General features: G+C 40.6%; 1 protein-coding gene across 7 annotated transcripts; it reads right to left on the reverse strand.

Annotated features, from left to right (window-relative positions):
* Positions 1-11,203: 11,203 nt before the first annotated feature.
* Positions 11,204-166,344, reverse strand: LOC126271985 (peroxisomal multifunctional enzyme type 2-like). 7 transcript variants are annotated; one of them, XM_049974451.1, is made up of 19 exons: positions 166,265-166,318; positions 146,227-146,344; positions 130,193-130,259; positions 120,736-120,873; positions 120,472-120,624; positions 98,834-98,978; positions 98,537-98,664; positions 98,190-98,306; positions 77,855-77,985; positions 72,668-72,736; positions 72,321-72,381; positions 72,021-72,184; positions 63,799-63,922; positions 55,901-56,073; positions 44,931-45,107; positions 27,448-27,565; positions 26,009-26,197; positions 14,968-15,065; positions 11,204-11,524 (listed from the first exon to the last, which is right to left on the reverse strand). In XM_049974451.1, the coding sequence occupies exons 2-19, from the start codon at positions 146,257-146,259 to the stop codon at positions 11,408-11,410; spliced, it is 2,202 nt and encodes a 733-aa protein (XP_049830408.1). In that variant the 5' UTR covers positions 146,260-146,344; positions 166,265-166,318; the 3' UTR covers positions 11,204-11,407. The 7 variants fall into 7 exon arrangements, with proteins under 7 accessions (XP_049830408.1, XP_049830409.1, XP_049830410.1 ...); XM_049974452.1 differs by lacking the exon at positions 166,265-166,318 and adding an exon at positions 166,020-166,101; XM_049974453.1 differs by lacking the exon at positions 166,265-166,318 and adding an exon at positions 146,706-146,779.
* Positions 166,345-275,247: the final 108,903 nt, after the last annotated feature.

Raw genomic sequence — 275,247 nt, forward strand, 5'->3', positions numbered from 1 at the left:
TGCAAAGCTTTCTGGGACTCAGCAATTATTATAGGCATTTTGTAAAGGACTATGCCACAGTAGACAAACCACTTACCCATCTGTTGAAAAAATCAATGGACTCCTCAAGTGTGAAGCTGCTGTGCAGCATATCAGAGATGTTCTGATTAGTTCCCCCTTATTGATCTACCCCAATTTCAAAAAATCATTCATTCTCTCCTGTGACGCATCCGATTTTGCAGTGGGTGATGGTGAGGAAAGACCAATTGGTTATGCATCCCATCAGCTGAACCAGGCAGGAATTAATTACAGTACTACAGAGAAAGAACTTCCGGCATTAATGTTTGGATTCAACTATTTTAGATGCTTTCTTTTTGCGAGAAAGTTTACGGTAGTAATAGATCATGCAGTACTTCAGTGGCTATTAACTTTAAAAGACCCTAGCAGCCATCTAACCTGAAGCTGAGTGAGTATGATTATCAAGTGCAACACAAAGGTGGAAAATTGCACCAGAATGCTGATACACTTAGTAGATAATTGAGAGTAGATCAAACAAACAATGTGTCAATTGACAAATTAAAAGGCTCACAGGAGAATGACACAAAATATTGCCAGTATCACTTCCATCTGGATTTTGTTACAGGTGATGGAATCTATACTGCAAGACCCTCCAGGGCAAATGTACAGTAATTCCTAAAAACCTACAATCCAGAATTATTGCCTGGTGACATGACAGCATTCAAGCTTGCCATAGTGGACAAAGAGTGACAAATGCCTGCCTTTCCATGAAGTAGTGGTGGGACAAAAGACGGTGGGATGTTGCTAAGTATATAAAAAAAACTGCCTCCCATGTGCCGAACAGCACCACCCAAGCGAATCAAAATTCCGTTACAATTCTTTCTGAGGCATCAAAACCCTTTCAGTTTGTGGCTTTGGATGTAGTCTGGCCACTTCCTGTAAGTACACAAAGAAGTAAATACATCCCATCCATTATCGATCACTTTTCCTGATACCATATTTTGGTACCATCACTGACATGTCAGCTGAAACAGTACCACAAGCTTTTGTGGATCATCTTGTCCTTCCTTTCGGAAGCGCTGAGGCCATTATAACAGATCTAGGAACCAATTTTATGTCCACCTTATTTGTCCAAGTTTGCAAATTGCTGAGAATTAGAAAATGGAGAACCATCCCTTTTCACCCCCAGGTAAATGGCCGAATTGAGCGTGTCCACCGCACTGTGAAACAAATGCTTTCCTATTACATCAACTCAACCCACAGTGACTGGCAAAGATACGTTCCGTATTTGGCAAGTGTGTACAGTAGCAGTTTCCACGAAGCCACTGGACAAATCCCTTATGAGATAGTGTTTGGTCACCCTATGGAATCTCCCTTTGAGATCGATAAATTACCTCTGGGAATCAATCACACAGCCGTTAAGGGGCTACCCCACCACCTTAAGGCTGTTTATAAGAAGGTGCAAGGGAACAACTGCAAAGCAACCAGGAAACAGATGGAAAGAAGTAATAAAAATGCCATCCTCCCCCCCCCCCCCCTACAAACCTGGTGATTTGGTTTTGCTAAAACAACCTAGTATAAAGAAAGGAAGAGTAAAGAAACTTACCCGTCTGTATGACAGACCATATTCAATCATTTGGCTCACTTCCTCTGTCAATGCAGAATTACAACTGCCTGACCACAAGGTGGTCGTCCATTTTGATAGACTAAAACCCTATTCAGAAACTATGCCTCCCCCACTGCCTTCTGAGACAAGCGCCGGACCTTCAGCGCTGCGATGATTTCTTCCATCCTTCCGTCTCATACCCAGGTAACTTCTACAACTTGAAAACCCACCCATAAATGTGCTTGCACACCTAAATCCTTAACATGCCCACTGACCAGACTATAATTCCGAGGGGAGTTTGGAAGCAAGCGACCTCCACCTAATCGTATGCAAAGCAGAAAAGAATCGCAATAACAAAGTGCACCATTATTGGGTGTCTTTCAGTGCACTGCCATTTAGTTTGGTGGCGCTCTGCATTTCTAGGCCTGCTCCGAGGTATAGTACCACCGTCTCTCTATTCTGATGCATCTTGAGTACTGACTACCTGCTCCCTTTCCAAATTCTTAAATGGCTCCACCATTATGTGCCCATCACAGCCTATTCACTTTTTCCACCATGAAAGTAAAAAATTTCTTTGTAAATGAGCAACAGTAATTGTACCCAATAAACCGGTATAAATCAATTCGTTCGAGAAAATAGAGTCCTATTCGCAACAGTCACTAATCCCACTCTAATATTATTAATTTATGTGAACTACATTTTATAAACGGTTAATTCAAACGTCCCAAGGAGTCTCCGCTACACATGCTGCACAACCGCTCCACTATCTCAGCATTAATCTGAAACCTGCCTCTGTTGCAGCACATCTGCTTGTGTGTCTCGCCAGTTTGGTAATGCTACCTGCTACACCATGTACCGAGTTTGATAAATTGTTTTACCACCCAGTTTTGATGATACCCTAAAAACTCTTACCATATGTGCATCTCCAGCAATAAGAGAAGCCCCAAAGAGACAAATTTAAGTATTAATACCATAAATTAAATATTACGTACCTATTCACTATACCCCGTACCTCAAACATAAGATTTATGAAAATCAACTATTGAATTGTCCCCTTTATACTCTCGATAGATTTACAGATATTAAGAGAGAGCACACTACCCAAGAGAGCCAGGCTTTGAGCCTCACACACAGCCGACAGGAAAAAATAATTACAGGTAAGTCTGTCCTGTCACTACAACATGATACACAACCAGAACACTAAAACAGGTACACCCTGCCAGTAAACGGTGCCTAACCTCTTCTTACCCACCCAGAGATATACCAGAAGGCTCAGTATCATGCGCATTTTGTATGATTAGAGGTGTTGAGTGATGTCTGACCCACTTTGCGTTGCCAGTTGCTAGTTGTTTAATAATTGTTACCCAATAACTTGTATTTTTCTCCCCTTATGATGTTGTGTTACGTTTAAGCATTTCACAATCATTTTGCTGTGCAGCAAAGACCATGTTATACCCTATGTTATATCCATGCATTTGTACAATATGCACTTGTATTTTATATTTATGACCCCAGTACGTAAAGGCCCACCACAGCCCTGGACTCTAGATATGATGCACTATAGCAACACTCCCATTACATAAGATCCCCTTCAGTCGTGATACACAATTTTGTGAGTTAACAATTCCGGAATCCTATTGTGCACCATGTTCGTTCCCAGAGCTGGACTGGTATGTTTAGAAAAGTGAAGCACCCGAGTTATATAAGTTACTCAATAGAAAATAGTCGAAAGCGCTCCTGGAGTTGAGAATAAGTGTGCTACCCTTTTGCTGCAGAGCAGTAAGTGAAATAGATTTTGTGGTAGGATAAAACAAAAGAAGTTTCACTCAAGTAAGTAAAGAATTGTAGTTCACACCCCATGTGAGTTTTGCACATTTAAGAGTTCACCCAGATGACCACAAGTTTCGTTATTGTTCACCCTGCTTCTTATGAAGTAATGTAATGATGAAGTGAAGATGTTACGACCGAGCACGGAAATCGGCACTGCTACCATTTGCATACAGTGCTCTGCTGTGTGTTTAGAAAGTGAGACACACCCATTTGTTTATTCATACAATCACACCCATGACATAATAAGATTGAGTCACCTGCTGAAATAAGCACTAGATTGTTGATGATTAGCACCCATGACATGACCCCATCACCCAAGTGTAGTAATGCATTATCTTGTTGGAAATATAGTTAGCAAAAGACTTCCACCCTAATGAATAAAAGTTTTTATTGTACAATGTCGCAGTACTTCGCACTCCCCTTTTTTTGTAGCTCACGCTGTTACTTCATGTATTTTGGGAATTTTGTAGCAGTTAATCCCCACGAGATGTAATCGCCCCTACGGAAACAGAGCACAGTTCCTCCCTCGCCCAAGCATTGCACTGGGTTGCTACCCTTGCTCTGAGTCGCTCATCTGTTCTTTCCAACCTCAACCATTACTTTGTACCTCCTTCCTCCAGGGCCATGTGCCTTACACGGTGCAGTTAGTGCCCGCAGAGTGCCCAGCTGATCGGGTTATTCTTTCAGTTTTCGTTTCATAAATTGATCAACTACCTATCTCTTTCATCTATGCATCATTGGCACGTCACGACAAGGCTCGCCTTCATCTGCACCCTGGTCAGTAGCCAATGCTACTCAGACATATTGCCTCCCCCCAGAGGAAGGGGGTAGAAAATACCCTGTGACTAGTGGATATATCACTGCTGAATGAATTTTATTCTGAAACCTGTCACCTGAACTTGTTCCCAATCATACCCAATTACTTATTCTTTAATGTGAGCACCCTTCCGGTTCACTGCGAGTGGGCCGTTCAGCATAGATGGCCAATATGTCAAGCTACCCTGGTGTTGTGATCACGGACGGCTGTCCACAAATATATCCAGAAAAAAACACTGCGTTAATTGCAACATAATTTTCTCATTGGTCAAATCCCTTTTCCTCCTAAGCCACAACATCCATTACTAAAGCTTCCAATTCAGCAACCACTTATGAAACCACTAAATACGGTGAATTCCGCCTATGCATCGATTGCAGGCATGGATTAATGCTACCCCCACATTTTTGAACTCATGCTGATCAGGGTGACAAGTAAGTCCTTTTTCAGCATGACCTTATCCCCCTTCTTCCCCCACTAGCCTGTTGCTATTAACGTATACCCCTGCAGTTCTTTGCAATCGCCAGTTTAGATTGCCCAGTGACATAGTGCACAAAAGTCTGTTAGCCATCGACTTTTCACCTGTCACTACAACCTCAGGTAGTTATTTACTACTTTTTCATCCACTGTAATACTTCCCTTTCATAACATAACTACCAGCTGGAGCTAACAAGATTAATTCGTGCTTATAGGTACTCAAGCCTGACCATCTGCAGTCTGTACTACCACCTGTCGCCACGACACCCACTATTAGTATTTTATACACCGTACCCCACCCAGTAACAGCCACTATCGTGTGTTATGAGTACCTTCGAGCAACCCAGCCCTACTGTGTGCTGCAATATCACATACCCCCACTGAGGAAGTGTTTGCACACTTGTCTTACACCCATAATGTGTGACTCTCCCCTCACATGTGGTACTTACCAGAGCAACCAATGATACTACCGTCACCTGAAAATGTGCCATCTCTCCCCAATCACTCACATTCCCAGCTGATCCAATCTTTAACGCTAGACTGTGCCACCGCGCGTATTACGGATTGGCACAACCACCAGTATCTCAGTCGTATAGTTATTCCCAGTTCTGTATGTACACCTCTAATAATTATCCTTATTGGTTTATCGCTATGGGTAGCTTTTAGAAAAGGACTTTCTGCATGACTTTGGTCGTCCCTTTCTGCTGTCCCTGGGGAATATCACGCTTAAGTTTTGTAATGGGAGCAGGAATGTTTCTTGTTGCCCCATACTGTAGTAGCCCGATAGAAACTAGCCATGATCTGAGTACCACTTGGTTAGAAAAGGAATATGTAATCAATAAAACACCTCCAAAAGAAAAGGCATGGCCCTCTTTTAGATGCAAGACCTTGTGATCCCCCACTTATATGCTCCGGCGCAACTTGTAGTGCAGTACAGTGCACCACTGCCCACTGCGGCCAACAGTCTTCGCTGCTGCCAGCACCAACAGCTGATCACCGTACCTTGTGCTGCCACTCACAGCGCCTCACACCACTGCTGCACCGTCCGCCATCGTCCAAATTTTGTCAAGCAAGATTTTATTACAAAAAAAAAATGTTGTCACTCTTTCAATGCAAAAATGCGAATTAAAAAAAAATCAAAAATCTATTCTCAAAATTATGTAAGGCCATCCTTTGCAGGAGCCCCATAGTAACTGTCAATTTGCCTCCCTATGCTTCATTCCTGCGGAGGGGAGAAGGGTGTACAGAGGGGGCAGTTACTTAATGGATTTAATATTATAAAAATTTGATTTTTTATTTTTCAAATGATGTTCACCAGTGTCTTCTGCCTGGCGGCTAGTTTCAGCGTGTAAGTCACATTGCATGAAACTGGACAGAACCACTTTGAAACTCGCGTGTTGAACCATCAGCAGCTAAACTCACTTGTTGCTGACAAGGTAACACTACCGAACTGCACATCTACAATTTGGTTGCTCAATAGGGAGGATTGGAGGTGGTCACGTGGGGGTGGAGCCACGGCCAGCCGCTGGGAGTGGACACACCGTCCGTTCTCTTCTTATGGCAGCTTACGACCCGACTAGATGCTCTCCTCTCCGGCTCTCTTGGGCAGCAGCCCATTTAGTTTTGGCGGCTTCTATAGGCCTGCCTTTTTTACTGCATCAAATCACCATGCCCTTATAAAATGTTTAACTTCTTCACTGCAACGAGTGCCCACTGCTTACCCTTCCTCACCAATCCTGACACTTTAATAGTAGAGTTCATGCCACATAACTTTGTGAGTGGCCAGAGACTTTGTGCAGCCAGCATTTGGCAGTGGTGGAGGAGCCATCTGTTGCAGTGTAGTCAGACTGTGTGAAATTCCATTCAGCAGTTGGCTACTGACTGTCAACCATTAATGTTACATATGCAAACAAGAAAGGTGAAAAGTGCAAGCATTTACACCTTTGTGAGGAAGGGCACATTTTCAAAATGTGTGCCTTTATAATTCAAGCCTGTATAAAATGCGTAACATAGAAAAATAGCAGTGTACGGTAATAGGATGAACAGTGACATCAGTATTAGATGGACTTGCATTGTTTGTCATTTCAGTCGATCAGTGCAAGAAATAGTGTGATCAGTAATTGGGAAAAATTGCAGTGCATTTATCGGTCTTTCCCATTCAGACTTGGAAGATACACCTATCTTGTGATGTCTTGCAAAATAAAATTTACAAAGAAAAGAAATGTAGTGAAAAACATACATTTACTGACAAATCTTGGACCAGTAATGGCTTTTGACCATTCTCAAACAATTTTTATAAAACTCATAAAATTTTTTTGCAATACATGTGATTAATGGGAAAAACTGCAGTGAATGTGTGAGTACTTATCTCTCCTTTTTCATCCTGAAAATTAGGTTCACCTACTGACAGCTTGAAAACTGTAGTCACAATTATCTATTTGGAGCTGCAGAGTAAATATTTGCACATATGAAATTTGTATCTACAATTTTTTTGAAGTGTCTTAAGCAAACAGCTGAGCAATCTACGTGTACTCTCTACGGCACACAGCTAGAGAATCTTATATCAGAAAAAATAAAAAAGATATGTCATACATTAAAAATTATTATTTTAAAAAATGGAGTTTTCTGTTTTTTAGACAACTCACTTATATCAAATAATTTAAATTGTCACTGAAGTTTTTCCTGTTGTACATAATTACTACCGTACATAATACAAAACAAGTTTCCACTCACTATTTGTTGGCGCTAATCTTGGGGAAAGCAAGAACAGATTTTGATAATCTTTCCAACACAAATTTTTGAAATGATGTTACAATATTTAATCACTAACATAACTGATATATCATGTAGAATGAACGACTAATTACTGTTTCAAAAGTGAAGACAGCAGTCTGACTAGCACAAATAAAAAATAAATTATACCTATTTTTATGGCTAGGAGTCCAACTTTAATCACAGTTCACAACAAAATCAGCAAGTTGTTGAAGACTGTAGACAAGCTTTAAAAGTCCACAACTAGTCTTCATAAGGAATAAAAAACTTTTTATCAGTCCCATTCCACCCAAGCAAACCTAGTCTCCAGTTATATAATTTTGGCTTCAGCTTTGTGATATGTTTTTAAATGCAGTAATAAGCAGTACCAACGAAGTTAGCCCAAAATATTGACTTCAGCCTCGCTATCTGATTCAAATGAATCAGAGTCTCTGTCAATTTTCTTTTTAAATTATTCTTCCTGTACTGTTTCTGAATGTCGGACACAGTTTGCCAATGCAGAGGTAGTTACGTTCTTCACTGCTTCATGTATGAATCTTTCGATGTCGGTATTCCAAAATGTGCTACTTCTTTCTGTAATATGGACTTTAACTGGCACCCATAGCAGCTCAATAGGATTGTAGTGGCAGTGATAGAGTGGTAACCTAATTTCTAAGTGACCATCCTGTCTTGCAAATTCATCTGTCTCGTGGGTACGGTATTTAAGCTTATAAGCATTTATGAGCACGAGTAACTCTGCCCTGGTCTATGACATAGAGTGAGGAATTCCATTAGATGGCAATGAAATAATTTCATTCTTTCTGGCATTTGTAGGAGACTTATTCACTTGTACTGAGTGTACACTTACATTGTACATGACAATAACACAATTCTCTGCCAGGTATGGAAGTAGCTGTTGTACAAACTACTGCTCGAAGACAGCATAAATTATTTTAGAGAGGTAGTCATCTGAATGCTTTGACTTTGATGCTTTAAATATTAATTTACTTTCTGGTTTGAAGCCTGTGCCTGTAGAACAACTGTGAAGCACAGTAAGGCCTCTCTCTTTGCCCACAGGGGCTTTCAGGCTTCCAAAATCATTCATTTGTCATCCACCATTTTGGTCTTGAACAGTATTGATTCACATATATTTTACCAAGGTAACAAATACATGATTTTCTGGCTTGCTTTATCTTGTGCATTGATCTCAAGATCACAGTTCTTGCTGCTACAGTATAATTTCTCTAGAAGAGCAGTTTTCTTCCATCATTGGTTTATTTATTTTGTATTTACATTTCTAGTTCCATAGGACCAAATTGAGGAGCAAATCTCCAAGGTCATGAAATGTGTCAGTACATGAAATTACAACATAAAAGTAATAACAGACAAAATAAAATGTTTATGAATCCAAAAAAAGTCCAGCCACAGGTTTAAGTAAACAAAATCAACAATATAACATAAGAGTCAGCTTAATTTTTCAAGGAACTTCTCGACGGAATCTCGTTTGCCTTAATATGAGCAAGGTAGATCTGCTGCCATTGAAACTGTCGGCTTCTTCTTTGTATGAACATAGTTTATCTGCCATAGGATATTCATCTTAACTATCCATGTCAAATATTTTGTGCTGAAATCATTGAGCTCACTTACAGATTCCTTTCAATTTCGGCACTTACCAGGTGACTTAAAACCGGGTGATCTGTTCTCTTCAGCAGAAGCATTGGCTTCACTCACAATCCCTTGAACAGCTCTCAACCTGGTACTGCATGCTTCAGCTGTTCATTCTTGGCACTTAGCAACACCAGGAGACACTTTGTGATCAGATGTGGAGGCCACTTCTGACTCTGATACACGTAAAAAAACTATTTATGTTGTCTGCTTGTGTAATAGTAGGTGAGATTTGTTTTTGTCACTTAAATTGATCAAGTTGCCTCAAAATAACTTTCAAAAGAACACAATACAAAATGCTTAACCCAGTTGTAAACTCGCTTCACTTGGCACGTTATGTAATGTATCCGTGCTTCTGCACATCCAGACTTCACCTGCCAAGTTACATGGCATGCACTCTAGTACTAAACATTTTGCCTTCTGGAGATAAGCACTGATCAGAAATTCTGTCTCATTTATTAAGTTTTTGACTGAATTTTTCTTTACACAATTCACTAAGTTTCTTATACAGAGACTTAACTTCAAGCATATTCCAGCCAATAGGGCAATATTACAGTGATAAATGAGCAATTACAATAACACAATAATGAAAATAATCCTTTTTTAAATATAACATAACTAACAGGAAAATAAGAAACCAAAAAAATCTACTCGAAAAGAAGAGGCAGGAGAAAACACATAAAAGTGTGCAAGCTTTTAGAGTCAGTGGCCCCTTATGACAGAAGGGTTCTTTTCCTTCACCTCTCTTCCTTCCCCTGCAACACTTCTGCCAGGAGGAGGAGCCACTGGTTCCGGAAGCTTTTATACTTTGTAAACTTTTGTGTGTTTTCTCCTGCTGCTGCTGCTTGGTGAGTAGATTGTTTTCTTTCTTTCTTTCTTTTTTTTTTTTTTTTTTTTTTTTTTGGGTTTATCCAAAAGTAATTACTAAAATGATTTAAAATTTTATGAAACTAGAAATGCCTTTTAATTAATTTCTTTGATATTTATTACACCTACTAGAATTTTTTTCATTTTAAACATTTTATAGTGGGCATTGGTACTACTGGGGCAGTGACAGTCATATTCATGTTACTGGTTATCTATAATGGCTGGTCTGAGACATTCAGTGGCAGCAACTGTTGAGCCTGACAACACCATCTTTTCAATAAGAGTCATGAAATGCTTGTTAAAATGTTTTGTAACACTAGACACATCTCAATATATCACAAATAACACTAGCTCATACTCATTTCTGGTTCACTACGTTGCACATTTGCTCTGTTTTGTTGCTTGATGTGAGTATCGTTTCCTTCTACTACACTTGCTTCAGTGTCATTACTTCTTTAGTAATCTATGGCTTTTTGTAGCCTTTGAGCCATTCTGTATTATTTTGGGACAAAACAGTTTACCAGTAAGGTAATGATCTTATTAATAAATGTGTTTTATTTCATTCATGTCATGAACACTGTATCACTAGTTTATTTCTTTGAGGACTTTCCTCAAACTTATCCTGCCAAATCCAGATTTATTAACGTTTAACAAAAGGAACTGCATAGTGTGGTCTGAGAGGTCACTGACTGTTAGTTTAGTAATATAATTTTGTTCAGTAGATATTTTTGTAAACATATTATAAAATTCTGTCTGAGCAATTATCTACACCAGTTGCAAAAGTTTACAAAAGGAATTAGATTGAATGGTAATGTTAATATCTGCAATAAATTCGTGGTGAAAGGGTTTAAGAAAATCTGTATTACTTCTTTGCTGTTTATAGCATACATTCACCCATCTTCCCATATGAGTCACAGATATAATGTTGTTGGGTTGCCTTCTCTTTAATGACTTCATTCTAACTTTTTACTCCTTGTCCCCTTTTCCGCTACTATTCTGACCATATAACATTTTCTCTTGTTATACATTGCACTTCCATATATTTTGTTATTAATAATTAAATAATTGATTAATTATTGGAACCCTCCACCTGTCCAAGTTTATCTGTGTATATCTTTGATTTTGAAACTTGTTTGTAATTTTTCTCTCCTTACTCAGAATATCTCCAGTAAGGTGAACAAGGAATAACAAAAAGCTATGGTTGTAAAACAATTATAAAAATATTTATATTTGTAAAATACACATACATCAACACATTATTTTGGATCAGTCATATAATGATGAATATTGTCTTTTATATTTGATTCAAACTGCCCATTCCATATTGGTTCCCCCCTGACATTAACAAAAAATGCAATAAAAGTTTGTACTTCTTAACAAATATAACATATTAAAAAAATTTACAATTTTGATTCTTCTGTTGTCAGGCTACGCAACTTCTGCATCAACATTATATTGCCTTTTACTTTCAATTTTCCCTTCATGAAGGCAACCTGTGGGTTGAGTGTTCCTTTTGCCTGGAAATAGAAAAAATCTTATTATATTCACATAGTTTGGAGAAATGTAAATTTTGCATACTTGCATAATTAAAGCTATAATTTTTTGTGTAGTGTCAAGATTTTTGTAAAATGTATTTATATATAAATGTGTCTTTCACAATACATTGCCTGAAATGGCATGTCTTGTATGAAAGTTTACAATAGTGAACAAGTAATAGTACGTGAAAATGCTACAGTAAAGTAAGGATATCAGCTTTATTAAATACACAATAACACAGCTTTTCCTTCTTTAAACATAGTGTCCTATGTTTAACTGATAAGTGTGAGAGAAGATATCAAAACAAGAAGCTAGACAAATGTTTAATATGGTGCTCATATGATCAAAGATTATTCTAGTTCTCTACAGGAAATAAACAGAGCAATTAAAAACACACACACACACACACACAGAGAGAGAGAGAGAGAGAGGTAGGTTGGTAGATTTTTTTCCTTAATCATTTCTAACAATTTGAAATGGAAAATTGTCTTTTTGTTGCCTATCTGCGACTCAGCATCTTCGCTATATGGTGAGTTGTAACTATCTCTTTCATAACATTGTTAAATTTCTAATATCTTGCGAGATGAACACATACTGTCTAGTATTTATCAGCTTTTTTTCTGTATATATATTAGTCTACTACTCCTTTGGGGATTTGTCAAACATAATTTCTTCTATTTTTATTAGAATAAATTGTACAGTATTTTTTTGCTGCAAATTTCAAACCAAATAAGTCAGTCCCTAATTGGACTGGACTTACCTGTAGCATTCACTTTAGCCATGCTCACTCCAACTGGACAGATACAACACACTATAATTTCTTAACACCTTTGCCAATGAAACGATGCCTGTCATTTCCCCAAACAATATCTGAATTTAAGTGATTATTCTCCTTCACTCATCATAGTTTATAAAAGTTCAATATGTTAACGGTATATGTTAGGTTGTTTACGAGTTAGGGTAACTAACAGCTATGTTGAATTACAATACCTGCCAGTTCTTGAACAGTAATACTAGCTGTTGATTATTACTAAACATTTGAAGCATATTGATCATGCCTGTGTTATCGCTATGTCAGCAAGACGATGATAGGATTCTGGCAACGTTGGGAAGTAGGACAGAGGTACTGAGAGACTGTGAGGTTTATCTGGGTAGCTCAGCTGGTAAGAGCAATACTTTAAAAAAAATTTAAGGGTCTGGCAAACAGCTCTAATCTGTCAGAAAGTTTAAATTTGATATAATATTTGTACTGGATTCATATATCATTACACTATTTTCCCCAGAAGAGCTGATAGTTTATGTTCTTGTAACTACTGAGTATTTCACATGTGATGATACAATGTGATTTAGCACAAAAAACACATTTTGCTTACTTATATAGGGTGTACATAAAGTCCGGGAACACTTTCAATTATTTATTGCACAAGAACTAAACATTGTATAGGTGTCATAGATATTGAATTTAGAAGAGAAACTCTGAAAGTTTTTTTTTACAACCATTCAATATGTGAACTATGAGTGACCCGGCAAATGTCAATACGGTAATCGAATTCTTGCCATATCCGTCCCCATGGCATTGTCGACTGCGGCCGTCACTTCCTGTATTCTCTCCCGGAGCTCTGCTACATCACTTGGTAGAGACAGTACATATACCAGATCTTTAATGTGTCCCCACAGAAAAAGTCACATGGAGTGAGATCTGGTGATCGGAGAGGCCAATTCATGAAACAGCTGTCCCGTTCTGTAGCATGGCCAATCCATTGATGTGGCAGCTCTGTGTTCAGGTACTCATGAACTTCACAATGAAGATGGGGTGGTTTCATAGACAGCTTCTGTCACAGGACTTTCCACACTGGCACTGGAGCCATTTCGAGTTCGTGGAATGCATGATGCACTGATTTCTTTGGACTCCTTATAAATGTCTCTCGTACATGCTCCACATCCCCTTCACTCACACTGGAACATCTGCTTCTCTTTGCCGGGCACAAGCAACCTGTCGTAACGAATTTGTTGTGCCAGTGGCAAATGGCCTTCCTTGTTGGTGGCTTCTTACCGTACTTGGTTCTAAGCATCCGTTGAACAGCTGTAGCACACTTATTTTTGTCAAACCCCAACACAGAAAGTTTGTTCTGCACCTGAACTCACCATGTTTGCGACTAGTACTGACAATCGGTAAATTATCAAACTATGCTGCGGCAGTATACATGAAAAAAACTTTCAGGGCTTCTCTTCGAAATGACATATGTATGACATCTGCACAATGTTTGGTTCTTGTGCAATAAATAATTGAAAGTGTTCCCGGACTTTATGTACATACTGTATACACATTGTCTTTGTACTGTAAGAAATTATGTAGTATTTTTACGACGACAGATACAGGTATGTGAAAACACTGTAGCAACTTTGTCATATTATGTGAGAGCTCTGCAAATTAAAATGCAGAAATTAGTATCAAAACTTTCTTGGTGAACAGTAAACAGGTGAGGGGTGTACAATGGAATCAAGACAGAGCCACCAATGGGTTTCTAAAGGGTATGCTTAAATTGAGTTGCGAACCAAGTAATGCAGCCCTGCTGCAGAATTTGTGCAGTGGGTGAGGGAGAAGCCACGTTTTATGCCACACTGTGGAATACAATTGGCAATGTAATTTGTAGTTGTATGGCAGATGTAATTACAGTTGAAATGTTTGTATTGACATGTGGTTTGTGAACAACTTTGTTGTGGACAACTACACTCTCAATGACACAAATAAGTAGTGCTGAGTTTCTGCATATCGTGGCACAACATATCTCTTCAGTGTCCAAATGTATGCAATAAACTGTGTTGGCCATCTAAAATACTCATTTTACTATGCTATCTTTTCAAAACTACCAAACTGTTTGATCCCCACATTGTCAAATTGTATTCAGTGCCCTATCTGAGTCAATATTAAACTGATAATGATGCGAATAATAATTATGTCTTTGCCATTCACCTACTGATGATGATCACATATTGAGTCTTATGTAAGAAATAAATATGGGTGCAATTCATGCCTGATATTAAAATATGCAGAAGACCAATTTAAGTGAATACCTGTCATCCAGCATTCAGATGTGATAACATAAAACATTTGTTCAGAAATAGCCATTGCTTTTCAAATCAAATACAGTGTTAAAAATATAAATAAACATGGTGCTCTTTGCTTAAATAACTTCAATATCAATTGCATACTTGACTTAATAAATAAAACTGCATGTAAAAGTTCCTAGTATTTTGGATTATAATTTAATGGAGGGACAATCGTACTGCATTAACTTTCTTACTTTGAACAAGAGTCAGTCACGGTGAATGATAACATCACTAATTCCTTGGACAGATATACTGATGACATCACCCTTTTGATAACCATTTCTGAAGGTTCTGAAGAATTTGTGTTACTTACCATATCGACCAAATCTTGATCTTCAATGGTTATTGTACAATCAGCTTTTGTTCCTTGTGGATCCCCTTTATAGAGTTTACCCTTTTTCAGATCAATAGCTGAAAACAGAAATTAAATTTTGGAGACTGTGCAATTATGTGTGTGAGAAAAAAACAACGGCAATGAATAAAAGAGTGTAGAGGTATTTACAAAAGCCAACCAATTTAACTATTCAATCAATCATTAATCAACATGATTTTACAATAATCAGTGAATAATAACTTATTAATAATTAAAAATATGCACATTTGTATGTATGTAAGAGAATTGTGATGTATCTTGAAACACCAACCTGAAAAAATGACAGTGATTTTGCCTCACCTACAATTTATGCTAACACAAACACACAAAACTCTTATACTGTTTCTGTGATGTGTATTTAATGTGAATTAAAAGTAAAGGAAGTGAAATGTGATATCATGCGAAGTGTTTTGTAGATACAACAAACTAAAATCCTGCTAAATCACAGATATATTCATCTATTTGTGATGATAATGTGTGCAAGCCACAGTACAATAAGTGATGGAGGGTAATTCACATTCATACCAATATCAGAGAATTTATATAAATTTAATACTGAGTGTGGGAAAAAGGACCAACTATATGCCACTGTACATGTAAAAATCTCTCTTACCTCATTCTTGTGATCTCCACAAGAGTTATACAATGGTGCCGAAAGAATTATTGCATAGCCTTCCTCTAATACCAGTTCTAAAAATTTATACAGCACGGTTCCATAAGACGAACGTAATTTTTTTTTTGAAAGCTTCCTATTTAAGTTATTCAAGCATCTCTGTTAGTTTCATATGAGCTGAACCAATCAGTTACAACCCTATCAACATATATTTGTTTGATATTTCTCTGGATCATGTGGACAGTTCACAGAGAAATGTCCCACATGGATGAGCACTGTCCTGTTGAAAAATGACGCCACAAGACTGTTGCATGAGAGGTAATTCGTAAGGATGCAGGATGTCTGTAGTGTAACACTGTGCTGTCAAAATTCCCTCAGTCACTACCAGCTTCAATTTAAAGACATACTTGATGATTCACCACACCATGACACAAGGAGTAATACTACTGTGATTCTCCAAAACATCAGAAGAATGGTACCTCTCCCCATGGTACCGCCATACTTCCCGACAGTCACCAGGGTAGTACTGTAGTAGTCAGATGTGTTTGATTGGAACCCTGACAACAAATATGTCTGACATCACACACCCATACACTCTAAAATCAGGCCACTGTCACATCTGCATGCCCCACAAATCTGGATATTACACAAGTTGACCAGCCAGCCGCCAGATGACCCGCAATGAAGCTTTTTTCAGTTTCTGTCAGGTGCTGATAACACTGTGCCACCTGAATATGCAGCAACTTCATGTTCTTCACAGTGATCATTCAACATCTAACACTGTTCACATCCCTTATATACCCAACCAGGCATGGATACTACACTAAAAAAAAAAAAAAAAAAAAAAAACATTAATGCACTCTGGTGGCTGTTCTACCGGCCACAAAGAATTACAAGTTTTATCATTGAATATCTGCCAATGGTTGTGTACGTGTACAAAGTTACTTTGACATCTGACCATATCTTTACAATGCTTCACCTTTTTTTTTTTATTTATTTTTTTGCCAGGCAGTGTAAAAACAGCTAATTCACACGCACACACACACACACACACAATGTCCATGTGTAGAAACAATGAAATGATGTTTACTCTGTAGTCAAACTTTTGATAAAACAAAGAAATTTGATCGATACATCTAAAATAAAACTGCAGGTAAATGTGGCTGGCTTATCAGTGGATTAAAGGAGGATGATCCAATCTCTCTCAAACACATTAAGACCTCCAGCTCAAAACCTTTTCAGTAATATGAGGGTTGGAACTTTAATAGTGGCAACTATTTATTTACAGCTTGTACAAAATAGATATGTGTTTCAAAGTTTTACTGATCTTCAAAGTAGTCACCAGCATTGTGTATAACCTGTCACCAGTGATGTGGAAGTCATAGGATACTCTTAGCAGTGCCAGTCATGTTGCAGGTCCTGCAGAAAGTGTCACCAATTCCGTCTCTAAGCTGGTCATAGGTTGTGTTCCAAAAATGAACAGCACAGAGACAGAAGTGTTGACACTTTCTGCAGGACCTGACCATCATTTTGCTGGACAATGCACAAGCATGTACAGTGCAAGCTGTTAATGATTTGTTTGACTGATGGGTCTGCTAAGTGCTATACCACCTACTGCACTCCCCTGACTTAAGCCCTCATGAGTTCAACTCGATTTCTAAATTGAAAGAAAACACTTCACGGCATTTGCTTCAGAACTGCTACAAATTCGTCGGGCAATAGACAGCACCATTCAAACAGTCAACACAACTGGCACTGCCAAGAGTATCCTACGACTTCCACATCGCTGGCAACAGGTTATAAACAATGCTGGTGACTACTTTGAAGGTCAATAAAACTTTGAAACAGGTATCTATTTTATTCGAGCTGTAAATAAATAGTTGCCACTATTAAAGTTCCAAACCTCATATATGAAATGCACTAAGATAAAATGTGGCTTACAACAATTTGTCTGCCACAGGCACCACACATGTGGGGGAGGTGTGGGAAGAGTGGGGTCATCCTCCTGCCAGAGTATAAAGCTACATGTTACAGGACAGTGTCTCATTCAGAGGTAGGTTAACAGTTATTTCACCTTGTCTGGGTAATCAGTATGGCACATTCCACAGTCAATTAGGCAGTTTCACCGACTACGATATACTGTCCATCACTACCAACCAAACCTCCTCTCATCATTGCATGGCTCTCTGACACAGAAAGGAGATGACAGCTCACAGGGGAATGGCGTCTCAGTCTGTTAAACTCATTTCCACAGACACTCACATGTTGTGATGCCATGGTACCCATTAGAATGATACACATTTACCCTGCTCTTGAAGAAGGAACAGTTTTTTAGTACTGTTTGTATCTTATTCTCACCTGCTTACATTTGATGGAGTATTTGTAAGGCACTAAGGGAATCAGAGCAGACAAGAAACATTTTTACTTTGAATATGCCTTATTTGCTCCAGTATAATCAGTTCTGAACTAAATGCCTTCCTGTGAAGGCAAATCCTGAAAATGTGGTCAGAGAAAACAACTTAACATCAAGGAAGTGACTTGAAATCTCAGTGTATCCTGTGTTAAAATCATGGTGCTTATCTAAAAGATTATCAAATACAGATTTAAAAGTTTTCCAAATATAAAACCTTGGAGTAAAACTTTGAAATGATCCCTATCAATCTCTATATTCTAATCCCAAAAGGCCTCATAACTATCAGTATATTACCAAAAAGTTCTTGTATCAGTGAGTAAGAAATGGCACGATGTTTAGTGGTCTGTGACATAGAAACTGTTTCGTAGGTCTGTTGCACCATAAGGAAACACTGCCTAATGTGAAGTTAGGGTCACTGGTCCCAGCTCTGAACAGAGCTGGTCCTAAAGGCCTCTGAGCACATTACATCCAGCACTTATATGCAAGAGAGTTTTACAGGTACATACAGAGTTGTGACAGACAAAGTTGAGTGGTTGATGTTAAGGGAATGGTTGCACAGCCACAGTGAAAAATCAGCAGAAAGTAGCTAATGATATATTAATATAATCATTTGTTTAAATATCTTGGTTTTAAATGTAAATCTTTTGTGCAAATGGTGTTGTAGCTGTAGAAAAAGGGGGTAGAAACTGTGAAAATGACAATGCTGACGTGAGCCAACAGTGAGGAAGCTGCAAATGACCAATGGCAGCACCAAAACTGTCCTCTGTACGATTCTCTGAGAGCCATCGGCTAAAATTTTACTATTGTTAAAAGTTACTAACAGCACTGTTTGTTTCTTGATATTTAATAGTTTCAAAGGTTTTGTATGGATTTAATGGTAGTGGTATTTATACATTGGTCCTGAGATGATTGGCTGTTTGAGTGAGCCAATTTTACAGTGTTGGTTTAAGTCACAACGAAGAATATTGACCAAGTGCAAGTAGGACTTGCTCACAGAGTTCCATCATGCAAACTTGTGTGTGTGTGTGTGTGTGTGTGTGTGCGCGCGCGCGCGCGCGCACAATATAGATGCTGGCGGGAAGGATTTTGATAAATTGGCTTAGGTGCTGCTGATAGACTCAGGTGCATATCTTATATTGTAGTAGGGACTACTTCTGCATCACTGGAGAATTTGAGTTGCTGAGCGCAACTTCATCCCTTGATCTTAATTATTATTGAGTGAAATTCTCCACCTTTATATGTGGTCTTAAAGAACCATTAAAACAGAAAATGCAATGCCATTAGTCACTTGCTTCTTGAGCTAGACTGAGTTTCCATCTATTTTAGCAACCTGTAATTGGAAGACCTGAAGAGGTTAAGAATTATTTCATTTTTGCTGACTGGCAGGGATGAAGTGCTGGTAACATTAATCATTTCTTTATCAACAAAGTCAAGTTAGAACTGCGAATACATTGGACTCAACTGCACTGACTGTTCTGAATTAAAAAGGAAACAAAATTACAACCTGTCTCATGGCATAAAAATATAAAATTCTGATCTTTTTACTTTGTAGTTTGACCGAATCATACGATAATAAGATTATCATAATGTGTAGTGCTTGCACCAGCTTTTCATTGCAAGGGAAATGGCAGAACGACTGGAATAATGCTACTGCATCAAATTGTGATAGAAACTGGGCAAAAGCCAGGTGGAAGCAATTCGGAAGATACGGTCAGTTTTCAATGGCAATGCTATGGGCATCACACAGATTAAAGAGTGGTACAACCAGTTTAAAGATGGCTGCCAAAGTGAATGCTGTGGTGATGCACTACTGTTGTATGACTGTCAGAGACACTTCAGAAAAGGTGGACATCACACATTCTATTGTGACCAAAGATTTGACCCTGAAGAGATTGTCGGCAGAATTCATGCTGAAGCTGCTGACAGCAAAAGCAACTTTCTGTTGAAATGTCACAGGACATGCTGGACTCCACAAACAGTGACATTGACTAGGTGAGCACCGTAATCACTGATTATGAGGCCTAGCTGTACGGGTATGACCCAGAAACCAAATCCCAGTCATCACAGTGGAAGCATTCCTTGTCACCAAGACCAAAGAAGGCCTGCTAAGTGCACAGCAATATCAAAGTGATGCTGACTGCTTTCTTTCACTCCTATGGTGTGGTACACCCTGAGTATGCACCACAGAGTCAAACACGCACCAAAGACTACTACAGAGATGTCCTCTGTCACCTACATGATGCTGTGTGGTGCAAGCAACGGGACGTGAAGTCAACAAGAAATTCGTGCCTCCATCACGACAATGCTCCAGCACATTAGTCATTCTTGATTCAGACTTCTTTGGTGAAAAACCAGATTCCTGTGCTTCAACAGGCTCCTGACTCTCCCAATATGGCCCCCTGTGACTTCTGTCTGTTACCCAAACTCATGAGGCCATTGAAAGAAACATAATTTTGGACAAGAGAGGACATTATGACAGCAAAAACAGCCGAGCTAAACTCCATTCTGAAAAAAGCTTTTTCAGCATGCTTCCAACAATTGTGGCACCACTGAGAGAAGGGTGTGGAGTCCCAAGGGCACTACTTTGATGGCAATTGTGTGTTGAAAGCTCCAGGTAAGCCAGTTTTCCTTCTCCCATGGCCACAGCTCGTTTAGACCTGGTATATATAGTAACCTCCCCCCATGAACCATGGACCTTGCCATTGGTGGGGAGGCTTGCTTGCCTCAGCGATACAGATAGCTGTACCGTAGGTGCAATCACAACGGAGGGGTATCTGTTGAGAGGCCAGACACGCGTGTGGTTCCTGAAGAGGAGCAGCAGCCTTTTCAGTAGTTGCAGGGGCAACAGTCTGGATGATTGCCTGATCTGGCCTTGTAACATTAACCAAAACGGCCTTGCTGTGCTGGTACTGCGAACGGCTGAAAGCAAGGGGAAACTACAGCTGTAATTTTTCCCGACGGCATGCAGCTTTACTGTATGATTAAATGATGATGTCGTCCTCTTGGGTAAAATATTCCGGAGGTAAAATAGCCCCCACTACTCACGAGGATGTCGTTATCAGGAGAAAGAACACTGGCGTTCTATGGATCGGAGCGTGGAATGTCAGATCCCTTAATCGGGCAGGTAGGTTAAAAAATTTAAAAAGGGAAATGGATAGGTTAAAGTTGGATATAGTAGGAATTATTGAAGTTCGGTGGCAGGAGGAACAAGACTTTTGGTCAGGCGAATACAGGGTTATAAATACAAAGTCAAATAGGGGCAATGCAGGAGTAGGTTTAATAATGAATTTAAAAAAAATAGGAATGCAGGTAAGCTACTATAAACAGCATAGTGAACGCATTATTGTGGCCAAGATAGACATGAAGCCTATGCCTACTGCAGTAGTACAAGTTTATATGCCAACTAGCTCTGCAGATGATGAAGAAATTGATGAAATGTATGATGAGATAAAAGAAATTATTCAGGTAGTGAAGGGAGACGAAAATTTAATAGTCATGGGTGACTGGAATTCGAGAGTAGGAAAAGGGAGAGAAGGAAACATAGTGGGTGAATATGGATTGGGGGAGAGAAATGAAAGAGGAAGCCGCCTGGTAGAATTTTGCGCAGAGCATAACTTAATCATAGCTAACACTTGGTTCAAGAATCGTAAAGAGGTTGTATACATGAAAGAATCCTCGAGATACTTGAAGGTATCAGATAGATTACATAATGGTAAGACAGAGATTTAGGAACCAGGTTCTAAATTGTAGGACATTTCCAGGGGCAGATGTGGATTCTGAGCACAATCTATTGGTTATGAACTGTAGATTAAAACTGAAGAAATTGCAAAAAGGTGGGAATTTAAGGAGATGGAACCTGGATAAACTGAAAGAACCAGAGGTTGTACAGAGTTTCAGGGAGAGCATAAGGGAACAATTGACAAGAATGGGGGAAAGAAATACAGTAGAAGACGGATGGGTAGCTCTGAGGGATGAAGTAGTGAAGTTAGCAGAGGATCAAGTAGGTAAAAAGATGAGGGCCAGTAGAAATCCTTGGGTAACAGAAGAAATATTGAATTTAATTGATGAAAGGAGAAAATATATAAATGCAGTAAATGAAGCAGGCAAAAAGGAATACAAACGTCTATAAAATGAGATTGACAGGAAGTGCAAAATGGCCAAGCAAGGATGGCTAGAGGACAAATGTCAGGATGTAGAGGCTTATCTCACTAGGGGTAAGATAGATACAGCCTACAGGAAAATTAAAGAGACCTTTGGCAAAAAGAGAGCCACTTGTATGAAGATCAAGAGCTCAGATGGGAATCTGGTTCTAAGCAAAGAGGGAAAAGCAGAAAGTTGGAAGGAGTATATAGAGGCTCAATACAATGGCGATGAAATTGAGGACAATATTATGGAAATGGAAGAGGATGAAGATGAAATCGGAGATATGATACTGCGTGAAGAGTTTGACAGAACACTGAAAGGCCCTGAGTCGAAACAAGGCCCTGGGAGTAGACAACATTCCATTAGAACTACTGACAGCCTTGGGAGAGCCAGTCCTGACAAAACTCTTCCATCTGGTGAGCAAGATGTACGAGACAGGCGAAATACCCTCAGACTTCAAGAAGAATATAATAATTACAATCCCAAAGAAAGCAGGTGTTGACAGATATGAAAATTACCGAACTATCAGTTTAATAAGTCACAGCTGCAAAATACTAACACGAATTATTTACAGACGAATGGAAAAACTGATAGAAGCCGACCTCAGGGAAGATCAGTTTGGATTCCGTAGAAATGTTGGAACATGTGAGGCAATACTGACCTTACGACTTATCTTAGAAGAAAGATTAAGGAAAGGCAAACCTAAGTTTCTAGCATTTGTAGACTTAGAGAAAGCTTTTGACAATGTTGTTGTTGTTGTTGTTGTTGTCTTCAGTCCTGAGACTGGTTTGATGCAGCTCTCCATGCTACTCTATCCTGTGCAAGCTGCTTCATCTCCCAGTACCTACTGCAACCTACATCCTTCTGAATCTGCTTAGTGTACTCATCTCTCGGTTTCCCTCTACGATTTTTACCCTCCACGCTGCCCTCCAATGCTAAATTTGTGATCCCTTGATGCCTCAAAACATGTCCTACCAACCGATCCCTTCTTCTAGTCAAGTTGTGCCACAAACGTCTCTTCTCCCCAATCCTATTCAATACCTCCTCATTAGTTACGTGATCTATCTACCTTATCTTCAGTATTCTTCTGTAGCACCACATTTCGAAAGCTTCTATTCTCTTCTTGTCCAAACTAGTTATCGTCCATGTTTCACTTCCATACATGGCTACACTCCAAACAAATACTTTCAGAAACGACTTCCTGATACATAAATCTATATTCGATGTTAACAAATTTCTCTTCTTCAGAAACGCTTTCCTTGCCATTGCCAGTCTACATTTTATATCCTCTCTACTTCCACCATCATCAGTTATTTTACTTCCTAAATAGCAAAACTCCTTTACTACTTTAAGTGTCTCATTTCCTAATGTAATTCCCTCAGCATCACCCGATTTAATTTGACTACATTTCATTATCCTCGTTTTGCTTTTGTTAATGTTCATCTTATATCCTCCTTTCAAGACACTGTCCATTCCGTTCAACTGCTCTTCCAAGTCCTTTGCCGTCTCTGACAGAATTACAATGTCATCGGCGAACCTCAAAGTTTTTACTTCGTCTCCATGAATTTTAATACCTACTCCAAATTTTTCTTTTGTTTCCTTTACTGCTTGCTCAATATACAGAATGAATAACATCGGGGAGAGGCTACAACCCTGTCTCACTCCTTTCCCAACCACTGCTTCCCTTTCATGCCCCTCGACTCTTATGACTGCCATCTGGTTTCTGTACAAATTATAAATAGCCTTTCGCTCCCTGTATTTTACCCCTGCCACCTTTAGAATTTGAAAAAGAGTATTCCAGTCAACATTGTCAAAAGCTTTCTCTAAGTCTACAAATGCTAGGAACGTAGGTTTGCCTTTTCTTAATCTTTCTTCTAAGATAAGTCGTAAGGTCAGTATTGCCTCACGTGTTCCAACATTTCGACGGAATCCAAACTGATCCTCCCCGAGGTCTGCATCTACCAGTTTTTCCATTCGTCTGTAAAGAATTCGCGTTAGTATTTTAGGAGTTTTGACAATGTTGACTGGAATACTCTCTTTCAAATTCTGAAGGTGGCAGGGGTAAAATACAGGGAGCGAAAGACTATTTACAATTTGTACAGAAACCAGATGGCAGTCATGAAAGTCGAGGGGCATGAAAGGGAAGCAGTGGTTGGGAAAGGAGTGAGACAGGGTTGTAGCCTCTCCCCGATGTTATTCAATCTGTATATTGAGCAAGCAGTAAAGGAAACAAAACAAAAATTCGAAGTAGGTATTAAAATTCATGGAGAAGAAGTAAAAACTTTGAGGTTTGCTGATGACATTGTAATTCAGTCGGAGACAGCAAAGGACTTGGAAGAGCAGTTGAATGGAATGGACAGGGTCTTGAAAGGAGGATATAAGATGAACATCAACAAAAGCAAAACAAGGATAATGGAATGTAGTCGAATTAAGTCGGGTAATGGTGAGGGAATTAGATTAGGAAATGAGACACTTAAAGTAGTAAAGGAGTTTTGCTATTTGGGGAGCAAAATAACTGATGATGGTCGAAGTAGAGAGGATATCAAATGTAGACTGGCAATGGCAAGGAAAGCGTTTCTGAAGAAGAGAAATTTGTTAACATCGAGTATAGATTTAAGTGTCAGGAAGTCATATCTGAAATTATTTGTATGGAGTGTGGCCATGTATGGAAGTGAAACGTGGACGATAAATAGTTTGGACGAGAAGAGAATAGAAGCTTTCAAAATGTGGTGCTACAGAAGAATGATGAAGATTAGCTGGGTAGATCACGTAACTAATGAGGAGGTATTGAATAGGATTGGGGAGAAAAGAAGTTTGTGGCGCAACTTGACTAGAAGAAGGGATCGGCTGGTAGGACATGTCCTGAGTCATCAAGGGATCACAAATTTAGCATTGGAGGGCAGTGTGAAGGGTAAAAATCGTAGAGGGAGACCAAGAGATGAATACACTAAGCAGATTCAGAAGGATGTAGCTTGCAGTAGGTACTGGGAGATGAAGGAGCTTGCACAGGATAGATTAGCATGGAGAGCTGCATCAAACCAGTCTCAGGACTGAAGACCACAACAACAACAATATATAGTAACTAACTACAACAAGTCATAGATTACTAGTTGCTTGCCATAATTATGAGCAATGCGATTTCCTTTTTATGTGCAACAAATTGAAATTTTATGCATGTAAGATACTTTTTTTAATATTTGAATGTAAGTGATGTGAATAATTAGGCAAGCTTAAGCATTCTTACATAAAAGATAACTGAATGGTCACATGTTATGACCAACTGACTAATACATATGACAGCTTATAGTTACATACTAATTATATACTGTCACAAGGGAACACCTAAAAAAAGAAGTGACAAGGCATATTTAGAGGCAGTACATACTACGCCTTAAAACACACATCCAAGAAAAGGCACACTGTTGTAAATTAAAGCTTTTTTAAATACATTTGTGTAATACGTTCATTCTGAAATGAAATTTGTTAGCAAATGTCTTGGCCTCCTTTCCCATCTCACTGTTACAGCAAAACCTTCCAAATTATTGACAGTGGACAAGTGGACCAACAATTAATGCTCTTTCATATCGTTACACTTTTGTCATTTTCAAGTGATCAATTTTTAATTGTTAAAAACTATTGGCACAACATTTGCAAGAAAGTAAGTCACTCATTTTATGTCACACATTGGAGTCTAAATGTACTTGTATAGGCAAATGGGGTAACTGACATCATTCTGTGTGTTTTTACTGTAACGTAATGCTTTACTGTGGCATGTTTAAGTAAAGTACAAAAAAAGTAAGAATCCGACTTACTCCATGATGCAGCTTCTTGGCCATTTTGTGTTATTTTGTACAAAAACACACCGTTGATTTTCTTTGCTTTATCCAAATTTGCCATCATTCTTTTTTCAATTTCATCAAATACCTCTTCAGATTTCAGGGCTTTAGCTGAGACACGATTCGGGTAAACATTTTGGGTCTCCACAAGGTCGATATAGGCGCCTAGAATAGAAGAATTTAATCAGAAATTGTGACATACCTTTCATACATCAGACAAATTGTATGTTTTTGGTATTCTAACAAAATACTTCTAGAGGCTCCAGCTAAATTACTGTTTACTTATAAATGATGATAAGTTTACAAACTTAGAATTACGCTAAGATCTTTGCAGTGTTTACTTCAATCAATCATAAAATAATACTTAGAACAACTCATTCATTCATTCATTCATCATGTTCCATAAATCCATCATGAAGGAGAGCATTCACTGATGGGGAACTGATCAAAATGTACGGTAATTTGCAGAACCAGACACTGCTTTGTAAGGAGTATTAACAACAAATTGCGACTACTGCTAATCTATTACTAAAGCCTCCATAATGTGAACATTTGTGTTTACTGAAATTTACATCGCCGATTTCAAATATTTTAATAAATTATGGAGAATGTGGCTGATCATCTACCCTTATCCTTGAGTTTAGGGTATTTGGGATTTTTCAATTTTCTGCTTTATGTCTACAGGTAATCTACTAAAAACCTTTAGACTAGAGTACAAAACTTCTCTCTGAACCCTATATGGTCTATATAGAAATTATTTTTACTTGTAGTGTTGTGGTTGTGAATTGCAGTGTTCATCACAAACACCCTCTTATTATTAAATTATAATGTAACATAATTTATTAAATTATACAAATTACATAAAATTCTTCCAGTTGTTTGACTGCACCAGGTACCTAATTACTCTTGTGTTGGGAACCTTCTGAAAATCACATGGTCTCACATTCAGCACAATTTTATTGGAACTGACCCTCCATGTACACAATTCTATTGTTCATAAATTAGCTTTTGAAGTCAGAGGAAGTACAAATAAAAGGGACTGGAGGGAGCTGCTAGTTTTAAGGTTTAGCTTATAATAGATTGCATGTTATGTTGCATAGCACCTAGTCAAGAAATTTGTCATCAAACCTTCCAAACAATACAAGAATTTGTGAGAAACATTCTAAAAAAAATGGTACTAAATATAAATGCATTGATCGAAACTGTGACTGAGAAGCACATATTAAACCTAATTTGAGTTATGCTGTTATGTCAAAATTCTTAAGTTTACCTTTCTTTATACTGTCTTCTGATGCCAACAGGATCTGTGACTTGACCATTTCTTATGCTACTTGGCATTAAAAAAATGAATGAATAATTGTGTTTGTCATCAAGTAATGAAAGGCTTTAGCTTGAATGTTATAATGCAGTCTTACCTGAAATTACTGGACTTCCTGTTTCAACAACAGAAGTTTCAAAGAAAATACGATTTCCTTGTTGCCACATATCTGTTCGCAGTGTCTGACCAGGAATAACAGGCTTTGAAAAACGAGCCTGCAAGAAAGAAAATCAATTGTACACCCCTAAGATATTTTAAAATCAAACAATGAAAAATTCAGGAGGGAATAATGACAATATCATGAAAAAGATACATTGCTACTCACTATATAGCAGAGATGTTAGGTCGCAGATAGGCACATCAAAAAGTGTGTTCACAAGTAAGCTGTCAGCTTCCCTACCCCCTGGCTCCTACCCTTGTAACTGACCCCGGTGTAAAACCTGTTCCATGCACCCTCCCAACACCACCTACTCCAGTCCTGTAACCAGGAAGGTGTACACGATCAAAGGCAGAGCCACGTGTGAAAGCACCCACATGATTTACCAACTGACCTGCCTACACTGTGACGCTTTTTATGTGGGAATAAACAGCAGCAAACTGCCCATTCGCATGAATGGACACAGGCAGACAGTGTTTGTTGGTAATGAGGATCACCCTGTGGGTAAACATGCCTTGGTGCACGGCCAGCACATCTTGGCACAGTGTTACACTGTCTGGGTTATCTGGATACTTCCCACCAACACCAACCTATCCGAACTCCAGAGACGGGAACTTGCCCTTCAATATATCCTCTCTTCCCGTTACCCACCAGGTCTCAATCTCCGCTAATTTCAAGTTGCCGCCCCTCTTACCTCACCTGTCATTCAACATCATCTTTGCCTCTGCACTTCCGCCTTGACCGACATCTCTGCCCAAACTCTTTGCCTTTAAATATGTCTGCTTGTGTGTGTATATGTGTGGATGGATATGTGTGTGTGTGCGAGTGTATACCTGTCCTTTTTCCCCCCTAAGGTAAGTCTTTCCGCTCCTGGGATTGGAATGACTCCTTACCTTCTCCCTTAAAACCCACATCCTTTCATCTTTCCCTCTCCTTCCCTCTTTCCTGACGAAGCAACCGTGGGTTGCGAAAGCTCGAAATTTTGTGTGTGTGTTTGTGTGTTTTTTTATTGTGCCTATCTACCAGCGCTTTCTCGCTTGGTAAGTCATTGTGTCTGAACAGTTTTACATAACAAAATATTCACTTGTTGATGGAAATTGAGTTGTAATTGCAATAAGAAGACAATACTGTCATTCCATAAACAAATGATTAGAAGATAAACACTATTTTCAATCTGATAAAATGACCAAATTAAACAACATATACGTACACATTCATGCAAATGCAACTCACAGACATGACCACTGTCTCTGGCTGCTGAGGTACCAATTATAGTAGAATAAAGTAAAGTTGTAGTTTCTGTATATTCTAAAATTCTTTAGCAAACAATCATGAAATAAATGAAAATAAGCTGAAAAAACATGAACTCTTCAAAGAAAGTGTGCTTGTTCTTTTCCTCAGATGGAGTTGCAGTGCCAGGACAGTACAGCCATGCATGTTGTTGCTGTTGTTCTGAATGGGCACACAATACAAAAACTCAGTGATGTTTATGTGTCTGCTGACAACTCAATGGCACAACTATATGGCAAGTACTTACTTCTTCCTTTAAACAATAAGAAAAGATGCAAATAGTGATTAGAGTAGGTCTCCTATTATTTATTTTCAAAATGTATGATGAGAAGAAACAACATTATGAATCTGTGACTCCCAATTTTATTTGAGCCTCAGATAAGGTTATCTGGTTGCAATTCCATATGTGATTAAATATTTCTTACCACCAACAAAGGGATTGTTGTAGGCAATAGCGCCTGGAGATGAAGATAAAAAGGAATTTTTGTTAGCTTTGTTCATGCTAACTGATTCTGTTACAATTACTGCATGATGTGCCAGGTTATGTTGTTTCTTTGTTTGTTGTTGTTGTTGTTGTTGCTGCTGCTGCTGCTGCTTCCGCCACTGCTGCAGGCATGAGGTCTAGGATTCATATGAAGTAGTTCCCAAGTTTTTCCAATTGCCAGCTATCCTTTTCGTTTCACCATAACTTCTGCACCTGCCTTAGATACTCATATCTAGGTGCACACCTGTAATTCTTTTCTTCTACCATCCATTCACTTACAGCTTTCAGCAGCGACTCATTTCGTAATATGTTCTCAACCAGTCTCTCTCTTCTTCTTCTTCTTCTTCTTTCGTTTCATCCTCTTTGGGGTACGCTGGATCAATCATTTCTTTGTGCGTTGTTCTTTTCTTAGGGCCCAGTATTTCTTCATTCTTTCTGATCTTCTTCCCCTCTCTTCTTCCGAGATGAAGGGTTTGGACTTTTGTGTGGATTTGTTTTGGAACCTTATTTTTTTGTCTTTAGTAATTAATTTAGCAGTTTCTTTAAACCAGTTGGGCTTCGTTTTTCGGTTACGGAAAACGTCTAAGATTTGTTTAGTTAATCTGCTGGAATTCATTATGAGAAGATGACCATTAAAATTTATTCTCCTTTTTCACATAGAATCTGAAAGTTTTTCAATTTTCTTGTAGAGAGTTTCATTTTTGATGTATATAATCTTATTGTCTTGAAATTTTGGCCCAATGATATTTCTTAAAATTTTTCTTTCCTTTACCTCAAGTTTCTCCATTTGGCCTTTAAAATTCATGTTAAGTGTTTCTGCTGCCTACAGTGCTTCTGGCTTAATAACTATCTTGTAATGTGTAATTTTGGAGGGTGGGTGCTTTGTATCTTGATAATCTTTGTTTGAAAGTTCTGTAAAACCTTCTTGTGTTGTTTATAGCAAATTCTTCATCAATTTGGAGGAGTGTTTTGTTTTCATGTGTCTTCTTAATCCTTTTTATATTTTTATCTACCAGTTTTCTAACTGTAATGAAATGCAGTCTACTTTCTTCTGTTTTCTGTGATTGCCAATTTTGCCAGTCTCTCTCATTCATTATGGTCTCAAAGAAAATATTTGCAGGATATCTTCATTCCTTACATGACAAATCCAACTGGTTATCAAGAGTATTTATTAACACAATACACCACAGGTTCAATATCCCTGTCAACAGGTGACATCAGTCTCAGCTCAGAGGCACTACAGCTCACAAATGATGATCACCACCAGTGGTGTGTGTGGCATGTCACACGGTCTGAGCCGCTCGCAGCAGTGGGGCCAGGCAGGCAACTTTGATTTAGTCTAGTACAATCCACTGCATGAGCTACTATCAATCATGCTGTTCTGCTTGTTGGCTTTTGACTGTGTTGTACTTGGAGTTTCTTGTTCCCATTGTTTCCTTCCAACCAGCGTTCTTCTCTCGACAATTTTGGCTTTGCTTACAAACTATGCATTCTTATTGTAGGCAGGCAGAAAAACAGGCCTCCAACTTTTTTCATTTGTGTCTTCTCTACTGTCCACATTTCACGCTCATACAGAGTCATGCTACAAAAATAACTTTCATGAATCTTTTCCTGGTCGCAAGGGTTATATTTTTTTGTTAGCAGCAGTTTATTTTAAGGACAGTTTTTTGCCTTGTGCAATACTTGTTACCATGACTTTCTTGTATCTTCTTTATTTCCAACACAGCACAATTCATCTATTCCTCCAATTCTCACTTGTCCATTTAGCTATCCAGCGTGTCCACCGGCTGTGCCCAGCATTACCTAAATTTCCTTTCTGTTTATGTGCATATTATAGTGATCAGTTAGAGCACACTTAACTCCATTAAGCACCAAATCTATTTCTGATCACTTTCGATCAACATGATGTTGTGATTATTTCTGCCCTTGACAAAACAAACCTTACATCAAGATACTCCTTTACCCCTCTCTCTCTCTCTCTCTCTCTCTCTCTCTCTCTCTCTTTCCACGCATCAAGCCCGATGTTGCGGGGTCCACTGTTATGGTTAAACAGAAGTGGCACGTTAATTTTAAGGGGTGGCCGGATGCCCTTCCTGTCACCACCCCGTAGCCCCCAGGATGGAATAAGTGTACCCCAGTAGTCGGCGTCTAGTGTAAGCCATGCAATAGTGTGAATGTTTTCTAATGACTGCAAGTTGTGTAACTGAGGCAGAATGTGGGGACAAGCCTGGTATTCATATCGAGCGGGATGTGGAAAACCGCCAAATAATCGCCTCCAGGCTGGCTGGCACGCCGGCCTTCGTCAGTCCGCTGGGCAGATTTGATCCAGGGCCGGTGCGCGAACCCGAGTCCAGGAAGCAGCGCGTTAGCTCTCTCGGCTACCCTGGCGGGTACTTCTTTACCTCCCTCACTATCTCGTCAATATATAAAATAAGCATCAGTGCTGACAGACAGTGAGCAGCCCAACAGTACATATGCCTTTCCTAAATTTGCCATCTTGTTTCATTCTACCAGAACTGACTACTCCAGCCTGCTCCCTCCTTTACAACAGGTATGTGTCTCTCTCAGCCTGCGTCCGAGTGATCTGCCCCTCCTTTCTAATTTTTCGCAACCTACCCTCTTTTCTCCCTAATTAAGGAATTGGCTTTTCTGAAGTTGTTTCCCCTGTTATATGTCTACTGGCAACACTTACAAATTCACCTCCTGAAGGTAAGATCAGCCATGCTGTCTCCTCGTAATTTTAGTTTTCTCGTGCTTATTTTCCTTTTGATACAATTATTTCTGCAATTCATACCACACTGCCCAAAAACAGAAAAAGAACATTATTCAGTTCCAAATCATGAAAAGTCTTCTCCAAACTGCAATGTACATTTTCTTCAGTCACCCACATCAATTATTATTAACTCCAGTGTTAAAACTGTTCTTGAGTGCCCTACTCCTCCTAAACCAAAGAAGCTGATTCTCAGTTTTCAGTTTTACCTTCTGTTCTTCAATAAAGCACTCTCATGAGTATTGTAGATGCATGCGATATCAGTGTTGAGACAACTGTCCCAATGCAACACAAGGCATAAAATTTCTGAGGCTGCATTGTGAATGAGCTCTGAACATATGGCGTGATATCCTTGTCTGCAATGAATTGTTTGTCTCTTACAGTCTTCTTTAAATCACCAAAAATAGCACAACTGCAGGGAGAGAGGTCCAGACTACATGCAGGATAAAAGATGACCTTCCATTTTAATTTTGCAAGAGCTCCTTGACTATATTTGCTGTATGGAACCTTGCATTGCCATGGAGCTGGACAACTCCATAGGTGAGCTGCCCTTATCACTTTGATTTGATTGACATGAGAAGGATGGCCACGGTTTGAGAGTGTTGATGCACATTCATTGTTCTCTCTTGCTAAAGGAAGTTTTAAGAAGTGCGCCGTTTTGGTAAAGAAGTTGGTGAGAATAATCTTTACCCCACTTGTGCACACGGCCTTGGACTTTTTGGGTGGCAGTGGCCCTGAAGGCTTCCGCTGGAGACTGTCGTTGTGACTGTGGTTCATGAAACATGACAAGAATTTGTTGCCCCCTTGTAAAAGTGCTGCAGGTGTTAAAGAGAGAGTCACATTCAAGATGCTTCCTGTACGGATTTTTCAATTTGTCCTTAATGACTGTGTGAAAACTTCAAACACTCAATCCAATCTCTGTGGAAGTGGCTGCTACTGTACTCATCAGTCTTGAATAATGAAGATGTTCACCTGCTCGACAATAACCATAATGTGGTATAGTGTTCCAGACAATGCATCATTGGCCATCAACACCCTACCTTCCCTGAAACGCTTGTGCTACAGGACACGGGAACGAGCAATTTCAAAATGTCAAAACTGATCAGCTGTATGCTTGCTACAGTCATGAGCCTCTAAGAAGAGTGGTTGAAGGATGGTGAAACGATGGGTAGGTGACAACTACACCTCATCACAGCATCACTCACTTTATACAGCAGGACAGGCAGATCTGATGACGGAGTACGATGCTGGCGCATGCACAAGTGTTTTGTAATGACCATTCAGCAAACATTGTTGGAGCACAGGGCTCTGGAGTAGCTAACACCTACCCTTCTTATAGTGATCCAGCAACATCATCAATTATGATTCCAGTGGGCTTAATCTCATTGAGATTGCATCATGAATCAATGGAAAAGTGTCATGTAGTCAGGTTAATCACATTTCTTGTCACACTTGGTTGATGGTTGTGCCCGGATATGATGTCATCCAAGTGAATGGCTCTCGAAACATACATCACGCCATGGATGCTGGTTGGTGTGGTCAATATTACGCCATGGGGACATTCATTTGATTTTCAATGAGACCTTTAGTAATAATCAAAGCGCCAAGAACATTACTGAGGACCATTTACACCACTTCATGCTTGATGTCTTTCCCTGATGGAGATGGCCAACTGTCTCAATCACAAGACCAGACTCATGCGTCATTAGTTTGAGGAGCACAAAGGTGAACTCATGTTGATGTATTGCCCACCAAATTTGCCTGATCTGAACCTAATGTAACACATTTGGGATGCTAACACATGCCAGCTCCGTGCCCACTAACCACTGGTCCATAATTTATGGGAACTGTGTGACGTGTACAAAGACACCTGGTATATCATACCTACAGAAACCTACCAAGGACTTGTAAAATTCATGCTACACAAAACTGCGGTTGTATTACACTCCAAAGGTGACTGGCATGCTATTATGAAGATGGCCGTAATGTTTTGGCTTGTTAATGTATATCCCAGTATGAAATTAAGTGCTATGGCCTGTGAGAGCAGAAGAGGAAAGGGGTGTTTTCAATTTGGGAACTGCTGGTGTAAGTTGTTCATGCTGGATGTTTCTTATTTGTGTGCTGCTCTGGGCGGAACACAAGAGTATAGCATCATTTCATGCCAAGTGGTCTATAGGTTCCCACATGACCCCAATAAACACTGGTCCAGTTTCAGATCACCAACTCCATACTTGCGGAGATATGGTCATTTACAGAATGAGATTTTCACTCTGCAGCTGAGTGTGCACTGATATGAAACTTCCTGGCACACTAAAACTGTGTGCCGGACTGAGACTCAAACTCGGGACCTTTGCCTTTTACGGGCAAGTGCTCTACCAACTGAGGTACCCAAGCATGACTCATGCCCCGTTCTCACAGCTTTTTCTTCTGCCAGTACTTCGTCTCCTACCATCCAAACTTCACAGAAGTTCAACTGGGAACCTTGCAGAACTAGAAGGATATTGAGGAGACATGACTTAGCCACAGCCTGGGAGATGTTTCCAGAATGAGATTTTCACTCTGCAGCAGTGTGTGTGGTGATATGAAACTTCCTGGCAGATTAAAAGTGTGTGCCGGACCAAGATACGAACTCGGGACCTTTGCAAAGGTCTCAAGTTCGTGTCTCAGTCTGGTACACAGTTTTAATCTGCCAGGAAGTTTCATATGGTTATTTGTTTGACCACACGGCACAGCTATCAATAACGGAACCTTGAGTTTTCAGCAACTTTGAGACATAATATCTCCAGCAATATTTTCTTGGAAGAAACAAAACTTTCTTCAGCAATTTTAATATGGATAATTTGAAGCAAAGTTGTCTGAAAAAATAGATTCTTGAACAAATGCGAAGTTTAGCTTTTTATGTCTGCAGGAAACTGAAATTTTGTGCATAATAACTTACCAATACAAGATCTTAGAATACAAAATTTCATTCTCATACTGCTTCCCAATAATTTACAAATTCAGAGCAAAATTGATGATTTTCTTACAAACAAGAAAAATGGGTATTTTTAGCCCACTTTTACAAGAACGTCTTCTGCAAACTCTTTTCACTAGAAAGATCATGTTCAAAACCACTTAACAGACTCAATTTTGCAACATGAGCATATAAGACCCTAAAAAGCAACAAGGTGGAGGTGCACTAAGAAAGCACCCATATCCTACTGGGACTCAAATTAAATCTGACATTTTTTATTATGTTCTACAACTGTTTGTGACTACGGGGAAGGCAATAGCGAACTTCCTGATGACTAGGAAGTGAGATCAAATCACAAGAACTCAGGGGACAGAGGGGGAGGGGAGGGGGGGGGGGAGGGTTAGGGCGAGTCTAATTTCTTATATGGTAAATAAAATGGTCTTTCTACTTAAAACAATTGAAGACAAAGTCTGAAAATGAGTTCATGATCATAGTGTGGCACTTTATTTTACAGCTTCGTCTTGATCACACAAACTTTTACACTCCACTATTAATGGTTTTGTCTACTGCCGTCTTCAGATATGCGGTGTTGGACGTACACATGTGATAATAGCTGACGTACTTGGCACTCTCTTGCAGTGCCTTCTGAGTGTGATTTATTGAAAGATGGAGAAAATGGCGTAATACCATGTACCATTAGGCACAACATTACATGGAAGTCATTGCGAGAGAGTGCCAATATGCCACTAAAAATATGTCAGCTACTACCACATGCATACTTCCAACAACACAGCTCTGAAGATGGCAGTAGTCACAACTGGTAACAGTGAAGTGTCAAAGTTTTGTGATCAAGACAGGTCTGTAAAATAAAGATAAACTAATTAAAACAGTTTAAAAGAGTTTTCAGAAGACAATTTTTTGTATAACTGGGCTAAAAATACCAATTTTTATTGAAAATAATCCATTTTGCCATAAATTTGTAAATTGTTGGAAAGCAGTACGAGAATGAAATTTTATATTCTAAGACTTGTATGGATAAGTTATTACATACAAAGTTTCAGGTTTATCCCACAATTACTTCCAGAGATATAAAAAGCTAAACTTCACATATTTTCAAGCATCTATTTTTTTGGCTGATTTTGCTTCAAATTATCCATATGAAACTGCTCAAGAAGTCTTTATTATTATTTGCTTATGGGAGTCAGAAAGTTGTACAAGATGGCCAAGATTTTTTCTTTCAAGAAAATACTACTGAATATATAAGTCTCAAAGTTGGCAAAAACTGTTGAAAGCTTTGCTGTAGGCTCAAACAAATGACTATATCTCTGCTTGTATTGAATAGGTGATCGTGAATGTTTATTGGAAAGATGTGTGAATGTCCACACAAAAATTCATCAAAATCTTTTCCCTAAATTAGACCATTTGGCATGGAATGCCCTACAGGTAGTGATTTGAGTCTAGTAATGTCACACACTAAAAACAGTAGGGTAATGCATGTGTTGCTCTGAAGTAGCAGAAAACATTATTGTCAATTTGTAATTTCTATGAGCTACTGGTAATAAAAAAGTATGTTATTGCAGTTGTTATAAAAGGTCTTCTACTTACAGGTGTGGAGAACTGCCTTGGACTGTTGTAGCAAACAAATTAACTGAAGAATTTGATAATGTGAGGAGATATACTCCCCAATGTGAGGCCAAACACATCATCTGATAAATGTGATAAGATGAGATTAATTTTGAACTTTGGAATTGTGATCTCTGACCTCTCGTTAACAAGTTAACAAGGACAGAGAATGCTGATAATAAATGGTGCTGTTTACTTCACTGATGATGCAAAGCCAGGAAAGAGTTGTGACTTTTGTTTACCTTTCATATTGAAACTTATTATTAATACATTTATGCAAACCATTTGTAAATGTGTAAGAAGGTTAAAATAAATAAATTTGCAATGTTTTGGCCATAATGCAGGATAAATATATGTTCCCCACATGATATATGGGATGACAAAAGTTATGGGATACCAATATGCACGTATACAGGTGGCAAAAGTACTGCACACAAAGTAAAAAGGGCAATGCACTGGTGGAGCTGTAATTTGAACTCAGGTGATTCATTTGAAATGGTGTCCAATACAATTGAATGTGGAATGGTAATTGGAGCTAGACGATGGGATATTCCGTTTTGGTAACTGTTAGGAAATTTAATATTCTGAGGTCCACAGTGTCAAAAGTGTGCCAAGAATACCAAGTTTCAGGCATCATCTCTAACCACAGACAAGACAATGGCCGATGGCCTACATTTAACAACCGAGACCAGGGGCATTTGCGTAGAGTTGTCAGTGCTAACAGACAAGCAACACTGTGTGAAATAACCACAGATATCAATGCGAGACATACAATGAACATATCCATTAGGACAGTGCAGAGAAATTTGGCACTAATGGTCCATGGCAGCTAACAACTGATGCGAGTGCCTTTGCTAATAGCATGACATTGCCTGTAGTGCCTCTTTTGAGCTCCTGATGATATCGATTCAACTCTAGATGGCTGGAAAACCGTGGCCTTGTCAGATGAGTCCTGGTTTCAAATTGTAAAAGCTGATGGTAGGGTCTGAGTGTGGTGTAGACCCCACAAAGCCATGGACCCAAGTTGTCAACAAGACACTGTGGAAGCTCGTGGTGGCTCCATAATGGTGTGAGCTGTGTTTGTATGGAATAGACTCTGTCCTCTGCTCCAACTGAATTGATGATTGACTGAAAATGGTTATGTTCAGCTACTTGGAGACCATTTGCAGCCATTCATGGATTTCTTGTTCCCAAAAAATGAAGTAATTTTTAAGGATGACAATGCACCATGCCACAACTGTTCGGGACTGTTGGACAATTCAAGTGAATGATTTGGCCACTCAAACCAACTGACATGAATCCCATCAAATATTCATGGGATATAATCAAGAGGTCAGTTCATACACAAAGTACTGCAATGTCAACACTTGTGCAATCACGGATAGCTATAGAGGCAGCATGGCTAAGTATTTCTGTAGAGGGCTTCCAACGACTTGTTGAGCCATGCCACATTGAGCGGCCACACTATGTCAACACTGAGCGGCCACACTATGTCAAGCAAAAGGAAATCTGGCATGATATTAGGAGGTATCCCATGACTTTTGTCACATCAGTGTAGTGTTAGACCTGCAAGTCACATGTCACAATCTTGATTGTATGAAGCATGTTACATAATAATATAGATTTGATTTGATTCACTCTTTTTACATTTTAAAGAAACTCTCTGGTGACAGGATACTGTGAGTTACTGGCTAAGAGGTAGATGGTATTCATTCATTTGTTTATAATAATAAGCAGTGCACAAAAATCTGAATGAAAACATTTGCAATGTACAATAACTAGGTTGGAATACATATGGGCATACATTAAAATTTGCCACATAGCCCATTTGGATCCTCGAACCCAACACAAGTTTCTCTGAACTCTGAAGGTGGAATGTTTCTCTGAACTCTTGAGCCAGAATCAGCTCCCCAACATACATCTCATCTCACATCCTTTCAGATAATTCACACTAGCATTAAATCCCCATTGCATCTGATGATGGAACTTGCTACAATGATCTTTTTTTCTCTTTAATTTACTCTATTTCTCTTCCCACTTTCAATTTTTATTTCTTCTTATATAATCATATTTATTTATAAGTCTCTTTAATTAATCGCATTTTGTGGAGAACGGTTATTTAAAATAAATTATTCATCACATAGTTTCTCAGTCATTAACAATAATATAATAATTAGTTTACCTGGAAATCATTTTTAAAGAGAAACAGATATTCACAAATTAAGATTCGTCAAGAACATGAGGAGTTGAAATTTGCTGTGAGCTAATACACTGCTTTGTAAGCTGGTGCAAGCAGAAGACGTGCTTTGTTGGTGTTCCACAATTTTTGAAGCTTTGATTATGATAATCAATTGTATGCTTAAACTAAATTGTGGTCTTTTAAAACTTTTAAGGACAGTAGGCCTACTCTCGTTCAAAACAATATTTCCCTAATTTCATTGTTCAATTTTGTGAGAAATAGGTTAGTTTCAGAATTTTCAGACACTTCCAAAACTATATTTTTGTAAATTAGTGGTACGAGTGTTTTGGATATGTTAAATTCATAACAAATCAGCATCTGTGCTTCACAGTTCAGCCAAAGTATACATAGCCCCTAAATTTCATTGTATATCAAGGCAAATAAATGTGGGCTTTTGAGAGTTTTCAGAAGCTACCATTGTCCTTTGCATAATCTATGAGCAATTGGGATTTGTGATTTAGTTACTTTTGCAGATTTTCTAACTAACATTTTGTGTTACATTTAGTTCTTCCTTAAAAAGGAGTAGCCCCACATATTATCTGGATTATCGTAAATTAACTTGGTTTTTGGGTTTGCTAACAACTATCATCAACATCAAAACATTTTAGAAAACTAGTAATTTATACTGCGGGTTTTTGTGTTGGCTTAATAGGAATCTCATTTTATGTATCTGCGTCAATTCTTATAGGGAATTAGCAACATCTTAGCTCAACAGATTAAAAGATAATCAGCAGGTTTAATTTAAAGTCCTTTGTTCACTGCCCTGTAACACACTGCACCAGCAAAAATGCAGCCCCGCTGTGAATGCTGTTCTCAAACACGGAATGAGTTGATTGACATTCATAAACTGCTGGAAATCGCATTGACTACTGTCAAACAATTGATGGCTCTTGTGAATCAGTGTGTTCGAAGAGCTTCCAAGAGTTGGATACCTGCAATACCTGTAACAGAGGTACCTCAAGCACTATCCTCTCCTGTGGATCCAGTCTTCTCTGCAAAAAGTACAGAATCTGTCATTACCTGTCCACTTGACTGAGTTGCGTGTCAATGGTAGATGTAGGCATCCTGTTCAGGGTGGACGAGGACCAGGGAGAACTCAGGGTGTTATACCAATCCCCCTACCCAACAAGTTTGAGGTGCTGTCTTTCACTGAAACTGAAACTCAGCCAGTGGGACTCACTTGACCTGTTTTGAGGAAATCCATTTTGACAGGCGTCAGGAGGAGTCAAATGCGAAAGGGTAAGGGTCTATTAATCATCGGCAGTTCAAACGAATGACAAGACCCATTAGGGAAATGGCATCATGGGACAGGAAAGGACACCAGGTGCACTCAGTGAATACACCTAGGGGCCTCATTCAACACGTTGAAGAGGCTATTCCAGCAGCCAGTATAGGAACAGGGTGCAATCAAATGCAGATTGTGGCACAAGTTGCCTGGGCTCTGAAGTCATTCTTCGGTCATTCCAGTGATTGGCAGAGAAGGTTGAGAAGACCAGACTTGCGCATGGAGTTTCAATGACACTCACAATTTGCAGCATTGTCCCCAGAACTGATCATGACCCTTTGGTTGTGAGTCGAGTGGAAAGACTGAACCAGAGACTTCCAAAGATCTGTGACAAGCTAGGCTGTGACTTCCTGGACTTGCCCCATAGGGTTGAGAACTGTAGGGTCCCACTACACACCAGTGTCTGCTACCCAGGTGCTGTGTGGGGGGTGCACACAAGGGTTTTTTAGATTAGGTGACTCTCCATCCGTTCCAGGTAACAATGTCTGCAGGAACGCCAGAAGTATCAGTGTGAGATCAAAAGAAATGCCTTCAACAGATAAGAGCAAAATCCCAATTGTAAACTACTGAAGCATTCACAACAAAGTGCCAGAGTTTGAAACCTTCATGAAAGGCTGTGAAGCTCACATAATACTACGTACAGAAAGCTTGTTGAAACCTGAAATTGAGTAGTGAGATTTTTGCAGAACATTAATTTTTATATCGAAAGGATAGGCAAATGGGAAATGGAGGTGGTGTATCTGTCAGAGTAGACAAATAACTTAAATCCACTCAGATTGAAACTGAAGCTGCACGTGAAATTGTTTGGGTAAGACTCAGGAGTGGGCTTAAAATGATAATTGGACCCTTCTATCATCCACCAGACTCATCCCCTGATGCAATCGGAACATCAGAGAAAACCTCAGTTCACATGAACATAAATTCCCTTATCATTCTGTAATCATCGATTGAGTCTTTAATTATCCAACAATTAACTGGGAAAATTACAGTTCTGTTAGTGGTGGGCATGATAAGACATTCTGTGAAACATTACTACATGCATTCTCTGAAAACTACCTAGAACATATAATAAGGAACCCCACCCATGATGAAAATATAGTGGATCTAATGGCAGCAAATAGGATCAACCTCTATGAGGATATCCACAACAAAACTGGTATCAGTGACCATGGTATGGTTGTGGCAACAACGGTTACCGAAGTACAAAGAACAACTAAAACTACCAGAAAGATATATATGTTGAGTAAACTACATAAAAAATCAGTTGTGTCATATCTCAACAACGAGCTTGAAACTTTCAGCAAATTAGGAGCATGCAGAGGAACTCGGGCTCAAGTTTAAAACAATAGCTGACTGCAGCGTGGACACGTAAGTACCTAGTAGACCAGTTTACAATGGGAGGGAACCTCCATGGTATACAGTCGCCATAAAGAAACAGAGATTACTGGGTAATAGGTGTAAAATAAAGCGAAGGGTTATAGGTAGAGTGATGCTGAATGAAACGTGTTTGGCTGTCAAGAGCGCAATGTGTGATGCTTTTAATGAAAACTGTAGCAGAATATTGTCAAATGACATTTCACAAGATACAAAGAAATTCTGGTCGCATGTAAAGGCTGTTAGTGGCACCAAAGTTAATTTCCAGTCCTTAGCCGAATAAGAGAGGAACTGAAATTGAGGGTCGCAATACACAAGATGAAATGCTGAACTCGTGTTTTCAAATGTTCCTTTACAAATGAAAATAGGACAATTGCCCCAATTTAATCCTCATACCACTGAAAAGATGAATGAAATAAGTATTAGTGTCAGATGTGTCGAGGAAGAGCTGAAATTATTAAAATTGAACTACTCTCCAGGTCCCAATGGAATCCCTGTCAGATCCTATACTGAATTTGTGGCTGAGTTAGCCCCTCATCTCACTATAATCTATTGTAGATCACTTGAACAACAAATCATGCCCAGTTCTTGGAAAAAGGCACAGGTCACATGCACCTGCAACAAGGGTAGTATAAGTGATCCACAAAACTACTGTGCAATATCCATGATATCGATTTGTTGTAGAATACTAGAACATATTTTGTGCTCAAACATAATGAGGTATATTGAACAGAATGACCCCCTCAATGCCAACCAGCACAGTTTTCAAAAACACTGGTCATATGAAACCCAACTCGCACTTTTCTCACATGATATACTGAAAGTTTTGGATCAAGGCACCCAAAGTAGATGCAGTGTTTCTTGATTTCTGAAAAGCATTTGACTCATTACTGCAACTATGCTTATTGTCAAAAGTATGATCATATGTGGTATCAAGTGAAATTTGTGACTGGGTTGAGAACTAAGCGCCTCAGGGAAGTGTGTTGGGACTCTTGCAGTTCATGTTGTACACTAATAAGCTCCCAGACAATTTTAATAGTCAAATCAGGCTTTTTGCAGAAGATGCAGTTATCTACGAAGAAGCACTATCTGAAAGAAACTGCACAAATATTTAGTCTGACTTTGATACGATTTTAACACAGTGCCATGATTGGCAGCTTGCTCTATATGTTCAGAATGTAAAGTGAGCACTTCACAAAATGTGAAAATGTAATATGGTATGACTATAATAGCAATCAGTCACTGTTGGAATCGGCCAACTCATACAAATACCTTGGTGTAACACTTTGTAGAGATATGAAATGGAATGATCACGTAGGTTCTGTCGGGGGTAAAGCATGTGGCAGACTTTGGTTTATTGGTAGAATACTGGGGAAGTGCAGCCAGTATGCTAAAGAGATTGCTCACAAATCACTAGTGCAATCCATCCTAGAAAATAGTTCGAATGGCTCTGGGCACTATGGGACTTAACATTTGAGGTCATCAGTACCATAGAACTTAGAACTACTTAAACCTACCTAACCTAAGGACATCACACACATCCATGCCCAAGGCAGGATTCAAACCTGTGGCTGCAGCATTAGCGTGGTTCCGGACTGAAGCACCTAGAACCGCTTGGCCAGCCAACCCATCCTAGAATATTGCTCAAATGTGTGGGACCTGCGCCAGATAGGACTAACAGGGGATATTGAATCTATACAGAAAATGACAGCATGAATGGTCAGAAACTTGTTTAATCCATGGGAGAGTGTCACAGAGATACTGAAGGAACTGAAATGGCAGACACTCTCGAAGACAGATGTAAACTATCTCGAGAAAGTCTATTAACAAAGTTTCAAGAACCATCTTTAAAAGATTACTCTGGGGATACACTACAGTCCCCTACATGACTCATACAAGGATCGAGAAGATAAAATTAGAATCATTACTGCATACACAGAGGCATTCAAACAATCATTCTTCCCATGATCCATATGTGAAGGGAACAGGAAGAAACCCAAATAATGGGACGTACACTCTGTCATGCACCTCGTGGTGGTGTGCAGATTAGAGATGTAGATGCAGAGTGCACATCATAATATTATACAAAATTGTGTTTGGATCTGTGTAATTTCACACTATTGTACATTGACAAAAGAGAAAAACTTCTAAAGATAAAGCTACTGATATTTACTACAAACTGGAGGGACGAAGACTCAGCTTTTCAGACATCCAATTGGAACAAATAAAGAATGTAACGGAAGAGATAGGGTTATCATCATGGTCTCAAAGTCAGCCAAAAGTGTGTGTGTGTGTGTGTGTGTGTGTGTGTGTGTGCGCGCGCGCGCAGTGAGCACAATTAGTGCACCGACTTGTGGTGAGGTGTGAATAAGTAGAACAGTAGTTGTACAATTAACTAGATATGTAAGTAATTATACAACTGCATGATTGTTAACTTTTAATTATATTTATTGTTTTATCAAGCTTATATGTCTCATATAAATGTAAAGTGATCTGTTGATGAATAAACAACTAACTAACAAAACAATGTAAGTGCACAACCATGTATGAATCTCTCCTTACAAAAATTCTAGCTTTCAAAATAGCAACTTCCTCACTTCACTAAGACAGGAGTAGAAATATTTCTATTCAAGGCTTAGAGTAGAAACAGACATGGGATGATAAGCTAATAGGGAAATCAGTAGTAACACATCTATATGAGACAAACCGTAACAGAACTTGCAAAGACAGCAAAACACACAGATAAGAGATGTATTGACATTGACACAAAAAATCAGCATTCTCCTAATGGAAAATAAAGCAAACAGACACTAGAAAATATAAGAAATGAAAATGGAAATTAAAGTGGAGAGAGGGGGGAGGGGGAGGGGCAAGGAGATGGATGAGATGGCAGCAGAAATGAGGGAAAGGGAGGGGATGGCACGGAATACGACTTGAACCAACCCTGAGGACAGGTGGGTAGCAGGGACTAAGCACATGAGGTCAAAGACATGGCATTGTGTTGTAGCATATATGCTCTGTGAGTGTTATAAGTATTAACATTCTCATTCTTCTTGAAAAGCCACTGTTAGTTATTCACAATTTCAACCACACAATGGATATCTCTCTAGCTCATCTATAATGCCCTTTTTCTCCCAACTTTTCTCACATTGTTTGACACTCTTCGCAATCCAAGGAGTGTGGTATACATAAGCGACATATTAAAAAGATATAAGTCATGAATAGAATACAAACAACTTAATGAGTAAAGTTAATTGCCCCTCAAGTAGTGGATATAATGAGAGTCCAACATAATGGTAACTGGAACACAGCATTTTACCCGAGAGCTCTTGTTCAGCATAAAAATGTAGCAAAAACTAGCTCCTTTTTCACCTCTTTTTCCATTACCATCATTCATACACTTACCTTAACAGATTTGAATTTACTGGCATCATTGTTGGCAAATCTCTTTAAAACATGCCTCACGGAAAATCCCAGTGAACAGAGGCCATGAAGAATTGGACGGTCAAAACCTCCAAGTGCGGCCATATTGGGGTCGATATGAAGTGGATTGTAGTCACCAGATAACCTGTAAAGTGCAGCCTGAAAAACAATGATTGCATGATCAGACATGAGTACCATAAAGTGGCAGACCAGAAAACACTATGGTGAGGAGATCAAAGCTGGAACTGATGTACAGGAAGATTATAATTAAACTTTCACTATTTGAGATGGGGCCCACGAACAACAAGTGATTGTAGGACAATGAAACTTTGTGGATGATTTTTTAAGGACACATGGAAGACACATAATGAATAAACCACTGAACAAACACATTTTAATTTTCACATGGGAGGGTAACATTTGTTAATTGGATACCATGTTTACATTTCACTCTGCAAACATTGCTCAATGTGATGACTATCTACCTCCAAAGCAGCCTGCAACCGCAGCAAATATAGCTCTACAACTGCGCGAAACAATGGTGGACCATAGAAAGTTCAGCTGTTGTGATACAACTCATGCACTGCCTGAATTGCACATTGTGTCCAGCATTCTCAGCTGTGGCAATGGCAACTTTTTCAACAATTTGTGGCACAACTGCATTACAACTACCTACAATTACCTAATTTTCCTGTCAATATTTGAGTATCCCTAGTTTCAATCAGAGGCTGTCTGCATAAGTTGTGTACATTAAAATTTGCTTGCTAGATGCCAAGTTTATCAATGTGAATGTTATATTCAGCCTGTCTCTGAACATCTTTTGTTTCTGCCCTCCCTACACTAATGAGATGCTGCAACTGTCTCCCTTCATTGTTCAAGCATTTCTGACACCTGTTTAGGATTGCTCATTATACTCTGGTGTTCTGCTTCATAAATGACAACAATTTCTTGACGAATATTATTTTTAACTTCATCTAAAGTGTGTGGGTTTGTCTTGTACACTTTCTCTTTTAATGCTAACTTTGGATAAAAATTGCAGGAGGTTAAATCAGGGAACAAGGAGGCCATATGTTGTTAATGATATCTCTATCTTGAAGTAACTCAAGAGTTTCCTGTAATGAGAAGTTGGCTGCATGTGCTGTTCCAGAGTCCCACTGAAAGGTTGCGAAAGCATGTTCTCAAACTGATTTTCTATATCTTTCAAGAACACGCCCAACATTATCCAGTTTCTTCTGTGAATATAACACGAGGCTGTCGATGTTTCTTCTCAAGAACACTTCCCATTTCATGAATTTTTTTTCACGAGGCTGTCGATGTTTCTTCTCAAGAACACTTCCCATTTCATGAATTTTTTTTATCAGTCAATGAATAGTACTCTGATTAGGAACATGAGCATCACGAAATTTCTCTTGAAATAATCTACTTATTGCATGCACTTATTCTGTACACATGTATGAATCATACATGAATCCTTTTTGGAGAGTAGAATAATTGTATTTCGCCATTTCACTTTAAAACACTTTCACTCAATACTCTGCATTGTGTTACTAGCAAACACATGCTACATGTGCAAGATTTCTACACAAACAGAAGCCTCGCAGTAGAGGGAAAGTATACTCCCCACCACTATCACCGCTGGCTGGCTGCCGCCAGGGGAAAAAATCTGCTCCAAGCAGTTGCATTAAAGACTGAGCACCCTCTATACATATAAAAAGTTTATACATCTCTGTTGAAAAATTTATCTAATGAATAAAAAGTTTTATCAAGTAAGTATATCTTTATTTTTAAATAATGTACTATTGCCATGTAGACTTTTTATGCTATTTGGCAATGACTTACATGTTTTAATACTGACTACTGTACATCTTACTGCACTTCAGTTAGATTTTTGAAATCACAATGAAGGTCAGCCTTCCTTCTTGTACCGTAATAATGGGACATTTCATAGGTTTCATACTGCACAACAGTGTTTCCCCTGACACTCATAATTAAATTAATATATTAGGAAGTTGAAAGTATTTCAAATTTCTTAAAAAGATTATGAAAGAAGGTTCTCAGGAGATCTCTGCACATAATTTGGGCAACCCTTTTCTGCAGAAAGAAAATTTTCTTTCATGTGTGAATTGTCCCGAGAAGATAATTCTACCACACATAATAAAGGGGAGGTACTTACAAACTATGTAGTACTCATGTCTCCAATATGTGAGATTTTATTAATGATAGAAGTAGCCCAGGGTGATCTTTCTGTGGTCTGGAGGCCATGATGCTCCCAGATAACTATGCTATCTATGAGGTGGTCTTGATTTTGGTGCAGTATACCATTTGTATTTGCTGACTGTCATGTACCATAGGTGTCTAATGTGAGATTTTGTCATCAGAGCCAAACTGGATACAATGCTCAGGTTTACTGGCAGTATGTTGCTTGACTGGTGGAGTGTTTGTTGTTTATTACAATACTAGAATCAATAGCAAACATAATGAACTTACATTTTTTTTACAAGAGTAAGTCATTTATATAAATGAGAAGCAGCAGAAGACCATGGACTGATCCCTGGAGAATTCCAGAACTGATCCACCCTGTCTCTACCCCCCTCGCCTGACTTGCTGATCTCATTCAAAACCACACTCTGCTTGCTGTCTTGGAGGTAGAACTTTAGCCTGTTTTCCACCACCCCTCTAATGCCATAGTGGCACATTTTGTTGGGAAGTATTTTGTGATCCTCACAGTCAAAAGCCTTAGGAATAGCAAAAAATATACATATCAACTTAATTTTTTTGCCTGCAGATTCCAGTACATCATTCGTGAAAGAAAACAGAGTTTGAGTTACAGACATAGCTTTTCAGGAACCCATAAGTGTTTCACTGATGATGTCAAAGTTTTCAAGGTGTCTCACAATTCTTGAATACAGTACTTTCTTGAAAGCTTTCACTAATACAGTCACGAGAGATATGGGAATACAGTTTGTGATCTGCGTTGTAATTCCCTCTTTACGGGAAAGTTTCACTATAACAAGCTTCAGTCTTTCTAGGAAGACACACTGATTCACAGAATAATTAAATATATGGGCCAAAACCGTATTACTGATCTGAGCGGACTTTTACGAGTTTACTGGAAACAATATCCACACATGATGATCCTTTTATTTTTTAAGAAGCTATCATTTTCTCTACTTTATTGCCAGTCACGGAGATACACCTATCTGACTTGCAGGATTAAAAAACTAGTGCTTCAGTATTTCCAGGGCACTTTTCAAGGACCGTTGCAGTCTAATTGCTCAGCAGCACTTTTAAAAATGGTCACTGAAGACTTTTGCAGTTATCTCTCGTTTGCTTATATGTTTATTATCAAGATTTAAGACAATGACATAGATTTTACTGGCACTGTTCGCACCTTATCACTCCTTATTACACTCCAAACAGTTTTGATTTTGTTAAATGATTGGTTGAATTTTGTTCTAATATATGAAGTTTTTGATTGTTTGATTACTTTGTATAACATTTTGCAATACTTATCGGTAATAATTTATTTGTGTAAGGTTGGCTCAATTTTTTGATGTAATGTACAATTCTCAGTTTTGTTTGGAAGACGGCCTTATGCCCTTTGTGATCCACAGCCTTTTTTTGTGATTTCTTTAGGTTGATTCGTGTAAAATCTTTTTTTGGGCAGGAACTGTCAAATACTGTAGCAATTTCATTGCAAAACATACTGTATTTGGAACTAACATCTCTTTCACAATAAATGTCTCCAGTTTACATACTGGAGATATGATTTCTTAGTTTATTGATCTGACAGCTTTCCAGTTTGAAATGGTGTTGCCTAGGGTATTTGAATTTGGAGTTACTCTGGTGTGAATATGTACTACTAGGTCAAGGGTATAGGTGTACATCAAATTTTCCTGGAGTATCTTCCCATTACTGTTCGTTAGGAAATTTACTTTAAAATCTCCAAGCACTATGACATCTCCAACACGTTTAACAAATGGTTCAAATGGCTCTGAGCACTATGGGACTTAACATCTATGGTCATCAGTCCCCTAGAACTTAGAACTACTTAAACCTAACTAACCTAAGGACATCACACAACACCCTGTCATCACAAGGCAGAGAAAATCCTGACCCCGCTGGGAATCGAACCCGGGAACCCAGGCGTGGGAAGCGAGAACGCTACCGCACGACTAAGAGCTGCAGACAACACGTTTAACAAGGTGCTGAAAAAACTGAGTCTATTGCCTTCACATAATGGTTGAAGATTCCCTCAATGTGCCCAATATATTGCTATAATAAATAGCTATATTACAAAGAGGGTAGACTGCTACTCACCATATACTAGAGATGATGTGTCACACACAGGCACAACAAAAAGACTGCTAAACAAGTAATCTTTCAGCCAAAAGGCCTTCTTCTGAAGTAGATAACACACACACACATATATATACATGCATGCCCACTGTCTCTGGCTGCTGTGGATAGAATGTGAGCAACTGAACAGGATTGAAGAAGCGATATGGGTGGTGGGTGTACAGAGGAGGCTGGGATGGGGAGGGGGAGGGATAGCAAGGTAAGTGTGGATGATAACTGAAGTGCTGCAATTGGGAGCACACAGGGATGTGGAGGAGACAGAGTAGTGCAGCTAGGTGCTGTTGGGGAGTTAGACGGAGGATGGAAAAGGGAGGGGGGCGGGGGGAAGGAGTGGAAAAAGAGAGAAATAAAAGGATCGTGGATGATGCACTGATGGGGGAGAAGGCTGTGCAATGCTGGAATGGGTACAGGGTACGGAATAGGTGGGTGAAGTACAGTGACTAATGAAAGTTGAGATCAGGGAGGTTATGGGAATGTAGGATATATTGCAGGGACAGTTACAATCTGCACAGTTCAGGAAAGATGGTGTTGGTAGGAAGATCAAGATGGCAAAGGCTGTGAAGCAGTTGTGAAGAATGTTGTGTTGGGCAACTTTCTAAGAAATTGGGTGGCCCAGCTGTTTCTTGAGTACAGTTTGTTGCTGGCCATTCATGCAGACAGATAGCTTTTTGACTGTCATGCCCATGTACAATGCAGCACATTGGTTGCAGCTTATCTTGTAGATAACGCAACTGCTTTCACAGGTAGCCCTGCCTTTGATGGGAAAGGTGATGCTTGTGACTGGATTGGAGTAGGTGGTGGTGGTGGTGGTGGTGGTGGGAGGAGGATGTATGGTACAGGTCTTGCATCTATGTCTATTACAGAGAAACTTACAGAATGTGAGAAACTGCACAAGACAGGAGACGCAATCTGAGTCGTGGGTGTACACAGGGGGCTGGGGTGAAGATGAGGAGAGATAGCAGGGTAAGAGTGGGTGCCTTGAGGCAAGGGAAAGGGAGCAGGAGTGGAGTAGGGATGGACGAGGATATTGTGTTGGTTTGGTGAGCAGCGGAATACCACTGTGGGAAGGGTAGGAAGAACAGTGGGTAGGACGTTACTCATTTTAGGGCTGATGAGAGGTAGTCAAAACCCTGACGGAGAATGTCATTCAGTTGCACCAGTCCTGGGTGGTACTGAGTACCAAGGGGCTTGCTCCTTTGTGGCTGGATAGTGGCATTTTGGGAGGTGGTAGGTGACTGCAGAGATAAGGCATGGGAGTTCTGTTTCTGTACAAGGTTGGGAGAGTAATTTTGGTCTCTGCAGGTCGAAGCGAGACCCGTGGTATATTTCAAGAAGGACTGCTTGTCACTATTAATGTGACAGACATGGGTGGATATGTTGTATGGAAGGGGCTTCTTGGTACAGAATGAATGGCAGATGTTGAAGTGGAGGTGTTGCTGGTGGTTGGTAGTTTCAACATGGACAGAGTTAATGATGAAGACATCTTGGAGGTGGAGGTCAATATTCAAGAAGGTGGTTTGCTGGTTCGAGAAATACCAGGTGAAGTGAATGTGGGAGAAGGTGTTGAAGTTCTGGAGGAATGTGGACAGATTATCCAGAGCACGAAGATGTCATCAATGAATCTGAACCAGGTGAGGGGTTCAGGATTCTGGCTGGTTAGGAAGGATTCTTCTAGATGACCCATGAAAACTTGACACAAGATGGTGTCATGCATGTCCCATTACCACACCATGGATTTTTTTGAAGGTGATGTTTACAAAGGTGAAGTAATAGTGAGGAGGATATAGTTGGTCATGGTGGCCAGGAAGGAGGCTGTAGATTTGGAATCGTTAGGGCTTTGGAAAAGGCGGTGTTCAGTAGAGGCAAGGCTGTGAGACTTAAGAATGTTAGTGTAAAGCGAGGTAGTGATGAGCAAGGCACTATATGGTAACGGCACAGGAAATGCGTAGAGTCAGTGGAGGAAATGGTTCATGTCTTTTATATAGAAGGGTAGACTGCAGGTAACAGGCTGATGGTTTTGGTCTATGAGCACAGAGATTCTCTCAGGGGAGGTACAGTAACAACCTAGAATGGGTTATCCTGGGCGGTTAGGTTATGTGGACTTTGGGAAGCATGCAGAAGGTAGTGGGGAGTGGTAGGGGTACGGATAGAGATAGACTCCAGAGAGACATTCTGGGATGGGCCTAATGATTTGAGGAGAGACTGGAGATTCTGCTGGATTTCTGGAATGGGGTCACTGTGGCAGGGTTTGTAGGTGGACTACAGTTTGCAGAGTCCATTTGTCAGGTAATCCTTGCAGTTCAAAACCACAGTGGTGGAGCCTTTGTCAGCTGGTAGAATTATAAGGTCGGGATCAGTTTTTAGGTGGTGGACTGTTGTTTTTTGTGCAGATGTAAGGTTATCTTACATGTTGAAGGATTTGCAGAATGATGGTGATGTAAGGTTCGAGGCTAAGCAATTATGGAAAGTTAACAGGAGGTGATTTGGGTGCAGTGGGGGTGGATCATGGTTTGACAGAAGACTGGGTGATATGAGGACAGCAAGGGTGGATCATAGTTGGATGGAGGAGTGAAGTGAGTCAAGCAGGGTTCAACACTGGTTTTGGGTTGATGGTAGGGTTGGTGGCAAAAAAGTGTTTCCACTGTAGGGGCTGGGAGGAAAGAAAGTCTCAATGAGTCTAGCAAGATTGAATTTTGGAGTGGGGCAAAATGGGATGCCTTCAGTAAAGACTGATACTTCCATGGTACTAAAGCTTTTGGGGGAAAGATCCATGATTGTGTTTTGGATCTATTTGTGTTCTGGATACTGTATGTTGTTGGGAGGGAGTTTTTGAGTATGTGGTAAATGTAATAGGTCTGTAAGGCAGGATTTATCAGCTACAAGGGGACATGGAGAAGGTTTGGAGGCAATTGGAAAGGTGGTGGATAGTGGTAGAAAAAGGTGGGAGTAGTAGGTGAACAGGTTGGAGAGTCTTTTGAGGTGGCATTGTGCATGTTGCTCTACTTCTTAGAGAGCAAGAGTTTCAATGTGAGAGATGGGATACAAGAATTTGGGACTGCGCAGCAGGGGAATTTTACAGGTGGAGAGGAGGTATTTCAAGGAGGTTTGTGCCTGGTTTAGATGGTTTTGCAGGCCTAGATTGGTGAGGGGTAAGGACTGGCAGAATGTAAACAGATGTAAATTATTGTAGAAGGATGAGTTGCAGCCAGATATGGCAATTTTATGGTAAAGCCATTTGTGGAGATTCCACGAGCTAAGCACAATGCAGAAACAGATGTCGTAATAGGTTCTGGCTATGGATAAGGACACTTGTCTCTACTGGAACAGACGGAAGGAGCAAGGATCCATGGTGAAGGTTGAAAACACATAAAAATACATAAATAACATAGAAATACATGAAAACTTTGCAAAATATGCCAAAATACATGGAAAAAGTAATAAAAAGGGTGGAATGGATTAAGTATGGGGAGCAAGATGAAACATGAGAGATTGGGGCTTATAGTAAAAGACAAAAATGAACTGAAATTCAAGGGAAAACACGAGATCAAAGTTAAAAATAAATAAAAAGATTATAATGTAGATTGCAGGTCACTGGGTGGATATGTATGAAGAAGGAGAACAACGGATGTGACTAGATTAGGTGCGGTTAGTATGTGCAAATTGGAATTAGAGAGGAGAAAGAGTGGGGAATGGGGTGGGGTTGATAGAATGAGGTAGAAGTTCATGTGGTGCGCGAAGGTATAGAAAATAACATGAGAAAGTATGTGAGAATGATGCAGGAAGAGTGATCAATTTGAAGGTCTAGGATTAATGACATTGGCAGGGGTGATGTGAGACATGAGATGCTGCACCAACTATCAGCGCAGTCGCGTAGCCATATATTGTTAGCAGATGAGATGGTTGATACAGTGTGGCTCATAAGTCAGAGAATGTTGTTTGGTTTGGAAGGCAACATGCAAAACACAGGAAGAAGAAACAGACACTGAGAAAGTAATACATCAGAAAGTAGTAGCAAAGGAAAACACCACTGGGTTATGGGATGAAAGAAAAGCCATTAGGCAAAATCAAACAATGGAAAATCCGGGACAGAATAATGTTAATATCATGAAAATGATAGATCACTACTCACCATATAGCGGAGCTGTTGAGTCACACATAGGTACAACAAAAAGACTGCTAAACAAACAAACAAACAAACAAACAAACACACACACACACACACACACACACACACACACATACACACACACACACACATTCATATAAACTCAGCTCACACAAATGTGACCACGTCTCTAGCTGCCAAGGCCAGACTGCAAGCAGCTGTACATGATGGGAGAAGCAATGTGGTTGATGGGGTAAGGAGGAGGGTGGGGAGGGGAGGGGAGGGAGAGGGATAGCAGGGTAACGTTGGGGAACTGTGAAATGCTTGAGGGAGCATACAAGAACATGGTGGAGAGAGGGTAGGGCAACTAGGTGCAATTGGGACATTAGATAGGAGAGGGGAGGGCGGGGGAAACAAATGGAGCGAAAAAGAGAGAAGTAAAAAGACTATGGGTGAGATGGTGGAATAGGTGGCTGTGTAGTGCTGGAGTGGGAACAGGGAAATAGATAGGTGCATGAAGGACAGTGACTAATGAAGGGTGGGGCTAGGGAGGTTATAGGAATGTAGGATATAATGCAGACAGATTTCTCACCTGCGCAATTCGGAAAAGCTGGTGTCTATAAAAGGATCAAGATGGCACCGGCTGTGAAGCAGTCACTGAAGCAGTCACTGAAGCTATTTCTTGGCCTCAGTTTGTTGGTGGCCATTCATGCGGACAGACAGCTTTTTGTCATGCCCATGTACAAAGCAGCTCGTAAATAACATAACTGCTTTCATAGGTAGCCCTCCTTTGATGGGATAGGTGATGCTTGTGAACAGATTTGAGTAGGTGGTGGTGATGGTGGGAGGATGTATGAAACAGGTCGTGTTGTTGTTGTTGTTGTTGTTGTTGTTGTGGTCTTCAGTCCTGAGACTGGTTTGATGCAGCTCTCCACACTACTCTTTCCTGCGCAAGCTTCTTCATCTCCCAGTACCTACTGCAACCTACATCCTTCTGAATCTGCTTAGTGTATTCATCTCTTGGTCTCCCTCTACAATATTTACCCTCCACACTGCCCTCCAATACTAAATTGGTGATCCCTTGATGCCTTACAACATGTCCTACCAACTAATCCCTTCTTCTAGTCAAGTTGTGCCACAAACTTCACTTCTCCCCAATTCTATTCAATACCTCCTCATTAGTTATGTGATCTACCCATTGAATCTTCAGCATTGTTCTGTAGCATCACATTTCAAAAGCTTCTATTCCCTTCTTGTCCAAACTATTTATCGTCCGTGTTTCACTTCCATACATGGCTACACTCCATGCAAATACTTTCATAAATGACTTCCTGACACTTAAATCTATACTCAATGTTAACAAATTTCTCTTCTTCAGGAACATTTTCCTTGCCACTGCCAGTCTACATTTTATATCCTGTCTACTTTGACCATCATCAGTTATTTTGCTCCCCAAATAGCAAAACTCCTTTACTACTTTAAGTGTCTCATTTCCTGATCTAATACCCTCAGCATCACCCAACTTAATTTGACTACATTCCATTATACTCGTTTTGCCTTTGTTAATGTTCACCTTATATCCTCCTTTCAAGACACTGTCCATTCCGTTCAACTGCTCTTCCAAGTCCTTTGCTGTCTCTGACAGAATTACAATGTCATCGGCGAACCTCAAAGTTTTTATTTCTTCTCCATGGATTTTAATACATACTTCGAATTTTTCTTTTGTTTCCTTTACTACTTGCTCAGTGTACAGATTGAATAACATCGGGGAGGCTACAACCCTGTCTCACTCCCTTCCCAACCACTGCTTCCCTTTCATGTCCCTTTCAGGTCCTGTACCTATGTCTATTACAGTGATATGAACCTTGAAGCAAGGGGTAGGAAGCAGGAGCGGAGTAGGGATGTGTAAGGATACTGTGTAGGTTCAGTGAGCAGCAGAATACCTCTGTGGGAGGGGTGGAAGGGTAGTGGGTAGGACAGTCTTCATTTCAGGGCATGATGAGAGGTAATCGAAACTCTGGTGGAGAATTTGATTTGGTTGCTGCAGTCTTAGAATGATCCTTTGTGGCCAGATGGTAGGGCTTTGGTAGGTGGTGGAAGACTGGAGAGAGAAGGTATGGGGGAGCTGTTTTTCTACAAGTTTAGTATGGTAATTTCATTCTGTAAAGGTCTCAGTGAGACTTATGGTATATTTTGAGATGGACTGCGTATCTTTACAGGGCAACATCCACAGGTGGTTAGCTGTATAGAAAAGACTTCTTGGTATGGAATGGGTTGAATTATTTACAAGCAGTTCATTGGCATGCAATTCAAAATGCCGCTATACACCAAAATCATGTACCTCAATTGCATTACATTAACCAGGGTTCAGTTACCATAAACAAGTGTCCAAATCTTATGATATCATTCCTTGTAGAAAAAGATACCCAATGATAAAGAAAAGGTGCACTGACACAAAAAAATTACATTAAAAACAAACAGTTCTTACTTGATCTTCAATAGTTTTCTGGCTCAATGATGCATCTGGTGACCGATTAGGGTGTGACAGTGCTGGTATCTGCTTATCTGATGATCTCTTGCCTCCAAAACCACCACATCCAACAGCAAAGACAACCATCTGCCCTTGTGCCACCTTCTCACCACTTTCATCAAAACTCTCAACTGGAATTATAAAACAGAGCAAAATTAATTTAATCGTTCTATGAGGGTTGGGAATTAAATAGTGGCAACTATTTATTCACAACTGATACCAAAGAGTTACATGTTTGCACACGTTACTGTCCTACAAAGTAGTCACCAGCGTTGAGTAGAACTATTTGCCAGTGATGTGTAAGGCATAGTATACCGTTATTAGAGCCTGTTCTGTTGATGGTGCGAATGTAGCTGTCTTAAGTTATGTTGATTCTTGTGTACGACTGTGATGGTGTTTCATAACGCATTACATTCCTCCACGGCAGACCATCAATGCACAGTATTACTGTTCATTCTTGGAGCATCACCTGTGACCAGCTTTGCAAAAAAAGTGGCAACACTTTCTGTGCAACCCAGCCATCATTTTGCACGACAATGAGCAAGCACATACAGTGCAAGCTGTGGCTGCTCTGTTTGGTCGATGGGACTCTGAAGTACTGTACCATCCACCATATTCCCCAGACTTAAGTCCTTGTGACTTTGATTTGATTCCAAAGACGAAGGAACCACTTCGTGGCATTCACTTCAGAACTGTTCCAGAGATTCGACAGGTAGTAGACCACTCCATTCGCACCATCAACAGAACAGGCTCTGCTAACGATATACTACGCCTTCCACATCACTGGCCATGGGTTCTACACAATGCTGGTGACTACTCTGAAGGACAGTAACAGGTGCAAACATGTAACTCTTTTGTATCAGTGGTGAATAAATAGTTGCCACTATCGAAGTTCCAACCCTCATAATTAAGACCAATAAAGAGAAAAATATAAAAAAAAAACTTTTGTAAAAGAAGAAGCTACAGATCAAAGACTGAACAGCAAATATTACAGTTTGCATTAAATCAACTAACAAACTGCCATTATGATAATGGAAACTGCTAGATGGGAACAATAAACAGAAAGTGAGGCCACACAACCCATTCAGCTGCCACTGAATCATAGGTAGTGAGTACACACCACATACAAGGAGTGTGTGCATGTACAACCTTTAACAAGTGCAGCTTCGGTCAATTAAGCAACTTCAGCATTTAAATTTTGATGGTTCTTTCGGTTTGTAACAAATCTCAGTGCTCCTGTGGCATAATAATACTGTACTGACTTATTAATTCTTCTTGAGTTGGATTCTACTGGGAACCATGTACTGACACCATGTTGAAGTTCAAGGGGTTGTGTTGGGAGGAACGAGTGACTACTTTCAAGACTACAACACAATTTCTACCTGCATTTTCATTTCCCAAACCCACACCTTGCTACCCACTGGTCCATTTACAATCATCTATTGCTTTCATCTGGCCGTTTCCCACATCTATTTTAGTTTGCACTTTTATTTTTTGTTTTGCCTCCACCCTCCCACCCAACAACATCTTATCCCCAGTGAATTCCTGCATATCTATCTGCACCAATGAAGAAACATATGTCTAGCTAAAACCCAGTCCCGCAACCTGTTCTTTAAATGCTGCCTAAGCCGTCAAATCCTACAACGAAAACAAATCGCCACAGTGCAAGCATACCTGGAACCACCTCTGTTACCACTGGAACATACTGTTACTGTGCAATATCAACTACTTACACCACATCTTCCAAAATGAAACCCTTGTCCTCCAACACCTGCGAGAGCACTCCAGACACCCACTTCAAAAAATGTCAAATTTACCGACATCTTATTCCTGCACAGAACACCACTACCCATCAACACCCATACTGTACTGTCAACCACTTGTAACACCTTGATCTTGCCTTGTTAACCTTTTCTACTAGCCACATTCTCAAAAACTCCCTCCTAACATTCCACAAAACCAACAATCAAAAATGGCTCGGAGCACTATGGGACTTAACATCTGGGGTCATCAGTTCCTTAGAACTACTTAAACCTAACTAACCTAAGGACATCACACACATCCATGCCCGAGATAGGATTCGAACCTGCGACCATAGCGGTCGCGCGGTTCCAGACTGAAGAGCCTAGAACCACTCAGCCACACCGGCCGGCAAACCCAGAATCCAAACAAACACAAAACACATTCATAAAAAATGTCAGTACTACAGAAGTTTGAATCCTACACCAAGGTCTCACCTTCAGTCCCATAACCAAGTTAAACCATGCTGGACCCATCAAAAATACTCTATCCCTCTCCTGAGCCCTACAGTGAAAACGCTTCTCTCCTACAAACTGTGCTATATCATGGGCATGGTGAAAGTTTGTCTTTAATCTTGTTAGACATCCGAGTGCATATGGGTCAGGAAACATGGTTTTTGTATGTAAAAATATGTGTATTATATATTGTGTATGTTTGTTGTAATAACATTCTAGATACACATTTCACTTGAGGCCAAAAGGAGACTAATGCACGAAGCAGCAATGAGGCAGCCACTGGCCATTGCAAAAACCAGAGATGTAATGACACTGCAGAGTAGCTGGCAGCCACGTTAGCTTGCCGAAGCCTAATAATAATAATAATAATAATAATAATAATAATAATGAAATCATTGTCAAAAGTCAAGGTGGCATAACGTGTTTGTTAACAGTGATGGTTACAAATTACTTTTACTTGAGAAGAATAGGCAGTCCATGTATGAGCTTTGTAGGAATCAGTTCATCAAAAGATGACAGGTCATAGTCCATCTTGGTTGAAGTCTGATTTCTGATATGGTGAGGCCAGACATTCTGATAAGCAGACTTATGGGTTTAGTAAGTCTGAAATTGTGAAGAAACTACTGTTAAGTGATGTGGCTGTAAGATTTTTTCTCCCAAGACTGATTTATGACTGACTTTGTTCAAGTAGCATTCACTCATATGAATTGTTTAGTACTGGCAAGGGAGATCTTTATTGGATAGTAATATTTTGTGGGAGGAAGTAATGATTAATCACTCATGTGTCAAGTGGAAGGGTAATAGTTTATGTAAAACATAAAAGGAACTGTAGAGGCACGTCTTTGTTTTGGTGGTAATCATTGGTGTAATTGATTATATTGAAAATTATCTGAATTTCGTCCATGCCGTCCTGCTAGTTGTTGGAAAGCACTCCCAGAGGTAATTGGGTTGTTGCTCTTATTTTGTGGAGAATTGGATGGTTCTCCGAGGTATTGACTTGTGTGCATATTGTTAGATATATAGGCACCAGCAGATTACAACCGGATTTGCTTGGCTTGTCAATACTCACTTTGTCCACAAGCATTTGAGTTGATTGAGGCTTTGACTGGTGTTTAAAGCAAAACCCAGTAAAGAGGAACCATCAAACAAATAGCACATAGCAAATGTGAGACTAGACTGACTAGAATCTAATGTGAAAAGTGAGACTAAAAATTTGCAAAATCTTCTATTATATTAACTGTAAACATTTCTGATGTGCTGGACAGTAGCAGTGGCTCACTCTGTTGTAACATCTTAAATGTAAATAGGACTCTCGTTTACGCACTGACACAGTACACAATCCCTCCAACCAAGCCAACCTAATCCCAATATTTAACCTCGCCTTTCTCAGTTTGTATTGCCATCCAACCATGGCCTCCTACCTAATCACCACTAGGCACCAACTCCTTATCTCCAACTAGACCTCGCCATCCTTCCCCAGATTCCTTCCCAAGAATATAAAACCTCTGAACTGAAGAAAGAACAGCAATCGTTAATCTCAAGATACATCCTGATTTAATCATCCTAACTGAAGACGAAAGCTCCATCACAGTCGCCACAAATTGCAGTGACTACCTGACAGAAGTTATCTGACAACTGTCTGACTACTCCACCTACAACCTCTGTCACAGTGATCCCATCCCAGAAGTTCAGTATAATATTCAATCCATATTCAAATTATTAGAATCATCTACCCTCGCAATCCCCCCCCCCCCCCCCCCCTGCCCACCCCCCTTACCCCAAACACACGCACATACATACACACACACACACACACACACAACACAACACAACACAACAATCCTGTACCCCACACTGTACGTGGTTACTGTATTCCAACTGAAAGAACTTCAGCTCTTGTTGACTAATACCACTAACCAACTGCTTACAGCCTAGCACATCATATTAAAAATAAGAACTTCCTTCACCAACTCTTTACCATTCCCACCCCATAACCCTCTAGAGCCATACTCATCTCAGTTGATGCCACTTCCCCATACACTAACATCCCCCACATCCATTGCCTTACTGCTATTAAACACTACTTCTCCCAACATTATTCTCATTCCGAACCCAGTAGCTCATTTCCTATGCCCTATCCTCAAATACCACTAATTCCCCTACTACTCGCAAGATTGGTTTCATTTGTTTGGGGGAGGAGACCAGACAGCAAGGTCATCGGTCTCATCAGATTAGCGAAGGACAAGGAAGGAAGTCGGCTGTGCCCTTTCAAAGGAACCATCCTGGCATTTGCCTGGAGCGATTTAGGGAAATCACAGAAAACCTGAATCAGGATGGCCATACTACTCCTAAGAACCAGCTTCAAAAGAGCACCACCTGCTATCACTATGGACTAGAGCAACTGAACCATGTCCTTAGAAAGGGCTGTGACTATCTCTCATCCTGCTCAGAAATGAGGGACTCCTACACATTATCCTCACTACTTCTCCTAAATTGTTATTCTACTGCCCTCCCAACCGACACAATATCTTGGTTTATCCCAATGCCACCTGAATTCACAACCCCTCGTCACATGGATCATATCTCTGTGGAAGGCCTAGGTGCAAGACTTGCCCCACTCACTCACCCAGGAAATCCTATTCCAGGCTATGGCCACTGCCAAACTGTGGCCATGGGCTGCCTCAAAACCTGTGTCATCTGGATCCTTCCCCCAGCCCCTGTTTATCTAAACTACACAGATGGGAGTCCTCCTTGCAGCACATCCTTTATTCCCATAATACTACTGGCTTCAATCTTTGCTAACACCTTGCCCCCACAACTTCTTCCCAACAGTCTCCTCTTCCTCTGTTCTGTCACCTACTCCCAACCATTCCCTCACATCACCACCACAGTGCACTGCATAACCCAAAGACTCCAGTGCAAGTGTGCTGCATTCTTGACCTGGGCAACTGCTGCCTCTCCCTTCCACATTCGTATCTTGTGCACCTGGTGACTGCCTCTGAACTGCCAGCTACTCTTTCCCATCCTTCCTTCATGCTCCCTGACCCCTAAGCCACTTGACCCAACACCAACCCTCAAAACCTTTACTTCTAAATTATTGTAGGATGCCAGAAATTTCTGTACCACATATTTATATATATCTCCAGGGTTTCAGAAGATGACTGTCCAAAAACCACAAGGGATACAGAAAAGAGACACACATCAATCGATACAGCAGCTCTCCAAGTTTGTAGCTCAAATTACAGATACTCAACATGGGCTTCTTTGTGACACAGAAAATGTTAATAGATGTACGCAATTCACTGAAATCACCTCTCCAAAGCTTGGAAAGGTGCAACAGCAGCAGCCCATTTGCAGGTCTGCTCACTGGCTGGCCTGTCAACATGTATGAACAAATTCATCGTCACTATACAAGTGGATGATTTTCTACATGTTCTTACATGCCTGCCCCCTTGTAGTGCATTCTGGAATTACACCAGAGTGTGTATTACTAACTGAATCTTGGAGAGGTGCTCTATCCACCAATACACATCATTTTTCTGCATGTCTTGTAGTTTTCATTCATCCATCCTCTTATACCTCAGATGTACTTATGGACAACCATTAGTTATAAACAAACTAGAATATTCCATCATCACCAGGTGGTGCCCTGATCAATAACCCAATGACACATTTCCCCATTAAGCCACAATAGTCAAATAGGAATTACATGTAGCAGCAATGTCTCCACATAGTGTTCCGTTTGTTCTCTTTTCCTTCTTTTCACATGGTATGATTATTACTCTTACTGTCACTCATGTGACACAATTTGCCTCACGAATGGGCTACTGTCGCAGGACCTGTGACTTGCAAGACTTGTTTCATCCAATTCAAAGCTGCCTCTGATGACACACAGTTCAAATGTCAAATTATATGCAAACACACTATTTTTATAAACTGGCAACTACTCTCACATTTATATTATGGGTTAATTAATGTGTAAAGGTGTCAGGGTCTATCCTGCAGCACAACAGTATGCACCACTTCAATTATTTGGATATTTTCTCTACCATGTACATACCACTCTGTCCAAGGCTTAATTTGGATTAATCTATTTTGTTTCTGCCCATATTTGATATTTGAATAGGGATGCTTTGAAAAATTAACTTACCATCTCTGATTAGTATTACCACATTCTATTTGAAAATTTAGAAGGTCATTGATGCATAATTTTGTTTCATAAATAACTCAGAATTGTCATTTATAGTTTCAATGAATTTCTGCTTCCTTTGAACAATTTTCTAACTGGAGATGATTGCAAAATCTAAAGGTACCATTGTTTGTATGTTTGTATTCCTTCTTTTATATAAGTATAAAGTCCTACTTCCTCCTGCAGTAGCTGGATGCTAACTTATATCCACCCATATTCAGCACTCCTATTTCAATGGTCAAATGTTGTTCAGGAATACATATTATATCCACAAGCCATTTAGGCTGCAGCTCATCTGAACAACCAGAACTTTACTGACTATATTTTTAGTCACATAATTCTTTGATGCAATAATCTTACTTCAGTCTTTCTTTTTTTATTTTCACCCGTTTCAGCCTCAAAATTTTCAATTATCATAATTCCTTTAACACTGATAACCTGAAATCTGAGTTTATCCTAAACAGGCACTGCCCTAATACCAGTGATCACGGAGATATTCCCATGATGGGCAGTGCTCCCTGGTAAAGACTCAGCTGTAAATCCAGCCAGTTTCTCCTTCCCTTTCCTAATGAGATGTAAGCCATGTTTCGTAACCCTCCCACCAATAGTATCAACGGAAACTAAACTGATGCTCAGCCCTGTATCTGACATAGGCAATTGATCTAACATGCTAACCCAACTTACAGAGTTGTTCAACTGGGACCTATCACAATGCCTCAAATCAGGAATGGAATCAACATTTGTTAAGTTCTTTGCAGAAGTTATCTTTACCAGCCCACTCTAAACATTGTAACTCTGTTCCCTGTCAGTACACTGTTTGACAGTCCATACACCTTTACAATTTGATCCTCTTTTTGCAAAGTTCTTCTATCACTCAGCTAAGACATATACTTCACTTTAAGAAATTTATGACCTGGTACTTGTTTCCTAATTCTTCCTGCAACAGCCTGTATTAGGTAGTTTTAAGTCGAACAGGAATGTTTGTGCACCATTTCCCTTTTTTCTGGAGGTCTAGGAATTTACTCATTGATTATAGTCTCAGTGCCACTCTTGTTGTCCATTAACAAGCAGCAGTGGCTCACCAGTGAATCACTTAGACAACATAATGTTATTGATGCAGGGCAAAGGATATCTTACTATGAAAAAGTGACTACAGCACATTGTACTCGTGCTAGTACATTCAGCTTCAGGTATGGTATAGATATAGTGCTTTAATCACCGAGGAAATATAAGATGCACTTCATTTAGAGGCATTATCTGTGAACATGGTAAATATGAGTGCAAAAATTTAGGTATTACAAAAATACAGAAGTTTACTTTCACACTGGAATCAGTTCGGCTTGTTGCATTTTGTTCAGCCTCTTGCAGTTACATCAATTCAGTTCAGTTTCAAGTACTTTTTTTGTACTTACTGTTTACAAGAATAACTGCTCCTGATCCTTTATCCAGGACATCTGCAACATATGCCACTGATTTAAGATTTCCAGAAGTAGAAATAGGTTTTAGGACCTCCAGATATTGCTCTCCATGTAGGACCTGTAAAGTATACAAACTTACAGTGACATCATGCACAGTTATCAGGACAGCATAATTTTTGATAGAAGTATTTAAACATAAAATATTCAAATACAAGCAATACAAAAATCAACATTTACAAAAAAAGCAAGACACTGTCATGAAAGTAAACAAATATGTTCAAAAGTGAATATTTAGTTGTTAAAAACAAAAAGAAAACAGGAAAAATGGAAAGGCACTGAAGGAAACTAAAAAATCATGTCAAGATACAGAGAAATTATTTAAATATTTTTCACTCTCCATTCCCCTGCATGAGGACTATGTTGCTAGCCACTACTACTTCTTCACACATATTACCAAAGTGATTCTGTGATACTGTCTCCACACTATTACTCCTCCACTGGTAATTTTCTCCATTTTGTTTATAACATATGTTTCACTTTTCATGAGAAAAAAAACTTTACAGTACTAACAATACGAGGATCACTCAGAGCTTCTTGAGAAAGTAATAGAAGTACCTGCTTTTTGTTAAAACCTACTTAATAATTTTTCCATTCTATCCGCACCCTCTAGTAAATGCTCCTCAAGAACCTTGTTCATCGAGAACATTTCAGCAACTGATGACTGCTAAGCAAACAAAATTTTGAGATGAGAAATCATGTTTGGACCAAATCACAGATGCAAGAGAGATGCAGAAATCTCTGCATTTAAGACATTTTAAAGACATATTTTTTTGTACACTTAGTGGGCAGGTACAATGGTACAAAATCCTGCACAGAGGTGAGTGATGAGCTTTTTTTTTTTAATATTCTTTTGAAAAGCTTACAGAGACTTGCTCTACCATGTCAATCTGTGGTTATGCTCACAGCTTTTGCAAGTGTAACTGTGGTGTGTGCCCTTATCAACCATTCCAGGAAATGAAACGTCTTTCCTTTGGTAGCAATAATTGGTGGCTACAAAGATCAGCTTTTGTCTCAGACAGATTTTCTTTTATCTGCGCAAAACTGCAAAAGCTCAGCCCTAAAAAGAGAATTTCAAAACACAGCTACTCAAGAGAACAAATCCTGTGAACACACTGTCAAATAAAAAAAAAGCTTAAATTTATTCACACACAAGCTCTTGTTTCTGCTCCATTGTAGTAGTCAATGTAAAAAAATGGAATTTGTGCCCCAGTTTCTAATTGCTGCGTATTACTGAAATTTGCACGTAAACATCATATTTTATAACTGTTACCATGTCATTCTTTTGAAAGAACAAAGTAATTTCAGAATTTCACAGGAACCCTCTTATCAGCTCTTCGTTCTCTCACACATATATTGTCATCTCACAGAGGGATAAATGTATTAACAGTTATGGCAAACAATTTTGAAATAATAAACAGTTCACTTACTTTTTTTTCCATCTCTCTCTTTTTCATTTAACTATCCCTTGTACATTTCAGACACTCAAATTACAAACACTAACTTTTTCAGCAAGCTACGTGAATTAATTCTAACTTGACTTGCAAGATTATTGTTCATCTGTCTCTCCTGAAACCATACAGATCGCTCCTTCTATTGACTTATCCCGTTAAGATTTGTATATTGTTTACTATAACCACACTGATCACAGATAAAGATCCTCTTATTTTTGTCAACAAATTGTTTATGTTATTCATGTTAAGAAGAAGAGAAACTATAATAAACCTTCTAAAGGAAATACAATGTATGGTCTTACTACAATGAACATATTGTTTTTTCTTTTCTTGACAGATGAATTTTTGGATGATGTACAAAGAAATTAATTTGAAGGAACTTTGATCAAAAATGCAATAGACTGCAAACAATGCAAAGTGTTTCCAGGTTTCCAATCAGCCAGATTTTATTCAAACCAGGAAGGAAGATGTCTTTCACTCTCTTTTTAACATTCTATTTTAAACTGCGGTGGATCTGATTACGCAGTTCTGGGAAAAAAAAAAAAAAAAAAAAAAAAATTGGAAGTTGTTTGAAATTTGATAACTAAATTTAATGTGCTTTTCAGCGCTGATTTCAAATATGCAATACATTTTTTTCTATCATGTCGGGTTTCATCACAAAGAAGGGAGTATTTTTGGGTTGTTATTGTTGTGGTCTTTAGTCCTGAGACTGGTTTGATGCAGCTCTCCATGCTACTCTATCCTGTGCAAGCTTCTTCATCTCCCAGTACTTACTGCAACCTACATCCTTCTGAATCTGCTTAGTGTATTCATCTCTTTGTCTCCCACTACAATTTTTATCCTCCACACTGCCCTCCAATGCTAAATTTGTGATCCCTTGATGCCTCAAAACATGTCCTACCAACCAGTCCCTTCTTTTTGTCAAGTTGTGCCACAAACTTCTCTTCTCCCCAATTCTATTCAATATCGCCTCATTAGTTATGTGATCAACCCATCTAATCTTCAGCATTCTTCTTTAGCACCACATTTCGAAAGCTTCTATTCTCTTGTCTAAACTACTTATTGTCCACATTTCACTTCCATACATGGCTACACTCCATACAAATACTTTCATAAATGACTTCCTGACACTTAAATCTATACTCGATGTTAACAAATTTCTCTTCTTCAGAAACGCATTCCTTGCCATTGCCAGTCTACATTTTATATCCTCTCTACTTCGACCATCATCAGTTATTTTACTCCCTAAATAGCAAAACTCTTTTACTACTTTAAGTGTCTCATTTCCTAATCTAATTCCCTCAGCATCACCCAATTTAATCTGACTACATTCCATTATCCTCATTTTGCTTTTGTTGATGTTCATCTTATATCCTCCTTTCAAGATACTGTCCATTCCGTTCAACTGCTCTTCCAAGTCCTTTGCTGTCTCTGACAGAATTACAATGTCATGGGCGAACCTCAAAGTTTTTATTTCTTCTCCATGAATTTTAATACCTACTCCGAATTTTTCTTTTGTTTCCTTTACTGCTTGCTCAATATACAGATTGAATAACATCGGGAAGAGGCTACAACCCTGTCTCACTCCCTTCCCAACCACTGCTTCCCTTTCATGCCCCTCGACTCTTATAACTGCCAACTGGTTTCTGTACAAATTGTAAATAGCCTTACGCTCCCTGTATTTTACCCCTGCCACCTTCACAATTTGAAAGAGAGCATTCCAGTTAACATTGTCAAAAGCTTTCTCTAAGTCTACAAAAGCTAGAAACGTAGGTTTGCCTTTTCTTAATCTTTCTTCTAAGATAAGTCGTAAGGTCAGTACTGCCTCATGTGTTCCAACATTTCTGCGGAATCCAAACTGATCTTCCCCAAGGTCCGCTTCTACCAGTTTTTCCATTCGTCTGTAAAGAATTTGGGTTAGTATTTTGCAGCTGTGACTTATTAAACTGATAGTTCGGTAATTTTCACATCTGTCAACACCTGCTTTCTTTGGGATTGGAATTATTACATTCTTCTTGAAGTCTGAGGGTATTTCGCCTGTCTCATACATCTTGCTTACCAGATGGTATTGTTTTGTCATAACGGCTCTCCCAAGGCTGCCAGTATTTCTAATGGAATGTTGTCTACTCCGGGGGCCTTGTTTCGACTCAGGTCTTTCAGTGCTCTGTCAAACTCTTCATGCAGTATCTTATCTCCCATTTCATCTTCATCTACATCCTCTTCCATTTCCATAATATTGTACTAAGTACATCGCCCTTGTATAAACCCTCTATATATAGTCCTTCCACCTTTCCGCCTTCCCTTCTTTGCTTAGAACCGGGTTTCCATCTGAGCTCTTGATGTTCATACAAGTGGCTCTCTTTTCTCCAAAGGTCTCTTTAATTTTCCTGTAGGCAGTATCTATCTTACCCCTAGTGAGATAAGTCTCTACATCCTTACATTTGTCCTCTAGCCATCCCTGCTTAGCCATTTTGCACTTCCTGTCGATATCATTTTTTAGACATTTCTATTCCTTTTTGCCTGCTTCATTCACTGCTTTTTTATATTTTCTCCTTTCATCAATTAAATTCAATATTTCTTCTGATACCCAAGGATTTCTATTAGCCCTCGTCATTTTACCTACTTAATCTTCTGCTGCCTTCACTACTTCATCCCTCAGAGCTACCCATTCTTCTTCTACTGTATTTCTTTCCCCCATTCCTGTCAATTGTTCCCTTATGTTCTCCCTGAAACTCTGTACAACCTCTGGTTCTTTCAGTTTATCCAGGTCCCATCTCCTTAAATTAGCACCTTTTTGTAGTTTCTTCAGTTTTAATCTACAGTTTATAACCAACAGATTGTGGTCAGAGTCCACATCTGCCCCTGCAAATGTCTTACAATTTAAAACCTGATTCCTAAATCTCTGTCTTACCATTATGTAATCTATCTGATACCTTTTAGTATCTCCAGGATTCTTCCATGTATACAACCTTCTTTTATGATTCTTGAACCAAGTGTTAGCTATGATTAAGTTAAGCTCTGTGCAAAATTCTACCAGACGGCTTCCTTTTTCATTTCTTCCCCCCAATCCGTATTCACCTACTATGTTTCCTTCTCTCCCTTTTCCTACTCTCGAATTCCAGTCACCAATGACTATTAAATTTTCGTCTCCCTTCACTACCTAAATAATTTATTTTATCTCATCATACATTTCATCCATTTCCTCATCATCTGCAGAGCTAGTTGGCATATAAACTTGTACTACTGCAGTAGGCATAGGCTTCATGTCTATCTTGGCCACAATAATGCGTTCACTATGCTGTTTGTAGTAGCTTACCTGCATTCCTATTTTTTTATTCATTGTTAAACCCACTCCTGCATTACCCCTATTTGATTTTGTATTTATAACCCTGTATTCACCTGACCAAAAGTCTTGTTCCTCCTGCCAACGAACTTCACTAATTCCCACTATATCTAACTTTAACCTATCCATTTCCCTTTTTAAATTTTCTAACTTACCTGCCCGATTAAGGGATCTGACATTCCACGCTCCGATCTGTAGAACGCCAGTTTTCTTTCTCCTGATAATGACGTCCTCTTGAGTAGTCCCCGCCCGGAGATCCGAATGGGGGACTATTTTACCTCCGGAATATTTTACCCAAGAGGACGCCATCATCATTTAATCATACAGTAAAGCTGCATGCCCTCGGGAAAAATTACAGCTGTAGTTTCCCCTTGCTTTCAGCCGTTCGCAGTACCAGCACAGCAATGCCGTTTTGGTTAATGTTACAAGGCCAGATCAGTCAATCATCCAGACTGTTTTCCCTGCAACTACTGAAAAGGCTGCTGCCCCTCTTCAGGAACCACATGTTTGTCTGGTCTCTCAATAGATACCCCTCCATTGAGGTTGCACCTATGGTACAGTCATCTGTAACGCTGAGGCACGCAAGCCTCCCCACCAACGGCAAGGTCCATAGTTCATGGGGTGGGTAGGGGGGGGGGGGGGGTTGGGTATAATATGAACATTTAAGCAATTTATCACATTTTTTCCAACGTTATAAAAATGTTTTATTTGATTTATAAATCACGTTCTAAACTACATTTCCAGTACACTTCCATTTCTCTTTAAGCTCACAAGTCCTTATAATAACACTTTCGCTTTTTGTCGAAGCTTCTTTTATTTCTTTTCTGCCTGTGGACTTGTTGAGGATCATCTCTTTTATCATCCAGGAGTAGTCGGCTATCATGTTGATGTTCCATCTTCCTTGATATGTTCTTTTCATTTCTTTGATGCCTTAGTGGAATCGTTTGCCCAGCTCTTCACTTACATCACCAAGGTTTGCAGGGAAGCAGTCAAGATGTGAGTGGAGAAAATGAACTTTAATGCTCTTTTTGTTTCCTAGGAAACTGGTAACAACTAATTTAAAAGATGTCCATGCTGCCTTTTCTTTTGTTTCCATTTGTCCACAAAGATGGGATCTGTCATTAGTTTCCTAATGTCTGGTCCAACAAAGATTCCTTATTTCAGCTTTGCCTCGGATAAACCAGGAAACTACCCACAAAGATATTTGAAACACTCCCCTTCTTTTGACAGTGTCTTAACAAATTGTTTCATCAGCTCCAACTTAATGTGAAGTGGTGGAAGTAAAAACTTTTTAGGATCCACAAGGCTTTTCTTCCTCTCAACATTTTTAGCTCCTACCTGTAAGGTTTTTCTCAAGGGCCAAGCTTTTTTCATGTCGTGTTGCTTTCTGTCTCTACTGTCCCATTCACAGAGAAAGCAAGGGAACTTTGTATTAGCCACTTTGTTGGCCAAGCAGCATTGAAAGTACTTTTAAATCACCACATAGTGTCTATTTGTGATCTGAATAGCAGAGTTTGCTTAAAACCAATATAATGCTTCCTCTTACGTACATCTTGCGAAAAGGCAATGGAGATAAAATTAGACAGACTCGAGTCCACAAGGAAGCTTACCAGCAATTGTTCTTCCTGTGAACCATTCACAGATGGGAAAAAAAGGGGAAGTGAGACTGGTACACCAAATACCTTTTACCACATACCATAAGATGATTTGTGGAGTATAGATGTACATGTAGATGACACAAATTTGAGTTATAAGTTATTTACTGGATAAAAATATTTTCAAATTTGGAATGTGTAATAATATGAGAGCTTGTACACAGAACAGTCTGGAATCTCAAAATGAATCTTCAGCACTGTCAGTCAATTCACAAAGTGATCATCCTTCACTTGTTTTCTATGTCCATAAAATTTGTTATCTTCATTTTGTAAAGTACGTCTGATTCAAATTTGATTTGCAAGCTTTTACAGGATGAACATAATTTCACTATTTGGAATATATAATGGAATGAGAGCTCATATGCACAACAGTCTGGGACCTCAAGATGATTCTGCAGCACTGTTAATCAGTTTGTAAAGTGGTTATATTTGTGGATTTTAAAATAATCTATGACTCAACTGGTCACACCACCTTGTTTAATGTGCTGTATGAATATAGCGTCAATTGAAAAACAACCAAATTAACCCAATAGACTTTAATAAATACAACCTCTATGGCAAAACACATAGGAAAAAATCTCTGAATCTTTTGAAATAAAAATAGCAGTGTAGTAAAGTGATGGGTTACATGCACTTCTTTTCAGCACATGTTTGATAAGATTTAAAAAAAAAAAAAGATAAAAAGAAATACCTGGAATGCACGTAGGAACATGAGGTAAAATAAGAAGTATCACGTGCCTCACCTCATCTGATGACCTTGCAATGATCACTAGGACTATCACAGAAACCAGTCATGCCCTGTAAACATTTTGTGTTGCTCTTGTCGAAACTGAGCTTCAAATCAAAATACACAGAACTGGGGGTGCCTTGTAATGAGATATGACTTTATTACTCATATTAAACACTTCAAGTATTTATCGGGACAGTCTCAGTGACAGAGAGACCAATAAAAACTGTGCAGAAAAACTATGTAGTACCTCCACAAATAACTGGAACTTCTACAGTAAGAAACTTCTTCCCACTGAAGCTAACCTTTACTACTGCTTAACAGGAACCCATTCTCCCAGAATTGCTCTACACTGTTAGAAAAATCATCTTCAGTCATCAATGTCAGTAACATTGAGAAACTGAAACAACAAATACTGAGGAAACAATAATTCTCACTTCCAAACTGACAGAAAGGAAGGTGAAATTCAGATAGCAAGGGGCATGCCTTTTTGGTCTCTTTTACTCCTAAAGTATTTACATTCTACATGAAATTTCATTATAGCTAATGGTCCTACGTGTTCTTTAAGGGGCCAAACAAAATAATAACAACAAATTAAAATAAGAGCACTCTCAAGAAGTGTTAACTATGAGAATATAACTGTCAGTGAATTTTGTTTCCATTCCTTTGTGTAATACTTTTTGCAGAAGAGAAAGCAAATCAAAATACATCACAGGGAATGCTATGGTCCTATATTGAGAACATCTATACAAATAAGAATGAGAAATAATCAAGATCTCATCATTAACAGTTCCAAGCCACAACACAATTATTTTCCTTTGTGACACCTTTGTCGCCATTTGTATCTTTCCTCGAATCATTTTCTGTGCTTCACATGGCTCCAAATTCATAGCAACATTTTTTATGATTCTAATGTTAAGAGAAAACTACTCTTTACAGAAAACACTGAAAGGAAAAACAAACTTCAAAATAGCACACACCTTAGAAAAATCGACCTCTTTACCAGGAACGACATCACCAATTAAACCAGATCCCATCATAGCAACTTGGCCAGGGAGAATCCAAAACGAGGGGATGGCTGCGAAATCTTCATGTAGTTCATACAGGTATTTGAGATCACTCGGGTCAGTAACTGTCGCACCAACTGTAAACAGATGTCACTGTTGTAGCAACACTAATAAGCCGGATTATAAATTGTCACTACCAAATCTTAGATGCATTAAATTGCAACAGCAATGACAGTCTCCCTGCAAAAATACTGTAATATTGAAAAAACTTACTTCCAAGGGCATAAAGGATGAGGTCCCTGTTTGTGTATGAGTACTGACCAGACACCGATTTCTGTAAAATTGTAAAAAATAGGACTTTATTAACAGCAAAGTGACAGCCACCAAATACTTTGAATAAGTATAACATTTGAAAAAATATTTCAAGCTATGAACATTTAGGCACTCAAAATGAAACACAATAAGTTCATAAAGACACAAAAATAAAGGAAAGTACAGGATGTAATAACAATAGTATGATGAAAAAGATAGATTGCTCCATCTTCTCTATATGATGGGTAGCAATCTATTGTTTTCACAATACTGTCGTAAAAGGACAAAAACATTTTGATCATTCTTACCTGTCCAGTGGGCACTGCTCCACCTGCTTTCATTTCCTCCAAGGCTGTCATTAATGAGCCTGATGCTTCCTGCAACATTACCAATTGCTGGTATGACTTATTCTACCACACAACGATCAATCAAAACATAATGAATTTTTCACCGTGCAGGCAGGTGTATGCTCTTGTTTAACTTCCTGACAGTTTAAGTCTGAATGCCAAACTGGGACTCTAAATTCTGTGATGAATGTTCTCCCCAAATGATCTAATCAGGAACAATTCCAGACCTGCCTTCACAGATTCAATTCTGTCAAAATCTGTTTTCTACTTTCCAACCTTCACAGAATCTCAGCTGTACATCTTGCTCAAATAGCACTCTTGGAGGAAAGGAGGGTTGCAGATTGCATATTGACAACTCAGTCAGTAAGAACACTGTCCTCATAAGGGAATGGTCTGGGTTGGAGTCCCAGCCTGGCATAAAATTTTTTAATTTATTGAAGACATTCCAAATAAAAAATACTTATTATTAAACTGTTTTCTTACTCAAATCTTGTGAATCAAATTTGGACTAGTCTACCAATTATCACGGTAAATATAATAACCCTCTTTCAGCAAATCATGAGCCAGCTCTAAAGCAATTTGAGAAGTTAAGTTTCTCATCAGGATAATGACTGCCATAAGATGTATTCTTATCAATGCAAACAAGAAGTCCCACATATACCCAGAACAAATTTCACACAATTCATAAAATACAACAGCTGACAAGAGGTATCAATTAGTGAAGGAAACATTAACTAATAGCATTATAACACCTGTCACTCTGAAACTTGTCATTCCCATTAACTATGAGCCACAGAATGCTGTGGATGGATGAATCTGTAGATCACTGAGAACGAGCTTGCCATGGACTGATACACCCATCATGCCAACTGAAAGGGTTTGTGTGTGCAGATGCTAAACTTCTTGCATGAGAAAATCAAACTTCAGTATCAAATTAGGACAAATTTAAATATATCAGATTATAGTTGCCCATGTTTACAGTCACCTAGAATAATTGTTAACTGCTGCCTACAAATATCAAAGATAAATAACTAAAAACGATACTGGCCAATAAATGTTGAAGGAAAGTTATTGTAACATGTAAATATGTTCGAATTAAAAGAGAGCGCTCAACTTGATATATTTCAGAGTTATCCTTTGACAAGCAAAAGTAACATACATACAGAATATCCCCTGCCCTCCACACACGCCCAGCATCATGTAGGGGCAAAGGTAGGTGTGTGTGTGTGTGTGTGTGTGTGTGTGTGTGTGTGTGTGTGTGTGTTTTTATTCTAGCTCGTCAAAGGATAACTCTGGAACCTAGTAAGTTTTCTCTATTGTGTGTGTGCCTATCAACAACTCAATGATTCTGATTTTCGGTGAGTGGTCTCCTTTAATCCAAATATATTTACACTGGACAATAAACTTGATTCTCACTTGTAAAGAACAAACATCTAGTGAAAACTGTCTACATTAATTAAGAAAATTGCTCCTGTAATAAACATGAAAAATATAATTTTTCCAAGTTTCTTTCATATTATCTTACTCCATCTGTAACCATAATTAAATATCATAATGTCCTGACACCTACACTATATTAATATAAAAAAACAGCCTTATAGATATCATCTGATATTACTTGCAGAATGCCGTTTTCATTATCACTACTGGCAATTCTAACCCATCATTTGAACTACACTTGTTCAGATAATTCTCTTTCGGATAACTGGTCATTTGCAAAAACATACCGGTACTGTATCAGGTACCACGAAACATAAAAAACTGTGAATTAAACACATAACTGTACATACATATTTTGTGACACACATCTTACAAGTAACACAGAGAAATGACTACGTAGCCTAGTTTTCTAGCCAGCATAATTACTACTTTTTAGAGACATGATGAATTTTGTAAGTCTCTTAAGGTGTGTATTTTTTTAAACAAATGTTAAATGTTCTATTCTCCTTGAACTTTCGTTCCTTTTCCACAATTCTCCTTGGTTTTGTTTACTTATTGGTCTTTGTACAGATTGAGTAATATGAGTGACAATCTACAACACTGTCTCACTCCATTCTCAGCGACTGCCTCCTTTTCATGTTCTTTACCTCACAGAACTGCAGAATGGTTTCTGTATTAGTAGCTTTTGCACCTTATATTTCACCCCCGAGAACGTCAGAATTTCAAAGAGTGTATTCCAGTCAGCATTTTTTAAAAGCTTTCTTTTCTTCTTCTTCCTTTTTTTGCATTCAAGGTTAGGCACCTCATTCTAGTTTTACCTATGTCCCTTGACTGCTACAGCAAGGACAGATGCAGATTTCTCTCTGCATTCATTTATTTTTGTGGTTGATGTTCCCATAGTGTTTTACTATGTTCAATCTTTTCTTTAATTTTACAAATATCTAGTTCATTCCTAATATTTTCATTTCTTATATAATCTTCCCTGGTAACACCTCTTACTTTTCTAAGAAATCTCATTTCTGCTGCTTTTAGTTCACATTTATCACATTTTTTTGGGGATCCATAACTCACTTCTACATAGCAATACAGGTCTAGCTATAGTATTATAAAATTTTAATTTTGGTTTCTTCCGTATTTTGTTCTGGAATGTTTTGTTTATTATTCCACATATTTAAAAACAAAGAAGATGTAACTTACCAAACTTGTTTTTAGATATATTTTTCCCTTGTGGAATGTTACCCTCTATTATATTCATATTATTCCACATATTGATTGATATTTGTTAATCTTATTTTCTACATCATTGTCCATGTTACAGCTGATGTCACATCCTAAAAAATTAAAGTTGAACACGTGCTCAAGTGCTGTATTTGCAATTATTATTTTTGAGCCATGATTTTGGTTTTCTCTGTTGATATTTGAAGGTTACATTCTCTTCCCGCTAACTGATGTAATTTACAGACTGCTTTCTCTAGCTCATCATCACTTTCTTCCAAAATGGTAACATCATCTGCACACACAAGAATATGAATGTACTCATTTCTATTAATCAGTAACCTGGATTAATTTCATGGCTCCAGTTTTTTGTCAAATCATTTTTATATACATTAAATACGATTGGTGACGGGCTATACTCTTGTTTAAGCTCTTTATTGGTAGTGATTTCTTCAGTTTTTGTTTTTACCAACTTTTATTATTATTTGTGTCCATGTATAAGCTTGTTATAGCTTTAATAAGATGTCTAGTGTGATGTCCGGAATTAAAAAAAAAAAAAAAAAAAGGAGGGTGGTAATTTTTTGTTTTTGTTGTGTTGAAAGGAAAGAAAGAAAAAAGGGTGAATAAAGGTGAAGGGAAGTGGTTCTATTTTTACTGGAATGAACTTATTGATGGACATCACAAAAATTTATTTTACCTATATTTTTTTTTTTACTCATCGAAGAAGACAACACAACACATATAAAAGAAATCATCACACTAATATTATCCACAGAATGATCGTTTCACAAGACACTTTCTAGCTCGACTGACTCTTAAGACTGAACAAGACTCGACTGACTCTACTCTCTCTCTGGACCACAGCCTCTTCACGTCCCTCTGGACCAGAGATTTTAACTGTGATTAGCACGCCGATTATTTAATTAATCGTACAGCCGCTGGGCGCGCGCTTGGCGCGTCATTTAAATGGGGTTAAACGCACACCGCGAGAGGCGTGGGCTAGCGGTGTCTTACAGGTATCGCCACACTAGGACATCCAGCTTTAATCACTATATCCCACAGATTCTTTCTGTTCACAGTGTCAAAAGCTTGTTTGAAGTCAATAAAAGTGACATGTGTCTCTACACTGAATTCTCATAATTTCTCTCAAATTCTTTTTATGGTAAATATATTATCACTGTGTGAACAGCCTTTACTTTCTCTAAATCTACAAATGTTATCAATGTAGATTATTCTTTCTCCAACCTATCTTCTAACTCACAGCATCAACATTAACATACATCGCTACATCCTTCCAAGAAACCAAACTGATCTTCCCCCCAGCTTGACGTTACAACTGTTCATCTTTCCCTAGATATCTAATGTTAGTTTTTTACAACAGTGATTTATTAAATTAATGGTTCAGTAATACCTGTCAGTACCTAACTTCTTTAATACTGTACTTCTTCAAGTCTTGAGATTATTTCATCTGTCACATATATTGTACATACCAGGTGGAACAGTCCTGTCATGCTATGTTTTCCCAAACTTCACAGCAATTATGCGGAAACGTCATCTATCCTGTGTGCCATATTATCTTGCGTTATTGGAAGATATCGAATAGAGCATTTTTTTGCCAAGTTCTTCCCCTGCTGCCTTCACTATTTCATATGTCAAAGCTGACTATCCTCCTTCTCTTCAATTCCTTTCTCTTTTTTCAGATATCATACCCTAATATACTCTTTGAAACTATCAACAGTCTCTGGTTGCTTCAGGTATCAAGGCCCCACCTCCTTAATTTCTTATGTTGTTGGGCTTTATTGGTCAACGTTACTTTTTAATCAGTCAAAGTAAAGTGCATGAATGGAGGATAGAGTTTGCTCTGTCTGACCATCCTCATTTAGATTGTCTGTGGTTTTCCTAAATAATATCAGGCAAATGCCAAGAACGGTTCCTTCATCGAGATCATTATTGCCAACCACCTGAACTATCCTCATAAAGGCACACTTACATATTTTGTGCATATATATATATATATATATATATATATATATATATATATATATATATATATATATATATATATATATATTCAGTAATTTATTTTCATTTTATTATTATGAGAAATCCTTTATCATTGTGATATGGCCCCTGAGTGAATAAATAAATGTGCTCCTTGGTCTAAAGCCACTGCATGAGTTACTTCAGACCACTACTATCAACATTTTTTCAGCCAGGAACACTTATGCGGGAGTGACCTACCATGGTGAACTATCAAGGTCCTACTATAATATGCTTGAAACGCTCAGCTTTTATTTAATGCAAAAAAATATTAAATATCACATCTTAAAAGTGTAAATGCAAAAGACTCATAAGTTAAATAATGGATGAATTAATGGTAACTAACAGTTTCAACAGCCATGCCAATAAATATATCTAGTACATAAAATCACCTATGAAATACATATCAAAATACTCTTAAAGTTTTGTCACAAAATTAAGTTTTAAGCTGACCTGGATAGATTCAAGGCGCTCAGCTCCGGACATGTCTATAACTTCAGGCCACTTGTCACGCACCGTTTCCAAAATCACATCATCGGTGAGTTTTTGTCGAAGGATGACTCCCTTGCCTCTTACTAAGTGACCTATGAATGAAAATAATTTCAAAAAGCTTCTCTCAAAGAATCCTAAAAAAAGAATTTTTAGAATGATGATAATTGTTTTGGACTTCTTGGTTGATTAAAGCTGTGTGCCAGACTGGGACTCAAAGTACAAAACCTCAGCTTTCACAGGCAACACTATAATTCACTGAGCCATCCAGGAATGAATTGTGGCCCACCCTCACAGTTCCAAATCTGCCAGTACTATTCTCCTACATTTCAATATTCATTCTGAAAGATAACTGTTACTGGCAAGTCTTTGACAAGTTAAACATGCAACAAATTTAAACAAACACAATATCCCCTGGACATCTACAACTGTTTAAATACAAATACAAATTATCCACAGTAAGCAACTTCCTACGATGATTCACAATATAATATGGTAAAATACTTGGGAGTGCCAGCTTTGATACCAACCCTTGCTATCATTTTAAGCAGAAATTAAATGCGTGGCTGACAACAGACTTCTGGTAAAAAGTTATCCTCATTCCACTGGCAGCTTTTGATGAACAGGCAAAGGGGAATATATAGAGGATTGAGAGTTTCTCTTGCTGTTAACGGTTGGAAACTGTCACAAAGATGGACAAATCAGAAAGAACTGACAGCATGCAGATGCTTTGGGCACACTTTCTCTCATGGCAAATGGCTTTTTTGAAAGTTATTGAGATAATATTATCCCCTGATCTCCAGACACTACTCATAAGATTGAGGGAAAAGATAATTAACATGTTACAAACTGATGAGGAGGGTGTTAGAATTTAATGTTATGGGATAGCTGGAAAATCTAAAGAGAAAGATGGACACTTCAAATGAGACTTAGTAGGAACTACGGAATTAGAATGGAAAAAGGAATGAAATATATGGTCACGCAACTTTGTAGTAATTAATACTGTTAAATAATGGTGTAACATGTGTTTTTGTAAACAGAATGTGTTAATATGGGCAATATAATCAACAAACTATTCTTACTAGTTTTTATATTAAACCACTACTAGCCACCACAGGTGCTGACTCCATGGGGCCTGAGAGGGCCTGAGCCCCCTCAAAAATTCTTTGGGAAGTGTGGACCCCCCTCCCCCCTCCACCCAATATGTTTAGAAAAGTATTAGTTATTTATGCTTTGTAAAATCACAAAATTATGTTGGAATTTTTTATTTTCCTTGTTTTATGATAGTTACCTTTTAAAATACATTCACTAATGAGTTAAAACAAATAATTATTATGGTAGTAAGCAGGTTAACTGAAAATGAGTGGTGTGAATCATAATAGTGTTATGGTGCTGAGAGCACACTTAGAATTTGTCCTGGTGTGTGAACTTTTGGGTAAAGCCTGGCACTGGCTGGCCAGTGCTGCAGCCGTGGCAATATCAAAAGGACTGGAGCAGAAGCACCTGGAATCCTCTACCTCATGTCACCTTGACGCTTCAAAACATTATGATGCCTTGGGTATATAAAGTCCACCCTGCTGTCGCTGTTATTCAGTGTGGATAGTTTCATTCAGTGCATGCTGCATGTGTGTTCAGTGTTCTGACTTTAGCACCGAGTGGACTATTTTATAAGACTATATTTTATTTGTTTACTTTAGTCTCTTAGTGTACTGTGAATTAAGTTTGCAATGAATGAATTTGTTACCAAAAAGTCGCACTTGGAAGTTGATGATACTGGAAGTCAACCTCCAACAATTATTGTGTCATCAATTGCTTCATCGTCTTCAGACAAGAACTGTTCACAGCCGAAACCTGGACAATCCGGTAAGGGGAGATCATTTCAGAAGTCTTGGTTGATCAAATATACATGGCTAGAATATGAAGCATCTATTGAAAAAGATTTCTGCAAAACCTGCAAAGAGGCAGATGCTAAAAATCGATTACAATTTTCTTCAAAAAGAAGGCTTTTTAAACTGGAAAAACACTTTGGAAAAATTCCGTCTTCATGAAAATATGTTTATGCACAAAGAAGGTGTACTGAAGCTAAATTCTATCACTAACCGAAGTGTGGCCTCACAATTGAATAAACAGTTAGATAGTGATATAAAGAAAGGCTGCTTACTAATGTGCAATTTCTATGCCGACAAGGACTAGCAATTAAAGGGCCAAAAGACATAAACTCAATTTTTTTTCAATTGCTGGAACTCCGAAAGAGTGACATACCTGAGTTTAAGAATTGGTTAGGGTGTCCGGTGTATAAGTGGATGTCCCACGATATTCAAAACGAGATCATTGATCTACTGGGAAAGTCTGTGTTGAGAAAGGTATTGGCTTCAATCAAGAAGACTTAAAATTTTTCTATTATGGTTGACGAAACAAGTGATTCTTTGATTCACGAACAAGAGTCATTTTGTATTTGTACTGTCGATAATTTCTTAGTCGTCAACGAAGACTTTATTGGCTTATACGAGATCCCCAACACTGAATCACAAATTCTGTTTAGTATTTTAAAAGGCATTTTTGCATGTCTTGATTTGTCAATGGATAACTTAAGAGGACAGTGCTATGATGGTGCCTCGAATGTGAGAGGTAAGTTCAAAGGACTAAAAAAAGTTAGTTTTGGATATACAACCAAAAACACATTATGTGCACTGCACTGCTCACAGTTTAGACTTGGCAGTTGTAGACAGTCTCAGCCATCTTACGTCTATGAGAGATATTATGGCTTTAGCCAAGGACTTAATAAACACAGTAAGGGAATCCAACAAAAGGATGGGACTTTTCAGAAGCATATGCTGTGAGAGCGCCAACAACCAAACTGGTCTACAACCCCTTTGCCTGACTCGATGGACTATGTGAGCTTCTAGTATCTTGAGAATATTGAAGAACTTTGAAGAACTTCTAGAGTTTTTTGAAACATTTTCTGCAAAGGACAAAACAGAGTCACATTACAAATGTGCAGGCTACCTTGAGTCACTGTTACAATTCAAGTCTTATTTATTTTTACGTCTTTATTGTCATGCAATGAACCTAATAGAGTATGACAATGAAAATATCAATGCCCTCATCTAAGTGTTGCTGATCTGGAAAAAATATATGAGGGCTTGAGTTGTATACTGAATGGAAGGCGTGATAGTTTTGAACACTTATGGGAATTGTGTTTAAAAGAAAAACCTTCACAAGTTGATGATCCTTTGCTTCCTCGGAATTGAAGTATACCAAAGAAGTATGAAAATAACGAAGCCAGCTCACCGCACACTTTCAAAACCCCAAAGGGATACTACAAAGCTATTTACATTCAAGTTTGTGAAATGGTCCAATTTTCAAAGCCAAAAATATGTGTCAGGCTTGTTGAGTTTCCCAGGGTATCGAGTTATCGACTCTAAAATGTTTAAAAAACTTTACAACTCACTATTTTTCATCCAAAATTTAGAAAATTTCCTGGGGCAACACCCCCAATATGGGCCCCGCCAATCTTTTTTATAAGTTGGCACCCCTGCTACCAACCTATGTCAGCTACACATGCTCACACAGTAAGCTAATGAAGATGATTAAGAAACCAAGTAACTAATAAAACAGGAATGGTGGTGGTGGTAGTGAAAATCTAACAGTTTGGGAAAGTAGAACATTATAGCAGCACTGCCACCAGCTTGGCAGTGAAAACACTGCAGCCCTCGGGCAAGGAATGCTGTTCAATATGGTGGAGTGGATATGGTGTTATGGGCGCTCAACAGTGTAGTCTTTAGCGCTCAAACGGAAACAACAAAAGACAAGTGTCACTAAAATGCAGCAAGTGCAAAAATGGGACTAAAATTAAAGGTGAAAGGCTACATAAGCAGTTTGCACGTCAACAGTTGCAAAGTGGAAAGCAGCACGTAAAGAGGATAACTGCAAGAGAACGTAGGGGAAAAGGTTAAAATGAAACACATAGCACATGTTTGGAACTGGCCTATTACAAGAATAAAAATGAGTGGTAAGCCACTTGGCAACACACTAAAAATTCCAACCTAAAATTTTAGGCTGAAGCCCAGAAACATCACAGTACCTTAAAACTTTCCTGACACTCGCTTCGTCATCGGCTAAAATCGAGGGCAGATCCCCACTAATATTAACTTCCACCCAGACAGAACGATATAAATCACACTCAACTAAAATGTGGCGTACAGTGATTCGTACACCACAGGCATCACACAGCGGGGTTTCCTCTCGCCGTAGTAAGAAGGCATGCGCAAAAAGACAGTGCCCTATGCGAAGACGTGTAAGGGTCACTTCGTCACGCCTAGGTGACCGGCAGCAGGAAACCACGGCCAACCACAGCTTATTTTCCCTCACCGCCAGCCATTCCTCCTCCCACAATTGCATACACTTCCGCCGCAGCACAGAAACAACACCTTGCAAAGGAATAGAACATTGTGTCACCTCCGGTAATCTGCAGGCAGCCTTAGCAGCTCCATCAGCTTGTTCATTTCCCCATATGCCCACATGCCCTGGCACCCAGCAAAAGGACACTTGCTTGCCCTGTCGTTGGTGGATGTACTGTTGGTCGTAAATCAGCTGTTCCAACTTCTCCGCTCGGTACATGTTCTGCAATGACTGTACTGTGCTCAGTGAATCAGAGCAAATTAGGAAGTTTTTGCCCTGAGTACACCATATCTGCTCCAATGCCTTCAGGATCGCATGAAGTTCTGCGGAAAAAACAGTGTATTCCTGGGGAAGGCGAATCCTGATGACACGTTCGGGGAACACTACTGAGCAGCCAAGAAAATCCCCCTGTTGGGATCCATCCGTGTATACTACTGTAAAATCATGATGCCTATCTAAAATGTTAAAAAATAAAGATTTGAAAGTAAAATCTGATGTACTGTCTTTCTTAAAATTTGACAAATCTAAAATCAGTCTGGGCCTATGGAGGAGCCAAGGTGGATATCTGCTCCAACCTCGACGTGAAACATTAAAACCGGCCACACCCATCTCTAAAATGCAATCCTTTGCACGAATCCCATAGAGCCTTGTTGCTCATTGCTGGTTGCGAAAAAGCCTTTCCAGTGGAGGCCGAGCAACAGTGTGGTATGCAGGTGTGTATGGTGTGGATAATGTTCGATAGGCCTGGCGCACCATTAGTAGATGCCGCCGGAGGTGAAGTGGCGGTTCACCTGCCTCTGCACACAGGCTCGGTACGGGGCTCGTTCTGAACGCCCCAGTGGCCAATCGAATCCCCTCATAGTGCACCACATCCAACAGCTTCAAATAAGTGGGTCTTGCAGACCCATACACCGTGCATCCATAATCAAGCCAGGACCGCAAGAAAACTCTGTAAAACCAGAGCAGACAAGTCCTGTCTGCTCCCCATGTGAGGTGACTAAGACAATTTAAAATAGACAGCGCCTTAAGAGACCGTTTTTTCAGTTCCTTAATGTGTGGCAGCCACGTAAGCTTAGAATCAAAAGTGAGGCCCAGAAACCTCACCGTGTCTTTAAAATTCAGAACAGTGCCCCTCATCCTCAACTCAGGCAAGTCAAAAATGGAACGAGAACGGTTAAAAAGAACACACACCGACTTATCAATCGAAAACTTAAAACCACTCTTCTGTGCCCATTCATCCAAACGTCAGAGAGTGATTTGCAACTGACGAGTCATCGTTGCAAGGCATGAAGAAGAGCAAAATACAGAGAAATCGTCCACAAACAAGGAACACTGCACAGGACTTTTCACAACAGACGTAATACTATTAATAGCAATAGCAAAGACCGTCACTCTTAAAACGCTACCTTGAGGGACACCGTTCTCTTGTTCAAAATGACTAGACAGTATGTCTCTGACTCGGTACCAAAAATAACGTGGCAACAGGAAGGACCGAATAAAATTCGGAAGACATCCCCGAAAACCCCATTCATGGAGCTGCCTGATGATAAGATGCCTCCAAGTAGTGTCGTATGCCTTTTCAATGTCAAAAAATATTCCCAGCAGGTGATGATGGCGCAGGAAAGCCTGTTGTATGGCCGCCTCCAGGAGGGCCAGGTTATCAAAGGTGGAGCGATACCTCCTGAACCCACACTGAAAGCAACTAAGGAGTTGTCTGGATTCTAACATCCAGACAAGGCGGTGGTTGACCATCCGCTCCAAGGTCAATCCCACGCAGCTAGTGAGGGCAACACTATGGTAACTACCCGGGCAGGTGCTGTCTTTCCCAGGTTTTAAAAGAGGAATTAAAATTGCTTCACGCCACGAGTCAGGGAAGTGACTGGACATCCAAACTAGATTAAAATGTCGGAGGAGGGTTTCTTTATTTCCCCCTGTGAGGTACCACAGCATGCTATAGTGGATTCTATCCTGACCAGGGGATGTATCACGAGCCCCACACAATGCAGAATCCAGTTCCCACATGGAAAACGGGCAGTTGTACTCTTCTGTATCGGGTGACCGGAAGTCTAAACTGCTCCTCTCAGCAGCCACTCTGTGGAGCTTGAAACCTGGATTCTGACTGGCAGGTTGCAGTAATAGCTGCAAAATGAGCTGCCATAGACTGGGCAATATCTTTTTGGGTCGTTTGGAGAGTGCCATTCCACATTATAGCAGCCATAGGGCACCTCCCACCTCTCCCACAAATCATCCTGATGGTCTCCCATACAGTGGAACTTCGTGTAGAACGATTAATGGTGTTAAGGAACTGCTGCCATGACCTCTTCTTGCTCTCTCGTATAATCCGATGACACTTTGCCCTCGCCACCCAAAAAGCTGCTAGGTTCTCTACAGTTGGCCGGCATTTGAACCTACGCAGAGCTGCCCACCTAGCCCTGAATGCACAGCGGCATTCGTCGCTCCACAAAGGGACAGGCTGCCGCTTCGGTTGTCCCGTGGACTGTGGGATGGACACTTCACTGGCGTGGTGAATCACTTCAGTAATATGATCCACCCATTCCTGGACACTGACCCGATGTTCAAACTGGGCGAGTTGACTATACAGTGCCCAGTTGGCTCTACTGAGGACCCATTGAGGCGGTTTCCTTTCCAGTTCCACTGCATGTGGCAGGTGAATCCGGATGGGGAAGTGATCGCTGCCGTGTAAGTCATCAACCACTTCCCATGCAGCAGCATGGGCGATGGCTGGAGAGTAAAGCGATAGATCAATGGCAGAGAACGACCCAGTTGCAATGCAAAAATGCGTGCTTTGACCTGTATTTAGCAAATAGGCACTGGTAGACAGAAGAAGCCTCTCAATTGCTCTACCCCTGGGGCAAGTACTCACAGCCCCAAAGCATATTGTGTGCATTAAAATCACCACAGAGGATGAAGGGGTGGGGAAGCTGTGTAAGAAGATCACTGAGAGCCTCTTCGTCAAGCACATCATGTGGGGGCAGGTAAAGCGAACATACTGTTAGCATATGGTGCACATGTACTAATATTGCAACTGCCTGTAAATCCGTCGTGAGGGAGAGAGGCGAGGAGTGGTAGTCGGTGTTGACGAAGACACCTACTCCTCCTCGAGCTCTCTGTCCACTCAGGTTGTCCTTTTTGTGGAGGACATAACCACGTAGCTCAGGGGTGTATGTTTCACTGAAATTTGTCTCTTGCAGACATACACACATAGGTCAATCCTGAATCAATAGACGTAGTTCCTCCACATGTGTCCTGAACCCTTGCAGGTTCCATTGTAGTATGGGAGCCATCATGGTGGTTGTATTTTCTGCTTCTCTTTCCGCCGAGGTGGGGAGACTGCAGCGGGTGGAGGCTTAGTCTTGGGGCGAGATGATTGCCCCATATTCTCGGACTCCATCAGCTCTGGGGAAGAGTCTGATGAAGCGTCTAGGGGACCACATTAACATGAACGAGGGTTTACCAGCCGATTTAATCTGTTGGTGCTGCTTCACATGTGCTTTCCTTTGTTTAGACGGCTTTGCTGGAACCGGAGCTGGGGTGTTTATGACCATTCTGGGCTTTGGAACAGCCTCAGCAATCGGAGATGCCTGGGGCTCTTCAATGTTAGCTACTGTACCTTTCTCTGCTGTTCTAGGAGGGGCTACAGGCTCTGATACACTTGCTGCCTTGCAAGTGCACTGACATGTGCAGGTGTTCATGCCAACAGTAACAACCTCCGTCTGTGTAGATGCATCGACCTTTGGAGGCGACTTCTGAACAATGGAAGCAAAAGACGTAACGAATGTGGGGGGCTGCATGGCCTTAAAGATCTTTTTGGCTTCACTGTAGGGGATACGCTTAGTTGTTTTTATTTCTTGTATTTTACGTTCCTCTAGGAAGATTCCACAGTCCCTACTCCAAACAGGGTGGCTTTCAGAACAGTTTATACATCTGACAGGCGACGAACAGTCAATTCTGTCATGAGCAGCCTTACTACAGTTGCCACACATCGCTTCTCCTTTACACCCTAGAGTTGTATGCCCAAAATGCTGGCACTTAAAACAGCGCATTGGGTTTGGGACATACGACCGGATGTTTAGTCGAAGAAATCCTGCCTTGACGTGTTCTGGGAGTTTGAGGGTATTGAACGTAAGAATGAAGGAGTCAGATTTCACCAGGTTCCCATCCACCCTTTTCATGATGTTCTGAACGTCAACAATTCCCTCCTGAGCCCACTCACTCTTTAATTCTTCTGCAGGAATGTCAACGAGATCCCTACAGGTAACAACACCCTCACTGGAGTTCAGGGTGCTGTGAAGCTCTGTATCGATAGTGTATTCCCCCAAGCTTTTAGCTGTTTGTAGGTTAACTGTTTGCTGAGCAGTTGATGTTTCAACAAGCAGTGTCCCATTCCGTAAACGCTTCACTGATTTTAAAGTTCCAGCTATTCCTTCTAGACCCTTTTGGATATAGAATGGCGAAACCTTTTCAAAGGAACCCTCTTTCCTTTTTATTATTAAAAACACATTCTGGTTTTCAGTATGTGCTCTGTTACTCAGAACTGCTGTACGTTTGCTGACGCTGGAGTCAGGAGGACTGGCTAACCTAGCCCTCTTGTTGCATTGGGCGGTAGTGCCTGCCAGCAGTCCACCCATCCCACTGGCCAGCGAAAAATTAGAATGAGGAAAAGACAAAGAATTTGTGGTATTCATGGTTGTCCCACGAGCAACTAGGGAAACTTATGTCCATCCAGACAGAGCCCCGCATGCCTGGATAAGCCTTGTACAACTGAGGTGTGGCAGGTTCCCCAGAGGTTGCTCACTAGCGACTGTTCCACCTCAACAGCCATGCATCTTATCGGCGCGCAGCACACCTTAAGATTGAAGGTTTTTTTATCCAGGCAATCAAGCCAAGATCCCCAGTCCCTAAGACACACAACGTACCACCGTTGTGTCACACAGTGGTCGCTGAAGCATGCCCAGAGCTTACGGTATCAGTAGACTGGCGGCACACACCAGTCCACAGCTCGAGGACTCCGGATTCGCCAAACCCGTACCCAGTAAACGAATGCTGAGCCCCCTGAGCGAGCTGTTCAATATGTCCTCCATGGACATATGCGAAACTGATGTGATCATCAGCCACTGTGCCGTCGGTGTAAACCACTTCATGGCCTCGGTACATGTCAAGAATCGAGAGGAAGTGCCAGCAGAGAGCCGCGGGGTTAACTGGGTTCTTAGGGCCACGTGAAAGATCCGGGCGAAGCCGCAGCCTAGGTGTACACCATGAAGGTGTACATGAATGATCCTCAAGTATAGGTGGTAAAGGCAAGGACTCCAGTTCAGTAAGAAGGGATCAGACATGAACTGCAATTGGAAGCCCTCTCCTGGGCCGCCGATGCGGGAGATGAACCGCTATGGGTAGGAAAAGGAGACAGTAATTCGGATGTGCAGGAGAACTACAAATGTGTGCAACGTAACTGGCCAGCAGTTGTGCACACCTAACCTGCAATGGAGGGACTCCGCCCTCCACCAGGACGCTCGTCACCAGACTCGTTCTAAAAGCTCCTGTCGCTAGGCGAACACCACAGTGGTGCATTGGGTCGAGTAAACACAACGTTGAAGGCGCCACCAAAACGTAAACCAGACTGTCATAGTCAAGGTGGGATTGAACAAGGGCTCTGTAGAGCTGCAGCAGTGTATAGCGATCTGCACCCCAGTTAGTGTTGCTCAGGCAGCGGAGGACACTGAGGTGCTGCCAGCACTTCCACTTAAGCTGACAAAGATGAATAAGCCAAGTCAGTTGGGTGTCAAAAACCAGTCCTAAGTATTGATATGCCTCCACTACAGTGAGTGGATCTTCATTAACGTAAAGTTCTGGTTCCAGATGAACGGTATGACACCAACAGAAGGGCATAACACTCAACTTTGTGGCCAAAAACTGGAAACTGTGGGCTAGAGCCCATGACTGCACCTTGTGGATGGCACCTCTGAGCAACACCAGTACTGGTGGATCAGTACGAAATGCAGAAATTGTCTGCATACAGAGAAGGTGAAACGGACGGCCCTACAGCTGCTGCACTAAAAATAAAGGTACACTCAATACAGAGCTCTGTGGGACCCCATTCTCCTGGATATGGGGAGAACTATGGGAGGCACCAACTTGGACATAGAAAGTATAATGCGACAGGAAATTTTGGATAAAAATCAGGAGCAGGCCTCAGAGACCCCACTTGTATAATGTGGCAAGGATATGATGTCGTCAGGTAATGTGACACGCTTTTCGGAAAAAAATAAGGCGGCAAAGAGGTGTTGGCGTCTGGAAATGACAATCAGATGGCAGACTCAAGAGAGATAAGATTATCAGTGGTAGAGCAACCCTGGCAGTAGCCACCCTGACATGGAGCCAGTACGCCACGTAACTCCTGGACCCACCCCAAATGCCGACACACCATATGTTCCAGCAGCTTACAGAGAACATTGCTGAGGCTGATGGGCTGATAGCTATCCACATCAAGCAGGTTTTTACTTGGTTTGAGCACTGGACTGATGATGCTCTCCTGCCATTGGGATGGAAAGATGCCATTCCACCAGATCCAGTTGAAGATGACGAGGAGATGTAGCTTTTAGTCAGATGACAGATGTTTAATCATCTGACTATGGTTCTGATCTGGCCCAGGAGTAGTATCGGGGGCAATGTGCAAGGGCACTGAGGAGTCTCACTCTGTAAATGGGGCATTATAGGATTCACTGTGGCATGTAGTGAACGAGAGGACTTTCCCTTCCACCCGCCACTTGAGCGTGCGAAAGCCTGGGGGGTAATTCTCCGACACAGATGCTCAAGCATAGTGCTCAGCAATAGCGATTGCATCGGTAGATAACACGCCATATATTTTAACACTGGGAACGCCTGTTGGGGTCTGGTACCCGAAAACACGTCTGATTTTTGCCCAGACTTGGGAAGATGACGTATGGCACCCAATGGTTGACACGTATATCTCCCAACACTCCTGCTTCCGTCGTTTGATAAGTTGGCGAAGGTGAGCATTGAGCCGTTTAAAGGCCATGAAGTGCTCCAGGGAAGGGTGCTGCTTATGCCGCTGTAGAGCTTGCCAATGCTCCTTAATTGCTTCAATGACTTCTGTCGACCACCAAGGCACCTTTTGCCAGGGAGGGATCGCATTTTCTGCCACAGAAAGACAGAAAGGATTGTTGTAGTCACATGCTCAACCATCACATCGATGTTCCCGTGTGGGGGAGATTCAACGGTGACAGCAGAGGTGAAAGTTTCCCAGTCCAACTTGTTTACATCCCAACTGGGCAGGCGTCTGTGTGACTGACGCAGGGGCGTGACAGGAAGATGGGGAAGTGGTCACTACCACACAGGTCGTCATGTGCTCTCCAGTGGATAGATGGGAGAAGTCCTTGGCTGCAAATTGATAATGGCCGAGTAACTACCTCAAGCCACACTGAAATGTGTGGCGGCCCCAGTATTCAAGAGGCAAAGGTTGCGTTGTGACAGTAAATTTTTGACATCTCTGCCTCGGCCAGTAAGCACGCTGCCACCCCACAAGGAGTTAGGGGCATTAAAATCTTCCAAAAGCAGGAAAGGTTTAGGGTGTTGATCAATCAGTGTAGCTAATACATTCAGGGGTACTGCATCATCTGGAGGAAGATATACATTGCAGACAGTTATTTCCTGCATCATCGCTATTCTGACAGCCACAGCTTCAAGAGGGGTTTGAATGGGCACAGTTTCACTACAGACTGAGTTTAGGACATAAATGCAAATCCCACCTGACACTCGATTATAGTCACTACAGTTCCTGTAATATCCCTTATAGCCCTGGAGGGCAGGGGTCTGTATTGCTGGGAACCAGGTTTCCTGGAGGGCAATGCAGAAAGCAGGTGCAAGGCTTAACAGATGTCGTAGCTCAGTCTGGAGGTGGATAAAACCGCCGCACTTCCACTGGAGGATGACATCATCGTGAGACTGGGAAGGCATGGAACATTCAATGACACAGTTTATGCCTCAGGGTCACCTGCTGCCACCAACTTATAGCCTTAGCAGTCTATATCTATTGTGTCTAAGGGTCCGGAGAGATCGAAGTCTTCAGTGGATGCCAGAATCCCCACCTCATCTGCAGAGCTTGTAGGTAATGGTGGAGGGGGCGCCACCGCAATTCCCTCGGTCCTTGGGATCTTCTTTTTGGATTTCTTTCGCTGATCCTTGTGTTTTCCTGGCTGGGAGGACTTCATTGATTCAGTCTCTGGGACTCAGGATGAGTGTGAAGCCCTATGACCAGCTGCTTTTGGGCTCTTCAGCCACTGGCTGGTGTCATCGTTCCCACTAGCAGAGACCTGGGAAAGGAGTGACCCAAGGAACCCCTTCCTGGCGAGAGGAGCCAAAGAAGACCTATGCTTTTCTGGTGCAGAAGTGGGGACTGATATCCCCAATGGTTGGGGGGGAGAGGCAGGGGAGCGGGTTGCTCCCAAAGTAGGTGGTGCAGATGCAACAGGGAGGGAAGTGGCCACGACTGGCTCTGAGAGGTGACTGGGGTTGGTAAACTGACAGGGCAAGAACTGTTGTAGCGGTGGTGTAAGACGATGCCATACATACAGGGTATAGGTGTTCAAATTTCCTCTTAGCCTCAGTGTAGGTCAGTCGGTCCAGGGTCTAGCACTCCATGCTTTTCCTCTCTTTCTGGAGAATCCTGCAGTCAGGTGAGCAAGGCGAATGGTGCTCTCTGCAGTTGACACAGATGGAAGGAGAGGCACGTGGAGTATTGGGATATGATGGGCGTCTGCAATCTCGACATGTAACACTGGAAGTACAGCAGGAAGACATATGGCCAAACTTCCAGCATTTAAAGCACCACATTGTGGGAGGGATATAGGGCTTTACATTACAGCAGTAGACCATCACCTCGACCTTTTCAGGTAATGTATGACTCTCAAAGACCAAGATGAAGGCACTGGTGGCAACCTGATTATCCCTTGAACCCTGGTGGACACGCGGAACGAAATGTACACCTCACTGCTCTAAATTGGAGTGCAGCTCATTGTCAGACTGCAAAAGAAGGTCCCTGTGAAATATGATACCCTGGACCATATTTAAGCTCTGATGGGGCATGATGGTTACAGGAACATCCCCCAGCTAGTCACAGACGAGTAACGCCCGTGACTGGGCAGAGGATGCTGTTTTGATCAGGATCGACCCAGATTTCATTTTGGACAAGCCCTCCACCTCCTCAAACTTGTCCTCTAAATGCTCAACAAAAAACTGAGGCTTCACCGTCATGAAAGATCCCCTATCAGCTCTCGAACATACAAGGTACCGGGCTGAATAAGAGCTGCTGCCATCCTTAGCCTGACGTTCCTCCCCTGCGTGGCCACTGCTGGGAGTCCTGATGCCCTAGGGTGATGGGCATCTACTCCTCAGCATATGTGGGAGTTAATGACGCAGGCATCACCAGAGCAATCCCTGTGTGGTCAGGGGGTTACAACCAACAGGGTACATGGTGGCCCCTCCACTACGGACTGGCTACAGTGCTGGATATCAGGCGCAAACAAGTCCATTATCATCGTCAGCGTAGAAAACAATACTGCACAGTTGATGGGAAAATACACACCCAGGAGGGTGACCTCGCCCAACAACTGGAGAAAGAGCAGAAAGGCAGATTCATGTCGACAATGGATGTGATAAGTCTCAGTACATGATAGAGAAGTAGTATGAAAATGGTTCGATGAACCAGCATAGTCTTGTAAGGATCACAGACCCAGATACTGACAAAGGCCAAAAAGAAAGTACTACAGGCTCTTGAGATTTGGGGCTACAGGAGGACACTGTGGACAGACTGACTTACAAATGCAGGGTAAGAGAGACTTATGGGGTTAGCAGCCTACTCAGAGCAGTCACCAAAATGAGAAATAATGTTGTCTTTTTTCTTCTTTATTTTAAAGGCTCTTTCTTTCGCAGTTGCAGTTATATTAGTTATATAGATAATATGCTGTCTTTTGCATCTGTAATAAAAGTCTCATTAAGACCAAATACATTTTGCTTTATTCTAAAGCATCTTCAGTGCTCAGGTTTTTTGTTTCTGATATCATTCTTCTACACATTTGTCACAGATTTTAGCACACAGTACTTTCACTAGCACCAAATATATTAACATTTTTGTGTTGTGAAGAACCACCTAGAGTCAGTGACCTACCACATATATGTAGAAGAATGGGAAGAAAGACATAAGAAATTAAAAGAACGTGGCCACGGAAGACGCTTTAAAATGAAGTGAAATACATTTGTCTTAATAAGACTTTTATTTCAGTCACCAAAGATGGTATTTAAGCTATACAACTTGTACATACTATGTGGTTAGCCACCTACTCTGCTTTTCACATTAGGGTACTATTAGGATCAAGGGAATGGTAGAGACACAAAGACAGAGCATGGTCACACCAGAAATTCATGTACAATATTATAATTGGTAGAAAATATGAGAACATGAAGTAACAAGCTGTAAGGAGAGAAAAAGTTAATGAATCCAGTAATCTCCTCATGATGGTAGTCCAGGAGGAGGAGGAGGAGGAGGAAAGGAAGCACATATGTCTGTGAGATACAGCTGAATTAAGACAGAGTCACATGAAGTGTGGATTTTCTGACTCAGCGACCACTGGTCTTAGTAAAGAAGAAGAATAAAAAAGAGGCCCATGACCACAGGTACATCACTGGCGAAGTCAAAGAAATCATGGATAATTGAAGAAACACTAACTTATCAACTAAAGAAGAAAATACAAGAATACAAGGACGTGATGGAAAGCAGAGGATGACATGGTTAGAGTCAAATACGAGGAATATCAACAAGAAGAGCAATGAAATAAAATAAAAGGAAAGACAAAGAATGTCAAAGAAATTTGAAAATATTGTGGCAGATACGGATACAATCAGACTGTTTGTATGTTGTTTCTGTTCGGAATTTCCATTACTGCAACGAAAACATATAGCAATAGACAACAAAAACTGCTAAAGGGAAACAAATTGTAATTTCTAGACTGTAAAAAGTAAGATTTTCACCTATGTCTTCATGGGGCAAGACCTGACTGCATAAAAAGGGCAGATAAAAGTCCGGAGTACTTCTCTAAAGTTGGAAAAAGATGACCTACAACTAAATAGAAGAAGACAAAATCTGTTTGATTTTTCAGCTCTTGAATTGGCCATGATTGAAGATAAAAATTATTGGACATAAGATCTGGCTGTTATGCAAAGCACTGTTTTCTCTTATAAACCCAAACACATTTCAAAATCTTTGTGCCATCTTGAGTAAATGCCACACTGGGACTGGGCACACAACACAAAAGTTACATTGTGGTTTGAAAAAGTTTGATTGGTGTTATTTACAAACAAGGTTCTGCAAAATATGTGTAGTGTTTGTGTGTGCTTTACAACTGATGAGAATGCAGATAAAGAAAGACTGGTGAGAGCTAAACTTGCAAATGACAAGCTACAAGTACACTATAATGTACAGCGAGTCCTGCATAACCCTATAACGTAAAATAATAATAATAATAATAAATTAAATAAATAAAACCCCACCACTTAACCCTTCAAAAAAAGATCAGGATTTAAATAAATACAATCCACTGAAGAGGGTAAAAACCTGTTGAAATATATTTCTATCTATATGAAAAAAAATATTTATCATAACAGGAGGTGGACCTTATATCCAATAAGAGGAAATTTATATGAAAGGCAAATGCATTATGATTATATGATTAAGAATGACTGCACGCTGAAAGGTTTGACAGTTGGGCATTTGGATTATGGCAGAAGACAAAGGAATTAGAAGATTACCTGATCTAGTTCCACACACTATTAAGCAGCAGAAATTCTATTACATATTTAGAAAAGCTTCATCACTGGAATTGAAGATTGCACAAATGAATAACTGAGAACTAAAAAACCATCACTCGGACAACAAAAAAGTAAAATAAAAAGGAAAAAGGAAGGAAATCAAACAATCGAAAATCCAGGATCGAATGTAACAATATTAGAGAAGGAAAGTTGCTACTCACCATATAGCAGAGATGCTGAGTCACGATAGGCACAACAAAAAGATTCACACAATTATAGTTTTCGGCCATTAAGGTCTTTGTCAACAATAGACACACATACACAAACACACACTCACGCAAATGCAACTCCACTCATGTCTGCAGTGTGGTTTCAGTTGTCTGAGACTGCAGACCTGTGTGCAAGTTGTGTGTGTGTGTGTGTGTGTGTGTGTGTGTGTGTGTGTGTGTGTGTGTGTGTGTATTGTTGACAAAGGCCTTAATGACCGAAAGCTATAATTTAGTGCCTATCGCAACTCAGCCTCTCCACTATATGGTGAGTAGCAACTTTCCTTCTCTAATATTGTTACATTCCAAAAAGAAAGGAAAAATTCACAATATGTTTGTCTTTAGAAATTTTAGAATTTACCAGTGAAACAGTTCCTCCTTTATTCTTAAAAATGGAGGGACGAAAAAAGAAAATCCAAGCTAGCATCACAGTATTTGTGGCAATACATACAGCCTTTAACAATCTAACAAGGGGAGGCCACAACATTTGGAACACAGATTTACTGCAAACTTCGTACACTCGTAGTAGTCCATGAGGACAACAAAATGTGTAAGCAGTAGCGCGAGCTTCTCAAGCGTTATTGAGAAAATCACAAGATAATTTCGGTCGTCCAATATATACCTGTGAGTGGGCATTTTTCTCATGAACCAGTGCAGCCAATTGGTTAGCGTTGAAGACTCATAACCAATGGGTTGCTGGATCCAGTCCCGTTCATCACTTTTTTTTATTTTCAATACAGTCATTGTCTTTACTATGTATATTACAATTGTATAATGGGAAAAATACATGTAATAGGATGGACTTTTATTAAATTTACAATTTTTATCATCACAAATAATATAATTTACTATCGACTAGTAAACGACCGAACGCATAAAGTGATACAGAAAATGTATGCTCGTCTGTGTCTTCAAAATTATTCGTATATAATTGAAAGAGAACGAGAAATTGCTTATCTTGAAGATGCTATTAAAATACAGTCGATACTGCATGACCAAACGGCAGTGCCAATATTTAAGGAAATGTGGTGTTATGCATGGTTGCTTCCAAATTATCGTCTGAAAGACAGGCTTTTGAAAATGTTAATGAGGTTTGTTTTGCCATGAAAAACCTCGAAAGACCTAGTGTATGCAAAAACATAGCATTTATTCAATGCAGCTGGTGCCGTTTAACTTTATGCTTTCCATGTTTTTACGAAAAATACCATCCTGCAACTTGTAGTCATAATGTCGAAAGCGATAATTAATTGTACATCTTTCGAAAGCCATCTGTGCTGCTCATAAACTTGGAGGTAACAAGTCGCTGTGGCTCCTTCCAGGTATGAGGGATTTCTCAAATCACAGACAAGCATGCATTTTCAGTATCACTTTATGCGTTTGGTCGCTTACTAGTTGATAGTTATGAATATTATATTATTTGTGATGATACAATTTTTTAGACTGCAAATAACATTGTAAATTTAATAAAAGTTCATCCGATTACACGTATTGTTTCCCCATTATATCAATTGTATATAAATAGTAAAGAAAATGAATGTGTTGAGAAAAGAAAAGTGACGAACGGGACTCGAACCAGTGACCCATCGATTACGGGGCTTGAACGCTAACCAATCGGCTGACGCTGCTTCGTGGTAAAAATGGCCACGCACAGGTACATATTTGACGATCGAAATTATCTTGCTGTTTTCTCAATAACGCTTGAGAAGTACGCGCTACTGCTCCCACATTTTGTTGTCCTAATGGAGTACTACGAGTGTACAAAGTTTGCAGAAAATCCGCGTTCCAAACACCATGGCCTCCCCTTGTAAGATGAGGTGAGATATTTAAAACTGAGAAGTGCGCAGGGACAGAATACAGCTATGGGTAAATAACTTATAACATATATAAACCCCAAGTTCAAGTAATAAAAGTTAAAAAGCAATAATGAATAACAAGAAATTTTATAGTTTGGGGATGACAACACCATTCTATATGAGAATTAAGAAAATGTGACATAAAGTCTGACTGGAATAGGTTGGCTTCTGTGCACAGGATAAGAATTAAGCATAAATCAAACAAAGTACGTCACAGAAGAGGAGAACAATGAGTTGCTTATCATTCTCAGTCCTTATGTCACATATATGCTACATCCAATCTTTATTTTTTTCTAGTTCAGGAAATAAACTAAACTGGCTGTGCCTGAGTGTAGCATATACTTTACACCATGTGCTTTCTGTGTATCATTTATTTTCATTCCTGGATGATCCTTGTAAGTGGCAGCATCTGCTTAAAGAAATCTGTTTATCACAGTGTCATTTTGTCTTCAAGTAATAAAGGTAATTTATGTTTGCTTTTAGTAATTTTGAGCTACAATGTGTAATATGCTAATATACCCTATACTTGCTTCACTACCAACAGTTACCACGGATATCTGAGACAGCTAAAGAATGGATGGAGATTATATTTATTTACTTTATCTTCAAGCATTGTGCATAATGTTAATAATTGGTACAAATTGGATAATACATATAAAATAATAATAATAATAATAATAATAATAACACAGAAAACAACTAAATCACCCAGATTTGCATAAAAACCTATGGAGTATGAGTTTAAATTTTAGATCATCTTTTGCACAATCAAAAAATTCATCTATGGCATAGAAAGCCTCTTTTTCAAGCCTGTTTTGTAGAACACATCTGAAGGACTTTAATGAGGTAGGCGGCAGTGCACAGAACAGTGTTACTCCAAGTACATAGAGGTATTGTGAGTCTTGATTAGTCTTGTAAAGAATAGGCCAATCTTCTTTGTGATGTATGTTGTTATAATGAAATGATGTCGTTAATTTGTCTCTAGGTTTTGTTTTGTATATAATAGGAGACTAAATATAAATAATGATGGACCTGTCATTACAACCAATTTCTTGAGAAGCAGTCTGCAAGATACATAGTTTTTTAAAACACCTGCTACACATCCTGTAAAAACTCTTTTGCCGCAAGGAAGCTGTCCAAAAGCAGTATGTTATGTGGCTATGAAAAAATGCCTAACAGGAGCTGAGGATCATGTTCTCATTCACATTTGCTGTAAGTTTATGTAAAAGGTGTATAATTTAGTACACGCAGAATCTGTGTGGAGATTCCAAGTTAATCTGGAATACAAACATACTACCAAAAGTTGAACAGACATAAATACTGCTAACAGTAACCATTACTTGACCAAATGTGTGGTTAACTTGCTCATATTTTCAGTTCTGCAGAAATAAATGAACAAGTAAAAAAGGAGGAGCGAAGAGTATGGGAACGAGGTACAGGATACTGGAACGTATTTAAATGCATGTGGCTGGTTATAGTTATCTTGCTGCTGAAAGGAGCAACATGAGTGAAACTCTTAGAAGCAGATAAAATTAGAATACACAAAGCACATTACCAAGTGAGTGTAATAGCTGTGTGAGAACAGAAAGAGGGGCACAAGGTAAGAGTTGGGGTTGGGGTTGTTTGGGGGAAGAGATCAAACAGCGAAGTCATCGGTCTCATCAGATTAGGGAAGGACGGGGAAGTAAGTCAGCCGCTCCCTTTCAACGGAGACATCCCGGCATTTGCCTGGAGCGATTTAGGGAAATAATGGAAAACCTAAATCAGGATGGCCGGACGAGGCATTGAACCGTCGTCCTCCCGAATGGGAGTCCAGTAAGCTAACCACTGCGCCACCTCACTCGGTCACAAGGTAAGATAAGATGGAATGGCTTCAAATTGGCAGAGGAGCAATGATTAAACAGCAGAATAAATCATGTGTGTACAAATGTTACTTGCATTTTCCGGCCCAACCAGCTGCTGATTCAATAATTGAACCAGTTTCTTCACACTCTTCATGGCACAGCCACGCGACAACAGGTGCAATCAATTCAGGGCGAAGTTCTGCAAAAAAGTCTGCAACAAAATAATAGCATAAAATCTATTACTATACCATCCTGCATTCACCCTTTCAATAATTGAAAAACTGAACAGGTCTAAAGATGGTGTAAGATCTGTCTCATTAGTAGCAACTAACACAAATTATATTATGTTGTGAGGTGCCAAATATAAACACAAGTTACTATGATACGTACAAAACAATTTTAGGGTTAAAAAATGTACATGTCTGCTTTTGCAGGACTAACCTGGAGGAAGAATATCTTCTGTAAGTCGGGATGCTGCTGTGGGAGCAATGACATTACAGTGGATGTTGTATTTTCTTCCCTCAATGGCAAGTGTGTTACTGAGTCCAACAACACCCATTTTTGCTGCACTGTAAGATAGATATTAATTACTATTCTTTTTGTACATACAAAAGTAAAAATGAAAAAGTCACTTTATTCTGTACATGAAATATTTCTGCACCTATATTCTTTTCAAAGTTTCCCTGTATTTTTCATGACAATGCTTTGGGTTCAGAAACCCATCAGTAAAGAACCAACCTGTAATTGGCTTGGCCGAAGTTTCCATAAAGACCAGAATTTGATGCTGTTACTATGATTCGACCATAATTCTGTTTCCTAAAATGTGGCCAAGCTGCTTGAGTTGTTTTAAAAGTCCCTTTCAGATGAACCCTTTGGATCAAGTCTGAAAAAGGAAGTTATATCACTGGTCTGGCAGCCAAGTACTTTTCTAATGAAAGCAAACACAACACAAATCAAACTAAATAAATAAGGATGTAAATAAAATAGAAAGAAACTTCCACATGGGAAAAATATATTAAAAACAAAGATTCCAAGACTTACCAAGCGGGAAAGCGCCGGTAGATAGGCGCAATAAATAAAACACACAAACACACACACAGAATTTCTAGCTTTCGTAATAGATGGTTGCTTCTTCAGGAAAGAGGGAAGGAGAGGGAAAGACGAAAGAATGTGGGTTTTAAGGGAGAGGGTAAGGAGTCATTCCATTCCCGGGAGCAGAAAGACTTACCTTAGGGGGAAAAAAGGACAGGTATACACTCGCACACACACCCATATCCATATGCACATACACAGGTCTGTCCTTTTTTCCCCTTAAGGTAAGTCTTTCCGCTCCCCCGATTGAAATGACTCCTTACCCTCTCCCCTAAAACCCACATCCTTTCATGTTTCCCTCTCCTTCTCTCTTTCCTGATGAAGCAATGGTTGGTTGCGAAAGCTTGAATTTTGTGTGTATGTTTGTGTTCGTTTGTGTGCCTATCGACCTGCCAGCGCTTTTGTTTGGTAAATCACATCATCTTTGTTTTTAGATAAATAAATAAGGATTTTCATAGCTGTCATTAAGATTGCACAATTAGAAATGTTGATTTTTAAGCACTTTGCATTGTAAGACATTTTAAATAAAATTTCCAGTTTTACATGTCAGACAGCTGACAAGAGTAGAGAATATATATTTAGTTTTTATAGGTGAGTGGATATTGGATATGGTGCATCATGGATTAGTCTGCATTTACTTGTGCGTGATCAGAGATGGAATTCAGGATGACAATGTAATCATTCAGACAATTTTGCCACTCAGCTATCTTAGTTTCAAAGTTTGTAGTTTGCTTCTGGCACTTTCCTTTGGTAAGCTAGTATAAAAGTGGATACAAAATCAGCAAAGCGACAACATCTGTGCAATTCACATGTTTACTTACTTACACTTACATATTTCATCTGACTCCCGTCATTTCCTTTGTCTTAAGAGTAAAATTCATTTCAAAAAGTTAGGTACAAAAATTTGACATAAAATTTAAATGTGTTTTTCATGCCAATTTTATCAAAATTAGCACAAATGTCAAGATACATTGTGTAGTATTACATCTTCAATTTTATACATAACCTATGCTTTCTAGGAATGCGTCATGTTCTGTAATATTATTTTACCAGCTATAAGGTTAACTCTGCTTTTCAGAAATCTTGGCCACAGTATCTTGTTCACAAACTAACATTTTCCAAATTTTGTTATATATTTACATGAGAAAGGTATATTTTGAGAAGTTTTGGAACTCGCAAAGATTTTTGCAATTTGAGTGTCTTGTGTAACCTATTCGTAATAAATTATAGTTTACAGTTATTGTGAATAAGTAACATAAAACATTATATTAGCTCTCTCTTTTAGTAGGGGTGTATATTGTCCACATTTATCATAAAATGATGGTACAGTAGAACTTCCTTTAAAAACGTTTCAAAGAAATAGTAAAACTTGTACCAAGTTTTCTGTTGTCGCAATAGATACCTCTTTTTTGGCTATAAATTACTTAAAGACTACTGATAATATTTGGAGTACAACAAACACATAAATTAAAAGAGAATAGCAAGCTCAGTATAAAGTTATTCATTTACTATTCTGTAAAATACAGCACCAAGCATAAACTGTTTACTGTTTCGTAAAATATTGCATCAGGCATAATGCAGCCCCTTTGTGTTTTCTGATCTCAGGCAGAGGATAAGTTGGTTGCTACTCATGAGCAGCTGGATATCGTCCTGACTACTGTCAAGTGTTTGGAAGCTGCTGCAAATGGGTGTGTTGGCAAAGCTACCGAGAGTTGTGTATCAGAGCCACTGAAGATTCCTCAAGTACTATCCTCTCCTGTGTATACTGTCTCTCCTACAGGAAATACAAGCCCCATCATTACATGTGTGCCTTAGTGTGAGTAGTGTGTCAATGTTAGGTGTAGGCATCCTGCACAGGATAGATAGGGACCTAGGAACTAGGGACAATTAAGAGCATTATACCGCTCCTTCTAACTAACAAGTTGTAAATGTCTTCTTTCACTGAATCTGAATCTCAGTCAGTGGGACCCCACTTCACCTGTTTTGGAGAGGCTCATTTTGTGGCAGAGAGAAAAGAGTAGGGTCTATTAATCATCAGCAGTTCAAACATAAGGTGAATAATGGTACCCCTTAAGGAAATGGCAGGAAGGGGTGGGAAGGAACACTAGATACACTCAGTGTGTATGTCTAGAGGCCTCATTCAGCATCTTGAAGAGGTTATTTTGGCAGCCATTGAGGAAACAGGGTGTAAACAAATACAATTTGTTGTTCCTGTTGGAACAAATGATACCTGTTGTCTGGGCTCTGAGGTCATGCTAGCAGCATTCGAGTGATTAAGAGAGAGGGTTGAGAATACCAGCCTTGTTCATAGAGTTTCTGTGGTGTCACCGCCAGACACCACACTTGCTAGGTGGTAGCCTTTAAATCGGCCTCAGTCCGTTAGTATACGTCAGACCCGCGTGTCGCCACTATCAGTGATTGCAGACCGACCGCCCCTACACGGCAGGTCTAGTCTAGAGAGGCTCCCTAACACCCAGCCCAGTTGCACAGCCGACTTTGCTAGTGATGGTTCACTGTCTACATATGCTCTCATTTGCCGAGACGACATTTTAGCATAGCCTTCAGCTACATCATTTGCTACGACCTAACAAGGCGCCATATTCAGATACTATTCTGAACAGATAATATTGTGAATCATTTACCGTCAAGAGCAACGTTCATCATTAATGGATTAAAGTTAAGTATCAAACTAATTCCGTCTGCTTTCTAAATTCTAATTCCTTGTCATGTTCCAGACCTCACGTCAGTATAATCCTTCCCTCCTCACGGTAGCCAGCATGAGCTAAAATGTGTGCATTTTGGCCTCCTCTAGTAACACGGTGTTGGCTCTTCTGCCAACACAACATTGGTGACGAGTAAAAACAGTGTTCTTATACTGCCCTGATTTAATTGTGTCATGGCTTCGCCACAATCTCCAGATGTACTGTCTGAATTTTATCGCCTACAGAATCAGCAGATGCAGGCATCACTGGATGCCCTTGGACAGCTCGTCCAGGGTCAACGTGCAATGCAAAATGATGCGGCAGCCGCCGCTCCACCGCTAACGCAGTCACAAAATGCACTTGCACCACCCTTCCGACCTTTTGATGCTGCACTGGGAAGCTGAACGGAGTGGTCACGCCAATTTGGATTCCATCTCGCCGCCTAGAGAATTCAAGGTAACAAGCGGCAGCCTTTTCTTTTGTCGTCCGTCGGTATGCAAACCTACCATGTGATAGTAAAATTATTTTCCCGACGTGCCATAGCAACTCTGTCTTATGAAGAAATTTTGTCTGCATTAGATGCATATTTCAAACAATCAGTCAATGTAGTTGCCAAACGGTATATCTTCTTTCGCACAAAATATACAGCAGGTCAGTCTAATCGGGAGTGGGTTGCAACCTTGCAAAGCCTTACTAGGGACTGTGCTTTTGAGTGTCAATGTGGACTCCCATATTCAGATACTACGGTACGTGGTGCAACTGCACAGAACATTTCTGATGTTCGTATAAGGGAACAGTTTTTGAAACTAATCAATCCCTCCCTTCAACAAGTGATGGACATATTGGATTGGCAGGATACACTTGACTTTGCTCAGGAATCATTTGAAACTTCACTAGCCATGTGTCAGGTTAACCGGCCCGCCGGGCAAGCTGCACAGAGAAGCAAACAGCCCTCGCGCCTGGCCTCACCGCTGCCGCCAGGCTCTCAGCCATGTGTGCTGCGTTGGCAGGCAAATGCAGCGCTCAAATCATGCCCGCGGTGTGCTACTAAACATTCACGTGAGAATTGCCCATCACACCAGGCTATTTGCTTTTACTGTAATAAAAAAGGGCATGTTCAGAGTGTTTGCCAGAAAAAGCTCATATCAGAAACTCAAAACCATTCCAGGCCCTTTGCTTCGCGCCAGAATCGGAATCGAACCAAGGATACTCAGGCTCGCAAAACTTCTCCCATGGAAATTCATGTCGTTCATTCCAATCCGCCCAGTGCTACTCTCTCTAACAGTGACTGTGTTCATCCCACAAATATTGTGCGTCGACATCACCGGAAATCCCGTCAAGTCACAAGTGATTTTGTACCAGTGTCAGTTCACATTGCACGCGACAGTCGCTCTTGTCGTCAGCAGGACAATAAACGTTTTGTAGACTTGGCCATTAATGGCAAAGTGATATCATTCCAGCTCGATACCGGAGCTGCAGTTTCACTGAATAATCGAAACACTTAAAAACTAATGGGCACACCTCCATTGTGTGCCGCAAATGTTAAGTTAACTAGCTATTCAGGTTAAGAGATCCATGTGTTAGGACAGTGGAGCCTTCTTGCAACATACAAAGGACAAACAAAACTTGTGTCATTTTACGTCCTTTGTTCTTATTCTGCAGTGAACTTGTTTGGTTTCGATTCATTTCAGTAGTTTAACTTGTCTATAGTGAATCAGATCCTATCAGTGAACCAGACTGTGCCTTCAGACAGTGTTTCTCGTCTATGTGAAGAATTTGCAGACATTTTTGCACTGGGCCTCGGTTGCGCTAAGAACTATAAAGCACATTTGGAACTGAAAGTAAACACGCAACTGAAATTTTTCAGGGTGCGCAATGTTACCCACGCATTGCGTGATGAGGTCACAAAAACATTACATGTACTCAATGCCCAAGGCATACATCCCAGTCCCACACACCTCCGTGCCACACAAGACTTGCCTTCACCGCAGAATTTGAAGCAGCTACAGAGTGTGCTGGAAAAAATCAACTATTATCACAGATATGTGCCGCATGCCTCTTCCATTTGAGCGCCGCTTCATTGCTTATGCCGTAAAGGTGTTCCGTTCATCTTACTGACGGAATGCGAATGCGCCTTTCACCAGTTGAAATCGGCGCTGCTTTCCAATACTTGCCTTATGCCATTCGACCTCCGGAAGCCCCTCTTGTTGACGGTGGATGCATCGGATTTTGGGGTCGGTGCTGTGCTTGCGCACAAAGATGGCTCGCACGATCGCCCTATTGCCTTTGCGTCCAAATTGCTCTCCTCTGTGCAAAGAAATTATTCACAGATCGAGAAAGAAGCATTGGCTCTCGTATTTGGTGCTACAAAGTTTCATGACTTCTTGTATGGTCGTCACTTTACCATAATCACAGACCACAACCTTTGACATTCCCTTTTCATCCGAACAAGCTTGTACCTCCACGTACAGCACAGAAATTCATTCGCTGGTCTATTTTCCTCTCGTAGTACCGCTACGATATCTTGTATCGGTCCACTGCTAAGCATGGAAACACTGATGCATTGTCCCGTTTGCCTGTTGCTGAGAATAGGGCATTCGATTCCTCCGAACTTGCTTGCATGTTCATTGATTCGGAAACTGATGACATGGTCGAATTGTTTCCGATTGATTTTCGTCATGTAGCTACAGCCACAACTTGCTAACATTCTGCGTTTTGTTGCTATGCAATGGCCCTTGTCAAAGTCACGGATCGGGGACCCGTTGGCTCGCCGATTTTTTGCCCACAAGGAGAGACTTTTTGTTCGATGTAGTGTTTTGCTGTTGCGTTCTGATAATGATCAGTCCAGGGTCGTGGTACCACGTTCGTTACAGTCCTCTGTCTTAAAGCTTCTCCACCAAGGACATTGGGGTATAGTGAGAACAGAACAACTTGCTCATCAGCCCTGTACTTGGTTTGGAATCGATGCCGTGATTACGACTATGTGCTCTTCTGGCATGGTGTGTGCCGAACAACAATCAGCACCACCGCGGAAATTCTTTGCATGGCCAAAATCCACTTTCCCTTGGCAACGCTTTCACATTGATTTTGCTGGTCCATCCTGGAATGCTCGATGGTTGGTTGTGATAGATTCATTCAGTAATTTTCCTTTTGTTGTCCGGATGTCTTCCACGAAATCATCTGCCACCATCCAAGCATTATCTGCTATCTTTTGCATTGAAGATCTTCCATAGACAATTGTTTCCGACAATGGCCCACAGTTCATGTCTGCAGAATTTCAATCATTCTGCAAGGCCAATGGTATTCAACATCTGACGTCTGCACCATTTTCGCCACAGTCAATTGGTGCCGCTGAATGATTGGTCAGGACTTTCAAGTCACAGATGTTGAAGTTGAAAGAGTCGCATTCTTGGGAGGACGCGTTATTGCTCTTTTTGTCCTCGTATCACTCTCAGCCTCGAGATGGTCGCTTGCCGGCTGAGTTGCTCCACGGTCGCCATCATCAAACCTTGATTTTTTTTGCTACATCCGCCGCATCAGGTTCCTGTGCAGCGGCAGACACCTGCTTTTGCCCCAGGCGACGTTGTCTACTACTGCCACTATCAAGGTTCACGGCATTGGCTTGAAGGGCGCATTCTTCGTTGCCTCAGACGCACTATGTATCTGGTTTTGGGGGCCTCTGGTGAGGTGCGCCAGCATCTCAATCAGCTGCGCCTCTGTCGTCGCACGGGATCTGCTGCTAGCTGTCTGCTTTCAGTGATGATGCCGTCCAGTCAACGCCCTGGGGACCCATCTACTGGCTCGGCTCAGCCCCAGGTGTTACCGATGCTGCCTTCCATTTTGCCCCATGGCGACACGCCGCCGCCACTGCCTGTTCTCCCGCCAGCGACGCCCGCAGTGGACGCATCACTGCAGCCGCCAGGCACTCCCCTGGGTCACGCGCTGCTGATAGCTCCTCAGGACCCGTTGTTCTCCGACATGGAACTCTCACTCGCTCCGGACCATATGTCGTATTCACCCGTCGGGTGCCCCGGCCCAATGGAGATCGCCTCTTCGGCCCCTCCTGTCTCTCTACGAGCGCAAACACCGCATGTCGGCGTGCACCGTCGAACAGGTTTTCAGGCGTTTCATATCTCCCCATGATCCGAATGGCAGGGTGCGGGTCGCACAGCCTCGCCTGTTGTTAGGCTCCCCACCTCGTTGCATACGCCAACATGGTGTCCTCCTCACGGTGGGCGGAGGCCTTATGCCACAACCGTACGCCGATTTGTGGGGGAGGAATGTGGTGTCACTGAGAGACACTACACTTGCTAGGTGGCAGCCTTTAAATCGCTGTGGTCCATTAGCATATGTCGGACCCACGTGTCGCCACTATCAGTGATTGCAGATCGAGTGCTGCCACATGGCAGGTCTAGTCTAGAGAGACTCCCTAGCGCTCGCCCCAGTTGTACAGCAGACTTTGCTAGTGATGGTTCATTGTCTACATACGGTCTCATTTGCCGAGACGACACTTTAGCATAGCCTTCAGCTACGTCATTTGCTACGACCTAACAAGGCGCCATATTCAGATACTATTCTGAACAGATAATATTGTGAATCATGTACGGTCAAGAGTGACGTTGATCATTAATGGATTAAAGTTAAGTATCAAACTAATTCCATCCAGTTTCTGAATTCTAATTCCTTGCCATGTTCCAGACCTCACGTCAGTATAGTCCTTCCCTCCTCACACCAGCCTGCGTGAGCTAAAACGCGTGCAGTTCGGCCTCCTCTAGTAACACGGTGTTGGCTCTTCTGCCAACACAACAATTTCAATGGAAGCTCTCAATCTGGAGCAATGCCCCAGAACAGAAGACACCCTCCTTGTTCTTAGTCAGTGAAAGGTCCAAACCAGACACTCAGAGGGTTTCGTGAGAATTGTAGGGTCCCCCTAAAAAGGTCAAGTGTGCAATACACTTTTTAATTTTTTTAAAATATATATATTAGGCTTTGTAGACTTAGAGAAAGCTTTCGACAATGTTGACTGGAATAATCTCTTTCAAATTCTGAAGGTGGCAGGGGTAAAATATAGGGAGCGGAAGGCTATTTACAATTTGTATAGAAACAAAATGGCAGTTATAAGGGTTGATGGGCATGAAAGGGAAGCAGTGGTTGGGAAGGGAAGAGACAGGGTTGTAGCCTCTCCCCACTGTTATTCAATCTGTATATTGAGCAAGCAGTGAAGGAAACAAAAGAAAAATTCGGAGTAGGTATTAAAATACATGGAGAAGAAATAAAAACTTTGAGGTTTTCCGATGACATTGTAATTCTGTCAGAGACAGCAAAGGACTTGGAAGAGCAGTTGAACAGAATGGATAGTGTCTTGAAAGGAGGATATAAGATGAACCTCAACAAAAGTAAACCGAGGATAATGGAATGTAGTTGAATAAAGTCGGGTGATGCTGAGAGAATTAGATTGGGAAATGAGACACTTAAAGTAGTAAAAAGGTTTTGCTATTTGGGGAGCAAAATAACTGATGGTGGTCGAACTAGAGAGGATATAAAATGTAGACTGGCAATGGCAAGGAAAGCGTTTCTGAAGAAGAGAAATTTGTTAACATCAAGTATTGATTTAAGTGTCAGGAAGTCGTTTCTGAAAGTATTTGTATGGAGTGTAGCCATGTATGGAAGTGAAACGTGGACGATAAATAGTTTAGACGATAAAGAATAGAAGCTTTCAAAATGTGGTGCTACAGAAGAATGCTGAAGATTAGATGGGTAGATCACATAACTAATGAGGAGGTATTGAATAGAATTGGAGAGAAGAGAAGTTTGTGGCACAACTTGACTAGAAGAAGGGATCAGTTGGTAGGACATGTTCTGAGGCATCAAGGGATCACCAATTTAGTATTGGAGGGCAGTGTGGACAGTAAAAATTGTAGAGGGAGACCAAGAGATGAATACACCAAGCAGATTCAGAAGGATGTAGGTTGCAGTAGGTACTGGGAGATGAAGAAGCTTGCACAGGATAGAGTAGCATGGAGAGCTGCATCAAACCAGTCTCAGGACTGAAGACCACAACAAGAACAACAACATATATTAGGCGAATCTCCCTCCAATCCCGATAATGATATTTGTGGAAAATTCAGAAGTAACAGAGTAAGATCCAAAGAAACATGTCACGAAGCAAGCTGGGATCTTTTTAGTTCCTCTCTTGTTTTACCAACTGCCTCCTTAAATTCAGAACCTCACTTATGATGGAAATATATTATATTAATGGCAACAAACAGACCTGACCCCTTTGTGGAAGTCCACATAGAAACTAGGATCAGTAACAACGAGGCAGTTATAGCAACAGTGAATATCAAAACACGTAGGGAATCCAAACAAGAAGAAAGATTTGTGTGTTCAGCTAACTAGATAGAGAAACAATAGCGTCATACCTTAATAAGGAATTTATTTAATTGGGTAGATAAAAAAATCACCTCACCAAGCAGTGGCAGAACACACACATAAAAAACTGTTTTGATTGGCAAGCTTTCAGAGCAGAGATGAAGGAACAGGGGTGAAGGAAAAGGACTGGAGGGGTCTAGGAAAAGGGGTAGATTTTGGGAAAGCCACCCAGAACTGCGGGTCAAGGAAGACTTACTGTACGGGATGAGAAGGAAAGACTGATCACTGGGGACTGCACCGGAGAAGATGTGAAAACCTGAGAGCTTAAAAATGGAAGACATTATAATATGTAAGATAAAGATTACTACTAAAACATTGTGCACAAGTTAATAAGAGTGAGAAGCTAAGTGCATTGTACGTAACAGAGGTGGGAAGGGGCAGTGAAAAATAGATAGGAAAGAAAATAAAGATGTAGAAAACTAAAACAGATTGAAGCAAAGAGTAATTACAATGAAGAAAAGCTGAGATGGAAGAAATTAACATAAATTAAGGCCAGGTGGGTGGTGAGAACCAAGGACATGTTGTAGTGCTAGTTACCACCTGCGGATTCTGAGAAACTGATGTCTGGGGGTGAATACAGATGGTGCATGTGGTGAAACAAGCACTGAGGTCATGAATGTCATGTTGTAGAGCATGCTCTGCAACAGGATATTGCGAGTTGCCAGTACATACCCACTGCCTATGCCCATTCATCCTAATTGATAATTTGGTGGTAGTCATGCCAATGTAGAATGCTGAGCAGTGTATACATAATAGCTGGTATATGACATGTGTTATTTTGCAAGTGGTTCTCCCTATGATAGTATACGTTATGCCTGTCACAGGACTATTATAGATGGTGGTAGGAGGGTGCATAGGGCAAGTCTTGCAGCAGGGGTAGTCACAGTGATAGGAGCCATAGAGCAGAGAGATGGGTGCAGAAGGAGCATATGGTCTGACAAAAATATTGCAGAGATTGGGAGGGTGACAGAAAGCTATTCTAGGTGTGGTGGGCAAAATTTCAGACAAAATTGATCTCATTTCAGGGCATGATTTTAGGACGTCATGGCACTGTCAAAGTAGCTGATTAACATATTCCAGACCAGGATAATACTGAGTCATCAGTAGTGTGCTCAGAAGCTGTTTTGTGGAGGAATCAACAGTACCAGGATTTGATGTGATGACCCGGGGAATCTGTTTTTTAACTAGGCTGGTGGGGTAATTACGTGCAGTGTAGGCTGAGGTGAGAATGGTGATGTGTTGCTGTAAAGAGTCTGCATATGAACAAATACGATTGCCTCAGATGCCAAGGCTGTATGGGAGGGAATGTTTGACATGGAAAGGATGGCAACGGTCAAAACGTAAGTACTGTTGTTTGTTGGTAGTTTTAAAGTGGACAGAAGTGTGTGGCTGGCCTTCGGTTAGGACGAGATCAACATCAAGGAAAGTGGCATGGTATTCACAATAAGGCCATGTGAAACTTAACTGGGACAAGATATTCAGGGGTTCCAGGAACTTTAGTAGGTCAGCCTCACCATGAGTCCACATGGTAAAGATGCCATCAATGTAGCTAAACCAAAGCAGGGGCTGAAGGTTTATGGATCCTAGGAAAGCCCCTTCCAAGCGACCAATGAAAAGATTGGCATAGGAAGGAGCCATCCTGGTTTCCATGGCCATACCCCTAATCTGTTTGTATGTCTGACCCTCAAAGGTGACGTAGTTGTTGGTAAGTATAAAGTTGATTAAGGTGAGAAGGAAGGATGTCATAGGTTGGAATCAGGTGGGCACTGACTGAGGAAATGTTCAGCAGCAGACATAGCATGTACATGGGGGATGTTGGTATAGAGGGAGGTGACATCAATGGTGACAAGCAAGGTGTGTAGTGGGAGTGGGATGGCACAGATTTCAGACGATCTAGGAAATTGTTGGTATCTTTGATGTAGGAGGGGAGTTTTTGTACTATGGGTTGCATGTATTGATCACCTAAGGCAGATATACATTCGGTGGGTGCTTTGAAGTCAGAAACTATAGGATGGCCAGGATAATTGGGTTTTCAGATCTTAGGAGGAAGGTAAAAGATGGGGGTGCATGGTTTGGGTGGGTTGGAAAAGTTCTATGGATTGAGGTGTTACTCCTTGTGAGGGGCCAGAGATTTTAAGGACGGACTGCAGGTCAGTTTGAATCACAGGGGTGGGATCTTGATGGCAGATGCTGTATGTGGAAGTGTCAGACAGCTGGCGTAGACCTTCACTAACATACTCCTTTCAATCATGTACTACAGTGGTAGATCCTTTGTCTCCTGGAAGAATAATGATGGAGTCATCAGCTTCTAGGGAACATAGAGCCTGGAGTTCTGCAGAGTCATGTTGTAGTGTTCAATGTCAGGTTTGCTGTTGGAAAGGTTTTGGAGTTGGGTTGCAAAGTGATATTTCCAGTGGATATTACCAAACCAGCATGATCAAATGCAAGTTTAGAGCTGGAAGTGAGGCCCTTAGAGATAATACAGATAATTCAGGAGGGGTGAGTGCTTTGGATGAGAGGTTAAGGACACTGTACTGTTGTAACTGGTTCTTTGGATTATGGGTTAGTCTTGATCTGGGAGCACTGGTGAATGCTGTGGGATGTTAAGGAGGCTGGGCAAGCTCGGTTTGTATAGGAGAGAAGTGGCAGTTACTGGTGTGGCTGTTTAGGGAGCTGCAGAGGGACAGGAAGGGAAAGACCACTCTTCAAGTAGTTTAGGAGAAGGTGGGATAGCTTTTTGAGGTAAGGTCTGGCATTTTGTTGCAGTTTGAAGTGGGCTTAGTGGATGATACCATTCAAGGAAACATGAGGGACATGTAACTGCAGGATTTTGTGGGAGAGAAGTCTGGTAGAGTGGAAATTTGCTGATGAGGTATTTAAGGTCACCCTGCATTCCACCTTTAAGCTCTCAGGTTTTCAAATCTCGTCCGATGCAGTCCCCAACAATCAGTCTTTCCTTCTCATCCCGTACGGTAAGTCTCCCCTGACCCACAGTTCTGGGCGACTTTGTCAAAATCTACCCCTTTTAATAGGCCTCTCCAGTCCTTTTCCTTCACCCTTCTTCCTTCACCTTCAATCCTTCTGCCTGAAGGAGCCACTGGCTCCAAAAGCTTGCCAATCACAACAGTCTTTTATGTGTGTGTTCTGCCGCTGCTTGGTGAGTAGATTTTTTATCTATCCAATTAATAATTTTATCAATAATTGATTGTTTTCAATAATGAATTATGGTTCAAGTTTAAAAGAACAGTTGACCATGGACAGGACAGATTTGTACCCAGTAGGCGAGTTCATAATAGGAGAGACCCTTAAGGACAGGGACATGTAGAGGAATTATGGTTCAAGTTTAAAAGAACAGTCGGCCATGGATTGGAAAGAAATGTACCCAGTAGGTAAGTTCATAATAGGGGAGACCCTTCATGATATACAATCACTGTACAGAAACTTCTAACGAAACAGAGACTACTGCATAACAGATATAAAAGCAAAGGACTACAATTGAGAGATGCTGAATTAAATGCTTTTGGCAGTCAAGAGAGGAATGTGTGAAGCCATCAGTGACTACTAAAGCAGAATAATGTCAAACGATCTTTCACAAAACCCAAGGAAATTCTGGTCATATGTAAAGCCCATCAGTGACACCAAAGTTAGTGCCCATTCACTCATGGGCAAGACTTGAACTGAAACGGAGCATAGCAAAGCAAAAGCAGAACTCTGTTTTCACATTTTCCTAGAAGTATTGCCTAACTTAATTCTTTTACCAGTGGAAAGAAGAACAAAATACATATCAGTGTCAATGGCATTGAGAAACAGCTGAAATGGTTAAAACTGAACAAAGCTGCAAGGCTCGATGGAGTCCCTATCAGGTCCTACACCCAATTTGCAACAGAGTAAGCGCCTCTGTTAGATATAATCTATTGTAGATCCGTCAAACAAAAAACCATGCCAAATAGCTAAAAGAAATCACAGGTCACACCCATCTACAAGGACAATGGCAGAAGTGATCCACAACACTATCGTCCAATATTCTCAACATAAATTGGTTGTAGAATCTTGTAATATATGCCAAACTCAATCATAAAGAGGTCTTTTGGACAGAATGATATCAGCCATCCCAAGCAGTGTGGATTCCTAAAACATCGACCATGTGAAACCCAGGTCAAACTTTTCTCATATACTACAATGAAAACTGTGGACCTGTAATACACTGAAAGCCGTGGACCAAGGCATTCAGGTAGATGCAATATTCCACGAATTCTAAAAAGCATTTGACTCAGCACCATATGTATGTTTGTTATCAAGAGTATGACTATATGGGGATATCGAGCACAATTTGTGACTGGATTGAGGAAATTTTGATATGGAGGACATAGTAAATTACCTTGGATGGAGTCATCAGCAGATGTAAAAGAAACTTCAGGTGTTGCGCCGGGAAGTGTGTTGGGACACTTGCTGTTGGCATTTTATATCAGTAATCTTGAAAATAATATAAAAGTAACCTCAGACTTTTCGCAGACAATGCATTTATCAGTAATGAGGTTAATGTCAGAAATAAGTTGTGCAAATATCCAGTCAATCTTGATAAGTGGTGCAAAAATTGGCAAATAGATTTATATTTCAGAAATGCAAGACTGAGCTTTTCACAAAATGGAAAAACACGTATGAATATAACATTAATGAGTCACAGCTGGAATCTGTAAACTCATATACATACTTGATATAACACTCAGAAGAGGCTCTTGAAGACAGATGGAAACTATCCCCAGAAAGTTGACTAACAAAGCTTTAAACGATGACTCCAGGAATATGCTATAGACACCACATTGCTCCCATAGGAATTGTGAGGATAAGTTTGATTAATTTCAGCATTCACAAAGGCATTTATACAATCATTTTCCCACACCCCATACATGAATGGAGCAAGTACAAAGCCCTAATAACAGGTAAAGTGTGACATAGCTTCTGCCATGCACTTCACATTGGTTCGCAGAATATAAATGTAGATGAAATAGAGGTTTTTGCAGAAAGAAAAACCCTGTGCCATTCAGAAGCTATTTTCTGAACTTTGAAATGTTTAACACAGTTTTGTTCATTATTTCCAAATAAGGAACTCTGGGTGATGCTGTCACAGAATCTATACATAGAAGGAGATCATGAAAAGCATTATATCTAGGAATAAGAGAAACCAATATTTTCACATTTTAACAACATTTTTGTAGTCCTTGTAAGAGCAAAATTCCTATAATAATAAATTCTTTAAATACAGATTTTGCAGCAGTAAAAATCTAATTTTTCCCATGACCTTTATGAAAATGAAATTAAACAGAGTTTGGAGCAATTAATTAATAGACCTGGTGTGTACAACTGCACTATCCATTAAAACACACATGTGAAAATCCTAAAGACAAACCAATTGCACACTGGGAAAGGCGTCCTTGCCTGTAACTGAAAACCTGCAATAATCAACACTCCCAAAGTACAATCTTCTCTATTCAAACATGCTGCAGTATGTCTCACATTTCGAATAAAACAGTGTGTTAACTGTGCACTGCTGACAGAGCACATACTCTGACTATCCACTATTTGACCACAAAATAAATCTCTCTAAAATATTACCAAAAGAAAAGGAAGAAAGTGAACTCACTTTTATGAGAAAGATCTACAAGGACACCATCTCCAGATATAAATTCTCTGATAAAAGGCACTTGCAATAATCGCCAAAAAGTGGGTTCCTGATTTTGCAATATAAAATGGCCTACAGTCCATAAGAATTTTATGGAAACTGCTACCAGCCATTGATGTATACAATTCTACGAGAACAGTTTCTGCCCACTCTCTTGCACTGTCTCCATAGTTCCTTGCAACCTCTCAGAATGGAAGGCAGTCAAAGGGGCACAAAATATATTTGAATGGACAGCTGGAAGAATGTGGTATGTCGCATTTCACAATTTTACAGAAAGCATATTTGTTTCCTGTTTACTTGGCTCGAGCTGAGGAGCACTGCAGTGGTGAAATACCACGTTATTCCTCTGCATTTTAGTGGATGTTGCCATTTGTAGGAAGGGTAAAGAATCATATCATAACACAAAACCACTTCAGAATCACACATCTATTACTACAAATGTACTGTACAGTATTAAACAATACACACTAATCAACAAATGTGATACAGCACACTTTAAAATGAAACACACAACAGGTACAAAATTCTTGTGAATGTGATGGTGTTCTGATTTGTCCATCAACTGAGTAATGTTCAACATAACTAATTACATCAAACTTGCTGTTGTCCATTAACAAAATAGGCCATTCATCTAATTTCCACACACTGAAACAGGACACACAGCAGATTCATCTGAAGGGCAGGTTTTGGTAGGAGTCATGATGTTCTTGTTTATCCTACAACTGAATCATTATCTACCAGATCCACTTTTTTCTCTTTGTTAATTGGAAGCAACATCCAGTACAAGACCAGTAGCTGATTGGAGTCAAGTAACTCATAAGGAGGCAGAAACACTGGGTGACAATTCCATGGTCACAGAATGTTGTGTGACAACCTCACATAGCATGAACCAGGGTTATCTTAGGACATTTTGAGCCACATAAGCTGTTATTGTCACGTTGCATTTTTTTAGTCCAGCTATCATACACTGACAGTCTTTGCAGTCGTTTTGGCTTGTTTCAGTCACAGAGAACAGTTTATTCATCCAAAATTTGGCAATGACATGTTTCCGGTCTTCAGGAACCGTAAGTTTAAATAACTTTTTGTGAGGGCAAAGTCCCAGTCATGGGGTAAGAAGCTATTGGCCAGAGACCATAAATTTCTGGAGTATTTCTGTAAGAGACTCACTACAAATCAAAGATGTATATAAAGGACACAATGCACCAATTGTTCATACCAACACAAGCCTGACCAAATTATCAACTTTCTTTCTTCACTATGGATCAGTTTCTGAAAATTTGCTGTTATATGTTTCAATACATATAACACAACTTCTTTAGAGCTAATTTTGGCAATTGATTCATGCCACTAATACACAGAAGCATGCTGTGTACTCATGTGTTTACAACAAAATTGTAAATAAAATAGAAAGAAACTTCCACATGGGAAAAATATATTAAAAACAAAGATTCCAAGACTTACCAAGCAGGAAAACGCCAGCAGACAGGCACAATGAACAAAACACACAAACACACACACAGAATTACTAGCTTTCGCAACTGATGGTTGCTTCTTCAGGAAAGAGGGAAGGAGAGGGAAAGACGAAAGGATGTGGGTTTTAAGGGAGAGGGTAAGGAGTCATTCCAATCCCGGGAGCGGAAAGACTTCCCTTAAGGGGAAAAACGACAGGTGTACACTCGTGTCTGTGTATGTGCGGATGGATATGTGTGTGTGTGTATATAGCATCCATTTCCAGTTGTTTATATGTTTGTTCAGCTGTAATAGTGATCCAGTTTACTTTCCTGCTCTATCAGTAACCACTCTCCTTCATTTTCAGCTGTTTTTTAAGTATAATATAGTACAAGTCACACTGTCAGCATATATCTGACCTTGGTGCATCAAACCTTAAGCTGCAAACTGACTGTGATCTGAAGATTTTGATTAATGAATAGTCTGTACATTTCTGTAAAGGTAAATCAGAGCTTAAATGGTCCTTTACTGATGCCTTCTGACTGTAATGTCTTGGAATTGTCAGGAAGCTCTTTATATGGGATCTAATTAAATCGTGAACACCATTATCAACTGCTTGAGGCCTATTTATGTGTAACCCACTTCTGTCTTTATCAGCCATGCCTCCATTCTTAATTTTTGGTTGGAGTGATTCTACTCACCATTGGCTTATAACAAAAATATTACAAAAAGTCTTTAAACAAATGTGTTTGTTGTCCACTTTGTAATGAACTGTAGCCTGTCTTCTAGATGTTTCTTCTGTTTTCCACAATCCTCTTCCTACAGACTCACCTATATCAATATATTTCAGAAGAGCTAATGACTCTAATGAATATTCATCACATAATAGTTGATCAAATTTGTGACACAAATCAGTAACAAAATTCATATTCCAGTTCCTGTAGTCTTTGCTACACAATGCATTACAGGCTGTCACCTTGGACAAAGGAAGAATGACAGCTGCTCACATTATGAAGCTCTGTTGAGATATCTACAATTCAGAACTATTAAGATTTAAATCTGTGGCAGTTTTGAAAAACTTTAACACTCCTTTAAATAAATATTTTAGTATTGAAATACAATAATAGCGTCATGCAGGAGTACTTTGATTAACCAGTGCAGACTTCACAGGAATTTCCTTTTCTTGTCTGTTCACATAGGACTTCTCACTGTCTCTTAGCTTTTTACCCTTCTTATCTTTCCACTCCAGCACATTTACAGTCCTTTTCTGCTTATTTACGCTCACCTGATCATTGGCAGCAATATTCAAGCACTTAATGCTGCACACCATAACACAGAAGACCTGAGCACTGACTCTGAATCAAATCTGTCTTAGCTACATAACACATTCTTCCAGTGGACACTCACCACTTCTGCATGCTTCAGCCATCTGATGATTTCTTCTAAAACTACCACAAACTGACACAATGCAGAGGCAACTCATACTTTGCTGTTCACAAGAAATCTTGATGTTGTGAAAATGTAACATACCACATTCTTCCAGCCATCCATTCATTTGTAGACGTAATCGGTGAAACTATCTGAACAAGCTGCTGCGTGCATCCAAATAAAAACATGTGAGAGGAAAGAGTTCACCAGCCAATGTGAGAAAGCAAAATATTGTTACAGCTTATGTTTCTGCCTAACTGGATAACAGAATCTTGCTGCACTCAATGCAGGTTACATATCCTGCTATTTGATGTTGTCTCACTGGTATACCTCTGTTTTATTTCTTCATTTTATACTTTTATTTAGAGATGTCTTTCTAAATTTCAGATTCTCATTCAGTGTCTCAAATTTGTAAGCTCACATCCGTAAGTTATTTCTGTGATCACTTTGTGTAAATTTAAAGAACCCATTGAAAAGCAGAGCTGTCACCAGTTTGCAGACAGGCAATTAGCATAATACAAAGATAGTATAAAACTAGATATCACTGAAACTTAGACTGTGCACCTTATTAACGACAAATAATCACTATATGGTGAAATGCCATACACACTTACAGGGGTTGGACAAAAATATAGAAACACTGTGGGAAATGCATCATCAAACATACATGCAGATGCTAGCCCAGCTGGCACACTGTTGTATTTGACCAGCAACGAAACCTGCGGAATATCCTAAACATGTTGCAAGGGTCAGTCAAGCCCAGGACAGTGTTCTGTGTAACTGTGAGTGCATTACATTTACATACATACCATAGAGTGCATGGCAAAGGGTACCCTGTACCACTACTTTCCTCTTCCGCTTGCAAATACAGTGAGGGAAAAATGACTGTCTATATTCCCACATACGAGCCCTAATTTCATGTTTCTTATCTTTGTGGTCCTTACATGAAATGTATGTTGGCAGCACTATAATCATTCTGCAGGCAGCTTCAAATGCCAATTCTCTAAATTTTCTCAATAGTGTTCCTTGGAAAGAACCTTACCTTCCTTCCAGGAATTCTCATTTGAGTTCACAGTGCATCTCTGTAATACTTATGTTCTTCTCAAACATACGAGTAACAAATCTAGCAGCATGCTTCTAAATTCCTTCGAAGACTTCCTTTAATCCAACCTGGTGAAGATCACAAACACTGTACTCAAGAGTAGATCACACTAATGTCCTATAAGCAGTCTCATTTACAAATGAACCACACTTTCCTCAAATTCTCCTAATAATCGAAGTCGACCATTTGCCTTCCTTACCACAATCCCCATATGCTTATTCCATTTCGTATCACTTTGCAGTTTTACGCTCAGATATTTAAACAATGTGACTGTGTTAAGCAGGACACTACTAAAGTTGTATTCGAATATTATGGGTTTGTTTTTCCAACTGATCTGCATTAACTTACTTTTTTTTAACATTTAGAGCTAGCTGCCATTCATCCCAAGTCTAAGTCAGCTTGTATCCTCCTACAGTCACTCAACGATGACGCCTTCCCACACACCACTGGCACTTTTTTCCAACAACTTGGCACTTCGCACTGGGCGAAAGAGTCACAATAAATGCATGCTAAGTAAGGGGCTAACGCCCTACAGCATTCTTTGTTAAACTGAATTGGGATTCCATCTGGACCAGGATTTTGTTCGAACTCTTTCAGGTTTCTCTCCACTAGGAATTCCTGTTGCTATTTTGGCCATACAGGAGTCTGTGTGACAGACAAATGACAGTATGTTTGTACAATTCTCCTGTGTGAACAATTACCTAAATGTGAAATTTAAAACTTCAGCTTCCCCTTTTGCTGTCTTCTGCTGCTACATCAGACTGTTCAATGAGTGAATGGATGGAAGCATAAGAGCTGCTTAGCGATTTTACACAAGACCAGGATTTTCTCGGGTTCTTGGCCACATCTTTTGCTAAGAAACGATAGTGAAAGTTGCACATTTTGTGCATAGATCTTTTTACAGATTCACAAAGCTCTACTTACTTTGCCTGTCACCATTTCTGCATTCTCTTTTGAACTGAGAGTGCAAGAGCCTTTGGTTCCACAGCATTTTCCAAATTTTGAAACTCAGCCACAGTGGGTCTCTCCCATTCTTAATTTGCTAGCTAGGCACATATTTATTCACAGTATGATCTACAATCTGTTGGAACCTTGCCTATAATGCCTCTATGTCCATCATACTGGAACTAAATTACTATATTGGAGCTAAGTGGATTTGACCATGGGCAATTTGTTGGAGCTTGTATGGCGGGTGCTTCCCTAACCAAGGCAGCAGAAGTGTTTGGTTTTTCAAGGTAGCATTGTATCGAAGATTTATAACGTGTACAAGGAAAGCAGAAAAACATCATCCACTAAGTCACAAGGTGGACAAAAGGTTGCATTGAGTTATCATGATGAATAATCACTGGCAACAACTGCGAAGAAAAATAAGAGGATAGTGGCACCAAAAGTCACAGCAGAATTGAATGTTGTACTTGTGTACCCTGTCAGCACCAAAATAATATGAAGGGAGCTCCAGTAAAAGGAAATTGCAGGGTGAGATGGAATACCAAAACCACTCATCAGTGGTGCAAAGGCCCCTAGCAAGAAAACATGGTGCCAACACCATAAAACCTGGAATACGGAGCAATGTTTGCAACCTCTGGCTGAGTTTACATCCCAAGAGTGAAACATGATGGGGGTTTCTGTGGCCATATTGTAGTATTCCATGGGCCCCTTGGTTACTCTACAAGATCACATTACTGCCTAGGATTATGTGCACATTTTGAGTGATGAGGCCCACCCCTTGGTGAAATGTCTATTTCCCAATGGTGATGCTGCGTTCCAAGATGACAGGACACCTGTTCATACAGCTGATATCATCCAGGATTGGTTTTGTGAGCACAAGGAGAACTGGCACATCTCCACTGCTCACCAGATTTCAATATTACTGAGCCTTTATGGTCTACCTTGGAGAGAAGGGTGCCCCATTGCTATCGACCTCCACCATTGCTACCTCTACTGGCCATTATTTTGCAGGAAAATGGTATAACATTCCCCTGAAAACCATACAGGACCTTTATTCATTCATTACAAGATAACAGAAGCTGTTTTGAATGCCAACAGTTTTCCTACACTGTATTAGGTACGGTAGTGTGATGGGTTTGTGGTGTTTCCATATATTTGTCCACCTTCTGTATGCCATCTTAATTTTGATTGAGTAAATTAGTAATAAAGCTGCAGCACTGAACAAAGCTGCTACCTCCTCAGATTTATTACATAGCTGCTGTTTTTCTGGTATTAGTAGTTTAATATTTACTTGATTACGATGGAATTTTCTAAAGGAAATCTTTTTACAAGTGATTGGTTCCTTTCGCTGTACAACAGGTCAACAATCAATGGATATTTATTTGTGATTATTGACTGGAAATAAATGAGGGATCCAAGCCAAAGCTATCCATGAGATTTCACATAGACAATGATCCCCCTGAGACCTAACAGTAATTTTAAATAACCCAACAAAGCTATCTTCATTATTCAGTCACTTTTTGTAAAAAGTAATCATACTTACCCCAGTCTGTATCACTTATTCGTGCAAATGATTTGTCTCTAAGAATTCCAGCATTATTGACAACAATGTCCACACGGCCAAAATTATTGAGAGCTGTATCAATGATCTTGTGTCCATCTTCAACTGAATTGTAATCTGCTACAGCAACACCACCTTTAACAATAAGACTTTGAAAAATGACAGTTCCTTCAACAAAACTCAAATCATTCTACGAGTGTTACAAAGAGATGCAACTTAACCAAGTTATAAAAATATATTTGTTACCTTTTCTTTTAATCTCCTGCACAACACTATCAGCTGCATTTGTACTCTGACCTTCACCATGTCGACCACCACCAAGGTCGTTTACGACAACAGATGCACCTCTTTCCGCAAAAAGAAGAGCGTAAGCACGACCAAGACCTACAGAAATTATATGAAATGAGAAATTACCATGTCATAGCTTCACAAACGAAAGACAGAATCATATCACACAACAGTAGTTAGCTTTCACATTATATGTGCTGGCAAACAGCTGATAATGATGCTTATCGTAACAATTCATTACACTGTCAATAAACACATTTTCAAATTACACTTGCATACAGTTATTGAACTTGCCAATACAGCAAGGAAGTCACACTATATCACAGAAATAACAAAACTCTATGTCTGCTTTTGGTAATACACACATCAAAAAACGTTTTGCATCAGATGGGTTTGAGATTTCCAGAACCTGTACAGAAAATTGAAATAGAGATCAACATAAACATCATTTCTTCCCTTTTTATTGCTCGTGAAAACCACACATTGCATGTTGTACCACCATACAGCGACACCTTCAGAGGTGGTGGTCCAGATTGCTGTATGCACCGGTACCTCTAATGCCCAGTAGCACGTTCTCTTGCATTGATGCACTCGCCGTGGCATACTATTCACAAGTTCATCAAGGCACTGTTGATCCAGATTGTCCCACTCCCCAATGGCGATTCAGTGTAGATCCCTCAGAGTGGTTGGTGGCTTACTTCGCCCATAAACAGCCCTTTTCAATCTATCCCAGGCATGTTCAATACGGTTCATGTCTGGAGAACATGGTGGCCACTCTAGTTGAGCGATGTCATTATCCTGAAGGAAGTCATTCACAAGATGTGCATGATGGGGGAGCAAATTGTCATCCATGAAGATGAATGCCTCGCCAATATGCTGCTGATATGGTTGCACTATTGGTCGGAGGATGGCATTCGCATATCATACAGCCATTACGGCGCCTTCCATGACCACCAGCGTCATACGTTGACCCCACATAATGCCACCCCAAAACAGCAGGGAGCCTCCACCTTGCTGCACTTGCTGGACAGTGTGTTTAAGGCATTCAGCCTAACTGGGTTGCTTCCAAACACGTCTCAGATGATTGTCTGGTTGAAGGCTTATGTGAAACTCATTGGTGAAGAGAATGTGATGCCAATCCTGAGCAGTCCATTTGGCATGTTGTTGGGCTCACGTGTACCGCACTACAAGGCGACGTGGTTGTAAAGATGGACCTTGCCATGGACGTTGGGACCGAAGTTGCGCACCATACAGCCTATTGCGCGCAGTTTGAGTCATAACATGATGTCCTGTGGCTGCACAAAAAGCATTATTCAATATGGTGGCATTGCTGTCAGGGTTCTTCTGAGCCATAATCTGTAGGTAGTGGTCATCCGCTGTAGTAGTAGCCCTTGGGCAGCCTGAGCGAGGCATGTCATCGACAGTTCCTATCTCTCTGTATCTACTCCATGTCTGAACAGCATCATTATGGTTCACTCCAAGACACCTGGAAACTTCCCTTGTTGAGAGCCCTTCCTGGCACAAAGTAACAATGCAGACACAATCAAACCATGTTATTGACCGTCTAGGCATGGTTGAACTATAGACAACACGAGCCGTGTACCTCCTTCCTGGTGGAATGACTGGAACAGATTGGCTGTCGCACCCCCTCCGTCTAATAGCCGCAGCACATGCATGGTGGTTTATATCTTTGAGGGGGGGGGGGGGGGTTTAGTGACACCTCTGAACAGTCAAAGGGACAGTGTCTGTGATACACTATCCACAGTTAACATCTATTTTCAGGAGTTCTGGGAACCAGGGTGATGCTAAACTTTTTTTATGTGTGTATATCCTGGGTAGCAACTATAAGCCCAAATGTTCGAAAAAATTTGTGACCGGGAAGAGCAGAGATTTAAAAACATGAAAACATATATAAAACAGTACCTAAAGCACAAAGGAAATGAACTGCAGATCACTCATCATGTGTATGGGATGGTGAACAAAAGAGGAGATCCTTCATGAAATGGTACAGCACACATGCAAATAATAGATTTATTATTACAACAGATTTATTATTATTCATTCACCATGTTCAGATAACACTTTCACAATGGGAATACAGAATAATTCAATATGTAAATTAGCTGAGGGAAGTAACTTGCAGAAATTACTATCATTTCTTCACTGCAGTCTATTTTTATACCATCCTGGTACTGAGACCCCTTCGATACTGATGGATGTCAAAGACTTCATTTATAAAAATAATAACTTTGTGTATATCGATTTCTACGTAAGCAATATACTTTCTGCACCACTGATTTCATATGATATTATTTGTCATTGCTATAATCCTCTGGTAACCCCGTACTTACTTTCATGTTTCACATATCACTGGTAAATTTTTATTGCAACAATGCGTGAAGAGCCAGTTTACACTCTACACATTATTGATCTGTATGTATTGCTATTGCTATTACCCAGTTATTAAATACAACAACAGTTTCAAATTAATAAAAGTAAAATGGACTTGTTCATCTTGAGGTACACGTTGTGGTATTATCAAAAGACATTTAAATATAGTTTTAAATTTTCTCAGATACCTGTCAGACATTCCCATGCCATAGTCATGAGCTTCACCTTTTTTTTTTTTCCCCTCCAAATAGTCACAGCTTACTATAACATATTCTGTTCGTGTAAGTTTTGCCAACAGATACAATGACATGTAGAAAGAATCCTACACCTAGTGTTTAAAACTGTTGGTTCCTTACTCGGGGAGAAAAGAGGGATAGGTTGCTTAAGTTTGCAAAATAGCGTCAGGTCACTCAGATTTGGTTCCCACTTCAAAAAGCTCAGAAGCATCTCTTTGTCACCCAGTCCCATCCAGATCTTGAATGATTCAACAAATTACTCGGTCAAGACTGAAAAACTTTCTCAAGTTAAATCTTGGAATGAGATAAACTCTACTCAATATCCTCTCCAAATCATCCATTGCTGCCTCCTGCCACACTCACAGCCTCTGTAAGGTCCTTATCATACTTTACAACATACCTAGCCCCTTATCTTTGACCTAAAATTTGTGCCCCTGCAACTGTTCCCATATGGAATGGAATAGGTTCTGCAATATTTAAGTTCCTGATTCACTTCTAAAATATATTTTTCTGCTTAGTGAGATTAACTCTTCAGGTTTGCGTGTTCAAAATCACTCTATCGATTCCTGGGGTAGGTAGTGTGCCACACACCTGGTTAGCTGATCCTACTAATTTGGTAAAATCTCATAACAGGCTGGGGAATTTCATACCAGAGATGGTGAATACTAAATGGTGTCTAGAGTTGCTAGGAAGCATCAGTGGGCATTTTCTCTCTAACGAAAGTTGTACCCCATGATGTGATCTACCACCCCCTAGATGTTTGAATTGGTTACTTTCATGTTCCATGGATCATTTTGCACAAAAAATTGTCATGATGCAAATATTATGAAATATAAAGTGGGACACTGGGTTTCTTGAATATAAATGAGTAGTTAATTGCAAAGCTGCATCTAGCTATTAAATGTGTATAATGGCTTGTTGCAGATTTGTGACTTTTGTTTCCATGAACATTGTAAGGGTTTTATAGCTGCATATTTCTCTTCTTTCTGTGCTGTAATGTCACAATTTAACATGACAATATTATGAGAAGGAAAGATGCCACTCACCATATATCAGAGATGCTATCCCTCAACATGCAAACTAACCTTACATCCGGAGAAACAACTGCAGTCCACCATCTAAAAACTGATCCTCATCTTATAATTCTACCAGACAAAAGCTCCACCACTGTTGTTTTGAACCGCAAGGATTACCTGGCAGAAGGACTCCGCTAGCCATCAGATACTTCCACCTAAAAACCTTGCCAGAGTGACCCCATTCCAGTAACCCAGGAGGGTCTCCCGTCACTACTTAAATCCTTAGGCCCATCCCAGAACCTCTCCCCTACCACTCCACGCACTCCTGTCTTCTACATGCTTCCTGAAGTCCATAAGCCTAACCACCCAGGACGCCACATTGTGGCCAGTTACCGTGCCCCACTGAGAGAATCTCTGCTCTCATAGACCAACACCTTCAACCTATTACCCAGAACCAACCCTCCTACATAAAAGATACCAACCATTGCCTCCAATGATTCTCCACAGCTTCTGTCCCTTTACCACATGGTGCCCTGCCCTGCTCATCACTATTGATGCCACCTCCCTGTACACTAACATTCACAATGCCTACGGCCTTACCACTACTGAACACTGTCTTTCCCAACGCCCGACAGATTCCAAACCAACAACCTCCTAGCTAGTCACCATGATCAACTATATCCTCACCCACATTTACTTCTCCTTTGAAGGCATTACCTACAAATCCGGACTACGGCTATGGGCACCTGCATGGCACCATCCTACGCCAACCTATTCATGGGTCTTTTAGAGGAATTCTTTCTAAAAACCCAGAATCCTAAACCTCTCACCTGGTTCAGATTCTTTGATGACATCCTTGCTATCTGGATTGAAGGTGAGGACACCCTATCCACATTCCTCCAGAACCTTAACAACTTCTCCCCCATTTGCTTCACCTGGTTCTACTCAGCCCAACCAGCCACCATCCTAGATGTTGAGCTCCACCACAAAGATGGCTACATCAGTAGAACTGTCCATATGAAACCTGCTAACCATCAGCAATACCTCCACTTCAACAGCTGCCACCTGTTCCGTACCAAGTAGACTCTTCCATACAGTCTAGCCACTCATGTTCGTCGCATCTGCAATGACGAGAAGTTCCTCTTGAAATATACCAAGGGTCTCATTGAAGCCTTCACTGATCGTAATTATCCTCCCAACCTTGTACAAAAGCAAATCCCCCATGCCTTATCTTTCCAGTCTCCCACCACCTCCCAAAGTCCCACAGTCGAGCCACAGAGGAGCATTCCCTTCATAACTTTGTACCACACAGGACTGGAGCAACTGACTTACATTCTCTGCCAGGGTTTTGATTACCTCTTGTTGTGCCCTGAAATGAGAAATGCCCTGCCCACTATCCTTCCCACACCTCCCACAGTGGTATTCCGCCAACCACCAAACCTACACAATATACTTGTCCATCCTTACACAACCCCTGCTCCAAATCCCTTTGCCTCATTGGTCACACCCCAGTAATAGACCTAGATGCAAGACCTGTCCCATACATCCTCCCACCTCCACCTACTCCAATCCAGTCACCAATATCACCTATCCCATCAAAGACATGTGGTCTACAAGTTAAGCTGTAACCACTGTACTGCATTCTATATAGGCATGACAACCAACAACCTGTCTGTTCACATGAAGGGCCAACAACAAACTGTGGCCAGGAAACAAGTGGACCACCCTGTTTCTAAACACACTGCCTAACATGATATCCTGCATTTCAATGACTGCTTCACAACTCTTGCCATATGGATCCTTCCCACCAACACCAGCTTTTCTGAATTGCATAGGTGGTAACTTTCCCTGCAATACATCTTACGTTCCCGTAACCCTACTAGCTTCAACCTTCATTAGTCACTGTCCTCACCCATCCAGCCCCTTTCCTGTTGCCATTCCAGCATACACAGTCATCATCCCACCACCACACCCAGTCTTTTTATTTCTCTCCTTTTCCACTATCTTCTCCTCCCCTTCCCACATCTCCTCTGACCTCCGTCTAACCTGCAGCATTTCACAGACTGCCACCCCCGCCATACTATCCCTCCCCCCCCCCCCCCCAGCCCCAACCTCCTCCTTACCCCCACAGCGTCGTCACTCCCATCATGCACTGGTGCTCCTGCTCGCAGTGTGACTTCAGTTGCCTGACTGCAGTCATGTGTGTGAGTTGCATTTGTGTGAGTGTGTGTGTGTGTGTGTGTGTGTGTGTGTGTGTGTGTGTGTGTGCGTACGCATGTCTATTGTTGACGAAGGTCTTAATGACTGAAAGCTTTAATTGTGAGAGTCTTTTTGTCATGCCTGTCTGAAACTCTGCATCTGCACTATATGGTGAGTGGCAACTTTCCTTCTCATAATATTGTTACATTCCATCCAGGACTTTCCATTGTTTGACAATTTAACATAAACAATTTTATTAGTGAAATGACTGTTTGACGCTGTGTGATGTATGTAGAACTCAAAGATAGATGTGAACAGTACTATCATCTCTGAATTATATATATTTTTTGTTGTTATCCAGAATGTAAATTATTCTGACTACTGTTCTTCTAATTATTGTTCTCGTTAAGATCATCTCAAAACTACTACAGCTCTATAGATATATTGTATTGTATCAGAACAAATAAAGAGCTCATCTCAAATGATTAATAGGCAAGACTCGAAATTAATTATTCTTCTACAATTACATTCTCATAAATATCTAGAGAGTTCCAGATATCTACTTTGATGTTTGGAGAGAGACTGGAAACATGGCATTTGAACCTGCAATCACATGGTGATTCTTTGCAAACTCAAGAACAGACAATTACATGGCATTAGCAGTGCTTCACCAAGATTTCGTCACTGGACATATTACACAAACGATGAGTTTAGTTATCAGTATGTCACTTGGAAGCCGACAGTACAAACCAAAATCTTATCCAAATAATACCCCCCAAACAACAGAAAACACCACAACAAATAAAATAGTATAATAATGCCAACATTAGATTCACAGCAGGGAAGTGCAGATGATTTTTCCTTCTAGAATTGTATTGGTGAATGTATCTATTGTTCCCAAACTACAAAGAACTGACAATAAATTTCATCAGTTTTTTTTCTCCCAGCTCGTGAGAGTAGGGTGGGCCACTGTAGGACTTCATTACTTTCAACCAGGTTCGAATCCTGCCTAGGGCATGGATGTGTGTGTGATGTCCTTAGGTTAGTTAGGTTTAATTAGTTCTATGTTCTAGGTGACTGATGACCTCAGAAGTTAAGTCGCGTAGTGCTCAGAGCCATTTGAACCACTTTCAACCAAATACCCTAACAGACTGGGAGTGGGCAGAGTGAATTCCAACTGGGAATCTTTAGAATGAAATTTCCAATTCTGGCAATCATCTGATGACGAAGGAAAATGTTTCATACATGGCTCCAAAATTATTGCCACAGAAAACAGCACACATTGTCCTTCTCAGGAATTTAAACTACTTTGTGAAACTATTGGCACTTCATGCTTCACAACTGCACTGTTTCATCTCAACTCACTAAAGGATTCCTAAGAACTTTCAAGTTACATACAACAAAGCATCTTCACAGTACAATAAAGACAATGCTTTGTTGCTCTTCCTCTCTCAGTACAGAATTGGCAATTATTCTTAAGGCAAAAGTAGCTGAATTTAAATGTTTCAGTAGCTCTGTTATATAGATTTTTCAAGTTATGTTTTTATCAACACATTCACACTCTGTTAACAGGTGCGGTATTTTTGACAGTATGAAATTGGATGAGCCGTGAGTTTCAAAGGTACGAGCTACAGCCTGCAAGTGGAAGACAATGATCCAGTACAAATTTACAGTTTTTCTATCATCACACTGCAGCACAGTCAACAGCCTTATGTGACAAAACAATGCTGCTCACATCAAAATTAGGTGCTATAGCCAGTCACTATAATATTCCTTAAGTTCAAAGGAAACAGATTTCACCTTGTCTTGAAACAAAGTATTAGGCATTCTCCAGAATCTCTTGCATTAATACTGGATTCTCTATGTATGCATTTCTAATAACCGGTGAAATGTCTTCAATAGTAAGATGTAAATTTGTGTGCCATTGTCATTTGGGAAACCTTATAGGTTAAGTTTTGCTGTCTAGCTGAAAAAGCCTTCTTTCTTTGTTTACAATGGTACCTTTCCTTCATCGCATGTGTGCACTGTGCGTTGCACATGTCTGTGAAGTGAATGTGACCGTGATGAGTGTGAGTGGAATTGTAGTGTAGCATTGGTGATTATGTGAGAACTGAGGGAGTGAAACCTGGTGCCATCACATACTGTGCTTCTCTCAGATAGTAACAAACATTGTCATAATGCTTAACATGCATACACCAAGTGGCCATAATTACAGTGCAACTATTCGCAGAGGTCCAGTGTAGGCTATAATTATTGTACGCCAGTGAAACATTGCAGACTTACTAATGCATTAATGTGGAACTGATTTATGCTGGAAAAAGAATAGTTACAATTTTGGGCACCAGGAGCAAAGTTGGTGCTTTACAACAGCTCATCTATGTCCCCAATACTCATATTGAATAAACTGTGTAAACAGCTGTTAATAATAAAACCAATGCTGTGACTTCCTCAATTATGTGACCTTTTTTTCCCATGTCCCATTACTAATCTATTACATATGCAAACATTTCTATACGTCTGTCTGTCTTGCATTCACGGTGCCAGGTCTGATCCTGGTGGCCAAAACTGGAACTTTTTTTCCAACATAAATGTGTTTCGCATTAGAACACTGATGAAGTTTCGCTCCCATATGATAATTATAGTTCGCACTGGACCTCTATGAGTAGCTGCACTTTTATTATACTGACATAGTACTTTGGACAGATATTATCCAAGTCATTGATGATTACAATGCCTGTGTTTATATAGTATCTGTGTCTACACAATACAACATTCTGCAGACATGCACGCACGTCTGAAGGAATAGACCCATACTGTGATCTATTTCATAATGTTTACCACAACTGTAATTGTCAGTGACAAAGTCTGCTCCTTCTGCATGTCTGAAGGACATTGTGCTGTGAAGATGCAGCAGACACTGTATAAACACAGACACTGGAAACATCAGTGATGTATCCATGCCTCGACAGGCTGCAATGATGTTGTATCTCCCTGTGTGGGAATCACAAATTATGAAGACATAAGGGCTGTGACTATGTGAGATATGGTAGTTTGGATCGGTACTGTAGGTGTGCTCAGCCATGATCAACAGGAAATCCAGGTACGAGACCCTGTCTGGCACAAATTTTCGTGTGTCACGAACAGTTGATGTCAACCCAGAGCTGCAGTAGGCCTATGTGAATCTATTTCATAACTGTCAATTGCCATAAGTGCTCTTTCTATGAAATATGCAGAGAGATTTGGAATTTAAGCTAGAAGTTTGGCACAAAGTCTGATGATCAGGATTTATTTCTTCCAACATCAGAATTCAATTTGGCTACTTCCAAGTTGAGCACCACCACAGATACATGGATTAGAGCCTTGGTTATGGAATGGGCTCTGTTCAATAGTTGTTTCAGAACACTGAGTCAGAATTTCCTCCTTCTGACTAAACCCAAGGGACAATAAACTCTTTTCTCAGGGATTTCAAGAGGACATACTTATTTATGTTCTCCGCTTTGTGACTCTATATAATACGAAGTAACAATAGCAAAAGCTTGAAAGATAAAGAGTGCTCTTTTTGTGGTTTCCTACCTGCTCCTGCACCTGTCACCACAGCGACTCGTCCATCAAACCTCAGTTTGTCAGCCATGACTGGAAACTGAAATAAACCTTTACATATTACATGATTCAACGGGAAATAAAGGATTATCTAAACAGCATCAGATGACAATTCAGTAATACACAATAATTATAAATGAGAAAAATCAAGTATTTCCAAATAAGTCCATCCAAGAAATGAAAATGCACTGCCTCATCACGCAGAAAATATAAACACAAGCACAATCCTTACAGTGCAGGCCAAATGAATAGCTATACAATGACATGAGGCACAAAGTAGTTCTACTTTACAACTGTAGGAAACAATGCAGCTGACACATTATAAATACAAAAGCTGTTAGTGGCAGAAGCACAGTGTGCAAGATTTCTGTTCAAATGTTTTTAAACAACAATATAGATGTCAAAATGTAAAATGATAAGTGTTATAACCAAAACTTTGATTTTGTTAGCAGCTTCAGACAAACAAAATACAAGAAATGACCCTTCTGCCCATGCTTAATAACTTTTATTTTGTACATTCTAGATTTGGGGTTACACTAGAAAATTGGCACCCATCACAAAGACAAGGTTGTGAGAAATAAGACACAGCAAGGCATTGGCAAGAAACTTGTGTTTTATTGTGTGTCACAGCATTCTTCTTGGATGATTTACAGAAACTATTAAAAAAAAAACTAAATCTGGACAGCAGGACAGACCAAGTAAAAGTCAACTGCCTCGACCTCACTTAGTCCATCCAAAATAAAAGCACATTGCTAAATTCAAATCATGAAATTATAGCATTGCAGTGCTCAGCCTGGTGGCAAGACACTTACACAAACATTCGTTTAGTGTCTGGAGTTTCAATGTACCAATAATTGTTTGAACAGCCCCACAATAAATAAAATAGCAGCAAAAACTGGGTACTAGATTTTGACACACAAGTTTTTTTTAAAAAAAGTAGAGAGGTTCAGAGAATCCTTAAGAGGTTAAACAAGACATTATGCTGTCACTCAAAAATAAAAAGAGAAAAAATACACATGAAAGACTACTTAATAAAGATTTTAAGCAGGCTACAATTTGCTTTGATGAACAAGACAGCTTTTTCCAGTATTTTCCTAATTTCCCCTTCAGCCACAAGGAAGAGAAGAGAACTTTGTTTTGAAGAACACATTTTTGGTTTCTATATTTTTGCACAATAACATTTACAAGTCTTGACCACTTGTTTGCCACTGACTAAGCTAGTTCTTAATTTTCTTTCTTAGTACCGTGTTTCATTTCCAGCACTACATTTTTAACTAAAAATACATTCCGTGAAGATTTCCTGCTTAAAAAGAAATTTAGAATAGGCCTATGTTTTACAACAACGTGCAATAACCACTCGCAGGGGGCAGGCGGCAGCAATGGCAGTGGAGGGTAAACAAATCATGTCAGGGGATGTGGAAAACAGTGCAGTTGTTGTCATAATGCAGACATGGAGCAATTTATCTGACATCCAAAGGGGTACGATCATTGGCTTTCAGGTCAATGATGGAAACTTTCCTGAAGCCAATAAGTTTGTACACTGCTCACTGGCTTCCATAGTTAATATACTGTGCAAGGCAAAATGGCGCTATCCAAAACCAGTGCTGAGACAACTGAGGTGCACCACAGGTCATAGATGACAGTGGTGAATGTGGCTGCGGATATGTGTGTGAGCAAATATATGTACAACTGTTGAGCAATGAATCACCTAGATGAACCAAGGAGCTACGAACAACGTCTCCTCAGTGACCATTCAGTGAATTACAGCGTATGGGCCTCGGCAGCATGTACCTGATTCATTCACACATGATGACTACTGTTAATTGCCTTGGTGATCTCATCATTCTGGAAGGCACAACAGATCAAACAAATATGCATCCATCCTTAAGGATCACATCCACTCCACACGCAGTCTGTTTTTCCTTGGCATGATGGCATCTACCAGCAGGACAATGCAATGTGCCATACAGCTCACAGTGTGTGGTTCAAAGAGCGTCAGGATGAGTTTACCATAATCCCCTGGCCACCAAACTCCCATTAACACCCAATTGAGAATCTGTTCACGCCATGGATCCTCGGCAGAGAAACTTTGCGCTGTTGACCACAGCACTGGAGTCGGTATGGCTCTAGAGCCCTGTTAGTGCTTTCCAGAAACTCAGTGATTTTCTTCCTGCACTTCTCGCAGGAGTCTGCACCCCAAAAGGTAGTTATTCAAGCTTTTGACAAGCGGTAACATTAATGTTACTGGACAGTGTATAAACAGAAAACATTATCACAATTACCAAAAAGTAGTTTATATCAGCCCTTCATAAACTGTACAAAACAGCACACATAAAAAGGTGTTAACAACGTGAAACAGAAGAGGAGTATTTATAAGGGAAGAAAGACACTGTTTTTATCATTCTCATCAAATGCAGTTGTTGGGCATTTTCAATTTTCATTCACAATTCAACGAATGTTACTAACATATTTTAAATCCTGTACAAAGCCTGTCAAAAAATTGACAGTTTACATTACATTTGACAAAGATGGACCCACTACTTTCTACTGGAACACTGAGAACATTTTCTGGAACATTGAGAACATATTGGCACACAAATTAGAAGCTTACAAAGTTAAGCTGCTGAAAGTGTTCGGTTGCTACTGGCATGAATAATTCCTTAACCACAAAGCTGACTTTTTTAGAAGATTGAAAAAGTATTTGCCCTTATTTTACCAAACACCAAATTCACTAAAAATAGAATTTCATACTTAAATACTGCAAATTAAATGTGAAAGAGGTAATAAAAACATTTGTCTTAGTCCCTCTTCATAAATGGGGAAGTGGGGTTATGAAAGCCATTCAATCTCAGCAATAATCAAAAGGAGCAGACATGTGGCAGAAATATGAAGCAGGACATTTGCACTCAGACATAATATACTCTTAGATGGGAACAGGTAATGTTACATATGTGATCGTTTATTCTCACACAGTGTTTTGCAAATCTGATCATGAAGGAGAGCCTTCAGGTATATGCAATGAGTGAAATTATAGATTAGGCAGAAACAAATACTGCCAGCTACTTTTGTACAGTATACTAACAATATATTATGGCTAGTGCTAGAACCTTCCCCATGAACCATGGACCTTGCCGTTGGTGGGGAGGCTTGCGTGCCTCAGCGATACAGATGGCCGTACCATAGGTGCAACCACAATGGAGGGGTATCTGTTGAGAGGCCAGACAAACGCGTGGTTCCTGAAGAGGGGCAACAGCCTTTTCAGTAGTTTCAGGGGCACCAGTCTGGATGATTGACTGATCTGGCCTTGTAACATTAACCAAAACGGCCTTGCTGTGCTGGTACTGCGAACGGCTGAAAGCAAGGGGAAACTACAGCCGTAATTTTTCCCGAGGACATGCAGCTTTACTGTATGATTAAATGATGATGGCGTCCTCTTGGGTAAAATATTCTGGAGGTAAAATAGTCCCCCATTCCGATCTCCGGGAGGGGACTACTCACGAGGATGTTGTTATCAGGAGAAAGAAAACTGACGTTCTATGGATCGGAGCGTGGAATGTCAGATCCCTTAATCAGGCAGGTAGGCTAGAAAATTTAAAAAGGGAAATGGATAGGTTAAAGTTAGATATAGTGGGAATTAGTGAAGTTCGGTGGCAGGAGGAACAAGACTTCTGGTCAGATGACTACAGGGTTATAAACACAAAATCAAATAGGGGCAATGCAGGAGTAGGTTTAATAATGAATAGGAAAATAGGAATGCGGGTAAGCTACTACAAACAGCATAGTGAACGCATTATTGTGGCCAAGATAGATACGAAGCCCACACCTACAACAATAGTACAAATTTATATGCCAACTAGCTCTGCAGATGATGAAGAAATTGATGAAATGTATGATGAGATAAAAGAAATTATTCAGGTAGTGAAGGGAGACGAAAATTTAATAGCCATGGGTGACTGGAATTTGAGAGTAGGAAAAGGGAGAGAAGGAAACATAGTAGGTAAATATGGATTGGGGAGAAGAAATGAAAGAGGAAGCCGTCTGGTAGAATTTTGCACAGAGCATAACTTAATCATAGCTAATACTTGGTACAAGAATCATAAAAGAAGGTTGTATATATGGAAGAATCCTGGAGATACTAAAAGGTATCAGATAGATTACATAATGGTAAGACAGAGACTTAGGAATCAAGTTTCCAGGGGCAGATGTGGACTCTAACCACAATCTATTGGTTATGAACTGTAGATTAAAACTGAAGAAACTACAAAAAGGTGCTAAATTAAGGAGATGGGACCTGGATAGACTGAAAGAACCAGAGGTTGTACAGAGTTTCAGGGACAGCATAAGGGAACAATTGACAGGAATAGGGGAAAGAAATACAGTAGAAGAAGAATGGGTAGCTTTGAGGGATCAAGTAGTGAAGGCAGCAGACGATCAAGTAGGTAAAAAGACGAGGGCTAATAGAAATCCTTGGGCAACAGAAGAAATATTGAATTTAATTGATGAAAGAAGAAAGTATAAAAATGCAGTAAATGAAGCAGGCAAAATAGAATACAAACGTCTCAAAAATGAGATCGACAGGAAGTACAAAATGGCTAAGCAGGCATGGCTAGAGGACAAATGTAAGGATGTAGAGGCTTATCTCACTAGGGGTAAGATAGATACTACCTACAGGAAAATTAAAGAGACCTTTGGAGATAAGAGAACCACTTCTATGAATATCGAGAGCTCAGATGGAAACCCAGTTCTAAGCAAAGAAGGGAATATTATGGAAATGGAAAAGGATGTAGATGAAGATGAAATAGGAGATAAGATACTGCGTGAAGAGTTTGACCGGGCACTGAAAGACCTGAGTTGAAACAAGGCCCCCGGAGTAGACATTCCATTAGAACTACTAACGGCCTTGGGAGAGCCAGTCATGACAAAACTCTACCATCTGGTGAGTAAGATGTATGAGACAGGCGAAATACCCTCAGACTTCAGGAAGAATATAATAATTCCAATCCCAAAGCGAGCAGGTGTTGACAGATGTGAAAATTACCGAACTATCAGTTTAATAAGTCACAGCTGCAAAATACTAACGCAAATTCTTTACAGACGAATGGAAAAACTAGTAGAAGCGGACCTCGGGGAAGATCAGTTTGGATTCCGTAGAAATGTTGGAACACGTGAGGCAATACTAACCGTACGACTTATCTTAGAAAAAAGATTAAGGACAGGCAAACTTACGTTTCTAGCATTTGTAGACTTAGAGAAAGCTTTTGACAATGTTAACTGGAATATTCTCTTTCAAATTCTAAAGGTGGCAGGGGTAAAATACAGGGAGCGTAAGGCTATTTACAATTTGTACAGAAACCAGATGGCAGTTATAAGAGTCGAGGGGTATGAAAGGGAAGCAGTGGTTGGGAAGGGAGTGAGACAGGGTTGTAGCCTCTCCCCGATGTTATTCAATCTGTATATTGAACAAGCAGTAAAGGAAACAAAAGAAAAATTCGGAGTAGGTATTAAAATTCATGGAGAAGAAATAAAAACTTTGAGGTTCGCCAATGACATTGTAATTCTGTCAGAGACAGCAAAGGACTTGGAAGAGCAGTTGAACGGAATGGACAGTGTCTTGAAAGGAGGATATAAGATGAACATCAACAAAAGCAAAACGAGGATAATGGAATGCAGTCAAGTTAAATCGGGTGATGCTGAGAGAATTAGATTAGGAATTGAGTTTTGCTATTTAGGGAGTAAAATAGCTGATGATGGTCGAAGTAGAGAGGATATAAAATGTAGACTGGCAATGGCAAGGAAATCGTTTCTGAAGAAGAGAAATTTGTTAACATCGAGTATAGATTTAAGTGTCAGGAAGTCGTTTCTGAAAGTATTTGTATGGAGTGTAGCCATGTATGGAAGTGAAACGTGGACGATAAATAGTTTGGACAAGAGGAGAATAGAAGCTTTTGAAATGTAGTGCTACAGAAGAATGCTGAAGATTAGATGGGTAGATCACATAACTAATGAGGAGGTATTGAATAGAATTGGGGAGAAGAGAAGTTTGTGGCACAACTTGACAAAAAGAAGGGACTGGTTGGTAGGACATGTTTTGAGGCATCAAGCGATCACAAATTTAGCATTGGAGGGCAGCGTGGAGGGTAAAAATCGTAGAGGGAGACCAAGAGATGAATACACTAAGCAGATTCAGAAGGATGTAGGTTGCAGTAAGTACTGGGAGATGGAGAAGCTTGCACAGGATAGAGTAGCATGGAGAGCTGCATCAAACCAGTCTCAGGACTGAAGACCACAACAACAAGTGCTAGAACAGAAGTGAGCCAAGCACTAAGCCTTGTGGGACAACATATTTCCCACTCCAATTTTAATCTTATTCCTACTGGGTCATTTGTTAAATGGTCCTGAGTGTTCACACTATTTTAGTTTCCCTTGCAGAATTTTATGATTTTTAAATGTTCATACAAAATGCCAAATGGTAATTTTGTTGTTTGGTTCTACCAGCATTGAGTTTGAGAAATCATATTATATTGCTTTCTACTTTAGAGAGGCCAAACTGAGCTCCTGTTAAAAAATTATCATCAAAAAGGTTGCTTGATTTTATACTTTTCCAAAATTTTTCATTAAATTTAACAAATTATTTGAATTTAACATTATTTTTCTCACTACTACTGTCTTCTGGGAACTGAATATTGATTGTCAGTTTATTTGTTTCACTTTTAGTAATGCTGCAAACAACCTTTGCTTTGTTCCTCTCTCTCTCTCTCTGTGTGTGTGTGTGTGTGTGTGTGTGTGTGTGCATGGTTACTCCCTTTTTTATGACATGATCAAGAATGTTGCTATACTGCTTGTAGTCCCCCTTAATTCTCGACTGCAACTTGTACTCTGCAGTAAAGAATGGTCCCTTTTTGTGGTACACGATATTTTGATCCCAAATGTTTGCCACCCTTTCTCTTAGTTTTCACAGACCCATTCTAAAAAGAAGGTGGGTTCACAGTTTTGTAGGAATATTCATCTACATCTACATCTACATCCATACTCCGCAAGCCACCTGACGGTGTGTGGCGGAGGGTACCCTGAGTACCTCTATCGGTTCTCCCTTCTATTCCAGTCTCGTATTGTACGTGGAAAGAAGGATTGTCTGTATGCTTCTGTGTGGGCTCTAATCTCTCTGATTTTATCCTCATGGTCTCTTCGCGAGATATACGTAGGAGGGAGCAATATACTGCTTGACTCTTCGGTGAAGGTATGTTCTCGGAACTTTAACAAAAGCCCGTACCGATCTACTGAGCGTCTCTCCTGCAGAGTCTTCCACTGGAGTTTACCTATCATCTCCGTAACGCTTTCGTGATTACTAAATGATCCTGTAACGAAGCGCGCTGCTCTCCGTTGGATCTTCTCTATCTCTTCTATCAACCCTACCTGGTGCGGATCCCACACTGCTGAGCAGTATTCAAGCATTGGGCGAACAAGCGTACTGTAACCTACTTCCTTTGTTGTCGGATTGCATTTCCTTAGGATTCTTCCAATGAATCTCAGTTTGGCATCTGCTTTACCGACGATCAACTTTATATGATCATTCCATTTTAAATCACTCCTAATGCGTACTCCCAGATAATTTATGGAATTAACTGCTTCCAGTTGCTGACCTGCTATTTTGTAGCTAAATGATAAGGGACCTATCTTTCTATGTATTCGCATCACATTACACTTGTCTACATTGAGATTCAATTGCCATTCCGTGCACCATGCGTCAATTCGCTCCACATCCTCCTGCATTTCAGTACAATTTTCCATTGTTGCAACCTCTCGATACACCACAGCATCATCTGCAAAAAGCCTCAGTGAACTTCCGATGTCATCGACCAGGTCATTTATGTATATTGTGAATAGCAACGGTCCTATGACACTCCCCTGCGGCACACCTGAAATCACTCTTACTTCGGAAGACTTCTTTCCATTGAGAATGACATGCTGCGTTCTCTTATCTAGGAACTCCTCAGTCCAATCACACAATTGATCTGATAGTCCGTATGCTCTTACTTTGTTCATTAAACAACTGTGGGGAACTGTGTCAAATGCCTTGCGGAGGTCAAGAAACACGGCATCTACCTGTGAACCCGTGTCTAAGGCCCTCTGAGTCTCGTGGACGAATAGCGCGAGCTGGGTTTAACACGACCATCTTTTTCTAAACCCATGCTGATTCCTACAGAGTAGATTTCTAATCTCCAGAAAAGACATTATACTCGAACATAATACGTGTTCCAAAAATCTACAACTGATCGACGTTAGAGATATAGGTCTATAGTTCTGCACATCTGTTTGACGTCCCTTCTTGAAAACGGGGATGACCTGTGCCCTTTTCCAATCCTTTGGAACGCTTCCCTCTTCTAGAGACCTATGGTACACCGCTGCAAGAAGGGGGGCAAGTTCCATCACGTACTCTGTGTAAAATCGAACTGGTATCCCATCAGGACCAGCGGTCTTTCCTCTTTTGAGAGATTTTAATTGTTTCTCTATCCCTCTGTCGTCTATTTCAATATCTACCATTTTGTCAACTGTACGACAATCTAGAGAAGGAAGCACAGTGCAGTCTTCCTCTGTGAAACAGCTTTGGAAGAAGACATTTAGTATTTTGGCCTTTAGTCTGTCATCCTCTGTTTCAGTACCATTTTGGTCACAGAGTGTCTGGACATTTTGTTTTGATCCACCTACCACTTTGACATAGGACCAAAATTTCTTAGGATTTTCTGCCAAGTCAGTACATAGAACTTCACTTTCGAATTCATTGAAAGCCTCTCGCGTAGCCCTCCTCACATTACATTTTGCTTCGCGTAATTTTTGTTTGTCTGCAAGGCTTTGGCTATATTTATTTTTGTTGTGAAGTTCCCTTTGCTTCCGCAGCAGTTTTCTAACTCGGTTGTTGTACCATGGTGGCTCTTTTCCATCTCTTACGATCTTGCTTGGCACATACTCATCTAACGCATATTGTACAATGGTTTTGAACTTTGTCCACTGATCCTCAACACTATCTGTACTTGAGACAAAACTTTTGTGTTGAGCCGTCAGATACTCTGTAATCTGCTTTTTGTCACTTTTGCTACACAGAAAAATCTTCCTACCTCTTTTAATATTTCTATTTACGGCTGAAATCATCGATGCAGTAACTGCTTTATGATCGCTGATTCCCTGTTCTGCATTAACTGATTCAAATAGTTCGGGTCTGTTTGTCACCAGAAGGTCTAATATGTTATCGCCACGAGTCGGTTCTCTGTTTAACTGCTCAAGGTAGTTTTGAGATAAAGCACTTTAAAATATTTCACTGGATCCTTTGTCCCTGCCACCCATTATGAACGTTTGAGTCTCCCAGTCTATATCCGGCAAATTAAAATCTCCACCCAGAACTATAACATGGTGGGGAAATCTACTCGAAATATTTTCCAAATTATTCTTCAGGTGCTCAGCCACAACAGCTGCTGAGCCCGGCGGCCTATAGACACATCCAATTACCATGTCTGAGCCTGCTTTAACCATGACCTTCACCCAAATCATTTCACAATTCGAATCTCCGTCAATTTCCTTCGATACTATTGCACTTCTTACCACTATAAACATGCCTCCCCCTTCACTGTCCAACCTGTCTCTGCGGTATACATTCCAATCTGAGTTTAGGATTTCATTACTGTTTACATGTGGTTTCAGCCAACTTTCTGTCCCTAGTACTATATGGGCGTTGTGACCGTTTATTAATGAGAGCAGTTCTGGGACCTTTCTCCAGACGCTCCTGCAGTTTACTATTAGCACATTAATATTGTTATTCTCTGTTGCATTTTGCCTACTCCTGCCTTACCGCGTCTCAGGAGGCGTCTTGTCGGGCGTAGGGAGGGAATTCTCTAATCTAAAAAAATTATTGGGAAATTATTAAACTTTTCACTACAGTGTGCCCTTATTAAACTTCTTCCCATTGTTCATCAAGTAAATTATCTCTGAATAATATAACTGGATTGGCATTTATGACTCTGTTACACTGTAAGTTTCCCTTCTTAGTTTAACCTAATTCACAGGGATGTTTTATAGCTGCCATTTGACCATTACAGTCAGATATATAATTTACTAAGGGGCTAATTTACTTCATGAAAAGTATTTGGAATTAGAAATAAATTATCAACTGTTGCTGCACTATGTCCTCGTGTTTTTGTTGGGAATGTTCTTTCTGGGAATAAAACTAAAGCTGTACATCACTTTTTTTAATTTTATTTATTTATCTCGTTCCAGTGATCCATGTTGTGACACTATCACAGGATATCGAACATGTCAATTTTACAAGCTTTTGGCCAGAATTTATGGTAATACATAAAACAAAACAAAAACAGAAAACAGTAACTTAGGTCCCACTACAGAAAATACCTTTTTGGATAGATAAAGATTACAAAATAATAAGTATTACAGAGAAATAAATATTGCAAAATATATGTTAACAATAAAAATATTCGGTATTACAAATACAAATTTGGGCATACATTTGCAATTTACAATACAAGAAATTTTAAAACAGTGTAGTTCAGGAATTCTTCTATTGTATAAAATGATCCTTGCAAAAAGAAATGCCTTAAGGTTTTTTTAAACAAGAGATATCATCTACCAAACACTTAATTCTTGAAGGGAGGACATTAAAAATCTTACAGCCACTGAAATGGGCTCCTTTCTGCACAATACTCAGATTTGGCTGTTCATTGTGGATATCGTGTTTCCTTCTAGTATTGTGACTGCGAAATGCACTATTCAGCTTAAAGATGGATTTTTCTTTCCTTATGAATGCCGTCGATCAGAACTATCCAAATTCAGTATTAAAATCTTCAAATACCACTGCTTCTCAGTTATCTGTAGTAATTCATGGTTCACGCAATATCCAGCTTGTTTAAAAGTACTGAAAACTTTCCTCCGTCTGCTGTTATATCCCCACACTCAACCACAGCAAATACTGCTAACTACTGAAGATCATAATATGATCTTCATTATTGATAGGCCTCACAGATACCTAAATGATGACCTAACAGAGAGTCTATGTATTATCTGTGAAGGCAGTCCTCTGCATCAGGATTCTTGCATTAGTTTTATCTGCTGGGAACAGAACTGTTTCGGGATGAATTCTCAAATTATAAAGTGCTGCTCTTTCAGACAATATACTGTACTTTGGTGGATGGGAGTTTCATCTTATTTCTTCAATAGACAGCTTCTTCAACAGTTCTGGTTAAAGATATTAAAAACGTGATTTTGGTGTAGCAGAAAAATTGAAACCCTTACTTAAAGTCATGGTTATCCTAATCTTTATTCGCAAATCAGGTGTATTGCTTGCTATCTGTTACTTCTTTGTTTAATCATGTTGGTAGTGAAGGAAGATACAGGTGCAGAACAGCCCTTAGAGCTCTTAGAAGTGAGTCAACACACTCCTTGACAACAGTGATGCAGTTCAGTCAATACTAGTCCTCAATAGCTTTCTTGTGTACTGTTGCAGTCCTGAGTGAAAACAGCTGTAGTTCTAATAACCACCAAGGAGATCCTAAACTAACAAATAACTCATTCTCATCAACACCTTGGTATGTGGCAGTTGCAGTTACAGCAATTAGTATCCTCTTTTCCTCACCAACCATATTCCGATATTGAAAATGTTTTCACAATACACAGAACTCAATTACAGATAAAGAAGACTGTCAGCCCTTTGAGGCTACGTGAAGTGACAGAAAAAGTTTGAGACTATTTTTTACATGACATTCGCTAATGAAGTGCTGACTATGCAAAGAACTGGCCAAATCCCTGCAAAATACAAATTTGAATACAACCAGAATGAAACATTTTGTTGACGTTCTAAAACCAGCTCTGAATCTTACGACTGCAGAAGCATTTGATATCCTGTTAGAGGAAGATAACTAAGAACCTAAATCTGAAATACCCAAATATATCATGGCTAAGGCAAATATCAGCAAGACTGAATCATATCAAAATACTATCTGTCTCATGAATGAATATTTAAGAAAGATGTGTTTGAAATTCTTGTTCTCTTTTTGAATGAAACTGAACAAACCTTCAACCAGGGGAATCCAAAGCAGCTATCCCATTTTGAAGAGATACTTGTTTCATCTTCCAATACATATCCTTCATCTACACAACATTTGGAAGAGTTGCTTGGGGTACACACAGCCAACTTTAACCTGGACAGGCTTCACACACAGCTCGAAATGCTGTGAACTGCTACGATGAGGATACAAGCATGTAACATATCCTCTACAAGAATACAACTTATTGCTGAATAGGGTAGGGTTAAAGAACTGTTTCAGGAAGTTATTCACTCGATCATTCTGCTTAAAACAGTTTCAGTACTATCAGCATACTATGAAAAGACATTCTGCTGTGAGTTAAAATTTGTCTCAGATGAATACCAACACAGTCAAGAGTCAATCATCTACTTGTCCTCCATGTCCATGAAGACAGGGCTGAGATAATTAATCTTATGGATGACAGGAAGAACTTGTTTCCCAAAGTGTGAAAACAAAAACACTGTTTGGAAATTGTATATAAAATTTTTGCAGACTAAAAAGAAACAAAATACTGTATATGCTTTTTTTTCAAAGAAATTATAATTTTATTTTCTTCATTAGGATGCAATGAACAGTATTTCTGAAATATTAATATTACTAATAACAGTACTAGTAACAATAATAATAATATGTTTATCAATGATTGACTGTTATTGTGGTCTATAAAAAATCTAAACTACTGTTGATAAGTGTTGTCTGAGAAAAATAGAACTAATGTGTTCCCAGCTATGTGACGTATTTTTCAAAATTAATGGAATGAAATTGTTTCCAAGGAGGAGGACCTATGAAAGTTGGCTTATAATTATGACTTCATTGTTTCTCTTTGTAGAACACCATAGCACTAAATACCTAACACATTCCCACACTTTAGATATATATATTTGCTGCTTTGCATCTAATTCACATCAGATAAAATCAATGAATAGGATTCCTTGCCCTCCCCATCCACCCCCCCCCCACCCCCCTCCCCCCCCCCCACTAAAAAAATAGTTGGTGCTCTGCTGTTTAGAGGAAATTATTGCTTAAAGATGCCATGTAATGTCATTTTACTATGTCATACTGCTGTAATTCAGACTTTCATATTTGTGCTTTACAAAATGTTTTTTACTGGGTGAAACAATGAAGAAATGTATTTTACAACACCTCAGAAACCATAGGTTGGTTGACTTTGGGGATGGGACCAGAAAGCAAGGTCATTGGTCCCACTGGAGTAGGGAAGGATGGGCAAGAAAATAAGCCATACCCTTTCAAAGGAACCATCCTTGCATTTGGCTGATGCAATTTAGGGAAATGACGTAAAACCTAAATCAGGATGGCCGGATGTGAGTTTGAACCATCATCCTCCCGGATGCAAGTCTAGTGTGCTAACCACTGCACCACCTCACTCTGTCCACATACCATACACATACATAAATGTCTTTATTAAAAACATGGGCCACTGATTTCAAAATGCCTACTTGTATTTTTGTCAAATACTGATTACTACCTTTTCCATGGTAGAATGGTTATTTTCTTCAACTATTTCCATTTCTGACATGATTGCCATATTCATTAGTGTGTAGCTGCTGCGTACAAATATGTACAGACTCAATTTGTAATGGTAGATACGTACAGAAGTGACTACTGATTCATCCAGACACGAACAACAGCATCTCACTTTTTTCCTTGTCCGTATACATGGTATTTTCAAATGTATGAGGGCCATTTGGAAAGTAAGGTCTGATACTCTGCGAAATGGAAATGACAATCTGATGAAACTTTGCACAGATGTGTTGTGCAGTGACAAGTATGCCCGTCGATCACATCACGTTGCTCTTTTCAGTTTTGAGAGCACAGTGAGCACATAAAGATGCCTAGAAAAAAGTGTCTTCCATCAAGTGTGAGGGTCTGGTGAGAGATTACGTCTGAAGCTATTCAGCTCACATAATGTGACTATCATGCATTTCCTTCTTCATGGTAATTCCCACCTGCACTCTGCAGGGACAATGAAGATGCTCCTGCAATGTTTTCAATGGGAAGTGTTTGATTACCAACAATACAGCCCATAATTGGCTCCCACTGAGTTTCATTTCTGCTTACATGAAATGCTGGCTATGAAGACAGCATTTTGCCACAGATGTGTGTGTAGACCAGCGCAGAGATTTTGCGAAAAGGACAGGTGACTGCCTTCGATGATGAGGGCATTGGAATTGGTACAATGCTATGACAAATGTCCAAGCCTGAGAGGTGACTATGTAGGGAAGTAGACGGAAGGTCTAGCTAACATTTTTGAACTCCACAGTGATTTCCATTTCGCGACCAATCAGACCGTACTTTCCGAAGAGCCCTAATGTATCACGCTGCCTACAAAGCAACAGTTCAAGAGTGTACCTATTGAATATTTCATGGTGTCTGCTTTACTTCTGACACCAGTTCAAAATTATGCAGGACAGTAGTCTGCCCAACCTGCTTTATCATACAGTCCTCTGATCTAGGCAGGCAATTGCCGCACTAAGTCCTAAAAACTGAGTGAACTGTAACAGTGGTTACAACACTGTCCTCTAACTTGAATGGTAGGTAAGGTAAAGTTCTGCTTTCCGTCCCTAAATGGGCCAATCAGGCCTGACGGACTGCTGTGTCATCCTGTGCCAGTGTCATCACTGGATGCAGTACATAGCGGCATGTGGTCAGCACACCACTCTCCCAGTCACTGTTAGATTTATTGACCTCGGCACCACTACTAATCGATCGATTATCTCCTTTCTGGGCCTCACAGGGCTGAGTACACCCCATACCAGTCCTCCCACCGAGGAAAAATTCCTGGAATGAAACCCGTCTCCTCTGCATACCAGTCAGCCGCACTGACCACGCAGGTACGAAGGTAGACTCTTAAAGAACTGGGAGTTGGTATTGGTTTTTGTTTTGCTTTAGGGTGCAAAAAACAACTGGGATCATTCGCACCCAAGTCAAAACTATAGAACACGAAGACAGAGAGGAGGTAAAAAATGACTATTCATCAGTCCCAAATGATATGCTAGGAGACAGCTAGAAATAGGCATGGGGAGAAAGGGCTAAAAAAGACACCATACATAAACAGAGGTGCAAACATGGGTCCAAAATTAAAAATTAAATGGCTTTCGCCACATTGCTTTGACAGATAAAAAGTAAAATGAGGTCGACAGCCTGCACATCATTTGGTAAAGAGAACTGGGAGTAAATTCTTGGTACTCCAATCCATTCTAGACACTTATAGGTAACCCTAAACTACTTCAGGCATCATCACAAATGATTCATTCAGTGAGGCCCAAATTTGTTTCCTCCTTCAGCCCTGCAAACAGACTTAGTGTTTCATCCAGGAAGACCTCAAGTTTGGCAAGACATTGAAATCTGATTTAGCTCTCTTTTAAGTCATTACTATAATTCATTTTGAAACAAACCGCAACATAGTAAATCACTATATAAAAATTACAGAACTATTAAGCAGACAGCTAGCTATATCATGTCATTCATATGCCTAGGGCAACTTGCTATACGAGGTTAGCACACACCTGTGTGTGAATCCCATTAGCACCAGCACAGTGTCATGGCTTAATTGTAGGACGATCTTACGTGAGTACTAATTGTTTTCATGGTATAAATGATACACAGGTAAAAACAGCATTGCTGGAGTTTTTAATACATAAAAATCGTCCACAGTATAAAGAACCACACAGTTAGCAATTAAGTCCCATGAAAATTTATATCAATACAAAACAATGAAATTCAATGACATTCACGAACACAGATTTGCAGGAAGAGAAATTTGCTTCGTAAAAATTAATGCAATTACAGATAAGGGTGATATCAGAGAGAGAGAGAAGAAAAATGAAATGCCATAAACCCAAAAAGCCTTGACAGCACAATTCCAAACATATAACCCCTGGGAATAAACACTGAACTTACAGTGTGAAGCTGTCTTCTCAATACTTTCAGCATTCTGATTCACTACTGATGAGCCGGTAACAGTAAAAGTCAAAGAGGGTCCAGGGAACTATTATCTCAGGTGAATGGAGCACTCTGACTAAAAACAATTAATACTGATGTCACAATACACGAATTACAGTGACTTCATGTACACAAACATTTCAATTCAAATACTGTTAGTCTGCAGCAAAGTAAAATATAAAAGGCATATGATAAATCTCTCTGTAGATTACTACTGCTGCTGTTGAAACTTGGACTACTTATGTTCTCCATTTTCTGCTTCATTCACCTTTTTTTACTCTTACACAATTAGAGTACTTTATTACTAATCTTAAACTGTTGATAATAGTTTGGAATAGACAGAGAACAGTGGTTTAAATGTCAGCAGACTGGCTCCGGACTGACAGAACTATACTGAATTACAATAAAACTTAAATAATTTGCTTCTGTTCCCATACACTGGTCAAAAAATGATTCTGTACAGCTGCAGGGAATTCACTCAGACATAAAATTAGTGTAATGAACACACATGTCAACTGCGTATCAAACTACGCAGAGTGATAGTTCTGCTGCATAAATTCAAACTCATATCTAGCAAACAATAGCTATTGTCCTCCACTATCTGTTCTTCCAGTTATGATTGGTATGCACAATTATTCCATAGAGCAACTTGTGTGGTGCACACACAATCTGTATACAGTAAAGGAAAGTGCTCAGGACAACCATAGGTTTTGTAAACAGGGAATCATGTCAGCTAATTTTATAAATAGGGAATCATGTCAGCTACTTATGAAAGAAATGAGTATATCAACTGTGCCCTCGCTCTTTAATAACATTATTTTCTTTCAGTAGAAAAGCATGCACAGAGCTTGCCATACAGAAGCACTGTTCATGAATAGAACATCAGAAATAGATATAACCAAGGTACAGAATACACCAAGTTGACCTAACAACAAATCATCTTCAACATAAATTCCACCCACCAATATCTATGCTCATCAAGACAGTGAATATATTAAATTATGTTAGTGAACTTTACACATTCAATTTTGATGGAATTTCAGGCTTTCAACAATATCCTCCAATGTCCTTATGGAGAAAACTGTCACAGAGAAAAGGAAACCACAAACTTGACAACTGCAGACATGCACCTAGCAAGTGTGGATAACACTTGCAGTTATGACAGTGCTTTGCTCCTAACATCAGAGCCTTCACCACAATGTAAGCAGGGAAGCACTTTCCTGTAGCTCATTGCATCAAGTGCACACTACTCTACAGTGTTCAACATAAAGCTCATATCTTTACTTCAAGTGTGTTATCCTTGTTGTTGCTGTTCAAGTTAGAGGCAACCTACAGCACTGCCATTAGTATCCTGCCCAACTATGACAATAAAAGAAACTCATTTTTTTGTTGTCTTCAGTCCAAAAAATTGGTTTGTGCAGCTCTCCATGCTAATCTATCCCATGAAAATCTATTCCTTTCTGCATATATACTATAACCTAAACCCACTTAAACCTGTGCCTGTAATCGAGTCTTGATTTCATTCAACAATTTTTATCCCCTAGACTTTCCTCCATAAACAAATTAACTATTCCTTGATACCCCAGGATCAAGCTATCCCTTGTTTTAGTTGTGACTTACAAAGGTTTTTTTTCAATTCAATTCAATTTATTCTGTACACCTTCATTAGTCACTTGATCTACCCACCTCATCACAAACATTCTTCTGTAATGCTGGATTTCAAAACTTCTATTCTCCTCTTACCTGTAACGCTTCTTGTTTACATTACACTGCCATGTCAGATCACACTCAAGCTTTCAGAAAAGACTTCTCAGCACATAGATTTGTGTTTTATGTTAACAAATTTGTACTCCTGCTTCACAAAATGAAAAAAAGGAGAATAAAAACTTTTCCCTTGATACATGTGGATGGTTAACCACTAATGAAAAATATAGGAAGGAGTCAACCTCTTAATCTTTAAAATCCACTCCTTAACATTTTTGGAAGGACTCCCCTTTCCTCATAAAAATTTAAAACTTGCACTATGCTCATCCAACTGTTGCTTACAACAGAGGGCACATCTCTGGCCAAAGCATTTAATGCCTTCTTATCAACATACGGGGTCTATTCAAATAATTCCAGAACTTTGTCCACAAAATTTTTCTATGCTTACCTTTTACTCATTGTGCATAATCTCCTTTGAAATACTCTCCTCCACATCTGATAAACAGCTCCCAAGGCCGTTTCCACTTCTGGAAGCAGTCTTGGTACGCCTCTTGCTGGATCGTGTGAAGCGCCATCTGCGAATTTTCTTTGATATTGTCTATTGTTGCAAATCTTTGTCCTTACAATGGGATTTTGAACCTTGCAAATAAAAAAAAATGTCCGCGAGGGCAAGGTCTGGAGAGTATAGAGGATGCGGTAGCACAGTTATTTCATTTTTTGTGTAATAGTCATGCACCAACAGGGATGAATATGTAGGTGCATTAACACGGTGCAGAGCCATTAATTGTCTTGCCACATTTCAGGCTGTTTCCTTCTCACATTTTCTTGCAGGCATCACAAAACACCTTAATAGTACCATCGATTAACAGTCTATACCTGTGACATGAATTCACAATGCACTTATGCTTCAAAGTCAAAGAAAACTATCAACATGGCTTTGACATTTGACCTGACCTGACAAGCTTTCTTTGGTCTTAGAGAACCTTTCACGACCCAATGCGAAGATTGAATCTTAGTCTCAACATCATAACTGTAGACCCAAGTCTCATCACCAGTTATGATTCTCTTAAGGAACAACTCCTTTCATTTGCTCTTCACAGACTGTGAGGTGAAGGTGTTTCTGGTGTTGACTTATGAGCAGTGGGAAGAACTTGGTGACAACATGGTGCATTCCTAGGCTTTCATGACATGATCCAACTGAAACGTTTCATTCTTCTGCAATCTCTTGGACAGTCAGGCATCGATTACTGAGTACAGTTTTGTGATTTTCCTGACATGAGCATCATTGGCAGATGTAAGACGTCCTGAACTAGGGTCATCTTTAACTTCTAGCCAACCATTTGTAAATTATGTGAACCATTTGTAACACTGAGCATGGCCTAAGCACTCATCACTATAGGCCTCATCCACAATTTGGTGTGTCTTTGTAAAGTTTTTCTTGAGTTTCACGCAAAATTTAATGCTGACGTGTTGTCCCTCTAACTCTGCCGTCTGGAAATTTTCAAACTGTGCAACATAACATTCTAATCAATACAGCACTGAACAATAACTGACAAACATACAACAATGAAACTTCCGACAGTTATACATTAAACACAGACATGTGCAGGGACGCCAACCACATTTCACTCCAGCACACTGCTGGTATGAGATTATGAATGTTCCAGAATTCTTTGAACAGGCCTCATACAAACAACATTCAGTTAAAGTATATGACATTATTACAAGGGTACCACACACAGCACTCACAGATGACTCAACAAAAGCAGCTCAGCTGGGAAGGTAGGTGACTGTACAGAAGACTTATGATGGGAACACAATAGGAGGGTCACACTGTAATGAGAGACCATATGGTGACCAGTGGCAGTTCTGTACAGAGGCTAGAGACAGAGCTGGACCCAGAACTCCTGTTGATAGCCCACTGGTAATTCTGAGATATAACAGCTCACCTGGCATGTACATTGTTTATATGAAATCCAGCCAGTGTTTCAGAGAACCTTGTGGAATTGTAATAACTGCCCTAATAACTTGTGATGAAGGCACATTAGTATTTTGAGGGCTTTGTGATAGTTTGCTTTAAAATCACTCTGGTGTAGTAACCTAACACTATCCACAAAACACTGAACAAGGCTTTCTACTGCACACAATATCTATTACAATTGTGGTGCCACTTTGGGGAGGCCATTCACTCACTCAATACAGTAAGACGAAACATGGTCAACACAATATCCAAAGAAGAGCATGTATGGGAAGGAGCACAATAAAATAGTGAGTCAGGCTAGGAAGTTCTGTTCGTGAACCTGCCCAAGACTGTGGTGTCCCTGAGTAAAATCTTAAACTTTCTCTTTCTCTATGACCTCCCATTAAGTTTTATGCACATAATCATTCCTTGGGGCAGTGTTCAAGACTTCTGACAGTAGGTACTCTGAATCCTGCAGTTATATTCACCACATAGCTGTAAACAAATCCCACTTGCCTCTTTCTGCCATGCCTTTGTGGGTCCCAGCTAGCTGCAGCAGTAAGAGTAGTGTAGTGATCTACAACTGGCCTCACTATTCCCAACAGAGCATTGCCTGGACTACCAAACAGCAGACACTGGAGACCTCCCACGTAGGATAGTAGCTCTGAGTAAATGCTATCAAAATTGGGTGCTTTTTCAACTTTCATACTTTAAAGACACCTCTTCACTACTAAATTATCTGGAATAATCCGTTTCGGATCTACATGCTGCAGACCTTCCCCTATAGGAAGCTAGTCAATTTTTTTCCACATCTTTCCACATGTAACAGCAGTGCTGAGTGAATTCTCTCAAAACTGGGTGTTTCTCAGCTTTCATTATTTTAAAGCCTGCACCTCTTCACTACTGAATTTTCTAGAATAATCCACTTTGGATCTACATGCTGGTTCGAGGACTGTCAGTTCCTTCCCAGCTTTAGTTGTGCACGCTCTGATTTGAGATGCTCAAGAGACTGAGACAACATAAACTGCAACTTAGTTGTGTTTACACTTCAAATAAAATAATTCTTTGAATGATGCACTTCAGTTGCATGAAACGGAAGGATTTGTCAGCTAACGTGAAGTATGCAGCTCACTTTTGCCATCGATATGAATCACCAACTGTAGCCTGCCTCACCTGCTAATGTTCGGCACAGGCTAACTAATAAACAGGTGACACAGCAAGCAAAAATACCTGAGGAAGAGCTAAGGTTGGCTAATAGTGGGTCTCTACCATCTGATTCACTTAAATGTCACTCGCAAAGTTATTTTACCCCATGTATGTTGTTACATCAAGGAAGTGTGGAAGTCTGGAAATTTGATACATTGACATCTCTGCCATACCAAAAGCTGTGTATATCGCCTAGGTGGTGCTAAACAAGTAACAATACTACCACAATTCTAAAAACAAACACACACACACACACACACACACACACACACAGAGAGAGAGAGAGAGAGAGAGAGAGAGAGAGAGAGAGAGAGAGAGAGAGAGAGAGAGAGTTTTTTTTAAATATAAACTTACTATGAACCAAATTCTCTCCAATGTGATACTGTTTGCTCAGTAGTTCAAATCTGTAGCCAGTGTAATGTTGTTAGAGATGCACCACACAATTTGACTAACCTTAGATTGGACAACCAGCCTGACTGACAAATAAGTGAATACTGTATCAGTCTACTGACTGGGGTTTTAACATCAAAATTAAAACTGCTAGTCAGCACTGCTAATGACTCTTATCTGGTGATAAGGTAAACACAGGTAAACACTCCAGTCAGCCAAGGTAACAAAGTTCACTAGTCTTTACCACAAGTAACATTCCATGAATGACTGATAGACTTGAGCAGTACAGGATGAGAACTGAGAGTATGATAAACAAAATGTATCAGTTTTCTTTTTGCATTGAAGACATGTACACATAAACAACAAAATGTGGATTAGAAATTACAAATAATACACTTCCAATAGATGGATCATTGTTTTCTTGAAAGATGTAATATGAAATGATAAAACCTGTAGCATTAAAAGTGTTTTATTTGCTGAAATTTTAAATACTTCAGTCTACTTCAAAAGCTCATACACACTTTTATGGCTGCAAAGATGAATTCAAGTAGAAAAGAAAATCCAAGAAGGTAAAATACACCTACACTATGCACTTTCATGTAGTTTGTCACTACATCCCAAATAAATCCAGATCATCAGTCATGTCACAGAAGTTTTATTATGTGTTCAGCACCTGCTGTGTCCTCAATATCATAAATGTTTTGAACTCATCAGTGTCAAGTGAAAAATGATTAATTTGTTGTCAAACAACTTCAGATTATACATGAGCATCTGTAATTTTTTGGGTAAAAGATTAAACATTTTATAGCTGTATAATTTACTCCTTCATGTAATTGAGTTTGGTTAGTTATGCAGATTGAAGGTTACTGCTAGACCATTTTATGTTTCCTCAGATTCTTGATAGCGGGAAACATAATATGACTAAAAATTACCTCCCACAATTCACAAAAAATTTTACAAAGATAAAGAAAAGCAACTGGAACCAAATAAAAATAAGTGTAAAATACCTGTACAGATACGGTACATGTAAAAGTGAACAAATTACTATTGCTGAGCAACTACTTAGACATAATGAGAGACCAAGCCCTCTGTGATACAGCAAAATCATAAATCCAATGTTTCGGGAAAGAGATCTGACCCCATCATTAAACACATTTTCCTCATTATCAGTTCACATAGAGGGCTCGTTGTGAAAACTTACTGTGTAAAAATATAGCATACTGATACGTTTCCCATCTTTAACACCCCAGTGGCTTCTTGAGATTGTGTGAATTGCATAGAGCACAGGGAATGTCATATTCTGAGCTTTGTTAAAAGTACTTCCTCAGCTCAGTGTGATCAGAAGGAGGTAAACCAGATGCTTGCACTGAAGAGTTCACTGACCTCATTTTACTGCCCTGTAATTCTCACCACTAAGCCTTCTACCACCACATGGCCTTCTGCTCACATATGTGGTGACTGACTGCCGACACAAGGACAAAACAGCCCACATCAGGCTGAAGGGAGCAGGCTTCCTTGGGAGCCACAACACTAAGTTCATTTCCATGGATCCCTATGGGTCCTGGGTCCCAGCAGATAAATATTTCCTTCTCCTGACTCTATAAGAGAAGCAGAGCATCCTGGACATCTTGCACTATCTTACCTGCTGAGTAAATCTGAGCAATAGCAAGAAGGGCACTTGGGGAATCTCAGCATGTGATGAATTTCTTGGCACAATATTGTCTTATCTGTTCCAGTGCCCTCAGGGTAGCAAACATTTCTGCAAGTAAACTGGGAACTGCTCTGGGAGCCCTACCCAAAGGACAAGTTTGGGCAAAACAACAGTGGAGTCGATAAAGTGTCCCTGCTTGGACTCATCATTGTAAACAAAAATTAAATTCAGGCAATGATTTAAAATCTCATAAAATTTTGTTTTTAAAATTTAGTCTGGGAAAAAAATTAGTCTGGGAAACATTCTTCCTGCACTCTTTCTATTCAAAAATTAACCTGTGCTTTCCCTGGCTGCCAACCTTAATTCCATCCATGTGTTATAATTCAAGGCTCTTCCTTGCATTAATCTCAAATGACCTTGTTGTCAACAAACGATTACAGAACATGTTCCAACAGCAGCCAGGCAATGTAGTTGGATGCTGGCATATTTGGAACAGAGAGAGCCCTGTATGCCTGGCTTACTATGAGAGGATGTTGAGTAGACAGTGGAGCCTTACCAGCTTATGCACATAAGCTAGAAACTGTATTTGTCCAATAAGCACCAGTTGACAGCCTAAGACCCTCATGGTGAACCCCATATAACATTCTGAGATAAGAAGACATTTCTGATACATAAATTTGGCATCTGTATTCCAGCTGGCACTGCACAAAGGCTTTATGAAACTGGAGAAGGTGCATCTTGTCTTCCCCAACCCCCCTGTCCCCAAGACCTATGACTGATGCATAAGAGAATGTTTAAAGCCTTGGAGCAGCTTAATTTCCGGTCTTTGAGATGTGGCAACCATGTTAGTTGTTCATCAAAAGTAATGCCCTGATATTTCACCATTCTTGAAAAGTGAAAATGGTATCACAAAGTTTAAACAAGTTAAAGTAAAAAGACAACAGAAGTGATTAAAATGAACACAAACGGTTTTCTCCCAAGAGAACTGGAAACCTGTGGTGTTTGCCCATTCATCAAACTGCCTGATCGTTAAATGCAATTGTGTACAGTTGCTAGGGTGTAAGATGCACAGAAAATGAAGAAATTTTCCATGAATAAGAAACATGGTAAGGGACTCATTACCCTGGACATGATACCATTTATCGTAATTGTGAGTACTGTTACACTTAAAATACTCCCTTGAGGGAAGCCATTCTCCTGTTTAAAATGTTTAGACAGAACATCCCCGACACTGTATCTACAATACCTTTCCGTTACGAAGGACTGCATGAAAGTGGGTAGGTGCCCATGGAAATCACAGTTAACAGTTGCAACAGAATATTCCTCCACGTAGTATCAAAGGTCTTTTCCGAATCGAAGAATACATGGTCAAGGTTTTGCTTATGTAGGAAAGAAAGCTTGTCCAATTGCTGCTTCTAGCAAGGTTAGGTTATCAAGTGTGGAGTGATACCTCCTTAACCCACACTGGGAGCAACTTCACAATGACCTGATTCAAAGACCCACACTATGCATTAGATGACCATACACTCCAGTATATTTCCTATGTAGCAAGTGAGACTGACATACAATAGCTACTGGGGCTGATATGATCCTGCCACGGTTTTAAAATTGTCATTAAAACAGATTCTTTTCTCGAATCAGGATAAACTTCTGTTATCCAAATTTCATCAAAAATCTGAAAGGGAGCCTGCTTTGACTGATGGTGCAACTGCTTCAACATGCTACACATTATCCGTGATGACCAGGCACAGTATCATGGACAACTGACAATACAGAATCCAGCTTCCAAAGAGAGAGAGAGAGAGAGGCTTGTTGTATACCTCCATGTTGGCAGAACAGAAATCTTAACCAACCTCCTCATGTGTCACCTGACAGCAACGGAGAACTGGATCCTGGCTATAATTAGCCATAATCGTCATACATATTTCAGCCATTGTTAGGAGGCATTCCTGCTCTCATACAGCTGCTATTGGTGGTAGTGAGTGTCACCTGGAAATCCTCCTAATGGCTTACCATACTTTACTTGGGGCACATATCATCTTCTTGCACCTTTGCCCCACATTGGCACAGGGTTGGCTTGGTTATGAATGGATTTGGCATGGTTCATTTAAGGGGTGACTGGATCCCCTTTCTGTCACCAGCATCATTACCCATGGTACAGAATATGTACCTCAACTGCCCATGTGCAGCATTATTCATGTGAATGTGAGTGAAAGTTTCCTAGCTGTCTGCATGTCTCACAACTGAGTCAGGATGTGGGTACCAGTCCATATTCACCTAGTGGGATACATAGAACTGCTTGAAAACCACATCCAAGCTGGGCAGCACACCGGCCTTCATGATTAATACAGTAGCCTGATTCAATTCAGGGCCAACGCCCCTCCTCATCCCAGAAGCAGCACTTTAACACTTACTGCTATCCGGGCAGGTGCTTGTGGGTGTGAATCTATCAATGGGATTCAGGAAGTCTTGTCAGGAGCTCTACTTATTCTGTGTTCCTGAGGACTTGGTGATGGAAGCATCAGCAATACAACTGTAACATGATCTGACTGTAAAGTACCCAGTTAGCCTTTCTGAACAGCCATTTTGGTTGCCTCCTTCCTGGATCTGCTCTGTTTGGCAGATGGAGAACTGGTTGCTCACATGAAGGTAGTCATTCATCTCCCAAAGAATAATGTCTTCAAAAGTAGGTGAGATCAATGGCTATGGACAAACCTGCAGCAAATCTGGAATGAGTAGACAGACTCATTTTAACCAGTATGATATTTTCAGTTTTTGTGAGGTACTCAATTACTAATCCCCTGGGGCAGGTGGGGTTGGACAGCTTTTGACCTGAATGTTGCACTCCTTTCCCCACCCCTTTACCCTTTGAGGTTGGTGGAAAAAGAGGAAGTTGTGAGACACTCTTTATGGGATGCCTTTTCAATACCTGGTGTACAATTTTGCTTTTCTTGTGTGCTGTGCTGCCTTGGTTGTTGTACTTTTACTCTGTTTACCTTTGCAGGTGCAAGTGCCAGTACAGGTATTGTTGTTGTTGTTGTTGTTGTTGTTAGCAATGGCAGTGGTGTATTCCGTTTCTCTGTACATGTTTGCATCAAAATCTCTGCCTTAGTGACAGGTGTCTTCACTACAGAAGCACAGGAAGTGGCAAAGACAAGATATTTAGTCATCTTTTATTCTTTCCTGGCTTTTGTATAAAGGATACTTTGTCACCTTTACTTCTCCAAGTTTTTGTTCTTCAATGAACACTGGGGAGTCTTGACCCAAGTGTAGTTGATGTATACAGCTGGATCCGGGCAGTCAGTGCTAGATTCATGGGTTGACTTTCTGTACTTCCTACAAGTTGCTTCACTTCTGCAACCGAATGTTTTGGTCAAATTGCTGGCATTTGTAACACCTCTTGAGGTCATGTATGTAAGGTATAACCTTATGTAAGTGGAACCTTGCTTGATGTACTCAAATAGCAATGGTGGTCTGAAGGTCACGATGAACGTGGCTGTCTCCTCTAACTCTCCATTATTTTGCCACATCCCTGTGATGCTCATTCTTGTTTAAGTTCTGAGATATCCTTGCCCATAACATGACACACCCTTGCTTGAGTTGTGTGTCTCAACAACTAGATCAAACTCCTCTAATTTTTTTTATATTTTATTAGAATGTCCACCTGCTTTGACCTATTAGTTTCAACTAGCAGGGAACTATAAAACAAGATTTTAATAGTTGTTAAGGTACCAGGAAGCCCTTCTAAGCTATTCTTAATTCAGAAAGGGACACTTTTTCAAGTGTCTCCTCCTTTTTCTTGATCACTAGAAACACATCACAGTTCATGACTCATTGAGCCCCTCAAATGTTTGGATGAGTGTATGTGATTACTCCCATACAGTACACCTATTGTGTTGGGAGTGTTGGTGAGTAGCTGATTCGTCATGTTCCCACAAGCATCGAGGGATAAAAAGGTCTACCAAGACAGGGCCTCACTTGGCTGGGTAAGCATTGTACAAATTAGGTGCCACACGTTCCCAATAGATATCTGTTAACGAGTATTCTGCATTAAGCACATCTCTCATCAGTATACAGCACAACTTGGATCGAGGGTTTTTTTTTTCCCCCATCATTGTGATCCAGTTGATAAAGCCAAGATCACTGTTTCCTATGACACACAACTTTAGACAGCTGCACTGTACTGTGGTTGTTGAAGCATGCCCAGAGCTGAAAGTTAACAGTTGACTGCTAGCACACACCAGCCCCAGCTCAGGCAACCCAGGCTCACTAAACCTTTACCCAGTCAATAAAGACCGAACATCTTAAGGTGCAAGCCATAAGGCATGACCTGGGAGGCATGGTTGTGGTTAGTATTAGCCCCCCCCCCCCCCCCCCCCCACAGACAAGAATACCTTGGATTAATCCTAAGGATAGACTCTGTGGAAGATCGTACAGTTGATAGCATGGAGAAATCTAAAAAATACTGAAAGTTACTTCAGAAGAATGATGTTTTGGTACATTCTTGGTCATTTGCAGCAAAAAAACTACTTCTGCAAGATGGGATACATCCATGTGCCACATCTGGACAATTTAGAGTGATACAATGTCTTGAATATTTCCTGTTCATATCTTCAGTCAACCCTTCTATTTATTCACTTGTAGCAGTCCTGTCTCTAGTGTGTGCTGTATGTTAACCTATTCCTGTTTAGGTATGAATTTGTTCAGTTAGTGCACTCTCAGAAATAAACTCCTATTCTTTATAATGATGCTATGTTTGGTTTCTTAGTAATCATAATTACTTATTCACTGTTAAAAATTTGAAAATAGTAACAATTCCTTTCTAGCACATATATGGTATCTTAATTTTCTCATACAAAACCCAGAATAAATTTAAAACATCCTTTTCCAAGACAATGGTACTGCTCATCACAGAAATAGTTTTTTTTATTTTTTTTTCATTACTCAATGTTTAAATCTCATACACCAGACTAGTCCTATATGGGATTACAAACATATAATAAACTAAAATGCAAAAACATATTCAAGATGGTGCCCTGTTCACTAAAAATATTACTCTTTACCCTTCCAGTGCTAAAAAGCTAGTATTCTATTGAAGAATTCATGGGAGACAATTTAACAGTTTGAACATGGAAACTTAACTTTTTTGTAGACTGTGAAAACTTAAGTATTTTGTGGCAGTACCACAGTGATACACATAAAATAATGTAAAACTTCAGTATCACTGTTATTAAAAAACATTTCGTTGAATATCTTGACTTGTTTCCACTACAACAAATCAACTTTAAAGTGTAACAGGAAATTAAACAGAAGATTAGGATTAAACAACTCATCATAGGAGATATCATTAAAGTTGGAGCACAGGGCTTCGACTGGATAAAAATGGTATAGGAAATCAGCCATGTGCTGTTCGAAGGACCTATCCTGACTCGTCAACCTAGGTGTGAATTAAGTGCTCCAATCACTATACCACATCAATATTAACACAGCGTTTAAATCTGGTACACAGTTTTATGGCAGGAAGATATGGTTTAATATCCCATCAACAATTAGATCATTAGAGGCAGAGTACAAGCTCATACTGGGAAAGGAAATCAATCATGCATTTTCAATTCAAAGCAACCACCAAAGCACTTGTTTGTTTAGGAAAACCACAGAATACCTAAAACTGGATTGCCAGATTGGAATTTGAACTACCGTCCTCTATTTAATTTGACTGATTTGATTTTTTATTTGGTCCTGTTGATTACATATTGTTCAAAGGGTGTATTGGTAATATAGGACAAGTCAAGTGAAGTAATAAAAAATTATACGAGCATTTTATATATCATACAAATACTTAATTTTCTATGAACGACTGATTGATGACAATATTACAACCAGCAATTTACTGGTATAAGTTCAAGCGAATGCTTAAAATAGCAGAATGAATGAAAGTACACATTTTTATCCCAGTGCCACAATTAAATAATGAAATTTACATTTTGTCATTATGATTTAAATTAAAATATTTTTTTTTTATCTTCATTGCATAAGTAAGTTCAACAGAATACCTAATAGTGTCCAATAAATAGTAATACATATTGTAACGTATGATATAAATAAATTTACATTTTATCACTATAATTTACATTAAAAGCACCCAATTTTGTCTTCATGATTTAAGGAAAGATTTTCTTTCCTCTTTTTTTACTCAAAAAGATGCCTTATCACTCTAGGAATTAATTCATTTTATAATAAGTTTGTTCTCTGAGGAATGTCAATGACATCATTTTGAATATTCGCATGTTATCAGTTTCCTTTCTTGTACTGACAGGAAGCTTGTCATATACTTTTATTCCTGACTCAGTTACTCCCCTATGGACTTTTGTCAGTGTTGCACAGCCTTGGTGGAAATTTTTCCCGTCTTGTGTTATACTTGTGAATGTCACAGTTTTTCTGGAATAATTCCTTGTTGCTGGCTACAAACATCATCAGTGAGTATGTACATTGATTTGTAACAGTAAATATCCTGATAGTCTTACAGATACCTCTAAACATCAACCTCACTGCTCATTTTAGTAGTTTGAAGACTATTTTAACCCCTGTAGCATTTCCCCATAAGATAATACCATAGGGCAGTACAGAATGGAAATATGCAAAATGTGACAATAGCAATGTTCCTCTGTTAACAAAAGTGAGAAATAGCTCTCAGGGCAAAACATGTTGTACTAAGTTTTTTACTACCTCATCAAGTGGCTTTGTCCATCTTAGCTGGCTGTGTATCTGGATGCCTAGGAATTTTGTATCTGTGGTCCCATAAATTTTTTGGTTGTTAATCTCCATTTCAGGAACTTGGGAGTTTTTTATGTAATGTCTGAAACTGTATAATGTTCGTTTTTGTAAAGCTTAGGGTTAGGCTATTTGTTCTGAACCATTTGTGTACTTGGTTAGTGACTGTCAGGGCTATGCCTTGCATTGTGGAGTTGGGACCCTTGATCAGAATACTCGTATCATCCACAAACAAGACTACTTTTGCTCTGTCATTAATTGTAACTGGCAAATCATTAACGTAGATAAAAAAAATCAGTGGCCCATGGATAGCACCCGAGGACTCTGTATTTTACATTTCCCCAGTCTGAGCTTAATGTTAAACCTGCCTCCATTAAGATAACTCTTTGTTTCATATTGTGTAGATAAGACTGCAGCTACATCAAAGGTTTGCCCATAATGCCATACTGTGGAAGCTTTGTAGCAGTGTGTTATGATCTATGCAGTTGAAAGCTTTAGCAAGGTCATACAAGATCCCCGTTCAATACCTTCTTAGATTTAATTTACCTCGAGTTTCATCTGTTGGGCTAAATATACCCACCTCTGTGGAGAATCCCTTAAAAAAGCGAAACTGTATAGACGTCAGTAAGCCATTTGTGTCATACAACCATAAATACTATCATAAACTACTCTCTCAAACACATGTGAGAAAACTGGTAGCAAAGAAATGGGCGAATAACTGGATGGTACATTTCTTGCCCCACTTTTGTGGATGGGCGTCACTATTGCCTGTTTCAGTCTGTCAGGAAATGTCCCAGTTTTCACTGAGTGATTATATAAATACCATAATATGGACTAATTAAGTCTGCACATGACCTTAGAATCCTATTTGATATTCCATCATATCCACATGATCCAGAGCTTTTAAGTAATTTAATTTTTTTTTTTTTCGGTTTCTTTACAATTGTGTTTCTGAAATGTAGTGGTGTATTTGGTGTGATTTAGTAGCTCTATGGCTTCTGTGGGAGACTCTTTACTATGGTTCCCTGTTCTTTCAGTTACAGTGAGAAAAGGTTATTAAAATCAGAGGTTGCAACTTTTTGATTATTCTTGTTTGAACCACTACCATAGGATTGTGGAATCCGTGCTTGTTCAGATTTATGTTCCTATTTATCTCACTTTTTATGATGTTCCGTATGGTTTTTGCTTTATTGTTTGACTTGCTGATTTTTTTCTGCATAATACACGTTAGAATTGTATAGTATTGTTTGTAATGTAGTTTCATTGCAGGTTTGTACTCGCCCTTTATTCAATATACACGTCTCTCTTTTTAGCACGAAATATTGATGCCAGCTGTTATCCACTCTTTCCTTCCACAACAGATTGATTTCATTTTAATCTGTCGCTGGGGAAAGTAGGTTTCAAAATGTTTGAGAAATAAGTCCAGGAATGAATTGAATTTCTCATTGTAACTGTCTGGTACGCTTCCTCCCATTGTTCAAGGTGTAAACTGTTTCTAAACAAGCTAGTAGATTCTGTATTTATTATGTTAGTATGTCCCCCATGAATCATGGACCTTGCCGTTGGTGGGGAGGATTGTGTGCCTCAGCGATACAGATGGCCGTACCATAGGTGCAACCACAATGGAGGGGTATCTGTTGAGAGGCCAGACAAATGTGTGGTTCCTGAATAGGGGCAGCAGCCTTTTCAATAGTTGCAGGGGCAACAGTCTGGATGATTGACTGATCTGGCCTCGTAACACAAACCAAAATGGCCTTGCTGTTCTGGTACTGCGAATGGCTGAAAGCAAGGGGAAACTACAGCCGTAATTTTTCCCAAGGGCATGCAGCTTTACTGTATGGTTAAATGATGATGGCGTCCTCTTGGGTAAAATATTCCGGAGGTAAAATAGTCCCCCATTTGGATCTCCGGTTGGGGACTACTCAAGAGAATGTCGTTATCAGGAGAAAGAAAACTGGCGTTCTATGGATCAGAGTGTGGAATGTCAGATCCCTTAATCGGGCAGGTAGGTTAGAAATTTTATAAAGGGAAATGGATAGGTTAAAGGTAGATATAGTGGGAATTAGTAACGTTCGGTGGAAGGAGGAACAAGGCTTTTGGTCAGGTGAATACAGGGTTATAAATACAAAATCAAATAGGGGTAATGCAGGAGTAGGTTTAATAATGAATAAAAAAATAGGAGTACAGGTAAGCTACTACAAACAGCATAGTGAACGCATTATTGTGGCCAAGATAGACACGAAGCCGACGCCTACTACAGTAGTACAAGTTTATATGCCAACTAACTCTGCAGATGATGAGGAAATTAACGAAATGAATGATGAGATAAAAGAAATTATTCAGGTAGTGAAGGGAGACAAAAATTTAATAGTCATGGGTGACTGGAATTCGAGAGTAGGAAAAGGGAGAGAAGGAAACATAGTAGGTGAATATGGATTGGGGGTAAGAAATGGAAAGAGGAAGCCGCCTGGTAGAATTTTGCAGAGAGCACAACTTAATCATAGCTAACACTTGGTTTCAGAATCATTTAAGGAGGTTGTATACATGGAAGAACCCTGGAGATACTAAAAGGTATCAGATAGATTATATAATGGTAAAACAGAGATTTAGGAACCATGTTTTAAATTGTAGGACATTTCCAGGGGCAGATGTGGACTCTGACCACAATTTATAGGTAATGAACTGTAGATTAAAACTGACGAAACTGCAAAACGCTGGGAATTTAAGGAGATGGGACCTGGATAAACTTAAAGAACCAGAGGTTGTACAGAGTTTCAGGGACAGCATAAGGGAACAATTCACTGGAATGGGGGAAAGAAATACAGTAGAAGAATAATGGGTAGCTTTGAGTGATGAAATAGTGAAGGCAGCAGAGGATCAAATAGGTAAAAAGACAAGGGCTAGTAGAAAACCTTGGGTAACAGAAGAAATATTGAATTTAATTGGTGAAAGGAGAAAATATAAAAATGCAGTAAATGAAGCAGGCAAAAAGGAATACAAACGTCTCAAAAATGAGCTCAGATGGAAACCCAGTTCTAAGCAAAGAAGGGAAATCAGAGAGGTGGAAGGAGTATATATGGATGGTCTATACAAAGGTGATGTACTTGAGGACAATATTATGGAAATGGAAGAGGATGTAGATGAAGATGAAATGGGAGATATGAGACTGCATGAAGAGTTTGACAGAGCACTGAAAGACCTGAATCGAAACTAGGCCCCCGGAGTAGACAACATTCCATTACAAATACTGACAGCCTTGGGAGAGCCAGTCCTCACAAAACTCTACCATCTGCTGAGCAAAATGTATGAGACAGGCGAAATACCCTCAGACTTCAAGAAGAATATAATAATTCCAATCCCAAATAAACCAGGTGTTGACAGACATGAAAAGTACCGAATTATCAGTTTAATTAGTCACAGCTGCAAAATACTAATGCCAATTCTTTACAGACGAATGGAAAAACTGGTAGAAGCTGACCTCGGCGAAGATCAATTTGGATTCTGCAGAAATGTTCGAACACATGAGGAAATACTGACCCTACGACTTGTCTTAGAATAAAGATTAAGGAAAGGCAAACCTACGTTTCCAGCATTTGTAGACTTAGAGAAAGTTTTTAACAGTATTGATAGGAATATTCTCTTTCAAATTCTGAAGGTGGCAGAGGTAAAATACAGGGAGCGAAAGGCTATTTACAATTTGTACAGAAACCAGATGGCAGTTATAAGACTCGAGGGGTATGAAAGGGAAGCAGTGGTTGGGAAGGGAGTGAGACAGGGTTGTAGCCTATCCCCGATGTTATTCGATCTGTATATTGAGCAAACAATAAAGGAAACAAAAGAAAAGTTTGGAGTAGGTATTAAAATCCATGGAGAAGAAATAAAAACTTTGAGGTTCACTGGTGACATTGTAATTCTCTCAGAGACAGCAAGCGACTTGGAAGAGCAGTTGAACAGAATAGAAAGTGTCTTGAAAGAAGAGTATAAGATGATCATCAAGAAAAGCAAAACGAGGATAATTGAATGTAGTCAAATTACGTCAGGTGATGCTCAGGGACTTAGATCAGGAAATGAGACACTTTCAGTAGTAAAGGAGTTTTGCTATTTGGGGAGCAAAATAACTGATGGTGGTCGAAGTAGAGAGGATATAAAATGTGGACTGGCAATGGCGAGGAAAGCGTTTCTGAAGAAGAAAAATTTGTTAACATCAAGTATAGATTAAGTGTCAGGAAGTCATTTCTTAAAGTATTTGTATGGAGTGTAGCCATGTATGGAAGTAAAACATGGACAGTAAATAGTTTGGACAAGAAGAGAATAGAAGCTTTCGAAATGTGGTGTTACAGAAAAATGCTGACGATTAGAGGGGTAGATCACATAACTAATGAGGAGGTATTGAATAGAATTGTGGAGAAGAGGAGCTTATGGCACAACTTGACTAGAAGAAGGGATCGGTTGGTAGGACATGTTCTGAGACATCGAGGGATCACCAATTTAGTATTGGAGGGCAGTGTGGAGGGTAAAAATCATAGAGGGAGACCAGGAGATGAATACACTAAACAGATTCAGAAGGATGTACGCTGCAGTAGGTACTGGGAGATGAAGAAGCTTGCACAGGATAGAGTAGCAAGGAGAGCTGCATCAAACCAGTCTCAGGACTGAGGACAACAACAACAACAACATGCCTGAATGCAACTCCGGTGTGCATGCCAGTGCTCCCCCGCACTCAGTCTCACAGTTTTAATCTGTCAGAGCCATAAAATTTCTGCTGTGTGTCAGCTATGTATAAATCAGGGAATTAACATCATATTCATACAACTAATGTTCTGCAGTGCACTAGTTTAAAGTAACTTTTCACTTGCCCAGGGATAAATGTAAACATTCCATGATACAAAATGGCATCTCTGTGTATTTCAAGTATAAAAATTTTGCAACGTAAGTTTAAAATACTAATAACAGCCTCATATACATTTATTCTGATGTAATTTTTTGTCAACATCTTGGTTTACGTAAATTTAAAAATAATATTAAAATAAGAAATTATGCACACTACTCTCAAATAGGCTAAATATGTCTCAAAAAGGAATAAATTACGCAGCTGCTAAATTTTTTAACCTATCCACAGAAATAAAATGTATGACAGACAACATAAATCTATTTATGGAGAGAGTGCAGCCGATTCCTATAACATAAAGGTCATCCAACAGAAGTAGGCCGTCAATTTCACTTCTCTAAATGGCTAGCATATTGGTGCACACAAGTTCCATATGTTTGCTGTGCTTGTACATACATTACTCATTCTACATCATAATATTTATGGTGAATATCTTAAATCACATAAGTAATTGACATCACTGTTTCCAGAAGCTATTGCTTATATACGTTAATTTCTTACAGACCGAGGTTTATACATGTATTTTGATTATAAACAGTATATGCAGCAAGTCTAATAGCTCTGTTTATATTTCCAAAATAATAAATCTTTGGTTAACAAATCGAGAAGGTAAGAGTTGCAATTGTTCTTTCTTAATATGGATCACAGTATTATAGTGTCAGACACCACAACATTTGTTGTGAGTTGTAACCTAGTGATAGTAAACAAGAATGAAGCAAACTTTATTAACGCGATGTAATCACTCGGAGAACTTGATTTGCTGCGTAGATGCTTTAATAAGGACGTGCTTTAAGGATGGGTTGGTCTCTTAATACACTGCAGGCACCTCAGCTTTAGGCTTTCGGTACACTGATATGTTCACAAGTAATGTATTAAAGATTTCGATTTTTCGGGAAAGCGTTCAGGACCAGTGAAAGGAGTAATAAATGAAGCTTTAACGTACTGTGTACTGCATTTCTTCCATTGCACTGTATCCGACAATGGAAAGATTGAAAAACTGATGAATAATAGTAATTTTAAAATTTGCCGAATCATTCTCATGTCAAATTTCCATCGAATCGGTACTAAGTTTAACGGACTGTTTCTCTGCGACTTTTAGGTAACCTAATTAATAACAAATAAGTTATATTCTCATGTATCTTTAACATTTGCGCAAGTTGTGAACAATTGTCGAAACTTACTTCTACCCCTATCTCCCTGCGGCAATACGCACGACCTTGTTCTTCCGCGCACTTTGCTTTTTACTGGTTATCAGAGTTATCTCTGAGGCTGATAACTAGTCGCTATCAACATCGACTTCCAAAATAAACAGTTTTATGGTAGGGATATTTCAAGCAGTATACACTGAATTTAATTACTATACGACACTGTTGTTTCTTTTATTAAGCATGTTTCAAAAGAATCACGAAAACTTATATTTTGTTACCTGCTACATTCTTTATTCGTCGTGTGGGTCAGTTCACAACGTGACTGCTCAGCTGATATGAAACAGGTCAATCCTATTAAACCAAAGATTTACTTTTTTGAATGACGTCATGTCACTTCCCAATGTTTTTTCAAAAGTCATAAAAACGTATTTCATAGTAACTAACCGTGGATCTAGTATGGGGGGGGGGGGGGGGGGGGGCTGGATCTTGGCCTCTACAGACGCCAGGATAGTAGAATGCGGTAGCGCGGATCTTTCGAACGCCAGAAAGCGCTAAGGAAATGTTACCGCCAGTATTTGCATTTATCAACAACAGGTACAGCATCGTCTTCCGGGGATCGACAGAAGCCAGGTGAGCCAGCAAAAATTTGCAGACAGGGGACGCATCTTTCTGTTAGCGCAGTAGTGGAGCAGCTCATACAGCACCTGCCACGTCAGGGGCGATCGCTGACCCTGTAGCAACGCAAACACAGCCAAAGCTGGTCGGTTGACTGCAGCTGTTCTCCCCAGTTTCCCGAGGATCTCGTGTTTAGTTATTCAGTCATTTAACAGTAGACAAATTTCTTTGTAGGGATGTCGCATTGTAGACATATACGAGGGTTGTTGAATAAGGAATAATCTCTCTTTTTTTTTTAAACATACCTTTACTCAACCTCATAATTTTGATGGTCCTTCTCAAAGTAATCTCCCATGAATGCGATGCACTAGTCCCAGCGTTTCTGCCAGTCTTCAGATACATGCTGGTAACCATTTTTTGAGAGGTCCTTCAAAATCACCTCCGCAGCCTTCATCACTGCTTCTGATGATTGACAATGTCTACCATTAAGTCGTTTCTTCAGGTTAGGGAATAGGAAAAATTCACATGAGGCTGAATCCCGACTATAGGGAAAGTGAGGGATGCACATCACGTTGACTTTTACAAGATATACAGCAACAAAATTGGCAATATCCTGCCGCGCATTATCGTGGTGCAGCATCCAGCCTGCTTCACGGAAATGTAGTCTTTTGCGCCTGATATGGACTTGCAAACGTTTTCAGGACATCCCTGTAGTATTGTCCAGTTATTTATTTATTTTATTTATCTAGGCGTTTATTTTACCTGGCAAGATTAGAGCCTGCAGGTCCTCTCTTACACCTAACCAGGCATACTCAGATTGAACGAATTTCAGTTTGTGCAGAACGTTATGGACATACCACGTGTTATACAGTATTAATGTTAAAGAAAAAAATAGAGGTTATAACAGTAGTACAAAGATAATTATAACAATAAAACAAATAATTATAACAATCAATAATAATAACAATCATACTGGTAATGACTATGTATATGAAAGTAAACATATTTTTCTTTTATGAATGTCAGTCCTATTGCTAGTTGGGAATTTTCTCGTTATGTTCTTGCAGCTTGTGAGTTATCCACATCGAGCAAAGACATAAGACGATAAAATGGGGTGAAAGAGATATAAAAGAAGTAGCTAGGTTAGAGGAAGAGAAATAGAATGGTAAAATTCGAAGCTACGATGGAGAGGAGAAAGAAAGCGATGGGAGGGAACACAATAATGGTGGCTATACCGTCTCTAATATGTAAGTTTTGAGTTCCCTCTTGAATGGTGAGTGGTTCTGGATAAGACGCAGATCACAGGGGAGCGGGTTCCACAGTCGTATTTCTGAGATGGAGAATGACACGGAGAAAGATTTTGTGTTATGTAAAGGTACAGCCAAGATGCTAGACGAATCCGATCTGGTATTGTGGTTGTGGAACGATGATAGGTGTTTAGTGTGAGAAGATAAGTATGCACATCGTGTGGAGATCACGTACCTTATGTGGGCGTATCCAACCTAGCTGGGAGTATGAAGGACAGATATGGTCATACAACCGTATATTGCACACGTATGTAACGCAAGCATTCATCACTAGCTCAAGGCATCTCGAATTTTCACTATTGGTGCCATGTAGAACGACATCACAGTAGTAAAGATTAGGCAAGACTAGTGTTTGGACTAATTTTTGTTTAACATGTGTTGGAAATATTTTTCTAAATTTTTGGATTGCATTTAGGGAGGAGAGCAATTTCCGGCAATGTGTTCTTCCCAGTTTAGGTGTTCATCCAAGATTAATCCAAGGTCTTTTACTGTTTTTGGCATGGTAGTTGGGTACCATTGAGGAGTATTTGAGGGACTGTTTCGCAAAAGTACCGACTGATTAACTTTGGATGAGATATAAGAATGACCTGAGATTTCTTGGGGTTCAGTTTCAGACCTAGGTTCTGTGCCTATCGAGAAACAGAGCAACGATCTGCGAGATCTGCGTTCATACTCGCTACTGCGTCAGCAATGTTCTTGGGGCTTGCGCTTATGTACAGTTGGATGTCGTCGGCATATAGATGGTAGTTGCATGAGTGAATCACTGAAGAAATATCATTAATGTACAGTGAGAAGAGTAATGGAGCAAGGATGGAGCCTTGGGGAACTCCAGAGCGCACGTTTTTCCGTGATGACTTCTCCGACCCACAAATGACTTGTTGACTTCTGTTTTTGACGTATCTGTCGAACCAGTGTATTGTGCTGTTTGAGAAATTCAGCTGTTTCATTTTAATTAGTAATATATCAAAGTCAACTGTATCAAAGGCCTTGCTAAAGTCAAGCAGTGTTAGGATGGTAGCTTCACGTCTGTCCATAGTAGTTTAATGTCACCAGTTACTTTGATTAATGCAGTTGCTGTACTATGAGTCTTTCAGAAGCCTGACTGATATTTATCATGGGTGTTGTGAGTTTTGAGGTAGTCCGTCAGCTGTTCATAGATGATTTATTCTAGGGCTTTAGATATTGCATGTAGTATGCTGATCAGCCTGTAGTCACCTGGCGACTTTGGGTTGTCAGTCTTGGGTATAGGTTGAATTAAACTTTGCTTCCACTCAGTAGGATATATACTACTGACAAGAGGCAGGTTGAAGATGTCTGTGATAACTGGAATAATAGTGTCTACAATGTTCTTAATCATCCCAATGCTCACTCTAGCATTTCCTACTGCCTCAGAAGAGATTCTCATATTGCCTTGTGTACTGTGCCTGTAGTGACATGTTTTAGGAAAAGCTTGTCTCTCGAGAGACTGATATCTTGGGGCTGGTAATTTGTCGCTGTGTGACAGTTTACAACTGTTGAGAAGAAATCGTTTAATTCTTCTGCAGACGCTTGATAAACAGAGTCAGATCTTCGCTCCCTATACCGAAACTGCACAGCTTTTTCCACAGTGCAGCAGGTTGCGATATGCTGCATACGACAGAGCGGGCACGTCTGATTTTGGCATTCCTCACACTTTGCTTGGTTCTGTTTCAGAGTTTCCTGTGAGCTCCATACGTCTCGGGAGTTGGGTTACTCTTGAAGGCCCTATGTGCAGCATCACGTTTATTCGTTAACTGGCGTAATTCAATGGTGAGCCAAGGAGTGGGAGCTATCATTACCTCGACAGTGCATTGAGGAGCATGTTTGTCATACAGTGCAATAATTTTGCGACATAATTCCCGATTTTTTCCGTCTAAAGTCGGTTCATTGCTTATATCATGCCAAAGGATGTCTGAGCTATCCTTTTGAAGAGCGTCATGGTTAACATTTTTTAAGTTTCTGTAGGTTACGAGGTAAGATTTTTCTTTGGTAGTATGCATTGAGTAATTTAAGAATATCACATCATGAGCAGAGAGTCACGGAGCGGATGTCTGATTGGCCCGAATTATTTTATCTGGTTGCTATTATATCTATGAATGTATGGCTGTGTGGCGTGTGATGGGTTGGATCCAGCGGTGTTATATCAGTGGACTGGAACAGTCTCCTTAGTTTTTCTGCAGAGGGAGATTTTAACTGTAAGTCGATGATTGTGTCACCCATAAGGATTATGTGTTCATACTGTGGCATGAGCGAGGACAGGGCAGACTGAAAGGAGGACATACCACCGACGTTTGAAGGTTTATAGATTACTCCAATTAGCAGTTTCTGATTTGATGTATTTATTTCGAAAAACAAGAACTCTGCTTCTCCTTCACCCTTTGCATCTGAAGTGCATAATCTAACAGGTTTCAGATGAGAGTAAAGATAGGCACCCACACCATCCCTGTCCTTAGGAGAGAGTAACCAGTGATTCGGAAAGCGTCGGAAGAAATGTTTGGTTTCAACCAAGTTTCAGAGACCAGGATAACGTGAAACAGCGACCGGCAGAACAGGTCACAGAACTCGTCGAAGTGAGCCGTTAGCGACTGCGCGTTCGCGTGGGCCACAAAGAGCCCGCCACCAGAACCGGCCCGTCCCATTGTGGCCGCCTGTAGGACCGAGCGCGCTCCGTTTCCCTGCTGGCTGGAAGAGTAACAAAAGCTGGAATTCGCGGGGGAAGACATATTTGCAGGTGTGCCTAAGGTCGTGGCTGACTCAAGCTTCTATGGCCTAAAGGTGAAAAACAGGTTGGAAGTATTGGAGAAGGGAGCGAAAAGAAAGATGGAAAGTGGCAGTAGTGGTTACGAAAAAGTTAATAATAGTAGTAGCTAGTAGGATGAAAATAATACATATAGAAAGGTGGATTTAAGGAGAGTCCTGTTAATGGAGAATGTTAATACCCGTTTGACTGACAATATGAATGGACATCAGCACTTATGATAGAGAAATAAAGAAGCAATATTTATGTGAAACAATTGGCTTATTTTAAACAGAGTACTTATGGTACTCAGAGAAATAACGAAGCAATATTTACGTTAAAAAACGAAAAAAATAAAAAAATTAACTTATATTAGACAGAATACAATATGAGACTTTGTGTCTCACGAGATTTCGCTCCGTCTTTCAGTTGGACCATGTTCGTCACCGTTTTCCTCCCTACTCCCATCTTGCCATCCTGCGTCCATACATTTTGAAGGCCGAACTGTGTGATCGCAGCGTTCAAAACTTTTAGTCTTTCGCATGTCAGATCTTCCCTCAGGGTAACCCCACTCTTGGCGAGTTTTCTTTTCTGAGCAAACACTTCAGCTCTTTTCCGGTAAGACACAAATTTAATTATTATGGGCCTGGGTTTCATGGCACCTGGTATCCTGCGCCCAACACGGTGGCTTCCGTCAATGTCGGCCACGTCGACCATCACGCCAAGTTTCTCATGCACGGGGCTAATGACCAGGTAGTCGGTGGTTTCGCGATCGTTTTCAGCTACCCCGAACAAGCGCAAGCTGTTCCTTCGCTGATACTGCACAATTTCATCGGTGGCCGCAGACAGTTTAGCTTCTATGTTGGCGGCTTTTGTCTCTTGTGCGGCCAGGGACTTTCTAAGAGACTGGATTTCGGCGCTGTTGCGCCCGACATACTCTTGCAGTTTCTCCATGACCGCGGCCGTCACAGAGTCCGTGATAGATTCCACCATTACGCCTAGAATGTCTTTACTGTGCAGCGTCGCGCTCACCTGGGACCGGACGAGCTCCCCGATGTCGGGAAGCGAGGGCTAACCTGCCGCCAAGGACCGGGCGTCCGCGCTGCCTGCGCCCCTGTAGCCTCGCCTGCTGCCGCTTACTCGTGCTCTTCCAATTTTTCACTCACTTATCACTTATCACTTGTGGTAATCAACGGAGAACAATACACCACGCCAAGTAACACTTGTTTAGTCGGATGCACACGTTGTGGACTGCCACACTGCTCTGTAACACCTTCAATGAGTGGAAAAACTCGCGAGCTGAAGAAACGCACGTCACTCAGTGGCCACCATCTTTACTTATGTGTGCGCAGGTACAACATGCTAATAAACCATTCCATGAATATCAAAGATTGAGATGACCATATTTTTCCCAGCAGAAGCAACCATTTTTGCTTTTTTGGGGGTTGGTGATGAAGGAGATTTTCTCACTGAGCTTTGCTGTTTGCTCTCAGGATCAAAATGATGTAGCCGAGTTTCATCAGTAGTGATTACATTTGAAACAAACTCTGGATCTTCCTCCAACATCAACTTTAACTTCATGCAGACCTGCACGCGAATGTCCTTTCATTCACGAATCAACAGTCATGGAACCCACTGCACACAAATACGTGTCATGTGTAGTTTTTCTGTCACCAATGGGTAGGTGGAACCCAATGAAACGTTCAGTATTGCAGAAAGTGATCTTAAGGTAATTCGTCGATCCTCTCTCTCAATGACAGCAGTTTTTCCATAAGAACAGTACTGGAGCACTGGGTCCACCTTCCTTTGAAATTGATTGTCCCTCCTATTTAAACATTTTACAGCACCTTTGAGCTGTGCTGTGTGGAAGAACAGTCTCTCCGTAGGCCTCCTGTAATATTGTATAGGCCTCAGCTGAATATTTATTGAGACAAAAGCAGAATTTCAAAGTCGCATGTTTCTCCTCGTGTGTTACCTCCTTTGCAGTGACAGGCAATACTGAACATATCTGACTTTGCCTGCCCTTCACAGGCAGGAACGAGGAGATCCAACAATGACAGTACTATGGCATGTTTGTTGCACAATAAGATAACAGAATATTATAAGATTAAATTTTAGCGGGAGAAATTATGACCATAAAAAGATTATGATCATTGTTTATTGAACATCGCTCATATGTGTGTCATTTAAAATAGGGGTACATAAGATAATGGAAAAACAGGGTATACATAAGAAAATTCATAATACAAACGTATGACTGCATTTCATAAGGTAGAAAAGCCTGCTTCATACAAAAGAAATGGATCATAAGGCTTCTCTGACAATACACCTTGGTTTCGTATTGCATGGAATAAGTTACAAACTATGATATATTGTTTTGCTTACAAGCATCTGCCATCCTCTTTGTCTACTTTGTAATTGATCAACTTGCTTATTTATTTCTAACAATTTTATGTCACATGAACTCTTTAATGGAGCAAAAACTATTCTTTCATAAATGTTATTTAAGATACATTTTTGATTTATAGATTTCCTTTATGTTTTTGATCTCTTTTGTCAGTTTGTGATATACCTTGACTCCTTGGTCTTTGCCCTATTCACTCTAACCAGGTAAAAGTTATCACTATATCTTGTTTGATGATAATGTATGGAACTGTTTGCAGTGTATTGCTTATTTTTTAGTATGAAAACTGCAATTTGGAATGTTTATTCACTTGGAACTTCAGATACCCCATTTTTGAATAGGTCAATGCAGTGGGCCCTTTTGTGACTCTTGGTCATTATTCAAATGGCTCGTTTTGCAATCTGAACAAATTTTCCACACTCTGAACTTTGCACCCCTGAATATTATGCCATAACTGATGTTAGAATGATGTGTGCATATATGTTGCTTTTAGTCATTAGCTATTACATACTGTGTTTGATACTGATGTCGTAGACTGCGACCAAAAACGGCAACCAGCAGCTTTGCACAAGGCAGCTATAGCTGTGGAAAATTATACTGGGGCCCCTAAGTGAAATACCAGCCCACAGTGGTGGAATCTGCCCACAGCTGAGAGCACAGCTGCAACAATTGCTGCACTCTTTCAGAACAATAGTGACAGATCAGTTCATCAAGGCCCATGAATGAAGCCTTGAGGGGCTTGGTGATGTAAGGCACCAAAGTCTTCTCATCAACGATGGTGAGGATGAGACAGCAGCAACTCTTGGTAGCAGAGTTCGTTACATTTACCTGTATATATGCAACCATTGACCTTGGTTTTCAACCCTCTAATGTTCTGATGAAACAAAGTTATTTTACATTTCTCGAAACTTGTACATTATGGTTATATTGTAATTTCTTCTGAAACTGCCTCTCTATAACCTAACTCTAACCTAAAAAAATGCACCCCTCTGACTCCAGTAATAACAGGGATTTTGCCATGTGTACTTTTGGGCCCTATTACACTTTCTGCAAAAAGCTGAGCTAACCTGTCCTTCTCCCTCCTATTTACACTCAGTCCATGATTTGGGTATCCCCATCTACCAATTCCTTCAACAGGTACAACATGATACAAGACTTTGTTTCAGTAAAAATCATTTCACTCAGCTCTCTGTTTACATTGCTAACAACTGTATTAACCCAGGGATATGCAAGGCGCTGCAAAACCTCCCAGACCTCACACAAGTGTGAACTGTTGTTGCTTCTATTTCCTTCAGGTCACCTTTAGTATTGTCCTCTAAGTTATTATCCCGGCTGTTTCCTGCTCCTCTTATTACACATATTTGATTTTATTTGTGAAAATCTCTGCACAAAGCCTCCAAACTCTGTCACCTGGCTAAGCTTGGCACTAGATTTTATCACATTTGTGATCTGTTATTAAAACCTAGCTTTTCTTCTAGAATTTGCACTACACCCCTCCAGAAGCTGCCACTTAGCAGCATACATTCTTTTCCTTGTTCTTGACTTTTTACCGATCTAATGTTAAAGTTTTTGCCACAAGTCAACTGAACTCAATTTTGCTCAAAAATTAGTTGAGGTTCCACCATTGTTTCAGCTAACAAGCCAAACTGATTGCAAGTCGGAATTTGAAATGTGATTTCTAGGGTTTTCTCCCTATGGTTACTCCAGATTACATTTTCCCTGTTTCCCATGTCTCTTTCTCCCTTCAACATATCTCACTCAAAATACGCCATTTCTATTTCTACCTGCAGGTCACAAACCTTTCTTCCTCATTTCACGAATCACTTGTCTCCATTACAAAAAGTACAACTCCTTGGGAGCGCCTCATCTGACACTTCACTCGCCTGCTTGCTACAGTCTCCCCAATGATGCCTCAACCCATGGTCCTGACATATTTCTCTGATACTAACTAAATTAAAGCAACATCCTCATTTATCAAACATGGTGATACTTTAACAGTAAACTAAAAATATCATTAGCACACATTTAAACTGTTATGAAGTAATAACTACTAAAAACGTATCTTCTGATGAGTTGTGCAGCTAACCTCCGGCCATCAGGTGGGCATCAACATGAGAATGTAAACACCATACAGATATTCACTGAAAGTAAGTTTTAGATTGCAGAAGATGCCAAATGAATGAAAGCTTAAATAACTTGTATATATTTTTAACAAAAATATTAAACATAAATTATTGGGAAATAATGAGAAAGCACTGTAATGTATGCAAAACCACATGCAGCATTACATGTAGCCGCTGCTGATGTTAGGGTGCTTAGAGCATGCAACCAGCCGTCACAAGTGCCAACTGCGAACTGCCGTCTGTGGTATGAGATAGAATCATCATATAGATTCAGTCATAGGCAAAGCAGATGACAGACTACAGTTCTCTGATAGAGCGATAGGAAAATTCTATTGGTCTACACAGTGGGTTGCTTACAAAACACACATTTGAGCCATCATAGAATATTGCATATGTGTGTGGGACCTATACCAAATAGGACTAACAGGAAATATTGAACGTATGCAAATCAGGGAAGCATGAATGCCTACACATTTGTTTCACCCATGGGTGAGAGTCACGGAACTGCTGAAAGAACTGAACTGCCAAACACTATTTCGAGAAAGCCTGCTTAGTTTCAAAAATCGCTTTCAAGCGATGAATCTAGGAGTACTCTATAACCAGGTACGTATTTCACCCATAGTGATCGTGAAGACACAGTGGTTTGCAGAGTATGGACATAGACATAGAATAGCAACAAAATGTAAGATCACGACATAAACAGATTTCGAGCTGAATGTCGTGGGGTGGTAAGAAATTGGAGAGACTCAGGAGTTATGAGTTGCTTGGTTGCCATGGCTGTTCCTGACGAAACATGCTGAACAAAAGTGTGTGTCTGTGAACTGGAACATCGTGGTGTGGAATCCTGGTCGAACCACGGATGCTTAAGTGATATGGAGATTCAAAGGGTATGACATGTGATTTGGACTCCGTGTTAAACTGTAAGTCTCCTTTCCCCAGTTTGATAATTGGGATAGCTTAGTGAGACGCATGATGTCCAATTGAAACACTTGCACAAAGTCATTGAGCCACACAAAATTATTATTAGTATAGCAGACAAAGAACCAACATAGGTAGGAGACTCTGCCATGCTGGAGTAACGAAGCCAACAGCTTGAGAGAACGTGTGTCCATTATGGGGTCACAAAGTGAAACTGGGAGAATGTAAAATAGGTGTAGTGTTATAATAGATCAGTGAAAAATATTAACGAAGTATTCAGCTCTTAAATCCATCCAACGAAAATCGCTCAATTTTCTACTTTGCCAAATCCATACATATTATTCAAAGGAATGTGTGTATGTACATATATTCCACATCTCCTAAACCACTGGACCGATTCCAATCAAACATGGTACACATATCAATTACCGCCTGAAAATAATAGCTATGTGGAAGGAACGCCTGTCTATCAAAGCGATAGAGGTGGGGGTGAAAAAGTAGCGTAGCTCACGACCCTCAAATAGCCGGACTATATTCATCCAGTATTCCAAAATGGGAGCACTTAGTAACTGATAACGAACTTTACATATAATTTCAGTCCTTAAGAAAACCTTTTCTCGCTGGTAACCATCACAAACGAGGATGAAAGAAAAAATGTTGTATCGCTTACTACATTTTTATCCGTAAAGAAAGCCTGTGGGGGTATGAACCAGAAACTTTTTATTGGGATGGGGATGATAAGGTGAAGAGAGAAGGGGGAGCAGGAGAGAGGCAGACAGAGAGGAAGAATGAGACATACACAGACAGGAGGAGGGGGAGGAGATGGATAGAGAGAAGGGAGAAAGGAGGAGTTGGGCTAAAAGAAGATTTGAATAATATATGCTGGGACAACACCAGCTACTAAGTTAGTGGGTTCTAAGAACAGTCCACTTATGATATTTAACCACTTTAAACAGATAAACAAGGCTTCATTCGTTTCTCATTGTTTATTACACGAAACTAGTTTTCTGTTGTTTAAAAAGAAATGAAATTCGGAGACCAATAATAATAATTTTGTTATTAACACATGAGCTCTTATTCCTTAGGATGTAAGCTGCAGTTGAAACTGAAGAAAAGGCCGAGACTTTAGTTAGCAACCACTTGCTTTAATAAGTAGGTAATTTTTGTTAGTAGTTAGGCAGTTAGCTGAAAAATAAAGACTTGTGCAACATAGTTGTTGTTACAACAGCATTTTAAATGTTATTTTAAAAATTTATTCTGATTTCATTTCATGGTGTACATAGAAAATGAGTAAAATGAGAAGAAATGAAATTGCAGTGCATAACACTTGCCAAGCACACAGTACAGATCTTTTTTCTCATTTTCCTTCTTAACTTATATCCACCATGAGTTTATTATAGAAGAAGAAAAATTGAGAATTGAAACAAATTTGGATTGGGGATACTATTAGTGTTAATACTTGCACGGTAGGACCTGTTCAGTCGAAAGTGTGGAAGACGAAAAAGAATTTTTGAATACAGTTCTCACATTAGTTGCCACACAATTTGGGGTGAGGGTGAACAGAACAAAGATGAAAACTATGAAGAGCTGATATAACGATTATAAGGAAATAATAGTACTAAAAAAGAAGGTCCTATATATCACACTAAAAAAGATAACTCTGCTATTCTGAAAGTAAAATTACCCCAGATGTAGGATGAAGGAACATATCAGGAGTTAATGAATACAGCCAAAGCAAGCTTACTTTAACAGAATATAACGAGGAATACGATTTATTTATACAAAATTAAGGAAGAAATTTGTGTATCTGTATGCATGAAGAACAGTATTACATGGAGGTTAAGTGTGGGCAGCAAGGCCTTTCCAGTTGCTTATGAATGTCAACCAACTCATCCTGTGTTCGAGAACAGCATTCACAGTGGCACTGCATTTTGGATGGCATAACGTATTACATGGCAGTGAACAAATAACTTAAACTAGCTGATTACCTTTTAATCTGTTGAGCTAAAACGTTGCCACTTCCCTATAAGAATTGAAGAAAATACACTAAACGAGATTTTTATCAGGGCAACATAAATACCTGTGGTAAAAATTACTAGTTTCCTAAAATGTGTTGACACTAGTCATTGTTGTTAGTAAACTGGAAAACAGAGTTAATTTACGATAAATGTAGATAATATATAGCACTTTTCTTTTTTAAGGAGAAACTAGATGTCAATTAGAATATCGAATGCAAACACTAAATCAGAAACGCCAGTTTTACTACACTTTTCTCATAGATTATGCAAACGACAATGTTATGGTACCTTTCGAAAATTCTAAAAAAAAACACGTTTATTTGCGTTGATATACAATGAAGTTTAGGGGTTGGCCCCAATTAAGCTGACTCTGATAAAATAATCCTTTATCAGAATAGCCATGTTAGTCATCCTTTAGTACACACAGAGGATACTTTCATTGAAATTCTCCTGAACTACGAAACTGTGATGAATTTATATAGCACTTTTCTTTTTTAAGGAGAAACTAGATGTCAATTAGAATATCGAATGCAAACACTAAATCGGAAACGCCGTTTTACTACACTTTTCTCATAGATTATGCAAAAAACTACTTGGTGCATGCTACATTTGATATGTAATAGCAAATTACTGTTCGATTAATTGGGATGGAAAACTTCGTTCTTTTTAACTTTTGCTGTAAGTACATAATCTTCGGTATTTTACAGCTGTACAATATTTTGTTCTCAAGCAAAATATTTGTTTTCTGTTAATTCTCGACTCTGAGCTATTTTATTAGAGTCGACACAGTTGAATAAGTAACAGTGTGGGAAAGACTTTTAGTGTCAGTAACTATATTTACACTTCCAGGTAAACTACACGGAACACAACAACCAAGGAACATCATAATACACACATAAAACTCAGAGCATACAGTAGGACCAGAGATGTCTATTACATATCACATGATACACTTTGCCTCCATCTCACGCAAAATATGTTTTTCACACAATTCCTCCACTTTGAACAAATATTTTGTGGTTTGGCTTCACAAGATAAACCGAATAGCCCCACATTCTTTTCAAACTTCTCTTGGTTCGAGGGTTTTGTCACAAGGTCAGCCAACATGTCTTCTATGAGGAGGTAGCCCACAGCAATGTTCTGTCGCTCTATGCGGTCCTGAAAAAATTGGTGCCTTATATCAAGATGTTTTGCCCTAGCACTAGTGCCATAATTTTAGATAGGTTAATGGCTCCTTTATTGTCACAGAAGATCGTTATAGGTTCCACGATTAAGTTGGGTTCTTTTTCACATATTAATGTTCTTAGCCACAATGCTTCATGTGTTGTGTAAGATAGCGCCATATACTTGGCCTCTACGGTACTCAATGCAACAGATTTTTGCTTTTGACAGGACCATGAAATGAGGCTCCCCATTAATGTAAAGCAGCAGCCAGTACTGGAGGGCCTATCTCCCAATTCACTCCCCCAGTCTGCATCGCTGTAGCCTTCTAGTTTTGCATTACCTTTCTATGGTATCTTAATTTATGGTTTGAAGTTCCTCTTAGATATCGGACTATCCTTTTAACAGCTTTCCAGTGCTTTTCCTTTGAGTTTGTGCAATATCTGCTCACTGCATTGGTATCAAAAGCAATGTAGGGTTGAGATGTTTGAGACTCTCTACTTGCACGACCATCAGCACTCTAAGATTGTTCGATGATGAATCTGTTGTGTGGAGGAAAGTATCAAGATTCGACAATCGCAATGAATTACATAAAGCAGAGGGAAAAATTTATGACAACGGCTGCAACGTAGAAAAAGAAAATGAGTCGTGAGCAGAAGAGTTGTGCCTGCCTGTAGTCCCACTGCTACTAACTGGTTCCCAACAGTTCGGGTTGATATGTTTGGGCTCACACGCCCTCTTATCTATACTGTGGTAGCATTATGATCTGTCACTGCTGCACTTACAGTATGTTGATCCTGTTGGACACAGTACTGTGTGGACATCCAGAACCGTATCTACAGGTGTGAGAATGTTCACTTGACTATAGATACCATCGTCACTGCACCACTGACGCAGCACATCCAACCTGTGTGGCAGTTATCTAAAAGGACCATTCTGCCACTCGGAAGGCTACAATTTGACCTATTTCAAACTCACTCAGTTGGCTGTAGGAAGCACGAGTGCTTTTGCACTGCGTGGCTGCCTGTTTGCTTCACATATTCGAATGACACTGAGCCATCTGGATGTGAGCATTCTCTATTAAAGGGTAGACACAAGTGATGCCCTGGCAGCTGTGCCATTACGCTATCTGTTGATAGACGACGTTTAAACCATTATCAGCACATCCATTATCCCCCAGATGGCATGCCATCATCGGACAAAATCGTGGTCGTCTTTCTAGGTGTTCTAATTTTTTTTCAGTGGAGTATGACCAGACATTGACTGAGTGAGAACAGACAGCATACAAGTAAAATGCTTACATTGTGAGTCCAGATGTGAAACACATGCAGAATCCGCAACTGAAAGAAAATTCTCCTCGTAGGAATGTTCAATTCATATACATTAATTAAATAAACGATATTATGAGAAGGATAGATTGCTACTCACCGTAAAGATGAATAGTTGCTCTGTACACAAGGACAACAGAAAGACAGTTACACATTTGACGTTTGTCCAAAGGCTTGTTCAGAAAAGAAAACACACACACATTCACACAAGCAAGTACACCTCATGCACACGACTGGCACCTCTGGCAGTTCGGACCAGAATGCAACTGTCACATTGAGTGGCAATCTAGAGTGGGGCAGGAAGGGAGGAGAGAGAAGAGGATGTGGGTAGGGAAGAGAAGAGTGCTGTCTGGCAGAGTATACAGGGATTAGATGGAGACATGATAAGATTGCCAGGTGCAGCATCTGGAAGTTGTGGGGCTAGGAAGTGGGGGGAGGTGACAGAAAAGGACTAGGGAAGAAGAGAGATGGACTGGTGCATTGGCAGGGGGTAACAGACGATTAGGATTAGGGGAGATGAATGGCAAGGAACTGATAGGACAGAGGTATGGAAATTGTTGGGTGTGAGGCAGTAGGTACATTGAGTCTGGGATAATTGTGGGACTAACAATGTATTGTAAGGATAGCCCCCAGTTACTTTTCTTAAGTAAAGCTGGTGATGGAAGTGAGGATGCTCATGGGTCAGGTTGAGAAGCAGCTATTGCAGTCAGGCAAGTTACATTCAGGTGCATGTTGTGCCACGCAGTATTTACCATGCTACTGGCCACAGTACACCAGTGGCCATTCATTCTGGTGGACAGCTGGCTGGTAGTCATACGTATATAAAAATCTGTGCAATGATTGCTGCAGTGCTGGAATATGACATACCTGCTTTCACAGATGACCTGGCCTCTGATGGATAGGGTAGGTCTGTGATAGGACTGGAACAGGAAGTGCTCGACAGATGGAGGGGGCAAGTCTTGGACTTAGGTCTTTTACATGGATATAGCCCCTGTGGCAATGGGTTAGGCTTGAGAGTGGCATAGGGATGGACTAGAATGTTGTGGAGATAGGATGATCGATGAAACATCACTTTAGGAGGATCTTGGGTAGGGTGTCTCTCATTTCAGGGCATGATGATAGGTAATCAAAGCTTTGATGAAGGATGTGGTTCAGTTTTTCCAGTCCAGGGTGCTATTGGGTATCAATACTGGCATTCCTTTGTAAATGGTTCTTGGAGGGGTGATCTGGAGAAGGAGCAGCCCAAGAGATCTGTTCGTTGACTAGGTTGGGGGGGGGGGGAGTAGTTCCTGTCAGTGTCTTGGTGAGACCTGTGCAAGGCAGTTCTTGTCATTGCAGAAATGCTGTCCGCAGGTGGCCAGGTTATATAGGAGAGATATTTTGGTGTGGAAGCTATGGCAGCCGTCATAATCCATGTGCTGTTGGTGATTGGTGGGTTTAATATTCACAGAGATGTGGATGTAGCTATCATAGAGGAGGAGATCAAAGTCCAAGAAGATGACATGCCGAGTTGAAGTGAAGTGGATGGGAGAGAAGGTGTTGAGGTTCTGAAGGAATGAGGATAGAGTATCCTCAGTACTTCATGAACGAACTACTTTATTTGAACACTTCACAGTTAAAAGGGAGAATGAATGAAGTAGTGCATCGCAATTAAGTGCCTGGGCCGATCACTTTACACATGACACCAATCCATAAATCGACATGTTAGAGAAAAACTGTAACACACTGCCTATATTACAGCGAAATTGTAGCAAAATACCCCAATCTAAAGCAAAATTATAACGAACTGGTAGCTGTTACACTGAAATTGTAACAAATTACCTAATGTTACAGTGATATAGTAACAAAACATCTCATTTTACAGCAAAATCGTAACAAAATGCTCCATCTTATTGCAAAATTGTAACATATTGTCTCTATGTACATAAATGATGTATAGCTTTACCTAACGAACTCTCAGAACTGTATCATATTACTATGTACCTGCATTGACATAAAGGCCTAAGAGACATAGTTTCATCCAACAGATGGCTATTGTAGAGCATATTCTTTCCCCAGCCCAATCTGTTGTCAGATTTCCTGCATCCTAAGGGTTTTTCCATGATGTCACAGTGGAAGTAATTCACTTGTACTAAGTATAGAATCCAAAGACACTTGTAAAAATCCAGGCTAGACAATAGAGTTGACATCCAAAATTGCAATCCAAGATGGACAACCTTATCACAGTCCTATGATATCACAATCCAAGATTTTGGACCTTAACACAGTCCTTTGACGTCATTGTCACTTGTGCTAAGTTTAGAATCCTAGATGACCACTTGTCAAATCCAAGATACCAGCCTGAATATACTGGCAAAGATTTCCAAATATGTCACTAATCAGAATCCAAGGTATCGATCCAAGATGGCTGAATTGGAGATAGAGGCACTGCCTGAAACATTGCCAGTCCAAAGTAGTTGTTCCAGTTTCAGAGATATGACACCTCTAGACAGAAAAAAACTGATTCCACAGTTTTTTGGAAGTATTAACTCATTCGTCTCCCTCAATGCTCTCCACAGAAATGGAAATCGAGTCAGCACACTGAACTGTTTCCAGACTTTTAGTTGCCACTATATCCAACATCTGCACCACTTCTCGAGCAATATCTAAGTTGTTACAGAATGTTGTGCTACAGTAGTGCAGTTCATTGAGATGGAGTGGGATCAACTGTGTAGCAAGGTGAACACTTCAAGAATTGCACGACAACCAACTATATTTCATTTCCTTGAGACATCAATATCTTCAACAGCAGTAGTGCATAAATTGTCACCCTGTTTGGGGATGACATATTAAAGTTAATATTGTAAGGCCCCAGCTTCAGGCATGTATTTAAAGCATCCAAGTGTTGTGAACCCATGTGACTTGTATGCAGCAATATATATCTTAATGGACAGACTCAATCCATGGGGAGCAAATGTTAAAGTGATCTTTGGCGATGTTGTCAGGTATATGTTGGAAAATAATGTTCGAAATGTGGGGGAGGAGTTAGACAAGTGTATAAGTGCATCTATGTGAGTTATATCTGATACTGCTATAAACTCCTATAAACAGAATTACAAATGGCATACCTAGGTCTATTAGTGGTCCAATTGGTTTGAATGCAATAAAAGCTAAATTTAAACCAAATAAGAATCGTTATTTCGAAAATATTGCAGAGTGATGAATTAAGTTGTAGAGAGAAAATAATGGCAATTTTTAACCATAGTAATTTATTTTTCATAGTTAACAAAATACAAAAATGTACATTACAATGTATAAAAGTTATAACAAAATATATGATTGTAAATAATATTTTATTCAGTTTGTATTATGTTTTATTCCATCACACATATATCTCATGAGACTTCACAGTTCAGCTGTTGGAAACTCTTGGCACTTCATACATTTGAGATGTCAGAGAGGCCTTACAGCCAGTTGTTGCTTTGTCAAAGAGACTTAGTACATTTGTACATGAAATGAAACTTAACTCTTCAGCTTCTGCAATGTGTGAGCCCTGGGTTCTCCTTCTTTGTGGTCCTTATGCAGTATGCACGTTCATGACAGTAAATCCCACATGTTTTAGGACTTCAGTACCAACAGCTGCACATTGCCTTAGATGAAACACCTCAAGTAAGAATATTTTGTCTTCGAGGTCATCACGTGAGCTGTACATTCATGACTGCAAATCATTCTTCAGTCTGTTGTAAATGTCTAATTTGCAAATCTTCTCAATTATGTTTCACGAAAATAACGCCTACACGCATCTGAATTGCCTATTTCGCTAAAAGATGAAGAAACTATGCTGCATTTGTTGAACCAGTCTGCTGAAGCAGCAAAGTTTACATTACATTCTATTTACTTGGAGACACATAGCTAGCGAAAAGAGGCCTTACACCCCATCAATCGACTATGAACAATAAAACAGTTTGCAAATCAGTGGTGCTGGGTCAGGCTTTTGTGAAGCGTTTTGTGAGTCACTGCGGGCAGCTGGTAAATCTCCACGCCTTGCGCCTGCCCAGAGCAGATCCCAACCACTGCAAGGCACGACATCTTGCCTCGCAGGACCTCGCTATGTGGAATGACATGTCAGTTACAAGCACATGGCTTGTGGCTCGTCCTGACTATGGCGTTCAGGTTTCACACACGAGGGGGTTTCAGAGTCTTGAGTCTAGTGCTACTGAACGTTTTTTTGGGTTGAAGTGCTATGTGTGTGGAAACTGCTTACAACTTTCGCGTAAACTGTCGTTCTTTTTTCGTCGTCTGTATTTGTGATGAGTTTGATGGCAAAATTCAACTTGTAAATAATTATTGTTTTATTCTCCAATGTGTTTGATACTTACCTGGTGTAACTAACTTCAACATTTTTATGGAAGTGGAAGCTGTGTAGGCTGCTCACAAGACATGTTTATTCAATCGCTGGAACCTCTCCCACACATCAATTCTTGGTGGTGTATTTAAAAAAATACCTAAAACTTATTTTCTTGGATCCTGAGTTGTTGCACATGTTCTCACCAGAGGACGAGTGTGATTGTGATTATTCGAATTTTTCACTTGGCCAATTAAAATAATGTGATGCCACAGGACATATTTACGTATTGTATCACGGTTACCATTTTCTGCCAGTTACCAATATGAGCTAAAGCATAAGTGTACTTATTGCATTTTCAAATTTCTCTACCGTTTCAGTTACGGTCAGGTGGGCTGTGATGTCAAGGGGCTGTGAACATGACTGCAGTCCCACCACAAACGACATTATAGCGATGGAAATCGGTACTACTATCTTGGACTTTTCGATTTCTATCTATTTTAAATTGTAGCAGATGTGTTCTGTAGAGGTGCGAGAGATCGACAGTTGAAAGACTATCAGGCTGAAGGAGATAAGCCCCAGTTTTGCATAAATTGTGTTCTCTATTTCGTTAAGTGGTGTGTGAACAAGGGTTTTACATACTACTAGAAGGGCTATCTCCAATTCTGGCTGATGTAGGTACTACGAAGGCCAGTAGACTGGCTGAGAGGTATGACTTTTCCGTGCAAAATGGGCTAAGAAAATAATGTATTTTACAAGTTGGCTATACTGAACGTAGAGATTATACACTTGCGCTTGGTCCTGGAGTACTACAGAATGCCTCTTGCATTTCTTCATTGGCAGTACAATGGATAGTGAAATCAACATGAATAATTCAGCAGATGGAAGTAACTTAAAAACTGGGAAGTCTAAAAGCGCTCAGTTATTGAAACAAGAGCGAAGGTGAGGAAGCATTTTGTTTCTGATGATGTAATGAACATCATGACAACAGCTCGCAATAAGTAACCATTTAAAGTTGTTCAGATGAGAGTCAGTTATTCTGTGAACTTTCTGCAAGCAGCTAAAATATCATTAACACAATTAAAGTTAATTCAAGTTCTGCTTCATGGATTAAAACAAACACATCTTGGGTAATTCAGATAAAAAAAGACATTTGACAAAATAAAGGGATGGGACATGATAAGAGTGATGTAAAAGGGTGACGAAGTGAATATTTCAAAATGATCACATCCAGTGATATCACTTGTGCAAAATGATTGTCTTGTGATTATTAAAATAAGCCCCTGTGTAACATTAACTAGAATGAACTTCTTATCTTTAAGTACCTTGGGACGTGTGTGTGCACTAACCCACTTGTGTTCGTCAGTTGACATCGGTTTCTTCATGATTCATCCTACATTTTCTAAATCATTCAAGTACTATTTTGATAATGAGATGTATGTTTTTATGGTTGCTGTGATACCTACTTTCTGAGTGCAGTGCATTTCAGCCCCATTCAGCTCGAATCTTATTTCCTGACACAAGAAAGCAATATGTTCCATGTAAGAAGAGGCATTGTTCTAGGACCTCCATGTGGCTCTTTCACGGAACTACTACTTGGAACAGTCAGAAAATTTTGATGCTTGATAACTATGTGGACCTTTTCATTGTTTTTGAACGCCACTGAGACAAAAGTTTCGCGTGAGAAATATTCTTGATGATTCATTCACCATGTTCGAGTGGAGTGGTTATGTTGAGTGATGACACTGTTCTTGCATGATCTGGGGCCCAGTTGTTTAAGGAACTGATGATTCATTGGTGTTAACATGTCATGTTCTGACTGTAAAGTAACATGTTCTTGGCTGCATGTGCTGGCTTAATAATGTGTGCCCATCCCATTTTAAATGTCATCATATCATGGTCTCTTCACTGTAAAAATCGACAAGACGGTCGTTTTGATCCACAGTCTTCAGCTCGTGATGATCTAATGTCTAAACAGTCACTGGGAAGTAAATATCGTTGCTTGGTGTCTCTACTATTTTATGCCTTGGTCGAATGTTGGGAAAAAATTTACAGATACTCTGAATCAGATTGTCTTTAAATATGAATTTTTTGAGATATTACATTCTACTTGAATTGTGCTGACCAGTAGTATATCTACAGAATGAGCTGACCAGCGAAATTTATTCTGACCCTTCTGCAAAATCTGATGCTTTGAGAAGTCTTGTAGCAATCCTACTGAATTTTATTGGCTGAAGTCTATTGCTTCCTTAGTCGTTTTAATCGTATTGACGTTAGTGCAAAACTCGAAACCAATTTTAAATCTGCATTTAAATAATTGATATCATATGTTATGTGTGGTACCTGCCTAGCTGTAGATAGCAGTTTGATACTGCGATGTTAGGAGTAATGTTGTACGTTTCCAACCCCACCAACACTATAGTCTTGTCGTCTTTGCTTGTTTCGATTAGTAGGTAATTTGTTCATAGCAATGGTGATCACTTTTTTAAGTTATAGTGTATGACATCACTCCTCAAGCTCATCTGGCGAACTGGTCTGCATGACTATTGTTTTTATGTCTTCTTCACAGATGTCAAGATGAACATGAGACATATGACTCTGCAATCTTATCTATTGAACTATTGGTAGCGTCAAAAATTATAGAATATGTGGTTACTAGTAAAGTAACTAAAGCTTGCTTACGCAGGAATCTCTCGTATACTGCTTTAGGGAGCTCTTGAACTACTGTCTCCATAGTTATTTGAAGATACCTATTTCTCAGAGCTCTGGAATTATTGAAATGATCTACTCCATAAAAAGGCGTGAAAACCTCAAACAATACAGTAGCATAACATGCATGATAGGAAGCAAATCATTAGCATCCATCAAGCTGTTGTCCAATGAAGAGAAGCCAAGTCATTTAACAAGGGCCTTGTTCCCTCATTACCTTATGACATGTTCGATGAGGAAGACATCTGGTCCACTGCTTCTCTGTAATTCTTCTGTGTAAAAACTACCAACTATTTCACTTCCGTTGCGTTTTGAAATACATACTAAATGAAGTACATTAAATTTCTGTTTGCAGGGATCTACAATGATAATATGACTGTATACTGTGTTTAGAAGCTCATTATAATGAACAACAATTGATTTCATTTTCACTGTTCAGCACATGGTTCGTATTGACAGATCAATGATTAGTTCATTTATAAGAATTGCAAAGATTAAAATGTATTGTTTGATTCAAACGTTCCACATTACTGAGAGAACTTTGAAAGGTGGTGTATTCCATACCGTACCATTACCATCTTGAAATATGTATCATAAAAGTCGCCACATGATCTGTTTGAAGACAGTCTAGAATGTGATTTGTTCCTGTCTGAAACAACTGATCAGCCACCTGTGCAATAGCCTTCCTGTTTTAATATTCACTGGTAACACCCACGCGAATTTCGAGTATGTACTAATGACCATTAAAATAGATTTGAAGTCTTTGTTCTCCCATGAATTTCGTATCTAAAACATCCACCTGTCACAGGTCGTCCAAACCTTGAATTATAGCTTGCCTACACTGGAATGTCTTCTGAATTTGTTTAGGGAGCTCTTCAACTACTGCCTCCGAAATTATCCAAAGATACATACGTTCTCAAAGCTCTGAAATTGTTGAAATGATTTCATTCGAATGAGATGTATTCTTGTTTTGTTTTGTTTGGGTCATCATAGTAGTAGTACTGGGGAGACTGGTTATCAGTTTCATTATTCTGATTGTCGATGATGCCCTGCCCGATACAGCCTTTCATGACGATTTAATAATGCTTTTATATTTCTTACTATTGAAACTTTTTGCTGCTATTCCATTGGCGTTTGTATGTAGTCCTGTCATATGTTACATTTGACCATATGTTTCTACATATTTTGGTGAATAACTATAAAATTTTGCAGTTTTTAAGAATAGATTCAGTAAGCCATGCAATCTTTCAAATTCTGTGTCTTGATAAAAACTTACTCATTGAGTACACAATATACAAGGCGAGGCAGGTAAGATAGACCACCCCAAATATATCCAGAATGAATAAATATGCTGTTTTTACCAAGTTATAGAGAATAATATGGCGAATTTTCTTAGGTTTGTAAGTAACTTTAATCGTTTGTAGTCGCCAAACTCCGATACCGACTTTCTTTTATGACAGAACTCTACTTTTTCCTGTGACATTTGATAGAAGCTTCTAAGAGAACTTCAACAACATAACGTGTATGAGACTTAAAAATTATCAAAACAACAGTACTGCAAACCACTGTAATACCATCAAGAGAGGAGGTTAGGCAAACGTTTACCCCATTATACCAGATATGAGCAAGCATGTAACTCAAGTACAGTTCGTGGGCTTGAACCCCATCAATTTGTGTTCTGCTTTTGCAGCAATAAGGTAACTTGCTCACATAAGTACTGAGACATTCAGAATGCATACGAGAACTGTATAATGAGCATCGTTTATGACAGATGTCGCCAGACTATTAGAGCTGAGAAAAGGTTGTATGGTGAAGACTATCTAGACCGTGCCAAGCACTCATGATCTATATTTGCAAAAATTGTTAACAGAAGTTCTATAAACTGGAAGTAAAAGAATAAAATACGCCAAAGAAAAAGAAGAGGACCTGATGAAGGAAATAAAACTTACATTTTAGCGCCAGTAAAGCACAATGCAAATGTCACTAACAGGCATCACGGATGTACGTGAAGGGCAAACCAAACGAGTATATTATATTTTTAGCGGGGCGTCCGCAACTGTTACTAAAATGTTTCATGATGAATAAATGTGCACTAGTTGTAACCGACAAATCCATTATTTGAATAAAATCAACGCCTGACACGGGTCTCAGGATGTAAATCCCATCTCCAGGCAATACAAAAACCAAAGGACACTGAGAGGGACATTACATTAAAGTAGTTAACATTAAAAGGAGCCTTTCAAATACGAACATCGGGTCATGCCTTGATTGTGTACGAGAAAATCGTACCAGTCATAACGTGCAGGTTGTGGAGAAAACGGTTCTCAGGGATCTCTTTGCGACACTATAGAGCGTGTACTTATGCGAGGTTTTGTCAGAAAAAATGTAACTGAGTTAATGTAGGATTATTTCGCTCTTTTTACTTCCTAACTGTATGGATGTGGGGAACGTGATTCAAACTAGTCGCTAAACTTTGTAAATTACACGCAGTTCTGTTAATGATCCCGTAAACACTGTAATGTAAGATTATCCATTTGTTCACTTATCCCTATAATCATCAACAACCAACTTACTGCCGGTGAAAGTGTGGTAACATGACCCTAAGAACGATGTAAACATAACCTGCTTGGTTTGGCAGCTGTTACATTCAATTTTACCCCCGCCACGAAGCTTAGGCCTACAGTGATCACTCAGATTTAATTCTTTCAGTCGGTGACCAGAAACTAATGAGGCACACCAAGATTTACGCGCGCGGCCGAATCAGATATCAAAGTATGCAAACTAACTTTGAAATAACACTGCACACGCCGGCCCGTTGTCGCCTTGCGGTTCTAGGCACTTCTGTCCGGAACCGCGCGACTGCTACGGTCGCAGGTTCGAATCCTGCCTCGGGCATGGATGTGCGTGATGTCCTTAGCTTAGTTAGGTTTAAGCAGGTGTTAAGTCCCATAGTGCTCAGAGCCATTTGAACACTGCAGAAACATTTGTAACACATCCTCTCAAAAGGCATACACAGTACATGCAACTGCAGCAGCATTAATTTAAAAGAAATATAGTTTGAGTAAAAGAAAAATACTTATGACTAATGGTGGGTCAACAATGCTACATTGAAAGGTAATAGTTCACTTCCAGCAATATTATTTACCTAGCTAAACTTAAGGGAAGGAAAAGAAAGGAAATGGTTTTATAATGAAACAAGCAATTTACAATCTGAACTGTTAAATTCTGTTATTCTTTTAACTGGGGAGAACACACTGCAATGCAGCTTATCTGTTAGTTGTTGGAGAGGCGTGGCAACGTTTTGAGATAACGGCATCGGCTTGTGATGTTGCAGATGAAGTTGTTACAACAACTCCATTTGTCGTATTTCCACTGTGAAGTATGCTGGTGAAGTCTCTTCTCGGTCTTATCACAAAGTCATCTGCAGTGGCGTTTAACAGGCAACTGCCTGAATAGACGTAATTGTTTGTGATCATCCAAAAGTTTAGCATGTGCATGTTCATTATTCGTTATACACACCTATAGGTGACAAGTGTATACAGTGTGCACTTTAATGAATCATTCTTTATTTACTACAGTTTACTTTCCACACAAATGAGCTCAACACAGGTACATTTTTACAACTGGAAAGTATTACAAAGAAAATACAAAAGATACAAGACACAATATAATGTTCGACTTCGTCGTCGTTGACTATTACACTCCCCACATTAGCCCCCCTCCCCCTCATTTTGGAGATCTATGCTCGAACGAACGAGACACTGTCACTCTGGACACCTGGAGCATCCCGGACCTCAGGGAATATGCATTTCATGCATCTGCCAGAACGGGTCTCACGGGCTGATGGGTTGGATGGGGAGGGATATCAGGCACAAGAGACTAAGGAGGATTGACCGGAGTTCCGTACACTGGGTTTGACGGAGAGGGGGAGGTGCTGTGATAACTCAGTCAACGCCTGTTTCAAGCGGTCAACTGAGACTGTAACATGATGTCCATTTTTATCAAATGGTTCAAATGGCTCTGAGCACTATGGGACTTAACTTCTGAGGTCATCAGTGCCCTAGAACTTAGAACTACTTGAACCTAACTAACCTAAGGACATCACACACATCCATGCCCAAGGCAGGATTCGAACCTGCGACCATAGCGGTCGCGCGGTTCCAGACTGTAGCGCCTAGAATCGCTCGACCACCCCTGCAGGCCATTTTTATCAACTACGAAGGTTTTCTGTTATAGGAAACCGCAGTGAATGGTCCCAGTTAATAGGAGCCAATGTGAGCCTGACGGGCTGGCTGCTGTAGCCTAGCGGTTCTAGGCGCTTCAGTCCGGAACCGCGGTGCTGCTACGGATGCAGGTTCGAATCCTGTCTCTGGCAGAGATGTGTGTGATGTCCTTAGGTTAGTTGGATTTAAGTATTTCTAAGTCTACAGGACTGATGACCTCAGATGTTAAGTCCCATAGTGCTTAGAGACATTTTGAGCCTGACAGTGTCGTCCCTACTCCCTACCTTTGGGCAATTGAAGAGGTCTTTGGGGAAAAGAATGGTCGAGAAACTTGCCACAATGGAGGAGGAGGGTGTAGTAAGCGCACTGCAACCTGCAACTGACGTAGAAATTCGCCATACTCGCCCGTTGCATAGCAACTCATTGAATAATTGGGAATCAAATTGGTGCCCTCTGTCAGATGTAATTGCTGTTTGAACACTGAACCAAGCAAACCATGTGGAGATGACAGCCTAGGCAATGGTGCAAGAAGAAATGTCAGACACTGGGCACGCCCCCGGACCCCCTCGTAAACCTGTCAAGTGACAACATAACGAAACCCCTCTAGGCAAGGAAGGAGTCTATGACGTCAACATGAAAGTGGGCAAAACGATCTGTAGGGGTGTGGAATGCGTCTACAGGAGAGATCATGGGGTAACCAATTTAGTTTTTCTGACATGGCATGCAATTACATACCCAGCGCCGGCAATCTTTCCACATTCTCGACCATACCAGTTTGGAGGCCACAAACTTAGCAGAAGCGTTGACGTCAGGATGTGACAAGGCCTGCAAAACATCAAAGATGGTACACCGACGTAATGGAATAGATGGGCATAAAACATTCTGAGAAGTATCACACCATAGGTGGGATTGGGATCCCTGTACTGGCACCAAGTTTCAGATTAGTGGATGCAGGATCGAACTGACACTGTTGCAAAAATGCATCAGAATCTTGAACTACTGCAATAGCTGTCCAATAGATGCAGTCAAAGATGCAAAATTGAATGAATTGAATGATAAGCAATCCCTGACAATGTTGTCGAACACAGAGGTGTGGTTAACGTCAGCAGACTGGTGGGCAACAAATTCTGCTTTACGGATGTGATGTTGGGGACTCGTTTCAGACACCTGCAGAAAAAGTGAAGTCAGCAGTTTGTGGTCCATGTAAATTTTGAATTCCACACGTTCCAGATACCGTCGAAAATGTTTGATACAGAGATATACAGCAAGGAGCTCACTTCCAAATGCTCCCCAGCTTTCTTTTTTTTTGGGGGGGGGGGGGGGTTATGTAGATAGTCCTATTGAAAAGAAAACCCGTGGCTGCCACACTTGTGGTACTAATTGCTGAAGTACTGCCCCCACAGCCGACTGGTTGGCATAAACAAAAGGAGTCGTCTGTTCACTGGAAACGACGTGGACCAAATAAAACAACCTTCACTAAAGACAGTTTCACAGACTTGAAAGCCTCCTCGGCCAGACCTGTCCAGAGGACTTTTCTGACGCCGAAAGTGTGTTTTCCCTTTAGCAGGCCATTGATAGGTTCCATATTTTCCGCAAAACTTCGTCAGGTGTCACTGGTAATAATTGATCCTAGCTAAAATCCTTCATAACCCTTTGAACGTGTTGGGAAGAAACATCTGCAAATTATCTGAGACCCACTGAAGCGTTGGAGATATTCCGTCTCTTGATACAAGGTAACCCAAGAACTGTACTTTGTCCGTAGCAAATACACACTTGTGCTTGTTAATTTTGACACCGTATGCGTCAAGACGAGAGAAAACAGCGTTCGAATGAAAACTATGGTCACTCATATTATCAGAAAAGCAACATGTCGTCGACATAGCAAAAATCGTGGCTTGCACCTTGTAGAATCTCGTCCATAAAACGCTGCCACTACTGAGTGGCATTTGAAAGAGCGAACGGCATGATGTGCTGAAATAGCGCGAAAGGCGTCTTGACTACTATTTTACGATTGTCTGTCTCCGCCATTTGAATCTGTGCAAAAACCTTTGCCCAGTATGTGACACTGAACGCAAAGGCACATTCTAAACTGCTTGGAAAATCCAAAAATTTCGGTGTCAGGTATCGGTCTGGTGTAGTGCGAGAGTTCAGTCTCCTATAGTCACCCCACAAACCCTAAATACATCCTTCTTGAGAACCATTTGTATGGGGGCGGCGAGACATTGTTAGAGCGAGACACTGTTCCGTCTGTTAGCATTGCTTCGAAAGAGGCCTTAGCCGCCCTTAACTTCGGCGAAGTAGTTGGCGTAGGCCGAAAGCGACAGGCTGTCCTGGCGTCGTGTGAATGTGGTGGACGGTGGAACGTTGTCGTCGGCTCAGTGCCGATACCGGATCCATAATCACAGAGAATTTTTGGAGCAACTGCTGCACAGTGTCATTGGCCGGTTGGGCAGCGTCAATGGGCGCCGTGATTAAACCTCGTAATTCTGCCTGAGCCTTATACAGAACCTTCTTCGTGTCGGCGATCTGCTGCTTGAGTATGTCATTGCTGTCAGTTAGGCCTCTTACTGATTCTTCTTCTTTGAGGAAAAGTTCATTGAGATGAGTAATCTCCCACTGTAGTGAAGAGCACTGCTGTTGAAGTGAAGCCCATATCGTATAGCCTTGCGGAAGATGTAACGCAGTCTTCTTGTGTGACCATGCGTGTGCACTCTGCAGGGAGATGTGGCACGGAATGGGCAAAAGCTGTCACGATGCAGGTATACGCGAAAATCTTTGTGCCTTCCGATCCGACGGAACACATCTGGTGTCTGACCCGGAAAAGAGCGTGGCTATAGCAGGAGATTGCATAAGAAAATGATTACGGAGATCCGTAGATAACGAAAAAAATTTAAGAGTGTCGGTACTCAGTGTGGTGCCAGATACCACAGCCACTAAGAAATGCCACGAAGATCAGAAACTATCCTGCAGATTCAATGTCATATGCCTCCAGCCTTACGCCTGAATTGAAGACTGATTTGCAGCCGTTAGTACAGGGACGACAGAAATCTCAGGCTTGTCATTCGTGTCCTGAGGAACAACACTTCTCCAAAGCTGTGTCGACCAAAAATTCCGTATCAGACATCTTATCTATGTCGAATGGTCATGAAGATTGACGTTCAGCAGAAAATGTGGCATTGTGTATTTCAGGTAGGCGCTTATTGTTTGTAGAACAGACATGCGCGCCTACAACGACCAAGAATTTGAACATTATATTGCACGTTATATGTTTTGTTTGATTATGTTTTGTATCTTTTTTGTACTATAGTCTAGCTGTGAAAAGACAACGGCGAATTGGCCTGCGTCTGTAGTAATGTTGTATAGTTGAAGAATGGCGTCTACTTGCGCCAATCATAATTGCGGCATTGTAGGCCAAAAAGGCGGTAGCTTTGCATTACCCTGTCTCGAGGTGTGGTCAGAAGAGGCAGTATGTAACTCAGGAACAGTAGGAGACTGTAGGTAAGAAGGAGTTGCTGGCAATCTTTGACCTTCTCTCCTGACGATGATTGGTGGCGTCGTCATAAGGTTGTAACGTAATTATGGGGTCGCCGCTAAAGGTGACAAGTGTACACAGTACGCCATTTAATGAGTTTTTCTTTATTTGCCACAGTTTACTTCCCAAACAAAAGAGCGCAACACAGAACGACTGCTAGTCAGACACACGCATCAGTGAGAGTGCTGTCCCTGTGGAGAATAGGGATAGCGAGCGATCTATGTGAGTTTGACCGAGCGCAGATTGTGATGAGCCGGAGGCTTGGCACAAGCATTTCAGGAACTGCACGGCTTTTCCGGTGTTCGAGGAGTGCTGTGGTCACTAATGACTGTATCTTCACAACGTGAGGCATAAAAATATTCTTTGAGTCAACCAGTACCACACTGGGTAAATGGAGCCTAATGAAAAGGACCGCAACGAATTAACAAATAAACACTCACCTACAGACCACTGTAAGTTATAAAACAACTACAAACAGCCAGGCGTATGGCGTAGGCTTAAAAAATGCCTTTGAATACCAATTTTGGAAGCTCAACAGTAGCTCACCATTCAAGTGCCCAGCCCGCTGCACGTCGTGGAGGCCTAGCAAGACTGGTCAACAGACTGGCCTGCAGACAACAATGAGTCACCTCTGTCCACATGTATGTCATAGAGTGGCAGCTGCCAGAACTAATACCGAGGGCGGGAGGGACAACCGAAGAAAACAAACCTAACAAGACACCTGCTACTCAGAGCACAAAAGCATATTGTTGTATTTAGAGATACGCTTGGTACAGGGCAAACAATAAAAACAAAACAAACAACTATTCAACTGTCAAGAAACAAAAATAATAAAAATGTATTGTCAAATTGTCAAAAAACAAAAATAATAAAACCCTAATATAAAATATCGGGTGATCAAAAAGTGAGTATAAATTTGAAAACTTAATAAACCATGGAATAATGTAGATAGAGAGGTAAAAATTGACACACATGCTTGGAATGACATGGGGTTTTATTAGAACAAAAAAAAACTTCACAAAATGTCCGACAGATGGCGCTGGACAGCAAAACGTCAGTAACTGCTACCGTGACGGGTGAGAGGTACGCCGATATGTTACAGGATCGCATCATTCCCAGCCTGGCTGATAAACACCTGCTGGAACGTACGATGTTTATGCAAGATGGCGCTCCACCCCATATTGCTAGACGGTGAAAGATCTCTTGTGCGTGTCGTTTGGTGATGATCGTGTGCTCAGCCACCACTTTCGCCGTGCTTGGCCACCCAGGTCCCCAGACCTCAGTCCGTGCGATTATTGGCTTTGGGGTTACCTGAAGTCGCAAGTGTATCGTGATCGACCGACATCTCTAGGAATGCTGAAAGAAAACATCCGACGCCAATGCCTCACCATAACTCCGGACATGCTTTACAGTGCTGTTCACAACATTATTCCTCGACTACAGCTATTGTTGAGGAATGATGGTGGACATATTGAGCATTTCCGGTAAAGAACATCATCTTTGCTTTGTTGTCTTACTTTGTTATGCTAATTATTGCTATTCTGATCAGATGAAGCGCCGTCTTTTGGAAATTTTTGAACTTTTGTATTTTTTTGGTGCTAATAAAAACCCCATGTCATTCCAAGCATGTGTCAATTTGTACCTCTCTATCTACATTATTCCGTGATTTACTCAGTTTTCAAATTTATACTGACTTTTTGATCACCCGGTATAAAAGGGATCTAAAGGACATACCACAATCTAGACATGATAGTCCAAGATCTGTCAAATAGACAGAGTACATCATATTAAGAATATAAAGATAGGGGTGCAGATAATGGAATACAACGTGCAAGGTGCACAAAATCTCCGTTATGTCCGATATTTCGGCGATCCATCTGTCCCCTTTCTTCAGGAGAACTCTGATGCTGCTGAGTCCACTGAAAACTGATGCCGAGGCTGCAAATCGTCGTCCTATATAGCCTTTCGTACCGTACACACTGCGTGCGCCGCCCGTCTCCAAGACTGCCCCGGTGGATCCACGCTTAGCAGGGCACAGGCGGCGACGGTATATGGCACTCAGAGATTATTTTCAAACACTCAGACTGGTCGCATCCTAGAACGTTCTGGTTTGATGTTGGATAGTACAGTACTGCTAAGAGGAAAATCGTTGTCTCTATTAATCAAATTGACTGGAACCTAATTTCAATCGTCTCTTTATAACCATTTTTCCAAAAACCAGGAGCGTTGGTAACTATCACAGTCTCCGCAAATTTCATCCTATGTCCCTCATTTAGACAATGATGATCGTATGGCATTATTGGTCTAGAGTCCCCATCTGGGGAAGTTCAGCTGACGAGTTGCACGTCTTTTCAGGTTAGAACACCGAAAATGCAAATAAAATATCTCCTGTCTTATACAAAATTTTCGTCGTTTAATGTCCGTTGAAAACCTCTACTGTACTTCTGATTCTGAAGCTGTAAGCTGTATTATAGACACTATATTTAATAAGTAACCGACGTAATAGTGTATTTATTTCTGACTGTGTATAACTGATGGTAATTATTGTGAAAATATTGTAAATTGCTGCGAAATAGACAAGGGAACTTTATTTAAATGTATCGATAGCAAAGACGAAGTGGCAGTACTTGTTCCGTTGTTTATCTTTGAGTATGGAGACACTGTCGCGATGCGAGCAGGAAGCTTTGTTTCACAAAGTATGACTAACTTGAATAATAACTTGCAATAGTTAAAACTTGTAGGGCACCTGTAAGAGGCGGCCGCTGTTAAGACAACAATGGTGCTGCAAGCTCCAGTACAGTGTGATTCGCCGGCGGAATTGAAGATACCGATATCGGATAAAATTTCCGTTATCACGCAGGGCAGCGCGGAACGCGCAGAGGTGTTTGGCTAGGTCAGTGTGGTCGGATATACACTCCTGGAAATGGAAAAAAGAACACATTGACACCGGTGTGTCAGACCCATCATACTTGCTCCGGACACTGCGAGAGGGCTGTACAAGCAATGATCACACCCACGGCACAGCGGACACACCAGGAATCGCGGTGTTGGCCGTCGAATGGCGCTAGCTGCGCAGCATTTGTGCACCGCCGCCGTCAGTGTCAGCCAGTTTGCCGTGGTATACGGAGCTCCATCGCAGTCTTTAACACTGGTAGCATGCCGCGACAGCGTGGACGTGAACCGTATGTGCAGTTGACGGACTTTGAGCGAGGGCGTATAGTGGGCATGCGGGAGGCCGGGTGGACGTACCGCCGAATTGCTCAACACGTGGGGCGTGAGGTCTCCACAGTACATCGATGTTGTCGCCAGTGGTCGGCGGAAGGTGCACGTGCCCGTCGACCTGGGACCGGACCGCAACGACGCACGGATGCACGCCAAGACTGTAGGATCCTATGCAGTGCCTTAGGGGACCGCACCGCCACTTTCCAGCAAATTAGGGACACTGTTGCTCCTGGGGTATCGGCGAGGACCATTCGCAACCGTCTCCATGAAGCTGGGCTACGGTCCCGCACACCGTTAGGCCGTCTTCCGCTCACGCCCCAACAGCGGGCAGCCCGCCTCCAGTGGTGTCACGACAGGCGTGAATGGAGGGACGAATGGAGACGTGTCGTCTTCAGCGATGAGAGTCGCTTCTGCCTTGGTGCCAACGATGGTCGTATGCGTGTTTGGCGCCGTGCAGGTGAGCGCCACAATCAGGACTGCATACGACCGAGGCACACAGGGCCAACACCCGGCATCATGGTGTGGGGAGCGATCTCCTACACTGGCCGTACACCTCTGGTGATCGTCGAGGGGACACTGAATAGTGCACGGTACATCCAAACCGTCATCGAACCCATCGTTCTACCATTCCTAGACCGGCAAGGGAACTTGCTGTTCCAACAGGACAATGCACGTCCGCATGTATCCCGTGCCACCCAACGTGCTCTAGAAGGTGTAAGTCAACTACCCTGGCCAGCAAGATCTCCGGATCTGTCCCCCATTGAGCATGTTTGGGACTGGATGAAGCGTTGTCTCACGCGGTCTGCACGTCCAGCACGAACGCTGGTCCAACTGAGGCGCCAGGTGGAAATGGCATGGCAAGCCGTTCCACACGACTACATCCAGAATCTCTACGATCGTCTCCATGGGAGAATAGCAGCCTGCATTGCTGCGAAAGGTGGATATACACTGTACTAGTGCCGACATTGTGCATGCTCTGTTTCCTGTGTCTATGTGCCTGTGGTTCTGTCAGTGTGATCATGTGATGTATCTGACCCCAGGAATGTGTCAATAAAGTTTCCCCTTCCTGGGACAATGAATTCACGGTGTTCTTATTTCAATTTCCAGGAGTGTACAACGAACTGAAGAATTACAGAGGGATATACGGGAGGTGTGCTAGCGGGGAGAACGGCCAATATTTGACGCTTCTCAACCCGTATGAAATTAGCGTTTATGAAGAAACGCTAAGTTCTTGCCGAAGAGGCAGGCTTGTCAAAATGTTCTAGTAATTGAAGTAACCAACCCCAACGATGCTCGTCCTAAAGAAAACCGAGGCAAGACGAGTTTGCCGATGATGACGGGGTACGACTAATTGACGGCCACATAGATTACGACATCTACGAAGTTACTGCTGACGCCATACAGTCAGAGGAGAGTGGTATGGGTTGCGTAAGCTCGGGAGAAGAATTAAAAGCAGAAACAGAGCGCATTTCTCCAAGCAATTTTGAAGATGATAGCCATCTTTCCGAAAAAAATTTACCTGACGTGACAGTTAGCGAATTTTTGGTCAATACAAGGTTCGTTCATCAAAGAAATTGATAAAAAGGTTTCAGTTTTGGAGTCAAGACGGCTTCAGCAACCGAGGGACAGGCAGGTAGAAATTAAGAATGTCCAAGAACAGAAAATTAAAAAACCACCAGATAAACCACTATCGGATTTTTCTAGAGTGACCTTGATGTGGATGAGGACTCGTTAAGGGAAAACCAAGAACTAGACACGGCCTACAAATCCATGTTTTATTAGATCCTGGGGCAGAGTTAAGTGCTAATTCCAGAAAAATTTTCGATTTGTTAATGGAAAGATCAGGAGTAGCAGTAATGCCCGTAATGGGAGTTAAAATAATCGGTGCTACCGGAAAGGATAGCAAACCTATATCCCATAAATATTTGCTTGTTTCGAAATTCAAGGGGAACTATTTGAACATAAATTAATCGTCGTGCCAGATTTGAGCATTGAGATAATAATGGGCTTCGACTGGCTATTGAAATACAATACAGTAATTGACTGCAACAATAAATCAATAATGTGTAATTCAAAAGATAAGACAGAAATTAGTGTGAATTCTAATTAAACAGTACCAACCTATTAGCGTGTTATTTCGCCTGCTGAGAGTGGTTTAGGCGGAAATATGGATAACTGCAATACACACAATATGACTGATGACAATAGTTTGGAAGTGAGTTAGTATTGTGGACGGTGTGTCAAATGCTACACCTGAACAGAATGAAGACTTGTATGACATAATTATGAGAAATAAAAACGTGTTTTCGAATAAACCGGGCCTGTTACTGGATATCAATGCAAGTCAAATTTAATGCCCCACGAACCGTTCTTTGTACGACTGTAAGCGGTACCGCTGTCAAAAAGGAGGCTGTGCAACAAGAAATAGATCGAATGCTGGGATGGTATGTTTCAGAGAGGAATACCAGTCCATATAACAATCACTTTATCGTTGTTGTTGTGGTCTTCAGTCCTAGGACTGGTTTGATGCAGCTCCCCATGCTACTCCATCCTGTGCAAGCTTCTTCATCCCCCAGTACCTGATGCAACCGACATCCTTCTGAATCTGCTTAGTGTATTCATCTCTTGGTCTCCCTCTACGATTTTTACCCTCCACGCAGCCCTCCAATACTAAATTGGTGGTCCCTTGATGCTTCAGAACATGTCCTACCAACCGATCCCTTCTCCTAGTCAAGTTGAGCCACAAATTCCTTTTCTCCCCAATTCTATTTAGTACCTCCTCATTAGTTACATAATCTACCCATCTAATCTTCAGCATTCTTCTGTAGCACCACATTTAGAAAGCTTCTATTCTCTTCTTGTCCAGACTATTTATCGTCCATATTTCACTTCCATACAAATACTTTCAGAAACGACTACCTCACACTTAAATCTATACTCGATGTTAACAAATTTCTCTTCTTCAGAAATGATCCCTTGATCATAGTAGGAAAACAGATGGTAGTGTCAGGATCGCGATACGTACACTGAACAAAGTTGTTCAACACAAAACGGGTAAGTTATAAAGTATGGAAGAAATATTGCAAAGATTTCATAATGTACAATTTATGACCAGCCTCGACCTCACGGTCGGCTACTGGCAGGTCCCTCTTGAGGAGAAGTCTACAAAATACATTGCTTTTTTGTATGTAGACTAGTATAAGGTAGTGCCATTCGGACTGTTAGACGAGGTTTTCTCTGCATTACGAAAAGGTGAAATGACTCTGAAACTGAAAAAGTGTGAGTTTGTGAGACAAGAATTGAATTTTCTTGGTCACTTAATTACAACAGTATCAATCACTAAAGATCCACAGGAGATAGAGGCAATAAAGAATTGTCCAGCTCCGAAGACTAGAAAACAATTGAAGACTTTTCTAGTTAAGCGGTTTTTATCGCAAGTTCGAGCAGGGCCAAGCATTCGATGATCCAAACTTAAACAACTTCTTACGCAAAAATACACTGTTTGTGCTGACTACGACAGTCAGGCCGCGATTGAGAGACTGAAAAGCGAGTTGTTACAGAGTAACATATTGTACCATCCTGAACTTTCGTTACCATTTCACATGGGAACGGACTCTTCAAATTACGGTTTACGTGTGAAACTGTTTCAGGAGTTGGGAGAAGGAAAGAACAAGGGACACTAGACGGCTGCGTTGGCAAGTCGGACGCTGAGAAGAAGTCAGCGAAACTACACGATTTTTTTAGAAGGAAGGACTCGCAATCGTATGGAGTTTTAAGAAATTTAAAGGTTACTTGTGTGACCTGAAAGTGATAATTCACACAGACCATAAGGCGCTCACTTTTCTCAAGGATTGTTGTTTACTGATGGTCGTTGACAAGACGGCCTCTCTATTTCCAGCAGTTTAATTATGATATATGTTTTGTAAAAGGTACAGACAACTGCTTAGCGGAGGCGCTTTCGCATTTATCAGAAACCGATCAGCGAGTAGTGGCAGACGAATCCGAAGGTGTACTGAAATTGTTCTACTTTCAAGACGTGGAAGGACGAAGGAAGATAGAGAGTATTTGTAAAAATATGTGTCATCATCCAAGGGAGGGCGAATGCTTGAAAATTGTGAAGACCAAGTAAGACGAAAAGAGTAAAAACGGAAAAAAGTTGAGAAAGTATTACGGAATGTACAACAATATCTCCTGTATACACGCAAAGATGAAAATAATGACACTTGGCTGATGTGGTGGACCACCAAGTACATCACCAAAATAATATACTATTATCACTTAGCCTATAGCCTCTGCGGACCAAAGAAATATACAGAAAAATGGTTGAAGCTGTGAATTTTAACAACATGTTACAGGGAATAACAGATAGGATAAAGACTTACGATAAGTGTCACAGGGTGAAAGTGACCAATTGCACAAATGGTGGTCCTATGTAGAGCATAGGACCTGACGATGTACTAGCGTGCACAGACCTACATGAGTCCATGCCAAAAACCTCAGGTAATTTCGCCTAGATATTAGTAGGGCTGGAAGCCTTTCCGAAGTTCATTAAGTTATATTTGATAAGAAAGGCAACAGTTAAAGCTGTTTATAACAACTTGCAAACGATTACTTTGTGCGTATTGGCAAACCGAAAGCGATTTTGTCCGATAATGGGGCTCAGTTTACTTCCAAATTGTGGAATAATGCCAATCCAAAAGGTAGCAGGTGTTGACAGGTGTGAAAATTACCGAACTCTCAGTTTAATAAGTCACGGCTGCAAAATACTAACACGAATTCTTTACAGACGAATGGAAAAACTAGTAGAAGCCGACTTCGGAGAAGATCAGTGACGATTTCGTAGAAATGATGGAACACATGAGGCAATACTGACCCTACGACTTATCTTAGAAAATAGATTAAGCAAAGGCAAACCTACATTCCTAGCATTTGTAGACTTAGAGAACGCTTTTGACAATGTTGACTGGAATACTCTCTTCCAAATTCTAAAGGTGGCAGGGTAAAATACAGAGAGCGAAAGGCTATTTACAATTTGTACAGGAACCAGGTAGTATAAGAGTGGAGGAGCATGAAAGAGAAGCAGTGGATGGGAAGGGAGTGAGACAGGGTTGTAGCCTATCCCCGATGTTATTCAATCTGTATATTGAGGAAGCTGTAAAGGAAACAAAAGAAAAATCCAGGGTAGGTATTAAAATCCATGGAGAAGTAACAAAAACTTTGAGGTTTGCCGATGACATTGTAATTCTGCAGCGACAGCAAAGGATGTGGAAGAGCAGTTGAACGGAATGGACAGTGTTTTGAAAGGAGGGTCTAAGATGAACATCAACAAAAGCAAAACGAGGATAATGGAATGTAGTCGAATTAAGTCTGGTGAAAGCTGAGGGAATTAGATTAGGAAATGAGACACTTAAAGTAGTAAAGGAGTTTTGGTATTTGGAGAACAAAATAACCAATGATGGTCGAAGCAGAGAGGATATAAAATGTAGACTGGCAATGGCAAGGAAAGCGTTTCCGAAGAAGAGAAATTTGCTAACATCAAGTATAGATTTAAGTGTCAGGAAGTCGTTTCTGAAAGTATTTGTGTGGAGTGTAGTCATGTATGGAAGTGAAACATGGACGATAAATAGTCTGGACAAGAAGCGAATACAAGCTTTCGAAATGTGGTGCTACAGAAGAATGCTAAAGATTAGATGGGTAAATCATGAAACTAATGAGGAGGTACTAAATAGAATTGTGGAGGAGGGGAATTTGTGGCACAACGTGACTAGATGAAGGGATCGGTTGGCAGGACATGTTCTGAGGCATCAAGGGATCACCAATTTAGTATTGGAGAGCAGCGTGGAGGGTAAAAACTGTAGAGGGAGACCAAGAGATGAATACACTAAGCCGATTCAGAAGGATGTAGGTTGCAGTAGGTACCGGGAGATGAAGCAGCTTGCACAGGATAGAGTAGCATGGGGAGCTGCGTCAAACCAGTCTCTGGACTGAAGACTACAACAACAACATGGTTTCTTGAAAGGTGTAATTTTGTTGTTTAACATATGTTATGGTACACTATGATGATTTTGGTTCTAATGTAAGAGTGCCATGCTACTACGTGCCCATACGTGACTATGATAACTAATGAGAGGCTTAGTAAGTAATTAACAAAACTGGCATTTTCGTATCTGCATTTCTGTTTGTATTTCTTGGGACATTCCACTATTTTGTTCCCATTCAGGAAAAGGTCATGGAATGTGGGGCACAGGTAACACCGAAAATGCAGATAAAGTATCTTCTGCACCATACCTAATTTTCATCGTTTAATGCCCGTTGATAACTTGAGCTGTACTTCTGATTCTGAAGCTTAAGCTGTATTACAGAAACTATATTTAATAAGTATTTGATGTAATAGTGTATTTATTTCTGACTATGTATAATTGATTGTGATTATTATGAAAATATTGTGAATTGCTGGGTGATACCCAAGGGAAGTTAATTTAAATGTATCTACAACGACAAAATGGCAGTAGCTGTGCCGTTGAGTCTCTTTGGGTATGGAGACTCTCTGTCGCATTGTGAGCAGAAATGAAGTATCGCAGCAAGGTTACTAAATAATAAGGTTGGGCAGTAAGCGCTTTGCTCTACCATTGGCTGGCCTAGTGACGTCAGCGTGGAAGCAAGCGCTCACAAGCAGACGACACGGCATGTGTATTTACTTCAAGTTTTTTGCGGAAGATTTTGTTTATACCAGAATTGAGATGTCTAAACTGCTTTTCTGCTGCTAAAATATTACAGTTAAAACTGGTGAGTTATATTCTTTCGCAGCTTATGCCTTACACATCGGTAAAAATATCAGATCACAACCTGACTGACACACACACTTGAAAGTCGAAACCTTGGCTCAAATAAATCAGAAAATATTCATTTAATCGCATTGAAATGAACGTACTTAAGAGCATAATTACTTTAAATTAGCATTATATAAAGAAAAAAACAAGTTTACTCACCATTTCTCCTCTGCAGTGAAGCTGCGAAGCAGTGTTGCAAATGTACAAAAGCATTCGCAACATGTCTTGTAACACCATGACAATTTAGGGAGAAGTTTACAAACAGAATATCTCACGCAACGACACTCTATATCCAATTGTTCCGTCAAAAATGTACGTACCTATATACACAACTTTTATTTGCAAAACAGTTACACTATGCAGTGAATTGATTACTCTGATGACATATGCTATTTTCTCCCTTTTTTTCTGAGCTGCCTCAGATATCCTTGCTCTGTCTTTTGATGAAAGCCAGCGCAGACGAATAAATGTGCTAGTTCTAGCATATATTTTAATTATTTCTTTGTGTATGTTGGGGAACCGCTCACCAAGTGCCGCACACAGCCTACTAATTGTGCCTCTTTCTGTAAACAGACTTTCACTGCCCTGGAGCTGAGTAAGCTTCCCTTAGAAATCGTACACAGCCAGCTGACTGGTTTTTCCCCTGGGACCAACATTAGCTCTTCAGTGGGTGTGGCTAATGTTCTGTCGTACTGCCTGCGCCGATGGGCTATATATCCGGCCAAGTACTGAAATCCCTGCACGCTACAGTCCACGGATGCTGAGGAACTCTCATAATTTTCTGCCGTCAGTTCTATCCCCTCAATTTCTTTCTGCCCTTCAATCATCGACAGTCCTTCAGACATATCAGGAAGAACGCTGCTGGACACTGCTGCAGTAACAAATGTTCCTTCTTCATCAAGTTCAACAAAAGAAGCATTAGACACAGGAATATCGGAAGCATTTGCGTTTAACAATAATAGCCTGCATCGGTTTCTTACGTCTATCGGAGTTGGATGGTCATAAAAATGTCCCAGGCCCCTTACAAGAGAAAAGAAGTTTTCGAGACAGTCCTGTATTTGACATCATATTCTCTTAAGTCGCTGAATAGACCTAAAATTGACCGAATACACTTCATGAATCCTTTCTGAAAAGGTAACAAATGCCTTGATGATTCAACGTTCATCCTCTCACAGCAGTTGTAGAACTTGCGCAAGCATTGTTCTTGTGCTTCAAAATAAATTCCGAATCCACATGCCAGAGGTTTCTTACTTACGGAGGTCCATGAATTGAGGACATCGAAAGTATCGTCAACCAGCTGTATGAAGTCACTAGCGTGTCCTTCTTTTGGCATTAAATACCGAACGGCCTGTGACGTTATGTGAGATATCAATTCGGTTGCTAATCGCACACTCTGTCGGTCTCTTCCCTTAACAGTGATGTGTTGCTGGTTTAACTTAAGTCACATTTTCATTTCCCCACTGTCTAAAGCCAAACGTCTCTCAAACACGGATTTCGTCACTGCCTTATTTTCTACAATAATACCTTCATCCCGCAAATGATTCCGTAACAGCTTAAGCAAATGTGGGACATCAGCGAACACCCACACAAGTTTCCGTGTGTCGCTAGGATCAGGGAAACAACTGTTTATGTGCGTCACGCCAAGCTCATTCCAAACGTAAGCGTTTTTTGTTCCCATGTCTGCTACATAAGCTACAACCTTATACGAATTACTGTCTAAGGCGACAATAATTTCATTCAAGAGGGCAGCTGTCATGCGAACATCAAAATCAAAATAAACAGGTTGTTTCCAATTTGCAAACAGTCCACGCACTATAACAACTGAAACATTACTGTGGGGTCCTAACACCCTGTCCTCTTGTTAATCATAGCAAATCCTACTGTCGATGTTCATTTCGTCGAAGGACAAAACACAAACACGTTGCCTGTCAGTGAATGTTTTAGCCTGCATTTTCATCATAATCAAAACATCTTTCAAAATGCCAGGGCTGCAACTAAAAGAGCGATTTATCCAGGCCTTCAACGTCGACACAGCTCGTAGATGATACCCGATTTTTTTCCTCAGAAAATTATAACATTTCCGAGTAATAGCACGGAGAGTAATTGATTTACAATTGTCTTCATTACTTCATCTAACCATTTTTGAGTCACTTAATAAACTTTTTATTTGATTGGGTGAAAATATTTTTCCCAGCACACGAGTAATTTTCTTAGACACAAGAATCTCCTTATTAATTTCTTCCTCGCGCATAGGTCGTCGCGTTCTAGACAGCTGATTCCGAAGATCTTTATTTCTCGCTCGAAGTTGCACACACTTGTTTGTAAGAACAGCATTCCTTCTGTCTAATGCCGCAATAGTATTCATCAAAGTAACTTTATCTGTGTCTGAAAAAAACTGTCATCTGTACATGTGCTCTTATTATGATGTTTCTTATTTGGTGACAGCTTTTCTAGAGATTAGATTAGATTTTAGATTAATACTTGTTCCATAGATCATGAATACGACACTTCGTAATGATGTGGAACGTGTCAGGTTAATAAAAGATGTCTGTACAAGAAATTACATTACACAAAATATTGCATGACACTAATGATTAAGTTTTTTTTTTTTTTTTTTTTTTTTTTTTTTTTTTTTTTTTTTTACTTACTTTATATCTAAAAATTCAGCCAATGAGTAGAAGGAGTTGTCATCTAGAAATTCTTTTAATTTATTTTTAAATGTTAGTTGGCTATCTGTCAGGCTTTTGATGCTGTTTGGTAGGTGCCCAAAGACTTTTGTGGCAGCATAATTTACCCCTTTCTGTGCCAAAGTCAGATTTAACCCTGCATAGTGAAGATCATCCTTTCTCCTGGTGTTATAGGTATGCACACTGCTATTACTTTTGAATTGGGTTGGATTATTATCAACAAATTTCATAAGGGAATATATATACTGTGAGGTTACTGTGAGGATCCCTAGATCCTTAAATAGATGTCTGCAGGATGACCGTGGGTGGGCTCCAGCAATTATTCTGATTACACGTTTTTGTGCAATGAATACTTTTCTACTCAACGATGAATTACCCCAGAATATGATGCCATACGAAAGCAGTGAATGAAAGTAGGCATAGTAAGCTAATTTACTGAGATTCTTATCACCAAAATTTGCAATAACCCTAATAGCATACGTAGCTGAACTCAGACGTTTCAGCAGACCATCAATGTGTTGCTTCCAGTTTAACCTCTCATCAATGGACACACCTAAAAATTTTGAAAATTGAGTTTCCAGAGATCTCTTATGTAGTTCTCGTTTCTTGTACCGTTTGGTTCTGTTGCGAGTGACACATTGACAGTCGCACTACTGCACGCAAATTGCACGAAGGAACTGCATCTGGTTTGAGCATTCTCTCTCGGGGCAAATTACGCAATTCAGACTGTAAAGGGACACTGTCTTACCTATAACATTTCGACAACCATAGTTTTTGTAATGTTTCATTACGCGGGAAACTGTGATACATTACGTCAGTTCCCTTTGTGTTCCGGTTGTAGGAAAAACAGCCTGTAACAGCACAGGCTCACTCACCTGTAGATTCTCCAATTAGAATTTCACAGGACGAACCATAAACTATAGAGCTGGCGAACACAATGTTGATTCCGCTGTGCACTATCGCAAACTACACTCCTGGAAATTGAAATAAGAACACCGTAAATTCATTGTCCCAGGAACGGGAAACTTTATTGACACATTCTTTGGGTCAGATACATCACATGATCACACTGACAGAACCACAGGCACATAGACACAGGCAACAGAGCATGCACAATGTCGGCACTAGTACAGTGTATATCCACCTTTCGCAGCAATGCAGCCTGCTATTCTCCCATGCAGACGATCGTAGAGATGCTGGATGTAGTCCTGTGGAACGGCTTGCCATGCCATTTCCACCTGGCGCCTCAGTTGGACCAGCGTTCGTGCTGGACGTGCAGACCGCGTGAGACGACGCTTCATCCAGTCCCAAACATGCTCAATGGGGGACAGATCCGGAGATCTTGCTGGCCAGAGTAGTTGACTTACACCTTCTAGAGCACGTTGGGTGGCACGGGATACATGCGGACGTGCATTGTCCTGTTGGAACAGCAAGTTCCCTTGCCGGTCTAGGAATGGTAGAACGATGGGTTCGATCACGGTTTGGATGTACCATGCACTATTCAGTGTCCCCTCGACGATCACCAGAGATGTACGGCCAGTGTAGGAGATCGCTTCCCACACCATGATGCCGGGAGTTGGCCCTGTGTGCCTCAGTCGTATGCAGTCTTGATTGTGGCGCTCACCTGCACGGCGCCAAACACGCACACGACCATCATTGGCACCTAGGCAGAAGCGACTCTCATCGCTGAAGACGACACGTCTCCATTCGTCCCTCCATTCACGCCTGTCGCGACACCACTGGAGGCGGGCTGCACGATGTTGGGGCGTGAGCGGAAGACGGCCTAACGGTGTGCGGGACCGTAGCCCAGCTTCATGGAGACGGTTGCGAATGGCCCTCGCCGATACCCCAGCAGCAACAGTGTCCCTAATTTGCTGGGAAGTGGCGGTGCGGTCCCCTACGGCACTGCGTAGGATCCTACGGTCTTGGCGTGCATCCGTGCGTCTCTGCGGTCCGGTACCAGGTCGACGGGCACGTGCACCTTCCGCCGACCACTGGCGACAACATCGATGTACTGTGGAGACCTCACGCCCCACGTGTTGAGCAATTCGGCGGTACGTCCACCCGGCCTCCCGCATGCCCACTATATGCCCTCGCTCAAAGTCCGTCAACTGCACATACGGTTCACGTCCACGCTGTCGCGGCATGCTACCAGTGTTAAAGACTGCGATGGAGCTCCGTATGCCACGGCAAACTGGCTGACACTGACGGCGGCGGTGCACAAATGCTGCGCAGGTAGCGCCATTCGACGGCCAACACCGCGGTTCCTGGTGTGTCCGCTGTGCCGTGCGTGTGTTCATTGCTTGTACAGCCCTCTCGCAGTGTCCGGAGCAAGTATGGTGGGTCTGACACACCGGTGTCAATGTGTTCTTTTTTCCATTTCCAGGAGTGTATTTCGGTTCCGAATCAAGTATCAATTACAGCAAAAAACGTAACACTACCGAATTCCCCATGTTTCCGCTGTTGACTGAGTACCTCAGAAGAAAGAACTCAGTCAAAATACTCCTTCAAACACAACAGAACACAACAAAAACAATCACACCATTCGAACTGTGTACTGCTTGACGCAGCTGCTTCCACCGTGACGTCATGCTCACAACTGAGAAAACACGTTGATTTCTGCGCATCGCTTTCTGCGTCCCCCTGCTCATTGCAGCTTGAGTGTTGGTAGAGTGCGGAATTTAAAAATTTTCCCGGCGAATTGACTGTTCAAAACAGAGTGCGGAATTGTTTGTTGGATGCTCCCGCCGACACGGTGTGCAGTTATGCTCGCGCCGGTGTAGACGCGCCTGATTCGTTAACTCCCGAGCATTGAGAGCATGGTAGGACTGGGCAGGCGGAGGAATCTGCAATTTTAACTACTGCCTGTCTCATAATTATCCGTGGTTCTGGAGACGACTCGGGGTTCTCAAACGCAGCAGCTGCAATAACGGCAGCTCAGCATTGTCTTACCATAATGGTAAGACAGAGATTTAGGAACCAGGTTCTAAATTGTAAGACATTTCCAGGGGCAGATGTGGACTCTGACCACAATCTATTGGTTATGACCTGTAGATTAAAACTGAAGAAACTGCAAAAAGGTGGGAATTTGAGATGGGACCTGGATAAATTGAAAGAACCAGAGATTGTACAGAGTTTCAGGGAGAGCATAAGGGAGCAATTGACAGGAATGGGGGAAAGAAATACAGTAGAAGAAGAATGGGTAGCTTTGAGGGATGAAGTAGTGAAGGCAGCAGAGGATCAAGTAGGTAAAAAGTCGAGGGATAGTAGAAATCCTTGGGCAACAAAAGAAATATTGAATTTAATTGATAAAAGGAGAAAATATAAAAATGCAGTAAATGAAGCAGGCAAAAAGGAATACAGACGTCTCAAAAATGAGATCGACAGGAAGTGCAAAATGGCTAAGCAGGCATGCCTAGAGACCAAATGTAAGGATGTAGAGGCTTATCTCACTAGGGGTAAGATAGATACTGCCTACAGGAAAATTAAAGAGACCTTTGGAGATAAGAGAACCACTTGTATGAACATCAAGAGCTCAGATGGAAACCCAGTTCTAAGCAAAGAAGGGAAAGCAGAAAGGTGGAAGGAGTATATAGAGGGCCTATACAAGGGCGATGTACTTGAGGGCAATATTATGGAATTGGAAGAGGATGTAAATGAAGATGAAATAGGAGATACGATACTGCATGTAGAGTTTGACAGAACACTGAAAGATCTGAGTCGAAACAAGGCCCCCGGAGTAGACAACATTCCATTGGAACTACTGACGGCCTTCGGAGAGCCAGTCCTTACAAAACTCTACCATCTGGTGAGCAAGATGTATGAGACAGGCGAAATACCCTCAGACTTCAAGAAGAATATAATAATTCCAATCCCAAAGAAAGCAGGTGTTGACAGATGTAAAAATTACCAAACTATCAGTTTAATAAGTCACAGCTGCAAAATACTAACGCGAATTCTTTACAGACGAATGGAAAAACTAGTAGAAGCCGACCTCGGGGAAGATCAGTTTGGCTTCCATAGAAATGTTGGAACACGTGAGGCAATACTGACCCTACGACTTATCTTAGAAGAAAGATTAAGGAAAGGCAAACTTACGTTTCTAGCATTTGTAGACTTAGAGAAAGCTTTTGACAATGTTGACTGGAATACTCTCTTTCAAATTCTGGAGGTGGCAGGGGTAAAATACAGGGAGCGAAAGGCTATTTACAATTTGTACAGAAACCAGATGGCAGTTATAAGAGTCGAGGGGCATGATAGGGAAGCAGCGATCGGGAAGGGAGTGAGACAGGGTTGTAGTCTCTCCCCGATGTTATTCAATCTGTATATTGAGCAAGCAGTAAAGGAAACAAAAGAAAAATTTGGGGTAGGTTTTAAAATCCAGGGAGAAGAAATAAAAACTTTGAGGTTCGCCGATGACATCGTAATTCTGTCAGAGACAGCAAAGGACTTGCAAGAGCAGTTGAACGGCATGGATAGTGTCTTGAAAGTTAGGATATAAAATGAACATCAACAAAAGCAAGACGAGGATAATGGAATGTAGTCGTATTGAGTCGGGTGATGAAAGGAGGATATAAGATGAACATAAACAAAAGCAACACAAGGATAATGGAATGTAGTCGAATTAAGTCTGGTGAAAGCTGAGGGAATTAGATTAGGAAATGAGACACTTAAAGTAGTAAAGGAGTTTTGGTATTTGGAGAACAAAATAACCAATGATGGTCGAAGCAGAGAGGATATAAAATGTAGACTGGCAATGGCAAGGAAAGCGTTTCCGAAGAAGAGAAATTTGCTAACATCAAGTATAGATTTAAGTGTCAGGAAGTCGTTTCTGAAAGTATTTGTGTGGAGTGTAGTCATGTATGGAAGTGAAACATGGACGATAAATAGTCTGGACAAGAAGCGAATACAAGCTTTCGAAATGTGGTGCTACAGAAGAATGCTGAAGATTAGATGGGTAAATCATGAAACTAATGAGGAGGTACTAAATAGAATTGTGGAGGAGGGGAATTTGTGGCACAACGTGACTAGATGAAGGGATCGGTTGGCAGGACATGTTCTGAGGCATCAAGGGATCACCAATTTAGTATTGGAGAGCAGCGTGGAGGGTAAAAACTGTAGAGGGAGACCAAGAGATGAATACACTAAGCCGATTCAGAAGGATGTAGGTTGCAGTAGGTACCGGGAGATGAAGCAGCTTGCACAGGATAGAGTAGCATGGGGAGCTGCGTCAAACCAGTCTCTGGACTGAAGACTACAACAACAACATGGTTTCTTGAAAGGTGTAATTTTGTTGTTTAACATATGTTATGGTACACTATGATGATTTTGGTTCTAATGTAAGAGCGCCATGCTACTACGTGCCCATACGTGACTATGATAACTAATGAGAGGCTTAGTAAGTAATTAACAAAACTGGCATTTTCGTATCTGCATTTCTGTTTGTATTTCTTGGGACATTCCACTATTTTGTTCCCATTCAGGAAAAGGTCATGGAATGTGGGGCACAGGTAACACCGAAAATGCAGATAAAGTATCTTCTGCACCATACCTAATTTTCATCGTTTAATGCCCGTTGATAACTTGAGCTGTACTTCTGATTCTGAAGCTTAAGCTGTATTACAGAAACTATATTTAATAAGTATTTGATGTAATAGTGTATTTATTTCTGACTATGTATAATTGATTGTGATTATTATGAAAATATTGTGAATTGCTGGGTGATACCTAAGGGAAGTTAATTTAAATGTACCTACAACGACAAAATGGCAGTAGCTGTGCCATTGAGTCTCTTTGGGTATGGAGACTCTCTGTCGCATTGTGAGCAGAAAGGAAGTATCGCAGCAAGGTTACTAAATAATAAGGTTGGGCAGTAAGCGCTTTGCTCTACCATTGGCTGGCCTAGTGACGTCAGCGTGGAAGCAAGCGCTCACAAGCAGACGACACGGCATGTGTATTTACTTCAAGTTTTTTGCGGAAGATTTTGTTTATACCAGAATTGAGATGTCTAAACTGCTTTTCTGCTGCTAAAATATTACAGTTAAAACTGGTGAGTTATATTCTTTCGCAGCTTATGCCTTACACATCGGTAAAAATATCAGATCACAACCTGACTGACACACACACTTGAAAGTCGAAACCTTGGCTCAAATAAATCAGAAAATATTCATTTAATCGCATTGAAATGAACGTACTTAAGAGCATAATTACTTTAAATTAGCATTATATAAAGAAAAAAACAAGTTTACTCACCATTTCTCCTCTGCAGTGAAGCTGCGAAGCAGTGTTGCAAATGTACAAAAGCATTCGCAACATGTCTTGTAACACCATGACAATTTAGGGAGAAGTTTACAAACAGAATATCTCACGCAACGACACTCTATATCCAATTGTTCCGTCAAAAATGTACGTACCTATATACACAACTTTTATTTGCAAAACAGTTACACTATGCAGTGAATTGATTACTCTGATGACATATGCTATTTTCTCCCTTTTTTTCTGAGCTGCCTCAGATATCCTTGCTCTGTCTTTTGATGAAAGCCAGCGCAGACGAATAAATGTGCTAGTTCTAGCATATATTTTAATTATTTCTTTGTGTATGTTGGGGAACCGCTCACCAAGTGCTGCACACAGCCTACTAATTGTGCCTCTTTCTGTAGACAGACTTTCACTGCCCTGGAGCTGAGTAAGCTTCCCTTAGAAATCGTACACAGCCAGCTGACTGGTTTTTCCCCTGGGACCAACATTAGCTCTTCAGTGGGTGTGGCTAATGTTCTGTCGTACTGCCTGCGCCGATGGGCTATATATCCGGCCAAGTACTGAAATCCCTGCACGCTACAGTCCACGGATGCTGAGGAACTCTCATAATTTTCTGCCGTCAGTTCTATCCCCTCAATTTCTTTCTGCCCTTCAATCATCGACAGTCCTTCAGACATATCAGGAAGAACGCTGCTGGACACTGCTGCAGTAACAAATGTTCCTTCTTCATCAAGTTCAACAAAAGAAGCATTAGACACAGGAATATCGGAAGCATTTGCGTTTAACAATAATAGCCTGCATCGGTTTCTTACGTCTATCGGAGTTGGATGGTCATAAAAATGTCCCAGGCCCCTTACAAGAGAAAAGAAGTTTTCGAGACAGTCCTGTATTTGACATCATATTCTCTTAAGTCGCTGAATAGACCTAAAATTGACCGAATACACTTCATGAATCCTTTCTGAAAAGGTAACAAATGCCTTGATGATTCAACGTTCATCCTCTCACAGCAGTTGTAGAACTTGCGCAAGCATTGTTCTTGTGCTTCAAAATAAATTCCGAATCCACATGCCAGAGGTTTCTTACTTACGGAGGTCCATGAATTGAGGACATCGAAAGTATCGTCAACCAGCTGTATGAAGTCACTAGCGTGTCCTTCTTTTGGCATTAAATACCGAACGGCCTGTGACGTTATGTGAGATATCAATTCGGTTGCTAATCGCACACTCTGTCGGTCTCTTCCCTTAACAGTGATGTGTTGCTGGTTTAACTTAAGTCACATTTTCATTTCCCCACTGTCTAAAGCCAAACGTCTCTCAAACACGGATTTCGTCACTGCCTTATTTTCTACAATAATACCTTCATCCCGCAAATGATTCCGTAACAGCTTAAGCAAATGTGGGACATCAGCGAACACCCACACAAGTTTCCGTGTGTCGCTAGGATCAGGGAAACAACTGTTTATGTGCGTCACGCCAAGCTCATTCCAAACGTAAGCGTTTTTTGTTCCCATGTCTGCTACATAAGCTACAACCTTATACGAATTACTGTCTAAGGCGACAATAATTTCATTCAAGAGGGCAGCTGTCATGCGAACATCAAAATCAAAATAAACAGGTTGTTTCCAATTTGCAAACAGTCCACGCACTATAACAACTGAAACATTACTGTGGGGTCCTAACACCCTGTCCTCTTGTTAATCATAGCAAATCCTACTGTCGATGTTCATTTCGTCGAAGGACAAAACACAAACACGTTGCCTGTCAGTGAATGTTTTAGCCTGCATTTTCATCATAATCAAAACATCTTTCAAAATGCCAGGGCTGCAACTAAAAGAGCGATTTATCCAGGCCTTCAACGTCGACACAGCTCGTAGATGATACCCGATTTTTTTCCTCAGAAAATTATAACATTTCCGAGTAATAGCACGGAGAGTAATTGATTTACAATTGTCTTCATTACTTCATCTAACCATTTTTGAGTCACTTAATAAACTTTTTATTTGATTGGGTGAAAATATTTTTCCCAGCACACGAGTAATTTTCTTAGACACAAGAATCTCCTTATTAATTTCTTCCTCGCGCATAGGTCGTCGCGTTCTAGACAGCTGATTCCGAAGATCTTTATTTCTCGCTCGAAGTTGCACACACTTGTTTGTAAGAACAGCATTCCTTCTGTCTAATGCCGCAATAGTATTCATCAAAGTAACTTTATCTGTGTCTGAAAAACAACTGTCATCTGTACATGTGCTCTTATTATGATGTTTCTTATTTGGTGACAGCTTTTCTAGAGTTTCCAGAGATCTCTTATGTAGTTCTCGTTTCTTGTACCGTTTGGTTCTGTTGCGAGTGACACATTGACAGTCGCACTACTGCACGCAAATTACACGAAGGAACTGCATCTGGTTTGAGCATTCTCTCTCGGGGCAAATTACGCAATTCAGACTGTAAAGGGACACTGTCTTACCTATAACATTTCGACAACCATAGTTTTTGTAATGTTTCATTACGCGGGAAACTGTGATACATTACGTCAGTTCCCTTTGTGTTCCGGTTGTAGGAAAAACAGCCTGTAACAGCACAGGCTCACTCACCTGTAGATTCTCCAATTAGAATTTCACAGGACGAACCATAAACGATAGAGCTGGTGAACACAATGTTGATTCCGCTGTGCACTATCGCAAACTACACTCCTGGAAATTGAAATAAGAACACCGTAAATTCATTGTCCCAGGAACGGGAAACTTTATTGACACATTCTTTGGGTCAGATACATCACATGATCACACTGACAGAACCACAGGCACATAGACACAGGCAACAGAGCATGCACAATGTCGGCACTAGTACAGTGTATATCCACCTTTCGCAGCAATGCAGCCTGCTATTCTCCCATGCAGACGATCGTAGAGATGCTGGATGTAGTCCTGTGGAACGGCTTGCCATGCCATTTCCACCTGGCGCCTCAGTTGGACCAGCGTTCGTGCTGGACGTGCAGACCGCGTGAGACGACGCTTCATCCAGTCCCAAACATGCTCAATGGGGGACAGATCCGGAGATCTTGCTGGCCAGAGTAGTTGACTTACACCTTCTAGAGCACGTTGGGTGGCACGGGATACATGCGGACGTGCATTGTCCTGTTGGAACAGCAAGTTCCCTTGCCGGTCTAGGAATGGTAGAACGATGGGTTCGATCACGGTTTGGATGTACTGTGCACTATTCAGTGTCCCCTCGACGATCACCAGAGATGTACGGCCAGTGTAGGAGATCGCTTCCCACACCATGATGCCGGGAGTTGGCCCTGTGTGCCTCAGTCGTATGCAGTCTTGATTGTGGCGCTCACCTGCACGGCGCCAAACACGCACACGACCATCATTGGCACCTAGGCAGAAGCGACTCTCATCGCTGAAGACGACACGTCTCCATTCGTCCCTCCATTCACGCCTGTCGCGACACCACTGGAGGCGGGCTGCACGATGTTGGGGCGTGAGCGGAAGACGGCCTAACGGTGTGCGGGACCGTAGCCCAGCTTCATGGAGACGGTTGCGAATGGCTCTCGCCGATACCCCAGCAGCAACAGTGTCCCTAATTTGCTGGGAAGTGGCAGTGCGGTCCCCTACGGCACTGCGTAGGATCCTACGGTCTTGGCGTGCATCCGTGCGTCTCTGCGGTCCGGTCCCAGGTCGACAGGCACGTGCACCTTCCGCCGACCACTGGCGACAACATCGATGTACTGTGGAGACCTCACGCCCCACGTGTTGAGCAATTCGGCGGTACGTCCACCCGGCCTCCCGCATGCCCACTATACGCCCTCGCTCAAAGTCCGTCAACTGCACATACGGTTCACGTCCACGCTGTCGCGGCATGCTACCAGTGTTAAAGACTGCGATGGAGCTCCGTATGCCACGGCAAACTGGCTGACACTGACGGCGGCGGTGCACAAATGCTGCGCAGGTAGCGCCATTCGACGGCCAACACCGCGGTTCCTGGTGTGTCCGCTGTGCCGTGCGTGTGTTCATTGCTTGTACAGCCCTCTCGCAGTGTCCGGAGCAAGTATGGTGGGTCTGACACACCGGTGTCAATGTGTTCTTTTTTCCATTTCCAGGAGTGTATTTCGGTTCCGAATCAAGTATCAATTACAGCAAAAAACGTAACACTACCGAATTCCCCATGTTTCCGCTGTTGACTGAGTACCTCAGAAGAAAGAACTCAGTCAAAATACTCCTTCAAACACAACAGAACACAACAAAAACAATCACACCATTCGAACTGTGTACTGCTTGACGCAGCTGCTTCCACCGTGACGTCATGCTCACAACTGAGAAAACACGTTGATTTCTGCGCATCGCTTTCTGCGTCCCCCTGCTCATTGCAGCTTGAGTGTTGGTAGAGTGCGGAATTTAAAAATTTTCCCGGCGAATTGACTGTTCAAAACAGAGTGCGGAATTGTTTGTTGGATGCTCCCGCCGACACGGTGTGCAGTTATGCTCGCGCCGGTGTAGACGCGCCTGATTCGTTAACTCCCGAGCATTGAGAGCATGGTAGGACTGGGCAGGCGGAGGAATCTGCAATTTTAACTACTGCCTGTCTCATAATTATCCGTGGTTCTGGAGACGACTCGGGGTTCTCAAACGCAGCAGCTGCAATAACGGCAGCTCAGCATTGTCTTACCATAATGGTAAGACAGAGATTTAGGAACCAGGTTCTAAATTGTAAGACATTTCCAGGGGCAGATGTGGACTCTGACCACAATCTATTGGTTATGACCTGTAGATTAAAACTGAAGAAACTGCAAAAAGGTGGGAATTTGAGATGGGACCTGGATAAATTGAAAGAACCAGAGATTGTACAGAGTTTCAGGGAGAGCATAAGGGAGCAATTGACAGGAATGGGGGAAAGAAATACAGTAGAAGAAGAATGGGTAGCTTTGAGGGATGAAGTAGTGAAGGCAGCAGAGGATCAAGTAGGTAAAAAGTCGAGGGATAGTAGAAATCCTTGGGCAACAAAAGAAATATTGAATTTAATTGATAAAAGGAGAAAATATAAAAATGCAGTAAATGAAGCAGGCAAAAAGGAATACAGACGTCTCAAAAATGAGATCGACAGGAAGTGCAAAATGGCTAAGCAGGCATGCCTAGAGACCAAATGTAAGGATGTAGAGGCTTATCTCACTAGGGGTAAGATAGATACTGCCTACAGGAAAATTAAAGAGACCTTTGGAGATAAGAGAACCACTTGTATGAACATCAAGAGCTCAGATGGAAACCCAGTTCTAAGCAAAGAAGGGAAAGCAGAAAGGTGGAAGGAGTATATAGAGGGCCTATACAAGGGCGATGTACTTGAGGGCAATATTATGGAATTGGAAGAGGATGTAAATGAAGATGAAATAGGAGATACGATACTGCATGTAGAGTTTGACAGAACACTGAAAGATCTGAGTCGAAACAAGGCCCCCGGAGTAGACAACATTCCATTGGAACTACTGACGGCCTTCGGAGAGCCAGTCCTTACAAAACTCTACCATCTGGTGAGCAAGATGTATGAGACAGGCGAAATACCCTCAGACTTCAAGAAGAATATAATAATTCCAATCCCAAAGAAAGCAGGTGTTGACAGATGTAAAAATTACCAAACTATCAGTTTAATAAGTCACAGCTGCAAAATACTAACGCGAATTCTTTACAGACGAATGGAAAAACTAGTAGAAGCCGACCTCGGGGAAGATCAGTTTGGCTTCCATAGAAATGTTGGAACACGTGAGGCAATACTGACCCTACGACTTATCTTAGAAGAAAGATTAAGGAAAGGCAAACTTACGTTTCTAGCATTTGTAGACTTAGAGAAAGCTTTTGACAATGTTGACTGGAATACTCTCTTTCAAATTCTGGAGGTGGCAGGGGTAAAATACAGGGAGCGAAAGGCTATTTACAATTTGTACAGAAACCAGATGGCAGTTATAAGAGTCGAGGGGCATGATAGGGAAGCAGCGATCGGGAAGGGAGTGAGACAGGGTTGTAGTCTCTCCCCGATGTTATTCAATCTGTATATTGAGCAAGCAGTAAAGGAAACAAAAGAAAAATTTGGGGTAGGTTTTAAAATCCAGGGAGAAGAAATAAAAACTTTGAGGTTCGCCGATGACATCGTAATTCTGTCAGAGACAGCAAAGGACTTGCAAGAGCAGTTGAACGGCATGGATAGTGTCTTGAAAGTTAGGATATAAAATGAACATCAACAAAAGCAAGACGAGGATAATGGAATGTAGTCGTATTGAGTCGGGTGATGAAAGGAGGATATAAGATGAACATAAACAAAAGCAACACAAGGATAATGGAATGTAGTCGAATTAAGTCTGGTGAAAGCTGAGGGAATTAGATTAGGAAATGAGACACTTAAAGTAGTAAAGGAGTTTTGGTATTTGGAGAACAAAATAACCAATGATGGTCGAAGCAGAGAGGATATAAAATGTAGACTGGCAATGGCAAGGAAAGCGTTTCCGAAGAAGAGAAATTTGCTAACATCAAGTATAGATTTAAGTGTCAGGAAGTCGTTTCTGAAAGTATTTGTGTGGAGTGTAGTCATGTATGGAAGTGAAACATGGACGATAAATAGTCTGGACAAGAAGCGAATACAAGCTTTCGAAATGTGGTGCTACAGAAGAATGCTGAAGATTAGATGGGTAAATCATGAAACTAATGAGGAGGTACTAAATAGAATTGTGGAGGAGGGGAATTTGTGGCACAACGTGACTAGATGAAGGGATCGGTTGGCAGGACATGTTCTGAGGCATCAAGGGATCACCAATTTAGTATTGGAGAGCAGCGTGGAGGGTAAAAACTGTAGAGGGAGACCAAGAGATGAATACACTAAGCCGATTCAGAAGGATGTAGGTTGCAGTAGGTACCGGGAGATGAAGCAGCTTGCACAGGATAGAGTAGCATGGGGAGCTGCGTCAAACCAGTCTCTGGACTGAAGACTACAACAACAACATGGTTTCTTGAAAGGTGTAATTTTGTTGTTTAACATATGTTATGGTACACTATGATGATTTTGGTTCTAATGTAAGAGTGCCATGCTACTACGTGCCCATACGTGACTATGATAACTAATGAGAGGCTTAGTAAGTAATTAACAAAACTGGCATTTTCGTATCTGCATTTCTGTTTGTATTTCTTGGGACATTCCACTATTTTGTTCCCATTCAGGAAAAGGTCATGGAATGTGGGGCACAGGTAACACCGAAAATGCAGATAAAGTATCTTCTGCACCATACCTAATTTTCATCGTTTAATGCCCGTTGATAACTTGAGCTGTACTTCTGATTCTGAAGCTTAAGCTGTATTACAGAAACTATATTTAATAAGTATTTGATGTAATAGTGTATTTATTTCTGACTATGTATAATTGATTGTGATTATTATGAAAATATTGTGAATTGCTGGGTGATACCTAAGGGAAGTTAATTTAAATGTACCTACAACGACAAAATGGCAGTAGCTGTGCCATTGAGTCTCTTTGGGTATGGAGACTCTCTGTCGCATTGTGAGCAGAAATGAAGTATCGCAGCAAGGTTACTAAATAATAAGGTTGGGCAGTAAGCGCTTTGCTCTACCGTTGGCTGGCCTAGTGACGTCAGCGTGGAAGCAAGCGCTCACAAGCAGACGACACGGCATGTGTATTTACTTCAAGTTTTTTGCGGAAGATTTTGTTTATACCAGAATTGAGATGTCTAAACTGCTTTTCTGCTGCTAAAATATTACAGTTAAAACTGGTGAGTTATATTCTTTCGCAGCTTATGCCTTACACATCGGTAAAAATATCAGATCACAACCTGACTGACACACACACTTGAAAGTCGAAACCTTGGCTCAAATAAATCAGAAAATATTCATTTAATCGCATTGAAATGAACGTACTTAAGAGCATAATTACTTTAAATTAGCATTATATAAAGAAAAAACAAGTTTACTCACCATTTCTCCTCTGCAGTGAAGCTGCGAAGCAGTGTTGCAAAAGTACAAAAGCATTCGCAACATGTCTTGTAACACCATGACAATTTAGGGAGAAGTTTACAAACAGAATATCTCACGCAACGACACTCTATATCCAATTGTTCCGTCAAAAATGTATCGTACCTATATACACAACTTTTATTTGCAAAACAGTTACACTATGCAGTGAATTGATTACTCTGATGACATATGCTATTTTCTCCCTTTTTTTTCTGAGCTGCCTCAGATATCCTTGCTCTGTCTTTTGATGAAAGCCAGTGCAGACGAATAAATGTGCTAGTTCTAGCATATATTTTAATTATTTCTTTGTGTATATTGGGGAACCGCTCACCAAGTACTGCACACAGCCTACTAATTGTGCCTCTTTCTGTAGACAGACTTTCACTGCCCTGGAGCTGAGTAAGCTTCCCTTAGAAATCGTACACAGCCAGCTGACTGGTTTTTCCCCTGGGACCAACATTAGCTCTTCAGTGGGTGTGGCTAATGTTCTGTCATACTGCCTGCGCCGATGGGCTATATATCCGGCCAAGTACTGAAATCCCTGCACGCTACAGTCCACGGATGCTGAGGAACTCTCATAATTTTCTGCCGTCAGTTCTATCCCCTCAATTTCTTTCTGCCCTTCAATCATCGACAGTCCTTCAGACATATCAGGAAGAACGCTGCTGGACACTGCTGCAGTAACAAATGTTCCTTCTTCATCAAGTTCAACAAAAGAAGCATTAGACACAGGAATATCGGAAGCATTTGCGTTTAACAATAATAGCCTGAATCGGTTTCTTACGTCTATCGGAGTTGGATGGTCATAAAAATGTCCCAGGCCCCTTACAAGAGAAAAGAAGTTTTCGAGACAGTCCTGTATTTGACATCGTATTCTCTTAAGTCGCTGAATAGACCTAAAATTGACCGAATACACTTCATGAATCCTTTCTGAAAAGGTAACAAATGCCTTGATGATTCAACGTTCATCCTCTCACAGCAGTTGTAGAACTTGCGCAAGCATTGTTCTTGTACTTCAAAATAAATTCCGAATCCACATGCCAGAGGTTTCTTACTTACGGAGGTCCATGAATTGAGGACATCGAAAGTATCGTCAACCAGCTGTATGAAGTCACTAGCGTGTCCTTCTTTTGGCATTAAATACCGAACGGCCTGTGACGTTATGTGAGATATCAATTCGGTTGCTAATCGCACACTCTGTCGGTCTCTTCCCTTAACAGTGATGTGTTGCTGGTTTAACTTAAGTCACATTTTCATTTCCCCACTGTCTAAAGCCAAACGTCTCTCAAACACGGATTTCGTCACTGCCTTATTTTCTACAATAATACCTTCATCCCGCAAATGATTCCGTAACAGCTTAAGCAAATGTGGGACATCAGCGAACACCCACACAAGTTTCCGTGTGTCGCTAGGATCAGGGAAACAACTGTTTATGTGCGTCACGCCAAGCTCATTCCAAACGTAAGCGTTTTTTGTTCCCATGTCTGCTACATAAGCTACAACCTTATACGAATTACTGTCTAAGGCGACAATAATTTCATTCAAGAGGGCAGCTGTCATGCGAACATCAAAATCAAAATAAACAGGTTGTTTCCAATTTGCAAACAGTCCACGCACTATAACAACTGAAACATTACTGTGGGGTCCTAACACCCTGTCCTCTTGTTAATCATAGCAAATCCTACTGTCGATGTTCATTTCGTCGAAGGACAAAACACAAACACGTTGCCTGTCAGTGAATGTTTTAGCCTGCATTTTCATCATAATCAAAACATCTTTCAAAATGCCAGGGCTGCAACTAAAAGAGCGATTTATCCAGGCCTTCAACGTCGACACAGCTCGTAGATGATACCCGATTTTTTTCCTCAGAAAATTATAACATTTCCGAGTAATAGCACGGAGAGTAATTGATTTACAATTGTCTTCATTACTTCATCTAACCATTTTTGAGTCACTTAATAAACTTTTTATTTGATTGGGTGAAAATATTTTTCCCAGCACACGAGTAATTTTCTTAGACACAAGAATCTCCTTATTAATTTCTTCCTCGCGCATAGGTCGTCGCGTTCTAGACAGCTGATTCCGAAGATCTTTATTTCTCGCTCGAAGTTGCACACACTTGTTTGTAAGAACAGCATTCCTTCTGTCTAATGCCGCAATAGTATTCATCAAAGTAACTTTATCTGTGTCTGAAAAACAACTGTCATCTGTACATGTGCTCTTATTATGATGTTTCTTATTTGGTGACAGCTTTTCTAGAGTTTCCAGAGATCTCTTATGTAGTTCTCGTTTCTTGTACCGTTTGGTTCTGTTGCGAGTGACACATTGACAGTCGCACTACTGCACGCAAATTACACGAAGGAACTGCATCTGGTTTGAGCATTCTCTCTCGGGGCAAATTACGCAATTCAGACTGTAAAGGGACACTGTCTTACCTATAACATTTCGACAACCATAGTTTTTGTAATGTTTCATTACGCGAGAAACTGTGATACATTACGTCAGTTCCCTTTGTGTTCCGGCTGTAGGAAAAACAGCCTGTAACAGCACAGGCTCACTCACCTGTAGATTCTCCAATTAGAATTTCACAGGACGAACCATAAACTATAGAGCTGGTGAACACAATGTTGATTCGGCTGTGCACTATCGCAAACTATTTCGGTTCCGAATCAAGTATCAATTACAGCAAAAACCATAACACTACCGAATTCCCCATGTTTCCGCTGTTGACTGAGTACCTCAGAAGAAAGAACTCAGTCAAAATACTCCTTCAAACACAACAGAACACAACAAAAACAATCACACCATTCGAACTGTGTACTGTTTGACGCAGCTGCTTCCACCGTGACGTCATGCTCACAACTGAGAAAACACGTTGATTTCTGCGCATCGCTTTCTGCGTCCCCCTGCTCATCGCAGCTTGAGTGTTGGTAGAGTGCGGAATTTAAAAATTTTCCCGGCGAATTGACTGTTCAAAACAGAGTGCGGAATTGTTTGTTGGATGCTCCCGCCGACACGGTGTGCAGTTATGCTCGCGCCGGTGTAGACGCGCCTGATTCGTTAACTCCCGAGCATTGAGAGCATGGTAGGACTGGGCAGGCGGAGGAATCTGCAATTTTAACTACTGCCTGTCTCATAATTATCCGTGGTTCTGGAGACGACTCGGGGTTCTCAAACGCAGCAGCTGCAATAACGGCAGCTCAGCATTGTCTTACCATAATGGTAAGACAGAGATTTAGGAACCAGGTTCTAAATTGTAAGACATTTCCAGGGGCAGATGTGGACTCTGACCACAATCTATTGGTTATGACCTGTAGATTAAAACTGAAGAAACTGCAAAAAGGTGGGAATTTGAGATGGGACCTGGATAAATTGAAAGAACCAGAGATTGTACAGAGTTTCAGGGAGAGCATAAGGGAGCAATTGACAGGAATGGGGGAAAGAAATACAGTAGAAGAAGAATGGGTAGCTTTGAGGGATGAAGTAGTGAAGGCAGCAGAGGATCAAGTAGGTAAAAAGTCGAGGGATAGTAGAAATCCTTGGGCAACAAAAGAAATATTGAATTTAATTGATAAAAGGAGAAAATATAAAAATGCAGTAAATGAAGCAGGCAAAAAGGAATACAGACGTCTCAAAAATGAGATCGACAGGAAGTGCAAAATGGCTAAGCAGGCATGCCTAGAGACCAAATGTAAGGATGTAGAGGCTTATCTCACTAGGGGTAAGATAGATACTGCCTACAGGAAAATTAAAGAGACCTTTGGAGATAAGAGAACCACTTGTATGAACATCAAGAGCTCAGATGGAAACCCAGTTCTAAGCAAAGAAGGGAAAGCAGAGAGGTGGAAGGAGTATATAGAGGGCCTATACAAGGGCGATGTACTTGAGGGCAATATTATGGAATTGGAAGAGGATGTAAATGAAGATGAAATAGGAGATACGATACTGCGTGAAGAGTTTGACAGAGCACTGAAAGATCTGAGTCGAAACAAGGCCCTCGGAGTAGACAACATTCCATTGGAACTACTGACGGCCTTCGGAGAGCCAGTCCTTACAAAACTCTACCATCTGGTGAGCAAGATGTATGAGACAGGCGAAATACCCTCAGACTTCAAGAAGAATATAATAATTCCAATCCCAAAGAAAGCAGGTGTTGACAGATGTAAAAATTACCAAACTATCAGTTTAATAAGTCACAGCTGCAAAATACTAACGCGAATTCTTTACAGACGAATGGAAAAACTAGTAGAAGCCGACCTCGGGGAAGATCAGTTTGGCTTCCATAGAAATGTTGGAACACGTGAGGCAATACTGACCCTACGACTTATCTTAGAAGAAAGATTAAGGAAAGGCAAACTTACGTTTCTAGCATTTGTAGACTTAGAGAAAGCTTTTGACAATGTTGACTGGAATACTCTCTTTCAAATTCTGGAGGTGGCAGGGGTAAAATACAGGGAGCGAAAGGCTATTTACAATTTGTACAGAAACCAGATGGCAGTTATAAGAGTCGAGGGGCATGATAGGGAAGCAGCGATCGGGAAGGGAGTGAGACAGGGTTGTAGTCTCTGCCCGATGTTATTCAATCTGTATATTGAGCAAGCAGTAAAGGAAACAAAAGAAAAATTTGGGGTAGGTTTTAAAATCCAGGGAGAAGAAATAAAAACTTTGAGGTTCGCCGATGACATCGTAATTCTGTCAGAGACAGCAAAGGACTTGGAAGAGCAGTTGAACGGAATGGATAGTGTCTTGAAAGTTAGGATATAAAATGAACATCAACAAAAGCAAGACGAGGATAATGGAATGTAGTCGTATTGAGTCGGGTGATGAAAGGAGGATATAAGATGAACATAAACAAAAGCAACACAAGGATAATGGAATGTAGTCGAATTAAGTCGGGTGTTGCTGAGTGAATTAGATTAGGAAATGAGACACTTAAAGTAGTAAAGGAGTTTTGCTATTTGGGGAGCAAAATAACTGATGATGGTCGAAGTAGAGAGGATATAAAATGTAGACTGGCCATGGCAAGGAAAGCGTTTCTGAAGAAGAGAAAATTGTTAACATCGAGTATAGATTTAAGTGTCAGAAAGTCATTTCTGAAAGTATTTGTGTGGAGTGTAGTCATGTATGGAAGTGAAACATGGACGATAAATAGTTTGGACAAGAAGAGAATAGAAGCTTTCGAAATGTGGTGCTACAGAAGAATGCTGAAGATTAAATGGGTTGATCACATAACTAATGAGGAAGTATTGAATAGGATTGGGGAGAAGAGAAATTTGTGGCACAACTTGACCAGAAGAAGGGATCGGTTGGTAGGACATGTTCAGAGACATCAAGGGATCACCAATTTAGTATTGGAGGGCAGCGTGGAGGGTAAAAATCGTAAAGGGAGACCAAGAGATGAATACAGTAAGCAGATTCAGAAGGATGTAGGTTGCAGTAGGTACTGGGAGATGAAGAACCTTGCACAGGATAGAATAGCATGGAGAGCTGCATCAAACCAGTCTCAGGACTGAAGACCACAACAACAACAGCAACAACAGCATTGTCATTGACTACATTCTTGGTCGTCCGCACAACAACAATATAGTAAGGCTGTTAACTGACAGATATAGGAATGTAGAGGCTTTACACAGTTACATTTGTTCACAAAGTGTGACTAACTTGAATAATAACTTGCAATAGTTAAAACTTGTAGGGCACCTGTATGTTCATATTCCTCAGACATTATTAGCAGGCAGAGTCTCTTTTCCTTTCCATGTAATCACCGAGTGTCCTAAGACTATGAAAAGTGCTTAACAATTTACTGCCAGTTTTGTGTCACTAGTTTCAGTCTAAATTTTCTGCCGCAGTAATGGTTCATTCTTGTCTTGCACAACAGAGGCTAAACTAATTTGCAAATTAACTTCATATACTTAAAGTAACTTAAAACTTCTCTGGAAAAATTAATAACTAAAGATACAACACAAATTAAGAGTAGACAATTTTATTTATTCTGTATCTAGCTTAGCGAGTGACTTTTGCTGGTTTGATATGATTTTTGTTGTTGTTATTTTGAAAGTAAAATCAGTTGCTAATTTGCTTAAAGTTAATTCAATACAGTCTTTCAATAATCAAAAATAAATTGGTTGCCATTTTCTAAATTCGGCAGTATGTTATACTGAGTTTACTGAAAGTCATTTTTTACATAATAAAGTTTAAGTTAAGCCAGTCATTTATTTAACCAGTACTTCCATTTAATTTTACTTTCAAAATATGGTATTTCAGAATAAGTAACCGCAAACTCAATGCTTTCTGATTCATTTATTTTCTCGTGAACTATTGTACTGTGGGAAAGCTTGACAACCTTGTGTTACCACGCCAGTGATTATATGCTTAAATTTCTTTGCCATTATCTTTCTTAAGATTCTGGAGCTTCATTGCCCTAGTGGGCAATTATCACTTTTTGAGCTAATGGGTGTTTTCTTTGTGTTATCAGTAACATTGTAGTAAATATTTCGTGCCCCCCCCCCCCTCCCCAACGCTGTTCGTGACCGATTGCTCTATATTCCAACCAATTCAAAATTATAATCAGTATTTAGCTTAATTTTAGAATAGATTCTTCCTTCAGAAGAGTCTGTTGTACATTTTCCTGCAACTAACCGGTGTTATGTTCCTAACAATAGCCTTACTCACTGTAAAATTTCATTAGGCATATGCGATTACAGTCAGTTATATCGCAATCCAGTAGGCCGATTAGAAAGGGGAGTTTACAAAATGACACCACATTGGGCGACTTGCATGTCGATGATGATGAGGACAACACAACACTTGGTCCCCGACGGGAGAAAATCTCAGACCCGGCCGGAAATCGAACCCGGACCCAATGCATGGCAGTCAGACGGACTGACCACTCAGCTAAGGGGGAGGGCTGTTAAGACAATATTCTGCTATCGGCGATTTTTCCGGCTGTTGTAGCCTCATATAACGGCGATCTTCCATGCAGCTCTCCTGAGCTGTGCGAATTGGACGGCCAGTGTAAGACTTCCAGTATTGACACACAATTTTGTATATGCCAAGTATCATAGCCCCAAATCATCTTTCACAGAGCCGAGTAGTGCCCTAATCTTGGAAAGTGGACGGAACGTGGTCTTAACGTTAAACTTCCTAACAGCTCTTCCAGTCTTAAACAACAGGCTTCCAGCTTAAGGAATAAAAGCCACAGATCTATGCTCCGCTTCATGCACCTCTGGGGACTGTCCAATCTCCATAGCCAGACTAATCAGCTTCTCAGGGTATGTAGCACAGATCTGTGGCCTCATTCCTTATGCTGGGGGCATATCGTTTAAGATTAGAAGAATTTAACGAATTTTAACATTAAGAGTGTTTTCTGTCCACTTTCCAAATTAAGGCAATACTCGACTCTGTGATTCATAATTGAGAGCTGAGGAAACCTGACACATATAAAATTCGGCGTCATTGTGGAACTGTACATCAACCGTTCGATTCGGACAGTGCAGGACAGGTGCGTGGAACATTGCCGTCATGTGAGGTTACAACAGACGGAAAAATCGGCGGTAGCAAAATGTTGGCTTAATGTGGGACATGGGATAACATTTGATGAGACTGTGATAGTTGCCAACACTAACTCTTCGCAGAACGTGGGAGCCTGTATTATCCCACATCAAAACACAACGTTTTTCGGTGCGGCCAGCTCAAGCATTTAAAAATAGCCTTTGAGTGCAATCCGTCGTTGCCATCGATGTTCTATTACGGGCGGCGCCGCTAGCCCAATCTTGGAGGGAACAACATTGATGGGCGGCATTCCCCACATACGGCACGGACACCTATATATCTGGCTTGGGTAAAAGACATCCACCCTTCTATGTTGGTTGAAGCAGTAGTATTTTCGTGCTAGATCTTTATTTTCCACTGTGACCCATCACATCTGAATATAGAGTTCTGTTTTACTCCTTCAGGTAGTGGGGTATCATCATTTTCAGCGAAAATATTATATATAACATTTCAATACCTGAAAGTATCTCGGCAAGCAGTTGATATTTAGGTTGGAATATTGTTTTTGAAAATACATATGTATTTTCAAAGCGAACAAAGTCTGGATCCATTAGCAGAGACATGAAAACGTTTGTCTTGTTGCAATCAATTGGACCAACAATTACCTATCTGATGCTGTCTGGCAGTGGTAATCCATTCTTAATCTTTTATTTTGAAATATTGTCAGGCCAAATGGTTACCACAAAATCTTTGTGAAGCGGATGTTTCGGCCAACCATTCGTGGTGAAGTCTATATGACTACACTAACATACATGCGGTATTACACGGTGGGAAAAAGAACACAGATGTCATACACATACACCTCATTTATTTTTGCACGTAGACAGGTATATATACACACTCAAATAAGAACACAGTTCTGTGTGTACGTCAAGTGTTGTGAACTCATACATAGTTCCATGTACTGAAATGCTACATGCATCGAAATAGCAGCCCACTTCTTTCTTTGTGGGTTTTGGGGTTTACCCTGACAGTTCTAGTAAACAGGTTCATAATTATCCGTAGAAGTTGTAAATATGAGCTGCCAGCTGTATGGCATAAATGCTACACATTAAAGTCTTGAAGGTCTGTTTCTGCAATTTATGATGAGAGACGTATTGAATATGGGTATGTACTCTTGTTAAGACATCTTTGCCAGGGGATACTCCACAATATCATCTGTAAATAAAAATAAAACGAGTTAAACTGTGCACATACACTCACCATACCAATATACATACGCAATTGATGATACAGAATAATGCTGATTCACATTGGCCCTTCATGGCACCAATGTTAACTCTCCAGTTGCACATTGCTAACTTAAAAAAAAAAAATGTGTAGCCGCTGTGGTTCAGCAAACTGTGACAAGTTATTGTTTCAGTCTTTAGTAGAATAGAAGATTGTGTTACCTACTGTTTGAATGTATGGAATTAACATACAACTGTGCCTGAACCAACTGTACCACACCAACCAAATATCTTTATTCACTTTTAGGTGGAAGATGGTTTGATAGGAAGGTTGTTAATGTACGATTATTGTCTCCAAGAAACTGCTTTGTTTGATGACTGAGTTCAGTGTATTTTGAATCAATATAATCTTTGATTAGCACATCAGAAGGTTTATCACCTTCATTTACTGTTATTTGACAAATTGTCTTGTGCTGGTTGCGCTCAAATTTACCCATAGAGTAGATGTGTAGAGTAAATTTATACAGTATAATACTAACGGTAGAAAGTATATCTCCAAATTCCTACAGAGTGAAATTCCTAGGTCTGTTATAAATGGCCGTGCAAGTTACTACTTGTAGATGAGAAATAGCATGCCTAAGCTGTTTTCTTGGTGAGTGAATAACAGGTTTGTACCTGCGTGGAAAACATGTTTGCATCAGCTAAGTGTTGAGGGCTATAAACAGGGGGAAAATCCCTAGCATCATAAATACTACTCAGATCCAGACAGGTTATTACTGAAATGGTATACGTAACTGCTTTCTTGTGTTATGTTCTGATGAGAGAAAAACAAGTGTACAACTCCTAAGTGGGTTCCTAGAAATAGCTGACAGGTTTAAACCTGCAGGGGGAATACATCTTCATCTTGCCTAATAACAACAAGTTTTAACACATCTGAGATCTCAATCTTACACGTGAATATTTCTGTGATGTGTCACTTCACACAACCATTAGGCAATGCACAGCACAGAAGCTGGAGAATCGGGCTTCAGAAGCTCAGTAGTGCGGTACGGGCTTTTGTTGAAGTTTCGAGAACATACCTTCACTGAGGAGTCAAGCAGTATATTGCTCCCTCCTACGTATATCTCGCGAAGAGGATAAAATCAGAGAGATTAGAGCCCACACAGAGGCATACTGACAATCCTTCTTTTCACGAACAATACGAGACTGGAATAGAAGGGAGAACCGATAGAGGTACTCAAGGTACCCTGTGCCACACACCGTCAGGTGGCTTGCGGAGTATGGATGTAGATGTAGATGTAGGTCATTGCTATGACCTGTTGCAGTGCAAGTAGGCAATGACCTGATGCAAGTGAAAGGCATCAGGCTTAATGACGGCGGTGTGGGAAACGAGAATTCAGAGTAGTGGAAGTGATATGAAGTCACGTGAGCAGGCACTGCAGTGGAGAGTGCTGTGCCACCGATGTGCGTAGTGCTCAGTAGTACTCCAGTGACGGAACTGTCGGCTGGTAGCTGGTGGCACGGCATTGGCGCAGCACGGTGCAGTAACCTGATGTGGTGAGGTGGCTGGCAGAGTGCTGCTCACAATTATTAATACATTGTTGGAGCAGTCTTATCATGTGGGTCACTGAGGAGACTCTACTTGCATTTTTTTGTTTAAATAAATATTTGTTCATCTCTTATCATACCATAGTGTTTCAACAATACATAATTCAAAACTTGGGATAAGTCAGCTGTTGGATTTCAGTCTTGAGGTAACTAGGTGTGGGTAATTGTTTAAACTGTAATGTCAGATGGACGGGGGTGAATTGTTAAGCTGCAATATTAGAGCGATGGAAGAAATTATATAGAAATCATTTTAAACTGGGCTGTTTGAGTCCATCTCCAGTTTAAACTTAGAATTCAACACTTAGCAGAAATGAGCTGTCGTTTCAGAGGAAGGCCAACGATTTTTTGAATTTCCCAACGTTTTTAACTTAGAACAAGCGATTTGAGCATCATGCAGATCGTGCTAACATCGCCTATATTGTATCCTGGCATCGTAGGGCTGTGCTCATATTACCAGTTCAGCCATATTGAATAGTGACATCATAGGGCTGTGCTTGTATTGCACATCAGCCATCCTGGATCGCAGACTGTGACATCAAAGAACTATGCTCGTATTCCCAGATTGGCGGGCTTGAATTGTGACATAAAACACCTGTGCTTGTATGTCCAGAACAGCCATCTTGGATAACCATCATGGATTTTTTAAAATCTGACACGACCAGAACAAAGCCCCATGTTAGATTATGTACCAATTTACACTTAGCTGTGCCATCATAGGAATGGGGGAAAACCCTCTAGCACAATAGGGCTATTTTGAATTTACCACTGCATTTTGAATTTTCCATTATTTTATATATAGGGCAATCGGCATATGATGTCAGAATGGCAGGGGGGGGGGGGGGAGGGAAGGGGGAAATCTGGCAATAATGCATGTTGTCATTGAAGATATCATAGGAGGGAGAAAATCTGGCGACAATGCTGGCTGTGCTTGGAGCCACACAGCCCTACTACTCAAATCCTTTGATTCCATGGAAGATGTCCTACTAAATGGTTCAAATGGCTCTGAGCACTATGGGACTCAACTGCTGTGGTCATTAGTCCCCTAGAACTTAGAACTAATTAAACCTAACGACATCACACACATCCATGCCCGAGGCAGGATTCGAACCTGCGACCGTAGCAGATGTCCTACTACCTCATCCCCTCTTCTCGTAAGTGTCTTCCATAGACTGCTTTCATCGCCTTTTCTTTTCAGTACTTCTTCATTTGTTACTTTGTGTGACTAATTAACTTTTAACATTTCGAGGTTTCTCATACTTTGCTCTTCACAGCCATAGTGTACACTGCTGTGGTCCAGATGGTTTTACGCTTTCAGGAAACTTTTCCTTATTTTTGTATTGGTATCTGATACCAGTGTATCTTTTTATGAAGAAAGCTCTCTGCATCTGTTTCTGATGTCTTCTCGACTCGCTGATCCTGTGAAACATTGCTTCGTAAAAGGAGAATTCTACTATTGTGCTGTTGCCGATTCTGAGTTTACGAAAGTTGTTATTCTGCATTCCACTACTCTTCATGACCTTCATCCTTGCATTGTTCATAAACCATATTGTGTTTTCAGTATGCCGTTCATTAGGTTTTGCATATCTTCCTTGCACATGGCCAAATGGCTCTGTGCGTGTGCCATCTGCGAACCTCAATGTTGTTGTCTGTTCCGCTTGAAATTTATTTCTTCTCCACAGTTTTATTTCCTGTATTGTTTCTGCGGCTACAAGTTGAACAACGGTAATATGCTGCAATCCTACTTCTTTCACAAACATGCCTTTATTGACTTTCCATCTTTTTTACACCCACTTCAGACTTGTAACTGTTACGGATTTTTGCTTACCTCTTGTGAAGCCGTCATACAACAGCATCACGATATCAGTAAGGAGATTATTTCAGTATCTCATGTTCCACTCCAGATACCGCTATGAAGTGCATTGCAGAGGGCACGCCCAACTATTGCTATTATTAGGGCTTTTTCCATTCCCTTCATGTACGGACTGCAGGAAGAATGTTTGCCTGGACGTTTTCCGTACGTGCTGTAAGTAATCTTAGCTTCGCGATCCCAATGGCAGCGGTATGTAGGACGTCGTAATACATTCCTAGACTCAGTTCATGAAGGTTGTTCTAAAAGCAATCTACATATGTTTTCATGGGCTAGTTTACGTATATCTTTCGAAGTCTGTCAGTTCCTTCAGCATCTTCGCACTGTCCCACGGCTCAACAAACCTCTGACCATTCGCGCTGCCCTCCTTTGTATCCGTTCGTTCAATATACCCTGCTGCACTTATTTGGCATGGGTCTCACAGATCTGAGCAATACTCAGGAAAGGGTCGCACGTGTGTTTTGTATGCAGTCTCCTTCGTAGACTGACTGCATTTGCCTAGTATTCCACCAATGAAAATCAATCTGCCACTTGCTTTGTCTACGACTGAACTTATTCGTATGTGTCTGTTCCATTTCATATCCCTACCAACAGTTATACCAAGGTATTTGTATGAATCGATGGATTCCATTAATGATTCATTGATGCTATAGTTGTAGGACACCACAGTTTTCGTTTTGTGAAGTGCACAATTTTGCTTTTCTGGACATTTAAAGCAAGTAGCCAGTCTTTGCACCACTTTGAAATCTTATCAAGAGGTGACTGAATACCTGTGCAACAAGTCTTAAGTACTATTTGTATTATCTGCAAGGTGATTAAAATACAACACACTTCTCTGGGGAACATACTACACGAAGTTACTTCTACATCAGTAGACGACTCTCCATCCAAGATAACTTGCCGCCCCTTCTCTCCCTTTTGATAACAAGATTATTGGGCTCTAGTTATCGAAAATGTGTGATTTATTGAACACAAAACGTTTCGGGACTACATTATGCCACTATCAAGTTCTACAAAACAAGAAAAGCACAAATCACTTTTTCTCATTAGTACAAATACTGCCTTATGTACAATGTAAATCTGTCTACATTACCACATACTATCATGTACTTTAAAATTAATATGCCATTAGACATTCAAAAATAATAAGCAATTAGAGAATATGCATTGTCCAACATATCAGACTCTTCCTTACACATATTATGGTGCAGCGTAACACTCTCATGATGCTCTGTTTACTAACGAAAGCCAACATGGTGTGTTAAATAAATCATAAATTTTCGATAACTGTTCGTTATAATCTCCACACTAATTGAATCAGTGAATGCATTATTGTGGCCAAGATAGACACGAAGCCCGCATGTACTACAGTAGTACAAGTCTATATGCCAACTAGCTCTGCAGATGATGAAGAAATTGAAGAAATGTATGATCAAATAAAAGAAATTATTCAGATAGTGAAGGGTGACGAAAATTTAATAGTCATAGGTAACTGGAATTCGAGAGTAGGAAAAGGGAGAGAAGGAAACATAGTAGGTGAATATGGACTGGGGCAAAGAAATGAAAGAGGAAGCCGCCTGGTAGAATTTTGCACAGAGCACAATTTAATCATAGCTAACACTTGGTTCAAGAATCATAAAAGAAGGTTGTATACATGGAAGAAGCCTGGAGATACTAAAAGGTATCAGATAGATTATATAATGGTAAGACAGAGATTTAGGAACCAGGTTTTAAGTTGTAAGACATTTCCAGGGGCAGATGTGGACTCTGACCACAATCTATTGGTTATGACCTGTAGATTAAAACTGAAGAAACTGCAAAAATGTGGGAAATTAAGGAGATGGGACCTGGATAAACTGAAAGAACCAGAGGTTGTACAGAGTTTCAGGGAGAGCGTAAGGGAACAATTGACAGGAATAGGGGAAAGAAATACAGTAGAAGAAGAATGGGTAGCTCTGAGGGATGAAGTAGTGAAGGCAGCAGAGGATAAAGTAGGTAAAAAGACGAGTGCTGCTAGAAATCCTTGGGTAACAGAAGAAATATTGAATTTAATTGATGAAAGGAGAAAATATAAAAATGCAGTAAATGAAGCACGCAAAAAGGAATACAAACGTCTCAAAAATGAGATCGACAGGAAGTGCAAAATGGCTAAGCAGGGATGGCTAGAGGACAAATGTAAGGATGTAGAGGCTTATCTCACTAGGGGTAAGGTAGATACTGTCTACAGGAAAATTAAAGAGACCTTTGGAGATAAGAGAACCACTTGTATGAACATCAAGAGCTCAGATGGAAACCCAGTTCTAAGCAAAGAAGGGAAAGCAGAAAGGTGGAAGGAGTATATAGAGGGTCTATACAAGGGCGATGTACTAGAGGACAATATTATGGAAATGGAAGAGGATGTAGGTGAAGATGAAATGGGAGATACGATACTGCGTGAAGAGTTTGACAGAGCACTGAAAGACCTGAGTCGAAACAAGGCCCCCGGAGTAGACAACACTCCATTGGAACTACTGACGGCCTTCGGAGAGCCAGTCCTGACAAAACTCTACCATCTGGTGAGCAAGATGTATGAGACAGGCGAAATACCCTCAGACTTCAAGAAGAATATAATAATTCCAATCCCAAAGAAAGCAGGTGTTGACAGATGTGAAAATTACCGAACTACCAGTTTAATAAGTCACAGCTGCAAAATACTAACGCGAATTCTTTACAGACGAATGGAAAAACTAGTAGAAGCCGACCTCGGGGAAGATCAGTTTGGATTCCATAGAAATGTTGGAACACGTGAGGCAATACTGACCCTACGACTTATCTTAGAAGCTAGATTAAGGAAGGGCAAACCTACGTTTCTAGCATTTGTAGACTTAGAGAAAGCTTTTGACAATGTTGATTGGAATACGCTCTTTCAAATTCTGAAGGTAGCAGGGGTAAAATTCAGGCAGCGAATGGCTATTTACAATTTGTACAGAAACCAGATAGCAGTCATAAGAGTCGAGGGACATGAAAGGGAAGAAGTGGTTGGGAAGGGAGTGAGACAGGGTTGCAGCCACTCCCTGGTTCAATCTGTATATTGAGCAAGCAGTGAAGGAAATAAAAGAAAAATTCGGAGTAGGTATTAAAATCCATGGAGAAGAAATCAAAATGTTGAGATTCGCCGATGGCATCGTAATTCTGTCAGTGACAGCAAAGGACTTAGAAGAGCAGTTGAACGGAATGGATAGTGTCTTGAAAGGAGGATATAAGATGAACATGAACAAAAGCAAAACGAGGATAATGGAATGTAGCCGAATTAAGTCGGGTGATGCTGAGAGAATTAGATTAGGAAATGAGACACTTAAAGTAGCCATGTATGGAAGTGAAACATGGACAGTAAATAGTTTGCACAAGAAGAGAATAGAAGCTTTCGAAATGTGGTGCTACAGAAGAATGTTGAAGATTAGGTGGGTAGATCACGTAACTAATGAGGAGGTATTGAATAGGATTGGGGAGAAGAGAAGTTTGTGGCACAACTTGACCAGAAGAAGGGATCGGTTGGTAGGACATGTTCTGAGACATCAAGGGATCACCAATTTAGTATTGGAGGGCAGTGTGGAGGGTAAAAATCGTAGAGGGAGACCAAGAGATGAATACAGTAAGCAGATTCAGAAGGATGTAGGTTGCAGTAGGTACTGGGAGATGAAGAAGCTTGCACAAGATAGAGTAGATGGAGAGCTGGATCAAACCAGTCTCAGGACTGAAGACCACAACAACAACAACAACAACATTGGTTTCTTCGTATTTAAATGGTTCAAATGGCTCTAAGCACAATGGGACTTAAGGTCATCTGTCCCCTAGACTTTCACATCTGTCAACACCTAACTAACCTAAGGACATGACACACATCCGTGCCCAAGGCAGGATTCGAACCTGTGACCGTAGCAGCAGCGCGGTTCGGGACTGAAGCGCCGAGAACCGCTCGGTTACAGCGGCTGACTCTTTGTCTTTAGTTTACTGCAATTTAATTAAAGAGAGTTTTACCCCACACGCGTTTCGCTTTTATATTTGAGCATCTTCTGTGGGACAATACGTAAACAAGAGGCGGAACACCGCAACTAAAGTGCAAACCAACTTTATAAACAAAAATATTGTTTTCAAACTGTATCCAATTTGCATATTAACCACGGAAGTTGCTTTATAAGAAAAGCAAACGGTGTCTTGTGTCAAATTCTCTTTAATTAAATTGTAGAAACCAATAATAACTGATTTCAACAGCTTCTGCGGAAACAAACATATCCATATTAATTACTTGCTTGTCTCAGTACATTAGCGCCAATTTTCTAAGGATTGTGAACCTCTCATTCGTCAGTATACTGAACTACAGTTGGAAAAGAACATTCGTTTATGAAGAGAAACAAAATAAAACTGTTATAGGTGTCAGTTACGCAGGTAACTATTTAATTTATTTTTGTGTACTCTTTTGGTGATTCCATACGGTTATTATTTCATATTTTCAATCATTTTCGCCAGAACGGATTTCAAGTATCGACAGGTGCAGCGATAATTCCGTTACGATAACATAATGGCATCAAATACTGTTGCGTTGACAAACAGGCGAGTGCTTCCGTACTACACAGTGTGATGTGGCCGCGATTGCAATCAGTTATGTGTCCGCACTCTAGAGATAACGGTATTAACACCGTACTTAATTGAAATCCGATCTCCTGATCGATAAGACTACCTGGCAGTTTGAACGGCAGGCTATGAAGTGGACCCCGTCCCTGTACTAAGGTCCGGAGTACACAAACTAAAGGTCACCCTCTGGTGATTCACAAACGCCTGCTATTGGCAGAACCAGAAGATACACCCGTACTAGGCTACACATATTTCGTGTAAAATTAGCGCGATTGGACATTCAGGAGGGACCGCATATTTTGTTTTACTTTCTGTCTTTGGGTATTAAATGATGACCCTTACCTGGTACATAAAAACCGCCTTAGCTTGAATGGCGCTCATATTTCTTACATATGTAAACACCTTATACTTGGTACTCATCTAGCTGAACTGGCGCGTTTTACACACGATACTAGTGTTATAAAAAAAACATTAGAGCGAAAGCAACACAAGAAATTGTTAATTATGTTTTTCAGAAAATTATTAAGTGGTTCTCAGGAGATGGTTAACACTAAATTTTGAGAAAACTCAGGTCTCTACAATAAACAGAGACAAACCAACAACTATGTAACACATAATCAGGTGTCAGTAAACAGACAGACCGCACATTTTTTCGAATATATATATTATAGAAACTTGAACTGCAACAGACACATTACTGAGCTGATCAAAAAATTAAGTTCAGCTACTTTTGCTCTTCGTATGGTTTGTAATCTTGGAAACAAACGAATCAACCTGGTAACATACACTGACGGAAAAAAAGTTGCAGCACCAAAGAAATTAATGTAGAGTAATGAAATTTCGGGAATACATTTGTCTAGGTAACATCTTTCAGTGATTAACATTGCAAGCTCACAGGTTAATGTAAGCGCGAGATACGCCGTTGCAAATATGAAATGCTGACACATTAATAACCGCTGTAACCGACAGGACGGTGAATGCAAGCACGCAGACGTGCGTGTATTGTCTAGTGCAGGTCCCAGTCGTCACATGGGAATTTGGTCGGGCGATACAGGCTGCCATGTGCAAGGCTAATTGAGAGCGATGCCACATTGGGCGACTTGCGGGTCGACAATGGGGATGAAATGATGATGACGAGAGCACAACACCCAGTCCCTGAGGGGAGAAAATCTCCCACCCCAGCCGGGAATCGAACCCGGGGCACCATGCGTGGCAATCCAACGCGCTGACGGCTCAGCTATTGGGGTGGAGGCGGTTAATACTCTTTGTGCTTGTCGCTAAGTGCCAGACAGTGTGGCCGAACGGTTCTAGGCGCTACAGTCTGGAACCGCGTGACCGCTACGGTCGCAGGTTCGAAACCTGCCTCGGGCATGGATGTGTGTGGTGTCCTTAGGTTAGTTAGGCTTAAGTAGTTCTAAGTTCTAGAGGACTGATGACCTCAGAAGTTAAGTCCCATGGTGCCCATAGCCATTTGAACCATTGGACACTAAATTGTCGTCCGACGATGTCCCGTGTGTTTTCAATTTGCGATAGATCTGGTGATCGAGGAGGCCAAGGCAACATGTCGACACTCTGTAGAGCATGTTGAGTTAAACAGCTGTACGAGAAAGAGCGTTATCCAGTTGAAAAACACCCTCTGGAATGTTGTTCGTGAATGGCAGTACAACAGGTCGAATCCCCAGACTGTCGAACAGATTGGCAGTCAGGGAGCGTGGGATAACCATGAGAGTGCTCCTGCTGTCATATTAAGCTTCACCCCAGTGCATAACTCCATGTGCAGCTTCAGTGTGCCTAGCACATAGGCAAGTTGATTGCAGGTCTTCAACTGGCCTTCTTCTAACAAACACACAGCCATCAGTAGCAACAAGGCAGAACCAGCTTTCACTATAAAGCACAACAGACCTCCACCCTGCCCTCCAATGAGCTCTCACTTGACGCCACTGAAGCTGCAATGGGTCGTGATTTGGGGTCAGTGGAATGCACGCTACAAGAAGTTTGGCTCGGAGCTGCCCTTGAAGTAACCGATTTGTAACAATTCGTTGTGTCAGTGTGATGCCAACTGCTGGTCAAATTGTTGCTGCAGATGCAGTACGATGCGGCAGAGCCACACGCCAAACACCATGATCTTGCCTCGGTAGTGGCACGTGGGCGCCTAGAGCCCGGTCTCCTTGTGACCGCACTTCTCGATATGATCACTGCCAGCAATCATATCCACTCGCTACATTCCTGCCAAGTGTTTCTGAAATATAGCAGAACAAAAATCCAGTTTTTTGTAGCCCTATCACACGATCTCATTCAAACTAAGTGAGGTGTTGATAATGGCGTCTTCCTGGCCTTGAAGGCGTTCTTAACTACGAGGATGGTTTGAAAAGTTCTCGGAATCACCGTCAGAGGTCAGCGCTAGCACAATGAGTTGTTCATGTGATATATGTTGGACATTTGCCTGTAAATACGTGCCACGTCAGTGCTTTTGGAAGAGAATGATTTGTGAAGATCGAAAAAATCGAGATTCTAGCACTGATTAAGTACTTTGTAAAGAAAGGTATGAAAGCGAAGGACATTCGTGTCGATTTGCAAAATTCAGCAAATGAATTTAAATTTGGTCGCTAAGGCTTAGATGATGATCTGTGCAGTGGCTATCAAGCTGTGTGTCTACTCCAGAAATCGTTGCAAAAGTGCACAAAATGGCCATGGAGTATCGCCAGTTGAAAGTGCGTGAAATTGCTCGCGCTTTCCAGATGTCATCTGAAAGGGTATATCACATTTTAAATGAAAAATTAGAAATGGAAAAAATTGTCTGCAAGATGGGTGCCACGACTTTTGACGCTGGGTCAAAAACGCATGAGAATGGACATATCGGAAAAATGTTTGGCCCGTTATAGGAGAAACGAACAAGATTTTCTGCGCCAGGTTATGACCACAGATAAAACCTGAGTGCACTACTGTACCCCAGAGGCAAAATAACAGTCAAAGCAGTGGAAACATGCTGATTCTCCGCCACCAAAGAAATCAAAGACGTTTCCTTCAGCGGGAAAGATCATGGCATCAGTGTTCTGGGATGCGAAGGGGATTCTGTTTGTAGATTATCTCTGCACTGGGCAAAAACTTACTGGAGAATACTATGCTAACCTCCTGGGCAAATTGCAACATAAGATACGCGAAAAAAGGCCAGGTTTAGTAAGGAAGAACGTCATCTTCCATCAAGGCAATGCGCACACGTGAGGTCGCCATGGCAAAATTGCACGAACTAAGGTATGAACTGTTGCCACACCCGCCTTATTCACATGATATGGCTCTGTCAGACTTCCATCTCTTCCCAAAACTGAAAATTTTTCTTGGTAGACGACGATTCACTTCAAACAAAGAACTGATAACCGGAGTTAAAAACTTCTTTGCAGGCCTGGAGGAAACTCATTTTCGAGATGGGGTCAAGGCACCTAAATATCGTTGGACCAAGTGCATTAATCTATAGGGAGACTACATTAAAAATAAAAAAAGTTTCAGTGATGTAAGTACTTTTTTCTATTCCGTTGCGAGAACTTTTCAAACCACCCTTCTAATATTAAGTAACGACATCCAAGGTAATTAAGGCTAATGCGCGTTACAGCATGTATTTATAACAAACCTGATTTACATCCTCAAAGTGGCGCCACTAGCGCCAATCTTATGCGACTGGTGGGAAATTTGAAGAGACATCATCTTCCAGATGTAGAAACACGCCTTCCATCTTCCTTTTATGTCGCACAGCTCCTTCTTGACGTTGTAATTTTTTTCTGTCAGTGTATTTTGCATACTTCCACTCTCTAATGTCTTATGGAATAATTTTCAGGGATAACGTATCGCTTAGGACGGAAATACTGACTACAAAAATGCGATAAATAAAAATAATAAATGGTGTTCATAAAACTCTTCAAGGAGCTGGGCATTTTAACTGCAGTTTCAAAATATATAACATATGAATTTCGTCATAAATAATCGATCACATACTAGAAGAATAGTCATGTCCATATCAACACCAGTTCAAGAAAAAATCGCCTTTATTATCCATTACTAAAGCTGTCTGTGGCTCAGAAAGGAGTTCAGTATACGAGTATTTGACCACTTGCCCAATAACACAAAATGTTGCCACGTAACAAAGCAAGCTTGAAATCTAATGCAAACTCATTTCTACTGGACAACTTCTTCTATTCCATGTGCCCTTTAAATTGACCCTTCCCACAGCATTTTGATAGATAAAATCGTTCAAATGATCTATGGAACATGTAACTAACTAGCTGACAAACTAACTTGCACTGGTTAACACACTGGACATGCATCTGAAAGGATACAGTTTCTAATGTTACTCTAACTGCAGTCCTGGCGAAAATATTTCTATTATGAGAGATCCATCGTAGTATGAGAGATATGTAGTTTTTGCAGTGGAATACTCAGCTTTGAGCCGTCGAGTCTCCTCAACCAATGAAGCCCATTAGGGGATGTATATTGCAAATCTGCCTGGATTTTGGACGTGATAAAATTTTGGATGTTAAAATAATATTTTGAACACATTGACGAATCCTTTTAACAGAAGATGTATTTTCCATAAGCATTTACTAAGACGTTCAAACATAGACTGTTTTCTACCAACATGACACAAAACAGCACTGTTACAGACTTAGCGTCATTCCATTGGCCAAACTGTGACTGCTTTCAAGTTCTTTACGCCGCACAATATATATCCTATCTTAATAATGTATGTTCGTTGGTCTATTCTCTAATACAATTGCATTTACTGATTTATAATGAAAAGTTAATGGTTTAAGCAAACTGTCAGTGCGATTTTAAAGACAATAAATGACGATTCATTCTGAATACATTGCTAAATATTGGTTTTTTGACTGTTTTGCCAAAATTGGTTATGAAGTTACAATAGCAATACCTATTGTAAAATCATTAATTTACATCTTGATTTCACATTGAATTTTATTATTAGCATTAACTGAGGTACAGTGCAAAATGCCAGGTTAAAGTTCTATATGGTAATTTTGTAGCATGAAAATGACTGAAAATTAATAGTGATCACACTAGAATGTTCGAAAATCGTTAACGAAAAAGTTAATTACAACTGGTCTAATTGGATTTTCGCTATTGACATGACACATAAAGTGCACAAATCATGTTAAATACATCAGATGACTGGTAAATGTTCCAAAAGTCAGTTTTTAGGTAACTTGAAACTTACGAATATTGCTAAGTAACTATTTGTTTCATTACGACGTAGATATTTTCCCTAACATTTCTGTGGAAATGTAATAATGCAATGATGGGAATGAAATTATAAAGTTTGCTGAAATTCACGACAGTATGTTAGTCACAACATCAGTTTTTCCATCTAGTTGTAACTTCCTCTTAATTACAGTTAAATGCTCTAAAATAATGTTAATTATGTTGATTCAGTATATAAGTGAAACATATAGTTTAATTTGCTGACACAAATTAAGAAAAACCATACTTTCTAACTTTTGTCCATTACATATTGTGGATCAGGTAATATACAGCGTGTATCAAAAAGAAGCATCTTGTTTGGCATATCTATATTTCTGAAACTATTAAACATGTACTATTAATTTAATCTTTTGATGATCGGGAAGCTCAAAAAGTTTTTTTTCATAGCTTTTCATAGGGGTTCAATACGGTCCCCTTGAGATGCACATGGCGTTATGTCAGTGTGGTATTCAAATTGTTCCCACACTGCAGCGACCATATCTTGAGTTATAACTTACACAGCTGCTGTTATGCGGTGTCTCAGTTCATTCATTGTTGTTGGTAACAGAGGCACATAAACAGAGTCTTTTATAAACCCTCACAAAAAATAATCACAGACAGTCAGGTTCGGTGACCTTGGAGACCCCTAGGAGACCAGTAATGTAAGGCTGAATCATTTGGTCCAGTGCGACCAATCCATCGTCCAGTAATCCTTTGATTTAAAAATTTACGCATCTTGTTGGTAAATCAAGTCGTTTGAATAAAGCTCCAATTGTGGAAAAAGAAAGTTCTCAAGCATATAGAGATATATCCTTCGTTTAACAGTATTCTGGGTAAAGAAAAATGGATCACACACCTTTCCCTGTGAAACTTCACAAAACACATTAAATTTTGGAGAGGCTCTATCATGTTGTACAGCTTCATGGGGTTGTTCTTTACCCCATATTCACACATTATAACAGTTCACTTTTCCATTTAAATGGAATGTTGCCATGTCACTAAACACTAAGGGTGGAATAAAACTGTCATCCTCCATCTTGCCAAAAACGAAATTACAGAACTCCATACATTGTTGTTTGTCACCTTCATGAAGAGCTTGCAGTAGCTGAATTTTGTGTGGTTTCATGTGTAAATGTCGACACAGCACACACCAGACGGGACATCGGGGGTATGTTGAGCAGTCAAGCTGCACAGCAAACGGATTTCTGCAGACTCCTTGTGAAACTATGGTGGATGCGTTCGACATCTGTGTCAAGACACTCGGGGATGGCCCGGCGATATGCCTTTACACAAACATCCTTTCCTCGGAATTGTTCATGCCGTCGTCTAATGCTCTGTTCTGTAGGAGGATCCATACCATACCTAGTACGAAAGTCACGCTGAACAGTTATTACTGAGCCGCACTGCGCAAAACGTACAACACCAAACGCTTTCTGTTGTCCTGTCAGCATTTCTGTTAGAACTGAAGTGGGTGCACACTGCTGCTACCTAGCGGGAACCATGTAAATTCCCTTACAACTTCTACAACATGCATAGGGGAATGAGCAGACAATATTTTGAGTTGGAACCCATATCCGGGAAAGTACAGTTTCCGTGTTACAACCATTTGAATATACATTGCTAGTGCGGCTACCTTTACAAATACCTGATTAGGTGTGACTCAGTACATCACTTGTTTTACGACTCCACTCATTAATAGTCAAAGAAATTTCTCATGTACCCGTTGACGTTTCTCTTCAACATTATACTCTCGCAATTCGGTTATGCGGCGTCTCCTCGATGCACTACAGTCACCCCCGCTGTCAGTGAAGATACCCTTCCTCGACGCCGTTCCATAATTGTGGCGAAAAGGCTATGCGGTGGAGTCGGACGTTGTGAAAACGATCTTGATAAAAGGTGACGAGCAACTCTCTCTTTACCGTGAGCTACGCCATTCAGATGGTTCATATAAATGCATTCTGTAAATGTGTACTCAACCATGTTGTTCTCACACTCCCAGACACATGAATGAGGCTAAAACCAGGTCAGAGAGGTAGAACAGACATCAGATGACATCAGCCCATCAGACGTAACCAGTCCCCTCCACTCACCCCACCCCTCCATTACCAACGTGTTATATACCTACCTAGCAAACATGTTTTCAAACGGCTGTAGCACGGAAACGGTACACCTCTGGACATGGGTTCCTACTCAAAGTATTATGCACTCGCTTACCTTTACAAAGCCTAGAAGTCTGTAACTGGAATTTCCTAATGCCCCGTATGTGCTTATCGCTGTCCTATGACTATTTTGTCACCTCCGCGTATTCCACTGCAGTGTCTCAGCCAATACCAGCTTAAACTACCAGACAAACGACTAGAACAACATACAGTAAGTATCCACTGCGATAATGGTCGTATCATATGTAGAATCAGCCACACCTGACACAAAATTATAACAGCAGTTGGACATATACCTAATTCAGTGGATTCAGCCTGTCACTCAACGACACACCCATTCGCGCCCCACTTCTGACCAACATTGTAAGCTCAAGTAGACGCCACAAGATTTCCTGTACTCGTAGTTCCTTGTGCAATTTTTAAAATACTGCATTGCAAAATCATGATCAGTCGTGATGCTTAGTCTCAGCCTGATAGTTTGGCTTGTGGCAGGAATGATTGCTTGAAAATGGGGCTATGACCACGAGACTAGTAACAGGGATGAAAGATTAAATTATAGATTAAATAAAGACAGTGTGGCTTTGGAACTTCTACTTCCGAAACAAATGCTTTATCAGCTACAGATCCGCCAGTAAAATAGCATTTGAGAAGTGATGGAAAAGATCATGGTGTACAGGTAACACTGAAATTTAACTTTCCATAACCAATAAGGATTGTGTCATGGCGGCTGCAGTGTAACACGTGTTAAGTTCGGCTCGCGAAATTTAGTCGAATTCGAAGGTGTTCTCGCAGGTGGTGTTGTCTAGTACAAGTGGAAATCGTGTAAACAACAGTGTTCTGTGCAGTAGTGCTATTTTTTTCTGTGCTCCGCCAATATATGCGAGAAAATGGTAAACAGAAGAGTCAACAGCAGCGCGTCCAGCAGCGGGGAAACAGCAGGTGCGGCGGGCCTGCTCCTGGCGGAAGGTGCGGCCGCGGCTCCCGGTATAGCGGAGCTGGTCCGCTCTGAGGTAAACGCTGCGCTTTGCGATAAAAACAACCTCGATGTGATAGCAGGCACCATATCAGATACTGTAACGGCAGCAGTATTGGCCAAAATGCGTGTAACTGTTGAGGCCAATACTGCCGAAATTACAGCACTAAAAAAGTCTGTGTCTGAATACGAGAAAAAGACACGAGAGTTGGAAATGAAACTATCTGCCGCCACAGACGAGCTAGAACAGTACCAAAGGCGAAATAGTCTACGACTGTTTGGAGTAGCAGAAAATAAAGAAGAAGACACGGACAACCTGCTTATACAGGTTGTGCGTGAAAAATTAGGCGTTGAAGTGACCAAGGCAGACATTGACAGGAGCCACCGGGTGGGACGAAAACTACCAGGTGCTACCAAACCTCGTCCAATAATAATTAAATTTGTGTCGTACCGAAAAAGGGCTGAGATCTTTACCCAGAAGAAGAAGTTAGCAAGGACAGGGCTTACAATAAGGGAAGATTTGACACACGAGCGGCTAAAGATTTTAAACAGTGCCATATCCCATTTCGGTCTTCAGAATGTGTGGACTCAGGATGGCAGTGTAATCATTAAGACTGCAGCTGGAAAGATGACAGTCATAAACATGACAGAACTAAATAGTATTAAGTGAACCTACTCGAGCCAAAAGTCAAACTTAACACCATTTGCAAATTTTAACAGTCCTATACTCAGATATAGTCTTGTAATTGTATTAACTTTTTAATTGTTTGTACCTTCAACTAATTGTTTTTGTAACTGTATTAACTTTTTACTATTTTTTGTGTCTTTAGCTGTAGCCATTGCTTAGTTTTAGTTACTGCTAATAGTTTTTTTCATTTTCTCAGTTTATTCTCTTCCATTCTGTAATAGTTCTATTGCAATTATTAGTCTCCCCTTTAGTTCATTAGTCAACCATCTCATCGGTTTAAATTGTTCATAACAAAAATCTTTATCAGTATCACTTTAGCAAATTTAAATCTAATTGTAGCTTCCTACGATAATCACTACCAGTATCACGCTAGTAAATTTCAATTTAATTCTAGCTTCCTACGATAATCTATTAAATATTAAGCATACTTCTCTCTGCTGGCAGCATCGGCCTCTTAAATCACTCCCCTTTCCCTTATTTCCACCCTAAGCTGTTTCAAATACTCTAATTACATTTCTCCTCTTACGACATAGGATACTCAGTGACACACAGCCGTCACCATTTTGGTCATATTCTCCCTGCACCGAATACCACTAATCCATTTTCTATACTCCCGCAACCTCAGGAAATCTCTTGCAGTCGCCTTTCTTTCGGCACTCGCGGAGTCACAAACAGGGCGCGCAAAATCTCGGACACCCCTGTATTATGTCACTTGGCGGAAACACCGGCCAGTGCCCCTCGCGGCAGGTAGTGCCTAACAAAGGGACAAACCAGTCTGCCACCCTACTCCAGGCTGCTCAGCGGAACGCGTCCGAGCTTTTAGCAGCTCACTGCAACATTCAGTCTTTACCTGCGCATTACGAAGAACTTAGCCTCCTCTTCAACCAACTAAACTACCACGTAATCCTCTTATCCGAAACGTGGTTGAAGCCACACATATCCTCTGCATCTATTCATCTCCCAGGGTACACATTTCTTAGGGGCAGACAGATAAAAATGCGAGGTGGAGGGGTCGGCGCATATATACGAACAGATCTCAAAGCGAAAGTCTTATGTACGTCAAATCCTGCTGAAGAAAAAGAGGCTGAATTCATGTTCTTTGAAATAAATATACAATGTCGGAAATTCTTGACTGGCGTCGTGTACAAGCCGCCAAAAATAAGATCAATGAGTTCCTTCCAGTCGGAATTACATTCACTTCAGTGTCAATACGAACATGTCATCGTAATGGGTGACTTGAACATAGACCTGCTAAGAGACACTCCCTCCGCAATAAACCTAAGAAGATTGTTTGGTTGCAATAGCATGAACATTCTTCCATTACAACCTACACACCATACGGCGCACAGTCATACTCTTATAGACGTGATCGCAACGAAACAGACTGACAAAGTAAGAGATGTTGGTCAATCATCGGCCCCTGGCCTCTCAGCACATGATGTAATATTCCTGGCCTACTCTGTGCAGCCCTCAAGGATCAAATCGTGTTATATAACTTGTAGGAACATGAAACGTATTGACCTTGACGCTCTAACAGCCGATTGCTCAGAAATCTCATGGCATCAAATAATCAGAGAACCTACAATCGACGGCAAAATTAATGAACTTCATGATAAACTCACTGCCCTCTATGACAAACATGCACCTGTGCGTACAGTCCGTGTAAGAAAATCTCCTGCTCCATGGCTGACAGCTGAATTACGTTCAAATGATGACTAATAGGGATGCTGCCCACAGTCGTTTCAAGGCAGATCCGAAACCCGAGCGTTTCGAAGAATATAGAAAGCTACGGAACAGAGTGAAACAATGCATTCGCAATGCCAAAATCAGGCACGCTCGCTCCCTTGTATGCAGCGATCTGACACCCACGACTCTATTGAAGAATCTCTGTAGCTTGGGGGTCGGAAAGGCAAAATCGGAAACTACTTTTCATGTGTCTGCTAACGAATTAAATGAATTCTTCTCTGCACCTCTGAATACCAGCACGGCTGATAATTACCGTCCACAAGAATCCCCAAACAGGATAACTAACAACGATACCTTCCATCTAAAACATGTAACAACTAATACGGCAAGAAAAGCAATAATGAGAATCTCTTCTGATGCAATAGGCAACGACAGTATCGGTATAACCATGATTAAGAATGTTGCCGATATCTTAGTACCTGTCTTAACTGACATATTTAATTTTTCCCTCGTGAACGGAATATACCCCACTGCATGGAAAACAAGCATAATTCGACCCATCCCTAAGATCGAAAACCCGCAACTGCCTAGTGATTACCGACCAATTAGCATACTGCCTGCTGTTTCCAAAGCACTTGAATATATTGTTCATGACCAAATCTCTGAACACTTGCATGAATTCAGTCTACATGACAAATTTCAATCCAGTTTCCGTAAACATCACAGCACAAACACTGCTCTAATTAAAGTAACTGATGACCTGAAATATGCCATCGACAATCGAAAGGCAACAATATTGACGCTACTGGACTTCAGCAAAGCTTTTGACACTGTTAACTTTGACATATTACTCAGAAAAATGCAACAGCTTAATTTCTCTGATAGTGCAATGAGATGGTTTGAAAGCTACTTAAAAGACAGACAGCAATGTGTTGTCTGCGCAAATGAAAAATCTTCCTGAAAACATGTTTCTTCGGGAGTGCCACAAGGATCAGTCTTAGGACCACTTTTGTTCTCTTTATATGTCAACGATATTTCGTCGGTTTTGTCCTCCTGTACACATCATTTCTATGCCGACGACCTCCAGCTCTACCTAAGCGTCAGACCTGAAGACGTAAACACTGCAATCGCTCTGATGAATGATGATCTGTCTTCAGTAGTAACATGGGCGAAAAACCTGGGGCTTAAATTAAATGCAAAAAAGACGCAAATAATCTTAATAGCCCATCAGAAATTAATAAGTTCAGATTTTCGCGAACGGCTACCTCCTATTCTGCTCGAAGGTACTCCAATACCATATCAGAAAACAGTGAAGAACTTGGGTGTAACTTTGGACGAGCATCTCAACTGGGCGGAGAATACAGTCGCAGTGTGCCAAAAGACGTCTGCTTGTCTCTATGCTCTCAAAACGTTTCGGAACATATTCCCCCCTAACTGTGCCCACTCACAAAACAAAAACTTTTGCAAACTCCTTCTCAGTTGCCGCTGTTCGCCTCTGGAACAAACTGCCCCTTACCTTGAGGAAAATTCAATCTCCTGTTGCTTTTAAGAAGAAGTTGAAGTATTTCCTACTATCATCCGCATAAAATTCTCCACAAAATTAATGTGCAAGGCCAATCCTCTCATCTATCAAATAGCAAAGCTAGCGTCTCCTATCTTGCTCCTGAGATGCCTTCCTCTTCATCTATCTCTATTAGCCACTCAGTCTTCTTTTCCTTTATATTTTCATTAATTATGTTTCATCATGTCTCTCTATTCTTCTCCTCCCTTCACCATGAGTCTCCCTCATACTCCCTGCTGCCAACACTCCTATCTAAAATCTTTCTCTTCAATAATGTATTTTTCAAGGTGTACCTTTCTAATTGTTTATCTCACTTTTTGTATTAGATGTAGTTTAACATGCCTACTAAAACATATGAATGTAAAATAAGTAGAATGCCTGGTTAGATGTAAGAGAGGGCCTGATGGCCCTAATCTTGCCAGGTTAAATAAATAAATAAATAAATAAATAAGGAACTGTGACATTTTTCCGTCAATTCCTCTGCACCAGATCTGATTCTGATGGGAAGAAAAATAGATTTTAATCAGAGGTGGAAGGCAGGAAGGAAGACGAGAGGAGACACGTAGCAACCCCATCCCTCACTCGTGTTTTTGTGACCTCCGCCCCTCTCTTGCGGAACATTCAGCGAACTGCTGTTTGCATATTTAGTTGCTGTAGTGTTGTGTGACGCTGTTGCAAAAGTCAGTTTCGCCTGTAATCTCTCGTCGTCTCGTGAGCTTGTTCATCCGTAGTTTCAGAAATAATATTTATTCTCTTATTTGTTTATAATGAAGACTTCCAAATGCAGGTTTGCATTACCGTTGTTTTCAGTGACTTGCGTAACGATGAACATATTGGTTGAATAATAAAAAAATATTCTTTATAGCTCAGTCAATTGCGAATGTTAACGTCGCCTTCTTTGTGACAATTATACATCTTTGTAAACACTCTCTCACTGTCTCGCGTTAAAAATATTAACAAGTGATAGTGGCTACCCTGTAAGTCGTGAGCTCTGCCTCAGTGCTACCAACTTAAGAAAAACGTGCACAGCTGCAGGCTGTACTACAAACGCCTCAGCTCATAGCAGCTTGACCGCAATTCTTTTATAGATTTGCGTACCCTGTACATCTGAGTGCCTTCAAATGTATGTGTATATTTTAAATATACACTCCTGGAAATTGAAATAAGAACACCGAGAATTCATTGTCCCAGGAAGGGGAAACTTTATTGACACATTCCTGGGGTCAGATACATCACATGATCACACTGACAGAACCACAAGCACATAGACACAGGCAACAGAGCATGCACAATGTCGGCACTAGTACAGTGTATATCCACCTTTCGCAGCAATGCAGGCTGCTATTCTCCCATGGAGACGATCGTAGAGATGCTGGATGTAGTCCTGTGGAATGGCTTGCCATGCCATTTCCACCTGGTGCCTCAGTTGGACCAGCGTTCGTGCTGGACGTGCAGACCCGTGAGACGACACTTCATCCAGTCCCAAACATGCTCAATGGGAGACAGATCCGGAGATCTTGCTGGCCAGGGTAGTTGACTTACACCTTCTAGAGCACGTTGGGTGGCACGGGATACATGCGGACGTGCATTGTCCTGTTGGAACAGCAAGTTCCCTTGCCGGTCTAGGAATGGTAGAACGATGGGTTCGATGACGGTAGGAGATCGCTCCCCACACCATGATGCCGGGTGTTGGCCCTGTGTGCCTCGGTCATATGCAGTCCTGATTGTGGCGCTCACCTGCACGGCGCCAAACACGCATACGACCATCATTGGCACCAAGGCAGAAGCGACTCTCATCGTTGAAGACGACACGTCTCCATTCGTCCCTCCATTCACGCCTGTCGCGACATCACTGGAGGCGGGCTGCACGATGTTGGGGCGTGAGCGGAAGACGGCCTAATGGTGTGCGGGACAGTAGCCCAGCTTCATGGAGACGGTTGCGAATGGTCCTCGCCGATACCCCAGGAGCAACAGTGTCCCTAATTTGCTGGGAAGTGGTGGTGCGGTCCCCTACGGCACTGCATAGGATCCTACGGTCTTGGCGTGCATCCGTGCGTCGCTGCGGTCCGGTCCCAGGTCGACGGGCACGTGCACCTTCCGCCGACCACTGGCGACAACATCGATGTACTGTGGAGACCTCACGCCCCACGTGTTGAGCAATTCGGCGGTACGTCCACCCGGCCTCCCGCATGCCCACTATACACCCTCGCTCAAAGTCCGTCAACTGCACATACGACTCACGTCCACGCTGTCGCGGCATGCTACCAGTGTTAAATACTGCGATGGAGCTCCGTATGCCACGGCAAACTGGCTGACACTGACGGCGGCGGTGCACAAATGCTGCGCAGGTAGCGCCATTCGACGGCCAACACCGCGGTTCCTGGTGTGTCCGCTGTGCCGTGCATGTGATCATTGCTTGTATAGCCCTCTCGCAGTGTCCGGAGCAAGTATGGTGGGTCTGACACACCGGTGTCAATGTGTTCTTTTTTCCATTTCCAGGAGTATATATACTAGAGATCCGGGTACAAGCCCCAATCCGATATAAATTTCCAACTTACACCGACGATTTATTTTGCTGTTCGATTGCTGCTGGCGTCCATCTTTCCTTCGAACAACGACGAGTTTGCAGTTGCTAGCTTCATAGCTTTAGAAACTGACGGTGATACTGGGAAACAGAAAATCAGTCAGTCCCAAATCAACGCCAATGCCTTCTTTATAGATGAAGATAACCTCACTCCCGATATTTGAGAGGACACTGTCAACAACAAGATCGACTGGTATACAAGCAGCTATTGCTACGCTTCACTAAGAGAGATCATTACTGATTGGAGTTTGGTTGAGAAGTAACCGCAATACTGTTTACTGCCCGTTGCTACAGGAACAACAGACATCACCTGATAGTACATCAAGTTGAATGCATCTCACTATCTAATCTCCAGAGAAACATCTGCGTATGGTATAACTAGACGGTCAGAAAACAATTAGTACACCGTTTCACTCAAGATTTATCGTTGCAATAGTGCATACGAAGTAAATCAAATGATTACATTTACAGATCAGTAGCACAAGTGGTTCTGAGATACCAGGTATCGACCCGAGATGAAATACTCGTATTAGTACGTGATATAGCCTCCAAAGGTGTCAATATGGGCGTTGACTCTGGTATCCAGTCGATCGTACAGACGGTAAATACACCCTTGGATATGTTATGCTACGCCCACTTGACCCCTTTGTGTAGTTCTGTAAGAGTTGTTGGTTGACGAGTTGCACAAGTCGCTTCTTGTCCCATCATATCTGTTTAGCAAGAGTAATAGGAGGCAGATTTCACACTACCTAACAGATCAAAACGAAAATTTCTGTTCCGATACAGACAATGTTGAGTATTTATGGAAAAAGTTCAAGGCAATAGTAAAATGCGTTTTAGACTGATATGTGCCGAGTGAAACTGTGAGGGGCGGGGAAAATCCACCGTCGTTCAACAACAAAGTTAGGAAACTACTGTGAAAGCAAAGAGAGCTTCACTGCAAATTTAAACAAAGCAAAACCTCTCGGACAAACAGAAGCTAAACGATGTCAAAGTTAGCGTAAGGAGGGCTATGCGTGAAGTGCTCAGTGAATTAGGAAGTAAAATTCTATCTACCGACTTGACAGAAAATCCTAGGAAGTTCTGGTCTTACGTTAAATAAGTAAGTGGATCGAAACAGCATATCCAGACACTCTGGGATGATAATGGTATTGCAACAGAGGATGACATGCGTAAAGCTGAAATACTAAACACTTTTTTCCAAAGCTGTTTCACAGAGGAAGACCGCACTGCAGTTCCTTCTCTAAATCCTCACACGAACGAAAAAATGGCTGACATCGAAATAAGTGTCCAAGGAAGAAAAGCAACTGAAATCACTCAACAAAGGAAAGTCCACTGGACCTGACAGGATACCAATTCGATTGTACACACAGTACGCGAAAGAACTTGCCTCCCTTCTAACAGCCATGAACCGCTTGTCTCTAGGTGAACGGAAGGTTCCAAATGATTCGAAAAGAGCACAGGTAGTTGCAGTGTTCAAGAAGGGTCGTCGAGCAGATTCTCAAAACTATAGGCCTATATCTCTGACATCGATCTTTTGTAGGATTTTAGAACAAGTTTTTTTGCTCACGGATTATGTCATTTCTGGCAATTCAGAAACTACTCTGTAGGAATCAACATGGATTCCGGAAACAGCGAACGTGTGAGACCCAACTCGCTTTATTTGTTCATGAGACCCAGAAAATATTAGATACACGCTTCCAGGTAGATGATATTTTCCTTGACTTCCGGGAGACGTTCGATACAGTTCCGCACTGTCGCCTGATAAACAAAGTAAGAGCCTACGGTATATCAGACCTGCTGTGTGGCTTGATTGAAGAGTTTTTAGCCAACAGAACACAGCATGTTGTTCTCGATGGAGAGACGTCTACAGACGTTAAAGTAAACTCTGGCGTGCCACAGGGGAGTATTATGGGACCATTGCTTTTCACAATATATATAAATGACCTAGTAGATAGTGCCGGAAGTCCCATGCGGCTTTTCACGGATGATGCTGTAGTGTACATAGAAGCTGCAGCATTAGAAAATTGCAGCGAAATGTAGATCTGCAGCGGATAGGCACTTGGTGCAGGGAGTGGCAACTGACCCTTAACATAGACAAATGTAATGTGTTGCGAATACTTAGAAAGAAGGATCCATTATTGTATGATTATATGATAGCAGAACAAACACTGGTAGCAGTTCCTTCTGTAAAATATCTGGGAGTATGCATACGGAACGATTTGAAGTGGAATGATCATATAAAATTAATTGTTGGTAAGGCGGGTTCAAAAAATGGTTCAAATACCTCTGAGCACTATGGGACTTAACATCTGTGGTCACCAGTCCCCTGGAAGTTAGAACTACTTAAACCTAACTAACCTAAGGACATCACACACATCCATGCCCGAGGCAGGATTCGAACCTGCGACCGTAGCAGTCGGTAAGGCGGGTGCCAGGTTGAAATTCATTGGGAGAGTCCTTAGCAAATGTACTCCATCCACAAAGGAGGTGGCTTACAAAACACTCGTTCAAGCTATACTTGAGTATTGCTCATCAGTGTGGGATCCGTACCATGTCGGGTTGACAGAGGAGATAGTGAAGATCCAAAGAATAGCGGCGCGTTTCGTCACAGGGTTATTTGGTAACCGTGATAGCGTTACAGAGATGTTTAGCAAACTCAAGTGGCAGACTCTGCAAGAGAGCGCTCTGCATCTGGGTGTAGCATGCTATCCAGATTTCGAGAGTGTGCGTTTCTGGATGAGGTATGGAATTTATTGCTTCCCCCTACTTATACCTCCCGAGGAGATCACGAATATGAAATTAGAGAGATTCGAGCGCGTATGGAGGCTTTCTGGCAGTCGTTCTTCCCGTGAACCATACGCGACTGGAACAAGAAAGGGAGGTAATGACAATGGCACGTTAAGTGCCCTCCGCCACACAACGTTGGGTGGCTTGCGTAGTGTAAATGTAGATGTAGATGTAGATATCCCAAACGTGCTGAACCGGAGACAAGTATGGAGATTGCGCTGGCCAGGGAAGTGCTACACATGTTGCAGAGCACGTAGTGTTTCACGGGTAGTCTGTGGACAAGCATTATCCTGTTGGAAAAGCACATCACCCTCCTGTTGCAAGAACGGAAAAAGAACAGGTCTCACAACATTCTGCACGTAACGAGTGCTGGTCATCGTCCCCCCCAGAAACACGATAGGAGAACGAGAGTTGTAGCGTATCGATCTCCAGACGATAAGCCCTAGAATGGATCCAGTGTGTCTTCGACGAATGCACTCTGCGAGACAGCTCTTACCAGGTCCTCATCGTATGTGCAAACGACCATCACTTTTGCGCAGGCAGAATCTGCTTTCATTGGTGAAGACCATGGCATGCTATTCCATCTTCCATCGAATGCACCAGTCAAGCTGTGCACGTTGGCGCTGTGGCGTGCGTGAAAGATGGGTTAGAGCTGTGCGTGCCCACAGTCCCAATGTCTGTAACCGACTTGCAACAGTTCATGGTGAGACGTCTGGGCCCACAAGCGCTTTTATCTGTGCTGTGGTAGCTGTGCGATCTCTCACCAAAGCCCTTGTGATAAGATGATCCTGGCAGGCGTCTGTGCAATGTGGATGTCCAGAACCTCTTCTACGGGTTATAAGGTGCATCTTACGTGAGGAAGATCTTTTTACCAGTTTTAATAAATTATTGTCTCTTATTGATGTATTTACGATAGTTAGGAAGTGCTGTAGTCCGTAGCCGGCCATGAGTCGGAGAGCATTTCCCATGCTGGCCGTCCATGTGACGAAGCGACCATATGTCGCACGTACTGGAGTGGGGCTCGACGCTGGACCGTAGCAACAAGCGTCAGCCTGGGAAATAAACATGACCCGAAGTACTGCCATCTTGGCGACAAAGTCGCCGATTTTGTTTATTTACATCTAATAATGAAAGTCATTTATGACAACATGAATACAAAGAGGAGCCACTGGATGTTTAAAACTATTTATCATAATTTTGCCTCGTTAAAATTGACATCCGTTCATTAACAAATGCATATCTTAGTAAGTACGAACTTGAACGGAAATCCACGAACTTGTACGAAGCTAGTTAAGAGCTGCGGACTGCGCGCAAAAGTCGGCAGTCGGCGTTAAAAGCTCTTCCTGTCTTGTTCGGTGGTAGCCATGCTCTCGGTTACGAGTAGTTTGTGACATGAGTGTTTCATTATTGATCTAATAGGAATAAAAGTGATATTACGGCAGTCTGAATGTTAATTTCGAGTAAATAGATACTCCAAAGTTGATCGACAGCAATTTCAGATAATTAGCTTCCACTAACAGAGACATCCAATGCGCCAATGAAGAATCTGCACGGCACGACATTTACGAGAGCTGCACCGCGCACACATAGGAGGAAATCCGACGACACGACCCACCAGCAAGGCGGATCAAGGGAGGTCCGACTTACACTCCCAAATTCCAGGTGGAAATGCTGACCAGTCATACTGTACGTCACATATACCACCCTCTACAGACTCGCGGCTAAGCTGAGTAATAACGGTATCACTTTAGAAGCGAGGGGATCTTGCAGGGTGTAGAATGTTCATTTGGACCACTGACACCACCATAGTTGCACAAGCGACTCAGCACGTGAACTTTCGTGGCAGTTCTCCGAAAGGAGTATCCTGCCACTCGTATGGCCACAATTTGACGGCTTTCAGAGTTGCTCAGTTGCTTGTAGGAAGCACAAGTGGGTCTCCGTGACATGGTTACCTGCTTGCTTCACACGTCTGCATCACACTGACCCTTATGGTTGTGAGCAGTCCCTATTAATGGGTAGACAAAGATGGCGCTCTTGCAGCTATGCCACTACACTATCTGTTGGCGGACGACGTTGATACCATTATCAATACCTATACTATCCCACGGGTGACGTTTGCTGTCATCACGTCAATATAGACGCCCTCCTTCCAGCTGTGACTTAACATTGGTAGGGAGCCGTTGGTTTTGAGATTAATGGCTTTCACATCTTATTTAACTCATATCAACGTGGAGCACATGTCTTATGACTGAATACTAGAATCATATAGCTTCGACTGTGGTTCTAGTCTTACTGAAACACATTTTGCGGTTTACAGAAATGCATAGCTGGATAACTGCGTACTTAAAATGGCTCTGAGCACTATGGGACTCAACTTCTGAGGTCATTAGTCCCATAGAACTTAGAACAAGTTAAACCTAACTAACCCAAGGACATCACACACATCCATGCCAGAGGCAGGATTCGAACCTGCAACCGCAGCGGTCTCGCAGTTCCAGGCTGCAGCGCCTAGAACCGCACGGCCACTTCAGCCGGCAACTGCGTACTTAATAAAGAGTAGAAGATGTGTATATTACTGGCTAGCTTCATCCAAAAGCGAGATCAATCACACTAGACGGAATTTCACTCACACGAGCTGTTCAGAATTGTAGTTTATCCTGAACAGAACGGAACTGTGCCTGTGTTCGTGAATGTAGTCGAGATTACAGCTCATTCGATACTTTTTACAGCTTTCGACTGAATATGGATGCTAACAGGAACTCGGAATGTGCTGCACCATTAATGTCGTTACTGTTTCTGAATGCCACTGCACTAAGAGGAAATCATTGGGAAAGAACGTGTAAAAAACTGCATGTGATTGCTTCATCACTCCCTAACCTAACTTCCATATTTTTAACAGAACTGTGAGTGTGTGTAACGTATACACTGAAGGGCCAAAGAAACTGGTAAAGGCGTGCGTACTCAAAGACAGAGGTATGTAAACAGGTGGAATACGGCGCTGCCGTCGGCAACACCTATATGAGACAACAAGTGTCTGGTGCAGTTGCTAGATCGGTTACTGCAGCTACAATGGCAGGTTATCAAGACTTAAGTGAACTTGAATGTGGTGTTATAGCCGGCGTATGATCAATGGGACACAGCATCTCGGAGGTAGGGATGAACTGGGATTTTCCCTTACGACCATTTACGAGTGTACTGTGAATATCAGGAATCCGGTAAAACATCAAATGCGGCTGAAAAAAAGATGCTACAAGAAAGGGGCTAACGACGAATGAAGAGAATCGTTCAACGTGACAGAAGTGCAACCCGTCCGCAAATTGCTGCAGATTTCAGTGCTGGACCATCAACTAGTGTCAGCTTGCAAACCATTCAACGAAACATCATCGATATGGACTTTCAGAACCGAAGGTCCACCCATATACCATTGATGACTGTACAACACAAAAGCTTTAAGCCTTCCCTGGACCTGTCAACACCGAATTGGACTGCTGATGACTGGAAACATATTGCCTCGTCGGACAAGTCTCGTTTCAAATTTCATCGACTGGAATGATGTGTATGGAGACAATCTCATGAATCCATGGACCATGCATGTCAGTAGGGGACTGTTCAAGCTGGAGAAGGCTCCGAAATGGTGTAGGAGGTGTTCAGTTGGAGTGATATGGGACCCCTGATACATCTAGATATGACCCTTGTGAGGTAACAGGCGAGTTGTGGCGCCCTGAAAATATTGGCCACTTGGCAAGCCGGGCTCGTTAGCAACCACATGGTGCCAAACATTAGCCAGAGCAACAGGGATGGTCCAAGCACGTGGTCCAGGCCAACTGCGTGGCTGGGAATTCCATGTTGATGCTGTATCGAGGATTGAGATTTGTGTCGGTGAAGGAGATTTGTATGCTGGAAGTGACATAGATGGCGGACTTTGTGAAAGCATAATGGCAGACATTTTACAGTTCATGTAGAAATTAAAAATAGCCAGAGGAATCATGATGCCTTAAAAAGAAACATGTACATTACCATTATTTACCTGATGATTCTGATAGTGTAATCAGATTTTCAATATCTTTATTAGTTTAAAGTTTAGTATCTGACTGTAAATTATACAAGTAACACCCAGCAACGAATTTGCAAAATCTAAACGGTTCATCCGATTTTGTCGGTCGATGTGTCTTTAGAAAGCTATAGTGAAAACCCAAATTGGTATGAATTACAGGCATGTAACTTGAATAGTAGATGAGTTATTAGAGATCAAAGTGGCCTATTGTTATTAATCATGCCAGGCCATAAGTACTCCACAATTACACGAAAAGGCAGTAGTAGCATGCTTATAAATAGATTTATTCGTCTATGTCTTTGCTTATATCCAATACATACTATTCACGAAGAAATTGGTCAAATATTTACTGTGTTATAGAAAGCACAGGGACATTAGGCTACTAGCCTAGTTTTGTTTCTATTCCTTTGATATATATTTATTTGATTTGTTTATGTATTTAATAATGTGTGTTAGAGGGTGTTTATGGTCCAGCCATAGGAATATTTATTTGATTTAAAGTTATTTAAATGTAAAATCTGTATTTCGTATGTGTTACAATATGTTTGTGAGTGTGCATGCGGGAGCGCTCTAGCCAATCAGAGCGCTCGTTACTACGGTAGGCGACAACCGAAGTCAATGGAGAGACTGTATATATGTGGGGGAGGAGCATCAGGTCGCACAGGAGACGGGGGAGTGCTGGATGGGAAGGCGTGGGGGACGCTCGCAGGAAATACTTGGAGAGTGTTGAGCAGTTTGCGCGTGATCGCGGGAGATAGAAATATTTCGTTGTGCTGACTTGTGCACTTGTGAGATTTCCGTGGCTTCTGCAGTGAAGATGTAGTAAGCGCTTAGAAGTGAATATCTCGCCAGCTATGTTGTTGTTCGTAACTGATTACATGATGTAGGGATCTATTGTTTCCCTGTTATTCAACTTATGTGTTATTTAATTGCTGGACCATCATCACCAATAATTGTGTTGCAGTAATAAATGGCATTCTTAAAGTTTCTTCTGCCATCGTACTCATCATTTAAAGTCGTTAAAAATAGTACCTGCAGATTTTATTTAATTGCAATCTTTCATTTATAAATTTCTATGTTACATTCAAAATTAGCAATTGCCGAATGACAGGAACCTTCGACCATTCGATTCATGTGTATATTCATATTGTATACTGTAGACTCAGCAGTATTTTGCTTGTAATGGGGCAACTATGTTTCCCAGCCCCTAGGCAACGAAACCAGCCAAAGCTTTTAATATTTCAACTCTGAGTCTGAGGGCCACCAATCTTTTTTTTTTTTTTTTTCGAAAGCCCACACCCTTAAAGGTGACACATTTGTAAGCTTCCTATCTGAGCACCTCTATCCATTCATGTCCATTGTGCATTCCGACAGAAATTCCAGTAGGACAATGGGACACCCCACACGTCCAGAATTGCTACAGAGTGGCTCCTGGAACACTCTTTTGAATTTAAACACATCCGCTAGCTACCAAAATCTCCCTGCATGAACGTTATTGAGTATATCTGGAATGCCTTGCAACATGCTGTTCAGAAGAGATCTTCACCCTCTCTTAGTCTTATGGATTTATGGACAGCTTTGCGGGATTCATGCTGTCAATTCCATCCAGCATTACTTGAGACATTAGTCGAATCCTTGCCAAATCATGTTGCGACACCTCTGCATGATCGTGGGGGTCCTACACAATATCAGGCAGGTGTACCAGTTTCTTTGGCTCTTCAGGATCTTCTTCTTCTTCTTCTTCTGTGGCGCTTCAGTCCAGGATGAACCTTGGTCTTCCCAACGAGCTTCTGCCATCCACTATAGACACAAGCTACCCTCCTCTAGTTTCTGCATCTGAGCTTCTTTATGTCTTCTTCCACTCCTCCAGCCATCTTGCTCGCGGTCGACGTTGCCCTCTTTGTCCTCCTGGATTACCAAAGAGAATCTTCCTTATCGCCTCAGACTCCTCCATTCTTGCCACATGACCTGCCCATCTTATCCTTCCTGATTGTATGATTTTTGTAACAGGAGCATTGGCATATATAACGTACAGTTCTGCATTGTACCTTTCCCTCCATTGTTCTCTGTCATACACAGGGCCAATTATTCTCCTCAAAACTTCCCTCTCAAATCCGTCGAGCAATCTTGCGATTTCCATAAAGGGCCATGTTTCCGAAGCATAAGTGAAAACTTGTCTAGCAAGGATTTTATTAATAGTGAATTTTATTGGGCAGCTGAGGAGTCATGACCGGAATAAATTACTCAAGTCGAAATATGCCTTATTTGCTGATATCAGCCTTATCATAATTTCAGTTGTGATGTCATTAAAGCAGACGACTGTGGAACCAAGATACCTGAAGCTATCAACTTTTTCAAATGTATATCTATTCACACTGAAAGTTGATGGCATATTGGTTTGACATGCTTTCCCACAGGCCATGTATTTAGTTTTATCTTCATTTATCATAAGACCCATCTTCTTACTAGCTTGACTTAAGGCTGTAAAAGCTTCTTTCAGTGCTGGTACTGTCTGTGCTATGATGTCTACGTCATCTGCATATGCTAAAGTCTGCACTGGCTTGTAGAAGATGGTGCCCCTAGACTATAGGCCTGCTTCCCTAATCACCTTCTCGAGTGCTACATTAAATAATAAGCATGCCAATTCATCTCCTTGACGTAGCCTATTTTTTATTTCCATGGGGTCTGAGTAATTTCCTCGAACTCGAATGCAGCTTCTTACGTCAGACATCATCATTTTAACCATTTTCAGGAACTTTCCACACATACCCATTTCCTGTAAGGCATGAAACAACTGGTTTCTATTGATGCTGTCATATGTAGCCTTAACGTTAATAAATAGGTGATGTGTTCCAATTCTATATTCAACAGTTTTATCCAAAATTTGGCGCAGGTTGAAAATCTGGTCTGTTGTTGATCTTCCTCGTCGAAATTCGCTTTGGTATATTCCATTTTTTAACCACATGTGGGAGTAGCCGATGAAAAATAATATTAGATAACACTTTGTACCCCAGGTTCAGGAGAGTGATTCCACAGTGGTTTCTACACTGCATCAGGTCGCTCTTTTTATTCCATTCATCTGGTATCCTTTCCTGTTCCAATAAGAGAGTGATAAGTTCAAACAGAGACTGCTCTAATGTTGCTCCTCTACATTTTAGCAAATCTTCAGAAATGCTATCACTGCCGGGGGCCTTGTTATTCTTCAGTTTCCTTAAAGCTTTTTAAACATCCACTAACCCTAGGCCATCCAGTGGCTGTTCATTTTCAATCCTTGCTTACAGTCATTAGAGATATCCTCTGCTTGCTCTATTCTCGATTCAGTAGTTCATTAAAGTATCTTCGCCATCTTTCCATAGTCTGTTTAGTCCCAATTATTATGTTTCCTTATTCATCTCTAATCAAGCTGGCTATTGTAGCAAATTGTTTTCTAGCATTGTTTACTTTTATAAAGAACTTGCTTGTGTCATTATTCTTCTTGGACAATTCCACAGATTCTATTTCAGCCTTAATCCATTCCCTTTTCTTTCGGTGATGTGTCATCTTTTCGATTCTCCTTTTCCCTCGATAATCCTACAACAAGCTTCTTGTGCAGTTCGCCTGTAATGTCTTTTGGTAACGGTGTTCTATTCTTCCGTCACTCTCTTACACTCTTCATCAAACCATAAGGGCCTTATTGATTTTCAATCTGTCCCCACTGTTTCCTTAGCTGAAATGTCTATATCTCTTTGTATAACCAGCCATTTTTGTTGTATCTCATTACAGTCTTGCATTGTTCCTTGTTCTTGTTCTAGGGCCTGAGAAACTTTTTGACGGTACGATTAAAGAGATGCACTGACGGAAAAAAATTGCACCACCAAAAAATAATTATGTATGGTAATGAAATTTCGGGATTACATTTTTAAGTGATTAACATTACAAGAAGACAGGTTAATGTAAGTGCGAGATAAGCCATTGCAAGTGTGAAATTCTGGTATATTAATAACCAGTGTAACCGCCAGAATGTTGAATGCAAGTACGGAAACGTGCATGTATTGTCTCATACAGGTGCCGGACGTCAGTTTGTGGACGGAGTTCCATGCTTGTTGCCTTTGGTCAGGCAATATAGGGACAGTTACTGCTGTTTGTGGATGACGCTGGAGTTGTTGTCTGGTGATGTCCCTTATGTGCTCGATTGGAAACAGATCTGGTGATCGAGCAGGCCTAGGCAACATATCTACACCCTGTAGAGCATGTTGGGTTACAACAGCAATATGTGGGCGAGCGTTATCCAGTTAGAAAACACGCCCTGTAATAAGTCCAGCATGTCTAGCGCGCAGACAGGTTGATTGCAGGCCTTCAACTGGTCTGCTTCCAAACAACACATTGGCACCAAGGCTGAACCAGCTTTTATCAGGAAACACAACAAACCTCCTCCCTGACCCCCATTGTGGCGGTTTGGGGTGGTGGTTTGGGGCCAATGGAATACACGCCACAAGGAGTGTGCCTCGGAGCTGTCCTTGAAATAACAGATTTGTAACACTTCGTTGCGTGACTGTGGTGCCAGCTGCTGCTCAAATTGCTGCTGCAGGCCGAGGCATAGCGTCGTAGACCGATCCTGCGTTGGAGGCGGTTAAGTGGGAGATGTGTCTCAGAGCTGGGTAGTGGCAGATGGCGACGCGAGACTGTATGCGCACATAGTTTATGTATCAGCCGATAGAGGACAGTATTGGATAGGGGACTGTGATTTAGTTTCGATTGTGCCCACTAGAGTGCACTAAAGTAATAGAATGTTTTTCATAAACTGTTCTAGTATTTTAATAAAGTGTTATTATGTCTTTTTGTGTATGTAAAATGTTATAAACGTGTTTTAGCAGTATGAATGATGAATGAGTGTGGTTTAAGGTTAATATGAAGATAATCGTTTAACGAATTATGTAGTGCAATTGGAGAGGATATGGAGGCCAACAGGAACAGGAAACAACTCTTGGATTTCTGTGCCAGTATGGGCTTAGTAATCACAAACTCCTTTTTTAAACATAAACATAAACATAAGAACATTCACCGGTATACTTGGGAAGGCAGGGGAACCAGATCTGTCATTGACTATATAATAACAGATCAGGAATTCAGGAAGGCTATGAGGGACACATGTGCATTCAGGGGATTCTTTGATGACACTGATCATTATTTAATCTGCAGTGAAATTGGGATTGTGAGACCGAAAGTGCAGGAGGTCAGTCCATATGTAGAAGGATAAGAGTAGAGAAACTTCAGGATAAGGAAATCTGGCACATAATAGCGATCTCAGAAAGGTAACAGTTAGTTGAATGTAGTCAATTACAGTCATTGGAAAAGGAATGAACAAGGTACAGCGACACAGTACTAGAAGTGGCTAAAGAATGTCTTGGAACAGTAGTGTGTAAAAGTAGGAGGAAGCAAACAGCTTGGTGGAATTACACAGTCAAGGCAGACTGTAAAAGGAAAAAGAGGGCGTATCAAAAATGACTACATACTAGAACTCAGGTAGACAGAGAAAATTATGTTGAAGAAAGAAACAAAGCCAAACAGATAATTGCGGCATCCAAGATGAAATCTTGGGAAGACTTTGGAAACAGGTTGGAGACTATGGGTCAAGCCGCTGGAAAACCATTCTGGAGTGTAATTAGCAGTCTTCGAAAGGCAGGTAAGAAGGAAATGACAAGTATTTTGGACAAGTCAGGAAAACTGCTGGTGAATGCTGTGGATGCCTTGGGCAAATGGAGGGAATATTTTGAAGAGTTGCTCAATGTAGGTGAAAATATGATCAGTAATGTTTCAGATTTCGAGGTAGAATGGGATAGGAATGATGATGGAAATAGGATCACATTTGAGGAAGTCGAGAAAATGGTCAATAGATTGCAGTGCAATAAAGCAGCTGGGGTGGATGAAATTAAGTCGGAACTCATCAAATACAGTGGAATGTCAGGTTTTAAATGGCTACACACGATACTTGAAATGGCCTGGGAGTCGGGAGAGGTTCCATCAGACTGGACAAAAGCAGTTATCACAACAATCTTTAAACATGGAAACAGAAAAGATTGTAACAACTACAGAGAAATCTCTTTAATCAGCGTTGCGGGTAAAATCTTCTCAGGTATTGTTGAAAGGAAAGTGCGAGTATTAGTTGAGGACCAATTGGATGAAAATCAGTGCTTCACACCTTTATTAAAGTCAAAGCCTTCACTTGTTCTGCTAAGGACCTTCACTTTTGCTCTTGTCTCTGTCATTGTCATTCTGATTAGTCTTATTAATTTAGCAGATTATACCAACTTCTTTCAGTACTCTGTATAGTTCTTGCCAATTTATGCTGTCAAAGGCTTGTTTGAAATCGACAAATAAGAAATGCAGATCTATATCATATTCATAGAACTTTTCCATCATCTGCCGTATCACAAATATTTGATCAGTTGTTCCTCTGCCTGGTCAAAAGCCACACTGATATTCCCCTAGTATGCCTTCTGCACACTTCTGTATCCTTTCGTTTGATATACTTGTGAAGATCTTATAAGCTGTACTTAGAAGTGTTACACCTATATAGTTTGCACATGCTGTTCTGTCCCCTTTCTTATAAATGGAGACTATTATTCCAATTTTCCAATTATCTGGCATAGTTTCTGTTTCTCATATATCTGATATTAATGTGTGCTGTTCCTTTATTACAGCCTCACCACCAGTTTTTATTAATTCAGCAATTATGCTGTCTTCCCCTCGATTCTTTTTTGACTTGTGCACAGCCTGGGAGACCTCTTGTCTCATTAGTTTAATTGTCTACTTCCAGCTCCACTCTTCCCTCCTGTGCAGCTGTCTCTTCATCTTCTAGGCTGGTGCTTAGTGTATCTTTGAAATAGATACATGCCTCTGCCCAACTTCCCACTATCTGTTCTTCCTCCCTTATCATTTTCCCATCTTTACTGGAACAGGCCATTGTTTTTGGTTGGAATATATTCTTCATTTTGCCTATGGCATGATAGAACTTTCTTATTTCACTGTGTTCCTTTAGTTCTTCTAGTTCTTGAAATTTCTTCTTATTCCACTCTCTTTTCTTTCTCTTGCACAGTCTGTTAGCTCTTCTCCTTAATTCTCTATATTGTTTCACATTATTTCTGGTTTGTCTGTGTAGCACTTTTGTTCTTGCCCTGTTCTTTTCCTCTATTGGTGACCTGCAATCTTCATCAAACCACTCCTGGGTTCTTCTGTTCCTTCTTATGCCTATTATTTCCTCTGCAGGATCCTTAATGTTTTCTTCAAAACCTGTTCCACCTTTCATCTACTCCTACTGTGGTCTCTTCATTGCTCAAATTTCTGGTTAGTGTTACTTGGTATTTTTTTGCTTCAACAGGGACGTTCAGTTTGTCTGTATTCCATTTCATTATCTTTCCCATTCTGTTGCCATTTGTTAGTTTCTCTCTCAAGACTGATTTTATCAAAAAGTGACTTAACCTTCCGTCCATTATCCGACCAGTAGGGCATGGTGTAGATTTGCAGTTCCTGAACCACCAGATGGTTTAAATTCTATTCCAACAGAAGTATTGTCTAATGTACAATGTGATTTAGATGAACCAGATGATGATGAATTAGATTGTGATACAGAAAGTCTAGGGCCCAGACTGTTTACTCAGGCCGAGGTTACCGATTTGGTTAGGGATCTGGGCTTAACTAAAGAAAAAGCTCAGTTGCTTGGCTCTAGATTACAAGAAAAGAACTTATTGGCAATTTAACCCAGCATATACATGTACAGAAACAGAGAGCAGCAATTTTCCAAGTTTTTTCAACAAGAAGGTGATATAGTGTACTGCTCAGATGTTCCCAGTCTGATTAATGAGTTTGGTATTGAATACAAAAAGGACGACTGGAGGCTGTTTATAGGTTCATCCAAAACTAGTTTAAAGGCTGTTACATTACACAATGGTAACATGTACACATCTATACCTGCTGGACATTCTGTACATATAAAAGAAAGCTATGAAAACCTAGAAATAGTGCTAAATAAAATAGGCTATTCTGCTCATGGTTGGATGATATGTGGCGATCTAAAAGTAGCATGCATGCTCCTTGATCAGCAAGGAGGCTTAACGAAATATCCACGTTTCTTGTGTGAATGGGACAGTAGGGGTAGGGATCAACACAGGTGCAGAAAGGACTGGGCTGTGAGGAAGTCTTTAAAACCTGGTGAAAATAACATTCTACGCAAAAACCTTGTAGATCCAAAAACCGTACTCCTACCACCTCTACATACAAAGTTAGGCCTAATGGAACAGTTTGTAAAGGCTTTGCCTAAAGATAGACCATGTTTTTAGAATCTCTGCCAGAAGTTTCCACTCCTTTCAAGGCTAAACTAAAAGAAGGCGTATTTGTCGGATCTGACATTAGAAAATTGATGTTTGATGTTAACTTTGAATCCACAATGACCTTAAATGAGAAAGAAGTATGGGAACCATTCAAACAAGTCGTTACAAAGTTCCTAGAACATGAAATAGACCCTGAATATGTTTCTATTATAGCTACAATGGTAAAGAAGTTCAAAATGGTTCAAATGGCCTTGAGCATTATGGGACTTAACATCTATGGTCATCAGTCCCCTAGAACTTAGAACTACTTAAACCTAACTAACCTAAGGACATCACACAACACCCAGTCATCACGAGGCAGAGAAAATCCCTGACCCCACCGGGAATCGAACCTGGGAACCCGGGCGTGGGAAGCGAGAACACTACTGCACAACCACATGCTGCGCACAAAGAAGTTTAAAACTTTAAGATGTTTAATGAGCCTGAAAGTTCGCTTTTTGAAAAGTCACCTTCATTACTTCCCTAACAATATGAGACATGTTAGTGAGGAGCAAGGAGAGCGTTTTCACCAGGATATTTAAGTGATGGAAAAACGCTAGCGAGGCCGCTGGAACACCAACATAATGGGGGACTACTGTTAATCACTTCACCAAGAAGTTCAGCAAGCAACTCATCGTAGAAAAAGCTACATAAGAAACTTCAAAGAAAAAAAGAGAAAGAAAATAGAAACCAATTCTAGCTGACAAGTTATACCCCTATTAACACATATCATTGTTTTAAGTAGCTTACTGAAAGTACAAATCATGCTTATGTTGTAACAAAGAGTTTCATTAATTTCCTCTTTTACTGTATAGCATAGAATGTTTAGACTACATAGTAAAATACATATTGCTCAAAAAATATGGGTGATACAAAAAAGTAAGGCTAGATTCTGCTCATAAAAATCTATAAAGATGAGCTATCAAAGTAAAAAAAGTCTTTCAAAAAATTTTTCCATTGGCCTGTGTTATAACTCTAACCACCATGGCAATGATAGAGTGGGAAACGGGGGTTCGCAACAGTAGCAGGTCGTACTGCTGTGGATCGCTTTGGGAGACCAAGCCAGCTTCAGAGGCAGTATTGCCGCCGCAACAATGATGATGCAAAGGGAAACAAAGCGAGTAAGGAACTTAAACAAGGTCATGTGTACACTGAAAGAGAGAATGAAAAATGATACAGAAATGTCGCGATTTGGACGCTGGTCGAATCAGATGTGTTAGCAAGCGAAGTCACGAATATTGTTGGAGTGGATACTCGTGCGAGTACAGATAGTGGCACTGCACCGAGTTTAGCGCATCTTCCGGCAGTGAATAAGCAAGTTATCTCGGTAAATGAAGTTGAAATAAATGAGGGAAAGGAATGGCTGTCGCAATTAAGTAATATGTACGATGGTTTGGAGGGATGGAAGAAGGAAAGTAGCGAATATTTTACGGAAAGTATCTTAGAAGATAGATTAAGGAAAGGCAAACCTACGTTTCTAGCATTTGTAGACTTAGAGAAAGCTTTTCACAATGTTGAGTGGAACACTCTCTTTCAAATTCTGAAGGTGGCAGGGGTAAAATACAGGGAGCGAAAGGCTATTTACAATTTGTACAGAAACCAGATGGCATTTATAAGAGTCGAGAGGCATGAAAGGGAAGCAGCGGTTGGGAAGGGAGTGAGACAGGGTTGTAGCCTCTCACCGATGTTATTCAATCTGTATATTGAGCAAGCAGTAAAGGAAACAAATTAAAAATTCGGAGTTGGTATTAAAATCCATGGAGAAGAAATCAAAACTTTGAGGTTCGCCGATGACATTGTAATTCTATCAAAGAGCAAAGGACTTGGAAGAGCAGCTGAACGGAATGGACAGTGTCATGAAAGGAGGATATAAGATGAACATAAACAAAAGCAACACAAGGATAATGGAATGCAGTCGAATTAAGTCGGGTGTTGCTGAGTGAATTAGATTAGGAAATGAGCCACTTAAAGTAGTAAAGGAGTTTTGCTATTGGGGGGGGGGGGAATAAGTGATGATGGTCGATGTAGAGAAGATATAAAATGTAGACTGGCAATGGCAAGGAAAGCGTTTCAGAAGAAGAGAAATTTGCTAACATCGAGTATAGGTTTAAATGTCTGGAAGTCGTTTCTGAAAGTATTTCTATGGAGTGTAGCCATGTATGGAAATGAAACATGGATGATAAATAGTTTGGACAAGAAGAGAATAGAAGCTTTCAAAATGTGGCACTACAGAAGAATGCTGAAGATTAGATGGGTAGGTCACATAACTAATGAGGAAGTATTGAATAGAATTGGGGAGGAGTTTGTGGCACAACTTGACAAAAAGAAGGGACTGGTTAGTAGGGCATGTTCTGAGGCATCAAGGCATTTGAGGGCAGCGTGGAAGGTGAAAATCGTAGAGGGAGACCAAGAGATGAATACACTAAGCAGATTCAGAAGAATGTAGGTTGCAGTAAGTACTGGGAGATGAAGAAGCTTGCACAGCATAGTGTAGCATGGAGAGCTGCATCAAACCAGTCTCAGGACTGAAGACCATAACAACAACAACAATGAGGAAGTGATGAGTAATGAAGATGATTATTTCGTTTTTGCAATGAAAGGGATACTTACGAGGGTTGGAACTTAAATAGTGGCAACTATTTATTCCTAACCGATACAAAAGTGTTACATGTTTGCATCTGTTACTGTCCTCCAAAGTAGTCACCAGCGTTGTGTAGAATCCGTTGCCTGCGATGTGGAAAGGGGTAGTATACCGTTAAGAGGGTGTTCTATTGATGGTGTGAATGGAGCGGTCTAAAGTTATGGTGCTTCTCGTGTATGACTGTGATGGTGTTATCCTAACGCATTACGCTGCTCCACGTTAGACCGTCAATGCACAGTATTACTGTTTGTTTTTGGAGCAACACCTGCGACCAGCTTTGAGAAAGAAGAGCAACACTTTCTGCGCAATGCACCCATCACTTTGCACGACAATACACAGGCGCATGCAGCGCAAACTGAGTCTGGTCTGTCCGGTCAATGGGACTAGGACGTACTGTACCCCACCATATTCCCCGGGCTTAAGTCCTTGTGACTTTTATTTGGTTCTGAAGGTGAAAGAAGCACTTAGTGGCATTCGCTTCAGAACTGTTCCAGAGATTCGACAGACAGTAAACTGCTCCATTCGCACCATCAACAGAATAGGCTTTGCTAACGGTATACTACACCTTCCACATCGCTGGCAACGGGTTCTACGCAATGCTGGTGACTACACTGAAGGACAGTAACAGGTGCAAACATATAACCCTTTTATATCGGTTGTGGATAAATAGTTGCCTCTATTTAAGTTCCAACCCTTGAGAGAGGTGTTGCGTAAAGTAAATAATGTTAATCCGATATGTGAATATAATAAAGAGTGTGAGGTACGTGAGATGCGTAATAATAATGTGTTTGTTGATGTCATTCCCGAACTCGACGAAGTCAGCGGATTAAAAAAGGCAGCCGAAAACTGTGTTATGGGGCAAGAGTATGTCTGTTATGATAACTGAGTAAGATTAGTGAGCGAAACGGAAGGTTCAAATGTGTTCAAGTTAAGGCAGAAATATTGTGTTCAGATGAAGTAAGCCAGCTTGACGTTGCAACAGATACTGCGGGAATAAAACATGTTTAGAAGAAGGCAGAAAACACTACCGCATGAAAGGGTTGAGCCGGGTGGTATTCTGTGGATTGATATGGAAGTGGAACAGGATTTATTATGGGAAGATGGAGGTGATGAGTGGAGACGATGTGAACACATAATGATCCAAGTAAATGTACATGGTGTGGAAACTCAGATATTAACCGATAGTAGTAGTCAGATTAGTGTGTGTTCCGAGTCATTTTATGACCATATAAGGAATGAACGTTAAATAGTCATGATGCCAGTTGTGGGCGTGAAGATAAGAGTTGCTACTGGTAGTTTTAGTAAACCAATGAAATCTTGAGTGTTGTTTTAAATGGTTATTAAAACGTGTTGTTCGAACACGATTTCTTAGTGGTTCCTCAGCTAAGTACTGAAATAATTGCAGGTATTGATTTAATGACTAAATATAAAGTAATTATTGAGTGTGATAGGAAAGAAATGATCTGTTCAGTGGGAAATGAGGAGATAAATGTGTATTTTGGTGAAGTAGTGGAAACTGGTGAAGTTGTGAAGTCAATTTACGAATCCTTAAGTTACCAATGTGTGCACATCTGGGTGAAGGAGCTGAGCGTTACGATGTTAGAAACTTGAATAAGTTGTACCCATCTGATGACGAAATGAAAGGGATAGTAGAAAGGGTTGTGAGAATATCAGTAAAACAGAAAAGGGAATTGTACAATATTTTAGCCAGTAATAAAGAAGTATTTTTGGAGAAGCCTGGTTCAGTATGTGACTTTGAATATGAAATCGAAACTGTAGAGCATGAACCATTTTTCGGACCAATCTATCAAATCCTGTTAGCTAGGAAGGAGGCAGTACAGAGAAATAAATCGTTTGGGGGAATGGGGAATAATTGAAAGCTCTAGAAGTCATTATAATAATCCACTTGTTCTGGTCAATAAGAAAGATGGGTGAGTGAGAATTGTGACAGACGCGCGCGATTTAAATAAGATAGTTAAGTGGGAGACCGATAGACCAGAATGTTTTGATGATATGCTTCAGAAGTTTTATGACATGAAGTACATGACAAGTGATGATTTGACAACTGGGTATTGGCAAATTCTGTTAGATCCAAAATCAAGGAATCTGTAGCAGCATTCCTTTTTTGCGGGAAAGTGCTATCAATATAAAGTCATTCCCTTTAGATTAAACACATCTGTATCCGTGTTTGTCCGAGCACTGGATGGAGTGTTAGGAAAAGAGTTAGCGAGTAGAATAACAATTTATGTTGATGACTTGTTGGTAACAACATCATCATAGGAAGAACATTGTGAGTTGCTGAAAGAAATTTTTCAAGCATTGAGACGTTCTGGAATGACGTTACAAATCAAGAAATGTGAATTTGTAGAAAAGGAATTAGAATTCGTAGGTCATATTTTAACGACTATGAGAATAACGAAAGATCCACAGAAATTAGAAACGATTAGAGATTGCCAACCACCAAAGACAAAAAAACAGCTTAAGCCGTTTTCTGGCTTATGTAATTTATTGAAGAAAAATAGGGCATTCATATGGACGGAAAAGCGTCAGTTAGCTTTCGACAAATTAAAACAGGAACTTATAAAGAGCCAATTTTACACCATACTGATTTATCATTACCGTTCCATATGGGAACAGATGCATGCGATTATGGCATTGCAGTTCATATTTTTCAGGAAACGGGAGTAGGAGGAAACAAAGAATGTCGTTCTATATCTTTGGCGAGCAAATGAACTAAGACTTGTTATTTAAGTTGCAGGTAAAACTATGTGAAACAATTTAATTTCGTGACGAAGAACCCATATTGTATGAGGTGAAAGAGAAACAGAGTGCATGTGGATGTGCTTGGGATGTAAGCACCCCAGATCACGTTTCTTACGTGATCTGGGGTAAGCACCACAAAGAAGACAGAGTGAAGTTTAAAGGTGCAAGGTCGTATGCACAGAATGTCAGAATACATTACAAGAAGTCCACTATTGTGTGCACAGGAAATTACATATCCTTGTACAAGAAGTGCAATATTGTGCATAGAAAATTTCATGTTCTTTTACAGGAAATATAATTTAAAATAATTGAAAGTGAACACTGATTAATGCCGTACTGTGTGAAAGGGAATACTGATTTTGTAATGTGCTAGTGTTTGAAGGATGGAGTAACTGTTGTTATGCCATGTATATACATTTTTTACTCTGAATAATACACATTACTAGTTTTAGTTTCCAAGTGTGGAGCACAATGAGATATTGTGTGTGAAGCTAATTTTATAGTTTGTGTAACATATGGACCATGGTATCCACAGTGTCTTTGGT

Source organism: Schistocerca gregaria, chromosome 5, assembly GCF_023897955.1.
Source record: "Schistocerca gregaria isolate iqSchGreg1 chromosome 5, iqSchGreg1.2, whole genome shotgun sequence".
NCBI classification, from domain to species: domain Eukaryota; kingdom Metazoa; phylum Arthropoda; class Insecta; order Orthoptera; family Acrididae; genus Schistocerca; species Schistocerca gregaria.

What these genes read in the sequence shown, in the direction of transcription:
- LOC126271985 (XM_049974451.1), bottom strand. Translation starts at nt 146,259, where the DNA reads ATGCTGAAAGTATTGAGAAGACAGCTTCACACT. An exon ending in TTCGGCCAAGCCAATTACAG is followed by an intron (nt 98,665 to 98,833) that starts GTTGGTTCTTTA and finishes TCTATCTTACAG; the next exon opens with TGCAGCAAAAATGGGTGTTG. An exon ending in GTAAATTCAAATCTGTTAAG is followed by an intron (nt 27,566 to 44,930) that starts GTAAGTGTATGA and finishes TCTTTCTTGCAG; the next exon opens with GCTCGTTTTTCAAAGCCTGT.